Genomic DNA, 274,053 nt, shown 5'->3' on the forward strand with positions numbered 1-274,053 from the left:
CCTATAATTCCAGGACTTTGGGAGGCTGAGGCGGGCGGATCACCTGAGGTTGGGAGTTCGAGACAAGCCTGACTAACATGAAGAAACCCCGTCTCTACTAAAAATACAAAATTAGCCAGGCATGGTGGCGCATGCCTGTAATCCCAACTACTTGGGAGGCTGAGGCAGGAGAATCGCTTCAACCTAAGAGACAAGAGGTTTTGGTGAGCCAAGATCATGCCATTGCACTCCAGCCTGGGCAACAAGAGTGAAACTGTCTCAAAAAGGAAAAAAAAAAAAAAAAAGAATGAGTTCATGTCCTTTGCAGGGACGTGGATGAAGCTGGAAACCATCACCCTCAGCAAACTAACACAGGAACAGAAAACCAAACACCAAATGTTCTCACTCATAAGTGGGAGTTGAACAATAAGAACGCATGGACACAGGGAGGGGAACATCTCACACCCGGGCCTGTTGGTGGGTGGGGGGCAGGGGGAGGGAGAGCATTGGGACAAATACCTAATACATGTGGGGCTTAAAACCTAAATGATGTGTTGATAGGTACAGCAAACCACCATGGCACATATATACCTATGTAACAAACCTACATGTTCTGCACACGTATCCCAGAACTTAAAGTAAAATAAAAATAAAAATAATGAATGATTCCCTAGGTTTAAATAAGGTTTTCCTAAGGTGTTGGTTTACTCTTAATGAAATTAAAGGAAATTTTGCTTTTTAATTTTATCACTTTTTTTTATCAAAACTTCTCAGATTCATATCTCAGAAGTTCAACTTTTGTTGTGTCTGGCTGTTTTCAGCTTTTTCCTCCCTTTGAAAAGGACTCTCTCCTTCAACTTTTTCCATCAGCTCCTCTAATTTTTTTTCCTCTGATTCTAACTGTTGGGGCCTGATGCTGAAATGTTTTATCTTAGAAGTCTATAAAAGCAGTGTTTTCCTCCAATATAACTTGATTCTGTACTCCTGGCTTTTCTTGATATGTGTGATTTTCATTGTAATCAGGAAACTTCTCACCCAGTTGCTCAGAGTGATGTATTCCCTTGCCATACTCATAATTGTGAATACACTCTTCTTGTGTCTGATTAAATTCAAGCAATTTTTTCAAGTTTGACTTTCAGGTTATCTACATGGTCTTCCCATAAGGAGAAGCAGTCACACAGCAGAAGGGGTTTTTTGCCTGTGTAATAACTTCCTTAAGAAACAAGATTTTTGTTTTATCAAGATAATTCTCGTGCTCTTTAATGGGTTTTTAATTGCCTAGAAAAACTGAGATTTAAAAGCGTTCAGGTTTTTATGTCCAGGTAACCTTCTGAATTGCTTTAAAGTCTTTAATTATCAGTTTGGTTAAATGAGTAACTATTATTTTTACAATTAATGTTATCTTATTTTGATCAAATGTTTTGAGCCTTTTAAAATCTTTGACCAATGTCCTCAAAATCAAAATCGTAAATTAAGTCTCTGACTTATTGCTGGGGTTTATCAAAGCTATAAAAATTAATCACTGCAAGGTTGTAAAATATTTTTACAGCTTCCTCAGGTCATAGACTCCGGTATCACACCTCCAGCTCCTTGAAAAGGTCCTTATCAGGTGATATTAACTAATCCTTGTGCTTTTAAGTTATAGGGATTTATGCATATCTCATCCAAAGAAGGCATCAACTCCTGCCAGTATCTGACACTAAACTGCAGTTAACCAAAGCCTCATCTTTAGACTCAGGCAAAGGCAACAAAGTAAACTACTTTCATGAGACACAGGGACAGTCTTGTGTTCAAAAATATTAAGATTCATTTAACAATTTTGCCTCTAGCTGAATTAATATATTCTGTGCCTTGATACTAAATAATTTAAGTGTTTAGCTACCTATGAACTTCTTTTCCTGTTATTCTCAAAACTAGGCAGGGTTTATGACCTTTGTGTTTGAAATATTGTTAATTCTTTCTGTTTTGTTTTACCTACAAAAGTTGAAACTCTTCAATCCCGCCATGCCTAGAGACTATAACGTAATGTTGTAAGGGCCAGTATTGAGAGCTAAAATTAGTTCAGACCCTACAAATCAAGGATGACACACAGACGCCAAAACAGCTAAACAAAATGCTTGCATTTTGTATAGCTAATTGCAACAAGCCCAGATTACAGCAGCTCAATGCACAGAATTTATAGATAAGTCAATTTTGTAACCCTTGCCTTTTGGGTTTTGCCTCTTAACATTGCTTAAGAGGGGTTTTAAGGTTAAGGAGTGCCTGCCCACCTCCTTCCCCATCTGGCCTAGAACGTTTAATTGGCTGTAACTCTTTTGACTCTAAGTCAGTTAGCCGCAGGAGGGACATGATGGACTCATGGCAGGTAGCACAACACCTTGGCATTGATATGGGACAAAATTAAAGTTTGGACACTGATACTGTCTCTGGGATACTTTGACCAAAAAAAAGTAGAATGCTGTTTTGAAGGCATGAGCCTAGCCATTCCCCATCTGCGAGCATTTGATTAGTAAAACTTTCACCACAGGTCACTTCTCATGTTTTTGGCCTCTAGGCAGCAAGCAGCCAGATGTGAGCCAGTTGCAATAGCAGCATTATTGACAATAGCAAAAGGTGGAAGTAACCCAACTGTCCATCCACGGATGAATGGATAAACAAAACGTGGTATATATATATATTATTAAGCCTTAAAAAGGAAGGAAATTCTAACATATGCTACTATATGGATGAAACTCGTGGACATTACACTAAGTGAACTAAGGCAGTTATATAAATACAAATGCTGTATGATTTCACTCAAGTCAGGTATCCAGAATAGTCAGATTTGTAGAGACAGAAAGTAGAATAGTGGCTGCTAGGAGCTGGGGATAAGGAAGAATGAGGAATTATTGTTTAATGAGTGCAGAACTTCAGTACTGCAAGATGAGAGTTCTAGAGATGGATGCGGATGGTGGCTGTATAACAATATGAATGTACTACTGAACTGTAAACTTAAAAATGGCTGATATTAAATTTTATGCGTATTTTGCCACAATTTTACAAAAATTAAATGAAAGTAGGCCAGGCGCGGTGGCTCACACCTGTAATCCCAGCACTTCGGAAGGCCGAGGCGGGCGGATCACTTGAGGTCAAGAGTTTGAAACCAGCCTGGCCAATATGTGAAACCCCGTTTCTACTAAAAATAGAAAAATTAGCCAGCGTGGTGGCGCATGCCTCTAATCCCAGCTACTCGGGAGGCTGAGGCAGGAGAATCGCTTGAACCCGGGAGGCAGAGGTTGCAGTGAGCCAAGATCGCGCCACTGCACTCCAGCCTGGGCGACAAGAACAAGATTCCGTCTCAAAAAAGAGAAAAATAATGAAAATAAAAAGAAACTAACTGTGACTGAAGAACAACCCACATCAATGAAAACCAGTAGGGAAAGGAGACCTTCCCACTGCCCAGCTAATCATGGCCTGACCACCAGGCTGTGGTAACTGGAAACCAAGGGCGTGGCAAGTGTAGGTCTGGGGCTCCGCGCAAGGAAGATGGCAAGGAAGCCGCAGGTTAAAGCGGGTCAACCAGCAAAATAGGCTGCCACTGCGCAGGCGCCTATTGCGCCTACCAAGCCGCCTTTTAAACGTGCCCGGAAATGACGCCTGTAATGCTGAGCCAGACTCTCAGAAGATCTGAGCGAGTCGCGTAGCTGAGCCCAGCAGGGGCTGGGGTCGTCCTGCTACTATGAGCTGCACCATCGAGAAGATCCTGACAGACGCCAAGACGCTGCTGGAGAGGCTGCGGGAGCACGATGCGGCCGCCGAGTCGCTGGTGGATCAGTCGGCAGCGCTGCACCGGCGGGTAGCCGCTATGCGGGAGGCGGGGACAGCGCTTCCGGACCAGGTCAGGCAGAGGGTAGGAGTCCAGTGCTCTCGGATTCTGGGCACTGAAGGGTGGAGAGCGAGGTAAAGTGGGAACTCGGCCTGGAATTTATTCCCGGTCTCAGAGGGCGGCGGTGAGACCATTCTCCTGGGTCGGGACTGAGAATCCTGCCCTGGAGACCTAACTTCTGCCTCTTCAGTTGCATCTGCCGCTGTTCTCTTTAAGGCATGCTTAGTCTGTCTCTATTTGTCCAGTATCAAGAGGATGCATCCGATATGAAGGACATGTCCAAATACAAACCTCACATTCTGCTGTCGCAAGAGAACACACAGATTAGAGACTTGCAACAGGAAAACAGAGGTTAGTCAGGCCTTTTCATATCTGATAATAGTTTAAAGTTATTGCAAAATTGCCCTAAACATTTACAAAAGTGTACATATATTTCCAGGTCAGTACTTTTAGCAGGAGAGTCCTCCTGATCCGGCCCAGTAACAATAAAGTTTGTTAGATTACCCTTTTCAAGGTCATCTGACTGATTTTGTAGCAGCTTACCAAAGAGGTGCTGTGTAGAGTTGGAATTATTGCATGGTTTATTTTTAAGCATCCCCAGATGTGTAACAAAAAAGTTCATAGCCTCATGGACTTAAAATTTAATGTTTAAGTATTAATATAAACACTGAAGGTGAGATTTAAGGTTTATGTTCTTGTTTGTGCAGGGTGAAGCAGCAGAATTTTATTCTAAGGGTATATATTCTTAAGCTTGATTAGTACATTATTAATGATTGTAGTATTAATAGTTGTTTACCAGAGGGGTTTCACATATATCACTCTACTGTATTCTCATATCTTCATTTTTATCTATCACAATGCAGTTAAGAAATAGGCTTAGAGAAGCTAAATGATTTACTTATGAGTATTAACCAAGCAAGTTACAGAACTGAACTCAAACCCATGTCTTCTGATGATACATCTATTATTGTTTCTGCAAGATTTTGCTTCTCTGCCTAGAAAGTTACCTTTCACATAGACTTTAACTGTTCCGTTTTGTGGACTTAAAACATTGATTTACAACTTTGGATTCATATTATCTATATAGTGTTACAAAATTCCAACTGTTAAGACTTTGGATTTGGCAACTGTCTCTCAGACATCACTGCCAAGTTACTTTATTTTTTGATAGAACTGTGGATTTCCTTGGAGGAACACCAGGATGCTTTGGAACTCATCATGAGCAAGTATCGGAAACAGATGTTACAGTTAATGGTTGCTAAAAAAGCTGTGGATGCTGAACCAGTCCTGAAAGCTCACCAGTCTCACTCTGCAGTAAGAAACCTTGAATAAATTCGAAATGAACCAAATTGAAATCTTGAGATTGTTTTAGATTGTGTGCTTGTTTTTTTGCTTTGTGAGATAGGGTCTGGCTCTGTCGACCAGGCTATGGTGTAATGGCACGATCTCGGCTCACTGCAACCTCTGCCTCCTGGGCTCAAGCCATCCTCTCACCTCTGCCTCCTGAGCAGCTGGGACTACAGGTGCACACCACCACACCTTGTTAATTTTTGTGGGGTTTTTTGTTTGTTTGTTTGTTTGTTTGTTTGTTTTTTGGTAGAGATGACATTTCGCCATGTTGCCCAGGCTGGTCTGAATGAAACTCCTGGGCTCAAGCGATCCACCCACATTAGCCTTCCAAAGTGCTGGGATTATAGGCATGAACCACTGCGCCTGGCCATGTGTGCTTGTTTTTGAAGAAAAGTAAGCTCGTTTTCCTTTCATGTTTATCACACTTGTTGTTTATTTTGCCATGGCTTTGTAAAGATATGAATAGAAAGAAGGAGGATAGGGGCTGCTCAGATCCTTTTATTTGAGTGGGACTAAGGTTCCCCCTCCCTCACCAAGATCTCTTTTGAAAATGTTCATTAATTCTTAGCTCTCCCACCAAACATAATGCCAGTTAGTGTTGAAGCTGCCTGGTAAACACTTGGTTGGTTATTACTTATACATTTAACTTAAGCTCCTTGGTTGTAAGGCACATGAATTCACATTTTATTCCTAACATAGTACCTGACATATAGCAGGCAGTCAGTAAACCTTTTATAAACTGAACCACATAGTATCATACTATGTTGTTAGGGGAGAGAAGTATGGTTTTTTAAACAAACATGGCATAGTTTCTATTTGATTGCTTATTATCTAATTTGGGAGATTCAGTAATTGTTCTTATGTTTGTAGGTGCTTCATGGTTGTCATTGTACATTCTTGTGTACTGTATCATTTAATTCTAGATGTATAGGTTGGAGCCTACTACTTCTGTGAGATGTAGTGAAATATAAGCTTCATCTTAAATTCCATTGAATGCATTTTACTGACTTAAAAGTTTTAGGAAACAGATATTTTAAATATTTGAATGGCTTTCATCTGGAAGAGAAAAATAGATTTTCTTCTCGTATGGAGGAAAAAACTTGAACCTTGAAAGAGACGGAGTTTACTCAGATAGATAAACTTTCTAAGTAATATGTCCAAAGATGGAATAAGGCACCTTGGAATACAGTAAGCTTCCTGCCAGTAAAAGTATTCAAATTTAAGTTAAACAGCCACTTAGAGATAGTATCCAACATCCAATGGGTAGTTAAACTACAATTGATTTTTTTTTTTTATCATTTCAAATCTTTTTACTGGAGTGTGGACCTACTGGGGGATTGATGCACTGGACATAGATAATTTTCAGAAATGAAAATAACTTTGCTTGCATCGAATCAGATTTCACCCACAAAAATGACTAAGGCCTTACCAGAGTTGGCATTGGATGAAACCTTAGTCCTTTATGGAAAGGGAATCATGTGGCCTTCTATTTCTGAAATAGACTAAAGATTACTCATTTATTCTCTGCAGTTAGAGCCATCAGATCCTTTGAAATCTTGGAAGGCGTGAGATGATAACATGACTGTAACACAAATCCATATTGAAGAGCCCAGTATTTTAAAATTCCCCATGTTCACATACCAAAGGGTTACTTATGAGCTGATGCATATCACAGATAACCATATGATTATCAATTTGATGTCTGGGCAAAGAGTGAAAATAGAAAATGCATTCTACTCTTCACTTCTTGGTTTTAAATGTAAGAAACATTATATATATTTTTAAAAACTATTCCTTAGTAGTGGTATCAATAGAACATATACAACTGGAATGAGGATCCCCTTAAGGAGGCCTTTTTTTAAAAAAAAAAAAGTTTTAAGTTCTAGGGTACTTGTGCAAAACGTGCAGGTTTGTTACATATGTATACATGTGCCATGATGGTGTGCTGCACCCATTAACTCGTCATTTACATTAGGTATTTCTCCTAATGCTATCCCTCCCCACTCCCCCAACCCTATGACAGGCCCCAGTGTGTGATGTTCCCCACCCTGTGTCCAAGTGTTCTCATTGTTCAATTCCCACCTATGAGTGAGAACATGCGGTGTTTGGTTTTCTGTCTGTGATAGTTGGCTCAGAATGATGGTTTCCAGCTTCATCCATGTCCCTACAAAGGACATTAACTCATCCTTTTTTATGGCTGCATAGTATTCCATGGTGTATATGTGCCACATTTTCTTAATCCAGTTTATCATTGATGGACATTTGGGTTGGTTCCAAGTCTTTGCTATTGTGAATAGTGCCGCAATAAACAAACATTTGTATGTGTCTTTATAGTAGCATGATTTATAATCCTTTGGGTATATACCCAGTAATGGGATTGCTGGGTCAAATGGTATTTCTCGTTCTAGATCCTTGAGGAATCACCACACTGTCTTCCACAATTGATTTTTTGAAAAAAAAAAAAAAATTATCTGTGAATACAAGGTCACTTTACTATGGCTTCATGTCTGAGGACTAAAATTGTAGTGAAACTCCATTGTAACTTCTGTATCATAGATTAAATGAACTTTTAAAAATCGTAATGCACATGCTTTTATGTTCTTTATATCTACAGAACAGGTGATTTTTCCACCTTTGTTTCCTTAATATCTTCCAGGAAATTGAGAGTCAGATTGACAGAATCTGTGAAATGGGAGAAGTGATGAGGAAAGCAGTTCAGGTGGATGATGACCAGTTTTGTAAGATTCAGGAAAAATTAGCCCAATTAGAGGTAAGATTGTAGCTAATTTAGGTTCACGGTATTTTAGAGTTTTCAGAGTCTGGAAGATATGCCATCACTATCCTATCACTGTAATATATTGATGTTTTCTGTGTGCTCATGATTTAAAATTAAAACTCCTCCTTCATACCCTTTTATACCCTTTTGAAGAAAGGAAATATAGTAAACAGCAATCAATGGAAATACCAACTATGTATTGGCAAGAACTTGAGATATTCTCATATGGGAAGGTAGAGGGAGTGGAGGGGGGAAGTTAGCATATGAGATAAAATCCTTCATCTGCCATAATAAGAAGTGAAGTAGATAATGTCTAAAATTGATGATCAGGAAATAGCAGTATAAGCATATTATTTAGAATTACAGAATTAAATACCAAAAGAAATAGATAAAAGTGTTAAAAGTGGTTGCATTTGGGGTACAAAGCCAAAGAACTGCTTATATAAGCCTTGTAGTTTTGATTTCTTAAAAGCTATGTTTGTCATATTTTGATGAGAATAGGAATATGTTACAAAAAAAGGTTCAGGGTATTAGTGTGCTCATAAAATTGTTAAGGAAAAACATTTCAACTTTGAGAGGCTGAGGTGAGTGAATTGCTTGAGCCCAAGAGTTCAAGATCAGCCTGGGCAACATGGCGGGACCCTGTCTTTACAAAAAAATACAGAAAATTAGCCGGGTGTGGTGGTGCACACCTGTAATCCCAGGTACTCAGAGGCTGAGGTGAGAGGATCACCTGAACCTGGGAAGTCAAGGCTGCAGTGAGCCACGATCATGCATGCCACTGCACTCCAACCAAGCAACAGAGTGAGACCCTGTCTCAAAAATTAAAAAGAAAAAAAAAAAGCAAAGCATTTCAGTAAATGGTTTGAGTGCTGCTTATTACAAGGTGCTGTCCTGGGGCCTTTGAGAAATACCAGAGAGAAAAAAACAGGTACCTGCCCAAAGTCTAGTGGAAGGGATAACCCTAGTATTATATGATATTAAATAGTATGTAAATGCTAGGAGACAGATACAAATACCGAAGGAAGCACTTCATGTGATAGAAGATTCGTCGACCACAGGCTCTGATCTCTTAGTTACTCTAGCTGGGACTTCCGCACATCTTGGTGAAGCTAAAAATGCTTTGGTTTACCAGAGTTTTCTGCAGAGAATAAAGATGAAGAGTGGAAGCTACCCTCTCTAGAAATCAAAGGTAGTGACAGGTCCCGAGTAGGAATTAGGAGCTAGTGAAATGATAGTATGACCTTCTGTTTATCCCCAATTTACCTCACTTACGGAAACAGCCCTAAGGAAATGTGGGGCAAATTCTACCTTAATACTTCGAGTAGAAAAAACATCACCACCAGATTCAGACCCCAGCAATACCACATCCAAGTTGTCTGAATTTGGACAACTTTTAGGAATTTTGTGAGCCAGAGTATCCTCATCTGAAATATATGGATGTAGGCAATGATACCTACCCTACAGATTATTGTGAGATAACATATACAGGGCACCCAAGTAGTACCCAGCTACATACTAATTTCTTTCCCCCTTTCCTTCCATTTCTCTAGAACTGTAAGATATCCAGGAGAGGAGATTAATCAGAGTGAAACGATTATTAGGAATTTTTTAAATAAAAGAAATAATAGTAAAACTGTGGGAACCAAGAAGAATATAACAGTGAATTCCTCAAATGGAGAGGGACCTTGTTTTTTGTTTCTCCTTTGTAATCTTGACACTTGGTATATAGAAATTACTCAGTAAATTACTACTACAAAAGAGTATCATTGCCTACATCCTACATGTAAATGTTTGTTAAATGAATAAATAAGTAGTATTTAAGGAAATTCTCAACTAGTGGATTTTTTGTTTCCTTAAATTTTTTAAAATTAAAATAATGTTTTCTGCTCCTGGCTCAAAATAATGTGTTGTTGTAATGCAGTTTGACAGTAAAAATACCAGAAATAAACACGCCTTTTTTTTCCAGCTTGAAAATAAGGAACTTCGAGAATTATTGTCCATCAGCAGTGAGTCTCTTCAAGCCAGAAAGAAAAACTCAATGGACACTGCTTCCCAAGCCATCAAATAACTGAACTCTGAATGATGGCTGGAGATTGTCTATCAAGGAAGGAAGTTACTGTCTTCCCATTCAAGTACTGTCCATTAAGTGTCTTGCCTCAGATTTGATTTAATCTTAATTAAAGGTATCAGGTGGCAATTTAGAATTCCAGTCAATATTGGCTGTCCACGGTTCTCAGATGTGTTAATGTGAATACTACATGCTGAATTTCACCATTCCTTTCGCAAAGAGACTACTTTTAATTTTCATTTCTGGGACCTTGATTTACATAAACTGTTTTCAGTTCATTGTTATTTTTCACATCTCTGAAACTTTGAGCATTTTTTATAAGCCAGCAGTTTATTTTATATAGCATTGTAAAATATACTTCTAGGAAATTTTAGGAAAGATTTAACTTTTTAAATCTATTTGGCATAAACCTTGATTTTTTTTTCCATTTGACAAAAATAATACAATTCCACAGAACTAGATCAGCAGAGTCTCTGATTTGTAATGTCATTCACCTGTGATGTTTTAAGTCTCTCTGGTGCTAAGAATTGGCACTTTATAGCCTGGTGCCTTTACTTTTAATTTGAGAGAACCTACTGCTAGTCCCAGGAAACATACTTGGAAATAAGTCAGCTATTTTTTTTTCCCCAATGATGCTATAGTTGTCATATTGTTCAAAGTTTATACTGTTCAAAGCTGAGGAGCTTGTCCTGTGTATGTGCATGCACACATGTGCACTTAATTCAAATGCTAAAAGTAGCTTTTATTAAATATAATCAGCCAAAAACACACAAAAAAATCAAAAAACCAAATATAAGTAGTCAGTTTTTCAATGTTATCCTACTAGTTCTACATTCTATTTTAATTTTTATACAATTTCCATTTTATAGTTAAGAACCATCACTTACTTGGTTTGGATATCTTTCATTCCTAGCACTAATAGTTGGCTTTCTTTTTGTTTACATAGAAGCAGGTTTTTTTTAATCTTTTTTCTTTTTTTTTTTAAGCTACATAAAAAGGTGAGGAAGCAGTTTTGTCACCTAATGAAAATTATTATACTCATAATGCTGTGTAGGCAACATTGAGATTCAAATGCCCAGTGGTCAACTGGGTTCACTCATCAACTCATTCCCGTCCCAGTTTACTCACATTTCAAATTTATAAATTTCTTCATGTTATACTATTCTATTTAGATTTGCCCAGAATTAGTTGAAATAATGCTAAACCTGTCAATATTTTCCAGTAACATTAAGGACCATACTGCATGGGAGAGACACAGTATTAAAAAGAGTTGTTAGTGCTTTATGTGAGTGATATTTCTTTTGTAATGCTATAAAGAACTACAGTTAAAACAACAAAATCTTTTAAAGATGTCCTAAAAGCATCTGATCCCAGTAATAACTAATGGATGTCATCTAGAGCAGTGGGTGTTAATGAATAGGTATATGTCATTTAAGAATTTTTCAAATTTCTGTTCGATATCCTGCATAGAATTTGATTAAAAAAAACCTCCAAGTGTGAGCATTTTTTATTTCATTTCCCAAGGGTAAGTAAGTAACTATTAGCCCAGCCATCTGCCTCGAAGTATACCTTAAGTGACCCCATAAATCCATTCAAGAGGCAGGTACTCTATACAATTTGGCTGCCATGGCCAGGTATCTGCTTTATGTTCCTTTAGAGCTGTTTATAAAGTTCTTTATATCTCAAGTGTTAGGATAAATCGACATATTAACTTTTCCCCCTGCAAAATTAAAAGCCTGAGGTACAAGTCTAAGAAGCTTTTAGTGCCCTACGTAATATAAATTCTGGCTGGTGTTAATGCTATGAAGATAATGTGTAGTTAGAAAATTGAGTTGGGGAGGAACGCTCTTCATTTTAAGTGGATTTTAAAGTTTCTCCTTCAGTGGATGAAGAAGTTGCCTGGTTTGCAAAAATCTTAGTTCAAAATTATATTTTCTAACAAAAACTGCATTTTGAGAAGATAAGCTAATTTTATTCAGTAATAAGTCAAATTAGGAAGTGCAGAGGGTTTTTTTACATATATATAGCAACCTTGTCAAGTGGTCCTCACAAGAATCATAAATACTTTGTAATTAGCACAGTATGTTCAGCAGTGTATAACTCTACAAATAGTACCTTATATTAGTGTAGTATTATATCAATATCTTATGTATAATTCTTATATTAATACCTTATGCATAATTTGATTCAAACATTGAAGGTCTATTTTAGTGTTCTTCAAAATGTGGTTCCCTAACCTACTGAAATAGAAATTTGGTGATGAAGTTCAAGAATTTGTATTCTAATCATCCCAAACAATTCCTAAAGACACTAATTTTAAAATATCTAGTCTAGGCCCCATTGTGTAATAGTTAGCACTCTAAAAGATGAAAAAGAAAATAGTCTATGTGCCAACCACTTCATTAATACTTATGAATTTAAAAACGAAAAAGTCTGGTATAGGAGACAAGTATATATATAAAATTATAATGCAGTGTGATAAATCCACTATAAGTATGTATAGGATACAGAAGAGGGACTTTAAACTTGAGAATTCAATAGAGATAATAAATGGGTAGGAGGGAAATAGAAAACTTTGGTGCCACAAAAGCAAAGTATGTATGGTATTGCCAATAATGGCTACCATCTATTGAGTGCTTTACTATCTGTCAGGTACTGTATTATATAATCTCCATTTCAACTGTACCTCATTTTGCAGATACTCAGGCACAAGGAGGTGGTTATTTGTCCAAACTGGAACCAAGATTCAAACCCAGACAGAGTCTTAAGCACATTTTTAATCACTAACTAACTTGAGATGCCTAAATGCCAAATACTGTTGGGAGTTCAAGTGGTTTTTGATTAGCAAAATCTATTTTTATTAGTGCAAAAGAACCACCACAGCTCATATATTAGAAAGTATTATGAATTCAATAAATGGAGTCTTAACTAATGAGATATTATTATTTTCTAGAATGGTGTAGCTGAGAGTATGTGTGATCCAACTGAAAGGAATAATGTATAATCAGTGACTCTTACTATATACAGGAAAACACGCAGTTCTGTCTTTCAAATCTGCTCCTTACCATATTGGCTTACATCCCTCATGCTGTTTTCTTGTGTTTGCTAGAAAGTTGTTGCCAAGCCAAATGTCATGGCCATGTTGAAGGCAAGGAAGAAAAAATGGAAATGGCCTGTGCCAGCTATATATATCACCTTTTATGAGGGAAAGCAAAGCTTTCCCAGAAATTCCAAATGGATTTCCCCTTGACTTACTTGCCTGACCAGTTAAATGGCCACTGGTACCTGCAAAGAAAGCAGGGTACATAGCTGTCCCAAATGAAATCAGTATTAGCAAGAAGAAATAATATTGAGAAAGCAACTAACAGTGTCTGTGACTGTTACATGTCTGTGACTGTCATATTGTCAAGTCCTTTCCCCTTGAATATAGTTTTGGAAGAATTAGCTGAAGGAGTGTGTTGATATTGAATGGCCAAGAGAATGGGCTGTAGCAGACATCTGTCATTTCTCTTTTGGCTGCCCAATATCCTAACTCCTGTGTTTAAGGAATCCCTCACCTAATGAGGCAAAGCATTTCTTCCTCCTGAAGAATTTGAAAGTACCTTGTAATGTTTTCTCAGCCTCCTTTGCAGCTAAGGAAGAAACATCTGCCTTCAACTTTAAAATTAGTGATACAAAGAAGGAGGGAACCATGCAGATTCCTTTGAAGATGGTGACTAACAACACTACTGCATTCATCTCCACAGAGGTACAGCAAAAGTGGTTTAGTTAGTGATAACCTCTAATTCTATTTTTTTTTTTTTGAGACAGTCTGGCTCTGCCAACCAGGCTGGAGTGCAGTAGCACTATCTCAGCTCACTGCAACCTCCACCTCCTGGGTTCAAGCGATTCTCCTGCCTCAGCCTCCCAAGTCATTGGGATTACAAGCGCCCACCACCATGCACAGCTAATTTTTGTATTTTTAGTAGATGGGGTTTCTCTATGTTGGCCAGGCTGGTCTCGAACTTATGACCTCAGGTGATCCGCCCGCCTTGGCCTCCCAAAGTGCTGAGATTATAGGCCTGGGCCACCGCGCCTGGCCTGTAACCTCTAATTCTTGTTTACTGGCTGTCCTAGAGATTCTGAGAATTACTTTTAATAAAATCATTTTTTTGCTGTTGTTAAAACTAACCTGAATTGCCTAAAACTAAGAACTCTGCTTGATAAAATAAGCATAGTTTTAGGAACAACCATGCAGATATAAATTTTATCAACACTTTATACATAATTTGGGACTTATATTTAAATGTAATATTTGATGCTTATAAAAGGGTAAATGTGGAATGCAAATAAATTATCAAGCATAATAACTCATCACCTAACTTAAGAATAACATTATGAGTGCTTGTATTTTATCTATTTGAGCTCTTCTCCTATCTTTGCCCACCCCCTGCTCTCTTTTTAATAGTTTTGTTCACATGTAGAAAGACCTAAAATACATATGTATCCCTAAAGTGGCTTATTTTATAGTTTTCTTTCTTTTTGAACTTCAAAAGAATTGTATCATACTCTATGTAGTCTAAGGATTTTGTTTTTTTCACTCAACATGTCTCTAGAATTCATACATTTTATTGTTTTATAGCTGTCATTTTCATTGATGTATATTTCATTGTTGGGTTATACAACATATTGTTAAGGAATACATACATATATAATAAATTATACATTTTTTAAAAAATCCTTGCTAATATTTTACTTACTAATTTTTAATTCTCCCTTCCTCTGCCTCATTTATATTAAACACATTTAACTATAAGATGTCATATTTCACATTCTGCAGTTATTTCACTGATAATATCTCATGGCAACTTTCAGAGTGAATTAAGGGTATTATCTGCTAATATAGGAAAAAGCAGATAATGCTTTTTGTTTTGTCACTCCTGTAATGCTAAAGAGGAGGCAGAACCTTCAGAGTTTCAGTTAGCTACAACATCACTCAAAATTTCATCTAGCCTCGTAGAAATATGTGTGGAACTAATTGATGAATTTTTGTATGTTACTGATTGTAACATTCATTTCTATTTCTTATTTTAACATCTTTGATATTGAGATATGTCTTACACAGGTACAGGTTCTGATGTGGTTGATTGTAAGCATATACAAAATTGGTTTGCACTAAGCCAGGCACGGTGGCTCACGCCTGTAATCCCAGCACTCTGGGAGGCCAAGGCAGGCGGATCACGAGGTCAGAAGTTCAAGACCAGCCTGGCCAGTATGGTGAAACCCCGTCTCTACTAAAAAAAATACAAAAATTAGCCTGGCGTGGTGGCGTGCGCCTGTAATCCCAGCTACTCTGGAGGCTGAGGCAGGAGAATCGCTTGAACCTGGGAGACGGAGGTTGCAGTGAGCCAAGATTGTTCCATTGCACTCCAGCCTGGACAACAGAGCAAGACCCTGTCTCAAAAAAAAAAAAAAAAAATTGGTTTGCACTTACGGTGGATGACTGGACAAAGGCAATCTGAATATTTCAGTCAAACTCAGGACCATGTGAAAAAAGAACATGGGTTTTGGCCATCTTCTATACTTTCCATTGACACCTTTTTATCAAGAGTGTGCCACCACACAAATTTGGAGTATGGCTGGCTGTAGTAGTTTTCTACTGCTATATAACAGATTACCACAAATAACAGTTTAGAGCAACATCCACGTATTATCTCACAGTTCTGTAGGTCTGAAGTCCATGCAGGGCTCAAATGGGTTCTCCTCTCTTGCACTCACAAGGCTGAAATCAAGGTGTCAGCTGAAGCCAGCATCCCATATGAGGCTCCAGTCTCTCCCCCACGTTCACGTAATTATTGACAAAATCCATTTCAGTACAGCTATACAACTCAAAGACTGTCTTCAAGGGCAACAGGAAATCATCTCTGACTTCTTGTCTCCCACCTCTAGACTCCCTTTTTTTTTTTTTTAAGACGGAGTTTCGCTCCTGTTGCCCAGGCTGGAGTGCAATGGTGCGATCTCAGTTCACTGCAACCTCCGCCTCCCAGGTTCAAGCAATTCTCCCGCCTTAGCCTCCCAAGTAGCTGGGATTACAAGCATGTGCCACTACGCCCAGCAAATAGACTCCCTTTTAAGAATACACCTAAGTCAGGTCCAACCAGAATATCTCCCTCTTGATTAACCCAACTGATTAGAGATCTTAATTATATCTGCAGTAATCCCTTTGCCATAAAAGAGATATGTGATACAGCTTCTCGTATCCACGTTTCACCTATGCTTAAGATGGGATGATACAAGACACGTGCAATGCTAGTGGGAATCTTGGTGGCCAGCCTGGAATTGTACCTACTCCAGTGGCTTTTAGCAGCTCGGAATAAAATCCTGGAAACCATGAAGCACTCTGAGGAAATGCTACATTATCAGTGTTCTTGGTGGGCTCAAAATAATTCTATGTGGGAAAACCTGGATATCTATGAACCAAAAAGATTCAGCAAGATGCACCAATGGATGGTGGGCTAAAATTTAAGCAAAAACAGGATATTTATATGTGTTTGTTCCTAGAGTTGCCATTACAAATGAACTGAAACTGGGTGGCTTAAAACAAATTTATTCTTTCATAGTCCTGGAGACTAGAAGTCTCAGGGAGAATGTGTTCCATGCCCCTCTCCTAGCTTCTGGGGTTGCTGGCAATTCCTGTTCCCTGATTTCTAGATGTATCACTTCAGTCTCTTGTCTTCATATGGCATTCTCCCTGCATGTCTCTAGTCAGCGTATAAAATTATTTCTTCTAAGGACACTACTCATTGGATTCAGGCCCACTCTAATCCAGTATGACTTTATCTTAACTTGATTACCCCCACAAAGGCCCTATTTCTAAATAAGGTCATATTCTAAGGTTCTGGGTGGGAATGAATTTAGGAGGACACTATTCAATTCAGTACATTACCAAAGCATTGCCCTGCCCCCAAATACTCACTAATTACAAAGGGAAAAGTAGTAATTTTACAATGGAGAATCCTGGCAGACATCAACTGATTAAGGTAAACATCATTAATAATACACTTCAATGGTTGGGCAGGTGGCTCACACCTGTAATCCCAGCACTTTGGGAGGCCAAGGTGGGTGGATCACCTGAGGTCAGGAGTTCAAGACCAGCCTGGTCAACATGGTGAAACCCCATCTCTACTAAAAATGGAAAAATTAGCCGGGTGTGGTGGTGGGCACCTATAATCCCAGCTACTCGGGAAGCCAAGGTGGGAAGATTGCTTGAACCCAGGAGGCGGATGCTGCAGTGAGTCGAGATCGTGCCACTGTACTCCAACCTGAGCGACAAGCGTGACCTCATCTCAATAATAATAACAGTAATAATACATTTCAACATTATATACCCCTGATACTGATGCAATGAGAGGCACATAACCTCTGTAGTCTTCTTCCAAATAATGTATAACTTCAATCTAATCAAGAGAAAACATCAGACAAAACCAAATTGAGGGAAATCTGCAAAATAGCTGACTGATACTGTTTTAAAGTATATATAGAGAGAGAGAGAGTGTCAGTGTCTCACTCTGTTGCCCAGGCTCACTGCACCCTCTACCTCCTGAGTTCACTCCGCTCACTGCAACCTCTACCTCCTGAGTTCAAGCAATTATTGAGCCTCAGCCTCCAGAGTAGCTGGGATTGCAGGGGCCTGCCACCACGCCCAGCTAATTTTTGTATTTTTATTAGAGACGGGGTTTCACCATGCTGGCCAGGCTGGTCTCAAACTCCTGACCTCACGTGATCCGCTCGCCTCGGCCTCCCAAAGTGCTGGGATTACACCCATGATCCACCACACCCAGCCTGTTTCAGTGTTAAAGTTGTAAAAGACAAAGACTAAAGAACTCTCATAGAAGGGAGACAAAGGAGACATAAAAACTAAATGCAGTGTGGGATCCTAGATTTGATCCTGGAGGAGAAAATGGACATTGTTGGAATAACTGGTGCAGCCCAAATTAATTTTGTATTTCAAGTCATATTATCATGTCAAAGTTAATTTCCTAGTTTTGAAAATTGTTCTACAGTTATGTAAGGTTAAAATAGGAGAAGCAAGGACAGGGTTTATGGAAACTTTCTGTACTATTTTTCTACCTCTTCTGTAAGTGTAAAAATCTAAAAAAAAATTCATCCTCCCGATTTCTAATGAGGCTGGGTATAATTTCAAGTATTTGCCTATACAGGTTTTAAAAAAAATATGGACCTTCAAGTCTTTTCTCCATTTTCCTTTTCTTTCCTTTTGGCTTTTTCTTATTAATGTATTATATATTCATGATACCAATACATTTTTTATATATTGCAAATATATTAGTCTGTTGATTTTTTAAACTTTTTTATGTTGCCTCATGATGAATGCAATTTTTAAAATATGGTCAAATTTATTACTGAAAAGAAAGAGATTCAGAAGAGTTAGACTTTGTGAAGAAGTTTTAGGAATACCTTAACAAATTTATTTTGCCTTTTTTTTTTTTTTTAACTTCATATACACACAAAAGGGAGACATGATTTAAATCTATGTCTAGGCCGGGCACAGGTGGCTTATTCCTGTAATCCCAGTACTTAGGAAGGCTGAGGCAGGAGGACTGCTTGAGCCCAAGAATTCAAGACCAGCCTAGGCATCGCAAAACCCTGTTTCTACAAAAAAAATACAAAAATTAGCCAGGCGTGGTGGTGCATGCCTATAGTCCCAGCTACTCAGGTGGCTGAGGCAGGAGGATTGCTTGAGCCTGGGAGGTGGAGGCTGCAGTGAGCTGAGATCATGCCACTGCAATCCAGCCTGGACGACAGAGTGAGACCCTGTCTCCAAAAAAAAAAAAAAGTTTAAAATGGTCCTTTCAATAAATATTCAAATTCTAAGTAGTGAAAATTTTATTTAATAATTGTATTAGTCTGTTCTCATGCTGCTATAAGGACATACCCGAGACTGGGTAATTTATAAAGAAAAGAAGTTTAATTGACTTTCAGTTCTGAAAGGCTGGGGAGGCCTCAGGAAACTTAGAATCATTGCAGAAGGAGAAGCAAACATGTCCTTCTTCACATGGTGGCAAGAAGGAGAATGAGTGCTGAGAAAAGGGGGAAAAGCCCCTTATGGAACCATCAGATAGGCTGGGAGTGGTGGCTCATGCCTGTAATCTCAGCACTTTGGGAGGCCAAGGCGGGTGGATCACTTGAGGGCAGGAGTTCAAAACCAGCCTGATTACATGATGAAATCCCATCTCTAGTAAAAAAAAAAAAAAAAAAAAAAAAAAAACCCTCAAAATTAGCTGGGTGTGGTGGTGCACACCTGTAATCCCAGCTATTTGGGAGACTGAGGCAGGAGAATTGCTTGAACCCAGGAGGCAGAAGTTGCAGTAAGCTGAGATCGTGCCATTGCACTCCGGCCTGGGCAACAAGAGCAGAACTCCATCTCAAAAAATAAAGTAAATAAATAAATAAATACAAATAAAACCATTAGATATTGTAGAACTCATTCACTATCATGAGAACAGTGGCACAGGGGTAACAGCCCCCATGATTCAATTACCTCCCATTAGGTTCCTCCCACAACATGTGGACATTATGGGAACTACAATTCCAAATGAGATTTGGGTGAGGACACAGCCAAACCACATCACTCCGCCTATGGCCCCTCCCAAATCTCATATCCTCATATTTCAAAACATGATCATGCCTTTCCAACAGTCCTCCAAAGTCTTAGCCCATTCCAGCATTAACCCAAAAGTCCAAGTCCAAAGTCTCATCTGAGACAAGGCAAGACCCTTCCCCTTATGAGCCTGTAAAATCAAAAGCAAGTTAGTTACTTCCTAGATATAATGCGGGTACAGGCACTGGGTAAATACACCCTTTCCAAATGGGAGAAATTGGCCAAAACAAAGGGGCAATAGTCCCCATGCAAGCCCAAAATCCATTACACCAGTCATCAAACCTTAAAGTTCCAAAATGATTTCCTTTGTCTGACTTAATGTCTCACATCCAGGTCACATTGATGCAAGAGGTGGGCTCCCACAACCTTGGGCAGCTCCACCCCTGTGGCTTTGCAGGGTACAGCCCCCCTCCCAGCTGCTTTCACAGCTGGCGTTAGGTGTCTGCAGCTTATCCAGGCATACGGTGCAAGCTGTCGGTGGATCTACCATTCTGGGCTCTGGAGGATGATGGCCCTCTTCTCACAGCTCCATCAGGCAGTGTCCCAGTGGGGACTCTGTGTGGGGGCTCCAACCCCACATTTCCCTTCTTCACTGCCCTAGCAGAGGTTCCCCATGAGGGGCTCCACCCCTACAGCCAACTAATGCCTGGACATCAAGGCATTTCCATACATCCTCTGAAATCTAGGTGGAGGTCCCCAAAGCCTCACGCTGCCAAGGCTTGGGGCTTGCACCCTCTGAAATAATGGCCTGAGCTATACCTTGGCCCCTTTTAGTCACAGCTGGAGTTGAAGTAGCTGGGACTTAGGACACCATGTCCCAAGGCTGCACATATCCCAAGACTGCACAGAGCAGAGGGTCCTGGGCCTGGCTTAGGAAACTATTTTTCCTTCCTTGGCCTCCAGGCCTGTGATGGAAGGGGCTGCCATGAACGTCTCTGAAATGGCCCGAGACATTTTCCCCATTGTCTGGATGATTAGCATTTGTGTCCTCATTACTTATGCGAGTTTCTACAGCCAGCTTGAATTTCTCCCCAGAAAATGGGTTTTTCTTTTCTACTGCATTATCAGGCTACAAATTTTCTAAACTTTTATGCTCTGCTTCCCTTTTAAATATAAGTTCCAATTCCAAACCATATCTTTGTGAATGCATAAAACTGAATGCTTTTAAGAGCACCCAAGACACCTCTTCAATGCTTTACCACTTAGAAACCTCTTCCATTAGATACCCTAAATCATCTCTCTTAAGTTCAAAGTTCCACAGATCTCTAGGGCAGGGGCAATATGCTGCCAGTCTCTTTGCTAAAGCATAGCAAGAATCACCTTTATTCCAGTTCCCAACAAGTTCCTCATCTCCATCTGAGACCACTTCAGCCTGGACTTCATTGTCCATATTATTATCAGCATTTTAGTTCTGAACTTTCCCACATCTTCCTGTCTTCTGAGTCCCCAATTCTCTAGGAATTTCCAAACCTTCCCACATTTTCTTTTCTTCTTCTGAGCCCTCAAAACTGTTCCAGCCTCTACCTGTTACCCAGTTCCAAAGTCGCTTTCACATTTTCGGGTATCCTTATAGCAGTGCCCCACTAACTTCTGGTACCAATTTGTTGTATTAGTTCATTCTCATACTGCTATAAGGACACACCCAAGACTGGGTAATTTATAAAGGAAAGAAGTTAAACTGACTCACAGTTCAGCTTGGCTGGGAAGGCCTCAGGGAACTTACAATCATGGTGGAAGGGGAAGCAAACACATCCTTCTTCACTTGGTGGCAGGAAGGAGAATGAGTGCTGAGCAAAGGGGGGAAAGCCCCTTATAAAATCATCAGATCTCATGGGAACTCACTATCACAAGAAAAGGAACATGAGGGTAACTGTCCACATGATTCAATTACCTCCCACTGGATCCCTCCCATGACATGTGGGGATTATGTGAACTACAATTCAAAATGAGATTTAGGAGAGGACACAGCCAAACCATATCAATAATGAAAATGGCTATATATTTTCTTTTTTTTTTTAGAGCTTTAGGGTTATTTTATTTATTTTTAAATTATACTTTAAGTTCTAGGGTACATGTGCACAATGTGCAGGTTTGTCACATATGTATACATGTGCCATGTGGGTGTGCTGCACCCATTAACTCATCATTTAGCATTAGGTATATCTCCTAATGCTATCCTTCCCCCTCCCCCCATCCCACGACAGGCCCCAGTGTGTGATGTTCCCCTTTCTGTGTCCAAGTGTTCTCATTGTTCAATTCCCACCTATGAGTGAGGTGTTTGGTTTTTTGTCCTTGAGATAGTTTGCTGAGAATGATGGTTTCCAGCTTCCTCCATGTCCCTACAAAGGACATTAACTCATCCTTTTTTATGGCTGCATAGTATTCCATGGTGTATATGTGCCACATTTTCTTAATCCATTCTATCATTGATGGACATCTGGGCTGGTTCCAAGTCTTTGCTATTGTGAATAGTGCTGCAATAAACATACATGTGCATGTGTCTTTATAGCAATGGCTACATATTTTCTTATTAGTAATCCATAAATGATGACCTACCATATAATCACTACTGCCTTGGATTCAATAAAATAAGTGTAATTTACTCATTCAATGAATATTGTTTAAGTATTTACTGCATACGTAAGTCACTGTGCCAGGTTTTGGGGATACAATGATGAACTAGAGAATTGAAGCTTATGCTGTAGTTCAGAGGGATGAGCAATAAACAAACGGAAACTGATAGTTTAGTGGGTACTTTTACTTTAGAAAAGGCCTTTGTAAGGTGGTAACATTTGACCTGAAATCTGAATGATGAGAAAGTGCCCAAAGATTTGGGCTAGAACATTCCAGGCAGAGACAACAGTAAATTCACGGACCTTGAAGGAGGAACAAACTTACAATGTAGGAAGAACCAGTTAACCAGGGGTTAGAGAATTTGGTGGGGACTATATCATTGAGGGCCTTGAAGAGCACAGTAAAAGAATTTGGATTTATGTTAAATACAATTGGATTTCATCAGGATTCAGTTTAAGTTAAATTATAAATATTCTGTTGCTCTAACCTTCCCTCTATTAACTGACTCCCAGAGCTACAATGTTAGATGGTTACTTTTGGTGCAGCATTTTAGCATGTCCACATAACTATCCCACTAAGTGCAATTTTGACATTTTAAAGGGAAGCATTAGATAAAGCTTTTGCATTCTTATTTAAATTCTAATATTTTATTACATTAGTGGTATTATGTTATTCTTATTTATATAATGCCCTTTAACTGTTTAGAGGCTGGTTAAAGAATAAAAAGTTTTGGGTTGTAGGCCTATAGGACCAAATCTTAATTATTTACATTAATTCTTATGGAAATAATTCTTCTTTATGAATGTTTTTGCTCTAGAAGTATTATTTCTGTTCTGAAACCTTGGATGTGGACCTCTTTACCATCCATTATTGTCATAATTTTATCTTATTTAATGAAATATTTTTTAAGACTGTGTCTCATTCTGTTGCCCAGGCTGAAGTGCAATAGCACGATTATGGCTCACTGCAGCCATGACCTCCCAGGCTTAAGCAGTCTTCCCATCTCAGCCTCCTGAGTAGCTGGGACCACACATGCATCACCACGCCTGGCTAATTTTCAATTTTTTTGTAAAGATGGGGTTTCACCACATTGCCCAGTCTGGTCCGGAACTCCTGAGCTCAAGTGATCCTCCCACCGGCTTCTAAAGTCTGGGATTACAGTTGTGAGCCACGGTGCCCAGCCGATCATAATTTTATAAAAGAAGATCTTCTTTAGTTTTCCTAAACAGGGAGGACATGTCAGAATAAAAACAACTCTTAAAATCTGGAATAAATTTAGCCTTATTTAATTTTTTAAAAAAAGCTCTGTATTGACCTAATTTTTCTCATTCGACAGAGAAATGACAAAAATCTCACCCACCACTGCTCAAGAAAACCTTACAAACTGTAAGAAATGCTTACTTTTGATTCTAAAGTAGACTTCAGAGATAATGTGCTTATTGATGATTGTAGAGGGAAAAAAAGCACACAATCATTATCAACTTCATTGTCTAAGTTTTTCAGAGTAGAAAACTAATTATGATGAATAACTAAAAATAATTTCTCCAATTTTTTTCTGATGGTTCCTTAACAGACTATCTTCCCAAAATCTATGTCACCCTCTTGCATAGGAGATGGTTTTCCAAAGTGATTTAACAAGTTTCTGATTTAATTAAAAAAAAAAAAAGATAACCATATTTTTTCAGTTTTTGATTTGACTTCAAAATTCATCTGAAAAAAAATTATTATGTAGTGATCTAATAATGAAACCTACCTCTGTTTATGGGTTTTACTTGTAGAAACAGTAAATCATTTTAACTTGTGATTTATATCAAATTGCTCCACCTGTTACTTTCTTTAATGCATTAGAAGCTAAAATGTATATTTCTAGGTTTATACAGATTTGCATTTTGTGTTAAATGTAAATTGATATTAATTTTGGAACAAGGAGGAATTTAAAGGAATTTAAAGGCAATTGGGATATATTCAGAATGATGATGATGAAATGATCATATAATTAAAGAAGGTTTTCAGAAGCTATGTGTAATGGTAGAAATCAAGGCTTTATCCTTTCTTATTAATAGTAATTGTATTGATATAATTTAGTAAGAATTTTTTTTTTACATTTCCTATTGCTGTGATATTTGAGAATGTATGCTAAAAGTAGAATTACCTAATTACCTAATTAGTTTCACATGACCTCATATCTAGTGCAAGAGCCTGGTATAGTTTCTCTATAACATTAGAGTACAATACATAGACCAGCTGTATTGCAGGAAGGGGAAATTTCGATTTAAGAACTGGGTGAATTAAATAAAACAGCTGGTTTGAAATATTTACATTCTGGGCCAGGCGTGGTGGCTCATGCCTGCAATCCCAGCACTTTGGTAGGCCAAGGTGGGTGGATCACCTGAGGTAAGGAGTTGGAGACCAGCCTGACCAACATGGAGAAACTCCGTCTCTACTAAAAATACAAAATTAGGTCGGGTGTGATGGCTCACACCTGTAATCCCAGCACTTTGGGAGGCCGAGGCGGGTGGATCACGATGTCTGGAGTTCAAGACCAGCCTGGCCAACATGGTGAAACCCCATCTCCACTAAAAACACAAAAATTAGCCGGGTGTGGTGGTGTGCACCTGTAATCCCACCTACTCAGGAGGCTGAGGCAGGAGCATTGCTTGAACCCGGGAGGCAGAGGTTGCAGTGAGCCGAGAACATGACATTGCACTCCAGCCTAGGCAACAAGAGTGAAACTCCATCTGAAAAAAAAAAAAATTTACATTCTCTACTTTCCCAGAAATATATTCCAATTTCTAACAACTTATCATACTGTTGTCCAGTGCTATTTATTCAACAAGCTTTTGAGAGTTGTTGAGACCGGGCACTGTCAACAACCAGGGATGCAAAGATGAATGTCATAAGCTCTGTGCTGGAGTATTACTACCTAGTTAAAACTAATAATTACTATAGAGTGAGCTATGAAAGCATTGAAAGTGAAGCAAATATTTGTGCTTAGGAAAGCGTGGGAAGGCATCAAAGAGAGCAAAGGGGCAGTTTTGAGGTGTTATACATGAGACTGGACACCAGCAACAAAGGTGGAGAGGAAATTTTTGAACAGAAATGGGACACGGCCTCCTCTTAGAATTCAAGAGGTTGAATTGAAGGTTATCTTTCCTTCATTGCACTTATTCCACTGTGTATGTTTAGATTTGTTTTTGTGATCATCAATGATGCTAGACTAAAAGTTCCTTGAGGACAAGTCTATATCCGATTTTCTTTACAATTGTATGCTTCCCAGTGATTACACATACAACATGTCAAATAAATGTATTGTAAGCAAAAAGTGGGTAGGAGAGTTCTTAGAAGACTGGCTGCTCATTATTTATCCAATACTGTCAAGTGAGAGAGCCAGTGAACCTGTGAAAACAGAAGCACTAAATTTGGGGAAAGCATTCCTCTCACCAGAGGAGCATGCTCTACTGTCTGACAGAGGATAATCCATTGAACTTCCTGTGGTCATAATTACCCATTTTTCTCCTTCCCTCTTCCCCCATTGGATGAATCATCTCTTTGCTCTTATTTCAACCTTTTAATTACTGATTCACCCTCTTTGATTACCTGACACAACAGGAATATCTTTGGTAACTTGAAAGGTCAGTTGATTGAATTTGTTTCATTTTGTTTAGTGATTATGCAGCCTTGCTCACTCTTGTGCATTTGTTGCAATGTTGTTCGTGGAAAACAAAGGTCTCATTTAGATTTCTAAGTTACCTTGCTACAAAGCTGACTCTATCCTAATGAAATTCGTCTATAACAGTAGACGTAAGAAAGAATGCTTGCACTATGAGAAGAAACGAGCGTGAGGCCCTTCCGGATTTTTGCTGGGAAAAGATAAATCATTTTTTATGGCTCCTGAATATGCCCTCAGAATTGTTCGCCTTCAAGGTTTACCCCATTATTGTGGGCTAAAAACGTATTCAAACGCTCAAAGACTAGAGACGCCTAAAGCCACCCGCCACCCCTAGTGTCCAGGAGGAGTCAGTAAACACCGAGATTGCTTCCCGCAGCACACCCAAGAAGGAATGTAAGAGAATGCAGCCACCATGTTGGTTGTGGTTAAGTGCAGCAAACAGCTTGGCGTCACTCAGCCCTGCTGCGCAAGCGTATTGAGAGTACGCTTCACTCCGCCCCTTCTCGTGCACGCGCTCAGAGCCCGCAACTCTCGCGAGAGAAGCGAGATTTATTCCTACGTACCGGGCCGTGCTGCTTATGGCGGCGCTGGAGAGGGGGCGCTGAGCTGTTGGGGTGAGTACGACCTCAGGGTCCAACTGGGGGTAGCAAAAACCCAGGGGAAGGGCTGAGAATAAGACCAAGGCTAACGGGAAAGCCTTCTGAGTCAAGGTGGGCACTCGTAGAGCTCTAGGTGGCGAAGAATGCACCCCGATTCCCTGCCCTGGGCTTTTTCATACGTCTCCCGTTCAACTGCCTGGGCCTCACGTCAGGTCGGAGAGCTGAAACGAGGAGTTGAGGCCAGCCGGCTGCGCGTGGTGGTAGTGGTGGTGGTGACTAAAGTGGGGGGAGGGAGCGAAAATGGAGGCTCCGACCGCAGCCAAGATGGAGGCAGAGGGTGCGGGGCTCGGGCGCGGAGGCTGCTGGGAGCTGTAGTCTGGCTGCTTCCCCATCTGCGGCTTGGCTGAGGAAACGGGAACTACATGTCCCGGCGGGCGGGGCGAGGGGGTGGTGGCGCGGTCCTTTGTGTGAGGTTGGAAGAGCCTGAGACCGAGAAGAGGGGCCTACTTTGACTCTGGACCCTGTAGTTTCCTGGCCGTTACCTGCTTGGGAATCTGACTACCAGTACCAGAGCGCAGTGCGGCAGTGGCGCCGCCTTTGTGTATAGACTGAGACCCTGCTCCGTCTAGATATCTAGGGGAAGTGCTTAAAGACACCTTTACCCAGCCACATCTGGCACAGTAGTGTGGCGGAATTGACATCGTTACTCCAGTCACCTAGAGCAGGGTCTCAGCACCCAACCTTCCCCTCATTGTCTCCCCTTCGGCGTCTTGAGAAAGGGAACCAGTCCCTAATCTTTTAGGCACGTGGCTCCCACCCCTCTATCTTGGGGAATGGGCGTGCACCCTGAAAGTTCAGTAGTGTCCTCCCTTCCACCTCCTCTAGTTCTCATGGTGTCAGCGCCTGGCCCACCCACATTGTGCAATGAACGGCCTGGCTTCGTCATTCTATGTAGAATTGTTTAGAGTTCCCCCTTCGGAGACAGCTTCAGATTTTTACCATGCTGTTTGATCAATACGAAATCTTAGTGCCAAGGTTCTTTTGCTTTAAGGTTTTCCCTTAGAAACACCCAGATGGCGGCCGTCTTGCTTAACTCAGGTGAAGCAGAGAACGCTCCCTGAAACAGGCATGAATCTGCAAAGAAAATCTGAACGTTGTTGGGCAAGTTAATTTTCGTGTTTTGCACCTTAAATGAGTAAAAGAATATGGTGCTCTTTAAACAGTTGGGAGACAGGGCGGAGAGGGAGAATGCTCAAAGGCACTGTGGTAGTTAAATCTTTTTGAGAGGCTTAAATTTTCATCAGGCTGGTATGAACTGGCAGTTCTCAGCCACTGCTACTAACCTAGTTTTTTAGAATGTAGGTTTCAAATTATAGCCCACAAATATAAGCTACTCTATACTAAAATGCTGAGTAATTTTCATTTTGAGTAACAAAAGGCAAACATTCTTGATACTACATTGAGGAGCACTATAATACATACCTTGGTTTTCTTTTGGTACTAACCAATAATGGATATCCTTGGTGTGGGTAAGGAGGGGCTTTATATACTTCAATAGGCATATACCTGAGTCATAAAAGCTAGATAAATATTCGGCCTTCTTTTTGTTTCGTTTTAGCCCTGGGACTAAAATAAAAGAGAAGGTAATAGTTTGGTTTTGCAGCTGTTCTGGATGTTTACCATCGAGATGAGTATTTATAGCAGCTGAGTTGAAAACTAAAGTATTTGAGGCACAGAAGATAGGTTTTCTTTTTTTTGTAAGTACTGACTTAAGTGTGACCTTCAGCGAGTGTGGGTGAAAATCTGGTAAAGTCCTAGCAAGTCAAAATTGAAAGTGTGAAAGCTGACGTGCAGTCTGGCTTTACCCGCTACGCTTATTTTCCCTTCCCCCACCTGAAGACACATCGTGTAGGGCCATCGATTTTTGTTTTAAACAAAATGCTAAAATATCAAATTATGCTGGAGTATTCATAACATAAAATTTAGTGTTCCAATGTTTTTTATTGTACAGTTCAGTGGCACTAAGTCTATTGAAACTGTTGTGAGAGCCATACTTTCGACAAGGTAGTTAAAACATGGAAATTTTGGACCGATGTTCTTTTGGACAGATTTTTGAGGAGTTGAATTTCAGGACTGTATTGCAAAATGAGATTAAAAATCTTGATCTTGTTAAGTAAACAAAAATAATTGATGTGCCTTCTTCTTAGCTTTGTCTTTGCAGAAAACAGAAGAGGAAGCACTTTGAGATCTATTTCGTAAGCTTTAATAGCTAGACTGTTTTAAGTGGTGAAACTGCTATGGTGACAGTGACTTGCTGTTAAATCCCTTCTGCCCAGTCAGGATTTTAAAAATTCCTTTGTTTTGATATTAGAATGTTTTCCACTTGCATGTGTGGGTACCTAGTTAAAAACAGCACAAAACTTTTTAATATTTTAATGTCCTTTTATGCTGAGGTAAAACTGTGTGGCTGAAAATTATCAGTTTCCCTGTGTTGCACATGTAAGCTGTCCGTTGATTTACAGCTACAGCCGGTACATAACCAGTTATTTGCACTTCTGTTTCTCCAATTTAGTAACAAGCTTCTGTGCTAGATACTGCCTACTTTTATTAGTGAAAAATCTTTGCTCAAGATCCTTACATTTACTTCCTGTTGCTAATTGGCACAATAGTACTTTTTTAGACCCCTGCTCAGTTTATACCTACTGTGTGGAACATGGTAGCCGCCAGCCACGTGTGGCTATTGTGCACTTGAAGTGTGACTAGTTTGAATTGAAATGTGCTGTGATTGTATAATAACATTGGATTTCAAGGAATGTAACTGTCAATTTTTTTACATTGATTGCCTGTAGAGAATAACATTTTGGATATAATTGGTTAAATAAGACATTTAATTAAAATTCCTTCTGTTTCTTTTGACTGTAATATGGTTACTAGAATTATAATTACACTGTATTTCTGTTGGACACTGCTGGTCTGTGGTGTTTTCTGATGTGTCTAGAGTGTTTCTTCAGCATCTTCCCACACTGCCATTTGTCCTGCTTAAAAGTATTAGACTTCTGGGTGTATGTATAAGCAGTTAAGTGACAGATAATTTTAAATACCTCAGTAGCTGTTTAGATAATTAATCTAGCACAGTTGTTACTACACAGATGCAAAAAGATAGTTGCATCAGTTTTTTTATTTTTACTCAACAGGTGACTTAGGTTGGTTAATTATGTAGACTTTATTATTTACCTTAGATCCTAAAGCAAAAATGAATTAAGACCTATTAAGCACTTCAGTTATAAAATGTGGTGCTCAATGAAATGTCAGGCAATAGAGAAACTTTTCAATCCTGTGCTACCTATTTTGGTCTTTGTTTTTCCTGCCTAAAAGAAGATACTGCCTGAAGGAAGTGGGTTAGATGAGCAGACTTTTGTAGACTGGCTTAGCCTTTCATTAACTTTTCCCAAAGTGAGTGCTGCACATACTTTCAAAATAATAAACTAGGTAGTGTGATACATTTTAGATCGATTACTTACCACATAAATGTGTTAGTTTAACCTCTATTGATTTAGTGCCGTCTATGTAATGGCTTATGCTAGGCCTTTGAGGTAAAACAGCCAACTGAGGAAGACATGAAATAAAACAGGTGGTGGCCAGGTGCGGTGGCTCACGCCTGTAATCCCAGCACTTTGGGAGGCTGAGGCAGGTGGGTCACTTGAGGTCAGGAGTTCGAGACCAGCCTGGCCAACATGGCGAAACCCCGTCTCTGCTAAAAATACAAAAATTAGCCAGCCAGGCGTGGTGGTACACGCCTGTAGTCCCAGCTACTTGGGAGGCTGAGGCAGGAGAATCGCTTGAACCCGGGAGGTGGAGATTGCAGTGATTAAGTAATAATACTATTTCCATGCTGAGCAAAGGGAAAAGGAGTTGATTACTTAGCACTCAGGGAGATTCTCAGATACACATTTAAATTGTTCCCTAGTGTTTTTATTGGTACCCTATGGTGGGTTTGTGGGGGCGATTGTTTTGAGTCAGCATCTTACTCTGTCGCCCAGGCAAGAGTGCAGTGGCACAATCATAGCTCACTGCAGCCTCAAACTCCTGCACTCAAGCGATCCTCCTGCCTCAGCCTCCCGAGTAGCTGGGACTACAGGTGCATGCCACCACACCCAGTGAATTTATTTGTTATTTCTAAAATTTTTTGTAGAGACAGCGTCTCACCATGTTGCCCAGGCTGGTCTCAAGCATTCCTCCCACCTCGGCCTGCCACAGTCCTGGGGATTACAAGCGAGAGCCACCACCCCAGCCCAATACCCAGTGTTTCATGTGACTTAAGTTTCAAGCTTTTAGGGGGATGGAGGAGATGCATTTGTGTTCCTAGGGTTAAGGCAAAAGAGGTGGTTAGTAGCACCAATTAATGTTAATCGGGGCATGAGTGGATAGCTATTTATATTAAAATGCCTGACCAATACCTTGAAGTTCTTCAGTAAGTGTTAATTTAATTGAAAAACATTTAGTTAACTACAGAAGCTGTGAAGATGTTAATTCGGCCAGTAAATTATTCATGACTGTTGGTGGGTTCGTTTGATAGCTCCTAATAGACCTCATTAGTGCCTAAGAATGGCCCTGCAGGACTCCAGAGTTTCAGTTCCAGAAATCTCTTTTTTTGTGTTACTGAATCTTGGACTTGACAGTTCTTAATGTGATACGACAACCTGGACTGGGTTAATCCAGTTCAAGTTTTTCAAGATAACTTGCTTTCTCCATGTTGAGTTCTTTGGGTTCATTAGTACACCTAAAGCATTAAGATAAAACCAATATACACAGTCTGTATTTTTTAAAGAAGAGATTATTTCTTGATTGGATAATTAAAACTTTATACAATTAAAGGTGGTATAACTGTTTACACTTGAATTGTGGTGTCCTTTTGCTTATTAAGGATCAACTACCTTTTTCCTTTGATTGTGTATGGCAGCACTGGATTAGGTGCGAAAGGAGGCTGTGATAAAGAAATTTGAGTTTACCTCTCAGAAATTTGAAATAGAATTGTAGGAACAAGATACATAAAAACATGAAGTAAACAAAGTATAGAAATTGCTTGGTACCACTTGCTGCAAATTGCTTGATGGAGGCAGTGGATATTACTGCCCCATTCATTAGTAGGAATTAATGAGTCTGCTGGAATGGTCAAGAAAGGCTTTTTTGTCACCTTGAAGATCACAACATAGTATTTTTTTTGTGGGAAGACCCATATAAGCAAGGGTGGCTAGAATTCAGGAATCTCCCAAGAGTTGTGTTTAAGGATTAGGCGAGGTAATGGACTTCTGGGAGAACTGGAACACAGTAGAGAGTAAGGATGGAAGGTAGAATAGGGACACCTGGAATAGTAGTTCTTAATCCTGGTTGGAAGTCAGAAACACTTGGGGCAGGGGTTAGGCGGAGATAACAAGGCCTGGCACCTAACCTAGTGTAGTTAAATTTAGAATCTTTGTATGGGACTCAGGCTTTGATTTTGTTGGTTTTTGTTTGTTTGTTTAAGGTTGCTGGGGGGGGGGGGGGGGGGGGGGGGGGGGGGGGGACGGGTGGATAGCCAGGATTAAAAACTTCCCATCTAGAGTGTTGGAAAAATAACTGAAGATGTTTGACAGGGGAGATGAGAAATGAAATTGGAGGGTTTTTGTTTTGTTTTTTTTTTTTGAGACAAGGTTCTGATCTGTCGCCTAGGCTGTAGTGCTGTGTCACTATCTTGGTCTCTGCAGCCTTGACTTCCCGGTCCTAAGTAGCTGAGACTCCATGCATATACCACCATGCCTGGCTAATTCTTTGTATTTTTAGTAGAGATGGGGTTTCTCCACGTTGCCCAGGCTGGTCTCGAGCTCCTGGGCTCAAGCAGACCTCCTGCCAAGGCCTCCCAAAGTGCTGGGATTACAGGCGTGAGCCAACTCACCTGGCCAAAATTCAAGTTTTTGATAGTCTGGTGGTGGTATGTGACAGAAAATGGAAAGTGTGCACACTGGAAGTTGGCGGATATATTAGACACCTGAGCTAAAATACGTCATTTAGTAGGACAAGAGATGAACACAAAAGATACCGTGAGGGAAATACTAACACAACTTGCAACATTGGGTATGGCGATGGAGAGGGGAAGAATCAAGATAGTTAAAGTGGCCCCACCTCAAACCAGTTATATTACTCTGGGTGGTGGGGGCTGGGCATAGGTTTTTTTTTTTTAAAGCTTCCCAAGTGTTTGAGCACCATTACCCTAAGACATATATCTAGTCTGGGTAATAAGAGAATGATCTAAATAAAGTTGAAAGATCAGACAAGTGTATGTAACATGTGATATTTGAAGGAACAATATAAAGTCATGGGATGTTAGAGAATAGAAAATGGCCAGATCAGCTGTTACTGAGTTTTTATTTTACATGTGAGGAAAGTGAAACCTAGAGAGATTAAATAACTTGTTCATGGTATTTACTAGTACCAGTGATTGCGATTAGGCTCTTCTGGTCTGAGCTATTTAATCAGCTCTGACCTCTCACCTGATAATCATTCTTCTGACGTTTTCAAATATCCACTTCTCAGCATGTCCACCTTTTTCTTCTCTCTGTAGAAATAATTTTCGTTAACACCAGTTTGTAACTTTGGAGTCAGTGCAAAATAATTGTTTATTTTATAGCTAATATAAAGCAGAAATGTGATTTTTACTGATAAATACATTTTATTTCTCTTCTATAGACATTTCTCATCTATTTACTGTAGCAGTACAAATGAGATTTCTGTTTGCTTACTAAATCATCTCCTTTAGGATTTCAAGACTTAATACCACTTTCTTCAAAAACTAAGGCACTGTTTCCTGTTACATCACGTTGAAATGCTTCATAATCTGGCTGCACTACACCTGTCACACTACATATCCTATTTCACTTCAGCCCAGCTCTCTGTTCTAGCCAGGCTAGCCTGTTGATTTTCCTCTGAAACAACAAGCCACACATGTTGCCACAGGCATTCATGCAGAAGATTTCACTTGATGCTGGGCGTAGAAAATCACAGAATGCATGGTCGCTGCTCTGAAGAAACTTAGAATTTAGTGGCATATTCTCTCTTGACTCGTGTGCTGTTTCATGCCTAGAATACTCAGCTATTTTCTTCTAGAATTCTGCCTGATTTTCCAGGTTCACTTCAAATTCCACTTTTATTTAAAAGCCTTGGTTGCTTTGATGGACATGCAGTTGTGGATAAACAATGAGTAATAGTTCTAGATAGTCTGTGACATAATAGATAACTAGATACTAATTGAGCAAAATAATTTTTGGCATTTTGGTCCTATACTCTGTTTTTTTTTTTCCATGTATAAATCTTTTCAGCAAGATCGTCTATGCTGTCATGGCAGGGACTTCTTTTATGTTTTCCACAGAGCTAGATCCTTATAAAATACTTGCACTAAATTAAATATTATGCCATGTAACTGAGCTTATTTGGGGGAAGAGGTCAATAAAGACTATGGAATAAGGTCAATAAAGACTATGGAATATGAGGTCTTGGGTATGAGATACCAAAGGAGGTAGTTGCTAGTACTTGAGAGATTGCTCTAAACAACATCAAATGAGCATGCTTCCAAGTTTTCTGCATTACTTGCATGACCCATGATTCTAAGTTAGTGAAATGAGTTTGTCCCTCTTCTCACCCCACTGTCCCTGATTATTTTATATATGTTATACTTAATATCTTCATTTTTTACCTCTAGTATGAAGTGTAACAGAACAGACTTTACCACCTGAAACTGCTGCTTCAAGTTCAGATCAGGCAAGGAACAAACCTCGTAACAACTAACAAGACCAAAGAAGAGTACACTTAAGTTGAAGACACAACACTTGATCTGAAACAAGAAGTTTGTGCCTACTCAACAGCTTTGAAAGAGCACTTCCCAACGCTGCTAGTAGTCTTTGTTTTCTTCAGTGCTGTACTGTGAGATTGCCCGGTACAGCAGCAGTTGTATTCTTTATTAGCTTGGTAGATCATTTTCTCTCGCTCTTTTTTTTAATACTAGCAACTTTCATCCTTTCAAACGTGTGCTGAAAAAGAAGAATCAGCAAATACTACTGAAAGTGCAATATTTGATTATCACTGCGAGGTAGGTTTGTAATTTCCTATTAAGAATCAGTTCCATAATTCTAGATTTCCTGATTATTTGGTTAAATATAAAATCTTTATTTGTTCTTTTCTAAAGGTATTCAGAAGACAGTTTTTCTATTCTCAACTAGTATGAAATATCAACACTATCTCTTGTTAGATAAGGACAGTATTTATGGTCAAACAGATTTTTCACCCCAGATTATGTTAATACATGCTGATCTCTCGACTTAACTGGTCTCTTAGAGAAGCTCTGTCTGTACTATTTAGAAGTTAGGATTTCAAATAAGAATGTGCATTGCAGTCTTTCTACGAGGGTCTGTGAAACTTTGGTGATATTTGCTGCTGACGTCTGTTTCTTTCTCTCCACTGTCTTCAGTGTTAGCTTCTTGAGGGAAGAACCTTACTTTATATCCATACCTACATTTGCAGTGCGTATTTGTAAATGGTATACAGTGCATATTGGTGAATGAATGGTTGACATGCCTACTGTATTGTTAGGCATTGCTAGTGCCGAAATATAACGAATGAATAAGATACTAATGGACTTACGATTTAGAACAATTTGTTACACAATATCACTGTTTAATATAGGCTAAAAGATACTAATAAAATATTAAGAATATAACTGAACCCGTTCCCTTGGAGGTGAGGAGGAGGGTAAAGAAAGCCTACAGAAAAGGGATATTTGAAGGTGAGTAGTACCTTGTTAAGAGGGAGAAGAGACATTGCTAGAGGTGTAGAGGTAACAGAATTAGCAGATTCAGGGATACATGAAAGCACATGGTATATATTAAGTTGTTCATTATGAACAGAGTAGAGAATATAATTTTGTGGGGAGAGTTATGAAAGGGAAGTTTGCTGGAGGCTTGGCCCAATACATTTGTCTTTATTCCGTAGGAGAGCCATCAGATGTCTCTAAGCAAGGGCTTAAGGGTTTTTCCCCCAAAAGTAAGAGAGCTTTATTGCTTCACATTTTAAAGTAATATTCAGAAGTGTACCTTTAAAAGACCAATGGTGACACTTTTGAGGGAAAGGCTGAGGATGGGAAGACCTGTCAAAAGCAGTGGATCAAGTATAAGGAAGATAAAAGCTGAGGTGTAGGTAGAGAAAAAGGTAGGTGCTAGGTGTTCTGATGGTAGAAGTGAGGACTTGGAGACCAGTTGAATCTGAAGATAAATGTGGAGAGAATGGCTTTATCAAATCCAGTTGTCCAAGCTAGAAACCTTCATTGTTCATAGGAATAGGGAAGTTAGAATAGTAACTTACTGATATTAAAATATATTAAGGAAATCTATTGTGTTCATTAGATAGCTATCTGAAGTTGAAGGAAATACACTAGTATGGAATATTAAACAGTGGTTAACTTCGAGGGTAGGCTTATGAAGAGCAATTTTCCTTTTTAATCTTTAGTTTCCAGATTTTCTAAAGTTAGTAGACATAAAGGAATTCAGAAAGGAGTCATCAGTTTATAGGTAATAAAGGAAGAAGCACCAATGAAGAGAGCAAAGAAGTAGAAGAAGTCAGGAAGAAGCACCAAAGATAATTTCAAGAAGTCAATGGTAAACATTTTTTTAGATGCTACAGAGGTCAAATAAAATGAAGAATGAAAATAGTCATTCAGTTACAAAAGCTTCACTGCTATTTCAAGAAGCACTTAGGACTTTATTTCCAATTTATTGAAGGATTATGTAATAGTGTTGATGACCTTACTGTGCACTAGAATTATTCCTTAACAACTAAAAACTACAGTAATATTAAATTATCTATGTCTCATAAACAGACACTTATTTAATTTTAAGGTAATTGTACCATTTAGTTTTTCTATTCTTACCTTAGCTGATGTTTAAAAAATAATTTTAGACTAATTGCTGTGGATTCTGTTGGATTAGATAAGGAAGAGTAACACAAATTGAAACCACAATTTTATGTTCTGAAGGATAAAAGATTAGTTTTTTTTTTTTTTTTCCCTCTCTGAGACAGAGTCTTGCTATGTCGCCTAGGCTGGAGTGCAGTGGGGTGATCTTGGCTCACTGCAACCTCTGCCTCCCAGGTTCAGGTGATTTTCCTGCCTCAGTCTCCTGAGTAGCTGGAATTACAGGCACGCATCACCACGCCTGGCTAATTTTTTTAATTTTTAGTAGAGACGGGGTTTCACCATGTTGGCCAGGCTGGTTTCGAATTCCTGACCTTGTGATCCACCCGCCTCAGCCTCCCAAAGTGCTGGGATTACAGACGTGAGCCACCGTGCCTGGCAAGATTAGATATTAAGGCTTTCATTTCATTGACATGATTTATAGAAATAGATTTAAAGAAGTGCTTTTTGTTTAGTGTAATCTTTGTATTCTGAATATTAGTTTACTACATGAACATTTTAATATATAAAAGCATCCATAGCTGTCTAAAAATTACATGTTTACATATTTACAAAGAAACCACAATTGGGATGAAGATTATTGGCAGTAAAACATGGTCGTGGTTGTACATGTGAAATAGTTCAGTTAAAGGGGGCACACAGCTAAGGAAACATTTGGTAATGCAGTGGAACCCCCAGATTTTAAAGGGGGGTTTTGTAAAATCAGTAAAAATAGTACATAATTAGGAACAAATATATATAGAAGGGTAGAATTAGCCATAAAATGGCAAGAAAGAATAAGGCTTATAAAACATTTGTTTGACATGTGAAAATAGACCTGAAGTGTTTGGTGAATGATTTGATCCAGGTAGTCTAAAGGTGACAGACAAGAAAAGCAAAATTAGAAAATTCCTGTCGTGCCCCTAGTTTTTTTCTGCTGAACTCAATAATTTTCATACTGGAAACATAGCAAAGCAAGAGAAAACTGAGGCCCCAGACGAGTGAGAAAATAACAGGATTACTTGGCAGTTGCTAGGTGTGTGATAGTAGTCAAATAGAGACCTATGACAGGAACTGTAAATGTCCTGATTTTTCAGTCAGATGTGGGAACTATTGAGCTTACTTTTCATCCCTAGCAAAAGCCTCAGAGCCAGTGAATAAAAAACTTGGCAGAGTAGCTCATGATAGCATAATGGTCAATATGGAGAAACGTTGGATGGATAGCAATTAGTAAGAGACTGATTTTAGAGAAGTCTCCAGGTGTATGCTGCCAGATGCTATCTTTGCCCTGCTTTTTTCAGAGACCTAATAAGTAGTTATGTGAGTACCTATGTGCTACGTAAGCACTTATTTTAGGCTTTTTACATGAAGCAACTCATTTAACCATCTCAACAACTCTGTGAGACAGGTATTAAGGTAGGAGAATGAATGATTAAAAGATAAACTACACAGAGTCTGATAATTTAAAATTAAATTAGTCACCAAATTGGAATACTAGATTAACCAACAGAAGGCATTTTAAAAGCATTACGTTATAGTTTTTTTATTTAGGAACAAATGATCCATTACGGAGGAACTGAAAGAAAACCTGATTTTGCTAATGTGATTTGTGAAGAAATGGTGGGGATGTTTTTTAGTTTTACAAAGTTATAAAACTTCAGTCTACAGAATCAAGGGGTGTAATCACTCAGTACTTTATATTGGTCAGGTACATTAAGAATAGTAGTGAAATGCACTTTAATGAATAATTACTTAGAACCTATCCAGAAGACAGCAATTAGTATTGAAAATGGTTGTGTTCAGAAAATTGAAAGAAACAGTGGAAGTCAAGGGGAGGTATGTCTGAGAATACAGAGGGGTTTTCTAAAGATCTTATGGTGAAATAGGCTACCTTTTCCAAATTAATTGTGAATCAGTAGAAGCCAAGCAGACCAGATTGGGGGGAAAAACAACTTAGATGTTGTAATAAATTACAAAGCATAGATTTCCACCCCCTCTCCCCAAAGGAACTTGGAAACCAGTTAGGTGCTCCCACTTTACTTTTGAGGAAAAAATCCCAGAGATGTTAAAAGTACTTGAGAGTCAGGACTGAAAGCCAGTCTTTGGACTTTTATGTTCTTCAGGGAACTTTAATCAATTTCTTGAGTTACAAATGAAGTTTAAATTTGACCTGAGATTTGTCCCAGTTCTGCTTTTATTAAAGGAGGACTAATTTTGTCAATGACTTTTTCAGTTTAAAAGTAAATATGTAGAAAAGGGTAGAAGGTCTAAACTTTATGAGGCTGGAGATACTTGTCTGTTGTGTTACTTACTATATGAGTACAACCTAAAATAGTGCTTATGCGTTGTATGAACTCAATTGTGGTTGAATGAATAAGGCAGTGATTAAGAATGGAGTCAGAACTGGATTCTATTCCCACATTTGCCATTTTTAGCGCTGTGCCCTTAAGATGGCTAAGTGTTTTCTCATCTGTGAACATTAAAGTAGATTTTCTGGTCTTTAAATACATTCGAAATCATACTGTATAAATATCTTATGTCTCATTTCCTATTACAGAATAAGCATTTCCCACATATTGTTTCCAATGACCACATAGCATTACATAAGTTACAATGACGTCTTGAGCCATAAAGTGTGTTAGACTAGATTATTTCCAGGAATTGGCTACAAAAATATATTTGTAAAATACTTGTGCATAAAGCTTTTTTCACATTTCAGATTTCCCCAGGAGAGCTTTTCTGCAATGCAGTTATTAAGAAAAATATCTCCACATTTTGATACATGTTGCTAAATTGCATTTCTAAAAGGTTGTACCAATTTACTACCATAAAAGTGATGTGTGTGTTATTCTTAGCTCAGTTTTTCATTATTTTAAAATCTTACGTCTTTGCTAGTTTGGTATATGAAAGTATTAATTTGCTTTATCTGAAATTTTTTATTGCAAAAATTCAAGGTTTTATGTTTAATGTTTTGAGCTTTTGTATATAAAGTTTAATGATTGATATTAAAGAATGATTTATTTGCTCACTTAATCAGTAATTCAACATATGAGTGCCTGCTCTGTGCCAGGCACTGTTTATCTAAAATCTAGGGATTTAGCTTTGAATAGAAGGTTCTGCCCCTCAAGAAGCTTATATTCTGGTAATTTAATTGTACTGATTTGCCTAGAATCTTCAATACTACTCTAGTGTATTTACACTTTACCCCCTAGGTTTGAGTATAAAAGCTTGTGCTTTTTGTATAATCAGATATCAGTCCCTTGTGATTTTTTTTTTTAATTGATTTCAAATCTAGAAAGTTCTGCCCTTGTAAAGATTTTACAAATATACTCATCCATGGAGGGGTGTGAGTGTGTGTGTATGTTTTGGGGTTTTTGTTGTTTTGTTTTTGTTTTGAGACAGGGTCTCACTCTGTCACCCAGGCTGGAGTACAGTGTCAGGATCATGGCTTGACCTCCCAGGCTCAGGTGATCCTCCCACCCCAGCCTCTTGAGTACCTGGCACTATAGGCATCCAGCTAATTTTGGCTAATTTTTGTATTTTTTTTTGTAGAGACAGGGTTTTGCCATGTGCCTAGACTAGTCTGAAATTCCTGGGCTCAGGCGATTTGCCACCTCGGCCTCTCAAAGTGCTAGGATTACAAACATGAACCACTGAACCTGACTGGTTTTTAAATATTTTTTAAGACATTAAACTCGGTTCATTTGAATACATTTTTACCTGCTGTTAGGCAAGCAACTAAATTGTGGATTTTTTTTTTCCCCTATTTAAAAAAGAAGTCAAATAACATTTACCTACTGGGTCCTTCCTACTACCACCTTTGTTAGCATCTTTAATTTTTTATAAACAAGGTTCTGTTAAATTATCTACTTCCATTTGTCTTCTACTTTTATGTAATTGTTTTTGTGATAACTTCCATTTTGCTTGTTTTTTGATGGTGCTGATTAAGGAATATTTGCAATGCCATAAAAATATAGTTTAGCCAAATTATTAGGAATTCTTTGAAAAGTATTAACATGTCACATGTCTTATATAAAGTTGTTTGAGTGGTGTGTTTCCCTTTGGAAAAATAAAATAAAGGCCTCCTCCAAATGGATAAAGGCTAGGGAAAGAGAGCTCTAGTCAGCAAAGATTCTGGGAGAAAGGGAAGGCTTTTTCAACTCTTTTGGTATGTGTCTAGGGATGAGACGAGACTCGAACAGTAGAGCCCAGATTCCAATGTTCTTGTTGGGGAACAACTTAAGAGTCTTAAAAGAAAATGCTAGCTTTGATGCTTTCTAATTCTGGTTCAGTGTCCCTTTGGGTGAGAAAAAGAGGATTTCTATCTCCTACCTGCAGTGATGTGTGGCAGGATTGGAGATTTGAGAATGGGTGTATTTTGCAGCTTTAAGGCATATATATTTCAGATCATATCATTGTGTTCTTGTTTGATAGTAATCAGAACTATAGTCTAAACATGAGGCCAAATGTGGTAGCTCATGCCTGTAATCCCATCACTTTGGGAGGCCAGGGCTGGGGTGGTGGCCTGGATCACTTGAGGTCAGGAGTTCGAGAACAGCCTGGCCAACATGGTGAAACCCTGTCTCTACTAAAAATACAAAAATTGGCTGGGTTTGGTGGCGCATGCCTGTAGTCCCAGCTACTTGGGAGGCTGAGGCAGAGGGATCACTTGAACCCAGGAGGCAGAGGTTGCAGTGAGCCAAGATCGCACCACTGCACTCCAGGCTGGGTGACAGCGAGACTCCATCTCAAAAATAAATTAATTCAGCCTGGGTGACACAGCAAGACTGTGTCTCAAAAATAAATAAATAAACAAACATGAAAGAAGCACAGCTAGAAAGTCCTTCAGTGATCTAGAATAATGGTTCTCAAGTTGATTTTATACTGCTTGTCAGTTAAAAACATGTATTTTTGATATGTGTATATATTTACAAATTGTGTAATTATAATTCTGTGTCTGCATTGTAAAACACAGTGGTACAAATAAAGAGGAAAAATGTGAAGTGAGGGATATTATAAAAAGTTTACTTGTGCAGAAATGTTCTGTTCTTGCTAGAAATACTATGTTCTGGATTGCTGGTTTTTAAGTGTTTAATTTTAAAAAGCTTTATAATATCGTGAATTAGTATCAGGGAAATCTACACTTAGTGTGTTGTATTGCAACAGTCCGTATCATAGTCTTGATCTTTTTGGCATACTTGTCATACCTCGTTCGATGGTTTCTTAATGTGGAGGTTGAAGAACTAGTACTAGGAATAGAAATGTCAGTTCCCTTGCTCTTTACATGTGCTTGCCTTATCTTCCGTTTGAGGTTCTTCTGCGGGAATCTTTCAACCATTTGTCTATTTGGGCTTTTTTGTTTTTCTGGGATGGAGTCTTGCTGTGTTGCCCAAGCTGGAGTGCAGTAGCACAATTTCGGCTCACTGCAACCTCCGCCTCCTGGGTTCAAGCAATTCTCATGCCTCCCCCTCCTGAGTAGCTGGGACTACAGACCCATGCCACCATGCCTGACTAAATTTTGTATTTTTAGTAGAGGCAGGCTTTTACCATGTTGGCCATGCTGGTCCCAAACTCCTGACCTCACGTGATCTGCCCACCTCGGCCTCCCTGTGCTGGGATTACAGGTGTGATCCACTGCATCCAGCCTCATTTGTCTACTTGTGAAGGTAGTTTAGTTACACTAGATAACCAAATTTGTATATCTCCTTATCGGGCATACAGTAATATGGGAAGAGCAAATGAGTGGGGACTTCACTGTCAGCCTCTTTTGGAGTTCTCCACTCTTTCCTCAGAATACCTGAGTAATACATGATAACTCGTAGACCATCTGACATACCAACTCGGTGAAACCTAGACTATAAATACATAGTAAATATTTTTAAAAGCTCATTTTTATCTCTGGGCAGAAAAATAGTCCCAGTTATTTTCTTCTACACCCCATTGGATTATCAGTGTGTACTCTACTTTAGGGAGACTAGTGACTAAAAATGATAGGTTCTATTTAAAGTTGATCAGCATTGAAAAGAAATTGGACTGAATAGTCTCACTCCAACAACCATCAAGAGTCCTTGTGGCATTTTCAGAATTGTCGATATCATTGTATATTTTAATGGCTTTAAAAAAATACATTTCACCTTTTATAGTAATGTTAATTCTATATATTTCCTATGTCAATAGAAATCTAATTTAATTTCGCTAAACCCGAGCTAAAAATATATAAAGATTGACTGTGAAATGTGCATTAAATTGTTATTGATCATAGTTATCAACATTATGCTATGTTATGACAGCTGTTTGAGATGGAGAACGTTTTTACTGTGTCATCAGATCCTCATCCCTCTCCTGCAGCCCCTCCTTCACTTTCTTTACCCTTATCTTCATCTTCTACCTCATCTGGGACTAAAAAACAAAAGAGGACCCCAACTTATCAGAGATCTGTAAGTCAGGAAAGCAGTCATCCCAGCTTACCTTGCTTTGTGTTAAGAGCATGACCTAGATTGCCACTCATTCTGGTTGAAATATCTTGCAGACTCACCTTCTAACTTCCCGAATCATTTTTTTCACCTTCAGTCTTGAAAGATAACTTCAGTAGATTAGGGCCTTACTGCTCAAAGTATATCTAAGAATCAGAAGCATTATTATCACCTTGGATCTTAATAAAGATGGAAAATCTCAAATCCCCATACCCACTGAGTCTGATTTTGTATTTTAACTTCTCATTTGAGAAGCCCTCGTTTACAGCCAGACCTTCTTGGTTTGAATCTTCTACTATTTGACTTTGGCAAGTCATTTAACTTCTCTGTGTCTGTTTTCTCATTGGTAAAATGAGGCTGATACAATACTTTCTTGTGGGCTTTTGTGAAAGTTAAATGAGTTAATATATGTTAAACACAGAACAGTGGCTAGTGTAGAAGAATTAGGACATAACCACCTACAGATGTGGTGGCTTTGATTTACATGATTTAACCATCACACATATTGTTGACTCATACTTTGGTTTATCTTTCTAGAATTTTAGTTACTCTTTTTTCCTAATGAAAATATATCCTTTTTATTAATAATGCCCAACATCCCACTTAAATGGAGATACTTATAAATCAGATTTTCAATGAAAGGGTCTAAAACATAATTGTAATGATTTAGAAATGTCATTACTGTGGTAAATTATAGACCTAGGCTTTGCTAAGGATTTCATCCTATTTTGTGCTTCACTTATAGTTTTTGTTGTTTTACTCAAAGAAGGGAAAATGGGACATCCAATGTGATAGTATTTTATGACCTAGGCAGATTCCATTATATTGCTTTTAAATAGCTCCTATTTCACTAAAGAATGGGAAAGAAGTGATAGTTACAGATTTCATCAGTATGTGAAAAGTGAAGGGTTTCTTTCAGGTAAAGATTAAATGTACCTGTGAAATGATTCAGCATTTTTAAAATGGAAATGCTTTTGCTGTCTTGGAGTTTTGTTGTCTCAGAAGTTTTCTAATGCACTATTTTGGATAGTCTTTCATTAAAGGACCTAAGCATGAATTACTCTGAAATTTTCTAGTTTAAGTATTGCATAGAAAGCTCATTTTATTGTGTTAATCTCTACTAACTTGAAATATGCCTTCCCAAATGCATGACTTACTAAATAGTATTAAGGTATTGGCTGAAGTTTCAAAATAGTGTTACCAAATCTCTTAAGAGTCTTTGGTAGTTTGTGGTCACTGTCTCTTAATGTTAATTATCTTTGTTCTGAAATGGTTGTTTTAATAATTTTCAGTTCATGTAAAGGCAGCATTTACTAATGTAGTTGCTATACCTTAATATTAAACCCCAGAAATTCTATTTTTGTCTGGTAAGTGGAAATTCTGCCATAATTTGGGGCAATTCCCCGATATAATAACTTAAATTGTTTCCTCTGAAATGTTTTATTAGCTAAATTAATGCTGCAGTAATAAAGTCCATAATCTTCCCTTCATTTTACTTTTTTTTGCCTTTTTATATGAAAGATTTAGTGACTTATTAACCAGACTTAATATGCTATGGAGATAATGTACAGATATGTATATATTCTTTTTCTTTTTAAAACAGATGAGCTTTGATCCAAACCTTCTCCACAACAATGGACATAATGGGTACCCTAATGGTACTTCAGCAGCACTGCGTGAAACTGGGGTTATTGAAAAACTGTTAACCTCTTACGGATTTATTCAGTGTTCAGAACGTCAAGCTAGACTTTTCTTCCACTGTTCACAGTATAATGGCAACCTGCAAGACTTAAAAGTAGGAGGTAATCTGTCGGTTCTCCTTTGTAAAAATGTAATCACAAAATTTGTCTTGCATATCAATTTGTTCATGAGTGTTTTTCAAAAAAATGTTTTATGTAAATAAAAACATTTTGGACTTTTAGTTGTACTGTTTACTGAAGAATATCTGTATAAACCAGTAGAATCCTTGAAAGATTATATTTGGTATATTTACAATAAATGCTTGGAAGATTTCATTGTTGTTCCCCCTAATGATGACTGTTTACCCCTAAGATTTTAAGCCAGTAGGAATATTGAACTTTTATAATGTTACTTATGATTATTCTGTCAGGTACTATTTTGGGTAGTACCTGAAAAAAGTAATTCTTAGAATGTCACCTCTTAGAAGCCAGGCACAGTGGCTCACGCCTGTAATCCCAGCACTTTGGGAGGCCGAGGCGGGCAGATCACGAGGTCAGGAGATTGAGACCATCCTGGCTAACACGGTGAAACCCCATCTCTACTAAAAATACGAAAAATTAGCCGGGTGTGGTGGCAGACGCCTGTAGTCCCAGCTACTCAGGAGGCTGAGGCAGGAGAATGGTGTGAACCCGGGAGGCGGAGCTTACAGTGAGCCGAGATCCCACCACTGCACCCCAGCCTGGGCGACCCAGTGAGACCCCATCTCAAAAAAAAAAAAGAAAAAAAAAGTTACCTCTTAGATTATATGGAAATTCATTTTGGCTGACACTGTACAAATTATTTCACAGGCCTGGCATGGTGGCTCATGCCTGTATTCCCAGTATTTTGGGAGGCTAGGGCAAGCAGCTTGCTTGAGCTCAGGAATTCAAGACCAGCTTGCAGCCTGGGCAACATGGCAAAACCCCATCTCTACAAAAAATACAAAAATTAGCTGAGGAAGGTGACTTGTGCCTGTAGTCTCAGCTACTAAGTAGACTAAGGTGGGAGGGTCACTTGAGCCCGTGAAGTAGAGGTTGCAGTGAGCTTAGATCGTGCCACTGCACTCCAGCTTGGGTGACAGGGAGACTCTGTCTCAAAAAAAAAAAAAAAAAAAAACCGTTCTTACATGTGAAAGTGTTCGGCTTACTAAAGGACTGAAATTATGAGGCCTCTTTGCATTTTTAAAAAACATGTTTGAGAAAAGAGTATAGTAGCTAACAAGATGCATGCTATAGGAGCATTGTTTTGGTTAATCCTCATGGCAGTACTATTTGTTAGGAATTATTCTCCTTTTACATCTGAGAAAACTGAGGTACAGAGGAGTTTAAAAAAAAAAAAAAAAACCAAACTTGCCAGAGGTTATGATTAAGTCATCTCATTTGTAGTATGTGTAAATGCCATAAAAACTAAGATTAAGACATGGCTATCTTAGCATAAGATGGTGGTTCTGAAACATTTGTGTGTATCAGAATTACGTGGAAGGCTTGTTAAAACACAGATTGCTATACTTGATCCCCAGAGTTTGTCTTTGGCTAGGACTAGAGTTAGGTCCAGTATTTCTTTTAAGCTCCCAGGTGATGTTAATGCTGCTGGTCCAGGGACCACACTTTGAAAACCACTGGTCTAAGGCAATTCAAATGCTATGTTAAGTATAGCTTGGAAGCAATATATCATTTTGCAAAAATTAGTTCAACAAACCTAACACATTATTTATTTTAGATGATGTTGAATTTGAAGTATCATCGGACCGGCGGACTGGGAAACCCATTGCTGTTAAACTGGTGAAGATAAAACAAGAAATCCTCCCTGAAGAACGAATGAATGGACAAGTTAGTGACTTTGATGCTTTCTGTTTTTTTAGGGCCCTGCATTTGCATATCTTTCACATTAGAAAAGGAAGATTCTCCCCATCTCCTCAGTTTGCACGAAAGAGAGCTATAGTATATAAAGATTACTATTTTAAAATTAATCAAAAGCACTGGCATTTCTTGACCTGAAATAAAAATATGGTCAAGACTCAATTGGGTTTTTACATATAACCCTGAGTCAATGCTTACAGTCAATTTACGTACTGTAAGTTTGAAACTTGGCAGCATGACATCCTCTTGTGGATCATATTAAAATGCATCCCTGTGTATAGTATAGAGGATATTAAAATTCAGTTTATATTGCACAGTGCTGCTCCTGAAATGATTAGCAATGGAAATTTTTTTTTTTTTTAATGGTAGGTTGTGTGCGCTGTTCCTCACAACTTAGAGAGTAAATCTCCAGCTGCCCCGGGTCAGAGTCCAACAGGGAGTGTATGCTACGAACGTAATGGGGTAAACTTGTGTATTTTTCTTAAACCTTTGCCTGATCCACCATGTGATCTATAAGCGTACTTTAAAATTCAAAATAGAAAACGTAAGCTGCAATTGTTAAAATCAGTTTTAAATTTGGTTTCTAAGAGGCTTCATATGCAGCATAATCAAAAAATTTAAAAAGAAAAATTCCACAGGACTTCCAAGTGTCTTAGTTTGCCCAAGTATGACCTTAGTTAGAATATTAAGGTAAAATGTTCCTTTTAATCACTTTTTTGGGGGTTGTGGGGGGGGATCTTTTTCTGGTTCCTTTTAAGCACTAACACCAGCTTTTTTTGTTTGGAATGCCTTATATACAATTGTTTTTTTTGAAATGTAACTATAGTCTCTGGGCAAATGCTTCCACGTGTGTAAGCTTTTTGAAGTTGGATTGCTGCTCAGCTGTGGACTCGCAGAAGTCATCAGCACCATGGAGGGGAAGTGTGTGTTTATATGAATAAAGTGACTTGTCATAAAGCATTTAATTTTAAGAAATTTGGCTTAAAATGCCAGTATAAGAGGTTTTTAAGTAAGTAAATCACAGTATACAGTGAATATGCATCCTGCCAAAATAGTAATAATGATTTATTAATTCACAGGAAGTGTTTTATCTGACTTACACCCCTGAAGATGTCGAAGGGAACGTTCAGCTGGAAACTGGAGATAAAATAAACTTCGTAATTGATAACAATAAACAGTAAGTTCTTTTTTTTTTTTTTAAATTTTCTCACCTAAGCAGGTTTTTTTTCCCCCCCTCCATTAAGAAATTTGAAGTGAGTTAAAAACCTAACTTGTAAGTCTGGATAGTTTTCATGAACTTTGAATTCATCAACTAATGATTTGAGGTCTATGAATATTGTATTACAGCCATTATGCAGGGTCTCAGAAATAGGAAGATGATAATTAAAACATTGTTAGGCATTTAAAGGACTTGTTCTAGAGATCAGTGAAGGTTTTTCAAAAAATAGTGCTTTGAGGTAAGTTTTGAGGGAGGGATGTAGTCACTAGAGAGATGAGAAAAAAGAGCATTGTGATTAGAAGAAGTATCATGACATGTTTGAGGGAAATGGCCAAAAGTTTGGTCGAATTGACCAGAAGATAAAGTTTGAGCGTTCTTCTATGTAGGAATCTTTGCGGTGTTTAAAACAAGGAAATGTGATTGGTTTAGATCTTCGGAGGTGGTGGAAGTGGTAGACTTTTGAAAGGTAGGGATGCTGTTGACCAGAGGCAGTGATGTGAAAGTTAACGTGAAAGATGACCGCCTAATATGGATAGACTAAGAGGATGGGGTGGAGGAGTCAAGTCATATTGAGAAGATAAAATCATCAGTCTTAATTGATTTGATAAAGGTGGGGTTGGAATTAAAGGGAGTCCCAAATACTGTTTTTCTGGCCTGGCATACTGGGCAGATGATGGTACCATAAACTGGGCTAAGGAGACATAAGGAGAATGTTCAAGGTGGGAAAAGAATCATACTTATCTTGGCAATTTTTGAGTGTGAGAAGTTTGTGATGTGTCTGGGTAGAGATATCAAATCTACAGTTGCGTGTATAGGTCTGAGACTTAGACCTGTAAGTCTAAGGTCTGTTTCCTGCCTATAGGGAAAGTATATAGAGCTGTAGAATTCATCAGCATACACAGTTAAGGAAAATGTAGTTAAGAAAGCCCAGGGAGAATATTATTTTTATCTTGGGATAGGAGAGATGAGAGATGCAAGAGGAGAAGGAAATTAAAATAGGAAGTTGGAGAAAGTGCTAGTAATGTACTTTCCAGTAGCACGTGGAGGGAAAAGTCCTAAGAGCATGTCTGTGGGATTATCTGCCTTGAACCTTATCTCTTTCTTGGCAAGCCTTGAAGGAATCAGATTGTGTTGTAGGTGTGGTTATTATTAGTTACAGTCTGAAGGCCTCAATTTATATAGTTGTTAATCTCAGAACAGCCTTACCTGGTAAGTTTCGTCATCTTTAAAATGAGGTATAAGTTCTCACAAAGTTACTTGTCGATGTTCCTACTGCTTTTAAATAGCAGGCATTTAAATTCCCATCTGACTCTAAAGCCTTTTCACTGCAGTAAGTTACAAAAGCAGGTAGAATTTTTCTGGTGTCTTTGTTAGTCTGTAACATTTTTTTTAAATAAAAAGCACATTTTGGGTTATTTGTCCGTGAAAAATTAAGGGAAGTAATTGCTTGGTGTATAGGTCTTCTCTTAAAACATTTAGACTAACAGTACCATTATGTCTTATATAGTCTATGTTATCTTAAAAACAAAATTGAATTTACATCGCTGCTGCACAAATATGAGGGCATAAAAGCAACATGTAGTGTCTAACTTGTTTCTATTCTCCAACGGAGGTGAATATCATTACTTTTAAAAGCATAGCAAGTTCTCTTAAAATCACTTCATTTACTCAACTTTTATGGCTGTTTACTCAGAAATAATGAGATTGCTACTAAATTTAGCACTCACTGAAAATAGACACCATCTCCTATTTATCTGTGTATCACCAGTACCTTACTTTGCTGCAGATTATACCTACACAAATGTTTGTTCAATGAATAACCTTTGTAAGACTTTAGTATTCCCCACCTTTGGTAGCATCCGCTTTGTGGCTTTATTTCACTTCTTTTGTTGAAATAGAAAAACAGTAGAACATCATGCACCCATGTGTAAGTTTGTAAAAAAGCAAATCTTCCAACAACAGTCCCAGAGAAAGATGACCTATATATATATTTGCCAAATGTAGAAGGCTAAGGAGTTAAAGTCCTTTGCATATAAAGCCATATGAAAATAATCAAATGTCATAAACCCTGTATTTATTCTTAGTGATGATAGAATTCTTGAAGCCCCAGGAAACTAGTTTCTTTAGACTCATATCTAAGCAGGCCAATACATTTTTAATCCCTGTTTCACTCCTCCCTGCAATTATTTTTTTTTCCTAGTACTGGTGCTGTAAGTGCTCGCAACATTATGCTGTTGAAAAAGAAACAAGCCCGCTGTCAGGGAGTAGTTTGTGCCATGAAGGTAAGTGTTAAATTTGAGAAACTTGAGTTTTCTTTGGCCACTTGAAAGGTTGTACTTCAAACTCCAGCCTTTGTTTTTTCTTTTTTATCTTACCCTTTAAAAATATTTCACTGTTAACCTCAAAAGTAGTCTCTTAAAATTCCTTGGTTGCTAATACATTATCTTCTTTAAAATGGGCTGTTTAATTGATAATATTAGATTGTACCAAATTATATTATTGTGACTACAGTATAATTTTACAAAAATTACTGGTTTTAAGTTGTAATCATAAATGCGTACAGAGTGGCAATAATGTCCTTGGTTTTTTGTTTTGCTTCAGGAGGCATTTGGCTTTATTGAAAGAGGTGATGTTGTAAAAGAGATATTCTTTCACTATAGTGAATTTAAGGGAGACTTAGAAACCTTACAGCCTGGTGATGACGTGGAATTCACAATCAAGGACAGAAATGTAAGATAGTTAACTTGATCTTTGGCCTTTTAAGATCAGAGTTGGTTTATGTTTTTAAGAAACACTTAAAATTATGTGATTCTTCCTTCCTCTGTTCCCGCCCCCCCCCCACCACCTCCAACCCCTTCTGATGTAGGGTAAAGAAGTTGCAACAGATGTCAGACTATTGCCTCAAGGAACAGTCATATTTGAAGATATCAGCATTGAACATTTTGAAGGAACTGTAACCAAAGTTATCCCAAAAGTACCCAGTAAAAACCAGGTAAATAATCTTTTTCAGGAGAGTCCTATTTCGCCTCAGTAGTAATAGAATAATATGGTGTGGTATACTGAGATTTTATCTTATTCAGTTAATACAATGTGATAGTGGAACAACTAAGGACCTCTTGTTATGTAATTTAAACTAAAAGAGAAACCAGATTTATATATCTGTAAATATGGCGTGTGTTTTCCTTTTTTTTCTTCTTCTTTTTTTGTAACAGAGTCTCACTCTGTCGCCAGGCTGGAGTGCAGTGGCGCAATCTCGGCTCACTGCAACCTCCGCCTCCTGGGTTTAAGCCATTGTCCTGCCTCAGCCTCCCAAGTAGCTGAGACTACAAGCACATGCCACCATGCCCAGCTAATTTTTGTATTCTTAGTAGAGACAGGGTTTTACCCTGTTGGCAAGGATGGTCTCGATCTCTTGACCTTGTGATCCGTCCACCTTGGCCTCCCGAAGTGCTGGGATTACAGGCATGAGCCACCTCGCCCAGCCAAATACGTATTTTTTTTTTTACTGGGTGATGAGAAAAGGCCAAAGAAGAAAATGCTAGTTAAATTGGAAAGCCCCTGATTGGATTAGACTGCAGTTCAGGTGTACATTTGTTCCCTCCTCTGCCCCTGCCCTACCCCTCCAGTTTGTGGGGAAGGTGAGGACAGAAGTGGTGTCATTCCTGGAAAAATTCCTTAAATAAAATCTTTTGGTACCAGAGTGCTGGGTCTTAATTGCAGTGTTGTAATTTTATGGTTGACTCATGTGACCGTAGACCATGAAGCTTTCACATTGGACTTATGTTGTCAACACCTTTTTTCGCTTCAGGGAACTATGTTAAAAATAACATGGGTTTACTATGTGTTCTTCTTGTTTGACTTAGAACTAGGAAGGATGAGAAATCTCCAGCTAAAATCGTTTTTCCTTCTCATCAGAATGACCCATTGCCAGGACGCATCAAAGTTGACTTTGTGATCCCTAAAGAACTTCCCTTTGGAGACAAAGATACGAAATCCAAGGTGACCCTGCTGGAAGGTGACCATGTTAGGTTTAATATTTCAACAGACCGACGTGACAAATTAGAACGAGCAACCAATATAGAAGTTCTGTCAAATACATTTCAGTTCACTAATGAAGCCCGAGAAATGGTAAGTGTTGGATATTACTGGATATGTATCTAATATGCGAAAGCCAATGTTACATTCAAGTTCATAATACTACTAAATTAAAATTCTTCTTAAGTTAAATGACCCTAATGGGCATTTACCTTGTTAAGGTGATTAAGAATCATACACATTTGAGTCAATCTGGGTTATCTCTGGCAGTTATCTTGGAAATATATGTGAAAAAATTTTTGAATGGAAATCTGGACAGGATTACTAAGGTATTTTTAGAGTCAGTGATTCTCTGGCCCTTAATATGAAGAGTAAGAAAATTCAAGTTCATCATTGTAGAAAGTAGATTTTCCCTAACTATTTCCTAAGACATTTAATCAGTGGTTTCTGTTTTTAGGAAACACAATTCTTCCTCCAGTGTGGTCTAGGGAAGCCAAAAGATTGAAACCCATGATCTAGACACTAGATCACACATAAAATACACTAATACCAATGATAGCTGATGAGCTTTTAAAAAAAAAAAAATCAGGCACGGTGGCTCACACCTGTAATCCCAGCACTTGGGGAGGCCGAGGCAGGTGATCACTTGAGGTCAGGAGTTCAAGACCAGCCTGGCCAACATGGTAAAACCCCGTCTCTCCTAAAAATAGAAAAATTAGCCAGGTGTGATGGTGGGTGCCTGTAATCCTAACTTTACTCAGGAGGCTGAGACAGGAGAATCGCTTGAACCCGGGAGGCAGAGGTTGCAGTGAGCCAATACCATGCCATTGCACTGCAACCTGGGTGACAGAGGAAGACTCTGTCTCAAAAAAAATAATCGCAAAAACATCTCATCATGTTTTAAGAAGGTTTAACAATTTGTTGTGTTGGGCCACATTCAGAGCTGTCCTAGGCCACGGTTTGGACAAGCTTGCAATTAAACCAGAGTCAAAAAGGTTTTGTTTTGGCAGAACTTCGCAAATTGTTTTTAAAGAGTTTGTGTCTGGGAGTGGCATATACCAACCAGAATTTTTCCCAGACATGTTTTATGAACTTACGTTCTCAGACATAATTTACATTTATAGTTATGTTTGAGATCATATCATCTACACTAAAACTCATTGTTGTCAGTGGAACTGGGTACATTGAATGAAAATTTAAGTTTCTTGAGTTTTTTTAATCCTTTGCCTTTGAAGAACTGATTGTATTTGACACAGTGTATTTAACTAAAAGTTTGTAAGTCTGAATGTGTGATTTTTTTATTTTTTTATTTTTATTTTTTTTTTTTTACATTTTCAAAGGCAAGATCTGTTTTGCTTTACAGTATGGAAAATACAACTTGGCTACCATCAGGACTTGGCAAGGATTAAATGTCAAAATATTGTTTAGGTCATATTTAAAACTTACAGAATCACTTCTGCAGTGAGCAAATATGTAGTATGTAATACAATAGCAGATTGATAATTTGTGTTCATTGTTTCATTAAACATGAGTACCTACCGTGTTCCAGGTAGTCTTGATACAATAGCCTTGCAAAGCTGATAATTTAGTAAGAAGGAAAAAAAAAAAAAACAGGAGAAAAGATTTCGTGTATTTTATTCTTCAGATGTAAATTTTAACTCTTTCCTGGGCCTAAACTCATGCAATTTTTGAGGTAGAGACTAGAGACGTGCCTTTCTCTACTTTGGAATTATGATCTGTAAATTAGTGAAGTTTCCGGAGATTATATTGTCATTAGGCTTGGACTTTTATGAAATACATTGTGTTCATGTGTTTACGTTCAAATGTGGTAATTTTTTCTAGTGTATATTTGCCAGGAAGTAGCAATTGGGGAGTCTTAGAAAATTGCTCAGGTTCAGTTACTTTGTTGAAAGCAATGAGTTTGTACTTAAGTGAGAACAGTTCAAATGTGGATAATACAGTATTTGTGTCACATCAGAGAAAATTCCTGATGAATTTAACTTGATGGTGGTTGTAAAGTTCAATGTTGCCTTACTTGACAAGTTTCACAGCCAGTGAAAATATTATTTGGGTTTCAGGGTGTGATTGCTGCCACGAGAGATGGTTTTGGTTTCATCAAGTGTGTGGATCGTGATGTTCGTATGTTCTTCCACTTCAGTGAAATTCTGGATGGGAACCAGCTCCATATTGCAGATGAAGTAGAGTTTACTGTGGTTCCTGTGAGTTGTTTTTGAGAAAAGTTGGGAGGTGTTTCTTGATGCTTTCTTTTTCAGTTGAAAGTTAATTTTGTTTTATCATTTTTAGGATATGCTCTCTGCTCAAAGAAATCATGCTATTAGGATTAAAAAACTTCCCAAGGGCACGGTTTCATTTCATTCCCATTCAGATCACCGTTTTCTGGGCACGGTAGAAAAGGAAGCCACTTTTTCCAATCCTAAAACCACTAGCCCAAATAAAGGCAAAGAGAAGGTAGGTTTTGCATAATCCGAATGATTTTTGTAGCTGTTTATTCCTCTTCTGCTTTAACAGTACATAGTAATAGAGTACATATTTGTCTCTTTCAGAATTTCTGTCGTATTAACAGTGAACTAAATAAAGTAAGGTTTCTTAACCTCGGGATTATTGACATTTTGGGATGAATGATTCTTTACTGTGGGGGATGGGATGTTTAGCAGCATTTCTGGCCTCTACCCACTGGAAGTTAGTATTCTGACCCCTTTTCCATACCTCCCATCGTGACAGCCAAAAATGTGTCCAGACATTGCCAAATGTCCCCTGGGAGGCATACTCATTCCAAGTAGAGAACCAGTTATATAAAATGATAGTACTGTCTTCTGAGCAATTTAAAACTTAAAAAGTTGTGTATCCTCAGTTCACACATTTAAACTTCATTTATTGAAAAATCCACTGAATAGGAAATACAAAGATGTCTGAGATGAATTCTCCTTTCAAGTTAATAACAAATTGAGAGAGTTTTATAGAAACACTCCATACAGAATATAAAATATTGCTATTGAAGGTCAGCGATAGTGCTCTGGGGAAAATTAACTGGTAGGGTATGAGATGGTTTCACTAATAGATGGAGACAGGAAAGAGCATTCTTCACAGAGTAAAAGTACCGATGAGAAAAATTCAGGGTTTCTTTAGGAAGCAATGAGTAACTAGTCTGACAGGAATATTTTTTTTTTTTTTTTTTTTTTTTTTTTGGTTTTGTGTATGGGTTTTTGTTGGTGAGGGAGGTTAGGAGAAATAAGGATGAAAAATCAGGATCCAGCTAGACTGGGAGGCTGTTGATTGCTGCTCTAAAGAATTTAGACCTTGTTGCCGGGTGCGGTGGCTCACACCTGTAATCCCAGCACTTTGGGAGGCCGAGGCGGGTGGATCACGAGGTCAGGAGATTGAGACCATCCTGGCTAACACGGTGAAACCCCGTCTCTACTAAAAATACAAAAAAATTAGCCGGGCATAGTGGTGGGCACCTGTAATCCCAGCTACTCAGGAGGCTGAGGCAGGAGAATGGCGTGAACCCGGGAGGCAGAGCTTGCAGTGAGCTGAGATGGCGCCTTTGCACTCCATTCTGGGCCACTGAGTGAGACTCCGTCTCCAAAAAAAAATTTTAGACCTTGTTCTGTACTTCAAGGAAAAAATTTCTTTAGGATAATGACATCAGGTATGTGCTTTGGGAGAGTAATGGCAGCAATATGAAGCCTAGATGGGATGGAAAAAGACAAAAGAGGAAAAGGATTACTATGAAATTACTTGGATAGTTAAGGTAGTCCTTGAACTAGGCACACAGATAGTGGCTATAGACAAGTGAAGGTACATGAGAGATACTGGAAAGTCATGTTATAATTTAATAATTACTATTAGCCAGAAAGAGCAAGGCTTGTATCTTGCTTATCACTTACTGTAGCTTGGGAAATTATTTCACCTCTGAACTTCAGTTTTTAAATTTCAAAAATGATTGTGTAATAGTTTAAAAAGCCCTCTAAGTACCTAGCTCATAATAGGAATTTCACATGTGACAGATGATACTGTTAACAAAAATAAAAATACACTTCAGTTGGGCTTATTTTTAATAGATTTTAATTCTTGGAATGCTCTGCTTCCCATATGTGTCTGGCAAAACTGGCTTGATGAAGAGAGCCTTTGTGTGAGACTCTCCCTGCCATTTTTTGTTTTTTTTCTTTCTTAGTCCAACAGTACCCTAGTAAATCCTCTGTCATCGTGCTTCGTACAGTATATAACATTTACCTGTTTATGAATCTGTCTCTGCTACACTGGACTCCCTCAAGGCAGGGATTCTCCTATCTCTATTTAATATATTTGATGTATAGTATATCGTCAGCTGTTGATGTTGAAGTTGGTGAGTTAAGAGCAAAAGGTGAACAGTAAGCTTTTGAGTTTGGTTGTGGAAAAGTTGATGACATTGGAGTCAGACCTGAATTCACTGACATTGTTCTTAACCAAACTCAAATCCTCTGGATTATTTTGCGCTGGGTTTTGTAACCTTGGTAAGGTTTACTTAATTCCTCAGATTTCCCCAATTTGTAAAATGAGGGAAAAGAGAAACTATGGAGATGATTTTGTACAAGATTAATTTGATAATACATAATACCTGGCAATGTTGTAAGAGTTCAATAAATTATTATATAGCAGTTATGGAAGGAATGTGATTGGTAGAAGAGGAAAATGAATTGGTTTTGAATATGTCATAGTTTGTAATGAGGACTGGAGTTTAGGAAGGAAGTCAGGGCTAGAGTAGGGACGTGGGCAAATTATCTCCATAGAAATGTTGAAACCATAAAATCAGTATAATTTACGTAGTTGCTGTACACTGTCATTACTTAACGGTATGATTCAATACGACACACCTGAACTTTCTTAGACTTTTTTTTTTTTAGTCAAGTGCAGTAGTGAGAAGGGGGGAAAGAGTAGAACAAGGAAGTTCTGTCTGTAACTGACTGAACAATCAATTGAGATAACCCACTACCTTCAGACCAGCCCTTAGATTTTTTAAGAGTTAATCATTCTTACATGTAAGATGATTGAAATGTTGTTTCTCCTTGAAGTCTGGGATTAAAAAAAAATTGCTGAAATACTGGTATGTCATAATTTTTAATCACCTACTTTATGTCAAGTACTTGAACTGTACTAGATCATACACCAAATTCTCCTGCATTGTTAAGTATATTGATTGACATTATGTATTAAATACCATGCAAGGTGCTGTGTGCTACTAAAAGAGGATACTTCAGCAGCTGCTTTAGGAAATGCTAAAGCTTCTTGCCGTTACAGAATTTCCACTTCGTTGGAAGTAACATGCCCAGTTTAATTTCTGATTGGCTATGAGGAGTGTAGGTGTGTTAAACATTTTCAGTAAGCTTTTTTCTCCTCAGTAGCAAAAATTAGATTCTTAAGATTGAAAGACCAATTTACAGCAGACTGAGCTAGTCTTAAGGCAAGACTACCTTTTATTCATATGAATAATCTGTTAGAAAACCCTGGAATAAGACATTTTTACAGCTGTACCAATCCTTTGGCTCAAGAATCTGTAAGAACTGTAGTTGTTTTTATTGGTTTTTGTTCTTGAGATTGTTTTCATTCTATTTTTGACTGTATCTCTTTAGGAGGCTGAGGATGGCATTATTGCCTATGATGACTGTGGGGTGAAACTGACTATTGCTTTTCAAGCCAAGGATGTGGAAGGATCTACTTCTCCTCAAATAGGAGATAAGGCAAGATAATTCTCATTCGAGAGAGGGTTAAGAGTTGTCATCTTAATCATAAATCCTGCAGGATGGGTTCTTCAAATTTTATCAAGTTTTGCTGAAATATATTTTGTGTTTAAGAGAAATACATGAATATCTTCTATTTGAAAGCAGCTTATTAAAAGTGTCAAGCTCTTTGTTAATCAAAGCCTTGTTAATCTAGCTGTTTAAACAGATAAAACATGCTTAAATAAAATCGTTACTGGTAAGAAAGTTAAAACAGTCACTACTGAAACATTATCGAAGTAAAAGCACACCAAAGATTTTACGTTGCTGTTCATTTTTTCTCATACTTAATATGTTTGGTTTTTGGATAGCCCTCTAAAGAAATTGAGAATCTATAAGGAATACAGACTGAAAGACAAAACTTTGATCCTTTGTGAAAAGTGGGATGAGACATAAATGTTTTGGTGAAAATCAGTTCCATTGAAGTAATTACAAAGGATATTTGGAATGAAAAGCATGCGCTAGGGGAGTTATAGGTCTTGTTTTCTGAGTTAAGAAGGAGATTGGTGTGGAAGTGATATGGTATTAATGAGCATCCTTAATTTTCACAGGTTGAATTTAGTATTAGTGACAAACAGAGGCCTGGACAGCAGGTTGCAACTTGTGTGCGACTTTTAGGTCGTAATTCTAACTCCAAGAGGCTCTTGGGTTATGTGGCAACTCTGAAGGATAATTTTGGATTTATTGAAACAGCCAATCATGATAAAGAAATCTTTTTCCATTACAGGTAAGGCGTGACTTTCAGGAACTTTACAGCTAACTTACCATCCATTCTTTGGTGTTGGAATAAAAAACATTTAGTATTGATTGATTATACTTGTTGAGGCCCAGATTTCATATTGGTGGAATTATGGCAAGATATAAACTGAAGTTAATCACTGATCTTACTATATAGAGAGCCTGTGGCCAAAAGAAATAGAAAGGCCTGTGCCTTCTTACTTTTTGTGTTGGTACCATAGGATTTGCCATTTGGTGTATAATATAGTGGTTAAGAGTAAGGGGTCTGACTGGGTGTGGTGGCTCATGCCTATAATCCCAGCACTTTGGGGGCTGAGGCAGGTGGATCCCTTGAGCCCAGGAGTTCGAGGCCAGCCTGGGCAACATGGTGAAACCCCATCTCTACAAAAAATACCAAAATTAGCCTGACATGGTGGTGCATACCTGTAGTCTCACCAACTCAGGAGGCTGATGTGGGAGGACCACTTGATCCTGGGAGGCAGAGGTTGCAGTAAGCTGAGATCGCACCACTGTACTCCAGCCTAGCCGACAGAATAAGACTCTGTCTCAAAAAAAAAAAAAAAAAAAAAAGTAAGGGCTCTTAGAACCAGACGGTTCAGTTTTTGAATCCAGGCCCTGCCACTTTATACCTGTGTAATTTTTACCAAATAACTTCTTGGTATCTTAGTTTCATTATCCTGAAGTTAGGGATAATGTTACCTCGTCATGGGGCATTCTTGAGGATTAAATGAGTCAATACATAGAAAGTACTTAAAATGGTGTCTAACATAAATAAGCATGCCCTGCCATGACTGTTACTGTAAAATAAAGACTGCCTGTTACTGCTGATGTTTATGGTAGTGTTTAGTTAAATGTCATTTCCTTTCTCCTTAGTGAGTTCTCTGGAGATGTTGATAGCCTGGAACTGGGGGACATGGTCGAGTATAGCTTGTCCAAAGGCAAAGGCAACAAAGTCAGTGCAGAAAAAGTGAACAAAACACACTCAGGTAATAAATGGTGACTTCTTATTCAGCCTGTGCTTTTAAGTGAGAGTTAAAGGATGGAGTAGTAGAGGGAGATGAGGCCTAATTATTCTACATCAGTCATTCTCATGTGCAATTCCCTAGAACAGCAGCATCACCTGGTTGCTTGTTAGAAATAATACATTCTCTGACCCTATCCCATACCCACTGAAACTCTGTGAGTGGGCATTCTTTTTTAATAAATCCTTTAAGAGATTCTGGTATACGCTGAAGTTTGAGAAGGACTGGCCTAGATATTTTAGGTAATTTGCTTTATATTTTCAATTCATTGTCTTCTTTTGAAAAATAACGCCAGGATAGCCAGCTGTGGTAGTGGATGCCTGTAGTCACAGTTACTTGGGAGGCTGAGGTGGGAGGGCCACTTGTGCTGGTAGGTTGAGACTGCATTGAGCCACAATGATCCTACCACTGCACTCCAACCTGGGTGACGGAGCAAGACTGTCTGAAAAAAACAAAAATAACCCCAAGATATGTATACATCACCATGGAGTAGGGAAGAGGCATTTCCCTAGAAGACTGTTTTGAAGAAGAATGAATCTAAATGTGAAAAATAATGGGAAGTTAAAAAAATTAATTGTAATTTAGGATCTCTGACTTTAAAAGACCTGCAACTTATTTTTGGCTCTCATCTAAACTCTCAAGTCTGTGTTATGTTTTAGACACTGGGGATACAGCAGTGAAGAAATCAGATACATCCCTGCATTCATTGACCTTATTTTTTGGTGGGAAATATGGGGCAGACTAGAGGAGTAAAATACTGTATATGATGTTTAGAAAGACAACAATACATGTAATAAAGATGAATCAGGACAGTATATAAGTATTCAGATTTACATTTTAGAGACCAGGAAAGTCTTCTTAAAAAATGACATATGGTCACCTGGAAAAAGTAAGAGATCAAGGCGTGTTTTATTTATGAATACTTATTAATTCCTTAAACAATTTTATTTAAACAATTCTATTTAGGAAAAGCAGGCATTTTGGTAATTTAGAAGTATTTAAAGTCCAGCAGCTGTTCTAAAAATAGAACTTGGCTTCAGGTTCCCTACCCCATTTCAATAGCAGGCAGCCAACCTACCCTGTTAACATTTGTGCTGTTATTTTTTGCTTACTTGTCTTTCTGTATAGTAGAGATGAAATAAAATTGAAAGATGTACCTGCCTTTGTTTTGTAGTGAATGGCATTACTGAGGAAGCTGATCCTACCATTTACTCTGGCAAAGTAATTCGCCCCCTGAGGAGTGTTGATCCAACACAGACTGAGTACCAAGGAATGATTGAGATTGTGGAGGAGGGTAAGGATCATCACTATCAGGCTGTTTGAAATTTGCCATAACTTCAGATGAGCACTTATAAAGTTTTAAAATATGGTGCTCATTGCAGTTGTTTTTAGGTTTAAAACTGAATTAAGGAAAAGTGACTTCTCTCATGCTTGCTTTTTATTTTTATACCCCTTGAAAATGAGGTCAGTCTGGGTTTAGTGAAAACGTGACTGCTTTGTGAGCACATGACTGATACATGAGCAACTATGAGTTATATTGAGATAGACTTAAGAACAAACTCGGATACCAAAGCATTTAATGTTGAGTGTATGATAATAAATATTCAGTTCCTTCACTAGTATTTAAATCAGGAAGCATTCAGTTCTGTATTTTTGCTTCCTGTAAAAGTTTACTGGTTTTTTTTCCACACTACACTTATGTACATAATCTGTTTCTTAATAGCTAGAGTTCTATGAGGATCCTATTTCTCATTTCTAGCTCAGGGTTCCTTTCTCTACTTTCTTCTTTTTTCCCCCGCTATCTTCAAGAATTCCCAGAGTTCCAGTGCTACTGTTCCCCCAACAGTCACCATCAGAAAGACCAACTTTGTATGATCTGTATGCATAAAATAAATACACGATAGAAATAGGAGAGAACTCTGTAGATGAATAGGATAGCAGAATTACATGATGGTGGAGTAGATGAGAGGGCTTGAGTATTCCAACCAAAGATGATGGCTTGGTAGGCCAGGCGTGGTGGTTCATGCTTAGGGAGGCTGAGGCGGGTGGATCACGAGGCCAGGAGTTCGTGACCAGCCTGGCCAGCATGGTGAAACCCTGTCTCTACTATTAAAAAAACTAACAATAAATTTAAAAAAAAAAAAAAAGATGATAGCTTGGTTTACAAAGAGAATATAGTCCTTGTATCATCTAAGAGTCAGCGAACATAGAGTGGTGAATAGCAGGTCATTTGGGAGAAGGAAATGAACCTTGATAACCTATTCCTTTACCACATGGGATTCTTAGAATTTCTGTTTTACATAAAACCACTCTTCCCCCACCTCTAAATATGAATTTTTAAACAAATGCCATGGCAGCACACCCCTAAAAAGGCCATGGGAGTATGGACTACTAACTTTAACTCATGATATCAAATTGCCCTTCCATCTCCTCCTAACATGCTGCTTTTACTTCCTTTTGCATCCCCACTTCCCAGTCCACTCATTCTTCAGCACTGGCTGTGGGATATAGTCCAAAGCAAGGGTTTTATTTAGGCATCTCTAAGCCTGGTGGGATATAGTCCAAAGCAACGGTTTTGTTTAGGCGTCTCTAAGCCTGGGACTAGACAGGTTACATTTTCCCACTTGGTAAGAACTAGCTTTTTTATTCAGGAACACAACTGGAACTTAGACTTTGAAGTTGGGCAGACCTAGATCTGGACACCGTTCTAGCATATAATCTTGGACAAATAACTTAAATCTTTACTAGCTCAGTTTCTTCATCTTTAAAATGGTAATACCTTCAGCCTTAGAAGGTTCTATAAAGTATGAATCAGTATGTGCATCATAAATGGTAATTATTGATATTGGATGAGGTCAGACCAGCTTCCTGTAATCACTCTTCCTCATGACTTGATCTCTTTGGATTATCTCCTCAAAGTTTTTTGGTTCCTGTATTTAAAAGTCAGCTGGGGCCAAGAGTAGGGGCTCACACCTGTAATCCCAGCACTTTGGGAAGCCAAGGCAGGCAGATCACCTGAAGGTCAGGAGTTCGAGACCAGCCTGGCCAACATGGTGAAACCCTGTCTCTACTAAAAATACAAAAATTAGCCAGGTATCATGGTGGGTGCCTATAATCCCAGCTACTTCAGAGGCTGAGGCAGGAGAATCACTTGAACCTGGGAGGCGGAAGTTGCAGTGAGCTGAATCATGCCACTGAACTCCAGCCTAGTTAACAGAGCATGACTCCGTCTCAAAAAAAAAAAAGCCGGTGTGGTGGCTCACACCTGTAAACCCAATGCTTCGGGAGGCCAAGGTGAGCAGATCACTTGAGCCCAGGAGTTTGAGACCAGCCTGGGCAACATGGCAAAACCATGTCTCTACAAAAATTAGAAAAATTAGCCAGTCATGATGCATGCCTGTAGTCCCAGCGACTCAGGAGCTGAGGTGGGAGGATCACCTGAGACCAGGAAATCAAGGCTGCAGTGAGCCATGATCGCCACTGCACTCCAGCCTGGGCAGCAGAGTGAGACCCTGTCCTAACAACAACAATGACAAAAATTCTTCACTTACCCTGTAATCATCAATGGTTAGAAGCTTCTGCTTCCCACCTGTTTTTCTCATGTTTTCCACCATTGTTGACTGAGTACATTTGCCTGGATGCTGAATTGTTAGGCAGCTGAATTCTTTGGCATAGTTTTTATCTGTAGCCTGCACTGGGCTCCAGGCAACTTCATACTGTAGGGCAGGGCTCAGCATATATGGTGGCCTTTTTTTTTGTGATCACAGCCACAACCATTTGTTTACATATTGTTTTTCGTTGCTTTCTCACTACAACAGCAGAGTTGGTTAGACAGGATGACTTGCAAACCTAAAAGTATATACTATCTGGCCCTTCAGGAAAATGGTTTTTGATCTCTGATCTGGAAAAAGGAACCTATGTGAGGGAGCCAGAATTGGAACAAAAAAAAAGGAGATGGGGTGTCAAATTTATCTAAATTGTTTTTGCCTATGCCTGCCTAGTTGTTTACTGGCTGATTGAGTATGGAACAAAAATATTTTTGGTTGGCTCATACTGTGAACTTGGGAAGAAGATAGTCCTGTGAATATTAGCAACCCATAGTGCTTAAAATTTAGGTAATGAGATTGTAAATGACAGTATTTTTTTTTTTTAATTTATAAATGCAGTTTAAAATTGTTCATCAGCTAATAAAGTACTGATGGCAGCTGTGACATTCTCATTTGGTTCCATGGTAGTATTTAACATTTAGGATTTTATTTAAGCTTTAAGGTGAAACTTCTGAGTACTAAAAATGTATGTATATTTTAGGTAACATGACACATTTTTAGCAACTATATAAACTTCCTAGGATCATCAGCAGAGGCCTGTTGTGAAATACTAGCTTTTAGACTTTGTACCTGTTTTACAGGCGATATGAAAGGTGAGGTCTATCCATTTGGCATCGTTGGGATGGCCAACAAAGGGGATTGCCTGCAGAAAGGGGAGAGCGTCAAGTTCCAATTGTGTGTCCTGGGCCAAAATGCACAAACTATGGCTTACAACATCACACCCCTGCGTAGGGCCACAGTGGAATGTGTGAAAGATCAGGTAAGTGCCAGCATCTCTGTATCTGAATTTGATCCTTCTATGAGTTGGTAACCAAAACCTTCAAATTTTTTCAGCCAAGGGGAAATCATCAACATTCATTCATTTTTTATTTCTACTTTACCTTTTTTCAGTCATTTGAGGTAGCTTAATAAAAACAGAAAAGTACACAAAAAGTGACTACATTAGCAATGAGAAAGTAAGATTGGTATTAGTAACTAATATTATGCAATGGGGAAAATAAGTTTGGGGTGAGATTTCCAGAATAGAAGTATGGTTTTGTACACTTTTGCTTAGAGCTTCTTTTGCATATCACACAAACACAGAAACCGTGTTCAAAAGTACTTAAAAAAATAAGCTTAGGGCAAACAAACTTAATCTTACTACTGAGATCTCAGGGAAATCTGAGTCCTCAGAATGTTTTTCATCAGTACAGAGAATAGCAACATTTTATATGGCTGCTACTGTAACCCAGCTTAATTCTAGAGGGGATCCAAACAATATATATATTGAAGTAACATCTTCCTGATGAGTTTGCTTAATTCAAAAAGCTTAGTTCATAATATATGAAGGAACAAGGCAACTTTTGTTTGGTTCAAGTTTGTGATATAGTGAATGGCACTTTCAGAGATACATTTCTTCCCTGACAGGTTTTGCCACAGGCAGCTGGACTGGAGTATCAACATTAATACCATGTTGTATACATCCTTTTAGATAGGGGCAGGCATTGTGCTTCATTCAGAGTGAGGTGTGGCATGTCATCTCTTTTTTACCTACTTTTTTTTTTCAGTTTGGCTTCATTAACTATGAAGTAGGAGATAGCAAGAAGCTCTTTTTCCATGTGAAAGAAGTTCAGGATGGCATTGAGCTACAGGCAGGAGATGAGGTGGAGTTCTCAGTGATTCTTAATCAGCGCACTGGCAAGTGCAGCGCCTGTAATGTTTGGCGAGTCTGGTGAGTTTTGTTGTTGTGGTTTGATTAGTAACTACCCTGGAGTGTCTCAACTTTATAGTCTCTGTTTTGTCACATTACTTTTCTGTGCCTTGTTTTTTCCCCTCTTCTGCCACTTTTTATTTCTTGATACTTCCTACTTCTAGTTGAATACAAAAAGATTGTGTAGTACATGTTTTTTAAAATTTTTGCCAAATTCCTTTTCTTCCATTAAGTCATTTCTAGGTTATATGCTACTTAAAATTCTAATAGTTTAGCCATCCTGATTCATAATGCCGCTTTGCTTCCCCCCCCCCCCCCCCCAGAGACACAGTCTCACACTCTGACTGTGTTACCCAGACTGTAGTACAACGGCACTATCACAACTCATTGCAGCCTCAACCCCCTGGGCCTAAGCAGTTCTCCCACGTCAGCTTCCCGAGTAGCTGGGACTACAAGCATGCGCCACCACACGCAGCCAATTTTATTTTTTGTAGAGACATAGTCCCACTATTTTGCCCAGGCTGATCTCGAACTTCTGGGCTCAAGCGTTCCTCTTGCCCTGTCCTCTCGAAGTGCTGGGATTACAGCTGTTAGCTACCACATCTGCTACCTTGTGTTTTATGCATCTGTGGAACTGGTCACTCTGATTGCATTCAAGTCTAGGGTCTGCAAATGATTCCTTCCATTCCTATTAAGTTGGAACCTTGAGTTGGGGATAATAACACATAAACAAACTTGTCTGTCTTGTCTTTCTAGCTAGGTAGATGAGGCAAGAGTCCCATCATAAAAAGTGAGTCATTTGGGCAGTTAGGTGGAAAACACACTCCTTTGCAAGTGCTTTCTGTCTGCCCACCAAGTGTGGTTTCTTCTCATCTTTTGACTTCATTACAGTGAGGGCCCCAAGGCTGTTGCAGCTCCTCGACCTGATCGGTTGGTCAATCGCTTGAAGAATATCACTCTGGATGATGCCAGTGCTCCTCGCCTAATGGTTCTTCGTCAGCCAAGGGGACCAGATAACTCAATGGTATGAGGGCATACAAGGCTTGGGGGAGGCCAACTGATAGACCAACGTACAATATGTGGTCCTATTTAAACAATAGGTCAGGAAACTTAATGAATCAGGGAGACTTCCATATTGCTTATAACTAGTTAGGACTTTCTACACATTGGTTCAGCCCCTAACCTAATGGTTGCTTACAGTAAGAAGCACATTTCTTTTCTTGATGCTTTGAAGATAGTTTAGGTAATGAATGGGTCAGGAGGGCTTACTGTGGATTTTCTCCTCTAGGAAAGAATTAGTACTGCATAAGATGATTAAAAATAATGCTTTTGTAGTTTTCATTTCAGAATAGTGAATGTACTATGATTGTTGTGCGCTCAAATCATTAACTGCAGGATTTTTTCCCCCTCCCCCCACAGGGGTTTGGTGCAGAAAGAAAGATCCGTCAAGCTGGTGTCATTGACTAATCACATCCACAAAGCACATCATTAATCCACTATGATCAAGTTGGGGGGAATCTGGTGAAGGGTTCTGAATATCTCCCTCTTCATCCCTCCCGAAATCTGGAATACTTATTCTATTGAGCTATTACACCAGTTTTAACACCTTCCTCATGTTATGTTTAAAAAGATAAATAAATTTAAGAAAACCATTTTAAAATAATGCACAGTTGCAGCCTGGAAAATTTAAGGTGGCGCCTTATAGTATCAATTTTAGGAGCTTTATTTGGTGCATTTAACGCAACTGGTAATTGCAGAATCCACTTTGCCTGTGTAAGTGAAAAATATAGACTGTTATCTTGTTGGCCCTATGAAATTCTGCACTTTTCATTATATACTCTACCTTCATTAATTACTTCTGGCAAGATGTTCTGCCTTGACACTCAGTTGCATTCTTTTCCTTTTTCTTCCTGTTCATTATGCTTTAATTCTGAGGACCATATGAGGGTAGAATATATTATCTTTTAAAAATTACAAAAATTTGTAACCATTTCTTAAAGTTGATGGCCAAATTTTAAAATGTTATTTTTCATATCATTTATAATCTTGTCACAGTCCACTTAAAGAAGTTTGGTTATATTTCAGTGAAAATTATCTTCCAGAGTAGGTTTTTTTTCGTGGGTTGGGGGGGTAACTTTACTACAATTAGTAAGTATGGTGCAGAATTTCATGCAAATGAGGAGTGCCAGCAGTGTGATAATTTAAACAAAAAAAAATGAATGCACAAACTTGCTGCTGCTTAGATCACTGCAGCTTCTAGGACCCGGTTTCTTTTACTGATTTAAAAACAAAACAAAAAAAATAAAAAAGTTGTGCCTGAAATGAATCTTGTTTTTTTTATAAGTAGCCGCCTGGTTACTGTGTCCTGTAAAATACAGACACTTGACCCTTGGTGTAGCTTCTGTTCAACTTTATATCACGGGAATGGATGGGACTGATTTCTTGGCCCTCTTCTTGAATTGGCCATATACAGGGTCCCTGGCCAGTGGACTGAAGGCTTTGTCGAAGATGACAAGGGTCAGCTCAGGGGATGTGGGGGAGGGCGGTTTTATCTTCCCCCTTGTCGTTTGAGGTTTTGATCTCTGGGTAAAGAGGCCGTTTATCTTTGTAAACACAAAACATTTTTGCTTTCTCCAGTTTTCTGTTAATGGCGAAAGAATGGAAGCGAATAAAGTTTTACTGATTTTTGAGACACTAGCACCTAGCGCTTTCATTATTGAAACGTCCCGTGTGGGAGGGGCGGGTCTGGGTGCGGCCTGCCGCATGACTCGTGGTTCGGAGGCCCACGTGGCCGGGGCGGGGACTCAGGCGCCTGGGGCGCCGACTGATTACGTAGCGGGCGGGGCCGGAAGTGCCGCTCCCTGGTGGGGGCTGTTCATGGCGGTTCCGGGGTCTCCAACATTTTTACCGGCTGTGGTCCTAAATCTGTCCAAAGCAGAGGCAGTGGAGCTTGAGGTAAGTTTCTCTCATGCATAGTGTTCGGCTTTGAGCTGTGGAATGTTCAGGCGTTTCACTGATGCCAGAAATCGAGCAGAATCTACCAGCTGGAGACAAAGGCCTTGGGCGGGGGTCCTTCCATTTGGTGCCTACGTGGGGAGATCTTTGGAGACAGAAGGGAGAATGGGAAGGAGTTGCGGCCTGGAGCTTCCTGCTAGAGCTGAGAAGGCTTCGGGGAGTAATAGGAAGGGGGATTTCCATTGCTTAGGCTGAGGGCGGGGCCCAAGGACTGTTGAAAAATAGCTAAGGGTGGGGGTTGCTAGAAAACTGTACTCCAGAAATGTGAGGCCGATATTAGTCCGGTGTTTTTGCGTTCCCTAGTCACTTTAAGAACCAAATGGAAGGTCACGCTAGGGTTTTCATTTCCATTGATTATAGAAAGCTTTAAAGTACTATAGATGTGGCTCGCCAATTAACCCTGATTACTGGTTTCCAACAGGTTCTTGCTGGTGTGAAATGACTGAGTACAAACTGGTGGTGGTTGGAGCAGGTGGTGTTGGGAAAAGCGCACTGACAATCCAGCTAATCCAGAACCACTTTGTAGATGAATATGATCCCACCATAGAGGTGAGGCCCAGTGGTAGCCCGCTGACCTGATCCTGTCTCTCACTTGTCGGATCATCATTACCCATATTCTTTATTAAAGGAATAAGAGGAGAGAAAGTAAAAAGTTATTTTGGGTATACATTCAGTTATGCAATAAGCTTAACGTGTTTATAGACAACAGTTCATTTTTATTAGCTACTGAAGTTTCTAAAACGTGTCCAGTTTTTAACAGTTCTGTAACTATTGCAAACTCAGTGTTGAGTTCATTCGAGTTTCTTCAAATGTAACAGCTCTATTACATGAGAAACACAGGCCATAGTAGCGAGACTGTCTGATTGTATGGGAGATAATAGGATGGAGATAAAAGATTCAGAGATCTGAGTGTTCTTCAGTATTTATTTATTAGCTAGTTGAAGCAGCTGAGACCAGATGATTGGAGTAGCAAGAACTTGAGATTTTTAGTCTTTATGCCTAGGATTTTGGTCCCTGTTTGCAGTTTATTTAGTTGTGTGATATTGAGCAAATGAATCTCTCTCAACCTCATTTTCCTTATGTTTTAAATTACCATAAACTTGTCCTGCCTACCACACAGGGATGTTTTGGAAAGTTAAATAATATATTTAAGTTATTTATGAATGGTAAAGCACTGTGTAATAGTACTTAGGGATTCTATTGTTACTGTGAGAATTCATGGTACAGATTGTCTTCAGTAAGTGGCATCTAAGGCTCTTTAAATAAAGGGTTTTGCCGGACGCGATGGCTCACGCCTGTGATCCCAACACTTTGGGAGGCTGAGGCAGGCGGATCACAACGTCATGAGTTCAAGACCAGCCTGATCAACATGATGAAACCCCGTCTCTACTAAAAATACAAAAATTAGCTGGGTGTGGTGGCACGCACCTGTAATCCCAGCTACTCAGGAGGCTGAGGCAGGAGAATCGCTTGAACCAGAGGCGGAGGGTGCAGTGAGCCCAGATCACACCACAGACCTCCAGCCTGGGCAACAGAGCGAGACTCCGTCTCAAAAAATAAATAAATAGATAAATAAAGGGTTTTGTAATTTTGTTCAGTTTAGAAATGCCTAACTTTAGAGATTATTTTAATCAACACCTGGCCTCCCTACCATCTGGCTACTAGTGTTTAATTGATGCAAACTAACTCTAATATAGCCACTATAAAAAATTGGTTGCTAACCCTTGGCAAAATCTTTATTTCGAGCTTAACAGCTTTAATATTTTGCATGAAATGTTTAATATTTTAATTAAATATTTTTAAATGTTTGATTTATTGAGCAATTTACATAAGTAAAATACATAAATTTTATGTCTACAGCCCAGTGCTTTTTGCGTTTTTATATAGTCACGTAGCTACCACCCAGATAACAGTATAGAGCACTTCCAATACTCCAGAGAGTTCTCCAAGTGTGATGACATTAAAATACAAGTAAAAGTCCTGTTGCCATAAAACCAAAATGAATGTATTTTTTGTATGATCTATGCATGTTTGTCTTCCTGAGAAATTAATCATAACTATACCTTGTTTGGAACCTTTAAGAATTTGATTCAGGAATATTTCCCAAAGGTACATCTGTCATGGTAAGAAAAAAATTTGGTGTTACAACCTTCTCTGAAACAAAAGGTATTTTTATATTTAGTCATAAACACAAGTGATGTATATAGGGCCAGGTTATAATTGGTGGAGGTATGTTTAGATTTCTTTAAGTAAAATAAACAGCACAAATAAAACAGTCCAGTTCATAGCTTAGTGAAATACACTAGGTACTTAATATGTAGCCTCCTGGCTGCAGTAGAGTTGTCATTTGAGTTACCGTGTTTTCTTAATCTTTTCCAGGAACAGAGTGATCATATTCCTTTTCTGCAGGCATATAGAATTTGGTGGGTTTTCTTTTACGTAAGGTGATATTGGATACTTTTTGTTTGTGATTATGTATTAGCAATTTGAGGGACAAACCAGGTAGGCAGAAATGGGCTTGAATAGTTAGAGGCTTATTTAACCTTGGCAATAGCATTGTATTCCCTGTGGTTTTTAATAAAAATTGAACCTCCCTCCCTCCCTGCCCCTTACCCTCCACACCCCCAGGATTCTTACAGAAAACAGGTGGTTATAGATGGTGAAACCTGTTTGTTGGACATACTGGATACAGCTGGACAAGAAGAGTACAGTGCCATGAGAGACCAATACATGAGGACAGGCGAAGGCTTCCTCTGTGTATTTGCCATCAATAATAGCAAGTCATTTGCGGATATTAACCTCTACAGGTACTAGCAACATTATTTTCTCTGAAAGGATGATCTTTGTGTTCTGAAGCTTTATGGGGAAATGAGGTTACCACACTAGGGAAGATAGAGCTTTTTAATTATGGGAAGAGTTGATTTTGGGTTGTTTGACATTGAGAATCTAGGGTAATTACTGAAAGTTAATACTGGAATTTGTTTTACATGATATACTGTTACTATAATATTTGATAATACATAAGTGATGCTTGCTACTGGGAACGACTCGGAACCAGAGTTGTTGTAATTAGAGATCACAGGAATTTCAGAGAGGAAAACATCTCCAAGAAACATCTTTCAGTAGGTAATGGAAAAGATAGGCCAGGCACAGTGGCTCACACCTGGAATGTCAGTGCTTTGGGAGGCCAAGGTGGGAGGATCACTTTGAGCCCAGGAGCTGGAGACCAGCCTGGGCAACAGAGCAAGACTGTCTCTACAAAAATAAAAATAAAAAAATTAGTCACACATAGTGGCAGCTACTCGGGAGGCAGAGGTGGGAGGATCACGTGAGCTCAGGAGGTCAAGGCATGCTCACTCCACTGCACTGCTGCACTCCAGCCTAATCAACAGAGCAAGATTCTGTCTCCAAAAAAAATAATAATAATAAAATGATAGGAATAAGCAAATAGGGAGTCCATAAAGATGAAAACAAAGCAAGGGAACATAAAGATAGACTTTGTCCATAGAACCATAAAGTTTCAAAGCTACATTGGACCATAAAAATTCCAGTACAATATTCTTATTTTGCAGAATCAGAAACAGAGTTCAGAATGTGGTTTGTTAGGTTTTGGAGTCAGGATTGTTATTAGTAGCAGAGCCAGGACCAAAACCCAAAGCTCCTTTTTCTTAGCACAGTGTTCTTAAACAGAATAATATAATGGTTAAGAATGGGAACTCTACCCGGATTGAAACCTAGCTCTGTTTATTAGCGATGTGACTTAGGGGCTATGTGGCTTTCCTAACCTATAATATGGAGATAATAATACCTACCTCATAGAGTTGTGAAAATTACAGTTTTAATAAATATGCAAATCACTCAGAATAGTGCCTGGCACACAGTAAATGCTACTTAAGTGTTTTGCCTAAAGTCTTGAGTCTTGGCTTATTTTCTATCCATGTGAAGATGTCTGCTCTCAAAAGCAGATTGGTCCAAAACTGAATTCAAGTGTTCTTTTCCTAACCTGTTGTACTTCCCATTTTTTTTTTGTCTAAAAGTAATAGCAGTACTTAATAAAATGCCCACACTTGGCATGCATCTAATAAATGTTTGTTGAATTTCTAGAAGTCATTTTTCTTCTTTCTTACAAGAAATTTATTCATTTTTCTATATGCCTTAGCTCAAACCAGAGTATTTAAAACATCTTATGAAAATGCATATAGTAGAGCAAGATAAAATTAATGAAAAATAGGCTTAAGTGAGACAAAAAAAATAAGGGTAAAGGAAATAAAACAAATTTAGGAGTGAGGATATTCTGTGATTGTGCATGAAGCTCCAATGACTTTCTAAAGGTGGACTACAAATTTGGTCACTGTTGTGAAAAGGAAGGTTGCCAGCTGAGAGATTCAGTATCTGTATGCTGAAAGCAGTTAAGTTGCTCAGAAGAAGTAGAATTATACTGCTACTAGAAGGCAATTTTCCCATGGATCCTCAAAGAGGCTTGTTTAATGTAAAAATCAGTAATAACCTGACAGTGACATGGTCCAGGTACTTTAGGCTGTCTTATCCCTTAATGTAGGCTATTGCCATCAAGCACAGTTTTGCAAATAGCGAATGGAATCTAGTTCAGATACATGACCTTGTGGGTAATCCAGGGGTAGAGTCTAAAACAGTACTGTGCAGTATGTGGTTATTTACAATTAATTAAGATTAAATAAAATTTAAAAATTAGTTCCTTGACCACCAAATGCTCAATAGCTACTAGTAGGTACCATGTTGAACAGTACAGATATAGACCATTTCCATCATCACATAAAGTACTGTTGGATTGTGTTGGTCAAGACAATCTAAAGCAATTGTTTCCCAGGTGTGCTGTGTGGTGTGTCTTACATGTCATTGAAAGGGGTGCTGTCAGGAGTTCTAGATGCTTCAGCCTCCCTTTACTAAGAGCAGTTCTTATGTTTTCTATTTTATAGCTTGGGCTTCCACCAGATACAATGTTTTGTTTTAGTTTTTCTTTGTTGTTTTTTTTTTGAGACGGAGTTTCACTCTTGTTGCCCAGGCTGGAGTACAGTGGTGCGATCGCGGCTCACTGCAACCTCCGCCTGCCGGGTTCGAGAGATTCTCCTGCCTCAGCTTCCCGAGTAGCTGGAATTACAGACGTCCACCACCATGCCCGGCTAATTTTTTTTGTATTTTTAGTAGACATGGGGTTTCACCATGTTGGCCGGGCTGGTTTCAAACTCCTGACCTCAGGTGATCCACCCGCCTTGGTCTCCCAGAGGGCTGGGATTACAGGTGTGAGCCACCGTGCCCGGCCTGTTCTAGTTTTTTTGAGATGGAGTCTCCCTCTGTTGCCCAAGCCGGAGTGCAGTGGCATGACACTCTCAGGGTTCAACCTCTCAGGGATCAAGTGATCCTCCCACCTCAGCTTCCTGAGTAGCTGGAACCACAGGTACATGTGCCACCATGCCCAGCTAATTTTTGCATTTTTTGTAGAAGCAAGGTTTTACCATGTTCCCCAGGCTGGTCTCGGACTCCTAGGTCAGGTGATCCTCCCACCTCAATCTCGCAGAGTGCTAAGACTATAGGCGGGAGTCACCATGCCCAGCTTCATCAGCAATTTGAAGAAAATGTTTGAGCACCACCCATCTTGAAAAGTGATAGACTGCCTTCCATTAAATACTGTCACACCTAGTTATAGAGCAGCAGTGAGCTTCACTTTTTATACTTTAGACCTTAATCTAAAGGGTGATTTCTAGTTGCCATTTAAATCCAGAGCCAAGCTCTTCGGAGAATCCAGGAGCCTCACTAGGTCATGTGTCAGGATAAAATACCCATCCACTCCCAGTAGAAGGTGAGCTTGTACTTATGGCTTCCTGATGGCTGCTGCAACAAGTCTAAAGCAGTTTCCTTAGTATACAATGTCTTCTCTAAATGGTAGAAAAGAAGCAGAAATACTAGAAGTTAATAGGGCTACATAAAATTCTCTATTTTTTGCCCTAGCCATTTATTCCTTCCTGAAATCTTGTCTTTCTCTTGCTCTCTCTTTCTCTCGCTCGCTCTTCCTTTCTCTCTCTTTTTCTTTTATTTTCTTTTTTCTTTTCTTTCTTCCCTTTCTTTTCTTTCTTTTTTCCTGTTGCCCAGGCTGGAGTGCAGTGGAACAATTATGGCTCACTGCAGCCTTGACCTTTCTGGGCCCAGGTGATCCTCCCACCTCAGTCTCCCAATTAGCTGGGACTACAGGCCTGCGCCACCACACCCAGCTATAATATATATGTGCATATATATTTTTTATTTGTTTATAAATATATATAAATTATGTGTAAATATATATTTTATATATAAATTATAAGATATATATAAATTATATATATAATATACATTTTATATTATATATATATTTTGCGGGGGATGGAGTCTCACTCTGTCGCCCAGGCTAGAGTGTAATGGCGTGATCTTGGCTCACTGCAATCTTCGCCTCCCGGGTTCAAGCGATTCTCCTGCCTCAGCTTCCCGAGTAGCTGGGACTACAGGTGCCTGCCACCACACCTGGCTAATTTTTGTATTTTTAGTAGAGATGGGGTTTCACTATATTGGCCAGGCTAGTCTTGAACTCCTGACCTTGTGATCTGCCCACCTAGGCCTCCCAAAGTGCTGGGAATACAGGCATGAGCCACCGCACTCGGCCTAATTTTTATATGTTTTGTAGAGACTGGGTTTTGCCATGTTGCCCAGGCTAATTTCAAACTCCTGGGTTCAAGCAGTCTGCCCTCCTCAGCCTCCCAAAGTGCTGAGATTACAGGCATGAGCCACTGCACTCAGCCTAATCTTGTTTTTCTTATGTTCTGATAATATATTCCCGTTTTTAGGGAGCAGATTAAGCGAGTAAAAGACTCGGATGATGTACCTATGGTGCTAGTGGGAAACAAGTGTGATTTGCCAACAAGGACAGTTGATACAAAACAAGCCCACGAACTGGCCAAGAGTTACGGGATTCCATTCATTGAAACCTCAGCCAAGACCAGACAGGTATGGTACAGCTTTCAGCATTTGTGCAAGAGTTTGCTCTAGGCAAGAGAGTATCAGTTGATTAACTCTGGTAGAGATGTGATCCATATTCATATTCTTTGTTGTTATGCAATTTTTTCATTTTTTTTTTATTTTTTTTTTTAGGCGGAGTCTCGCTCTATCTTCTAAGCTGGAGTGCAGTGGTGTGATCTCAGCTCACTGCAGCCTCCGTCTCTTGGGTTCAAGTGATTCTCCTGCCTCAGCCTCCCAAGTAGCTGGGACTACGGGTGCATCATCATGCCCAGCTAATTTTTGTACTTTTAGTAGAGACGGGGTTTTACCATGTTGCCCAGGCTGGTCTCGAGCTCCTGGCCTCAAGCAATCCTCCCACCTGGGCCTCCCAAAGTGCTGGGATTACAGGCATGAGCCACCACGCCCGGTCTGTTGTTAGGCATTTTTAATAGTGTTCTTTTTCTTAACGCTTGTTTAAACCCAAAATGAACTTACTAATATTCTATTATGGCATGTTTACTCCTGCATTAACATCCACAGATATTTCTTGTGAAGATCCTTGACTAAAAATATTTATAAACATTAGTTATTTCTCTGTCAACACCAGCCCGTTTAGGGCTTCAGCCTCCTGAATGGAGTCTTTAGTTTAATGTAGTTTTGTTCTGTATTTCTCACATTACCCTTTTCCTTTGCCTGAATGTTTATTTGGCAAAATGTGCCATTTTTATATCAGCCTGTTCATGTGATTCAATGGGAATGTGAAATTTAGTGTTCTTTTCCTTAAATCACCATATTTTATTTTATCAGCTATTCATTTAGTAATTGGAATCTTATGTTCACATAAAGAGATACAAATGCCAGAGAGCTTATAATTTGGATTGTGTCCGTTGAGCTAGCTCTCTCATTTTTTTCACTTTTTCCTTTTATAGGGTGTTGAAGATGCTTTTTACACACTGGTAAGAGAAATACGCCAGTACCGAATGAAAAAACTCAACAGCAGTGATGATGGGACTCAGGGTTGTATGGGATTGCCATGTGTGGTGATGTAACAAGGTGAGCAATGGTTTCTTGGCATAATTATAAATCTTAGTATTGAGTATTGGGCAATTTGGAGGAGTGCTGGTGTTATTGTCTATATGTTATTTGAGTTTCTGCCTATCCTCTTCTGCACATTTTCCATATGACACCCTTTTGAAAGTACTGAGGTCTAAAGTATTTAAAACATTTGATTATTCCACAGGTATCTTTGTATTTTTGATAACATTAGAAATTATAAGACATTATTTATGAAATGTAGGCATACCCTATTCCTGGCAATGACCAGGAATTTGAAGGATCACTACTTTGAAACTAGTTAATAAGGACATGGTTTCTGTTCTTTTTTTACAGATACTTTTAAAGTTCTGTCAGAAAAGAGCCACTTTCAAGGTAGGACAAGTTTGGAAATGTATTCTCATTCCTGTTAATTTTGTATACTTGTTTTTCTTATACTCTGAATATGTCACTTATACAAATTCTGTTTCTATTTCAGCTGCACTGACACCCTGGTCCTGACTTCCCTGGAGGAGAAGTATTCCTGTTGCTATCTTCAGTCTCACAGAGAAGCTCCTGCTACTTCCCCAGCTCTCAGTAGTTTAGTACAATACTCTATTTGAGAAGTTCTCAGAATAACTACCTCCTCACTTGGCTGTCTGACCAGAGAAATGCACCTCTTGTTACTCCCTGTTATTTTTCTGCCCTGGGTTCTTCCACAGCACAAACACACCTTTCCCACCCCAGGTTTTTCATCTGAAAAGCAGTTCATGTCTGAAACAGAGAACCAAACCGCAAACGTGAAATTCTATTGAGAACAGTGTCTTGAGCTCTAAAGTAGCAACTGCTGGTGATTTTTTTTTTCTTTTTACTGTTGAACTTAGAACTATGCTAATTTTTGGAGAAATGTCATAAATTACTGTTTTGCCAAGAATATAGTTATTATTGCTGTTTGGTTTGTTTATAATGTTATCAGCTCTATTCTCTAAACTGGCATCTGCTCTAGATTCATAAATACAAAAATGAATACTGAATTTTGAGTCTATCCTAGTCTTCACAACTTTGACATAATTAAATCCAACTTTTACAGTGAAGTGCCTTTTTCCTAGAAGTGGTTTGTAGACTTCCTTTATAATATTTCAGTGGAATAGATGTCTCAAAAATCCTTATGCATGAGATGAATGTCTGAGATACGTCTGACTTATCTACCATTGAAAGAAAGCTGTATCTATTTGAGAGCAGATGCCATTTTGTACATGTATGAAATTGGTTTTCCAGAGGCCTGTTTTGGGGCTTTCCCAGGAGAAAGATGAAACTGAAAGCATATGAATAATTTCACTTAATTTTTACCTAATCTCCACTTTTTTCGTAGGTTACTACCTATACAATGTATGTAATTTGTTTCCTCTAGCTTACTGATAAACCTGATATTCAATGAACTTCCATTTGTATTCAAATTTGGGTCATACCAGAAAGCTCTACATTTGTAGATGTTCAAATATTGTAAAACTTTGGTGCGTTGTTATTTAATAGCTGTGATCAGTGATTTTCAAACCTCAAATATAGTATATTAACAAATTACATTTTCACTGTATATCGTGGTATGTTAATGATGTATGTAATTGCCCTCAATCCCCTTCTCACCCCACCCTCTACAGCTTCCCGCACAGCAATAGGGGCTTGATTATTTCAGTTGAGTAAAGCATGGTGCTAATGGACCAGGGTCACAGTTTCAAAACTTGAACAATCCAGTTAGCATCACAAAGAAAGAAATTCTTCTACATTTGCTCATTGCACCAGTAACTCCAGCTAGTAATTTTGCTGGGTGCTTGCAGTTTGCCCTGCAAGGAAAGAAGAGGTCAGTTAGCACAAACCCTTTACCATGACTGGAAAACTCGGTATCATGTATTTAAACATTTTCTTTTAGCCATGTAGAAACTCTAAATTAAGCCAGTATTCTCATTTGAGACTGAGAATGTCTCAGCTGAAAAACGTTTTAAATTTTCTTTATTCATAATGTTCTTTGAAGGGTTTAAAACAAGATGTTGATAAACCTAAGCTGATGAGTTTGCTCAAAACAGGAAGTTGAAATTGTTGAGACAGGAATGGAAAATATAATTAATTGATACTTATGAGGATTTGGAGGCTTGGCATTTTAATATGCAGATAACACCCTGGTAATTCTCATGAAAAATAGACTTGGATAACTTTTGATAAAAGACTAATTCCAAAATGGCCACTTGGTTCCTGTCTTTAATATCTAAATACTTACTGAGGTCCTCCATCTTCTATATTATGAATTTTCATTTATTAAGCAAATGTCGTATTACCTTGAAATTCAGAAGAGAAGAAACATATACTGTGCCCAGAGTATAATGAACCTGGAGAGTTGTGCCTCTTACTGCTAATTCTGGGAGCTTTCACAGTACTGTCATCATTTGTAAACGGAAATTCTGCTTTTCTGTTTCTGCTCCTTCTGGAGCAGTGTTACTCTGTAATTTTCCTGAGGCTTATCACCTCGGTCATTTTTTTTTTAATGTCTGTGACTGGCAGTGATTCTTTTTCTTAAAAATCTATTAAATTTGACGTCAAATTAGGGAGAAAGATAGTTACTCATCTTGGGCTCTTGTGCCAATAGCCCTTGTATGTATGTACTTAGAGTTTTCCAAGTGTGTTCTAAGCACAGAAGTTTCTAAATGGGGCCAAAATTCAGACTTGAGTATGTTCTTTGAATAGCTTCTTAAGAAGTTACAATTAGCCGGGCATGGTGGCTCGTGCCTGTAGTCCCAGCTACTTGAGAGGCTGAGGCAGGAGAATCACTTCAACCCAGGAGGTGGAGGTTACAGTGAGCGGAGATCGTGCCACTGCACTCCAGCCTGGGTGACAGAGAAGACTTGTCTCCAAAAAAAAAGTTACACCTAGGTGTGAATTTTGGCACAAAGGAGTGACAAACTTATAGTTAAAAGCTGAATAACTTCAGTGTGGTGTAAAACGTGGTTTTTAGGCTATGTTTGTGATTGCTGAAAATTCTAGTTTACCTCAAAATCCTTCTTTCCCCAAATTAAGTGCCTGGCCAGCTGTCATAAATTACATATTCCTTTTGGTTTTTTTTAAAGGTTACATGTTCAACAGTGTGAAAATAAGATGTTCTGTCTGAAGGCTACCATGCCTGGTCTGTAAATGAACCTGTTAAATGCTGTATTTGCTCCAACAGCTTACTATAGAATGTTACTTAATATAATACCATACTTACTACAATTTTTACTATAGGAATGTAATAGGTAAAATTAATCTCTATTTTAGTGGGCCCATGTTTAGTCTTTCACCATCCTTTAAACTGCTGTGAATTTTTTTGTCATGACTTGAAAGCAAGGATAGAGAAACACTTAGAGATATCTGGGGTTTTTTCCCATTCCAGAACTTGTGAGCATAATCATATTTGCTTTATATTTATAGTCATGAACTCCTAAGCTGGCAGCTACAACCAAGAACCAAAAAATGGTGCGTTCTGCTTCTTGTAATTCATCTCTGCTAATAAATTATAAGAAGCAAGGAAAATTAGGGAAAATATTTTATTTGGATGGTTTCTATAAACAAGGGACTATAATTCTTGTACATTATTTTTCATCTTTGCTGTTTCTTTGAGCAGTCTAATGTGCCACACAATTATCTAAGGTATTTGTTTTCTATAAGAATTGTTTTAAAAGTATTCTTATTACCAGAGTAGTTGTATTATATTTCAAAATGTAAGATGATTTTTAAAAGCCTGAGTACTGACCTGAGATGGAATTGTATGAACTCTACTCTGGAGGGAGGGGAGGATGTCCGTGGAAGTTGTAAGACTTTTATTTTTTTGTGCCATCAAATATAGGTAAAAATAATTGTGCAATTCTGCTGTTTAAACAGGAACTATTGGCCTCCTTGGCCCTAAATGGAAGGGGCTGATATTTTAAGTTGATTATTTTATTGTAAATTAATCCAACCTAATTCTTTTTAATTTGGTTGAATGTTTTTCTTGTTAAATGATGTTTAAAAAATAAAAACTGGAAGTTCTTGGCTTAGTCATAATTCTTATATTCACTGAAGTGCCTTTATAGAATGCTAATATTAATTTCAAACTTTTGGATGTGACATTTGGAAGTGTTGGAATATCTGAGTTCCTCGTTTCGTCATAATATAAAATATATCAAAGCCTGCTTTAAAGTATTACCTTGGGGATGATTCATAGCTATTTGTCAGATTTGCATACATTAAGATGCCATTGGAGCTCTTTTGTCTCATTTTTGCATTACTGCACAATCTAGCAATCTTGGTATAGGTGGAGGAGCATTGATGCTAGGGGCTGGAGAACTTGAGGCCCAGTATAATTTTACTACACCGGCCCAGTTTCTTCACTTGCAAAATAGGAGAGTTGAATTAGGATATATCAGATTTCCCAACCTTAAGGAGACTTTAAAAAGAATAATATCAAACCTAGGCATTTTCAACTAACACTGGAATACTAATTTTGGAGACCTTGGTTTACTCTACCAAAGACTTATCAAAATTTTTTTTCACTTTTTTTTCCTGAAAAAGGAAGCAGGGAAGGTAGGTCATTAACATGTGACCAAAGTAAGCTTGGGAAAACCAATTTTAAATGACAATATTTTTTCTGGCTAGGACAACTAGAAAGAGTAAATATTTTAATTATAAAATGTATATGAAAAAGAAATAGAATTAGGGAATTTGTGTCTTTCAAACTGTCACTTCATATAGAGACCTAGGTGACAGTTTGAGAGAGAAACATACAAAGTCTACAATTCTGTTTCTTTTTCGTATACATTTTACAAAAATTTGTCCTAATGTTTGACCCTCTAATAATGGAAAAGAGGAAAGGATGTTTTCTGGTGAGAACTGCTGTTCTGTTCAGCAAAATAAAGCTACAGAAACAAATAATGAGAAGGTACCTAAAGAAGCTTGTTTATTTGGAATATGAGGGAACCTCCTGTGCATCTCTGTGCTATTAAGGTTTCTGTTCTCATAAGCAATACTTAAGGTCACTGAAAGGCCAACATAGTTGCATGAGTTATTTGATATCCATAAATACATGAGAAGAGGCCAAGAGGCCTTGCTAGGGATCATTTTGCAAAACTGAGGATGTCCAGCTCCATGAGAGCACAGAGAGAATCAATGTCCAGTTTCCAAGTGGGAAGGGTATGCTTTGTAATGCTTTTAAAAGTAACTGGGCAGTGAAATGTGACCGTTTACCTTAATAAAACAAAGCTGGAACTTCAGGAACATACAAAATAGAGACAAATATTCTTTCCAGTTGCAAAAGGAACATAAGAGTGTTCAGATTCATGAACCAAGAGTTGAGTTGACCATTCTTACTTGCAGTTGAATTCTACCACATGATGTACTTCACACTTGCACTGAAATAGTCTATTATAAACTACTGGTGTTGGGGGTGGGGCGGGAGTGGGAATGGGGAGTGGAGGGGAGGAATGAACTTAGTCTCTTAACTAGTATAAATTCAGATTACCATCAACTTGTAGAAGCCATATGAAGTAAAAATGGGTAGCACCTGCAACATTGGGACTTAGAGTGCTATTAAATGTTTCTAAAGATAGAGGCAGCTACATGCCTGATAGGGGAGGATGTGGTTGTAGCTAGCAGTTGCCTACTAGCAGGCTTTTTTATTTGCAGCAGCCTGAAATACCCAGGTTAGGAAAAGCAATCTTCCAGAATGGATGCTGTGGACATGGTACAATTGGCGCTATTGATACTTTCTGTAGGAGCTTGAAATATGTGGATTGTAATTAAGTCTGAAAGAAAACTTGCACTTGATTTTAAAACATTTTCTTATAAATCAATTCACATTTATAACAGACCCAACATTCCTGATAGGAATATTTTTGTAAATCAATGATATGAAGTGTAAAGACATGTTGAAAGTTAGATGAAGAGATCTTTTAAGTGTATGCTTGTTTTGCCTGTGAAGCTGAGGAGTTTGACATTTACTATTAAAGTTCAAAATAAAACTAGCATGGCATATGAAGTGGAATTACCAAGACCTGTGTTTCTGTAAGAGAACCATATTTGGATCCCCTGTGAGGCATAGCCATAAGCCCTAACAAAATGTTTTTGTTACACTGGTTTGGTACATTTTCCTTAAGACTTTCCTTCCTAATTTATGTATCTAGCCCCTGTACTGCTCTGGGCATACAGCAGTGAATCTGACAGATACTGGTTCCTTATGAATCTTTTATATTCTACTGGGTCTCCCCAGAAACCTCTAAAACAAAATTTCTTAATTACAATTTTGTGATTATTTCAAAGGTGAAGGACGGTGTTTACTCTGATATAACTCATTTAACCTCAGTGTTCTGGCTGCTGACCTCTGGACACTGCCCATAGTCACCTTCCCTGATTTTCCTGCAAGTCCTCTTGGCTATCCAAGATGCAGCATATACTGACTCACAACTCATTGCTACTTGGGCCTCTCGTTTTCAAGTCAATGCTGTGTAGAAACAGAAACCAATATTTTTATATTGCTTCAAAATGTCAAAGTGCTTTTGCATATCTTATTTTATCCTTCAAATCCATATCAAGTAGGAATCATCTCCATTTTACTGATGAGAAAACTGAATCCCCTAAAAATGTATTGATTTTATCTAAAATTCAAACCCAGGTCTCCCAATTTCCAGAATCTGCTTTTTTTGATTCACTAGTAGGTTTGTTTTTGTTGTTGTTGTTTTGTTTTTGTTTTTGTTGAGACAGCATCTGGCTCTGTCACCCAGGCTGGAGTGCAGTGGCTCCATCCATCTCAGCTCACTGCAACCTCCGCCTCCCAGGCTCAAGCAATCCTCCCACCTCAGCTTCCTGGTAGCTGGGACTACAGGTGCACCACCATGCCTAGCTGATTTTTCGTATTTTTTGTAGAGAAGGGGTTTTGCCATGTTGCCCCTGCTGGTCTCGAACTCCTGAGCTCAAGCAATCTGCTTGCCTCAGCCTCCCAAAGTGCTGGGATTACAGGCATGAGCCACCATGCCCAGCCACTAGTAGTTTTGAAACCATGCTGCTCAAAGTCCTTGGAGTGTAAAGGAGACTTTGAAGAGAGGCTGAATGGCTGTGGTTCTGCTCCTCCTCCCTTGTCCCCCAACTTCAAGGAAGGAGGAGGAGGCAGGGTGAAGAGCAGGTTGGGAAGAAGTGGGAGTTCCCAACAAGTTTCACACCAGATTAATTCCATGTTCAGCTCTTTCATTTTAGGCTTTCATTCAAGATTGAGTTTGAGGCTGGGCATGGTGGCTCACACTTGGAATCTCAGCACTTTGAGAGGCCAAGATGGGAGGATCGCTTGAGGCCAGGAATTCAAGACCAGCTTGGGCAACATAGCAAGACCCTGTCTCTACAATGTTTTAAAACTTAGCTACCCCCACACCTGTCGTAGTCCTAGCTATTCAGGAAACTGAGGCAGGAGGATCACTTGATCCCAGGAGTTTGAGGCTGCAGTAAGCTGTGATGGCACCACTGCATTCCAGCTCGGCCCACAGAGTGAGACTCTGTCTCTAGTGGGAGGAAGAAAAGATTTAGTTTAAAAAAAAAGATTTCATACATAAAACTATGAAAACCACTTGACTTCACTAATCTACAACCATCTATCAAACTGGGAATCATTAGATCACATCCTCATGTCTAGTCCAGATCCCAATATTCTATAGACACAATCATGTTCATTGCACTCTACATAATAGTGAGATGGTGTATAATACAGTGCTTAAGAGCCCCCACTCTGGAGCCAGAATACCTTGCCTTGAATGCCACTTCTACCACTTATTTGTTGTATGACCTTGAGCAAGTCAACCTCTCCATACCTGAAGTTTTTCAACTGTAACATGGAAGAAATAATAGTTCTTCAAAAGACTACTGTGAAAACTAAATAAGTTAATATATAGTATAAACAACATCAACAAGAAACAATAACTTAGAACACTATCTAACACTGTTTTTATTGCAGGGACCCCATAGTATGCCTCCCTCTCTCCTCTAGCAGAACATAGTACACTGCTGAAGTACAGCTTGTTTTGTTTAAAGCAAATTGCTGAATTTCATTTCCATTCCAGAGACAGGAAATAAAGTCAGTTTGTCTCACGGAAAAGGATGTGTCTCAAAAATTTGACTTCTTTATTTTTAGGCATGTATGGGAAATTATTACTGACAGGAAAATGAGACTGAATGCAGTAAAGTACCAAATCTCATCATTCCACAGGTTTGGTTATGCTCCAAACCAAAATGCATTCCTTAAGTATAAAGGAATTGTTATACACCTCTAACAGAATGACAAAATCTATGGTTGCTGCTGGCAACTATGTTCCAGTTCTATTCCTAAACCAGAAGTTGTAATGAACTCAGAACTGCTCCCACTGAAGCAATGTAACAAAAAAAAATGGAGCTGGCAGTTTACCGATGGTCACCCTCAGCCCCACAGAACTCTTGGGTATGCTGTCTTCTCAACCACAACTTACTGTGGGCATTGAGGCATTGAAGGATGTGGGATGATGAACAGGTTGGAAAGACGTGGGAGCCCCAGCAAGTTTCACGGCAAGGAGGGAGACCTGCTATAGCAGAATGGAGGTAAAGGCTTTCTGGACAACAAGGAGCCAGGCACAGTAATCTGTGTACAGTTAAGTCCTGTACAGCGTCATCTGCTTCCCGCAGAGCCTCAGGTATCTCCAACTCAATGAACTACAAGAAATCTCCTATTTAAAAAGTACCTTTGTAAATTTGATATTTGGACCTTAGAATGATTTCCACTAAAATAATGTTGTAAACAATGGTTAAGTCCCTAGGTTAGCTCCAACTGATGTGGTCCATCATATAGCTGAAATATTTGCACACCAATCATTTTAAAAGACATAAAAAACAGGTGGGGGGCTAGGGGAGGCATAACATTAGAACTACCTACTGTAGGTGGGTTGATGGGTGCAGCAAACCACCATGGCACATGTATACCTATGTAACAAAACTGCACGTTCTGCACATGTACCCCAGAAATTAAAGCATAATTTTAAAAAAAGACATAGAAAACAACATTTTTGCTAAAACTAAAACAAAAATAGAATTCAATGAGCCTAGTTTATCTCATATGCTGGTGCCTGAAGAAAACGTGCTTAATTAGAGAAAAAGAATGAGTAGATAGACTTTTCCCATTAGAGGGAATTTCTGGGCATTTTCCTTGAAGGCTGCAGATGATAATACAATTGAAATTCTTATTTTTGTTTTGCTTTAAATTCAGAGTTTGTTTCCTGGTGATATAAATAATACTTGTTCATGACAGAAAATGTACATAAGCCAAAAGAATGCAGTAAAAATCACCATCATCACACTACCCAGAAAGAGTAAGAGTGTAAATTACACAACCTGCTTTCAATGCCTAGAGTGATATGCAAAATTAATACTTTTCTTTTTTTACAAAGACAAGATTATACTATATATACATTGTTGTAATATTATTTTCACTAATAACATTTTGTGAATGTTTTTCATGTTAATATGTATTCATCTACATCATTATTTTATTGTGTGACATTTTAGTTTATGGTTATACCATGCTTTATTCAATCTTTTATTATAGACGTGTGGGTTTTTCCTACCTTTTGACTATTCTAAAGGTTTAGCTACAATAAACATTCTTGAACTACATTTTTGATTACTTACATAAAAACTTTCTTAAGAAAGTCACAAAAATAAAGGTGCGGTGGCTCACGCCTGTAATCCTAGCACTTTAGGAAGCCGAGGCGGGCAGATCACTTGAGGTCAGGAGTTCGAGACAAGCCTGGCCAACATGGTGAAACCCTGTCTCTACTAAAAATACAAAAATTAGCCAGGCATGGTGGCGTGCACCTGTAATTCCAGCTACTTGGGAGGCTGAGGCAAGAAAATCACTTGAACCCAGGAGACGGAGGTTGCAGTGAGGCAAGATCACCCCACTGCACTCCAGACTGGGTTACAGAGCGGGACTCCATCTCAAAAAAAAAGAGTCACTGAATGTTTCCGAACTGAGAATATAATGATCAAGTGGTTTTTCAGAAGATTTAACCTGGTGGTATTATGCAATATGGATTGGAGGCAGGGGAAATAATTAGGAATCTATTGCAATTATCCAACTTTGAGGTAACTAATGACTTATCAGGTAGAATTACATTGGCTTCTAATAACAACAACAAAAAAAACTGACTAATCAGTGACTAAAACAAATTTATTTTTCCTTTTTTTTTTTTTTTTTTTGAGACGGAGTCTTGCTCTGTCACCAGGCTGGAGTGCAGTGGTGTGATCTCAGCTCATTACAACCTCTGCCTCCTGAGTTCAAGTGATTATCCTGCCTCAGCCTCCCAAGTAGCTGGGACTACAAGCATGCGCCACCACACCCAGCTAATTTTTGTATTTTTAGTACAGATGGGGTTTCACCATGTTGGCCAGGATGATCTCGATCTCTTGACCTCGTGATCTGCCTGCCTCGGCCTCCCAAAGTGCTGGGATTACAGGCATGAGCCACTGAGCCCGACCATTTTTCTTATGTATCAAGAAGTCTGGCTGGGTATGGTGATGCATGTTTGTACTCCCAGCTACTCAGGATGCTGGGGTAGGAGGATCACTTGAGTCCAGGAGTTCTGGGCTGTAGTAATCTATGCTGATCAAGTGTCCACACTAATTTCAACATCAACAGGGTGACCTTCCAGGAGCGGGGGACCACCAAGTTGCCTAAGGAGTGAACTAGCCCAGGTCTGAAACAGGGCAGGTCAAAACTCCTGTGCTGATTAGTAGTAGGATCACTCCTGTGAATAACCACTACACCCTGGCCTGAGCAACATAGTGAGACCCTGTCTCTTAAAAAAATTCTTTAATTAAACAAGAATTCTAAATACGGGAAGTCCTGGACTAATATGGTGGCTTTAGGATGCCATCAGGGACCCTAATTCTTTGTTTCTGTTCGAATAGTCTTCATGTGGCTCTTGTCCTGCTCACCATTTGTGTTAAAACAGTGGTTGGTTTGGATCCCCCTATCCACATATTTCCTTTTTCAGGCAGGAAGAAGAGGAAGGGCAAAAGGCAAAACATAAGCCAGCTGAGCTGGTCCCTTTTAAAAGAACTTTTGGAGACATCCCACTCAGCAATTCTGCTTACATCACATTAGCCAGGCTGTGTCAAATGGCCGCTTCTAGCCACAAAGGAATCTAGCAAATGCTGTTTTTTGGCTGAGCACATTAATGCTCAAACCAAATGAGTTTTTGTTTGTAAGAAAGGTAGGGAAAATGACCTTTGGGTAGGCAACAAGGCTATTTACACAATTGGAATGAGAAAATTGGAGTGTAACTTATATAAAGATAGGAATTACTGAAGGAGAAGCAGGTTCATGGAGGAAGATGCTTGGTTTGGATGTATCAATTTGTGGATACTGTTGGGAAATCCAGGTAAAAATGTAACAAAAAGGAGTTGGAAAGAAATGAACAAATATTTTGGTTCAGTAACACCTTTGTAATGTGTTGCAATATTGTTGATTGAGAGGTTGGCCATAAGGCTAAGCACTAAAATATTATTAAGTTTTGCCAACAAAAATGCTTGTCCCAATTTTCAAAAAGAAATAGTTAATAGTAAAAAGATCATATGGTCTATGCCCATAATTCTGTTACTAATCTGAAGTGCCAAGCTCATCTTCAATATAAACTGTTATAATTTATAATTTCTGCTGAGTCTAGCAGCGTACTTTCTTTACCTAGCAGTAACTATAAAATATTTAGTCATAACTGGTAGGGCACAGTGGCTCACACCTGTAATCCCAGCACTTTGGGAGGCCAAGGCAGGCGGATCATGAGTTCAGGAGATTGAGATCATCCTGGCTAACACAGTGAAACCCCATCTCTACTAAAAATACAAAAAAATTTAGCTGGGCATGATGGCAGGCACCTGTAGTCCCAGCTACTCAGGAGGCTAAGGCAAGAGAATGGCGTGAACCCGGGAGGCAGAGCTTGCAGTGAGCCGAGATGGCGCCACTGCACTCCAGCCTGGGCAACAGAGCGAGACTCTGTCTCGAAAAAAATATATATACACACACACATATATATACATATACATATACATATACACACACACACATATATATAGTCATAACTAAGACTGCGTGTTATTATGGAAAGAGCGTGAGATTTGGGTCCAGAGAGCCTTGGCTTTGCCATTTATGATGAACAGAATGACTTGGAGCAAGATACCTGTCAGAGCCCCAGTTTTCTTATTTGGGAAACAGGGAGAAGGTATTACTTGCCTTACAGGATTGTAATTAGTATCAAATAGATAATCTTTGCCAAGTGTTTTACATACAATAAAATGTGATACAAAACAAAGCTATTGTTCTTATTATAACAATAGGTAGAGAAGTAGTAACTGAACACTCTGGAGGACAGTTGAGTTTCTGTAAGACTTGAAGCAAATTTACCACTTAATTCATTAAACTGTCAACTGAATTTCTGCTAAGTCAGATATATTTCTAATAAAAACATGCACTCCTGTGCGTGTGTGCGTGCATGTGTGTATGTGTGTGTCTGTTGAGAGCTTGATGAATGTACCAGCATATTCACCAACCACAGAAAGCTGTTCGCGTGATGTGAAACCCTGAGGATCGTAGCTTCAGAAACCGGAAAGACTTCACTGTGTTTCACTAGGGTGGGAAATCACCATCAGTGGTCACATCGTGTGCTACACTTGCCAAGGATCCAGTCTGTAAGAAGATTTAGAGAGTATTGAAATGCAATTTTTGGCCCACCACACATATCTTCTAATCCCAAAGTAAAGACTGAAAGCTTCACCTGTTTTTCACTATCAAATGCCTCAAGCTATAAATAGGGCCAAAGCTCATCTCTCTCCACTTAGCAGAGAAGGGTCAAATTTCAGGGGGCAAAGCAAAATAATAAAATGAGTGTCAGGGTATTTTATAGTGTCAGTCAGTCACCCCACAGTCTCCTCTCTCTTCTTTTCTACTGTGCTATCCTAGAATCAAGGATTTCAGCAACAATGCCTCTGTTCAAACTCCCAGGTAGGTGTACAAAGTGTTTGGAGAGCTCTTTTTTTTTTTTTCATAAGCAACTGTTCCTTTAGCTACCATATCAGCTTTGATCATTCATTTAGGGTTCATGATAACTTTAACATACATTTCAGGAAAACACAAAATATTTTCAAGGGTTTTTTGTTTGTTTTTAGTTTTGGGATGTGGGTAAGTTTCTAAAACTGTTATCATGTATGTTGCATCTTTGATGATCCCAGTAGAAGACTCTGTGAAATATTTAATATCTATTCTGCTAGTCTAAACAAAACCTGTGCTGCCATAGCTCTCAGACGGTTCCTACATAATGACTCTAGCTATGGTATTAGCTGAAAATCATGAACATGACAAAAAATAACCCAATGTGTGTATTCTGATGGTTCACGAGCATAGCTTTCTGTTGTCCAGGTTTGTACACACAGTAATTTTTAAAATAATAATGTTATAATTTTTAAATGTTAAAAGCAATACTTGTTTCATGTGAAATAGAAATTATGCTGAAAAAATAAAAGTAATAAACATTCATTTTGAAAGTTGGGAAATTCAGTAAAAGTAATAATTTTATTTTTTACTTATTTATTTATTTTTTGAGACAGGGTGTCACTCTGTTGCCCAGACTGGAGTGCAGTGGCACGATCACCATTCACTGCAGCCCCAATCTTCTGGGACCTGGTGATCCTCCTACCTCAGCCTCCCGAGTAGCTGGGACTACAGGCACTTGCCACCATGCCCAGCTAGTTTTTGTATTTTTTGTAGAGACAGGGTTTCGCTATGTTGCCCAGGCTGGTCTTAAACTCCTGAGCTCAAGCAATCTGCCCGCCTCGGCCTCCCAAAGTGCTGGGACTACAAGTGTTAACCACTGCACCCAGCCAAAAGTAATAATTTTAAAAATCTGCACATCCATTATCCAAAGATATTCACTCTTAACATTTTAGTGTTTTTTTCTTTTCAATCTATTTTCTGTGTAAAATTAAAGAGTTTTTTTTTTTTTAAAGGCACTGTTATGATTATATTGCACATGTAATTTTATATCCCGCTTTTGGGAGGATAATGTTTTGGCTTAACTTTACAACTTGTCCTTTTACCATGGTATCCCAAACCTTTCCTAAAAACCATTTTAAAAGACTGCATATTCTATTTTCTTAACTAATCCCTTAGGTTCTTTATGGTTTGGGGTTTTTGTTTGTTTGTTTTTAGAGACGGAGTCTCCCTCTGTCACCCAGGCTGGAGTGCAGTGGCATGACCTTGGCTCACGGCAAGCTCCGACTCCCAGGTTCACGCCATTCTGCCTCAGTCTCCCGAGTAGCTGGGACTACAGGTGCCCGCCACCACGCCCGGCTAATTTTTATATTTTTAGTAGAGACGGGGTTTCACCGTGTTAGCCAGGATGGTCTCGATCTCCTGACCTCGTGATCCGCCTGCCTCGGCCTCCCAAAGTGCTGGGATTACAGGCGTGAGCCACTGCGCCAGGCCTCTTTATGTTTTTTTATAAGTATGTTCTGATAACAATATTGACACCTAAAGCTTTTTCCATGTTTAAGGATGATTTCCGTAGGATAGCTTCTCAGAAATGGTTGTTTGGTAGGTGTTACTAAATTGTTTACCAAATGAGCTGTTTTAAGTTTGCTACTACCAACATTATATGAGCATTCCCATTTTTCTTCATCAGATATTTTTAAAGATCGTATTTTATAGGGTGCCTTTTAAAAAGTATACTTCAAAATATTAAGAGACATATTAAGAAAAGAAAATGAAGAGCTGTATAATGACCATATTCCCAAGCTTTCTGATGGCAGAAAAGTGTAGGCAAGCTGGAAGGCTGAGCTGAAATAACAGCAATCTACATGCGTCTACCCCAAAGCAGTGATTAATAGCCACTATGAGTACAGAAAGTTGTTCACATATTTTATCTTGTTTTATTTTACTTCATACAGCTGAAGAGAAACGTGAGTATTGCATTACTTTTGCTGCCATTTGTCAGAGTATCAATTAAAAAAAATGATACTATTCCTTAATTCAGAAACATGGCTATTTTTCAGCAGTGTTTATTAAATAATAGCCTTGAAAGTCAACAAAGATTCATAAGGACCATAGATATCCCATAGCATAGCAAATAAGCTCATGGCTTTTCTGGATTCTAATGTGTGTATAAACATATATATATATATACATATATATAATTATATATAATTTTTTAAAAGAAAACCTCATGTGATGCTTTTACTTACTTATTTATTTATTTATTTATTTATTTTGAGATGGATGGTCACCCAGGATAGAGTGCAGAGGTGCGACCTCGGCTCATCGCAATCTTTGCCCCCCAGGTTCAACTAATTATCTTGCCTTAGCCTCCCGAGTAGCTGAGATGACAGGTGCACACCACCACGCCCAGTTAATTTTTAGTACAGACAGGGTTTCACCATGTTGACCAGGCTGGTCTCAAACTCCTGACCTCAAGTGATCTGCCCACTTCAGCCTCACAAAGTGCTGGGATTACAGGTGTGGGCCACCACACCCAGCCTGTTTAATGTTTTGAAAATAAATGACGTAGATTAGCCAAAGGGGCCTATTGAATCTTGCCTTAGTAAAGCAACTCCAGCACACACACACACAAAAAAAGTGTTGTTAATGTTTGTGACCAGATAAAATAAAAACCTATTTTATTTATTTGTTTGTTTATTTATTTGTTTGTTTATTTTTTTTTGAGATGGAGTCTTGCTGTGTTGCCCAGGCTGGAGTGCAGTGGTGCAATCCCAGCTCACTGCAACCTCTGCCTCCCGGGTTCAAGTGATTCTCCTCCGTCTCAGCCTCCTGAGTAGCTGAGTTTACAGGTGCCCACCACCCATCTGGCTAATTTTTGTATTTTTAGTAGAGACGAGGTGTCACCATGCTGGCCAGGTTGGTCTCAAACTCCTGACCTCAAGTGTTCCCCACCTCAGCCTCCCAAAGTGCTATGATTACAGGCGTGAGCCACCGTGCCCAGCCTTAAAAACCTATTTTAGATAAAACTATAACTTTGGTTGTATATTCCCCTCAATCTCAAATTAGACTTGTCCTTTTGCTGACTGATAGTAGGTCTGCCTCTGAATTCCTTTGGGAGATGAAATGTGGCAGATGAAAGGCCTACAACCTTGTCTTTCCTACACATTAATAAAGCACTGCTGAGAAACAAACATGTTTTTCTGGACCTGTTAAGAAGCAAGCATGATATTCCTCTTCTCAAGAGTCTTGCACTTCCTGTGTTAATAATAGTAATCTCCAACTTCTGGACAGTACTGCATAGTTTTAAAGTATTTTTTGTGTAATCTTCATAACAAGTCTCTGAAGTTGACATTATTATTATTAACATTTCCCTTTATGATGATGAACACTGTGGCTCCCAGTTATTATGTGGTTTGCCCAAGGCCATCCAGCTGTAATACACACATTTTCTTTTTTTAATTTTAATTTTAATTTTAATTTTTGAGATGGAGTCTTGCTCTGTCTCCCAGGCTGGAGTGCAGTGGCATAATCTCGGCTCATTGCAACCTCCACCTCCCAGGTTCGAGCAATTCTCCTGCCTCAGCCTCCGGAGTAGCTGGGATTACAGGCACGTGCCACCACACTCAGCTAATTTGGTATTTTTAGTAGAGACGTGGTTTCACCACGTTGGCCAGGCTGGTCTCAAACTTCTGACCTCAGGTGATCCGCCCACCTCAGCCTCCCAAAGTGGTGGGATTAGAGGCATAAGCCACCGCGCCCAGCCTATCTACTTATCTTTTGAAATATAAGTTTCACTCTTTCCTTTCTATAATCACTACCATTCCCTGAAATTTGTTTTGTTTGTCTGTTTGTTTGCACTCCGTCGCCCATGCTGGAGTGCAATGGTGCAAACATGGCTTACTGCAGCCTCAATCTTCTGGGCTCAAGTGATCCTCCCACCTCAGTCTCCTGAGTAGCTGGGACTACATGCATATGCCACCATGCTTGGCTAATTTTTGAATTAAAAAAAAAAAAATTTTTTTTGTGGAGATGAGGTTCTCACTATGTTGCCCAAGCTCCAAAGTCTTGAACTCCTGACCTCAAGCAATCCTCCCACCTCAGCCTCTCAAAGTGCTGGGATTACAGGTGTGAGTCACCATGCCAGGTCCACTCCCTGAGGTATTTTTGAAAGGCAGAGCTCTTGAATTAAGAGTCAAATTTCAGCTGTGGTTACATGAAGTCAAAACAAGTGGTTGATTCAGTGGAAGGAAATATCAGCCATATAATTTTTGGTCATCATGTAACCTACTTCTAAAGAGTAGGGTTTCTACTTTTCAACTGTCTGTAGTGGCTTAGAGAGATACAATCTTAGTAAAAACAATACTGTTTTAAAATAGGAAACAAATAGAAATGTGCAGTCCCAGACAATGAATGCTTGTTCTGGAAGAGCCAGATATCAAGCAAGTAGGATTTGGTTTCTGGGCATCCATTTCCATACCGTCCTTCCTGAGGCCTCCAGCATTATTGCTGCAGACCCAGCATGACTGACCAATTGCATCATCATCCTCATTCTCATCTTCATAACCAACTGTCCTGTTTCCATTTGCCCTTCATGGTACATGCAGCCTCTTCCAACTTCTGCTTGCCACTCTCCCTTGAGATGCATGTGCTTGCTCGTGATGCTTAGGAAGAAGTGACATTATTTCTGGGGATCAGTTGGCAGTAGGGTGTGGAGGCATTATCAGGCCATCGAATGCATTTATTTGGTGTTCCATTTGTTCCTTCATGGATCATGATGCTTGCCAAAGAACTACTTATAGCATCCAAAGATGCTTTTCGGTTTCAGGTGTTTGAGTTTAACAAGGCAAATAGATGCATGAAGTTCGGCCAACATAGTGGGCTTCTCTGTTAACTTTGCTGTAACAAACCGGGTTTTAAAAACTGGCTGACCTGACTGTTATTGTTGGGAAAGTTATGAATCAATTCCTATCATCTCCAATGTACATTTCATCATGTACTAAGTCATATCATTTATCATCTCATTCATAGTCCAAAGCTAACCCCACACACCAAATGTCTGTTTGACCAATGCTACACATTACATCATTCAATTTAATCTGGTGCTTTATTTGTCTTAAGGCATTTTCACATACATTATCTCACTTAGTGTCACAACAGCCTTGCCAGTGAGGTTGGGTAGGTATTAGTATTCCCACTTTATAGATTAAGAAATGGAAATAGAGGAAGATGTAGGAGGTGTTAAGTGCAGAGCAGGGAGCTTGAACACATGGCATCTACTTAATTTAGAATAAAAAATATGGACTTTTGCAGGCCTGTATAGATATTAATGGGTGGGGGCATCTTTCTCTCTACAGTTTGCTCTGTCATTTTGTGGGGAATGTTTCTGTCTTCTACTGTTGCTCCAAATAGCTAGCTATTTGCCATTGTCATTATTGCTACCAGCTCTTTTCTGGAAATTCCAGGAAAAGTATTAGAGGTAATGATTATTCAGACAGAAAACACTGAGGATCTGGAGAACACAGTGGAACTTAACAGAAAGGCAGGTACTTGATGGCCATCACCATCCTGATGACACTGATTTTCTTTTCTTTTTTGAGACAGAGTTTTGCTCTGTCACCCAGGCTGGAGTGCAGTGGTGCAGTCTCAACTCACTGCAACCTCTGCCTCCCGGGTTCAAGTAATTCTCTTGCCTCAGCCTCCTGAGTAGCTGGGATTACAGGCATGCACTACCATGCACAATTAATTTTCGTATTTTTAGTAAAGACAAGGTTTCACCATGTTGGCCAGGCTGGTCTCGAACTCCTGACATCAAGGGATCCACTCTCCTTGCCCTCCCAAAGTGCTGGGATCACAGGGATGAGCCACTGTGCCCAGAGACACTGGTTTTCTTATATCCTGAGGGTCTTGGGGTTATTCATTGCCAAACTAAGAAGCATCATTTCCCTCCAATTTAAGAATGGGAAAATTAGGGTATGTACAAGTAAAATTGGCCTTCCAAGGGTCATTCATTATTGAGGCCCATGTCCACAAGAAATGGGACTTCCAGCACTAGGTAGTAAATGTTAGTGGTCCCTTCCCTGCATACAGCAGCACATCACCAAGTTGTCTGGATTTGAAAAAAACAAGGTTTGATGTGTGAGAGAAACACAGTATCTGTCTTAAGTAGAAGAAAGGCCCTACAGTACACATTTATTTCTCAGAACTACTTAGATCACTGGAATCACTGGCTCTCCTTAGCAAGAAAAACTCCAAGGACCAATAACCCTATCCACATATTTAACACCATCAGAAAAACTCCACCAACCTAATGGGAAGAACTGTGCTGCATGGTTCAAATTATGAAATTAAACTTAGCCTTGCCAGAAACAGGTGATCTTACTGAGGTGCTAGTCCTACAAGAGCCCGGTCTTATCTTTAGGACCATCTTTAGGACTGTTCTGAAATGTGCTATGAGAATCTGACCCATGTTTCTGAGAGCATATTTTCAAGGTACCAACACAGAAACCCAGTAAAAGGAGAGCAGGCACTGAGCTCTGTGGTGTTTCAGGGACCCTGGTTGGAAAGCAGGGGAGCCATGCACGCAGCACAGTCCTTGTCCCATGCCTTACACATAGCAGAAACTCTCAGATGACTTTTGAAAAGGGGCTTGAACACTAATATGTGAAAACCTCTTTTAGAAATTGATGACGCAATGCGCAACTTTGCTGAAAAAGTGTTTGCCTCTGAAGTCAAAGATGAAGGAGGTCGTCAGGAGATTTCCCCCTTTGATGTGGATGAGATCTGTCCGATTTCTCATCATGAGATGCAAGCACATATATTCCATCTGGAGACTCTGTCCACCTCCATAGAAGCCAGGAGGTAAGTGGTGTAAGGGGAGTGCTTAGTATATTGGCACCTAAGGAGGGGTATCTGCCAGGGAAGATATGGTTCAATTTATCCAAATGATGGTTCAACTCAGAGGAAGAACTCTGCCAGAATTAGAAATTCATAAGGCTGGGCACAGTGGCTCAAAAATGTAATCCCAGCACTCTGGGAGGCCGAGGTGGGTGGATCACTTGAGGACAGGAATTTGAGACCAGCCTGGTCAACATGGTGAAACTCTGTCTCTACTAAAAATACAAAAATTAGCCAGGCATGGTGGTGCACGCCTGTAGTCCCAGCTACCTGGGAGATTGAGGCAGGGGAATCGCTTGAACCTGGGAGGCAGAGGTTGCAGTGAGCCAAGATCACCCCACTGCACTCCAGCCTGGGTAACAGAGCGAGAGTCTGTCTCAAAAAAAAAAAAAAATTCCTTTTCCCCCCAACACTGTATATGCTAGAGTGAGTAGAGTGAGGGGCAAATGATGAAAAAAGAAGAAAGCAGTGGGCCTCCTATCTCGTCCACATCTCCCTTGATTGAAGCCTCCCTACCCATCTAAGCAAGAGGACTTCAAGATACCATAGAATTATTTCAAACCAAAGTGGGCAAATGGCTGCTGTGGACATATTCAATTTACACACAACGCTAATATAAACTGGGACTCAAGAGCCTTCATCTTCAGACTCTGTCCCTAGCCAACCTTCGTGTTATGCTCCCTGACATGAATCCTGCCCTCCAGTTAGTCTGACCACCTCCTGGCCTTAGGAATACTGCTCTCCAGTTCTGCCCTCATGCCCTGCCCATCCTATGTCTGTGATGCATACTTGCTGCCTCCCCCAAGCAGTCTTTGAAAATCCCTCTCCACCAAGTCTATTTTCCTTTGTTTGAACCACTCTAGGATTCACTACCAGCCACAATTTTTACTCAAACCTCAAACCTATACTAACTACTTTGCTGGAACCCCCTCCTTAAGTCCTCCCCCATCCCATCAGCTTCATGAGGAAAAGACTATTCTGCTGTCTTTCTCTTGATTTTACATCTTTAAGGAAAGAACAGCAATCCACCTCCTTTGGTGTCCCCCATAGGACTTAACACAGGACTTGGGTCAAAGCAATAAACTTGGGTCAAGCTCAACAAATATTTGTTGATTTGAGAAAATAATATTAAATACCTTATAAGTTCCAGGTACTGTGCTAGGCATTTTATATACATTAAATCTCATAGAAATCCTATAAGGTAGTCATTTTTGCACCATTTGTTTTAGGTGGGTAGATGGGAGCTCCTTTATCGATGTTTAAGGAACATGAATAAAATGATACAGGTAGTAACTGACATAGCCTGTGTTTTCTGTAGTACCTAGACTGCCTATTCTGCTGGGAGTGGACTGCCTGGGAAGAAGGGTGTCGTGGTGAAGGTCTTCTAGTAGGATTGCTAAGGCCATTCCAAGGTAGACAAGGGAGAGGGGCACAAGGTCATGTGTCTTCAGTAATTTCTCCTCTCACTATGCTTGGATCCTGTTTCTGATCCCCAACCACATTTTAATTTTTACTTTTTGTCCTCAGAATAAAATTGTGTAGAGAAACATCTATCTATCACAATGAAATGCCTGATGAAGACAAAATTAACTCTTACTTTTAAATTTCGAACCCAGAAAAAAGCGTTTCCAAGGACGGAAGACTGTTAATTTGTCCATTCCACTAAGTGAAACATCTTCCACCAAACTGTCCCACATTGATGAATACATTTCCTCATCTCCAACCTACCAGACCGTGCCTGATTTTCAGAGAGTGCAGATCACTGGTGACTATGCCTCTGGGGTGAGTTGGTCCTTGCCACTCAGACTTAGCAACCAGGAAGCCATTCAGCTTGACAGTTCTAGCTCCTTACCTTCTTCTCCTTCCTGTTGAGGGAGGTATTAGCTCACCTGTCCTTTGTTACACTTCATTATTGCATTTCAATACTAATATGGTACGTCTTATATTTCTGTTGTTTTGATCATCCCACATAATTTATCCTCTATCTCATTTGCTTGACATGGAGAATATAGAGTAGAATGCAGTGTGTATGTTACAGAATACAATGGACAGATTTTGGCAAAAAGGACCAAAGAGAGCAGTAGAGTGGTCAAGTCTCACTGATGTTGTTGTAAATCAGAAAAGGGAGCCTCTGGGGAGGCATGGAGTCTCTGGGGAAAAGAAGGACCCCAGCAGACCTAGGATAGCGAGAAGGGCTGCAGATAGCATAACCAACCAAAGAAAACAGATCCAGAGAAAGAGAGAGGGAAGAGAAAAAAGAAGGAACCAGAGAAAGGAAGGAAGATGAGAGAGAGGTTAGAAAATCCTAATGAGGCTATTGTTTTTTGACGAGCTGAACTCTCCAATTTCATTACAGATGGTTACACAGTAGATCATTACTTGGAACAGACTCTAGGATGCCACAGGGATAGTAAAGTCATGTCACAAACAACTTGACCTGCTTGTCTCATCCAGAACAGTTGGTCAATTAATAAATCTATGCCACATGGACTTGCAGAATCAGCATCATATTGGTGAAACTGCTGTGCAGCCATCGGTCGATTCTCCAAATATGGTTTTAATGACTAGTGCTGGGTCCCCTTCTCATGTAACTGACCCACTTAGGGTCAGTCCTAAGACACTTAAAAGTAACAGAGCAATTAAATGCACCTCATTCTTGTTTATTCATTTTCTGTATAACATGTGTGCTCTCTAAATGGCAGGGGGTTTAGACAGTAAATAACTAAAAAGAAATGCCTAATAGAGATGAGTACAGGGGAAACACAGTTTGGAGAAGTCCAGAATTCAAAATAACATAAACATTTGGAGATAAACTTCATACCTGCATGCTTGATAGAAATGAAAACAAGAATAAAAACAAAGAAGTTAGGAGGACGAACAAAATGTACACAAGTCAAGGAGTACTTCTCCTCCTATGAAAGCTGAAGGGCACCTGAAACCTTGACCTGGAGACTGGGAAAAACGAAGTATGTTGCTGTACCTGTTGGCTGAATGTGGCTGGGCTGCTGAGCAACACTCTACGCTCTACCTGGTTGTAGTCTGCACCCAAATTAGTCTTCACCCTTGTAATTTAAACAGAGAGGCAAAGGGGAAATCAGGGCTCAGTTCCCAAGATCATTAATTCCTGGTAAACACTAGATTCAATTTAATCAGTCTCTATTGAGCATCTATTCTGTGCTAGGCATTGTGTGCTGAGAACATGAAGGTGAATAAGACTCAGCTCTCATTCTTGAGGACCTGATAGACTAGTGGCCTATTAAGTGGCAATGAACTACGCATGCCATTGGAATCAGGGAAGCAGATCCCCAGACCTAGCACCTGTGCCAGACGCTTTTGGCCAAGGTCAGCAGGTCTTTAAAATAGTTAAACTAATTGAGGATCAATATCTGGACCTTAAACTATTGGGGACAAGCATATGTTAGTCCCACAGTAAAAGTCTTTGGGTTCTGATAACGAACATTCAGTGATTTCAAGTTATAACTACTTGGGCATGCCTGGCCCAGCCAGGAGTTGGGAATGGGGGCAGGGGAAATTTCCAGCAGCTCTAATAAAGCTTTCCTCTAGAATCTCTCAATTTTTACCCAGAAATAAAATTCCCTTTAAAATCATCTAAAAGACTAACTTCTCACAGAATGATGTTGTGATCCACCGTAGCTGAAGAAGGCCGTGCATGGGTTTGAGAGATTTGTGACCCCTTATTCATCCCAAAATATTTCCCTCACTGACTGAGTGGTTTGAATTCTCACAATTTGAGTCACATGGTATTTCAGTTGAGGTATTGTCTTGTACTTAAAATGTTCACATGTACTTGGAAGGAAGAAAGTATATACCAAGTTAGAATGGATTCCTTTAATCCTATTTGCTAGATAATCCCTGCTATGTAACAAAAACCAAAAACAAATACAGGACTACAGAGGAAAGACTCGTAGGACAGGTAAGTTTGGTAGAGAAGAAAAAGCTAGAAAAGCTTCAGGACCTGCTCTGGGAGGGAGATCCAGGTCCCAAGTCAATTAAGAAGCAGCCAGGTGAGTGGCGAGGCTCAGAATGGGTTGCGATACACAAGAGAGCTGGGAGGTGCCAAGGATAAGCTTCACTCACTTCTCAGTTTTTCATGGGATTGACACTGATATGCTGACTTTTTTTTTTTTTTGGCAGGTTACAGTTGAAGATTTTGAAATTGTTTGCAAAGGTCTGTATCGGGCACTATGCATACGTGAGAAATACATGCAGAAGTCATTTCAGAGGTTCCCTAAAACCCCCTCCAAATACTTGAGGAACATTGATGGCGAGGCTTGGGTAGCAAATGAGAGCTTCTATCCAGGTAACAATTCTCTTACATAATGTATGAAACATATTTTATTTAAACTACTGAATATTAAATTTTAAATATGCCTCTAGATTATAAGTAATCCAGTCTAAAAATATCATAGTCATAATCATCTTTGGCCCCATTTCCTTATGTGTCCAATCACTTGATTCAGTCTGCACATCTCTCTGAACTTTTTCTCTTCACCATTCCCTAAACCCTCATTCAGGCTTATCCTTCTCCTTGCCCAGATTATTGCAAGAGCTTCCTAACTACTCTGCTAAATTTCAGTCTCACTCTCTTTTTGTTCATTTTTACTTTGATGCTAATTTTTAAAACACAGATCTGAGCACATCCTTCTCCTGACAAGAACCTTTAGCTGCTCCTTGCTACCTACAAAGCAAAGTCCAGTCTTTAGCCTGGCATTTGAGGCCCACACCCTCTGGCCCCCTAACTACACTTTGTTTGTTTTCCGAGACAGGGTCTCATTCTGTTGCCCAGGCTGGAGTGCAGCGGCACCCTCTCGGCTCACTGCAACCTCCGCCTCCTGGGTTCAAGTGATTCTCCTGCCTCAGCCTCCTGGGTAGCTGGGATTGCTGGTGTGTGTCACCATGCCTGTCTAATTTTTGTATTTTTTTGTAGAGATGGGGTTTTGCCATGTTGGCAGGCTGGTCTTGAACTCCTGGCCTCAAGTGATCTGCCTGCCTCAACCTCCCAAAGTTCTGGGATTACAGGCATGAGGCACCACACCTGGCCTATTTATTTTTGAACTTGCACACTCAACCTATTTCTGAACTTACTTTCTCTGCTCCATTTTTATACTCTTGGTTCTGGTTGGAAATATTTCTCGTTCCCTACATAGTTCAACACCTTCCTGCTCCTGGATTGCTGCTCTGCTTCCCTGTGCCCAGGCTGTCCTTCCCCTCACTTATTCACCACATGCCCAAGTCTCCTGAGCCAACCGAATCTTTCAAGAGGCAGCCCAAATACTATCATTTCTTGCCTTCTGGATAGAAGTTATGACTTTCCATAGCACTTTATTTACTTATCTCAGTTTTTACTTTCTGCCTTGTAGAAAGTTAAGTACATATTTTTCAACAATCAGATTTTAATAATTTTACAGATTTATATTGTATAACTGGAACGTAATTGACTTAATTCCTATTTTTAGGCAATTAAATTTCTGACTTTTTAAAACTTGTTTCTAAAAAGGGTACACTAAGCATCTTTATATACACACCTTCCTGTAATTGTCTTACAACTTTAGGATTACACTCCTAGAACTAAAGTTTCTGGGGAGGCAAATATTTAAGATTTTTGAGGCCAGGCGTGGTGGCTCATGCCTATAATCCTAACGCTTTGGGAGGCCAAGGCAGGTGGATCACAAAGTCAGAAGATCGAGACCATCTTGGCTAACACGATGAAATCCCATCTCCACTGAAAATACAAAATTTAGCCAGGTGTGGTGGCAGGCTCTGTAGTCCTAGCTACTCAGGAGGCTGAGGCAGGAGAATGGTGTGAACCCGGGAGGCCGAGCTTGCAGTGAGCTGAGACTGCGCCATTGCACTCCAGCCTGGGCGACAGAGCGAGACTCCGTCTCAAAAAAAAAAAAAAGAAAGATTTTTGAACTTCCAAATTGTAATATTATTAAAGATCTCCAGTTCTACAACTCCCTGTCTGTAATTCCTTTTAATACTAAAATCATATTAAACATGTCTCCAGTTTGGTAACCCATAACAGTGGTTTACCCATCCTCTATAATATTGACATTTAGCTTGTCTTGTCTTTATTTCCCTTAAGTTACGCTTTAATAATAATTATATCATTAATAGTGAGCTATTAATCCTCAAGTACAAGGATTTCAAAATTAATATTTGATAACAGTAACAAATATTGTAGTAACATGCTGTTTCACTTCTCTTATGTTCCTTATCTCCCAATTTTGAATAGGAAATGTGCAGACTGTTTTTTTCCTATGCTATTTTTCTCACTTTGGCTGCTGTGGGCATCACTTGTAAACAGGAGACTTTCTGATGCCTTCCTTGGGCACAGCAGTGAAAAGGCATAAAGGACCATACTTGTTGAAAGTCAAAAGGATGAATTCTTAAAGGCTCTAACAGTGCGAAATGTGTTCATGGCTTCCTTAGGCTGAAATGGCTAGCAGTGGAAAGAAGGGAACACATCCACTTAATCTCTTCTCAATTCCTTTAGCAGAAATTGTATGTGCTTTAAAAGGTGGGAAAAATAATTCTGATAAGAATTATAATTCTAACAATAATAATTTATTTTATATCTCTTTTTTACATTAAAACCTCTTTAGGTGGAGCACAGAGGATTCTTAGGGGAGTGAAACTATTCTGTATGATACTATAAAGGTGGATACATGTCATTATACATTTGCCAAAACCCACAGGCTTTGAGTGAACCCTAATGTGCACTACGGACTTTGGGTCATTACAAGGTGTTAACGTATATTCATCTATTATAACAAATGGACCCTCTGATGCAGGATGTCTAGAGTGGAGACAGGCTGTGCGTGTGTGGGTAAGGGGCTGTGGGGAAACTGCACTTTCTTTTTCTTTTTTTTGAGATGGAGTCTCACTCTGTCACCCAGGCTAGAGCGCAGTGGCACAAACTCACTCACTGCAACCTCCACCTCCTAGGTTCAAAAGATTCTCCTACCTCAGCCTCCTGAGTAGCTGGGACTACAGGCGCACAACACCACACCCAACTAATTTTCGTATTTTTAGTGGAGATGAGGTTTCACCATGTTGGTCAGGCTGATTTTGAACTTCTGACCTCAAATGACCCACCCACCTTGGCCTCCCAAAGTGCTGGGATTACAGGCGTGAGTCACTGTGCCCAGCCTGGAAACGGCATTTTCTACTCAATTTTACTGGGAACCCAAAACTGATCTTTAAAAGCTTATTTCAAAAAACACTCTAAATTATGCCTAATAAAAAAGATTGGCTTAAATAAGGTAAAGATCTAAACTCTATTTTTTTAACTGTAGTTTGACTCTCATTCTTATGTTATTATCTAAGAGCTAATAATATGCTCTAAACAGAAAGCCTTTGATGACCAACTTCAATAAATAATGAAGATTGTTTGTAAGTAGTTATATCAATTACTTTATGTAAATAGTTCTTCCAAAGAACTTGAAAAATCATTCTTACACTAGATAACATATTATTTTATTTTCCTTTTTTTTGAGATAGGGTCTCCCTCTGTCACCTAGGCTGGAGTGCAGTGGTGCGATCTCAGCTCACTGCGACGTATGCCTCCAGGGTTCAAGTGATTCTCCTGCCTCAGCCTCCTGAGTAGCTGAGGTAACAGGCATGCGCCACCACAGCCTGGCTAATTTGTGTATTTGTAGTAGAGACAGGGTTTCACCATATTGGTCAGGCTGGTCTCAAACTTCTGACCTTAGGTGATCTGCCCGCCTTGGCCTCCCAAAGTGCTGGGATTACAGGCACGAGCCACCGCGCCTGGCCAACATATTATTTTTATAGCTATTTTATACTATTAAGTCACCTTTAAAAAATAATGCAAAAATAAAGGTTAGCTTAATTCCAGATAATTACAACTTAAGTACTGGATTCCAAGCTAATGAGATGTTGTAGTATTTCAGATTTTGGTTATTTTTATGTGGTCGTTCATCCTATGTGCTAATATATTACTCTGTGTTTGATTGAAAAAGTCTTTACTCCTCCTGTGAAGAAGGGAGAGGACCCTTTCCGAACAGACAACCTTCCTGAAAACCTGGGCTATCACCTCAAAATGAAGGACGGTGTAGTTTACGTCTATCCTAATGAAGCAGCAGTCAGCAAAGACGAACCTAAGCCACTTCCTTACCCAAATCTGGACACCTTCTTAGATGATATGAATTTTTTACTCACTTTAATTGCTCAAGGACCTGTGTAAGTGTTTAGCAAGACCTAAACAACAACAACTAGTACTACTTCTACTGATAGTGAGACTAAGTATTTACTAAATGCTTACTATGTTCAAACACTATATTAAGCCCTTCATGCACATCATTCCTTTTATTGCTTACACTTGCCCTGTGAGGTGGTTATTTTCATAATTCCAGTTTTATGAGCTGAGACTTTGATGAGTTAAGTAACTTGCCTAAAGTGACACAGCTGGCTGAGCCAGGATTCACGCTCGAATCTGCTGACCCCAAAGGCAGGACCTTTAACTTTGAACAACACTCTCTCCATTGAGTTTTAAGATACCTTTCCAAGTTCTCCCTCATTATTATGTCCAACATTGTTGCAAAGATTAAGCCCTTGGAGCCCACTACTTCTCAATGGGATTAACTGCAGAGTAAACTGAAAGGTTTGTTCCAAAAATTATTTCCTATGAATGATAAAGGTCCTGACAGTTTTGAAATTGTGACTGTTTTTCTTGAATGTCTGAAACTTTTTGGAATTATGTAATTTTATTTTTCACAGTAAGACCTATACCCACCGGCGCCTGAAGTTCCTCTCCTCCAAGTTCCAGGTCCATCAGATGCTTAATGAGATGGACGAGTTAAAGGAGCTGAAAAACAACCCCCACCGAGATTTTTATAACTGCAGGAAGGTAAACATTTTAGTCGCTCAGAGGTAATTCGTGGGCAAAAACAATGCAATTATTTATTGAGAAGTATAAGAAAAGAGTGTGTTTCTGATTAATCTAAGATTTCTACAGGTTCAGTGGATTTTAGTAAAAACAGATAATAGATTATGTCTAATGGGTTAGGGTTAAGTGCCATTTCTATTGTTTTCCCCATAGAAAGGTTTGCCACATTTTCGGCATAAAAAATTATAGTTATCATCAACAATGAAAACAGCAACAACAACAACAAAACATCAAAAATGACCATTCTAGAATTTGAAAGCTCTTCCTTCTAGTCCCTTTTCTTTGAATTCCTGACTGTAAGACCTTGGAGGAAGGGATGACATATTTTCATTTCAGTGTCTTCATTTGTCAAATTGGGAACTACACCTGCACAGTCCAGTTCATATAAGGATTGTGAATATCAAATGAGCTAGCCTAGAGATTGTGAAATCCAATAAACTAGACACACTTCCAAGATGTATTCTGACCATTAAAATGATTACAAGGAAGTGGGAATAGGAAATATATGAGCAGAGATTCAGGCCCAAATGCTGGCTCAGCTGCCTATACAACTTTGGACTAATTACTTAATCTGCTGAAATTTCAGTGTATAAAATTTAGTTATAAGAATATCTACCTCATAAAAGCCATCACTGTGTCATGGCTTCATAATTTCAATCCTTTCTCCTTAGGGGCTGAAAGTTGTGGTAGTTACTTCACTTCCAGCTGTGTTTTAGGAGCGAAGAATGGTTCAGAAGAATGTGTGGATCAGACATAGGAAATAAATTGGATGTACAGATATACAGAAGAAGCAAGCATTATTATTGCATTTAGCCTAACGTTTCACATCCTTGCATGGGCACATCACAGTTGTAATGGGTTTTTTATTGCTGGACCACCTCCACCAACTGTCAGCTCACATCCTCATTATTTACTTTGTCCCAACGCAGTGGGATTTGCAGCACCATATCCTCTAAACAGAGTAGCATAACTAAGGCTGATTGATGTTTTTTTCTTTCTTTGAATATACATACAGGTGGACACCCATATCCATGCAGCTGCTTGCATGAACCAGAAACATCTGCTGCGTTTTATTAAGAAATCTTACCAAATTGATGCTGACAGAGTGGTCTATAGCACCAAAGAGAAGAATCTGACTCTAAAGGAACTTTTTGCTAAATTAAAAATGCATCCTTATGACCTGACTGTTGATTCTCTGGATGTTCATGCTGTAGGTTGAAACAGCAATGTCAGTTTCACTCTAATACTCAGAGCCCCACGTCTTTCTCCTACAAGCCCTCCCTTCTCAGAGCTCTCTTAACCATCTTGGCTTACCATGCTGCCTGAAAGCACCACAGACAATTTTGAAGTTTGCTCATTGTCACCTGTCCCAAATTCCATTCTTGGAGCCCAATGCCCTCCCCCACTACCAGACCCCAGTTCTACTTGACTATTTCCTAGCTCTCTGTGTCCAGACAGCTCTAGTAATAATACATCTCTGCTCTTTTTTCCTGATTCAGGGACGCCAGACCTTCCAGCGTTTTGATAAGTTCAATGACAAATATAATCCTGTAGGAGCAAGTGAGCTACGGGACCTCTACTTGAAGACAGACAATTACATTAATGGGGAATATTTTGCCACTATCATCAAGGTGAGGTGGAACCAATCAGATCTATGGTATCTGGCATGGTTCTTGAGGAAAGGGAAGAAGGAAGGAAGGAAGAAAGGAAGGAAGGAAGGAAGGAAGGAAGGAAGGAAGGAAGGAAGGAAGGAAGGAAGGAAAGAAGGAAGGGAGGTAGGCAGGTAGGTAGGTATCCCTGGGGCCAAACACTACACAAATGAATATAAGGATTTCCTCTGACGCATCCACTCTAGTGATTTTTAAAGACCTCTATTCCTAAGGTAGAGAAATTAAGGGTGTGGTTTTGAGATTGATTAAGGACCTAGCCTTTTCAGATTCTGAAAGGAAGAGTTGGAAAGGGAATCTCCTCTCCCTAGAACCCCAGGGGAACTTGTGGGAATCCCTGGCTTGGACTTCTCTCTTGGTTTTGCAGGAGGTAGGTGCGGACCTGGTGGAGGCCAAGTACCAGCATGCTGAGCCCCGCCTGTCCATCTATGGCCGCAGTCCTGATGAGTGGAGCAAACTCTCCTCCTGGTTCGTCTACAATCGCATCCACTGCCCTAACATGACATGGATGATCCAGGTTCCCAGGATCTAGTATGTACCTGCCCATCAGAAATTCTAGAGCCTGCCCTTGTCTCATCTGCTTCAACTCCCTTGTATGAACAAGGAACGTGTTGCCCATCTAGAAATAAATCAGCTTTGTTAAAACAGCATTCACTATTGGGTCCTGCATGCTTGGTTTTGTCCATTCTGGGTACAGCACTCTTAACCACAGACAGGAGTTAGGAAGATCATTTCCGATCAGTCCTCTAGCTTTATGAAGATTATAAATAACTTACTGAGAATGATTAAAACTAAGATAGAATAAGAACTATGTACAGTTTGGTATACATTTTCTTTCACCTGGTCTTCTCTGTGTCAAGTCCATTCCTTCCCATGCTCATCTCTACTGGGATGTGGCTTTCTTGTATCAGAACCTTTACTACTGTCTGTCAATTGTCCCACCTACAAGTGCTCAAGTTCTCCACAATCAATGAGTATTTATCAATGGTATTGCTGAGGACGTCATCTCCCTTTCATACCACCCGCTATCATTCACCGCCTTCAGGGATGGCTTCTCTTTCGGTTTGTTCAGTATCATTGATCTTTTATCTAACTTGGGTGTTTATATGTTTTCTGGCTACCTGTCTTTGTGTTCTGTGTGACCTACTGCAATGCAAGCGTTTCATCTTGTCTCTTTAACCAAAAATAGTAATTTTTTGACTGGGATAACACTTCCTAATAGGCAGAGAGGTAGTAGGTTGGTTAGGAGTATAGATCCTGGGCCCAGAGTAGCGATACTTGAATCCTGGCAATACTTGAATCAAGGTAACACAACCACTTAGCTGTGTTACCTTTGGTTAAGTTATAGCACCCCATTGTGCCTTAGTTTCATCATCTCTAAAACAAGGTTAAAAACAATACCTAACTTAGTGAGTTGTTATGAGGATTACATTAGCTAATATTTCTGGACACTTAGAAGAGTGGTTGGAATATATTAAACGCTATATCAGAGTTTGTTAAATTGCAGATCAGAGATATTCTTGGTAATCATTTCCTGTTCACTGTCTTGTAGCTGCACACATATATTGAAGCTTTTATGACATAATTGCATATTCCTCTATGAGGACTTAGCTGTGAAGGTTTAGTTTTCTTATGACAAAGGTTTGTAAGAAAGATGGGGGCATAGGGTCCACCAAGAAATTTTTATTTCCTATGTGCAGCCCAAACTGAATCCCTCTCTATAGGAGACCAAGAAGAATGCATGAGGAGCATGGACCTAGGATAGATATACCAAGTCTTTTCCTGTGCATGACATTCGATCCTCTGGTTCCCTCATACTGGGGCTATCAGTCCTAAAAATCTTTTTTTCTCCTAAATTCTCTTCATTCTTGCCTCTAGTGATGTGTTCCGTTCCAAGAATTTCCTTCCACATTTTGGAAAAATGCTGGAGAATATTTTCATGCCAGTGTTTGAGGCCACCATCAACCCCCAGGCTGACCCAGAACTCAGTATCTTCCTCAAGCATGTAAGCATGACCCTTCAGGCCTTCATACTGCTGCTCATGAACCAGCCTTCCTACCTGGTCATGACTAATTCTTGGTGCTTATCTCTTTATGTTTGGTCTGTGCCTTTGGACCTGAAAGTTTGTGGGAGGACTGGGACCCTGAAGTTGGACTGAACCCATTGCATGGCTCACTTTTCCTAACAGATCACTGGCTTTGACAGTGTGGATGATGAGTCCAAACACAGTGGCCACATGTTCTCCTCCAAGAGTCCCAAGCCCCAGGAGTGGACATTGGAAAATAATCCATCTTACACTTACTATGCCTACTACATGTATGCAAACATCATGGTGCTCAACAGCCTGAGAAAGTAAGTAGGAGAGAACTGGAGCTAGGAGGGTCTATTTAACACAGCTCTTTCTACATATATTGGCACTTAAGGTGGTCAAGGGCCTCATGCATTACTGTGATGGTTCCAATTGGCCCAAATCAGAAATTTTTTTCTCTTAACTCTTTTCTTCAGTGTATTTACTTTGGGGCAGAAATCGATATTTTGATGCTTTCAATAACTTTCACAGTTCCTTTTATTGGGGGAAGTTTAGGAATTTATACTAATCATTGTGCAATTAATTACAAAACTTCATATATTTTGCCCTTCTTGATATATTTGGGTAAGGAATAAGTAGAGGAATATTACACTGGGGTTTTCTGGAAACATTTCTCCCTTAAAGTTTGAATAGAATAGAATAAATGATGAGATGTTGATATTGGTAAATTTCCTATTGAGACTGAAGGTATTTCCATCCAGGCAATCAACACTTGATTTGCTTCCTTATCCCCATATCCTCTGCTGCCTCTTTTTAGAAACTTTGTATTTAGCAAGAATTAAGATTATGATTTGGGACTGTTTTGCTGAATCCTTTGCATGGCTTACTTCCTTCCAGAGTGTTTACTTTTCTACTGAATTTTCTTGTGAATCACTCCATACCCAGAACCTGCGACTCCAATAGCAGTTCTATTTCCCCAGGGAACGAGGCATGAATACGTTTCTGTTCCGACCTCACTGTGGAGAAGCTGGAGCCCTCACCCATCTCATGACAGCATTCATGATAGCAGATAATATCTCTCATGGCCTAAATTTAAAAAAGGTGAGTTGGAAGCTCTCTTCTTAACTTTTACATTGGAGCTAGAGGAATCTTTTTTCCCTTAACCAACCATACTGTCACAAGTCATTATCGACACTGGAATCATATTCAAGTAGAGCATAAAAGATTTTTTAGTTTAGTGCAGTTCATTCTACAGAAAGAAGTAAAGGGACTTGCTCAAGATTACCTTGCTAGTTGCTGTCAGAGATAAGTTAGCGCAGATCTCCTGACTTCTAGCTTAGAATCCTGACAAGGGATAATTCAGAGATGGCCTGGCTTTCCTTAAGCTAGTTTTTGCCAGATTTCTTGTTATAGCATGCTTCAAGATGTTTTTTGTGAGAGTCAGAGCTTTCTTGTAGAGGGAGGGAAAAAAAAATGTTTCATAGCAAAGTCTTTTGCCTGAGACAGACCATCTAACGTAGGCAATTATAGATCGAATAAACAATCTGGTTTGACTCAATGTTTCTGAAAATTAATGTATCCTAAATACATTTATTCTAAATAGCATTTACATTGAAAAACTCCTAAATTCTCCTAAGAGACTTGAAGAACAAGTGATAATTTTGTTGAAAGCTGAAGCTTAAGGCAGACCATGAGATTATAGTGTTTCTAGTTTGTATTCCTATTTCAACAACTTTAAATATTTTTTTACTTTTCTTTTTCAGAGTCCCGTGTTACAGTACTTGTTTTTCTTAGCCCAAATTCCCATCGCCATGTCACCATTAAGTAACAATAGCCTATTTCTAGAGTATGCCAAAAATCCCTTTTTGGATTTCCTTCAGAAAGGGCTAATGATCTCACTCTCTACAGATGACCCAATGCAATTCCACTTTACCAAGGTATAGTATGGACTTGGGCAATACAGGTATATTTTGCTGGACTGTTGTTTCCCACCCAGAATTTGGAAGTCAAATAAAGGTATTTCATTATTTTTTTTGTGCAGGATGCATATTATTCATTAATTCATTCCTCTTTTTTCCTCATTTAATATAACTGCAGGAGCCCCTAATGGAAGAATATGCTATTGCTGCACAAGTCTTCAAGCTGAGCACCTGTGATATGTGCGAAGTGGCAAGGAACAGTGTCTTGCAGTGTGGAATTTCTCATGAGGTAGACCTGTCCTCAAATGGCTTTCCTTCTGAGTATAGGGTCTGCTAACTTGAATACCAAAAAAGTAGTTGGGAAATACATGTAGAAAAATTGTCCCATGAGCCGGGCGCGGTGGCTCATGCTTGTAATCTCAGCACTTTGGGAGGCTGAGGCGGGCGGATCATGAGGTCAGGAGATCGAGACCACGGTGAAACCTCGTCTCTACTAAAAAAAAATACAAAAAATTAGCCGGGCGTGGTGGCGGGCGCCTGTAGTCCCAGCTACTCGGAGAGGCTGAGGCAGGAGAATGGCGTGAACCCGGGAGGCAGCGCTTGCAGTGAGCCGAGATTGCGCCACTGCACTCCAGCCTGGGCGACACAGCAAGACTCCGTCTCAAAAAAAAAAAATTGTCCAACAACATATCATTACTATGGACAAGGACTAGAAGGGATTATTCTATCTCTTTGCTGTCCTTTGGCAAAGGAATAAAAACACTTGATTCACAGATAGAAACTGAGGCACTAGATGATCTTTTAAGGCTATTATTATTCTTTGTCATGGCTAAATAAGAAGGATTTTTGTAAAAATCAATTATTGTCTATATCAGGTGAAAAGGACAAAATTATAGGAGAAAGTAAAGTTTCTGGGCGACAATTACCTTGAGGAAGGCCCTGCTGGAAATGATATCCGGAGGACAAATGTAGCCCAAATCCGCATGGCCTATCGCTATGAAACCTGGTGTTATGAACTCAATTTAATTGCTGAGGGTCTTAAATCAACAGAATAAAAAAAGTAAACCAAATAATAATATGAGTGAGAATTTCATTGTAGAGTTTGAATAATAATAGTCACCTGTTATTGAGTCCCTACTATAAACCAAGGAAAATATTAGATGTTCCACTGATATTATTTCATTTAATCCTTCTCACAACCTTTATAAAGTAGATATTATTATCTCCATTTTGGGGGAAATTAGTACACTGAAGCTAATAAGGTTAATAACCTGCACAAGGATATACCTGGTGAAGGGTAGCAGTGGGAACGTAGGTTTCTCTGACTACAGACTCTATGACTTTCAGGCAAAATATCTATTAAAGATGGGCAAAAATGCAAGCAAATGACTTTTTGGGAGATAGGCTTCTGGTTTATAGAATGAAATTTGCTTAAGGTATTTAGAACCATTAAAAAGTTCTTTGACAAGGTATAAGTGAATAGTGGCTTTTTTAGACAAAACCAGAGGGTGTACCTCAATATAGAAAATCAGCATTTATGAGTTATTATACTGAGGGAGAATTTATCTTACAAAAGGATTCTTAGCTTTAAGGATTTAATTGACAATAAGATTATAGTGAGCTAAACTGGTACATTTTAAATGATTTTGCTTACCAAAGTGAAATGTACATATAACTTAAGAAGCATGCCTGTTACTTAAGGTCAGGTGAAATTCCAAATGGGCAAATGATACTTCCACACATACAACTGTGTTGGCATCTAGTGGCTGGGCTGACATTTCATTCAACTTATTCAATAAACAATTATTGATCAAATAGCTAAATTATCAGGTACTATTCTAAACATCAAAGGTATACAGAATAAGATTTCATTCCTATCCTCTAGTTGTCCTCAGCATGAAGTTATAGTGTGGCTACAAGTAAAAAATAGAATTTTGTGGCCGGGCGCGGTGGCTCACGCTTGTAATCCCAGCACTTTGGGAGGCCGAGGCGGGGGCATCACGAGGTCAGGAGATCGAGACCACAGTGAAACTCCGTCTCTACTAAAAATACAAAAAAATAATTAGCCGGGCGTGGTGGTGGGCGCCTGTAGTCCCAGCTACTCCGAGAGGCTGAGGCAGGAGAATGGCTTGAACCCAGGAAGCGGAGCTTTGCAGTGAGCCGAGACTGCGCCACTGCACTCCAGCCTGGGTGACAGAGCGAGACTCCGTCTCAAAAAAAAAAAAAAAAAAAATAGAATTTTGTGAAATGTCTTCAAAAGTAATGAACTTTTTTCTTTTTTTCTTTTTGAGACAGGTTCTTGCTCTGTCACCCAGGCTGGAGTGCAGTGCAGTGGTGTAATCACAGTTCACTGCAGCCTCAGCCTCCCAGGCTCAGGTGATCCTCTTACCTCAGGCTTCCAAGTAGCCAGGACTACAGGCACATGCCACCACACCCAGCTACTTTTTTGAATCTTTTGTAGAGATGCGGTTTCACGATGTCGCCCCAGCTGGTCTCAAACTCCTATGCTCAAGCGATCCATGTGCCTTGGCCTCCCAAAGTACTGGGATTATAGGCGTGAGCCACTGTGCCCAGCCTGAACTTTCAAATGGAAAAAAAATTTGAAAGCAAATTTCTGCATGTTTCTATATTCTACACAGGCAGCCATACGCATAGGTGTAACCCTGATGGCATGTTTGTACTAGTTCTGGTGTAAGAATCTCGTCCTGATTTCTGAAGTTGAAGTTTTGTTTGTTGAGTATTTGTGAGCCCTTTAAAGAACCAGATTTTATTTTACCTTGGCCTCCTCATCATCTAAATAGTACAAATTGCTACATTAAACACTGTATTCTCAGACTTCAAAGGGCATTAACTACCATTATGTATATCTCCATCTTACCCATGAGAGGGCAGTAGAATACATACATGTGAATTCATTTATTAATCTATAAATTTGGTTTCATACGTGATACTTGGAATTCAACCTGCCTTATTTTGCCAAATAATCTTCCTGAATGCAGGGGTCAAAAAATGCATTTCTGGGCTGGGTGCAGTGGCTCATGTCTGTAATCCCAGCACTTTGGGAGGCTGGCAGGAGGACTGCTTGAGCTTGGGAGTTGGAGACAAGCCTGGGCAACAGAGCAAGACCCTATCTCTACAAAAAAATAAAAATAAAAATATTAGCCGGAGGTGGTGGTGCATGCTTATAGTACTAGCTACTTGGGAGGCCGAGGTGGGAGGATTCTTCGAGCCTAGGAAGTTAAGGCTTCAAGCGAGCTGTGATTGGGCCACTGCACTCCAGTGTGAGTGACACAAAGAGACCCTGTCTCAATAAATAAATAGATAGATACATTATATAAGAATTTTTTTTTTTGGTGGGGGAAGCCCATAATGATCAGTGTGCAAAATTTACTACAAACAATATCCACATTTATTTCCTCATTGGGACATGATTTTTTTTTAAGTACGTCATTACTTTTTTTTCCCCCATCATAGAATGTAATTTCTGTTTTACTGTCTACAGGTCATAGTTTCACAACGGTTTGGGATATGCTGCCTTTATTGTTTGGGTTAAGTTTGCTTGTGACAGTCATCCGTGATATATAACTAAACACCTCTCTTTCTGGTAGTCTTCTATTTTGGTACCTCTGTGTGAATAAATGTAGGAAGAGTTTGGTCACCAGACCCAAGAGGCTCTGGCTGGGTGGGGTGGGGTGGGGCGGGGCGGGGCGAGGCGGGGTGGGGTGGTTAGCAAGTGCCTGGGAAACAGGCTCAACTGATCCTTGTCCCGCAGCCTCGGTGAAACTGGGTTACAGCTTGCAGTAGGCACAACACCGTGCACATACCTAAGCAAGAGCGTGTTGCAGGCGGAGCGCTTAGGCATGTGTCTCAACAGGGCGTGGGGGCTGACCTCACGCACTGGGAGTATCAAGGCACCCCTGTTCTGAGATTCCAAGCCTGAGGTGCCGCGAGAGTTACCTGCTTCTCTTGACGTTTCAAGTTGGCATCGTAGTGCAATTGTTTGCTCATTGAGGTCAGCCTAGGAAACAGCGCTTGGATTCCCTGATTAAGCAAGGTTTTATCTTGTTGAGTAGTTGTGAAGGGCCGTCGCCGTGGGGCCGATGCGACGGCAGGCGAAGGCGATGGAACTCTGGCTCGAGGGCTCGGCCGGACGACAGTGACACTGGTCGCCCGCCTGCTAGAACTGCAGTGACCGAGCTCCCGGCAAGGTTCTGGCCATTCAGCGGACTTGAGGCGTGGTGGTTCCCCTCACCGCCGGCCGGGGCGGTGTCGGGGGCGGACATAGCGTGAGGGGTGGGAATAGGAGCCAATAAGAACTGAGCCCTGCCAGGGAGGGCGTGGTTAGGGGGTGGGGCTGCATCCGGGACGGAGCCTTTGGCAGGGCCTGCGGGGGCGGGACGGAGCGGACCCGAGTGAGACCCGGGAGACTAGCCTGGCCACAGAGACAACGTTGAGGTCCAGACAGGTAGAAGTCGGGGTGATTCGGCGCGGGGTTTCAAGCCGCAGGGGCTTCGGACTCTCGGGGCTGTTGGCATCACCCTTCTGGGCGTCGGGTGCGGGGCTGTGGCGCCGCGGAGTAGTCCGCGGAAGGTGCGAGTTGGACCGGCGGAGGTGGCGTCTCCGCGCCCCGCTGTCTGGGCACCTCCTCCGTCCGGAGGAGCAACCGGTTGTTGGGCCCAGCTTTGGGACGTCCTCTCGTGGCCGCACGGGTTGTGGCGGAGCCTGGCTGAGGACCTCTTCGCTCACCTCAGGGGCTTGGGGACCCCTAGGCTGGGCGCCGCTCTCTGCTGGGGAAGAGGTAGGGAGCGCCCCGCAGCCCGGGGAAGCGCGGGCTTTCTCCAAAATTAGCCAGTGAGCTTGAACTTCGACATGCTGGGACGATGCACTTCCAAACAATTTTTTGCTTTTTTTGGTGTTTTGATTCTTAACAGCATCTAATACGCACAATACCGAAAGTTGTCAAGTAGAATTTTAATTTAAAAATCTGACAGTGGAACACCTTAAGAGGATTTGAGTAAACAGAGCTGTATAGCAGCTGATGATTAGATTATGAGTCAAAAGGCTCAAGTCTAGGGCCAGAACCCACGGAACCAGATGTGATACCTCGGCCAAGTTAACTTCCTGGGCCTCTCTTTCCGTAACTGTGAAACTGGCAAGTTCATGCCCATGGGTATTCTCAGGGTCAAATGAGATGAGTGACAGTATTCTACAAATGTCAGATATTTGAACGTGCGTGTGGAGCGTGTATATTCTGTGAAGCAACTACTGCGTGCCTGGTACATAGTAGGCACTTTACAAACGTTTACCCTAAAGCTAGTGATTCTTCTGCAGTGTTTTAGATAAAGTGATAGATCCTTGCTTACTGTGTAAAGAAGTTGTTTAAACTTTTCCCACAAAGTCACCCCCATTGTTTGAGTGTGTTCTATTTTTAAATGATTGATGAAATTTTCTAGAATAGCACAGTGGTGTTATCTATACACTGTTGCTGAATCATTTACCACGAAGTCTGCAGCAATCAAATCTACTTCTTTGTCTTAGCTAAATAGTTGTAGTTTAAGATACCTGCTAAAGTAAGCTGGGAATATTGCGCCAAATCAAGACTTTCATTTGTTTTTGTGAATTGACGGGCTGCTTATAGGAAGATTTAAATCTTCCAAAATATTGTTAATATATAGCCATATTTTTTCATACAGCCTTTATTATAGACGTTTTTGTTCTTTACTATGGATATGTGTGCGAGGGATTTTAGCCGGGAGATGGGAAATAAAAAAGAAAATGGCAGTTTTGTAACCCGTAGACTTTTGCTGGGGATACTTGTAGGCCTGTTCTGAGTTTGCCAGGCAGAAACCAGGAAATGTAGTAATTATGTGTCTTGGTCTTTCATTAGTTGGGGTGTGTGTGTGTGCGTGTGTGTGTTTAGTGTGGCAGTACGTTTTTTAAATGCAGCAATAAAGGAAGAATATTCATTTTTCTTAATGACAATAAGGAGTTTTCTAAAGCTGGAAATTATATTACTTTTAAATGACCTGTAGTGAGTCTTAAGTTATAGGCAAGAATTTTAGACCACTGGGTACCATGATCAAATTAAATGAAGTGGTAGAGGGAAAGTTACTAGTGAACGTAATTTTTGTGTGTGTTGCTTTAGAAGTTTTACTTAAACATGTTTCAGCAATTCAGTGGAGGATGGGTCTTGTGAAGCTACTTTAAAACATGAGTTTTAAACATGTACTCCATGTATAAAATTTTCTGTGATTTACAATTTGTTGATCTTGGAGGTCTGAAACCTTACATTCATATTGTTTTTTGAGGGCCTACTATACAATAGGCACAAGATTATATTTATGTAAGAAGCAGTATGTAATTCCTTTCATCTAGGAGATTCCATTCTCCCAAGTGGGCTAAAATAAGTACCGAAAAAACAAAAGCTGTTTTTAAAGCGGATGGTAACAATAACATCATCAACTATCATTCATTGGTACCTATTCTGTGCCAGGCAGTATTCTAAATTCTTTACATGTATTAGCTTACTTAATCCTCACAACAGCACCGTGAGGGATGTTATTATGATCATCTCATTAAGAGGCATAGAGAGGTTGAGTAACTTGCCCATGATTAGACAACCTAGATAGCAAAAGCAGGATTCAAATCAGTCATACTCCAAGGACCTGATTGTAACCTTTGCACTATACTGAGTTTCAAATTCTGTGAGTGAGATACAAATGACATCTAATAGGTATTTTAAAAAGAGGTCTATAAAAAAACTATTTCAAAAATAAAGAGAAAAAAACAAACTGTTATTGCAATATATAGGTGAAGGCATGTCCAAGATACGATTTAATTATAGTTTGTATGTAGGAACCCTTTTTTTTTGTTCTTGTTGCCAGTGAATGACATGGGGTTGATTCTAAGCTCTCAGTCCCTCAGTAACAACAATTATGGCATTATCTTAACAATATGAGGTGCTTATTTTTCATTAAAAAGCACATCATAACTTCTTTCATTAAGAAGTTAAAAATATCTGTTCTCAGACCGTAAATTAAGTGTTAGATTCAAGAAGAGAAAATGCTTCCCTATCTTCTAGAAGCTTATAACCCAACATGTAAATAAGTCCCTACAATTTCAGCGTGATAAGAGTTGTAAAGAAGTATAGATTTAGGTAAGTTTGAAGAGATGCAAGAAAAAGAAAGAACTATAGATAGAATTTAACCACTAATGAGGAAAAATCATTCTGCATGTGGTAGGGAGGACGATTAGAGAGAAGATACTAAATTTGGCTTTGAAGGATGAATAGGAGTTTGCTGAAATTGGGTCAGGAAACAGGAGATATGAACGAAAACCAGGGATAAGTGTGCAAGTATATGGTATGTTTAAGGAATGTGTTGTAGTCCATTATCACTGAAGGCCAAGGTGTATAAAAATGGGTGGTTGGGCTAAAGGAGATGGTGCCTGGAAATAAGATGAAAACATAAAATTGCAAAGCTTCCTTGCTGATTGCATTAGGATCACTAAAATTGCTAGGTAATGTGGTATTTCACTTCCCTTCATTTGGAACAATGAATGTGTAATTAGTTCAATTTGGCAGAATGTTTCACTAAAAAATATGGTGTTAAAGTTTGAAGTACAAGATATAAAACAACATTACAGACTTAGGTAAGTAAAAAGTTAAGATTTAGGGTCAGGTGTGGTGGCTCATGCCTGTAATCCCAGCACTCTGGGAGACCAAGGCGGGTGGATCAAGAGGTCAGGAGATCGGGACCATCCTGGTCAACATGGTGAAACCCCGTGTCTACTAAAATACAAAAATTATCTGGGTGTGGTGGCATGTGCCTGTAATTCCAGCTACTTGGGAGGCTGAGGCAGGAGAATTATTTGAACCAGGGAGTCAGAGGTTGCAGTGAGCTGAGATCGTGCACCTGCACCCCAGCCTGGCAGCAGAGTGAGACTCTGTCTTTAAAAAAAAAAAAAGTTATGATTCAGAAAAAGAGAGAAAAAAGTCTTCTGGTGCTAGGTCGTGAAGAGCCAGAGTATTGTGCTAAGGACTTTGGACTTGATTCTAAAGACAATGGAGACCCAGTGAAGGATTTTAGATATAGGTATTTAGGAAAGATAAGCTGAAGATGGTTTGGAGGCTGAATTGAATGAAGAGAGACAAACGGTAGGGAGATAAGTTAGGAGGCTATTGCTATTGAAATAGTCCAGATAAGAGAGGATAGGGGCCTGGAGTAGGAAAATAGTAATAGGGATGGAGAGGAGAGGATGGATGGTGAAGGTGTACAATTTGACAGGGCTTTAAAATCAGTTGGCTCAGAAGAGGAGCAGAAAAGTAAATGACTTAGTTTTTTAGCTTGGAAAACTGTTTGGATGAAGGGTCTTGTTTTATTTTTTAATATTGGAGGAAGATAATTGTTTCCATTTTGAACATGTTGAGTTTGAATTGTCTTTGGAGCATTCAAGTGGAGATGTCAAGAGAGGATCTAGAGTCCAGAGTCCAGGCTAAAATTGGTGATTCAGATTTCAGAGGTAGCCGGTAAGTGTTAATTGAAGCCGTAAGAGCAGATGAAATTGCTCAAGGGAGCATATAGAATTAGAAGAGAAATGCAGTCACTCATTTATTCCAGAAGTACAGATGCTCCTCAATTTTCGATAGGGTTATGTCTGAATAAACCCGTCATAAGTTGAAAATATTGTTAGTCAACATATGATAAACTTACGAAGGGTTTATCCGAACGTAACCCCATCATAAGTTAAGGAGGGTACTGAGCACATACTGCTTTGGCACCGTCATAAAGTTGAAAAATCGTTAATTTAAACCATCATTAAGTCAGGGACTGTCTGTATCGCCCAAAGTATTATTGGAGCTTCTCTTTGTAAAAAGCTTTATAGCAAATTCACAGCTACACAAGAACGTTGATCTTCTGGCTTTATTATGGAATTATTTTTCTGTCTATTTGCATGGCACATATAACTTATTTACTTTTTTTTTTGTTCAAGAGACAGGGTCTTGCTCTGCTACCCTGGCTGGAATACAGTGATGCAATCATAGCTCACTGTAGCCTGGACCTCTTGGGCTCAAGGGATCCTCCTGCTTCAGTCTCCTGAGAAACTAGGACTACAGGCATGCACCACCACCCCCTGCTAATTTTTGTTTTTTATTTTATTTTTCTTGAGCCAGAGTCTTGCTCTGTTGCCCAGGCTGGAGTGCAGTGGTGTGATCTCAGCTCACTGCAACCTCTGCCTCCCAGGTCCAAGTGATTTTCCTGTCTCAGCCTCCCAAGTAGCTGAGACTACAGGCGCACACCACTACGCCTGGGTAATTTTTGTATTTTTAGTAGAGATGGGGATTCACCATATTGATGAGGCTGGTCTCGAACTCCTGACCTCAGGTGATCCACCCGCCTTGGCCTCCCAAAGTGCTGGGATTACAGGCGTGAGCCACTGCACCCGGCCTGACCCCCTGCTAATTAAAAAACAATTTTTTTGCCCAGGCACAGTGGCTCACACCTGTAATCCTAGCACTTTGGGGGGCCGAGGCGGTGGGTCACTTGAGTCAGGAGTTTGAGACCCACCTGGCCAGCATGGTGAAACCCCATCTCTACTAAAAATACAAAAATTAGCTGGATGTGGTGGCGTGTGTCTGTAATCCCAGCTACTTGGGAGGCTGAGGCAAGAGAATCACCTGAACCCAGGAGGTGGAGGTTGCAGTGAGCTGAGATTGTGCCATTGCACTCCAGCCTGAGAGACAAGAGTGAAACTCCGTCTCAAAAAAAATTTAAATAAATAAATAAATAAATTTTTTTCTTGTGTAGAGATGGGGTTTCACTGTGTTGCCCAGGCTGATCTTAAACTTCTGGGCCTAAGCACTCCTTCTGCCTCAGCCTATCCAAGTGTTAGGATTACAGGCATGAGCCACTGTGCCCAGCTTCCGTTTACTGTCAATCAAAGCTTTGAAAGCATATTCCTATCCCAACACTGGATCTTTAGTTCTTAGAAGTCATAGACAAAGCTTAAAAAACAACAAAAGACTGTCCCCATGCCTATAATCAGCACGTTGGGAGGCCAAGATGGGAAGATCACTTGAGCCCAGGAGTTCTAGACCAGCCTGAGCAACATAAGGAGACCTCGTCTCTACAAAAAATTTTAAAAAGTTAGCCGGCATGGTGGCACATGCCTGTGGTCCCAGCTACTTGGGAGGCTGAGGTGGGAGAACTGCCAGAACCCGGGAGGCAGAGGTTGCAGTTAGCCGAGATTGTGCCATTGCGTTCCAGCTTGGGTGACAAGACAAAAAATAAAAATAAAAAATAACAATATGGTCTTCTAAGGCAGGGGTTAGCAAATATTCTGTAAAGGGCTAGGTAGCAAATATTAATATTTTGTACTTTGTGTGCCATACGGTCTCTGTCACAACTACCCAATTCTGCCAAAAAGCAGCCATAGACAACACTTAAATGAGTAAACGTGGACTGTGTTCCAATAAAACTTTATTTATGGACACTGAAATTTGAATTTCATCTAATTTTCACATCACAAAATGTTGTACTTATTTGATTTTTCTCCTCAACCATTAAAAAATGTAAAAACCACTCTTAACTCAGAAGCCTTGCAAAAAAAGGCGGTGGGCCAAATTTGGCCCACAGATAGGCCATAGTCTGTCAACCCTAAGGGATCTTTGAAATACTTGAATTCGTAAGCTTGGTTTAGAAAAAAAAATCGTGATTCTTCGTAATCATGTTTTTAACCTCCTGTTTTTAAATTCTAGTACATTTCTTAAAATAATTAAAACATTTTCATTCATCCCCCATTTCTCATTCAAATGGAAAGTATTCCCTTTACTGGTTTGGAACCTTAGATACAGAGAAATAGATTAACTTGTACAGAGTCAGAATAAAAAAGTATGTTTGAAAAATATTTTTTGATATTCGGTGTTCTTTACTGAATCAATAAAACATTGATCTTTTCGCTTCAGTGAAAGTGGGGACATTGAAACCTGGGTGAAATAAAAGATAAACTTGAAGGGGTATTCTGCACTGGTTCCCAGAGGGTTGGACAGGATGGAATTTTTTTCTCTTTTTCTTCTGCCCTGAATGAATAAGTTTTATCCTAAAGAAAAGAAAACATGACAATGTCTTCACTTGATAAGCAGTATAGCAAATTATAAGACTGAAGGATTAAGTAAATGATGGTAAGAGAAGAAAATTTAAAGGACTGACTTCTTCACATCTATCTATTCCAGGTGTTTACCCATTTTTTTCCTTCCTCCTTTTCCCTTTTCCCTCTTCCCTTTCCTTTTCTTTTCTTGGTCTTTCTCTGTCACCCAGGCTGGAATGCAGTGGCACAATCATAGTTCACTGCAGCGCCTCCAACCCTGGGCTCACGCGATCCCTCCACCTCAGCCTCCCAGTTAGCTAGCACTACAGGTGCACGCCACCAAGACTGGCTAATTTTTTAAAAAACTTTTTGTAGAGATGGGGTCTCGATACGTTGTCTAGGTTGGGCTTGAACTCCCGACCTCGGGATCCTCCCATCTCAGCCTCCCAAAGTGCTGGGATTACAGGTATGAAGTCATTATGCCTGGCCCCTGTTTTTGAGGAATAAATTCAAGATTTTTTTTTCTTATGAATCTTAGACTTCTGGTTAGTGGCATGAAAACAGAGTTTTTAGCATTTAGTTCAGGCAATATTAATCCATTTATATTATTTAAAGGTTATGCTCTACTTTTTAAAGTTAAATGTCTAACTTTCGTAGTTTTCATAGCAGTGATAAATATTTACAACAAAAGATATGGAGAGAAATTATTTTTTTTCCGTCAAGTTTGAATTCATAGAAATGACATGTTTGCGGATTTTTTATTTGGATGTTAAAATTCAGGACAGATTGGTGGGGGAGAGAGAGAGAGTTATTTTTGCTGCTACTTAAAAGGGATTTGCATTTTTCTCTGTCTTTTTTTCTGTTGGAGTAAAAAACAAAATCTCCCAGCTGTGTGGGATGTGTTTGAATTGGTTACTTAGCAATGTAAAGCATAATTTTGTATTTAAATATTTATCTGTACTCTTTGATATTCTGATTAAATAAGGGTCTATTAAGGCTGTAATAATAGAGCCTTCTGTGAGGAAATGACATAGCCTGCTCCACAACAGTATTTACTGAAAATTTCCTTTTCCCTGGGCCCTATTTAAACTATAAGGGGTAACTTGGAACAAAAGGGGAAAATTATGTGAATTAGAGTGATGATCAGTTTAATCATGAGTGTAATGTGATAGCTATCATTGTATAGTTATATTGACATAAATCAGTGTTGAGCAAAGAGTGGGAGAATTTTGTCTGCTGTTGTTAAAAATGGTGAGTCGTTGAACCAAATTTTATTTTTGAACTTTGCATTCGTCAAGTGTGATATTTTCAAGAGTCTAGTGATAATTGTATTTTTAAATCAAACTGGATCAATTTGCCTTTCAAATTTGTTGTTTCATTATTAGAAGAAAAAAACGAAGTAAAAAATACAGAGGTATGTGCAATAACTGGATCTGGAAGAACAAAAATGTTGAGGGAAATGGTCACCTGAGAAAAAGTATAAGACTTTCAATGAAGATTATTTAAAATATGGCTTTATCAAATGGGCAAAATCTGAGTAAAATGACAGACCCATGTCTTCATATAATGTTGCAAATGAAAATTAAAAATCTTTAAAGTTAAAAAGATTCTTGGAAACATAGCATACTGGACTTTTAAATAAGCCCTTTCAAATATTTTCAAAGAAAGAAAAAGAGATAAAAGTTATTTCAGTTTCCTATTTATTCAAGAATTGTTCCTGAGAAAGATTATTGTCTCAGTTGTATATCAGTGGCATAAGGGAAAAATGGCTACATATCTCTTGAAAAAAGTATTCATCTAGAATTCATGGATGTTGTTGCCATGATTTTGATGCTAAATCAGCTGGAAATTAAAAATTATACTTCTTAGTGATGACATAGCTCTATTCTTTACCATTATGGGACATTTCAGCAGTACTTGTAAGATGGTTAGAGTCTGGTGCAGATTTTGCAATCCAAATCAATGGGGCCGCTGATATTGTAAGTTGTACTGTGCTTTTAGGTAGCGAAGATAATAAGGAGGATTTTCTTTTTTTTTTTTTTTTGAGACAGAGTCTCGCTCTGTAGCCCAGGCGCACAGTGGCACGATACCGGCTCACTGCAACCTCCGCCTCCCAGGTTCAAGCGATTCTCCTGCCTCAGCCTCCTGAGTAACTGGGATTACAGGTGCGAGCCACCATGCCCAGCTGATTTTTGTATTTTTAGTAGAGACGCGGTTTCACCATGTTGGTCAGGCTGGTCTCGAACTCCTGACCTTGTGATCTGCCTGCTTCAGCCTCCCAAAGTGCAGGGATTACAGGCGTGAGCCACCGCGCCCAGCAGGATTTTCTTGTGTTGTTTAAATTTAACCACAGCTGTATGGGTATATTTACAGAATTTTAAAAAATAAATTGTTGATCCTCAGAAATTAAACTGGGAAGAAAACTATTAAATAATTATGAGGAATTGAATAGCAAATGTGATTAGAAAATATAAAGCAGTTATTTTAAGCATTGTTTGAAGCTGCTACTAACAGTGTTCCCTCCCCCTGTCCAGCCTCCCATGCAAGTCTCACACTGTGTTTTAATGAGTATCTCCTCAAAGCACCTTCCAACACTCAAGGGGAGGGAGGGAATTAGAGACAGACAAACTTACAGCCAGTAGTCAAAACAATATAGCTGAAAGGATAGACATCCTGCTTTCTTCTGAATGTCCAGGGCAGCAGGAAAACTTGGAGCTTTCCCTCCAGCAAAAACAATAGTCTGGGTGTGGGTGAACATACTGTCCAGCAAGTCACTGCTGGGCTCCGTTTCTGTCCTGTTTGTTCTAAGGTCTAAGAATGCTGTTTGAAACTGCTGTTTTATATATTGCAAAGCTTTGGTATGCACAGAAAACGTTCTGAATCTCATGAATATATTGAAAGTTGTTAATTATATTAAAGGAAGCTTGCTGAGTAACCAACATTTTAAAATATTTTATTCAGAGTTAACTGTAGCTATTTACTATATCATATTGGAGTTTGATAGTTGAGATAAGGAGCTAAGCAGATTTTATGAATCCAGATTTTTTCTAGTTGAGAGGCAATCTCGGTCAGGCATGGTGGCTCATGCCTTTAATCCCAGCACTTGGAAGGCCGAGGCAGGAGTATCACTTGAGCCCATGAGTTTGAGACCAGCCTAGGCAACATGGCGAAACCCAGTCTTTACTAAAAATACAAAAAATTAGCCAGGCATGGTGATGTGTGCCTGTGGTCCTAGCTACCTGGGAGACTGAGGTAGAAGGATCGCGTAAGCCCAAAGAGTGAGGCTGCAGTGGGCTGCATTTATGCCACTGCACTGCATCCTGGGCAACAGGATAAGACCTTGAGAAAAAAAAGAAAGAAAGAAAAAAAAAGAGAGAGAGAGAGAAAGAAGGAAAGAAGAAAGAAAGAAAAAGCAAAAGAAAGAAAGGAAAGAAAGAAAGAAAGAAAAAGAAGGAAAGAAAGAGAAAGAAAGGAAAGAAGGAAAGAAAGAAAGAAAGAGAAAGAAAGGAAAGAAAGGAAGGAAGGAGGAAGGAGGGAGGAAGGGAAGGAAGGAAGGAAAGAAGGAAGAAAAGGAGGGAAGGAAGGAAGGAAGGAAGGAATGAATCTGTCTCATTGGGCAGATATTTTTCAATATTTTAGAATAACAAAATTTGCAAATTTGCTGCTTTTGGCGGTCTGGTGAACTACCTTTGAAGCTATATGCTGAAGGGTTCCAAAAGACATTGTTATGGCAAATGACACTTGGTACTATTGTCTATATCTGGCTACTGTATCTTTCAAGCATCACTACTGCACTTTTTTTTTTTGAGACAGAGTCTAACTCTGTAGCTCAGGCTGGAGTGCAGTGGTGGGATCTCCGCTCACTGCAACCTCTGCCTCCTGGATTCAAGTGATTCTCCTGCCTCAGCTTACAAAGTAGCTGGGATTACAGGTGCCGGCCACCATGCTTGGCTAATTTTTTGTATTTTTAGTAGAGACAGGGTTTCACCGTGTTGACCGGGCTGGTCTGGAACTCCTGACCGCAGGTAATCCACCCGCCTCTACCTCCCAAAGTGCTGGGGTTATAGGCGTGAGTCACCATGCCTGGCCACTACTGCATCTTGAACACGGCATTATCAGTGAAGACAGTTTGAACAAAATAAAATGTAGAGATATTGTTAGTTCTTATTACTATTACCAGACTTTTAGTTGTTATTTTCCTGAAGAGAAACCTGAAACATTAAAGGAAAATATTTAGCCAAGAGATTCATTTGTGCCCCATCACATCAATACACTTGATCTTAGCCAAAAGACTGACAAGCAATGCATCACATCAATAATTGAGTTTAATGTGCACTCCAAAAAGAGAATGAATTCTTGCAGCTTAGTTCTTCTTTTAGTTTGAAGAATGATTAAGTGACATTGCTTATCATCATTTTAAAAATTTTAAAAATAGAGACAGGGTCTCACTCTGTTGCTCAGGCTGGTCTTGAACTTCTGGGCTCAAGCAATCCTCCTCTGCCTAAGTTATCATTTTGTATTAAGACTAAAGAACTGTTGCAAAGTAGTACTGCCATTCTTCTGACTCTCTTGGGAGCCGTAGCACCTTTCTTCCATCAGACTTTCTCCTCCCTCTTCCATGTATTTATTATATCTTTCATTATTTTTTGCTGCAGTTTTAAAAAATATCGATTTTCCCCAACTTTAAAATGTTTCATTTGAAGTTGCATCTTCTTTTTGTTTTTATTATCCCTCTTACTGAGTTTCAAATAAATGTTGTGTTCATACTTTGTCCATTTCCTCACTAATTTTCTTTTCAATTTTTGCTGTTACCTGCCTTCACCATTCTTTAGAAACCATTTATTTAATGCCCTCTTACCAAATGCAAGGATCCTTTCTCAGTTTTTATTCTCCTTACTTGTATGACACTGGTTTGCATCTTTCTTTTCTTTTTAGAACTTTTTCCTCTTATGATATTATCCTGGTTTTGTTACCTCTCACCAGCCTTTCTCCCACTCTTTATCTGATGCTCTCTTTTCTTCTTATCTATGGTCCCTAATCATGATGAATGTTCTCAAAGGTTTTTTTCATAACTCTGAAAACTCTCTGCTTAGGGAACCTGTGTATTCTTGCACCTTTTCCCCCCACACTTCCTATTTTAAACCTTCTTCCTTCTCCTTAAATCTTTGGCTTTTCTGTCTCTCACTTTACTCTCAGCAGATAACCGTGGCTGTTAAAATAGAAAATAGAAGCCATCAGATGGAAAGTTCATCAGTGTATAGCCCCTAAACCTGGAAATTTACCTGCACTCTTATCTTTCTTTTATCATTTACCTTCTGTTCCAGTGGAAGACCTGTCCCCCTTCCTGGCAGATGCTGATAATCTTTCCAGGTCCCACTGGAGGCCCATGCTCTCTCTCCTTCTTGAGGTCTTTGCTTTATACCCTTGTTTCTTTTCTTCCCTCCTCTTTAGCGACTCCTTCCCACTGGTGTTTAAACAAGATTAAACTTGTATAAGAAACAAGTTTAGAAAGATTTCCTGGATTTCACGTTCCTGTCCAGCTCCACTCTATTGTCTACTTGCCTATTGGATAAACTCCTTGAATGGATGGTCTACAGTTGATATTTGCATTCTTTTTTCTCATCCAATTCTCAATTCACTTATTTTCCTTCAGCCTCCATGCCACTGAACCTGCTCTTGTCCAAGTCCTAATGACCAACAGACACTCCAGTTTTTATCTTACTGGACCTTTTGACAATGTACCTGTCATTGTTGACCACTCTTTCCTTCTTGATAGAGTCTCTTCCTTTGGCTTCCATGATTCCACACATTGATAGTACTTCTACCATCTTTTGTCTACTTTCATGACTTAAACTGCCATCTGTGATACGTGAGGACTTACCTAAAATGTCTGAGAACTGACTTATGCTTGATTACCAATGTTTTAGAGTTTATAAAGCTCAATTCCAACAGAACATGATGATGTATAAAAATAATCTTAAAAAATAAAATATGATGATATAGTAATAAAGTAAAAATAAATATGGTATGATAAGAAACAAACAAACAAAAGAAACAAATGAGTTTGAAAAGTTGCGCGGAAACCACAGTGAGATGCTACTACATACCAGAATGGCTAAAATTAAAAAGACTAACAATTCCGGTATGACTGAGGAGTGACTGCAACCTCATATATTGCTGGTGAGAGTGTAAATTAGTACAGCCTCTTTGGAAAACTCCGGCAGTGTCCACTTAAGTTAAACATATGCCTCCTTGGCCATGTGCGGTGGCTCAGGCCTGTAATCCCAGCACTTTGGAAGGCGGAGGTGGGCGGATCACCTGAGGTCAGGAGCTCGAGACCAGCCTGGCCAACATGGGGAAACCCCATCTCTACTAAAATACAAAAGTTAGCCAGGTGTGGTGGCATGCACCTGTAGTCCCAGCTACTCAGGAGGCTGAGGCAGGAGAATTGCTTGAACCCAGGAGGTGGAGGTTGCAGTGAGCCAAGATTGTACCACTGCACTCCAGCCTGGGCAATAGAGTGAGACTACATCTCAAAGACAAAAATCAAAAAACCCCAAAACATATGCCTATTCTATAATCCAGCAATTCTGCTCCTAGATAATACCTAAAAGAAGTGTGATTGTGTCTATCAAAGATACATATAAGAATGTTTAGGCCGGGTGTGGCGGCTCATGCCTGTAATCCCAGCACTTTGGGAGGCTGAGGCGGGCAGATCACAAGGTCAGGAGATCGAGACCATCCTGGCCAACGTGGTGAAACTCCGTCTCTACTAAAAATACAAAAAAATGAGCTGGGCGTGGTGGTGCGTGCCTGTAGTCCCAGCTACTTGAACGGCTGAGGCAAGAGAATCGCTTGATCCCAGGAGGCAGAGGTTGCAGTGAGCTGAGATCACACCACTGCACTCCAGCCTGGCAACTAAGCAAAACTCTGTCTCAAAAAAAAAGAAAAAGAAAAAGAATGTTTATAACAGGCTGAACACAGTGGCTCACTTCCATAATCCCAGCACTTTGGGAGCCTGAAGCAGGAGGATTTCTTGAGGCCAGGAGTTTAAGACCAGCTTGGACAACATAGTAAGACCCCATTTCTACAAAAAAAGTTTTTAAACAATTAGCCAGGCATGGTGGCACACCCCTGTGGTCCCAGATACTTGGGAAGCTGAGGTGGGAGGATCACTTTAAGCCCAGGTGGTTGAGTTGGCAGTGAGCCATGATTGTACCATTGCACTCCAGCCTGGATGGCAGAGCAAGACCCCATCTCCGAAAAAAAATAAAAAATTTGTTTAGAACAGCTTTCTTCGTAATAACCAAAACCTGGAAACAGTCCACATATCAATCAACAGGAGAATGGATAAATAAATATTGGCATTACCATTAAATGAAATACTTTACAGAAACGAAGAAAAAACGACTGCTATATACAACAGCATGAATGACATACATATTTTTATATATATATTTATACGTATATATATAAAAGTTCTTTGAGCTTTTATATGTAGTGGACTTTATGTGCTTTATGTATGTTACATTTTAAAACATTTACAGGCTTTAGGCTGGGCGCAGTGGCTCATGCCTATAATCCCAGCACTTTGGGAGGCCAAGGTGGGTGGATCACCTGAGGTTAGGAGTTCAAGACCAGCCTAGCCAACAATGGCGAATCCCCATCTCTCCTGAAAATACAAAGATTAGCCGGGCATGGTGGTGGGCGCCTGTAATCCCCGCTACTCGGGAGGCTGAGGCAGAAGAATCACTTGAACCCGAGAGATGGAAGTTGCAGTGAGCCGAGATCACGCCACTGCACTCCAGCCTGGGCAACAGAGTGAGACTCCATCTCAAACAACAAAAAATATTTTTTTATAGGTTTTCGAAAACCCTTGGTGCATCATAAGTGCTTCATAAATAATTTGTTGCTGATGTTCCATTTGCCAGGAATGCCCTCTTAGTTTTGTTCATTTTGTAGATGACTTCTCATCTATCAATAATCTTATTTAGTAATAAACTGCCTTTAATCATATATAAATGTCCTGTGAGTGTGCTTATATTTTATTTTCATGCATATAATTTTCTAGTGGGACACAGAATGTGTAGTGAACGGTATATAGACAGCTTTCAAATTATGCTCTGCCATTTAACCATTTGATTCTGTACCTCTGTTTTCTGTGTGCGAATGAGGATAATACCTGCTTGTGGCAGAGATTTTTTGCCTAATCTAATATCCATTCTTCTAAGTAATAGAACTCAGTAGTTTACCTGAGGCACATTGCAGGATAAAATGATTAATGATTATATTTCCCAGCCTGGCTTGCAGTTTGTACATGTGACTAAGTCCTGGTCAATAAGCCATAGCAAAAGTGTTATATGGGACTTCCAGGAAGGCTGCTTAAATAGAGCTTTTTTCCTTTTTGCTTCCTGGAATGTGGATGTAATAGCTGGAGCTCTGTGTGTGAACTGTGAAGTGATCTTGAAGACAGAATCCATGTGTTGAGGGTGGCATAGCAGAAATATAGGCACCTGGGGACCTGATGACATCTTAGACTGCCTACTTTGTCTTTTTTTTTTTTTTTTTAGGTGGCAGAGAAACAAACATCGGCATTGCTTAAACCACTTGCTATTTCCAGTTCCGGTTGTATGTACCAAAACTTAATCTTATATAGTACCCCAAAGAGGTGCTATGAAAATTAATTGTGATAATGTGATTGAAGTGATTGGCACATAGTATTTAACAAAATATTTAATAAAGTGCAATCACTGTTCTTGCTGTTTTAATTCTCACAATACTCTGTATGAAGTGGGTGTTCAATAAGTATTTGATGAATCTTTAAAAAGTAGGTTATCTCCTTTTGAAACAAATGCTATAAAAGTGATTTATGCTGATTTTTATTTATTTATTTTTTTGAGACGGCTGTCTCCCAGGCTGTCGCCCAGGCTGGAGTGCAGTGGCGTGATCTTGGCTCACCGCAAGCTCCGCCTCCTGGGTTCATGCCACTCCCCTGCCTCAGCCTCCTGAGTAGCTGGGACTACAGGTGCCCACCACCACGCCTGGCTAATTATTTGTATTTGTAGTAGAGACAGGGTTTCACCATGTTAGCCAAGATGGTCTTGATCTCCTGACCTCGTGATCCACCCACCTCAGCCTCCCAAAGTGCTGGGATTATAGGCGTGAGCCACCATGTCTGGCCTGTTTATTTTTTATAATTAGAAAATACAGATAAACCAAAAGAAAATTCAACCATAGTTATATCACCCAGAGATAATCATTGTTAGCTTTTTGGTGCATATCCATATTAACTATAAATTCTATTTATTCATACACATTAAAGTTAATTTATATTACACAACCTTTTATAACATTCTTTTACTTAGTAGATCTTGAGCATGTTATAACTTCGTCGTATTTCAGAGTATGGATTTACCATGGTACATTTAATCATCACCTACTGGAAATTTATTCTCAATTTTATAATATTCTAAATCTCCTCTTGTACATGTATCTTTGTGAATTTGTCTACTTAATTGATTAGGATAAATTATTGGAAGTGATATCTCTGCATCATCATATGTGTTCATTTAAAAAAAAATTTTATTAGGGTTTTACTTAATATAGAAAAATACAACAAATACCACTTAAAAGGTCCATTATTCCACCATTCAGATCCTATTTTAACATTTAAAAACAACAAAAAACACAAAACGTTTAATCATTATAAAAAGTTATAAAACAAAAAGTAAATAACTTGTTTCCCTACCCCAAGTTCTCTCACTGGTACCATTGTTGACAATTTCTTGCATAGCCACCATAATTTAATAAGTGGTGACCAAAAAATTCAATCTTATAAAAATCTTGAGTCTTGTTATAAGGATAATGAAAAAACAACATTTTAAAAATATGGTTTAATATTAATAGTATAAAAAGTACTGATGGGAGGCTGGGTGCAGTGGCTCACACCTGTAATCCCAGCACTTTGGGAGGCTGAGGCAGGCAGATCACTTGAGTTCAGGAGTTCAAGACCAGCCTGGGTAACATGATGAAACCCGATCTCTACTAAAAAAATACCAAAATTAGCCGCGTGTGGTGGTGCACACCTGTAATCCCAGTAACACGGGTGGCCGAGGCAAGAGAATCGCTTGAACCCAGGAGGCGGAGGCTGCAGTGAGCCAAGATTGCACCACTGCACTCCAGCCTGGTCAACAAAGTGAGACCCTGCCTGAAATTAAAAAAAAAAAAAAGTACCAATGTGAAGTTAAAAAAATTTTATTGGTACAACTGATCATATACAGTCAGCTTTCTGTATCCATGGATTTTGCACCTGTGGATACAACCAATCATGGATCGAAAAGATTCAGAAAAAATTGGATGGTTGCATCTGTACTGAACACGTATGGACTTTTTTTGCTTGTCACTGTTCCCTAAGCAACACAGTATAACAGTAATTTACATAGCATTTACGTTGCATTAGGTATTATAAGTAATCTCGAGATTATTTAAAGCATATGGGAGATAGAGCCAGGTATGGGACCTGTAGTCCCAGCTACTTGGGAGGCTGAGGTGGGACAATTACTTGAGCCCAGGAGTTCAAGGCTGTAGTGCACCATGATTGTGTCTGTGAATAGCCACTACACTTCAGGTTGGGCAATGAGAAGACTCTGCCTCTTAAAAAAAAAAAAAGTAAATGGAAGGCTATAAGTTGTAAGTAGGTTTTATGATGCAAATTCGACACCATTTTATATAAGAGACTTCAGCCTTTATGGGTTTTGGTATCTGAGGGAGGTCCTGGAACCAATCCCTACACATACCAAGGGATTACTATACTGAATTGAAAAAGTTCAAATGGTCAGAAAATGATTGCTTCCTAACTACCTACCTCCTACAATTTGAGGAAGAGAACTATAGCCTGCCTACCTCCCATTTGAGAAAAGGGAGCTGGACAGAGAATAAGAGTCAATTGTGTAACATTCAAATTCACATTATTGCAGTGCATGTGTGAGGGGAGGGCTTGTGTATAGATATATGTATAGCAGGTATATAGATCTATGTATATCCTTTTTAAAAAGCGTATTGAAAATTGTTTTTCCACTTGCTTTTGCCCCACTTTTATTTTGGACATCTTTGCATATCTGCATACAGATCTCTACCTCATCCTTTTTAATAGTTGCATAGCATTCAGTCAGGGTGCTGTGTTTGATTGGGTAGTTTGTGCATTACACACAGGCACCCAGCCAAGGAGCTGGAATCAAGCCCAAGGTCCACTTGCCAATACTCTGTCCAGTTGACTCCCTCCTAGGATGCTTTCCTCACCTTGCCCTGACTCTGACAACCCCGCACCAGGCCATCTATCAGCCTGGATACCCTCCTCATTCTGCTGAAGCTCTAACATCCCATGCTGGGCTACCCCTCTGTGGGACTGCACTCCTTACCTTGTTTAGGCCCTGATACTTCCATAGTAGGCAGCCCTCCTACACAGATGCTCTCCTTACCTTGCTCCTTAGCATAAAGCAAGTGTGCCTGCCTTACTTACTCTGCTTTGCCTAATTAGGGCCAAATTGTTCAGAAAGAGTTGGTAATAACTTTTCTTTTTTTTTTTTTTTTTTGAGTCAAAATCTCACTTTATCACCCAGGCTAGAGTGCAGTGGTGTGATCTCAGCTCTGCAAGCTCTGCCTCCTGACTTCAAGTCATTCTCCTGCCTCAGCCTCCCAAGTAGCTGGGATTATAGGCACATGCCACCATGCCCCGCTAATTTTTGTATGTTTAGTAGAGATGGGGTTTCAGCATGTTGGCCAGGCTGGTCTCGAACTCCTGGCCTCTGGTGATCTGCCCACCTCAGCCTCCCAAAGTGCTGGGATTACAGGCACTTTTTATTTTTATTTTTTATTTTTAGAGACAGTCTTGCTCCATTGCCCAGGCTGGAGTGCAGTGGCGCAATCATGGCTCACTGCAGCCTCCAGCTCCTGGGCTCAAGTGATCCACCTGCCTTAGCCTCCTGAGTATCTGGGACTACAGGCACATGTTTCATACTTGGCTTGTGTGTGTGTGTGTGTGTGTGTGTGTGTGTGTGTGTGTGTGTGTGTGTGTGTAGAGGGAAGGTCTCACTGTGTTGCCCAGGCTGGTCTCAAACTCTTAGCCTCAAGTGATCCTCCTGCCTTGGCCTCCCTCCCAAAGTGCTGGGATTACAGGGGTAAGCCACATGCCTAGCCCTTACTATGTTTTGTTGTTGCTTTTGTTTTGTTTTGTATTGAGATGGAGTCTTAAGTCTCACTGTGTCGCCCAGGCTGGAGTGCAGCAGCACGATCTCGGCTCACTGTAACCTCCACCTCCCAGGTTCAAGTGATTCTGCTGCCTCAGCCTCCCAAGTAGCTGGGACTACAGGCACTTGCCACCACACCCAGCTAATGCCCTTACTGTGTTTTAAATGGCACTGTGAGGGATATGAGATGTATTTAATGTCCATGTTACTGCAGTTTTACTTTTGTTGATCTTTTATTGTCAAATGAGATAAAATATGCAAAGAATATATAATTTTGGAATGTCATTTGAAAATTTGAGAAATACATCTTCTGGATTTTAAGCTTTAGAATGAAATAGAAAGTTACACTGTACAATTGTTATGAATGTGTGTTTTTTAAGAAAGCCTGTTATATCTGTAGTCTGAAATTCTTTTTTTTTTTTTTTTTTGAGACGGAGTCTCGCTCTGTCGCCCAGGCTGGAGTGCAGTGGCGCAATCTCAGCTCACTGCAAGCTCCGCCTCCCAGGTTCACATCATTCTCCTGCCTCAGCCTCCCGAGTAGCTGGGACTACAGGCGCCCGCCACTACGCCTGGCTAATTTTTTTTTTTTTGTATTTTTAGTAGAGACAGCATTTCACCGCATTAGCCAGGATGGTCTCCATCTCCTGACCTCGTGATCCACCCACCTCGGCCTCCCAAAGTGCTTGGATTACAGGCGTGAGCCACTGCACCCAGCCGTAGTCTGAAATTCTTGAAAATGGAATCCTTTTTTTTTTTTTAGACAGAATTTCGCTCTTATTGCCCAGGTTGGTGTGTAATGGCGTGATCTCAGCCCACTGCAACCTCCACCTCCTGGGTTCAAGCGATTCTCCTGCCTCAGCCTCCTGAGTAACTGGGATTACAGGCGTGCACCACCATGCCTGGCTAATTTTTTGTATTTTTAGTAGAAACAGGGTTTCACCACGTTAGCCAGGCTGGTCTCGAACTCCTCACCTCAGGTGATCCGCCCACCTCGGCCTCCCAAAGTGCTGGGATTACAGGCATGAGCCACCGAGCCTGGCCAAAATTGCATCTTTTTATATAACTGTGAATGAAAAAAAGCAGGATACAATTATGTATACATTGTAATTGCATCTGTATAAAAATGTGTTTAAAAAACGGGAGATATACCAAAATGTCCCAGTGACCATGTTGGAGGTAGTAGACTTACAGGTATTTTTCACCTGTTTCATCTATTTTCAAAATTTCTAAAAAGTAGTAGTATTACTTTATGACTTTTAAAACTTTTTTTAATTGCTTCTTTTTAGCTTTTGGAAAATTTCTTCAACCTTTGAATACTTTAGTAATGATTTTGCTGCCTTTATTTTCCAATGTCTTGCTAAGAATTTATCAAGTTTGAATTTGTGGTTTAAAAACTAGGTTTTATTGTCCAGGCGTGTTGGCTCAAAATTTATAATACCAGCACTTTGGAAAGCTGAGGCAGGAGGACTGAGCCCAAGAGTTCAAGACCGGCCCTGGCAACACAGCGAGACCCTGTCTCTATTAAAAAAAAAAAAAATTAAAAATTAGCCAGATGTGGTGGGATGCTCCTGTATTCCCAGCTACTTGGGAGGCAGAGGCAGGAGAATTGCTTGAGCCCAGGGAGTCAAGGCTGCAGTAAACTATGATCACACCATGCCTCTGGGCAACAGAGTAAGACTGATCTCAAAAACAAAACAAAACAAAAACACTAGGAAAACACTAGGTTACATTAAATTTGTTTTGAAGCCATTTATATAGCTGAAAAGTTCTAGTTTGGGACAGTTATTTTTTACTTTGGAGGGGATTTTTAAAAGGATAATTAAGTGAAAAGTGCCAGGTGCAATGGCTCACACCTGTAATCCCAGCATTTTGGGAGGCCAAGGCGGGCGGATTACTTGAGGTCAGGAGTTTGAGATCAGCCTGGTCAACATGGTGAAACCCTATCTCTACTAAAAATACAAAAATTAGTCAGGCATGGTGGCAGGCGCCTGTAATCCCAGCTACTCGGGAGGCTGAGGCAGGAGAATCATTTGAACCTGGGAGCTGGACTTTGCAGTGAGCCAAGATCACGTCACTGCACTCCAGCCTGGGCGACAAGAGTGAGACTCTGTCTCAAAAAAAAAAAAAAAAAAAAAGGATAATTATGTAATTATGTGAAGAGACATTTTATTTAATTATATGGACCATTAATAAATTGCATTAATATAATTAAATTCTAAAAGTTTAATGTTATTAAACTTAGTTTTACTTGTCTTTTTCCACATTATGGCATTTTGTAGAACTTCTGCTGAAATTTCTCGTTTGACTGTTGTGCCTGAGCAGTCTTTAAAATTTAGCTACATGTCAATTCTTTTTATCCACCAGGTGGGAGTCAGATACCAGTCCCTGTGTCTCTGTACTTCCCTAAGTCTGGGGATATGCCTCAAGCACTTTGAGTGGTTATCTTGAGGTTTCAGTCCCTGTCCTGAGGTAGGCAAGAGGTACAGCTCTCTTTCCCTATAGGAGACAGGGAACACACCACCTAGTTTCCTTAAAGAAGTCCTCTCTATTGTCCCTTGTAATCCTCACAATTTAATAAATTGTAATTCTTCTCTTATACAGCCTGAAGGGTAGTGAACTAATGTCAGCAGAGCCAATTTTTGGCAACCTCACTTTCTAAGCCTTGCACTTTTCTTAGAATATGGGGGTATTCGACTCCTATTGTTTTGGTTTTGGCCTTTGGGGCCCTGCTGAAACTCGGAGAACATAGGAAAAGTTGCGTTTGACATCTTGTTGCATTAGTTTATATTATTGTTATGTCTACCAACTAACAAGTAATATATAGTGGTTTAGTGCACAAACTTTGGAGTAAAGCAGAACTAGGTTTGTGTTAGTTTGGGTAATTAACCAGTTCAGCTTCAGCTTCCCCATTCACAAAATAATGAAACTTTCTACTATTGTAGGTAATAGTAACTATCTGTTAGGGTTGTTGTAAGAATTAAATGAAGGCCGGGCGTGGTGGCTTACGCCTGTAATGCCAGCACTTTGGGAGGCCAAGGCGGGTGGATCACCTGAGGTCAGGAGTTTGAGACCAGCCTAGCCAACATGGTGAAACCATGCCTCTACTAAAAATACAAAAATTAGCTGGGCATGGTGGAAGGCACCTGTAATCTCAGCTACTCGGGTGGCTGAGGCAGGAGAATTGCTGGAACCTGGGAAGCAGAGTTTGCAGTGAGCCAAGATGGCGCCACTGCACTCTAGCCCTGGTGACAACAGCGAGACTCTGTCTCAAAAAAAAAAAAAAAAAAAGAATTAAAGGTAGTAATGAAAGTAGATACATAGCATAGTGCCTGACACATGTAAACACTTAATAAGTAATAATTATTTAAAATATATGCTATACAGGTCAGGCGTAGTGGCTCACATCTGTAATCTCAGCACTTTGGGAGGCTGAGGCAGGTGGATCACTTGAGGTTAGGGGTTACAGACCAGCCTGGCCAACATGGCAAAACCCCGTCTCTACTAAAAATACAAAAATTAGCCAGACGTGGCAGTGCATTCCTTTCACAAACATTACCTAATAGTATAAAGCAGTGATTTAGAAGCCAACTAAATGGCTTGAGAAACCAGAAGAATATTAGAGACTATTGTCACCAGGTTGTACAATAGTGGATTATTGAACCCGAGAGGCAGAGGTTGCAGGGAGTCGAGATCATGCACCCAGCCTCGGTGACAGAGCAAGACTCTGTCTAAAAAAAAAAATCACATTGTACTCCATAAACATACACAATTGGAATTGGTCACTTAAAAATAAAAATTAAAAAAGAAATAATTCTTCCTTCTTCTGAGTAAACAAAGGAAAGGGTTATTTACATTTTATATTCATACAACTTTTGGCCACCTGGTTATTTTAGCAGACCCCTGAATATTCTCTCTCTCTCTCTTTTTTTTTTTTTTTTTTTTGAGACAGAATCTTACTCTGTCACCCAGGCTGGAGTTCAATGGTGCAATCTCGGCCCACTGCAACCTCTGTGCCTTCAGGGTTGAAGTAGTTCTCCTGCGTCAGCCCCATGAGTAGCTGAGATTACAGGCATGCACCACCACATCCAGCTTATTTTTGTATTTTTAGTAGAGATAGGGTTTCGCCATGTTGGCCAGGCTGGTCTCAAACTCCCACCCTCAGGTGATCCTCCCACCTCAGCCTCCCAAAGTGCTGGGATTACAGGCATGAGCTACAGTGCCCGCCCTAAATATTCTCTGTTTACCTAGGTGAAATGGTGAACATTAAAACTAATGCATGTGTAAGTTAGAATACCTTATTATGGACTCATGATCTCCCAGAGGTACACAAGATGGTACATTAGGATGTGAAAAAAGCATTAGAAATGCTACTTGTATTCATTTTCATCTAAAAATAAATTAAGCTTTACTAAATATTTAATATACAGTTTGACACTGGTGCTTTCTCTGGATCAGACTTTATATAAGGAATGATCCCCAAGGGAAGAGTAGGCATTCCTTCAAACAAAACGGAGTTGGCTAATGGGTGCAGGAAATCAACATGGCACATGGATACATATGTAACAAACCTGCACATTGTGCACATGTACCCTAAAACCCTAAAGTATAATAAAAAAAAAAAAAAAGAGATCGAGAAAAAAAAAAAAAAAAAAACGGAGTTGGCGATGACATCCTCACTTGTTTGTTCACTTTTAGCTGTTGCAACATATAGCAGTTCATATGTGTCCAAGTAGGTGGATTTACAGATTATATCTTAAATAATAGAATCATTATAATCCTTTGAAAATAGGAAGTGTCACAGTCATGAAAATATATCGCACACTAGTTTTCTGATTACGTTATGGAAAAGTATTTTTTAAAGTTGCAAAACTTAAAATGTCACCATTTTCCTTTTCCAAAAAAAAGTGTTCCGAAATTGTTGATTTTCTGTAATGACAAGTGGTTGTCAGCAAAAAATTCTCTTAAACATGTTCAGTGTGTCCCTACGAGGTAAACATGATGTTTTAACAATGAATAACAGGCCGGGCGCGGTGGCTCACACCTGGAATCCCAGCACTTTGGGAGGCTGAGGCAGACAGATCACAAGGTCAGGAGATTGAGACCATCCTGGCTAACATGGTGAAATCCCATCTCTACTAAAAATACAAAAAAAATTAGCCAGGCATGGTGGCGGGCGCCTGTAGTCCCAGCTATTCAGGAGGCTGAGGCAGGAGAATGGCGTGAACCTGGGAGGCAGAGCTTGCAGTGAGCCGAGATGATGCCACTGCACTCCAGCCTGGGTGACACAGTGAGACTCTGTCTCAAAAAAAAAAAAAAAAAAGAATGAGAAATTGTTTTTCTAAAGAAACATGATTTGCAGACAGAATTTGGTATTTTGTAATATATCAATTATTACTTAATGTTACCCAAAACAAAGAATGTGTTATCTGTAAAGCTCTCCTATCTACACACTTAGATTTTGAATCAGTTTGTTAAAAATTTTTAAATGTTCAGTTAGTTTGAAAGTACAGATGATAAACATTAGTGAAGATGAAAATTTACTAGTCAAATTTCAACAAAAATCCTTGCTTAATTTAAGGTGAATAGAATTGACAAATAAATATTCTGATTCAGTCAGTGAAGCTCTTCTTTCATTGTCTTCCATGTATTTGTGGTGAGTTACTTTTTCTATTACTGTGGCCTTTTGTATTAGTTTGCTAGGGCTGCCATAACCAAATACGGCAGATTGAGTGGTTCAAACACCAGAGATTGATATTCTCACAAGTCTGGAGGCTGTAGAAATCTAACATCAAGGTGCCGACAGGGTAAGTTTCTTGTGAGGCCTGTTTCCTTGGCCCGTAGATAGCAGTCTTCTCCCTGTGTCTTCACCTGGTCTCCCCTCTGAATCCGTGTCTAGGTTTCCTGTTTTTTTCTAAGTACTACCAGTCATGGATTAAGGCCCACCCTAGTGACCTCATTTTAACTTAATTACCTTTCGAGAGACCTGATATCCAAATCCAGTCATATTCTGAGGTGCTGGGGGTTAGGACTTCAACATATGAATTTTCAGGGGACACGGTTCGATCTATAACACCCTTAGAACCAAGTATTGAAATAAACTGAGTTTTGGACTAAATCTTTGAATCACTGTATCAAAAAAAACCACGTTTAATCACATTGCTCTTACTCAAAATATTTGTAGTTAAACTTCAGTGAGAATGAAATGGTTACTATACCCTCTTTTACATATTTAATTTTTACTAATTTAAACTAGTAAAATGATTTTTTAAATCTCATGCCTTTAAATTTTTAGTTTCAGTGTGCTTTATAATGTTCATGATATTATTATAGTTTTATGTTTACAATTTATAAATAAATACATATAAATCAATTATTTTCTTCATTGGAGACCCCTGACTTAGATATTGCCCCTTCTCAAAATGTCTTTCTATCCTGAAGGTAGTATGTTATGTGCTATTAAATTATGCTTTTCAAATTGTAACAATGTATGTGACCTTAGAAAGCCATCCAAACTTGCTGAGCCTCAGTTTCCTCATCTAGAAAATGAAGATATCTTCCTCTAAGGATTGTTATCAGGATTGAATGAGATTATGCATATAGTGCTTGGCAAATAGTAAATATACAAAAAACATTCTTATTGTGGTGTGAATTATTTAAATAAGTTGCGTTACTCATATTCTTAAACTATTCTAGGAAGCTTCCCCATTCTACAAATGGGGCAGCTTCAAATCGTTGGAGGCACTTAAAGTAATAGGCACTGCAAATTTTTCGTAAGCCTTTTCCTTTTAAGCATTCTTGTATTTAGCATTTTGTCATTCATTCAACAAATATTTACTGAGGGATTACTGTATGGTGCATACTCTTCTGGGTGCTGGGGATACAGTAGTATAAAAGCTTACATTCCAGTGAGGGAGAGAAGTAAACAAATAAATAACACAATTTCAGATAAATGATAAGTTCTATGGATAAAACATAGCAGAGTGAGGACATAGAAAATCATGTTGGAAAAGGAGCTTTATTTTAGATAGAATGAACACGGAAGGTGAAAATTGACTAGAAATAGAAAATGAGAGAGGAAGAAGTGATGGTGGCCTGGTTTAGTGTGTTAACAGTAAAGATGATAAGTGGTGGGAATTTGATTTGTTTTAAAGGTGGAGCTAACAGGAATTACCATTGGATTAGTTATGGGGATAACACCTAGGGTCATGTAGCTGTGGCAAATAAACCCTCCAGTAGTACCCATTACAATCAGTAAACAGCAAAGAAAAGGAATTGTAGTCATTTGGAAGGTTTTATGAATAGTGCAGATAACCAACCACGTAACACAATCATGAAATTAGCATTATTCTAAGTCTTTGGCTTATGCCTCAAAATTCTGAATATAATCTGCATTATGACAGCTATCATTTTTCATTCTTTCATTTTAAAAAACCTGAAAAAATTTCCATGACAAATATCTCAACAGACTTGATGGAACTGTTAAAGAATTAAATTTATTTTTTAAAGAATCTTACGTATTTCTTGATTTGCCAGTAGGCACAGTAATGGCTTGAGAAATTTATATTGTGTGTTATAAGCAATATTAGGAGTTTATTTAAAGTTTCTTTGTTATTTTGGGAACCATTTTTAGTTACTTATAAGGCTGTTTCCTCTGATAGGAGTGAGATAAAAGGCTGGTATCCTGTATGTGCTTGCTTTGAAGATTTGTTATTCAAGGAACAGTCAACAAGATGATAGAGGTTTGAAAAGTAGAAGCCTGTTTGACACTTTTTTCCCCCTATTAGTCTGGTCCTTTATTATTTGTTTTAAAATATTTTTAGCCACATTTAATGAAGAATCTTATGCAAGATATATTCCTGTGGGCTTTATTAAAAATGTATTGAGGCTTTCAATTAAATAATGTGTCAATGTAATAGAAAATTGAAAAACCAAATAATGTGAATAGTGCAAGTTCCCACCCAACTTCCTGAGCAGAATTTATGTTGTTCATTTTTTCCCTGACACAAGCCTTAGCATCCTCTGCTGTAACAAGTTCAGCAGTGACATTCTGAGATTGAGGTTTACGTTAGGTTTTCTAAGACAGCATTGCAGAAGCATTTACTTGTCCCTATTCATACTACCTCCCCTTCAGTCTTATCCCTGACTTTCCTCTTTTTCTAAGTGTCTCCAGCAAGAATAAGTGTTAAGAGTCTTGAGGTCATGGCAAAGACATACACAGGTATTTGCTGTAGGGCAAATTCAGAATTGGAAAAGTATAACAATATGCAAATAGGTGTAATAAAAGCGCACAAAAGGAGTGATTAACTCTGGGGAAAGGGCTAAGGAAGCTTTCACGGAAAAACTTTCAACTGATCTTGAAAGCACATGGTGTATTCAGAGAGAAATTTATAGTACCTGTCATTTATTGAGCAGTTACTATATTCCAGTCACTGTCTTAAACATTTTATTTACTTTATCTGATATTTAATTCTCACAACCTTATAAAATAAATATCTGTATCTGTTGTGCCAAAGGATGCTAAGACATGTATTTGTTACTTAACCTCTTGGTGCCTCATTGCCTTATCTGTAAAATGAGATTAACAGTAGTATCTACCTCATGGGGTTGTTACAATAATTAGGTGAGTTAATATGGATAAAGTTAGTAGAGCTATGCCTGGCTCATATTAAGTGCTCAGTAAGTATTATCTGTAAACATTGTGATCATTCTACAGATAAGAAAACAAGCTTAGAAGGGTTAATTTGACTAATGGTATACAACCAAGAACCAAATCTGTTAGTATTTGAACTCTGTAACTCGAACATTCTAACTTTGGACTGCTAATAGTTCCAGATTATTTGGCATTATTGGAAAATATGTAGCTGGTGAGTAAGGCAAGTGGCAAGAGTCAAAGCTCGAATTAGAGGGTGAAAGACCTTATATGTCATGTTAAGGAGTATAAACTTCATCTTATCTCTTGCACACCATGAAATATTTACCTGTTTAATTTTATTAGCCGGGCATGGTGGCTCACACCTGTAATCCCAGCACTTTGGGAGGCCGAGGCAGATGGATCACTTGAGGCCAGGAGTTTGAGACCAGCCTGCCCAACATGGTGAAACCCGTCTCTACCAAAAATACAAAAATTAGCTGGGTGTGGTGACATGTGCCTGTAATCCCAGCTACTTGGGAGGCTAAGGTAGGAGAACCACTTGAAGTGGGAGGCGGAGGTTGCAGTGGGCTGAGATTGTGCCACTTCACTCCAGCCAAGGTGACAGAGCAAGACTCCATCTCAAAAAAATATATATATGTGTGTGTGTGTGTGTGTGTGTGTGTGTGTGTGTGTGTGTGTATGATATATGTGATTTATACCAGAAACTAGTGGCAAAATTATGATCATATTTTTGTATGCATCATAAAAACACAAGTTTTGTGTACCTGTGACATTTTAAAATAGGTTTAAAACTGTGCAGTTGGCTTTTCCCAATTGTTCCATAAGTATTTGTTGACCATTGTATTAGTCCATTGTGCGTTGCTATAAAGGATTACCTGAGGCTGGATAATTTATAAAGAAAAGAGGTTTATTTGGCTTATGGTTTTTCAGGCTGGACAAGAAGAATGGCCCTAGGATCTTCTTCTGGTGAGGCCTCAGGAAGCTTACAATCATGGTGGAAAGTGAAGGGGGAGGAGACGTGTCACATGGCAAGAGAGGGAGCAAGAGACATGAGAGGAGGTGCCAGGCTCTTTCAAATAACCAGCTCTTGTGTTAACTAATAGAGCAAGAACTCACTTGTTACCTTAGGGAGGGCAGTTAGCCATTCATGAGGGATCCATCCCTGTGACACAAACACCTCCCACTCAACCCCACTTCCAACATTGGAGATCAGATTTCAGCATGAGATTTGGAGGGGACAAATATCCAAACTGTATCAGCTGTATATTTGTTTTGCCATTATGTTAGTATTGCCTCTAATTGCTGAGTTCAAAGCGATTTTTTTTGTTTTTGTTTTTGTTTTTGAGAAAGGGTCTTGCTATGTTGCCCAGGCTGGTCTCTTGGGCTCAAGCAGTTCTCCCACCTTGGCCTCCCAACAAGTACTGGGATTACAGGCACGAGCCATCATGCCCGGCCAAAGTGATTTATTCTGTTCACTTAGAAATGGCTTTCCTACCTTCAGAGAATCTTCTTATCTCTTTCCTGCTCTCTAAAAAAGAGATTTTAGAAAGATTTTTTTTAAGGAAGCCAAACATAAAAAGAACATATTCTCTCTTCAGAATTTCTGTGCATTCTCAAGCTAATAATAGCAATCAGTAAGCAACAAATTGAGACAAATTGAGACATAGTACACAGGCACTCAAACTATTAAATAGCTTTAATAAAAAATCAAAGGCTGTTTGTTATTAAAATATCTGCTTGTGTTTTACTCTTTAACAGCAGTTATTTATTATGTTAAAATTGTGTTTTGTGTTAAATTGTGATAAAACATTAAAAAAATTTATGTTTTTGTGTATTTTTCCAGAGACTGACTTTGTTATGTGTTGATGTGTAAAAGCCTTCAGGTTTCTGAACAGTTTCAGTGCATGAAGTTGATCTAGCTATAGACTATTTTCTTTAAAGATTCGTGTCCTCGCATCTTTTCTCTGAACTCCTGCTTAGCACTGAAGTGGACCTTAGTGTCTCTAGAACAGAACAGATGCTTTCCACAACTTTCTGACCATACCTCACCATGGTCACCCTCACATGTGTGCACACACACACACACACACACACACACCCCTGAAACAAACATTTCTGAAGCAATACTTACATGCAGTGTACTCTGATGTATTCTATTCTACACTATTTTATTTCATTGATTATTTTAAGACTTCCATTTGGGATGTAGAAGGACGTAAAAATACCTTTGCTCTGATAGTAACAAGAACATTCTAGACAAAATAAAAATCATATATTTCTCTGGGGCTAGTGACTAGCAGTGGATGCAAATAAACTTTCATGAACTGATTTTCAAAGTAAAAATAGCCTCTCATAAATGAGCAGAGGGCCACAGGAACTTTTACACCTGGGACAAGCACATGATCTGGATTGAAATAGCTCTGACATAGATGGTAAGACTTTATGGAGCCAAGGGAAAATCTGACAAGCCTTAGTTAATTGTGTAAATTGTTGAAATTGAAATGTAGATTGGAATCTGGAAGAATCTCAAATGGAAAAACAAACCACTTAGCCCAGGAATTATCTGCTGTGTCCTCTTTCTCCCAGCTTTTGCTACAAAAGCAGCATTGAAGGAGGACAGGAGAGATACAAAGAAATTGTGTAGTCCCACATATTATGCAGTAATGCCCTGCCAGAGTTGATTACAGAGGTGAACCCAAACTATGTGAAACTGCAGCCATGCTCTTTCCAGCTTAATATTGATAGAATTAAAAAAGGCAGTGGTGGCTACGTAGTTCATGCCTATAATTTCAGCACTTCAGATTGCTTGAACCGGGAGGCCGAAGTTGCAGTGAGCCGAGATCATGCCATTGCACTCCAGCCTGGGCAACAAGAGCAAAACTCCATCTCAAAAAAAAAAAAAAATTAATCGATGAAGAGATGGAGTATTTCAAAATACAGATGGGAATATAAAGAAAAAAAAGAACCAAATAGAAAATTAAGAGCTGATAAATACAGTAACTGAAATAAAAATTCTTTTTTTTTTTTTTTTCACGATGGAGTCTCACTCCTGTTGCCCAGGCTGGAGTGCAATGGCACAATCTCAGCTCACTGCAACCTCCACCTCGTGGGTTCAAGCAATTCTCCTGCCTCAGCCTCTCAGATAGCTGGGATTACAGGCACCCACCACCATGTCTGGCTAATTTTTTGTATTTTTAGTAGAGGCGGGGTTTCACCATGTTGGCCAGGCTGGTCTCAAACTCCTGACCTCGTGATCTACCGGCCTCAGCCTCCCGAAGTGCTGAGATTACAAGCGTGAGCCACCGCGCCTGGCCAAATGGCTACATCATATAGCAATTATATGTTATATTTTGTAAGAAACTGCTTTCCAAAGGGGTTGCACCATGTTACACTAGCAATATTTGAGAGTTACAGGTGCTCCAATCTTTTGTATTGTCATTCTTTTAAATTTTAGCCATTCTAGTGGATGTGTAATTTTAGAATCTTGTGTTTTAATTTGCATGTTCTTGGTGACTAAGGATGGTGTGCATCTTTTCATGTGCTTTATTGTGCTTATTGGCTACTCATAAATCTTTTGTAAAGTGTTCAAATCTTACTCATATTTTAGTTGTGTTGTTTGACTTTTTTGGTGTAATAATTGTTTATCCTGGATTTAAGTCCTCATCAGATATATGTATTGCAGATATTTTTTCCCAGTCTGTGGCTTGTCATTTATTTCTTTGTTTCTTGCCAGTTAAGTCAAGTTGATTGATAGTGATATTCAAGTCTTTTATATATTTGCTGATTTTCTGTCTATATATTCTTTCTTTCTTTTTCTTTTTTCTTTTCTTTTCTTTTTTTTTTTTTTTTTTTTTTTTTTTGAGACAAGGTCTGGCTCTGTTGCCCAGGCTGGAGTACAGTAGTGTAATCATCGCTCACTACATCCTTGACTTCCCAGGCTCAAGTGATCCTCCCACCTCAGCCTCCCAAGTAGCTGGGATTACAGATGCACGACACCATGCCCGCCTAATTTTTAAAAAAATTTTTTGTAGAGACGGGGTTTTACTATGTTGCCAGGGCTGGTCTCAGATTCCTGGGCTCAAATGATCCTCCCACCTGGGCCCCCCAAAGTGCTGGGATTACAGGTGTGAGCCACTGCACCCAGCTCCATTCCATTTTTAAGCCAATGTCATAAGTGAGCAGAAGGTTTTAATTTTGATGAAGTCCAATGTATCCATTCTTTTCTTTATGGTTAATGTGTTTTGTGTCCTAAGACATCTTTTTCTTCCTCAAGGTCGTGAAGATTTTTTTCTTCTAGGAAGTTTGTGGTTTTAGCTCTTAGTAGTTAGGTTTATGATCTATTTCAACTTAAATTTTGTAAATGTTATGGGTAAAGGTTGAGGTTCATTTTTTTTCCAGGTAGATACCTATTTGTTCTAATGCCATCTATTGAAAAGATTATTCTTTCCCCAGCTTTGTGGAAATCAGTTGACTATATATATGTGGGTTCATTTCTGGACTCTGTGCTCTTCTGCTGATCCTTTTGTCTATCCTGTCAACTAATATACATTGTTGTGATTACTGCAGTTTTATAAGTCTTAAAATCAGGTAGTCTATGCCCTCCAGCTTTATTCTTCTTTTTGAAAATTATTTAGGCTAATCTAGATTCTTTGCCTTTCCTTATAAACTTGAAAATCAACTTGTCAATTTCTGCAGCAAAGCCTGCTGTGATTTTGTTGAATCTACAGATTCAACAATCTAGGGATTGTGTTGAATCTATAGATCAATTTTGAGATAATTTTTTATAGTAACAAAGCTGAATATTCCTAGCCAGGCCCAGTGGCTCACGCCTGTAATCCTAGGACTTTGGGAGGCCGAGGCAGGCGGATCACTTGAGGCCAGGAGTTCAAGACCAGCCTGGGCAACATGGCAAAACCACATTTTAGTCTCTTCTAAAAATATAAAAATTAGTCGGGTGTGGTGGCATATACCTGCAGTCTTGGGAGGCTGAAGCACAAGAATTGCTTGAACCCGAGAGGTTGAGGCAGCAGTGAGCCGAGATCGCACCACTGCACTCCAACCTGGGCGACAGAGCAAGACTCTGTCTCAAAAAAAAAAAACCTGAATATTCCAGTACATTAATGTATAATATCTGTGTTTGTAGTTATTCTTTATTTTTTACTCTGCATTAGCTTGTGGTTTTCAGTCTACACATCTTGAATCCCTAAGTATTTAAGTATTTCTTTTTCTTTTCTTTTTTTTTTTTTGAGACAGAGTCTTGCTCTGTTGCCCAGGCTAGAGTTACAGTAACATGATCTTGGCTCACTACACCTCCTGGATTCAAGTGATTCTTGTGCCTCAGCCTCCTGAATAGCTGGGACTACAGGTGTGCACCACCACGCCTAGCTAAGTTTTTTTTTTGTTATAGTAAAGACAGGGTTTAACCATGTTGCCCAGGCTGGTCTTGAACTCCTGACCTCAAGTGATCTGCCTGCCTTGACCTCCCAAAGTGCTGGGATTACAGGTGTGAGCCACCATACCTGGCCAATGTTTCATGTTTTTATGCTGTTGTACATGTTATTTTAAATTTCATTTTCCAATTGTTTATTCTTGGTGTGTAGAGGCACAATTAATTCTTCTATACTGACCATGTATTCTGAGACCTTGCTAAATTCTCTTATGAATTCTCATATCTTGTAATATAGATTTCTTAGGAATTCCTACATTTACAATCATATTGTTTGCAGAAAAAAAAAAACAGCTTTACTTCTTTTACAACCTCTATGCCTTTTACTTAGTTTTTCTTTCCTTATTCATTATGTTTTTTTTGTTGCTGTTGTTTGAGACAGGGTTTCACTCTGTCACCCAGGCTGGAATGACGAGATCTGCTCACTGCAGCCTCGACCTCTCAGACTTAAGCAGTCCTCCCCCATTCCCACCTTAATCTCCCAAGTAGCTGCGACTACAGGCACGCACCACCATGCCTGGCTAATTTTTGTATTTTTTGTAGAGACTGGATTCACCACTTTGCCCACGATGGTCTTGAACTCCTGAGCTCAAGCCATCTGTCCTCCTTGGCCTCCCAAAGTGTTAGGATTACAGGCATGAGCCATTGCACCTGGCCTTTGTAAACTTCTTTTACAATGTTGAATAAAAGTGGTAAGAGGAGACACCCTTGCCTTTTTCCCATTCTTAAGGAAAAAGTATTTGGTCTTTACCACTTATTGTGATACCAGCAGTGGGTTTTTTTTAATTTATAGATACTTTATCAGATTGTGGAAATTCTCTTCTATTTCCGATTTGCTGAAAGTGTAAATTTTTTCAAATGCTTTTTCTTCATCTATTAAGATAATTACATAGTTTTCTTTATCCCATAAACACGGTGACTTTTAATGTTAAAGCAACCTTGCGTTCTGGTATCCTTTCTGTGTATTTATTTATGGGTTTGATTTGCTTATATATATATTATATTACATATTTTTATATATTTTATTTATTTATTTATTTATTTATTTTTTTGAGATGGAGTCTTGCTCTGTCGCCCAGGTTGGAGTGCAGAGGCATGATCTTGGCTCAATGCAACCTCCACCACCTGGGTTCAAGCAATCCTCCTACCTCAGTCTTTCAAGAAACTGGGATTATAGGTGCACGCCACTACGCCCGGCTACTTTTTATATTTTTAGTAGAGACCGGTTTCACCATGTTCCCTAGGCTGGTCTCGAACTCCTAACCTAAAGTGATCTGCCCTCCTCAGCCTCCCAAAGTGTTGGGATTACAGGTGTGAGCGATTGCGCCCAGTGGACTTACTAATATTTTAGAGGGACTTTTGCATTTATGTTCATGAGTTATATTATTCTGTATTTTTCTTTTCTAAGTTTTTTGCCCAGTTACCTGGTAAGGTAATGCTGGTCTCATAAAATGAGTTGAAATTGTTTCTACTTCCTCTGTTTTCTGAATGAGTTTGTATGTGATTGGTATTATTTCTTTTTCTTGTCCTATTTTTTGTTAAGAGACAGTCTTGCTCTGTCACACAGGCTGGAATGCAGTGGTGCAATCATAGCCCACTGCAGCCTCAGACTCTTTTTTTGTTCACTTTGCCTAGAGGTTTGTCAATTTACTAATGTTTTCAAAGAAACAGTTTATTGTTTCATTGGTTTTTATCCTATGTTCATCTAGTTCATTAATACTCATTTTTTATTTTCCTCCAGTTTCTTTGGGTTTACGCTTTTTTTCTTCTTAAGGGAGAATTTTAAATAATTGATCTTTTTAAAGATATTATTAGGTGGAATGATGACACTCAAATTTCAGTATAGAATGTTGAAGACTACAATGTTGAGAAGGTTGGTACATTTTGTGCAGGATTAGCAATGGGACAATTTAAACAAATGTTAAGGGAGCACCTAACCTAGAGAGAAATTTAAAATAGTAATTTGAAACTTTATGAGGTAAAGTGTGTTCCAGTTTCTTTTTTCTTTTTTTCTTTTCTTTTTTTTTTTTTTTTTTTTTTTTTAGACAGTCTCACTCTGTCACTCAGGCTGGAGTGCAGTGGCATGATCTCAGCTCACTGCAACCTCCGCCTCCCAGGTTCAAGCGATTCTCGTGCCTCAGCCTCCCCAGTAGCTGGGATTACAGGCGCATGACACCTCGCCTGGCTAATTTTTGTATTTTTAGTAGAAGTGGGGTTTTGGCATGTTTGCCAGGCTGGTGTTGAACTCCTAATTTCAGGTGATCTGCTCGCCTCGGCCTCCCAAAGTGCTGGGATTACAGGCTTGAGCCACCATGCCCAGCCGTGTTCCAGTTTCAAATATCAAGAAGTAGTATCCTCACTTACTGTTTTTAAACTTTTTTATTTTAAAAGATTTATTTCCAAATAATTTGGGATTTTCCAGATATCTTTTTGTTACTGATTTCTCTTTCAGTTCCATTTTGGGCTAGAGAACATTCTCAGTATGATGTCAGTCTTTTAAAATTTATTGAGTCTTATTTTATGGCCCAACATATGGTCTATTGGTGAATGTTTCATGTACACTTGAAAAGAGTATTTTTGGTGGCACGTGTCTATAGTCCCAGCTACTCAGGAGGCTGAGGCAGGAGAATTGTTTGAACCCAGGAGGCGGAGGCTGCAGTGAGCCCAGATCATGCCAGTGCACTCCAGCCTGGGCAACAGAGTGAGACTCTGTCTCAAAAAAAAAAAAAAGAAAGAAAAGAGTATGTACTTTATGTTTGTTGAGTAAAGTGTTCTAAAATGTCAATTAAGTCAAGTTGATTGATAGTGATATTGAAATCTTTTATATATTTACTGATTTTCTGTCTATATGTTTTATCAACTACTGTTGAAAAGTTAAAATCCCCAACTAAAATTGTGGATTTGTCCATTTGGCTTTTTAGTTCTGATATTTTCTTGCTTCTTACATTTTTGAAACTCTTACTAGGTGCATGAACATTTAGGATTGCTAGGTATTCTTGATGAATTGCACCTATTATCTTTTTTGTAATGTCCTTCTTTATCACTGCTGTTATTTCTTGCTCAGGAGTCTACCTTGTCTAATATTAACATGGACAGTCCGGCTTTCTTATTATAGTGTTTACTGTTTATGTCTCTTTAACAGATCTATCTCTTTGTATTCAAAGTGCATTTTTTTATGAACATATAGAGTTAGGTCTTGCTTTTTAAATTAAGTTTGATAATCTTTGCCTTGTACTTAGAGCTTAACCCATTTATATACAGTATAATTATTGATATAGTCAGATTTAAGTGTACCATCTTGTTACTCATTTTCTGTTTGTTCCATGTGGGTTTTTTATTATTGTTGTTACTGTTCTTAGGGTTCCCCCTCCAACTCCCCTGCTTTTTTGGCATCAATTATTTTTTTAGAATTCCATTTCATCTTTTTTGATTCTCTTTCTTTCTTTTCTTCTTCATTTGCTTCCTTCATACCTTTCTTCTTCTTCTTATACTTCCTTATTCTTTCTTTTGAAATAGGGTCTCACTCTGTTGCCCAAGCTGGAGCACAGTGGTGCGATCTTGGCTCACTGCAACCTCGCTTGCTTCAAGCGATTCTAATGCTTTAGCCTCCTGAGTAGCTGGGATTACAGGCAGGCACCACCACGCCTGGCCAATTTCTGTATTTTTAGTAGAGACGGGGCTTCACAATGTTGGCCAGGCTGGTTTTGAACTCCTGACCTCAAGATCCACCTGCCTCTGCCTCCCAAAGTGCTGGGATTACAGGTGTGAACCACTGCGCCACTGTGAAGTGATTTTTAATTCAGTTCCATTATGGGTTAGAGAGACTTACAACACCATACACAATTTTCCTTCCATACCTTTATGCCCTTATCTTACATTTATTTCCACATTGTTGTAAATTTCACAGTGCATTATTATGTTTACTTTAGTCAAGTCATCTTTTAAAGAGATTAATAAGAAAAAATATGCCTTGTATATTTATCCACAAGTACCATTTTTTGTTCTCCTTATTCCTGTTTTAGATCCAGATATCTATCTGGTATCATTTTTTCTTCAACTTGAAGAACTTTAAAATTTTTACGTGATCCTGCATACGAGTTAAATGTGCTGATATTTGCATTTAAAATGGGCACTAAATACAGATAAATGTAAAATTTCTGCTAATAGCATAATTTTCTTTGTTAAATAGAAAATTTTTTAAAAACCCACAAGTTGAAAGCAAGGTTGCAGAAGAAAAGAAAAAACTTTATGTGTACCTTTAAAGGCACTTTTACTGCCTTTTGAACAGGGACCTCACATTTTCAATTTGTACTTGGACTCGTGAATTATGTCACTGGCTCTGAATGTAGGCCTGCTGTTGACAAATTTTTACAGCTTATGTTTAACTGAAAGCATTTTTATTTCACCTTCATTTTGAAGATTCTGTCTAGAATTCTAGATTTGCAGTTGTTGGTTTTTTTCCTAGCACTTTAAAAATTTTCCTTGTTTCTGGCTTACCTTGTTTCCCTGTATATACATATTTTTTCTCTGACTTCTTAAGAATTTTCTCCTTATCACTGTTTTTTAGCAACTTGATTGTGGTTTTCCTTGTGCCTTTCTTTGTGTTTATCCTGTTTGGGGTTTGTTGAGCCTCTTGGATCTTTGGGTTTAGAGTTTTCATCAAATTTAGAAAATTTTCATCTGTTATTACTTGAAATATTTGTTCTCTGTCCCCACTCCTGACCCCTTCATTTCTGTGACTCCAGTTATATGTAGGGTAAAGCAAAACCACTTGATGTTGTCCCACTGAAGCTCTGTTTTTCATCTTTGTTTTAGCTTTTTTTCTTCGCTTTGTGCTTCAGGCTTTTAAAAAACAGTTTCTATTGCTACTTATTCAACTTTATTGGTCATTCCTTCTAAAATAACTAAAGTCTGCTATTCAACACATCCAGCGAATTTTTCATTTCAGATAGTATATTTTTAAGCTCCAGAAGTTTCATTTGTTGTCTTTTTTTATTTATTTATTTATTTATTTTTTATTATAATTTAGGTTTTAGGGTACATGTGCACAATGTGCAGGTTTGTTACATATGTATCCATGTGCCATGTTGATTTCCTGTACCCATTAACTTGTCATTTAGCATTAGGTATGTCTCCTAATGCTGTCCCTCCTCCCTCCCCCCACCCCACAACAGTCCCTGGAGTGTGATGTTCCCCTTCCTGTGCCCATGTTGTCTTTTTTTATATCTTCCATTACTCTACTTATGTTCATGTTTTCCTTCAAATTTATGAAAATATTTATAATAGCTGAATTGAAGTCCCTGTCTGCCAATTCCATCATGTCTGTTGTTTTGGTTCGATTTCTTTTATTTTGTATTATTTTGGTTCTACTTTTTTTTTTCTTTTCTTTGAGACGGAGTCTCACTCTGTCGCCCAGGCTGGAGTGCAGTGTCACAATCTCGGCTCACTGCAAGCTCCGCCTCCCAGGTTCTGGCCATTCTCCTGCCTCAGCCTCCCGAGTAGCTGGGACTACAGGCACCCGCCACCACGCCCGGCTATTTTTTGTATTTTTAGTAGAGATGGGGTTACATCATGTTAGCCAGGATGGTCTCGATCTCCTGACCTCGTGATCCGCCCGCCTTGGCCTCCCAAAGTGCTGGGATTGCAGGCGTGAGCCACTGCGCCCGGCCTGGTTCTACTTCTATTGATTTATTTTTCTCCTGGATATAGGTCTCATTTTCAGGTTTCTTTGTATGTTTAGTAATTTTGATTAGATGATGGACATTTTATTTTATTTCTTTTTTTATTAATTTTTTGAGATGGAGTCTTGCTCTGTCGCCAAGGCTTGAGTACAGTGGTGTAATCTTGACTCACTGCAACCTCCGCCTCCCGGGTACAAGCAGTTCCCCTCCCTCAGCCACCCCAGTGGCTAGGATTACAGGCATGTGCCACCACGTTCAGCTGATTTTTGTATTTTTAGTAGAGATGGGGTTTCGCCATGTTGGCCAGACTGGTCTCAAACTCCTGACCTCAGGTGATCTACCCACCTTGGCCTCCCAAAGTGCTGGGATTACAGGCGTGAGCCACCGTGCCCAGACATTTTAAATGTTACATTGCTGGGTGTCTGGATTTACTTGTCTTCATGTAAAAATTATTGAATTTTGTTTTGTGAGTACTTAAATTTCATAAGAATCAACTTAATCCTTGTTAGGGTAGCTCTAGGATAGTCCTTACTCTAGGGTTAATTTCATCCTACTGGTAAATCATGACCTCTTGTTTCTCTACTGAATTACCTGAGCATTCAATGAGGTTGCTCCTCTGTTGTTGGACTTTAAAGTTTTCCCAGAGCTGGTGAACCCTGGGTTAGCTTAAAAATCCCCCATAGTTTTTCTTTCTCCACTAGTTGTTTGTTGTCTAGCCTCATGTAGTACTACCCTATGCATTGGCAACTTAGTATTCAACCAAAGATTCAAGGGGACTCTATGTAGATTTCTGGAGCTTTTTCTCTATGTTGCTGTCTTTTCTGATACTGTGCCCTGAAAATTCCATTTGCCTCAGTCTCTCCATATTCCAATCTCGTTATCCTCAACTCAGTAAGGTTGCCATGTCTATTTGGGTTCCCCCTCTTGACCCTACTTTCTGGAGTCTCCAGGGAGAAAGCTGGGCCATCATAGGACCTGCCTCATTTTCCTCTCTTCTTTCAGGGATCACAGTCCTAAGCTGTGTTATCCAGTATCTGAAAGCACTTATTTTATATATATTTCCAGTTTTTTAGTTATTGATGTGGGAAAGGCAAGCCTAGTTCAGCTACTCCATCATGGCCAGAAGTGAAGTTTCCTTGGTCCCTTTCATAAATTTTCTTTTCTGTTTTTTTTTTTTTTGGAACGAATCTCACTCTGTCGCCAGACTGGAGTGAAGTGGCACGATCTCCGCTCACTGAAGCCTCTACTTCCCGGGTTCTAGCGATTCTCCTGCCTCAGCCTCCTGAGTAGTAGCTGGGATGACAAGCACATGCCACCACGCCCAGCTAATTTTTTATATTTTTAGTAGAGACGGGGTTTCACTGTTAGCCAGGATGGTCTCGATCTCTTGACCTCATGATCCGCCCACCTCAACCTCCCAAAGTGCTGGGATTACAGGCATGAGTCACCGCACCCAGCCAGTTTTCTTTTTAATTAAGGTAAAATTCACTATTTTTACAGTGTACCCCTTCATTATTTTGTAAATCAGGTTCTAGAATGTTCCAAATTCTTCCAAGTTATTTTTCCAGATGCTTATATCTAATCAAATAAAATATTTTAAAAGATCTGGAGTGAGAAACTTGCCCTATCCAAGACTTGAATTAGTAAAATAGAGCATCAGTGTCCTCTTTCCCAAAGAGAATTTAATTTACTGGAGTGAATTCAGATTGGTTTCTCTTAATATGTTAAAAACACAGAATTCTATATATGATAGGTTATGTTATAAATCATACGTTAAGCTGATAAACTACAGTTGCTATATTTCTTGGATGAAAATAAATACACAGAAGAGCAATAGAAAATAAAAAGACAGGGACATGATTAAGAGTCATCTCCAAGTATGCTGTTTGATTATGCTTCTAAAAATCATGCTTGGCCAGGCGCAGTGGCTCACGTTTGTAATCCCAGAACTTTGGGAGGCTGAGGCGGGTGGATCACCTGAGGTCAGGAGTTCGAGACCAGCCTGGCCAACATGGTGAAACCCTGTCTCTACGAAAAATATAAAAAACCAGCTGGGTGTGGTGATGGGCACCTGTAATCCCAGCTACTCAGGAGGCTGAGGTGGGAGAATTGTTTGAACCCGGGAGGCAGAGGTTGCAGTGAGCCGAGGTTGCACCATTGCACTCCAGCCTGGGCAACAAGAGCAAAAATTCATCTCATAAAAGAAAAAAATCATGCTTGAGTTTTCATGTTTATACTTCTATTGTTCAGGTGAGGAACTGAATGACCGCTGTTGTTTCTTTTGTTGAGATTGTCCATTGTGGTTATGTATGCTCTAGCTTCTCTTTTTGTGAGTCCTACCTGACTTCAATAGTTTTTAATAGCTGGAAAAGTCTCTGACTCATTTCATGCTGTTAAAAGAAAAGACAAAATGATTTTTAAAATTGTTGAAACTGTTAAGATTTTCTCAACCTCTGTTTCTGTTAGAACTGTTAAAGCAAGCTTGAGAAAGCAGTCTCTAGGACAAATATGCAAATAAGTTGGCTTTAGGAAGTTTTCAAAAGACAAATCTTGGGAGAGATCTAGGATTTGAAAGTTGGGCCAGCACTTAGGAGTTAGGATGTCCACCAATAATGGAGGTTAAGGCAAGAAACTGGGAAGATGAGGAATGGGATGAATAAGATCTTGCAGGCTAGGAGAGCCATGGGAGAGGAGGCGCTGAGGAGCAAGGTGGCTCAGAATATAATTAGATTAAAGGGACAGATGTGAGGTTTCTGTAAGAAAACAACTGAGGTGAGCAACTCTTATTTTTAGATGGGACAAAATCACAACCTGTATGTGAGAACAGGCAAGCCACATTATAAAGGATATAAGTTAATTTGGTAAAAATTGAAACTGTGAAATCAGCTCTAAGAAAGATTTTCTGTGTCATCAGTAACAGTCATAGATCTAGTTAAAATTCATTAAAGTGTTTTTATTTTTGAAATAGTTCATTTTTTGAAAGCTATCATGCATTAAAGCATACATTTAGGAGAAAGTAAATACCTACATATTTTAGGAGAGTCTTACCCTGCTGTGCTACTCTGTTCAACTGAAACACCGTCAGTACGCATCATTTATATTTGTGTGTGAATTCCGTAGATTTAGCCATTTGTTGCCAGCCATTTGACTTTTACCTTTTTTTTTTTTGAGTTGGGGGTCTCGCTCCATCACCCAGGCTAGATTGCAATGCTGTGATCATAACTTACTGCAGCTTCCAACATCTGGGCTCAAGCAGTCCTCCTGCCTCAGCCTCCCAGCTTGCAGCTGGGACTACAGGTACATGCCACCATGCACAGCTAATTTTATTTATTTATTTATTTAGTAGAGACGAAGTCTCACTATATTGCCCAGGCTGGTCGCAAATCTGGCCTCAAGTGATGCTCCTGCCTCAGCATCCTAAAGTCCTGGGATGACAAGTATGAGCCACCACACCCAGCCATGTTGCCAGTAATTTTCAAGTTAAACATTTTTTTTAGCCCTGACAATTTTCATTTTTTTTTCTCAATTTGAGCCATTCACACTGAAGACACGTGAACGAGAGAAAAATAAAGAAAGAGTTAACAAGGACCACCAAAAACCTCTAGGAGCTTCCCAGGAGCCAGAGAAAAAAGTCCTATCTTGTCTATAGTGAAGAACACCTGAGTCTCAAAGACACCCTAAAATCCTAGGAATTCCTTATAAATACCAGAAGCAAGAAAAGAATTTTCAGTTTTAATAATCAGCAGTAGCAGATTAGATCTTTAAATTGTATGCATTAGTTTTTTATCAAGAGTTCTGTGCAACAGTTTTGGTGCTTTGGACTTTGGGTATAGTTTTTTTTTTCATCCACGTGAGCTTAATTTCTTAAAGTTTTTTGGATTTTTTTTTTTTTTTTTTTTTTTTTGCGTCAGACTATCACCAAAGTTTATTTGCTGGCAAAGCTGGTTTTCCCAGAAATTTGTACGTTTCCTACGTACAAATGAAAGTTGGTCTAAATGAAAGTTGATGGAATTCTTAGTTAGCAGTTGCTTTGCCAAGAATAACATTTTTGTGTGCTTTCTGTATGTAACAGTTTTGGTCAGCTGTACTGACAGAGCTGGGCTAAGATATTTTCCTGCCTGTTAATCAAGGCCACACAGACAAAGCTCAAGGAAGGATGATCCCTGCCTCAGGAAGTTTTGAATCAATTGCTATTTTTAACAAGTATACAGTAGAACTTGAGATCAGGTCTTTACTCAGTTGGTAGGAAAAGTTTTCCGCTGAAGCTTACATATAAGGAAACGGTTTATGGGCCTGAATGAAGCCTCTGTGTGAAAGGAAGGAATGTGACAGTGGCTGTAAGTATTTGTGTTGATTTGGGTCAAGGGTGTGGTAGCATAGATGTGGGAAGTCCAGTCATCAAATAGGTTATTACATTTTAAGGCAACTGATAGTTAATGGGCACCTTGAGTTGTCTTTAGTGTATATAGAATCCTGTGCTGCTAATAGTAAAGTTGAAATAGGCTATGTGATGGGCTGATATTATTATTTTTTATTATTAATACTATTTATTGGGTGCTTATAATGTGACATTTGGCAATAAATGTTAGTTCTTTCTTTTTTTTTTATTATTATTATACTTTAAGTTTTAGGGTACATGTGCACAATGTGCAGGTTTGTTACATATGTATCCGTGTGCCATGTTGGTGTGCTGCACCCATTAACTCGTCATTTAGCATTAGGTATATCTCCTAATGCTGTCCCTCCCCACTCCCCCCGCCCCACAACAGTCCCCGGAGTGTGATGTTCCCCTTCCTGTGTCCATGCGTTCTCATTGTTCAATTCCCACCTATGAGTGAGAACATGCAGTGTTTGGTTTTTTGTCCTTGCAATAGTTTACTGAGAATGATGGTTTCCAGTTTCATCCATGTTCCTACAAAGGACATGAACTCATCATTTTTTATGGCTGCATAGTATTCCATGGTGTATATGTGCCACGTTTTCTTAATCCAGTCTATTGTTGTTGGACATTTGGGTTGGTTCCAAGTCTTTGCTATTGTGAATAGTGCCGCAGTAAACATACGTGTGCATGTGTCTTTATAGCAGCATGATTTATAGTCCTTTGGGTATATACCCAGTAATGGGATGGCTGGGTCAAATGGTATTTCTAGTTCTAGATCCCTAAGGAATTGCCACACTGACTTCCACAATGGTTGAACTAGTTTACAGTCCCACCAACAGTGTAAAAGTGTTCCTATTTCTCCACATCCTCTCCAGCACCTGTTGTTTCCTGACTTTTTAATGAGATGGGCTGATGTTATTAATCAACGTAGGACAGGAGGAGAGGGCTATTGGTGTGTTTCCATGCTAACTGGCTCTTGCTGTGGACATACATAAATTTTGGGGGGGGTTTGAGATTGTAATTCTGTGTACATATATGCTCCTTGTTTCATTAAGAGAAGGTTTCATAAATAATTAATTTATGCCTTGGTGTGGTACCTCATGCCTGTAATCCCAGCACTTTGGGAGGCCAAGGGGGTGGATTGCTTGAACTCAGGAAGTTCAAGACCAGCCTGGGCGACATGGAGAAACTCTGTCTCTACGAAAAATACAAAAACTTAGTCGGGTGTGGTGGCACGTACCTGTAGTCACAGCTCCTCAGGAGGCTGAGGTGGAAGAAGCACTTGAACCCAGGAGGCAGAGGTTGCAGTGAGCCAAGATCGCCACCACTGCACTCCAGCCTTAGTGACAGAGCGAGACTCTGTCTCAAAAAAAAAAAAGAATTAATTTATTACAAAAATATTGTATACTACTATGTATAATCTCTTCTAAAACCTCATTCTACCTAACTTTAGGAAATTAAATATGGCAGAACACTAAAGCTGACAATTTGAAAAATACCACAAATAACGTTTTGTTAGTATTATTATCTCACCATCTTAGGAGTGCCTTTATGTAGTTGAATTACTTAATAGATGACAGGTACGTTTTTACATATGCAATGCATATGAATCATGTAAGGATAGGTGGGCAATGTTTTAGTGGAGTTTTAAATTAGGAAATTATAAAATGTGTTAACATATTTTTGTGTCATTTTAACAGGATTATTCAGGATCAGGTTGTAGCCATTTTCAACAAGGATCACTGATCAAAATTGTTCTTTTTACAAAGAGATTTACAAGTTAAACATGAAGGGAAAATACTGGAATCATTTGGATTCTGACAGGATAAAGGATACAATATTTCACATTTACTTGTAATGGAACCTTTGTAAGATTCATCACTTGTCATTCACCCAGTTGGGAACATGGATGTTGGTTTTTCTCGTACTGCTGTTCAGACACTGTCAAGAAGCCACTGCAAAAACATCAAACAAAAAATTTCTCAATGGGAAGGAAGGGCTAATGGTATATCTAATCCAGAAAAGTGGCGTCCAAAGGACTTTGGAGTGAGATATAACTGTCACCGAGAGATCCGTCTGAAGAAAAATCCTACAGCTGAGAGAAAGAGCAAAAACTTGGATGTAACCAGCTGTGAAAATGTGGGTCTAGATATAAATGAAGATACCAAAAGCCATGATCAAAGTGAGAATGAAAATAAGAAACATGAATATGATGATACACACTTCTTTAAAAATGAATCAGAATCCAACTGGGTATGTTCTCGGGTCAAAGAAATTGAAAGCTGTAAAGAAGATGTCTTAGATCCAGAGACTTCATTACCTCCAGGAAACTTCTATACCTCACAAATACTGTGGAAGAAAATAGAAGCACTTCCCCCAGATAAACTCTTAAATTTGGCTTTAGAACATTGTGACTCTTCAGAAAAAGAACTGAACTTCAGAGTTCTGGATAGTTCATACGGAATAACCAAGAGCTTAGAAAATATTTACTCTGAACCTGAGGGGCAAGAATGTGGACCTTCCATAAATCCTTTGCCAAAACCTCGTAGGACATTCAGATATCTATCTGAATCTGGTGTTACGCCGTATAAAGAAAGAAACTGTGACAAAAAATACTGTGAAAATAATTCTTGTGCACAATCTTCTTTGGCCTCTTCTGAGGAACCTGAACCAAAGAAATATGGTGGAAAAATCAGAGGAAGATCTAAAAGGTATGTTTTTATCCTACAGATAAAGACTTGTAGGTATTTTCCTTACAGGATTATTGAGCTGCTTTTTCCTTTTCAAACCAGTTTCCATTTCCCAGCTTAGGTGATGGCCCTGATTTGAACATGCAGGTGTTGATTAATGTGGAAGGAAAATAAGAAGTGAAAAAAGTAGAAATGTAATATCTAAGATAATCTATTGACATAAGAGCATCAGAACACCTTCCATTTTATTAATATATCTTTAAGAATCTGGGCCAACGCTGGGCGCGGTAGCTCACTCCTGTAATCCCAGCACTTTGGGAGGCTGAGGCTGGCAGATCACTTGAGGTCAGGAGTTCAAGACCAGCCTGGCCAACATGGTGAAACCCTGTCTCTACTAAAAATACAAAATTAGCTGGGCATGGTGGTGTGCACCTCTAGTCCCAGCTATATGGGATGCTGAGGCAGAAGAAATGCTTGAACCTGGGAGGCTGAGCTTGCAGTGAGCTGAGATCGTGACACTACACTTCAGCCTGGGTGACACAGCAAGACTCAGTCTCAAAAAAAAAAAAATCTATAGGAGCTGGGTGTGGTGGCTCAATCCCAGCACTTTGGGTGGCTGGGGCAGGAGGATCACTTGAGGCCAGGAGTTCAAGACCAGCCAAACACTAGACAGGGCAACATAGTGAGACCCTGTCTCTACAAAAAAAAAAAAAAAGAAAAAAGAAAAAACTAGCCAGGTGTAGTGATGTGTTCCTGTTGTCCTACCTACTTGGGAGTATTACTTGACCCCAAAAGCTCAGGCTACAGTGAGCCATGATCACTTCACTGCACTCCAGCCTGGGCAGCAGAATGAGACCCTGCCTCTAAAATAAAATAAAATAAAAATTAAATTCAAAAAAATCTGTAGGGAAGCAGTAACATTCTTCCACTTCATTTAGGGCATGCTGGCCTCAGCCCCACTTTTCCTTACGAAGTGAACTTAATAAAGGAACCCAATGAAGAACATGAATGTCATTGGCTACAAGCATCCAGTTTTCTCATGGTGTTTATAAGGCACAGCCTACTTCATTATTCTTAGATCTCTGATAAAACACCTTTGTAATTTTGCACACAAGTTCTGTACTTATTTATTTCTGTCTCCCATACCAATTTAAAGAAGATTAGAATTTTCTGTAATCCTAGCACTTTGGGAGGCCGAGGCAGGCAGATCACCTGAAGTCAGGAGTTCAAGACCAGCCTGGTGGTCATGGTGAAACCTCTTCTCTACTAAAATACAAAAAAGAGCCAGGCATGGTGGCACGCATCTGTAATCCCAGGTGCAACATCCCTGCATCAATGTAGCATCGCTTGAACCTGGGAGGCAGAGGTTTCAGTGAGCCAAGATTGTGCCACTGCACTCTAGCCTATGCGACAGACTGAGCTTCTGTCTCAAAAAATAATAATAAAACAAACAATCAACAAATAACTAAATAAAAATGTAAAAAAGTAAAGATTAGAGTTTTGAAAGATATAACTTTAAAATATATCTCCTTTTTTAAGGAAATCCTTTGAATTTGAGGATATTCAGCACTTTCGAAATCGGAACTCACAGACGATTCGTGAAGAACTTGGAAGAAATTCTGGGTCAGCACTTTATTACACACAGTCTGAGGACAATATCTATGAAGATATCATATGTAGGTGTTGACAACTTTGCAATTAAATTTAATGATTATGTATTTGGTGAAGCCCTTAATTGTAGGGTGGTATTTTCTTCTATAATCAAGCATATATTGCTCTACGTTTTTCTCTTTAGCATGGAAACCTCTGGTGCATAAATTATTTTATTCTCTAATGAATTTTACAACTAATGTGATAGACTGCTCGGCTTATAAGTACATGTTTATAATATAGTATTTTGAGAATTCTTTTAGCTCTGTTGGACCCATAAGCTTAAATTGCTGTTGATCTGGAAACCCACATCCCTACAGCAATGTAGAATAAGAAAGCTGAACATAGTTAGCTTTTTCTTTTGCTAGCTGTGGTTATCTTTGCATTTAATTATGTTCATGTAAACTTTTTTTAAATTATTTTTTAAGATCCCACCAAAGAAAATCCATATGAAGATATTCCAGTGCAGCCTTTACCTATGTGGAGATCACCTTCAGCATGGAAGCTACCACCAGCTAAAAGTGCTTTTAAAGCACCCAAGGTATAACCAGATAATTAATTGAAGAAAACATTAGAATCTTATTCATGGTATCTACAAAAAGAATAAGGGGATTTAACTGGGTCCAGAACTAAGAGGCATGGAAATGTAAGTTTTAATGTTGGTGGTGTTTTTTTTTTTATTTTTGTTTTGTTTTTTTGGGATAACATACAGCTTTTTTTTTTTTGGTTGTTGTTTTAACACTCCAAAAATAATTGAATATATATGCCTTTAGACAGCCATGAACTTTTCAGTTTACTATAGTTCCCACACTCCCTATTAGTCTTCATCAACCTATGGCCATTAAATTACCTTCCTAGTCCCTGAAAGCATGCAAGACGCCTAAAAGCAAAGGCTCCCTAGAGTTCATGAAAACTGTGAGCCATTGTTTTCTGGGAATTTGATTACCCTGTAGTGGAACTTTGGATTAGAAACCTGAGAAACTTCTTTACAAATGGTAGGAAAGAAATTATGTTATCTTCATTTGAAATGATTTTAAAGGAAATATAGGATAAATACAGTTCTGGAATAGCTTTGACTTTGTATGATAATACAGGCATTAACTAGATGATGCTGGCCAGGTGCAGTGGTTCACACCTGTAATCCCAGAACTTTGGGAGGCTGAGGTGGGAGGATTGCTTGAGCCCAGGAGTTTGAGACCAGCCTGGGCAACCTGGCAAAACCCCATCTCTACCAAAAAAAAAAAAAAAAAAAATTAGCCGGATGTGGTGACACGTGCCTGTAGTCCCAGCTGCTCAAGGGGCTGAGGTTGGGGGATCACTTGAGCTCAGGAGGTCAAGGCTGCAATGAGCCATGATCATGCATGCCACTGCATTCCAGCCTGGGCGACAGAGCAAGACCCCATCTCAAACAAACAAGCAACAACAGCAAAACTAGGTGATCTTACTAGTACATCTTCTCCTGTTTTAGCTCCCTCCCAAACCTCAGTTCCTTCACCGGAAGACTATGGAAGTAAAGAACTCACAAGCTTATTTGCGGTCAAAGCTCACAAAAGATACCACTTTGCCGGTCACTTTAACGGAATGGAAGCTTTTCCGAGCTGGTGAAGTTGCAAACACGAAAAGGAAAAATCTTCCAAGGGTAAAGACTCCAGTGCTTTCATTCTTTGACTCTTACTTCAGCACTTCCATGAATGAGAATAAGTAAACTTTAGACTGAAATGAATAATAGGTTAGAACTGACCTACTGGGATTAGAAGACTTAGAAGGCAGCGTTAAGTTTTAAATTTTTGCTCATGCTAGAAAAGTGCATGAATGGCTTTTGCCAGAGTTTCGTTATGGATTTTTAAATTGATTTAGATGGGGACTTCACTTCAGTTACCTTAGCTCTCATTAAAATCCTCTGCCTATTTCAGGGGCGTTCTCTCAGGATGGCTTCAGTGTTGTTCTAATTCACTCATTCATATAATTGCCAAAGTGAGTTCAGTTTTGTGCTTGAGTTTACAGATTTTCAGTAACGAAAAAGTATATGCCATTTATTTGGGGCAAAAATTTCCAAAGAAAAAAACAAATCTATTACTTGGGAATGGAAATTATCAGCAATCATAGTAAATAAATGACTTCTCCCTCAAGGGATAAAAGACAGTAAGTCTGTACATCATCTCTACTAGAAGCATTGCAACCAAAATGAAGAAATTGAGATTACTTGCAGACAGACATATAAATTTTTTTCTTATTTATTTACTTATTTTGTAGAGACAGAGTCTCACTATATTGCCCAGGCTGGTCTTGAACTCCTGGCCTCAAGCAATCCTCTTGCATTGGCCCCCCAGAGTTCCGGAACTGCAGGTGTGAGCCACTGCACCTGACTAATAGACATTTTCTTTTAGGAGAAACACTTAAGAAATTATATGAAAAAATCTTAAATTTTCTCTGTTACTTTGTTCTTCTGCAATGCAGGGTGTTTTCAGGATTGTCAAAATACTATGCAGATATTCTGCTGTAATGAAGAAATCAGATCACTTAAATATTATTCCTTCTTTAATACCATCTGAATTAGCTATATGTGTTCATTTAACATGTAATTTTTGTACCTGATTTTAACATTAAACAAAAGTCACATCTGTTTCTTGGGTTAGTAACTGTTGATTTGTTCCTTGGGAAATATTCTATTCCACAGTTTTAATTCTTATCAGTTTTCTGCCCCTTCCGCTTTACTATGTGAAAAGTTAAAGACATAGAGGTTTTTTAAAGCTAAACTGATCTCTCTTAGTGAAAAAAAAATGTAACTGTTTATCTTTCTTTGTATGATGAGTAATATTTTTTTAAAAAGAGTCTTAAAGAACTGCCAGGCATCTTGCAGTAGCTCCGTCCTCTGGTAGATCATGTTGGCACAACAAAGCAGCCTCCCACATGGCCCAGCAACAACAAATTGTGTGTTAATAGGGAGAAGAATGCAAACACCTTAAGGGATTGCATTTAAGATGTGGTTCTTATAATGGCATTAACACATATTTAGGAATTATGGCTTATAGAGTTTAATGAGACCCAGGGAGGCTTTTACAGCGCTTTCGATTTCATGCCTCAGTGTTTTATATATTATGGATCTCAAGTACTCAAAGCTTGTTCTGTATCTGATTGTAGGTGATAGGATCTAACTTTTCCCTTTCTAATATTTTTTCTGAAGGTTTTTGGAGAAGTGAGGAGAAAAAAATGATTATGAATTCTTAATTGTCAGGCAGGAACAAGCCATGACATCATTTCTACCTGTGACCCTCCTTGGATTAAATCTTTTTAGGATGTCCCTTATGCAATACAAATTTTGGCTTTGGAGTATCTTCTAGAATAACATTCTATAAGAAAGTCCATTTTCATTTATTTCCCCTTTAATGCCTCCAGCTGTCCCTGGAAGGGAAACTGCTTCACAATTTCACCTCACTGATCTAGTCCATTTGCCTCTTCCCCACTCTTCCTTTCCTTCCCTGCTGTGGAAGCCTGTGTGGGATTGTTTGCTAGAGTACATTTCCTACTGCCTTTATTGTTTGTGTTGTGTGTACAGCAGTATGATTTCCATCATTTCTTAGGAAGAATATTCTACAGTATTTCTTGTAGCTAGAAGGCTCCTCTTCCTAGCTCATGACAGAAATTTAAATTTATCACTTTATTGCATAGTTTTAGAACAGTTCTCTTTCCCTTATACTTGAATATACTTTTGATTCTACTTTTCAAATGCAAATTAATAATTATGCTATTTTGGGTCATTATGTAACCCAAATATATATTTATTTCCATACATCTTTCCTATAGCCCTTAGTACTTTTTAATTTTAGATTCTCTTATTTGTTTTTTGTAATGGTAATATTTAAGAACATTGGCAATTTTTCACTTGAATTGCAGCGATAAAAATCTTTAAGAGCACAAACTCATCCAAAGATGTGGTAATAATCTGTGTTTTGGAAGCATATGTTTCTTGCATGTTTTTGGGGGGGTGGCTGGTTGGCAGGGGACAGTGGTTTGCACTGGACTGATTCACTGCCTGTCGATTGCCAGGATGGCTAGAGAAACAAGGACAAAAGAGAATACAAAAGCATTTTTCTCAGGCAACTTTATTGGCTGTTATCATATATAATGTTCCTAACAATTGTAATTCTAGGCATTAAGTATGTTAAATCAGGACTAATACTTAAGAAAAGCTTGGAATTTTAAGAAAAAAAGAAAAATATTTATAGGAAAACTGATCAATTCCTCCTTTTAAAAGTACCTGTTGATCAGCTCCGAGTCTTTCCTCTTTTTTACTGCATTCTGTGTGTGTCTCCTGTCTGTCTCTCTTACACACACACACCTCTCCCAGCAGCAAAGAAAAATTTCTAATGAGTAATACTTATGAAATGGAGAGAAGCAATTATATAACAATTTAAAAATAAATGGTCTGGATTTTACTTGCTTGAGAAATAGACTGATGAGTGGAAGAAAAAACATAGTTTTTGTATTTGAGTATATTTGGCTCTCCTAATTTTATGACATATTTCTAAAATAAATTACAATGTTAGTACTCTTAGATTCCCTTTGACAAAAGCTTTCTAAGTATGTTTATCTGCTCCTTGGGAAGAATTTCTGGGAGCAGAAATAACTATGCCTCACCCTGCCTTTCAGATAAATGAGTGTTCCACTTCCTACTCCAGGCAAGTGAAAACTTGAGTTTAATAGTAAAGGCTTGATCACTATACAAAGGGCAATAGCCACATTTCCTGCATGTTGTGACATGGAGTGACAAGGAATCTAAAAGCCTGTGCTGGGTTCATCCAATATCCTTTCCCGCTTTCCTTCCCCATGTTATGTGAACTTGGTATTAGAACAGCATATCATCTAATTAAAGATCATCATTTTAAATCCCAAATTCAAAAAGGTAAAGGTTTTTATTTATAAAATAGGTCTTTTCTCTGAATAAGCATCCCTAATAGATTAATGTCATCAAACTGTGAAAGTTTTGGGTGTTGGTCTTAATTTGTATTTTTCTGGTCTTTTTTCAGCTTGTATTGAAAATAGATGACATATTTGAATCTAAAAGAGGGAAGAAGAAGGTAAAGTTACATTCTTACACTGGAAAGGAATTACCTCCCACAAAAGGTAAGAATTGTTTTCCGTTCCAGCTATCCTGTAGCTGTCAGGATATGAGAGGAGAATCACCATATAACTTAATGTTTGATGTGTATTAAAAATTTTGGGGCTGGGCACGGTGGCTCACGCCTGTAATCCCAGCACTTTGGGAGGCCGAGGCAGGTGGATCACGAGGTCACGAGATCGAGACCATCCTGGCTAAAACGGTGAAACCCCGTCTCTACTAAAAATACAAAAAATTAGCCGGGTGTGGTGGCGGGCACCTGTAGTCCCAGCTACTCGGGAGGCTGAGGCAGGAGAATGGTGTGAACCCGGGAGGCGGAGCTTGCAGTGAGCCAAAATCGCACCACTGCACTCCAGCCTAGGCGACAGAGCGAGACTCCATCTCAAAAAAAATAAATAAATAAATAAATTTTGGTTTACTTTCCTGTTATCCCACTTAAGCATAAACTTCTTTAAGATAAGGGATTGTTTCTCAAATCCATTTTATTTAATTCCATGCCAAGTAATAACTATTGGATGAACAAATAAATAAATGAAAAAATAATCATAAACCATTGAGACTAAATTTCATAGACAAATTGAATCACTATTACTTTGATTTATAATCATTTATCAGTATAGAGTCTTGCTGTAGGTAGGAAAATATTAGTCTTTTTTTCCTCAGGATATTTTAATATTTTTCAATCTTTGTTCTTCAGACTGGACAATTTATATTGATTTATCTGTTTTTTGTGTTTTTTTTTTTGACTGAAGGTATGTGGTACTCAACTTGTAGTCATTTAATAAGTTTTATCCTGGCCAGGCGTGGTGGCTTATGCCTGTAATCCCTCACTTGGGAGGCCAAGGCAGGCAGATCACAAGGTCAGGAGTTCGAGACCAGCCTGACCAACATGGAGAAACCTGTCTCTACTAAAAATACAAAAATTAGCCGAGCATGGTGGCACGTGCCCATAATCCCAGCTACTCAGGAGGCTGAGGCAGAATCACTTGAACCCAGGAGGCGGAGGTTGCAGTGAGGTGAGATCACGCCACTGCACTCCAGCCTGGGTGACAGAGTGAGACTCCATCTCAAAAAAGAAAAAAATAATAAGTTTTATCCTTCAGATGCCTAGATAAAACTTATATTGTTAATTAAGAAATTGTCAACATTCATAATAAATCATTAGAACTTTCTTAAAAACTTATGCAAGATTCTTGGTTGTCTGGGAATATGGTTTGGCTGTGTCCCCACCCAAATCTCAACTTGAATCATATCTCCCAGAATTCCCATATGTTGTGGGAGGGACCCAGGGGGAAGTAATTGAATCATGGGGGCCAGTCTTTCCCATGCTATTCTCGTGATAGTGAATAAGTCTCATGAGAACTGATGGGTTTATCAGGGGTTTCTGCATTTGCTTCGTCTGATTTTCTCTTGCTGCCACCATGTAAGAAGTGCCTTTTGCCTCCCACCATGATTCTGAGGCCTCCCTAGCCATATGGAACTGTAAGTCGAGTTCAGCTTCTTTTGCTTCCCAGTCTCAGGTATGTCTTTTTTTTTGAGATGGAGTTTCGCTCTTGTTGCCCAGGCTGGAGTGCAATGGCATGATCTTGGCTCAGTGCAACCTCCATCTCCTGTGTTCAAGGGATTCTCCTGCCTCAGACTCCCAAGTAGCTGGGATTACAAATGCCTGCCACCAGGCCCGGCTAATTTTTTGTATTTGTAGTAGAGACGGGGTTTCATCATTTTGGCCAGGCTGATCTCGAACTCCTGACCTCAGGTGATCCACCACCTCAGCCTCTCAAAGTGCTAGGATTACAGACGTGAGCCACCATGCCCAGCCTTGGGTATGTCTTTATCAGCAGTGTGAAAATGGACTAATGCATCTGGAAAATATGTAGAATTTAGCAGTTTTTGTTTACAAGTTCCTTAGTGAGAAACAACAGCTAAGTCATAGCACAGGAGAATGTTTCTTCTTTTTGCAGACTTCTAAAGACAGAATTTTCTTTTTTTTCTTTTTGACACACAGTCTCACTCTGTCACCCAGGCTGGAGTGCAGCGGCGCAATTTCAGCTCACTGCAACCTCTGTCTTCTGGATTCAAGTGATTCTCCTGCCTCTTTCTCCTGAGGAGCTTGGGATTACAGGCGCACGGCACCACACCCAGCTCATTTTTTGTATTTTTAGTTGAGATGGGATTTCACCATATTGGCCAGGCTGATCTCAAACTCCAGACCTCAAATGATCCACCTGCCTGGGCCTCCCAGAGTGCTAGGATTACAGGCATGAGCCACCACACCTGGCCAGAATTTTCTTTTTTTTTTCTTTTTCTTTCTTTCTTTCTTTCTTTTTTTTTTTTTTTTTTTGAGACAGTCTTGCTCTGTCGCCCAGGCTGGAGTCCAGTAGCACGATCTTGGCTCACTGCACGCTCCACCTCCCGGGTTCATGCCATTCTCCTGCCTCAGCCTCCCGAGTAGCTGGGATTACAGCTGCCCACCACCATGCCCGGCTAATTTTTTGTATTTTTAGTAGAGATGGGGTTTCACCATGTTAGCCAGGATGGTCTCGATCTCCTGACTTCGTGATCCGCCCGCCTCAGCCTCCTAAAGTGCTGGGATTACAGGCGTGAGCCACTGCACCCAGCCCCCAGCCAGAATTTTCTTAATTACTCTTAAAAACCTATTTTATATTCTAACAACTTACTATATGAAAATAAAATCTGGGTTACATCTTAAGTCTGTTTCCTGCTATGTACTGATTAAAATCAACTGGTCACTGTTTTTAACATGAGTTTTCATAATTTGAGAGGCAATTACTAAAACATGTTTCAATCTTCTCTGGGGAAGAAATACTTTTGGTCATTGTTATTAATAGTAGCTACCATTTGTGGAATGAAGTAATAGTTTCTTTACATATTTTATCTCATGTATAATGTATGACAACACTAGGAGGTAGGGACTATTATAATTTTACAAACAAAGAAGCTAAGACAGAGGAAGCATAGATTTGAATCAAGGAGCATGGCTCCATACAGCTTATCTTTTTCTATCATCAACGGTTAACTTTCTCATAAATCTTGATTTTTAACAGTTTAATCATCTCTTTTCCGTGTTATTTTTTTATCTTCAACAATGGTATTGTCAAAGGTATTTTTGTGTATTATTTAAAACTAGGCATAGAAAATGAAACTGGTGCCAGATATTGTGCTGCATCCTTTCTGGTGCATTATTATTAATTTTCTAAGTAACTCTGTGGTAGATAGCATTTTCATTGTTTTATAGATAAGGAAATAAATTATACATTGCAAATCACATAAATTATCATACACTGGGGCCAGGACAAGTGCTTGTAAAACATTAACATTTTCTCAGATTAACAGCAGTCTATTCATAACTACTCTCTTCAGGTTTTTTGTTTTGTTTTGTTTTGTTTTTGAGACAGAGTCTTGCTCTGTTGCCCAGGCTGGAGTGCAGTGGTGGAATCTCGGCTCACTGCAACCTCTGCCTCCTGGGTTTAAGGATTCTCCTGCCTCAGCCTCCCGAGTAGCTGTGATTACAGGCGTGTGCCACCACGCCCAGCTAATTTTTGTATTTTTTTTAGAAAAGACAAGGTTTCACCATGTTGGCCAGGATGGTCTCAATCTCTTGACCTCGTGATCCACCCGCCTCAGCCTCCCAAAGTACTGGGATTACAGGCGTGAGCCACTGTGCCCAGGTATTTCTAAGTAGGTTATTACCAAGCCCTTAATTTATTTGTATGTCTATGTCTATGCCTTATGGATTAGGAACATTGTAGTAAATTTGGTTCTAAGACAAGTTTTTGAAGAGCCAAAAATTTGTTTTAACTGTTTTAGTGTTGAAAAGAAAAAAAATCCTCCAACTTCTAGCCAACTTCTGCTGTCCAAAATAAAAGTAAAGAAAAAAGGAGCAGCCTCTACATTGTAACACTTTACTTATGGCTCAAATAAAATAAGCATTTACCTTTACCTACCTCTGTGACCAACTCCTCCAATGCACCAGAGGAATTTCTCTCATGCCTGAGGATCTCCTGGCTTTATCATCACAGTTCTCAGATTTTCATTTTCCTCCTTAAGCTTTTGACTATATATCAACAATGCCTAATACAGTAGATAATTATATTTACCTACTCTGAAGTCCCTGCTAGAGTTTACTGAATATATTCCAACCTAAATATTTCTTCAGTTTTTTTTTTTTTTTTTTCTGAGACAGAGTCTCACTCTGTCACACAGGCTGGGGTGCAATGATGCAAACATGGCTCACTGCAGCCTCAACCTCCTGGGTTCAAGCGATCCTCCCACCAGAGCCTCCTGAGTAGCTGGGACCACAGGCTCATGCCCACCACACCGGCTAATTTTTAATTTTTTGTAGAGACAAAAGCTCACCATGTTGCCAGACTGGTCTTGAATTCCTGGGCTCAAGTGATCCTTCTGCCTTGGCCTCCCAAAGTGCTGGGATTATAGGCATGAGCCACCATACCTGGCTGTAAATATTTCTTAACTTTCAGTTTTCAAGTATTACAAAATGACTTATCAGACTTCTTCAATTCTGTCATTATAATTTTGTGTGTTGAAGTCTCATATTAAAAGAGGACAATCTGGTACTTTTTCGATCCCTGTAGATTCTCAGTAGATTCTTCTCTTGGCTCATAATCCTGCTAACTTTCATTCATTGTCTTAGAATACACGTCATCAAAACCCATAGATGTGAATATATTAAGCCAATTAAGTGATCTTTTATAAGGGCTTTTCCGGTTATATTGCCTTTTCTCCCTTTCTTCTCTCTTTTCTTTCTTTCCAAACACTTCCTAAGTTTCTAAGAGGTACCTGGTACTAAGACTATAGATAGGACCAGGAGCTCACAGTGTTTGTTTTTCTCTGAATAATATTTTATAGTCACACTATACTTTTTGTCATGGTGGTTAATTTTGAGTTATAAAACATATGTAATATGCAATGTTTAAATAAGTATTTTTTCTGTAACATCTCTTATGTGTCTTTCCCACCTATCTTAAGAATAGGCAGCATTTATTTTAATGTTCTCTTATTCCTTATTATAAAATGAAAAGCCAGAGTTTTCCAAACCTCCTCCTTGCACACCTAGAAAATTTCATGTGCATGCAAATACATTTTCTACACAAATACTCTTACACTATTCAGACTTTGTATGCCTTCCTTTTTAAAAAAGCTTAATTAATGTATTTCAGAGCTCTTTCAGTATCAACACATAGAGATCCACATAGCTGTACTGTATTTCATTGTATAGATGTAAAATTTTATTTAGCTGGTAGACAGTTTAGTTGTTTCTAACCTTTTATTTAACCTGTGGATATTTAAAAGTGTGTGTGTGTGTCTACATAAAAATCTTCAAACAATGCTGCAAGTGCATCTTTTACTTATATTTCTATATAAGACTATTTTTGTAGAATAAGTTCCTAGCAGTGAGCTTAATCAAAGAACATATGGATTTAAAATTTTGGCCAGGCATGGTGGTTCACACCTGTAACCCCAGCACTTCAGGAGGCTGAGGCGGGTGGATCACTTGACCCCAGGAGTTTGAGACTAGCCTGGGCAACATGACAAAACCCTGTCTCTACAAAAAATACAAAAATTAGCTGGGTGGCCGGGTGCAGTGGCTCACACCTATAATCTCAGCACTTTGGGAGGCCAAGACGGGCGGATCGCAAGGTCAGGAATTCAAGACCAGCCTGACTAACACGGTGAAACCCTGTCTCTACTAAAAATACAAAAATTAGCCCAGCGTGACGGGGCACGCCTGTAATCCCAGCTACTCAGGAGGCTGAGGCAGGAGAACTGCTGGAACCCGGGAGGTGGAGGTTGTAGTGAGCCGAGATTGTGCCACTGCACGACAGAGTGAGACTCTGTCTCAAAAAAAAAAAAATTAGCTGGGTGTGGTGGCACACGCCTGTAGTCCCAGCCTACTCGGGAGGCTGAGGTAGGGGGGATCATTTGAATCCAGGAGGCAGAGGTTGCAGTGAGCCAAGATTGTGCCACTGCACTCTAGCCTGTGCAGCAGAGTGAGACCCTGTCTCAAAAAAAAAAAAAAAAAAATTTATAACTGCTGCCAAATTGTCCCACAAACAGATTGTAACAGCTTGTTTCTACAAACATCATTTGAAAATACCTCTTTCCCCATAATCCTCATCAATAAATACTATGCTTTATTAAAGCTTTTTATGGCAATATCATGGTTGAAAATGTATGTCTTGTGTATTATTTTAATTTACATTTATTTCATTATGAATTTGGGAAGTTTTCATGCTTATTAACAACTTATAAATCTTTTTCTATGAATTGCCTATTCCCACCCTTTATTCCTTTTTCTGTTGTGCTTTTTCTTCTTGATTTGTAACAGTTCTTTGAATATTAAGAAACTTAGCCTTGTATGTGCAGTGTGTTTACAAATATTTTCCCAGTTTATTGTTCACTTTTTGAGTTTAATACTGATTTTAAAATTAGATACAAGTTTATATAATCAAATTTCACTTATGACTTCTAGGCCTTATTTTTTCCCTTTCTTTGTATTTCTATTTTGCTTTAACTTTTCAAACTTAATCTAGAAATGTTTCATTTATTTATTTTAAAAGCTGCTTTTTGTGTGCGTGTGTGTGTGTGTGTGTGTGTGTGTGTTGCCTGTGCTCTCAGAATTATGCAAAACACTCCCTTGGGAAAACAAGATAGCCCCTTATCCCCAAAATACTTAAAATCTGATTGGGGAAAGTAAGAATAGTTCCAAGCAGTATGAGTACTATGAGAATTTGGAGTAAAGAAAATATCAATATGGACTAGAAGTAGTTTAGAGGCACTTAGAGGCATCATAGAAGAGGTAGGCTGACTTGGTAATATCTCTCTCCTAGTTCTCATGTTTTCCTGTTATTCTAAATTTATAGTCTGGTTGGTGTTTAGATTCTTGTTTAGCCCTGTTGGTGTTTGCCTTTGATACTTTATTTGGAATATACAAACAACTATGTGGATATAGAAATAGAATCCACTCTGAACTAGACTTCTTAAAACTGGTGTGAAATGCAATTAGTTTCTAGAATTAGGGATGAGAGGGGAGCCGAGGAGTGAGGTAGGGTGTGGGAAGAAGATGTAGTAGAGGTGTTTCCTCTTTGAGCCTTTTACTCTCTTTTGGTGACTATCCCAACTTGATACAACCAAGTGGTTTGGAGAAAGGCTCAGCAGCTTTATTATCCCTTACTCCAAGTCAAGTCCCCAGGTTTGTGGGTTTACATTGTTCTCATCCTCATGTACTTCCTACTGTTGGACAATACAAATGGAAACTCCTTCTCTCTTTTCAGGTGAAACCAGTGGGAATGAAAGTGATGCCGAGTATCTGCCAAAGAGTGAGTGAGTCAATGGGGCTGCTCCCGTTCTTGTGATGATCATGGGTTAGGTGGAATGGCACCTACCTTTGTGACTAAGCATGTTTTTCCCCACATGAAGTTCCATTTTGTAGATGATTTCCTTATTTTCAGAGCCTGTTGAGGTTTGGAGAATTAAACAGAAGTAAACACTGTCAGATGTTTGACAGCATTTAAAGTCTCCCATAGTGGAGTGAGGCAAAACAGTATGGTTCTTATGATGGAATATTCTTAGGAGAGTGGTAGAGAGCTGCATGTCCAGACTTATATGCAGTAGTTTCCTGGCAGCCAAAACAGAGTGTGTGAATCATCCTCTGGGCAGTAAATATCTGATTTTTTTTTTTTTTTGAGATGGAGTCTCCCTCTGTCACTCAGGCTGGAGTGCAGTGGCGCAAGCTCAGCTCACTGCAACCTCTGCCTCCCGGGTTCAGGCAATTCTCCTGCGTCAGCCTCCTGAGTAGCTGGGATTATAGGCATGTGCCACTATGCCAAGCTAATTTTTGTATTTTTAGTAGAGACAGGGTTTTATCATGTTGGTCAGGCTGGTCTCGAACTCCTGACCTCGTGATCTGCCTGCCTTGGCCTCCCAAAGTGCTGGGATTACAGGCGTAAGCCACCGTGCCCAGCCAAATATCTGATTTTTTATAGCCACTCAAGTGTAATTATTTAAGTAACTTTGATATCTCTGACATTGAAAAAGGAAATATCTATTTGTTATTTTAGGCATTTATATTCCAGATTATTGTGCTGTTTACTTTCTAGTAGAATGTAGAATGCACCATGCATTTCTGACTCTGTCCAAGCACTTCATGGTGCCTTCATCCTTCATCTAACGATGATGTTTTCTAGTTATCACAGCAAGTTATCTACTTCCTATTTAAGTGACTGACATACTAAGCCATGGAAAAAGTAGAAGACATGCATTATCAAAGCTGAGTACAGGGCAGTTCCAGTTCCTAATCTGACACCCTAATTTTATGATTAATAGTCTTGTGCTCCCTCCACTGGCCTGAATTGCTTTAGGTGTTTGATTCTGTAGCCTGACTGAAGGTGAAATTTAATAATCATCAGGTTCAGCCTAGATGTGTAAAGATGACTAATTTAGGGCTGTTACTACTGAGAAACAGGACCTAAAATTTTCTTGACTTGAACTCAGCCCTTTGAGGTAAGTAAAGCTTTGCCTAGAGCACTGAATGTACTGGATAATTCTGGGGAGCCATTCCAGAATGAATTTTTTTAAATGCTATTAATACTTTGATCTATAGTATAACTTCTTTTGGGACAGAATGCGTTATATCAAAAAGAAAGGAAAGACAATTAGAGGTTGAGTCTATCAGTGGCTCAGAATTACACATAAGCAAATCACTGGGACGTGTAGACTTATTTCTTCTGCAAGTCCACAGTTTCCTTCAGTGGGGACCACCCCAGATTGCTCAAAATTTAGAGATAAATGAGAATAGAGGATAGATGCTATCCAGTTTTAATTGGTATTGCTATGACTGTTTAAATAGTATGCTTCCATAATTTTATTCTTTGGAGAAAGTCAGCTAATGGATGTCTTCTTCCACTTAATTTTTTTCTCTTGCGTCTAGCACTGTTTACTGATACAAGTATATATTCATTGTTACTAATATGTGGCAAGGAGGGAAGGGAACTGGACAGTTTCTTCAATGTGAGGATAATTTTTATTTTAATTTATCAAATTCACCCCTTTCTGTACTTAGGACTCAAATTTATCAAATCTCTGCCCCCTGCCACCTGGCACCCTGTGATTTCATGGCATTCCCAGCAGTAGCATCTGTTGTCAGTCTAGTGCTTTTTGGTGACATTTTCCGTGTTTCCTGGTGTGATGCCATGAAAGATGGGATAGCATAGATTATTTGTTGGGACATACATAAGTATTGGTTGGGACATGGAATGTCAGTCCCATTGCTGGCCAGAAGTGGAGTGAGGCCCCTGCACACTTTTGAGGGTCTGCACTTATTCCCCCTAGTATGTCACATCCCTAACAGGTATGTCTATGTGGCAGATGCTGGTTATTCAACATTCATTCAGCAGTGACTGTGTGAAGATTAGTCCTGTGTGGGTCATGACCTCTGGGTGCTGGAAGGAAGGTAGGGCTACGGAGAAAAAAACATTGCTCCATGATTTCATTACAGATCGCCATAAACGCTTAGCACAACTGCAACAGTCTTCCAAGAGGAATCCTCACTACCAGACCTTGGAGCGGGATCTTATTGAATTACAGGAGCAGCAGCTGTTTGAACTTTTTGTGGTGGTGTCTCTACAGAAGAAACCATCAGGAATAAGCTATATTCCCCAGGTCATACAACAATTCCCTGGCAAGGTAGGTACAAGGAGGCCAAGAGGCATTCAGGAATGTTTCTGTGTCTCTGTGTACATTTATTTCCTGTCCTCTTGGTTTTTGTTATCTCAACCAGTTTTTACCAATACTGTACTTGTGGTAGGATCTGGTGGCTGAAAACATCTTATGTTAGGCATGAGCTGCAACCCAGCAAAACAAAGCAAAACAAAACAAGCTCATTTTCCTAGTTAGTTTTTTTAATTTTTGGCTCTGCCATTTAATAATCTTTAACAAGTTACAAAACTTTAGTTTCCTCATCCTTAAGGAGGGGAATAATAAATGTGACAGAATAGGGTAGTGATTTAGAGCATGGACTCTGTGTGAAAGCTCTGCATTTCCCACTTACTAGTTCTGTGACTTTAAGCAGTTACTTCTCTTTCTCTTTCTTTTTTTTTTTTTTTTTTTTTTAGACGGAGTCTCGCTCTGTTGCCCAGGCTGGAGTGCAGTGGTGCAGTTTCGGCTCACTGCAACCCTGCAACCTCCACCTCCCAGGTTCAAGCCTCTTGAGCAGCTGGGACTACAGGCATGTGCCACCACGCCCAGCTAATTTTTATATTTTTAGTAGAGACAGGGTTTTACCATGTTGGCCAGGGTGATCTAGAACTCCTGACCTCAAGTCATCCACCCACATCAGCCTCCCAAAGTGCTGGGATTACAGGCGTGAGCCACCACGTTGTGTCTTAGTTGTTTAATTTGTAAAATGGAGGTAATCACAATAGCATCAACCCCTCTGAGTCATAGTGAGGATTAAATAAGCTAATTTATATAAGGCACTTAGAACAGTGTCCGGCATGTAGTAAGCTCAATATGATGTTATCCATTATTAGTAAGGATTTAGTGAGATAATGTATATAAAGTGCTAATGCCATCCCTGGCACATAGTATGTACTCGATAAATGGTAGGTATTAATTTTTGGTAGCCATTATTATGAACAATAATATTTGGTTTCTCTACCTTTTTTAAAAAAATTGTTCATTCATTTAATCAAATATTTTTAAAATATCTAATATTTGCCAGGATTAGATGATGGGAGTACTACTGAAAAAGATCTTCTTAGTCTCTGTTTCACAGAGCTTATTGAGCCTGTGAACCAGTTAAGCCCACAGACATGGTTGGGTTTCTTTTGCTTTGCATAGTGTTTGTGTAAAAGTAACAACAATAATTTTTGTTGCCAACATTTAACAATCAAATTTCACATACAAATCTGTATTTCTGCCTTTTCCTGAGAAACTGGAAAGACTGCCAACACAGCCTGCATTCCTAAGTGTCAGGAATGGGTTGAAGCTTAATAAGGAGCAGGACTTCAGAGCAGGTGACCAGTGTAGTTACATAAGGCCCTCACTCAGAAGGGCCCTGCGTGTAGGGTTTAATGATCTGCAGTCACCATCTTGAAATGCTAAATAATTTTATCTTTGAATTTGTGTTTTGTAAATGAAGTCTGATAGGAAAACTGGGCATGTGCCAAGGTCTTAAAGCCTGAGTTCATGCATGGTGTCAACTTCTGCTGCTTCCCTACGATGAGTTCTCTTGTTGTCCTGTTCTCAACTGCCTGATTCCCTGGGCCCTAGCAAGTGCCCTTTCCACCCCTACTCAGTGACTACTGCCACTTTCTCCCCCTGGCTGGGCACAGGCATTGGGAGGGTTAGGATCAGACCAGCATTGCCCTGCAACATCTCCAGGCAAGGCATGGGGCAGCTTTCCCTGGCCTGGGCTGGTGGTGCCACTTGTGGGTGACTTTTTGGGGATTGCTCAACTGCTGTGGGTTGGAATGGTGACCCCCATGGGAAGGGAAGATGCCTGGCTTAACTTCCCAACCCCTAGTCGAAACACAGAGTCTCAATTCTGCAGCTACCCAGAGAGGAAACCCAGCACCTTGTGGGCTACTTGTGTACCGGATTGCAGACTGCAGCACCTGGGTGTCTGGGAGAGTCTACACTCATCCCCCAGGATCCTCATGTCTGAGGGAGTGTGACATTAAATAGCAAATAAAAACTCCATTACAGAGGCCACAGAAGAAAATATGTTTTATATTTAATTTTTTCTGCTTTTTGAACAAGGGGCTCCACATTTTCATTTTGCATTATGCTGTCTGAATTATGTAGTTTTCCTTAGTAAGGAGTGATCCCTTTAATAGGGACATTTACTCACTCTCCTGCTTATTACTTGGACCACTTTTTTCATTTCCGTTATCTGCTTGGCCACTTTAGGACTTTGGGGTTTATAACCCTGAGTTACATGTTTCACTAAAAAAGCTAGTGAAGTACAACTGTACTGGAATCTAAGAGACATTTCCTGCATGGATTCTCATTTTCAAAAAGTCCCCAAAAATATCCCCACAGTAAAAAAAAAAAAAAAGAAAGAAACCCCTACTATAAATAATCAGTAAGTTTAATTTCTCATAAAATTTCTCAATGTAGCCTGAAAGTACAATGTCACAGCACTGTTAAGTGACCCAGAATGGCTACATAGTTTGTTTTTTTTTAAGAAATTAAAGGAGCCGTGCAGTGGCACATGCTTGTAATCCCAGCTAGTTGGCCAGCTGAGACACGAGGATCACTGGAGCACAGGAGTTTGAAGCCAGCCTGGGCAACATAGCAAGACGTCCTTCTCACAACAACAAAAAAGAAATTAAAGGGGAGATCATTTTTATTAGTTATCTGAAGGCAATATGGTAATTAGACTTAAGGGCTTGTTTTTATAGAGGACAGGTCATACTAATTTCTAAATGTCTGGTTTACTGAAATTTAGACTGTTGTATAAGTACAGTACCAGATTTATGCAAAAGGGTCTTCTATGCTAAAATTTTACAAGAAGTTGCAAACCAGCAATTAGGTAGCAAAGATTCTATGCTAAAGGAAATGATTATATATGGGGTGGATTCTCAAAATAGTATCTTTTATTCTTTTTTTGAGACAGGTTTCTCTCTGTCACCCAGGCTGGAGTGCAGTGGTGCAATCATGCCTCACTGCAGCCTTGTCCTCCCAGGCTCAAGAAATCCTCTCACTTCTTAGCCTCCCGAGTAGCTGGGGACTACAGGCATGTGCCACTACACCCAGCTAACTTTTGTATTTTTTGTAGAGATGGGGTTTCACCATGTTGCCCAGGCTGGTCTCCAACTCCTGGGCTCAAGTGATGCGCCCACCTTGGGCTCCCTAAGTGCTGGGATTACAGGCATGAGCCAGTGCATCTGGCTGTATCTTTTCTAAATAACATTCATCTACCATTTCAAAGCTTCTTTGATTATTGTTTGGAAAGTGTCTTGAGCTGACCAGGTTTTTGTTCTCAGTACATTGAAGAATGGATTTTTATCTTACGTCCCACGGTTCATAAAAATACTGCGTTCCCATTAGTGTGTGAATCCTGAATTAAGATTTTACCTCTTGATAGGAAACTTTTCACTAATCTCTCTTAGAGTAGATGCTGAGATATCCACAGATACCATTTCTAAGTAAAAACAGGATTCTTTTTTCTTAGTAACTCTGTTCTCAGTGCATCTTCAGTGATTTCCAGAATTGACTTTTTAATTTTGTTAAGCAGTACAAAACCATGCTGAGGCCTATCAGCAACTGCTCAGGCTTATCAGAGACCTTTTTTCCTGAGATGAGGCTGAGGTTTTTATTTCTATTCCCCACTTACATAGTATAATTTAAGTCACCTATGGTGTTATCTTTTTCAGGATGATCATGGCTATAAGCAGTCCAAAGACATGGAAGAGAGGCTTAAAGTTATCCCAAAATTTTGTTTTCCTGATTCAAAGGACTTGATGCCAACCTCAGAACTCAAGAGGTAAATGGGCTAATTTATCTGATTTCTATTCATTAGAACTGCAAAAATAAATCAGAGTATTTGAGAAATGGGTAGAGCCATTAGTGAAGCTATGTGAATACTGTGGCAAGTCAAGGATGTGGTGGGAGGAAAGGAAGAAGCAGAATTAGAACATTTCCTATGTGGGGCTTAAAAAAAAAACATAGAATAATTTCAGTGTCAAAAGGAAAACAAATTTGAGAGTCTCTTCAGTTTGCCAGTTCTACAAAAAAAAAAAGTTCTATTTTACATACAATCAGAAATGCTCCCAAGTGGACAGAAAATGAGAAAAGACTTGGATTTTGAGATTCAACCTAGAAACAGAGATAAAACAGAGCAATGTCTTCATCTTCATCTTCTTTCTTCTTCAAATTAACACAATAATCCACAGCCCAGCTTTTACGTTCCTCTGTGGAACCTGTACAAAGGGAGGCTCCAGTTTGGGAAGTGTAGTATATTAAGAAAGGAAGTATTAAAGAATTTCTTCCAGGTGTCTAGAGGAAATTACTACTTTTAATTAATAAACTATCATAATCTCTGAATTCTGCTTGTAAATATTAATAGATGCCTGCTTTGTTCAAAACTATAATTATTGATGATGCCATTTAGTTTGAAAATCTTGATTCATTGAACATATCACATGGTAATTACCTTCTGGATAATAGCCTCAGCTGTTGCTTAAATAGCTCTGCACTTCAACTTCACGTTGCCTCCAGACTAAGCTACTATCTCTCATAAGCAGTTTGGCCTGATTGACACTCTTATCTCTCAGCCATCACTGTTGATGCTCTTGTGTTGTCAGTTGCACTACTACCTTTATAAACAGCACCTTTCATAGTGGCCTGGCTGCTCTGTGGCTGGCTTTTCCCCACAACGAGTTATATATGTTTATTCTAGAGTATTTGGGAAACACAGAAGAGTAAATAAAAAGCAGAAATTACAGATCACTGGCAGTCTGGTTACTCAAAGGTAATCACTGTAAATATTTTTTCATATTCCCTTCCAATCTTTATTTTTAGCCAAATACAGACATGTATATATTGTTCAAGTTTGGATTTAGGCCAGGTGCAGTGGCTCACACCTGTAATCCTAGCACTTTGGGAGGCTAAGGTGGGAGGATCATTTGAGGCCAGGTTTGAGACCATCCTGGGCAACATAGCAAGTCCCTGTCTCTACAAAAAATACCAAAAGAACTAGCCAGACATGGTGGTGTGCCGTAGTTACTCAGGAGGCTGAGGCAGGAGGATCACTTGAGCCCAGGAGTTCAAGGTTGCAGTGAGCTATGATTGTGCCACAGTACTCCAGTCTGGGCAACAGAGCAAGACCCTGTAAAAAAAATAATAATAATAATAAAAGGAAGGAAGGGAGGGAGGGAGGGAGGAAAGAAGGAAGATAATAAATATGTCTTCAGAAAATTAAGTTCTGTTCAGTGAGACCCAGTCTCTTAAAAAAAAAAAAAATTGGACTTGGCCAGGTGCTGTGGCTCACGCCTGGAATCCCAGGCCAAGGCAGGTGGATCACCTGAGGTCAGGAGTTCGAGACCAGCCTGGCCAACATAGTGAAACCCCGTCTCTACTAAAAATAAAAAATTAGCTGGGTGTGGTGGCACATGCCTGTAGTCCCAGCTACTCAGGAGGTTGAGGCAGGAGAATTGCTTGAACCCAGGATGCGGAGGTTGCAGTGAGCAGAGATCACACCACTGCACTCCAGCCTAGGCGACAGTGAGACTCCGTCTCAGAGAAAAAAAAATGGACTTATTTGATTATTGAGTCTGAGTTTCTTTCTTGGGCATATTTAGGTTTTCATTTTGTAAATTATCAATGCATATCTTTTGCCCATGTTTCTAATGAGGAGTTGAAATTTTTCCTAATAATTTTTACATATTAAGGATATAATTCTTTGCCTATCACTGCTCTATACAGCCTCTCAGAACTAAAGAGAAGAATTTGGAACTGAGAAATGACATATCAAAAGTCTTTGTAGCTTACCTATCTGTTTGACTAAATTGGGCATTCAACAAAAGGAAAATAAGGCCAGGCGCAGTGGCTCATGTCTATAATCCCAGCACTTTGGGAGGCCGAGGCAGAAGGATTATTTGAACCCAGGTGTTTGAGACCAGCCCTGTCAAGATAATGAGACCTTATATCTACACAAAATTAAAAGATTAGTGGGGCATGGTGGCACACATCTGTAGTTCCAGTTACTTGGGAGGCTGAGGTGGGAGGATCACTTGAGCCCCAGGAAGTCAAGGCTGCAGTGAGATCTGTTTGCACCACTGCACTCCAGCCTGGGCAACAGAGTCAGACTGTCTTAAAAAATAAAAATAAAATTTAAATGAAAATAACCCTGATTAATACCTAGAGTGGATGAATAAGAAAACAAAAGGAACCAACATCAACAGCTTATCTCATACCTATTCTCTCACTCCAGTACAAGGCAAGATATTCTTAAGGCCTGGGCATTCCTTAGGAGGAGTGTGACTTGCAATGAATGTAATATTATGCCTCCTCTTAGATCACTTGAAAACTTGGACTCTAGTTTTCAATTGTTTGTTCCATGGAGAATGCCATAAGTAATTGTTTGGATCCTAAACTAACTATTGGCTCTTTTTTCAGTGAAACATTCTCCTTTGTCTTGACTGGTGAAGATGGAAGCCGGTGGTTTGGTTACTGTAAGAAGCTCTTGGTAAGTATCAGATTTGTGTTACAGACAGGGTTGGTCAAGGAACAATTGAGTCAGAGTAGGAACTTCAGAAACACTATCTCTAGATGAGTTTGAGGGATGCTCAATGATCTGTGTATTAAGGAAGCTGTATTAGCTTTAAACAGCAAGAGCAAGGTGGGGGTTAACCATGGAGTGTTCTAGAAGAGAAGGGGTATGGATTTATTTTATTTGTTTATAATAGAGGAAGTAACTGATGACATAGTGGCTGAATCTCAGTCTGGATATATTTGGAATAGAATACAATGAGCTACTTGAAGGAGCTCTGAGTTACTCACCAACCATATTAGGGCTTTTTTCTTGCTTGGGTGGCTTCACTAAACCTAGAATAAAACATGCTATTATTTTTAGCACTTTTCACATCTTTCAGTGTTCACTGAAGATGAGAGTCTTGGTTACTGCTCCGTTCTAAAGAGTAGTAAAAGATATTTAATAGTCCAAATTAGTATTAATAAAAACGTACGCGGCTTGATTTTTTTGTTGTTGTTGTTTTTATCTTTTAGCCAGAAGGCAAAGGAAAGCGACTCCCTGAGGTATACTGCATGGTTAGTCGCCTAGGCTGCTTCAATCTTTTTTCAAAGGTGAGTGGAGAATGAGCTGTATGAAAAATGGTGTCCTTTTTGAGCTCTCAATATTAAGTGGCATAGAGTTTAACATGTTACTTCAGAAAGGTTCCCTATTAGTAAACTAGGAACTACATGCCTGAAGGCTTAAACTTACATGTCTAATCCATTTGCTGTTGCTATATCAGCTTCAGTTTGGTTTGCTAGATCTTTCAGCTTAAGGGAGAGCATAGTCCAAAGCTTATCTTGTCTTGTGTCTTTCTTAGACTAAATTGCAGGATATCATTGTCACTGTCACCTTCTTTGCCCCTCCCTTAGTGAGCCGAAAAGGGGCTTCTCCTTTAAAAATAAGTTGATTTATGTTAGTAACTTTTCTTCAGGGTATAATGATACCTCCCAAGAGATATGATGCTTATTTAACTTTTATTGATTGCAGAAGCTTATCTGTCTTAAATTTTATTTGGGTTATTTTAAAGTTTGTACACCAGGTTTGGCAGTTCTTGTAATAGCATTCTTTTATGTTTTTTAACTTAGTCCATAATAAAATAACACTTTGCGTGTATAGATTCTGGATGAAGTAGAGAAGAGAAGAGAAATGTCTCCAGCCCTTGTTTACCCATTCATGCGAAGTGTCATGGAAGCTCCTTTCCCAGCTCCTGGACGCACCATCACAGTTAAGAGTTACCTCCCTGGGGCTGGAGATGAGGTAAATTAGCTCATTTTGAAAAGATTTGATAGCCACTAAAAAGCAGGACTTACACTAGTAGGCAGTTTCCAGAGCCCAAGGGGATAGATTTCCCTTTTCCATAAACTGTAAAGAATATGTTTTATTTCCATAAAGCACTGGAGAAATATCCAGTTGATCTGTGATGTAGTTCTTCCTAGACCCAGGACCCAGAGATTTTCTACCATACATAGACTGAGTCCCTTTGTAATGACAATTTCATGTGATAAATGAAGACTGTATATACTATTGTCAGAAGGAATAAAGGATCTTGATTTACAGCACAAAAATAAACTGTTGGGTCCTGGCATTAGTATAGGAAGCTTCACAGACCCCGTGTAGCAGACCTTTCTTGAATTTAACTTATATAAGAATAACAGGATCCATAGCGTTGGCACTAGGGATTGTTTTCCAACATTAGCTCACCTGATTCAACTTCTTGCATTTCAGTCCATTGAACTCTGCCGACCACTAGATTCCCGATTGGAACATGTTGATTTTAAATGTCTCTTTAAGTGCCTGAGTGTGTGTCATCTCATCCGGGTCTGTGCCTCTCTCCTTTTGGAGCGTAGGGTAATCTTTGTTGCCAACAGCCTAAGGTAAGAAGTAAGTGAAATATGTTACTTCACACTGGTGTTTTATTTGTTCCAAATTTTAAAATTGGGGCATTTTTTTTTTTTACTATTATACTTTAAGTTCTAGGGTACATGTGCACAACGTGCAGGTTCATTACATATGTATACATGTGCCATGTTGGTGTGCTGCACCCATTAACTTGTCATTTACACTAGGTATTTCTCCTAATGCTAGCCCTCCCCTCATCCCCCTACCCCACAACAGGCCCCGGTGTGTGATGTTCCCTACCCTGTGTCCAAGTGTTCTCATTGTTCAATTCCCACCTATGAGTGAGAACAAAAATTTGGGCATATTTTTAAAATGTAGGATCAGTCTCTCAATTATCTAGTGGTATATAGTGGCATGGATAATTTCAAATGGTAAATCATCAAAAAGCCACTTGCATTAGGCTATACCAATGACTTTTTTGGGTTGTAATAAATTTCCCTTTTAAATGCATTTTGCTTACCCTATTGTCAAAAGTTGGTAATACTTTTCTAAGTACACTAATTTGTTGCATGAGAAATTGTGGAAATGAGCTGGATTAAGATTGAACGTTTTCAGTAAATTAAGTTTAAATTTTAAGTAAAATGTTAAATTAATGACTGTTTGCATAGTTTTTAATCTATGATCACTAAACAACATCGATTTTTAATTCTTTAACATAATAATTGAAATGTCCTCCTTATGTTACTCTATATATGACACCATTTGTTTTCTCCTCTGGCTAGCACCCTGTCAAAATGTGGCCATGCTGTGGTAGCTACACTGTATCCATTCACCTGGCAGCATACCTATATCCCGGTCCTGCCAGCATCTATGATTGACATCGTGTGCTCACCTACTCCATTCCTTATTGGAATCCTGTCTTGCTCCTTACCACAGCTCCAGGACCTACCCATTGAAGAGGTGAGATGGAAAAATGGAACCTAATATTGGAGCATTGAGAAGTAAAAATAAGTGATCTTAAGAGTGGTGGAATTGTTATTAATTTAGTTATTATTATTTTATGCTATTTATAATATTTCTATTAAATTATTATAATATTGCTCTTTATAATATTTCTAGTATTAAGATGGGAAAATTCAATAGTACACATAAATCCAAAGCTGTATCTTATTTACAGTAGTGACCTTGGGCTCATTCTTGTGTTATTCTGAAGCGTACACTACTCTGGATTAACTTTAAAAATTATTTCAAGGCCAGGCATGGTGGCTTATGCCTGTAATCCCAGCACTTTGGGAGGCTGAGGCAGGTGGATCACTTGAAGTCAAGGAGTTTGAAACCAGCCTGGCCAACATGATAAAACCCCATCTCTACTAAAAAGACAAAAATTAGCGAGGCGTGGTGGTACATGCCTGTAATCCCAGCTACTTGGGAGGCTGAGGCAGGAGAATTGCTTGAATCCGGGAGGTGGAGGTTGCAGTGAGCTGCGATCGTGCCACTGCACTCCAACCTGGGCGACAGATGGAGACACTGTCTCAAAACAAAAACCCAAAAAACCTTATTTCAAATATAACACACATATAGATAACTGGTTAAAGCAAAATGTACAGATACATAACCAGCATTAGAATGGAATGGAAATATTATCACAATGGAATCAGTGCCAGCCCCCTAGAAGTCCCCATCATGCCTCTTTCTGTTTCCATCCCCATCCCCCACCAAAGGTATCAATATCTTGACTTTTATGGTATTCATTTACTTGTTTTTTCTTTATAGTTTTACCCCTAGGCGTTCCTCCCTAAGCAATGTAATTCAGCTTTGTCTGGTTTTAAGCTTGATATAGATTCATATGGTATATATATTTTTGCCTGGCTTCCTTTTCTCAACATTATATCTGTAAGATTCATCTATGTTGATGAGGTCATCAATAGTCTGATCATTCTAATGGTATATAGGATTCCATTGTGTGAATGTACCACAATTTTCTTATCCATTCTACAGTTGAACATTTGAGTTGTTTCCAGTTTGAGGTTGTTATGAATAATGTTGCTATAAATATACATGAACCTCAGTGCATACACACATGCAGTTCACTGGGTATATACTTGGAAATTGAATTGCTGAGTCATAGGGTAAACATATCTCCAACTTTAATAAATAAAGTTAAATTGTTTTCCAAAGTAGTTGTGCCAATTTAAATTCCCTTCAACAGTGTATGAGAGTTCCTGCTGCTCCATGTCTTCAACATCACTTTTTATCATCAGTTGTATAATTTAGCCTATCTGGTGGATGCATAGTGTTATTCATATTGTGGTTTAGTTTGCATTCCTTGATTCCTGTTGAGGTTGAGCATCCTTCTATTTATTGGTCTCTTGAATATCATCTTTTATAAAAATCTTTGTCTCTTTCCACTACATTGTTTACTCTCTTACTGTTTTGTTTTGTTTTTGAGATGGAGTCTCAATCTGTTGCCCAGGCTGGAGTGCAGTGGTGTGATCTCAGCTCACTGCTACTTCTGCCTCCCAGGTTCAAGCAATTATCGTGCCTCAGCCTCCCAAGTAGCTGGGACTACAGGTGCATGCCACCATGCCCAGCTAACTTTTTGTGTTTTTAGTAGAGACGGGGTTTCACCATGTTGGCCAGGCTGGTCTCAAACTACTGACCTCAAGTGATCTGCCTTCTTCGGCCTCCCAAAGTGCTGGGATTACAGGTGTGAGACACCACACCCAGCCCCTACTCTTTTATTGTTTAAGATGTCTTTTTTCTTTTCTTTTCTTTTTGAGATGAAGTCTCACTCTTGTCTGCCAGGCTGGAGTGCAGTGGTATGATCTCGGCTCACTGCAACCTCCGCCTCCCGGATTCAAGCGATTCTCCTGTCTCAGCCTCCCAGGTAGCTGGGATTACAGGTGCCTGCCACCACGCCCGGCTAATTTTTGTCTTTTTAGTAGAGACGAGGTTTCACCATGTTGGCCAGGCTAGTCTTGAACTCCTGATCCCAGGTAATCCGCCCGCCTTAGCCTCCCAAAGTGCTGGGATTACAGGCATGAGCCACTGCACCTGGCGTTAAGATGTCTTTTTATATTCTGGGTACTGGCCCCTTTGTCTGTGGCTTGTCTTTTCATTTTCAAAAATGATGTTTTTTAATGCACAGAAATTCTTAATTTTAATGTGGTTAAAATTATCAATCTTTTTCGTTATAGATGGTGTTTTTAGTGAGCTGCTTAAGTTACTTTATATTAACTTCATGAAAACATCCTCCTATATTATCTCTTGGGCCTTTCATTATTTTGCCTTTAACTTTGGATTATGAATCCTCCTGGAACTTGATTTTTGTGTGTATAATGTGAAGTAGAGGTTGTTTCATTTGTTTTTATATGGATAACTATCTGTGTCGATACCACTTACTGAAAAGATGTTCCCCGTTACTCCACTACCTTCTTGTTCTTTTAAAAAATGAAAAATAAAAAAACTTTTTATTTTGGAAACTTTAAACATATGTAAAAGTAAACAGAAGAGTGAAATGAATCCTTGTGTACCAGTCACCCCACTTCAGTACTTATCAAGTCATGGCCAGTCTTTACCCTTACCCATTCCTCTTTCCCATAATATTTTGAAGGATATCCTGACACAATTTCATCTCTAAATATTACAATGTGAATCTCTATAACATAAGGGCATATTTAAACATAACCTCAATACCATTATCACACCTAAAATATACAACAATTCCTTGATATCAGCAAAATCCAGTGTTTAAATCTCTGGTTGTCTCATAAACTTTTAATAATTTGTTTAAATCAGGTTCCAAACGAAGTCCACACATTGTACTTATTTATTTATTCATTTATTTATTTATTTAGAGACAGGGTCTCACTCTGTCACCCAGGCTGGAGTGCATTGGCGCAATCACAGTCACTGCAGCCTTGACCTCCCAGACTCAAATGATCCTCTCAGATCAGCCTCCTGAGTAGCTGGGAGTACAGGTGTGTACTACATGCCCAGCTAAATGTGTAGAGACAGGGTCTCACTGTGTTGCCAGGGCTGGTCTCCAACTCCTGGGCTGAAGAGAGATCCTCCTGCCTCGGCTTTCCAAAGTGCTGGGATTACAGGTGTGAGCCACCATGCCTGGCCCCACACACTGTATTTAGTTGACATATTTTTAGTCTCTTTTAATCTATAGGTATGCATGTCATCATTCTTTTACTTGCAATTTATTTTTTGTTGTGTTGATTGGCTAACTTTTAAATGAGCAAAAATTTTGAGTAAATTTTGTTTAAAACTATTCTCATTGCCTGTATTTGTCTGTGAATGTCTCTGGTTGAACTTGCCTGGCTCCTTTATTTCATAGGTGCTGATAGTTGATCTCTGTGCAGACAAGTTCTTACAAGAGGTAAGTGCCAAAGGAGGTAATTACTTATGTTTTAGGATAAATGTCTACTGTAGATAATTGGACAGACAATATGTGAAAATACTTACAGAATACGACTCAGGCAAAACTTTTAGCTCCTACACATACTTGAATTGACACCATGGCCAATCATGCAAGATTGACCTGAAAAATTTGGCTTCAGTTTATAGCTGCCTATCCCAAACGAGGAAGGAGGAAACATAAATGTCTCATTCTCAAAAGAGGTAAAACCACCCTTCAACTCCAGGTGGGTCGACACATAAGCCTCTAATTTAATTACATTTTAAAAGCATTTATTAAGGACTGATTATTTCTTTTTTTTTTTTTTTTTTTTTTGAGATGGAGTCTCGCTCTGTCGCCCAGGCTGGAGTGCAGTGGCGCAATCTCGGCTCACTGCAAGCTCCGCCTCCCAGGTTCACGCCATTCTCCTGCCTCAGCCTCCCGAGTAGCTGGGACTACAGGTGCCTGCCACCACCCCCAGCTAATTTTTTGTATTTTTAGTAGAGATGGGGTTTCACTGTTAGCCAGGATGGTCTCGATCTCCTAACCTCGTGATCTGCCTGCCTCTGCCTCCCAAAGTGCTGGGATTACAGGCGTGAGCCACCATGCCCAGCCAAGCACTGATTATTTCTAGATATTCTGTTAGAATGTAAAAATGAGTAAGACACAGTTTGAACCCTCAGGTCTTACAGTCTAATGGGGAGAAACAGATATACATAAAGTTTTAGAAATTGTATAATAGAAATTTGTACAAGGTACAGTAGGAGCAAAAATGAAGTGACCATTTATTCTGAATATTGAAGTGGAAAGGAAGAGTTCATAAAGCCTCCTCAGAGCAGCCCTCCAGATATAACCTGTATGTAGGAGTGTGAGCTCTGAAACACAGGGTGAAAAGAAGAGTGTATCCCAGGACATTTTCAGAATCAATTAGCTCATCATGTTTGAAGCACAATTTATTTGTGGATGATCTTCATAATATAACAGAAGACTTGAGAGAGATCTGGTGGAAAAGTGCCAGAAAATTTTACAAAGTATATATTTTTTTAATATAGTTAAAATATACACCATAAACATGAAAGATTCTTCAGGTAGGGAAGGAGACTTCAGACTGACTCTTTAGCCAAAATATATACAGTCACTTGTGGAATTTTGGAGAAATAACTAGAGCATATTTGAGACTTAATCCCTCAAATCTCATACAAAGAAAAATCTCCACTTTTTTTTCATCTTAAGGTATCTGATGAGGATGAAATTCTACCACCAAAACTTCAAGCTGCCCTGATGCAGATTTTGGAAGAACGAAATGAAATCTTGACTCAGGAGCAGAATTTTTCACAAGGTATGAGACAAGTGAGCCAAGGACTTAAGGTTAAGGTAGTAAATATTTACTGAATGCCCAGCACCATGTTACAGGATATACCAAAGTAGCATTATATTGCCTGTGCCTTGAAAATCGTATAATCAGCTTCCTTGCTTATCCTCAATATGCCAGGTCCTCTTCTATTTCAGGACCTTTGCACTTGCTCAGTTACATTTATAGAATGCTATTCCTGCAGATATCTACATGACTCCTTCCCTTTCTTCCTGTAGGTCCATGCTCACGTCATCTTCTCACTGAGGCCCTTCCTGACTGTCCTATTTTAAATTGTACCGATTCCCCTAGTGCTCCTTATCCTCTTCCCCTTGCTTTAATTTTCTTCAAGGCTCTTAGCACTATCTCATATGCTACAGCATAAGTTCCGTGGGAACAGTGGCTTTATTTTGTTCTCTATCTCCAGTACTTTAAACAGTATTCAGTAAATAGGTACTCAATAAATACTTGTTAAATAAATGGGCAAATAATATTTATTGGGTGCTTATACTGTATCAGGCATTATGCTAAGCACTTGACATACATTTTGTTTTATCTTTATGAAGCAGGTATCATTATTTAATCCTCATTTTACAGATGAGAAAACTAAGGCTATGTACTGACAGGGAACATTAGGGAAGGAGCAGGGTTTTTTGTGTTTGTTTGTTTTGGGTTTTTTCTTTTTCTGTTTTTTGTTTCTTGCTCTGTCACCCAGGCTGGAGTGCAGTGATGCAATTGTAGCTGACTGCAGCCTCAACCTCCTGGGCTCAAGCAATCCTCCTGCCTCAACTGGGACTACAGGCATGCACCACCACACCTAGCTAATCTTTTTATTTTTTGTAGAGACAGGGTCTCACCACGTTGCCTAGGTTGATTTCAAACTCCTGGTCTCAAGCAATCCTTCCGCCTTAGCCTCACAAAGCACTGGGATTACAGTTGTGAGCCACCACACCTGGCCTAGAAGGAGCAGATTTAGAGGAGTAATAAAAAGTTTAGTTTTGGATGTTACAGTTTGAGATACCTATTAGAAGTTTAATACTTAAGCAGACATCCAACTGGAAATGTTTTAGAAGAAAGATTTGGGCTAAAAGCAAACATTTAGAAATTGCCGTTTTAAAGCTGTGGGACCAGATAAGATGATCGCATAGAGTGAGTATTGTTAGAAACTAACAAAGGTTTAAGGATTGAGCCCTGTGTTGGTTGTAAATGGCGTGGTTAGATTTCCAACACTTGGAGATTGGAAGGAGGAGAACTATCCAGCAACAGAGGAGCAGCCAGCAAAGAAGGAGAAAAACCAGGAAAGTATGTGTGTAAACTGCCAGGAGTGTGGGCAGGTACAGTGGCTCACACCTGTAATCCCAGCACTTTGGGAGGCCAAGGCAGGAGGATTGCTTGAACCTAGGAATTCCAAACTAGCCTGGGCAACATAATGAGACCTCATCTCTACAAAAAGTGAAAAGAAAAATAAAAAACAAACAGGAGTGTGACATTGCAGAAGTTCTGAGCAAAGAGAATACTTCATGAAAAGAAGAGTAATCAATTATGCCTACAGCTGCAAAGAGACCAAGTATGGTGAGGACTAAGATTTGACCAGTGGATTTGACAATATGAAGACCTTGATAACAGCAGATTCAGTGGAATGAGGGGAAGAAAGTGAGATGGGAGAGGGTTCAAGAGAGAATTAGAACTCCATTCAGCCAGTTGATTGTAAAATGTATTATTTATTATTTTTATTTTTATTTTCGAGACAGGATCTCACTTTGTCACCCAGGTTGGAGTGCAGTGGTGCGATCATAGCTCACTGCAGCTTTGACCTCCTGAGCACAAGCAATCCTCCCACCTCAGCCAGCCATGTAGCTGGGCCTACAGGCGTGCACCATCACACCTGGCTAGTTTTTTTGTATTTTTTATAGAGACGGGGTTTCACGATGTTGCCCAGGCTGATCTTGAACTCCTGGGCTCAAGCAATTCACCCACCTCAGCCTCCCAAAGCCGTGGGATTACATGGGTGAGCCATTGCGCCCAACCATACAATTTAATTGGATGTACAAAGGGCCAAGAATGGCCAAGGCACTCAAAAAAGAACAAGATTGGAAGGCTTGCACTACTAGACATCAAAAATTATTATAAAGATAGTAATTAAGATAGTTTGGTTTTGGTGCAGAAATAGAGCAATAGAAAGAATACAGAGTGCATATGCATAAGGAAACCTGATTTGTGTCAGTGCCAGCGTTGCGTATCAGTGGAAAAAGGATGGACCATTTAATAAATGATACTAGGGCCGGGCACGGTGGCTCACACCTATAATCCCAGCACTTTGGGAGGCGGAGGTGGGCAGATCACTTGAGGTCAGCAGTTTGAGACCAGCCTGGCCAACATGGTGAAACCCCGTCTCTACTAAAAATACAAAAATTAGGTGGGTTTGGTGGTGCGCGCCTGTAATACCAGCTACTCAGTATGCTGAGGCAGGAGAATTGCTTGAACCCAGGAGGTGGAGGTTGCAGTGAGCCAAGATTGTGCCACTGCACTCCTGCCTGGGTGAGAGAGTAAGACCATGTCTAAAATAGTAATAATAATAAATGATACTAGGACAATTGGTCTTCTATATGAAAAAAATGAATATGGATCTACACCTCACACTATACAGAACATTAATTCCAGTGAATTTAAAGACTTAAATGTTAAAAGCAAAGCTTTTGAAAATATTTTTAAAAGAATAGAAGAAAATATTTTATGTCAATAAAAACAGTGGTGGGGTTCTTAAAAATATGGCACAAAGAGCAGAGACCATAAAGGAAAAGATAGGTTAATTTGACTATGTTAAATCTTTACATTTTCTTTTCGTCAAGGGAAACCATGGAAAAGAGATTTGAAAAACTAGTTACAGACTAGGTGAAGACATCTTGAATATATATAACTATCAAATGAATAGTGTCTAGAATTTATTTTTTTAAAAAACACCTGCAAATCAGTAAGAAAAAGATAATCCAATAGAAAAATGAGGAAAAGATAGGAACAAACATTCAAAGAAGAAGAAACATGATAAGCCCATAAATAATTGAAGAGACATGCAACCTCACTACATCATTTACATTCAGGGAAGTGTAAATGTAAGCCACAATGCAATACCATTTTTTATACCCACCATATTCACAAAAACTAAAAAATCTGTCCAGGCACTGTGGTTCATACCTATAATCCTAGCACTTTGGGAGGTCAAGGTGGGAGAATCACTTGAGCCCAGGAGGTCAAGACCAGCCTGTGTAACACAGCAAGACCCGGTTTCTACAAACAAAATTAAAACATTAGCCAGGAGTTTTGATGTGTGCCTATAGTCCCAGCTATTCAGGAGGCTTGGGTGGAAGGATCACTTGAGCCTGGGAATTTGAGGCTGCAGTGAGCTGTGATGGTGCCACTGCACTGTAGCCTGGGCAATAGAGCAAGACCCTGTCTCAAAAAAAAAAATTAAGTCTGACAATATCAAGTGTTGGTAAGAATGTGTCAAGCAGTTCAACCACTTTGAAGCTGGCATTATCTAGTAAAATTAAAGGTGTACATATCCTACAACCCAACAGTGTAGTTTGTAAATACATATCCTAGTGAATCTCTTGCACATGATCACCAGGAAACAAGTTCAATAATTTTTATAGTGATATTTTTATGTGATAGCCAAAACCAAAAACAGTGTGAATATCCATTTTCAGGAGAATAAAGCCTTAAGAATGATTTTTTTTTTTTTTGAGATAAGGTTTCATTCTGTCAACCAGGCTGGAGTGCAAGTGGTGTGATCATGGCCCACTGCAGCCTTGATCCCCCATGCTCAAGCAATCCTCCTTCCTCAGCCTCCTGAGTAGCTGGGACTACACTTCCGTGCCACCATGCTCAGCCAATTCTTTAATTTTTTGTAGAGATGGAGTCTTTGTTGCCCAGCCTTGTCCTAAGCTCCTGGGCTCAGGTGAGCTGCCTGCTTCAGTCTCCTGAAGTGTTAGGATTACAGGCATGAGCCATTTTAGCTGCACCCAGCTAAAAATGAATCTTAAAAACATATATTGAATAAAACAGTAAGTTGCAGAAGAATACAATATTTTGTGTACCGTTCAAAGACATACAAAAACCTACTAATATGCTGTTGGGGTTTTATATGTGTATAGTGAAACTATAATGCAGAGCCAGGGAATAATAAATACAAAATTCCATGGTCACTCTGTTGGAAAGTAGAAGAATGCCATTAGAGAGAGTCGCAAAGGAAACTTCAAAGATATTAGTAATGTTCTGTTTCTAAGCTTTGTTTGTGGTAGAGAATTTATTCATTTCACCTGTGATCTTATAAAATACTCATACATATCAAAGAATATGTAAAGTATATACATTAAAAAGGAAAGAATAAAGAAATTATAGAAAAACATAATTTTTAAAAGAAAGAAATTAAGATGTAACAGTGAGGCAAAAGTGTTGAAGATAAATGCAGTGTTGGGGCTGGGTGTGGTGGCTCATACCTATGATCTCAAGCACTTTGGGAGGTCAAGGCAGGATAAGTTCAATACCAGCCTGAGCAACATAGCAAGACTCCATCTCTACAAAAATAATTAATTAAAAAAAAGAAAAAAGATAAATGCAGTGATGAACATGGATTCTCAGCTGCAGAAGGAAAGAGATGAGAAGGAAGGGTGTTGGACAAAATATAACAAAAACCTAGATTAGAGTCAAAATGTAATTCAGAAAGAGACCTTGGAAATCACCTGGTCATCCCTGCTAGCTGCATAGATATGGACAGGCCAACTGAGAAAAGTGAGCCAGCCACTATTATGCAACTGTTTTATGGTAGAACTCTGACTAAACTTAGGTTCCTAATTCCCATCCTGGGTGGATCTCTGGGAAAAGAGCAAGAGACGGTATGAAGGGGGGGAAAAAGACTATTTGGATATGGAAGAAAAAGAGGGAGTGTAAGTTGAATCTGAACTTTGAGCCTGGGACCTGGAGGGCAATATAATGTAGTATATTATAGGGATTAAAAGTCACCTGACTTGTGAGTCCGGCATCTTCACTTACTAGATGGGATGACTCTGGAGAATTTATTTAATCATTTGGCATCTCAGTTTCCTCTGTAAAAGAAAAATAAAAATAATAGATTATTATGTTTGTAGAAGCACTTAATACAGTACAACATATCTTTAGCACTCAAATCACTGTTTTTATGGAATAATTATAGTGCAGTATGAAATGGCAATGTCAGCCAGGCATCGTGGCTCATATCTGTAATCCCAGCACTTTGGAATGCCGAGGTGGGAGAATTGCTTGAGCCCAGGAGTTTGAGACCAGCACCTGGGCAACATAGCAAGACCCTGTCTGTATTTTGGAAAAAGAAAATCTTTATTTAAAAAAATGGGAATATTGAGAGGGAAACTGATTTGGTGGGGAAATACAATGGATTTGGCTTTAGATATGTATTGTTTGTTTAATTGATTCATAGTCCAAGTTCCAAAAAGAACCTGATACAGTGACCTTTAGACAGATGGGACTTATGTGCTAATGGGACAGCCAAATAATAACCACTCGTAGGTAGCCTGAAAATGTAGAAGGTGAGATAACAGGGCTGGAAAACTAAGGTTTAGAATTACAGTATTATCATAGCCAGCTCTATCTCTGTGCCAGTTAGCCCTTTACGGAAGGGAATGTTGAAGAGGAATGTCTGAGCACCATGCTCAGGAAGAGAAAGAAAGGACAAGAGAAAAATAACTGCTTTGTCATCAAGTCAGGAAAGGAACCAGGAAATCAGAAGAGCATAGAGTTGTGGAGGACAAGAGAAATGAGGAGGTAGTCAGCACAAATGCAGCATGGAGCTTAAAGGAGATAAAAATAGAAGAACAGATTAAATCTGGCTGGCTCTCACCAGTGGCCTTTGAAAGAGCAGTTACAGTGAAATCAACAGATGTGCAAGCCAGGTTGCAAGATGTAGAAGGAGTATGTATGGGAAGAAAATGAAGGGAAGGGTAGAAGCAATTAGCCTTTTCTAGGTCGTGGAGAAAGAAAGTGAAGAATGAACACTCCTAGATTTATTCTCAGTCCTTTAATCTATAACTTCTTAGGCACAACTTCCATAACCAGAGCCAGTGTTTCCAGATACAGATAACTGAGGAGATTTTTTCTTTTTTTTTCTTTTCATGTTGCAGCAGATGTGACACTCAACTCTCTGGTGTCCGAAGCATTTGTCAGGTTTTTTGTGGAGGTGGTAGGACATTATTCTTTGAACATGACTGTCACTGAGCGTGGGGAGCGTGTTTTCCAAAGGGAACCATTCCGTAAGTCCCACACCTCCCGAAGTGTACGCCACTTCCTGGATCTCTTCATGGAGACTCAGATGTTTGCAGGATTCATCCAGGACCGAGAGCTTCGGAAAAGTGGAGTTAAAGGTCGGTTTCATTATAAAGTTCTCCCTCTCTATTTAGTGAATACCTTGAAAGATTTTACTATCTTATGAATAAAAAGTATTGTAAAGTGACAAGAGCTAAAAATCCGAGTTGTTTATTATGAGAATTGTTTATTTTGTAATATTGTTTTAGCCCTGGAAATAATACACTGGTTATGAGCACAGAGTTTTATGTAATTCCCAGTCCGGAGTGTTATACAGTTTCACCAACATGAGTTTTTCCTTGTAGGTTTGTTTGAGGTCCGGGCCATCCAGTATTTGGAAACAATTCCTGAGTCGGAGCCCAGTGGGATGAATAGAATTTTGCGGAGTCTTGGTGAGTTGCTGTGCTTTCCTGTTAGATAAATGTGGCTGAAGACCAGGTGTGGTGGCTCATGCCTGTAATTCCAGCACTTTGTGAGGTCAAGTAAGGAGGTTTGCTTGAGGCCAGGAGTTTGAGACCAGCGTGGGCAACATAGTGAGACCCCATCTCTACACAAAATTTTAAAATTAGCTGGGCATGGCTGGGCATGGTGGCTTACGCCTGTAATCCCAGCACTTTGGGAGGCTGAGGCAGGTTGATCACCTGAGGTTAGGAGTTTGAGACTAGCTAGCCTGTCCAACATGGTGAAACCCCATCTCTGCTAAAAATACAAAAATTAGCCTGGTTTAGTGGCAGGCACCTGTAATCCCAGCTACTTGGGAGGCTGAGGCAGGAGAATTGCTTGAACCCAGGAGACGGAGGTTACAGTGAGCAGAGATCACACCATTGCACTCCAGCCTGGGCAACAAAAGCAAAACTCTGTCTCAAAGAAAAAAAAAAAAATTTGCTAGACATGCTGGCACATGCCTGTAGTTCTAGCTACGTAGGAGGCTGAGAGGCCTGAGGGGGATCGCTGGAGCCCGGGAGTTTGAGGCCTCAGTAAGATGATCTTGCCACAGATGACAGAGTGAGATTCTTGTCTCTAAAAAATAAATAAATAAAAATTAAAAAAATAAAAAATAAACGTGGCTGAAAAAGCTTTGCGGTAAGTGGGCTTCATCACAAAAGCTTTATAATCAGATCAGCAATATAGCCTTGAACAGGCTGACCATAAACCATGATGCTAGTTTCAAAGTGTTTTGGAGAAAAAGCAGCATTTTTCTCAAAATTTGGGATCCCTCATCAGAGTGGTCTGTGGGGCCATTTCCCAGAGATGAACCTCCCTGATATAAGTTTATTTATTTCATGATATGTTTGCATATCATGATTATTAATCTTTTCTAGGACACATTCCTAGGATAATCTTATAAAAACTGTGGTCCTTTTCCCCAGAAAAATGTATTTACAGCATATAAATAAATTTTGCATATAATTTTAGGCTGCTCATGTACCGCATGAAGTCTATCTTTGGTACTCCAGATTAAAAACACCTGGTTTAGAGTGACTTCTGAGGCAAAAGAGGATTTCTTACAAGTCTCTAATTTTCTACTTCATACAGAAACACATTTATGATTTTTCAATAATAGTTAATTATCTAGTATGATATAAAAGAACAGGGATGTGGCTAGCCTAAAATAATGAATAACCCATATTCTATGATATTTATATTTTGTCTTTGAAATATATGCCCCCTAATTAGCTGACAGACGATAGACAAATTAGGCCTTAGGCTGTTATTTCATCTTTTTACAATCAGGTTAGATTAGATCAGTGGTTCCCAGCTCTGACTACATTTTATAATCTCCAGAGAACTTTAAAAAAATTTTCCCCTGGGCTCCAAGAAATCTCTGGGGAGAAGCCAGGTGATTTTAACCTATAGTCAAAATTGAAAACCACTGGATTACATGATGTCTGAGTTCTTTTCTGCCTCTACAATTAATTAGACATATGGGGTTTGGGGTTCGTTTTTGTTTTGGTTTTGGTGGTTAAACACATCAACTGAGTTTGAGATGTCAGCTTAACTCTTGGGCTGTTCTGAATGACTGACCTGTTAATCCCTTACCTCAAATAATGTACAATAAATAAAAATGAATTGAGCATTCACTGTACTTTTCTTTCCCTTTAGGAAGTAAAATGAAATTTCTGCAGAAGAAATGAAATCTCTGATTGTCTCCATCCTGAATATACAACAGAAAGTGCCAAAGAAAATATTTTTCCAAGGGTCAGGTTCCCATGAAGTATTCTAAAAAATTCTTGAAATTTTAAAAGGTTAAAGAGCGAGTCAGGCTGTCAGACGAGGATTCTCCTGTTGCTGCTGTAGTAATCACTGGAGAATTGTTGGGAATGGTCTGGAACCAATGCCATCTTTACTCTGTCTCCATTTTTTTTTTTTATAGCAGCCTTTTCTGTGTGATTCTTGGGCTCATTCTCTGTTTTGTGCTTTGTCTGTGAAAGTAGTTGTCTTTCACAAGGAAAAGCCTTGTTGTTGTTACATTTAAAAAATAGCTCAAAGATGAGAATAATGAGAGAAATGCTGAGTTTAAGGTAGTAGAGAGACACAATAGAAATGGAGAACACTAGCCTTATACACATAATTCTCATCACTGAACTATCATGGCAGCTTTAAACCCATGGGCTGTTTGACCTGGGCTAAGGAATAGACTCATCACGTATCTCCATTGTTTTGCCTTATATTATATCTAGGGGAATCTCACTTAGGAGGAAACCCTACTTGCAATATTACAAGGTACTGTTATTAAGTACCTTATAAAATTAGACATCTTGCAACTCCGCCTCCAAATTATGTGGCATTTGAGTAGCTTGCTTGTCCCTCACATGTCAACATTAAACTTTGTGGAGGCTGGATGCAGTGGCTCACACCTGTAATCTCCACCACTTTGGGAGGCTAAGGCAGGAGTTTGAGGGTAGGAGTTTGAGACTAGCCTGGGCAACATAGCAAGATCCCATCTCTACAAAAACATTTTAAAAATAAGTAAATAAATTTAAACTTTGTGAAATTATAGCTGATATGAAAATGTCCTTTCAAGGGCATGGGAGCCACCTTTATTTTTTAGTGTCCACCATGTGCCATGCACTGTGGTATATGTATGCATATCATCTCAACCAATCCTTAAATCAACCTTATGAGATAGATATTTGCATTTCCATTTTACTAATAAAGAAACTGAGGCTGGGTGCTGTGGCTCACGTCTGTAATCCCAGCACTATGGGAGGCCAAGGTGAGTGGATCATTTGAGGTCAGGAGTTCGAGACCAGCCTGGCAACATGGTGAAACTCTGTCTCTACTAAAAATACACACAAAAAATTAGCTGGGCATGGTAGCAGGTGCCTGTAATCCTGGTTGCTCGGGAGGCTGAGCCACGAGAATCGCTTGAGCCCAGGAGGCGGAGGTTGCAGTGAGCTGAGATCGTGCCACTGCATTCCAGCCAGGGTGACAGAGTGAGAATCCATCTCAAAAAAAAGAAAAAAACAAATTCAAAGAAGTTAAATACGTTGCCCAAAGTTGTACAACACAGAACTGAAGCCAGGACCTTATGGACACAGAAAAAGTTGGTTAGTCCTACAGATGGAAATTTCATCTCAATAGGATTATATAGCTATTTATTTTATTAATAAAAATTTTCTATTAAGTGTACCAGAGCCACTTTTCAGCTCTGAGGATAAGGAACTTTATAGGTGCCTAGATGAGACTCTTTTTATTCCCCTAGAAATGTTGAATTTTTTGCTCTAATTAAATTAGACTCAAAATATGAACATTCCTTGAACATATACCACTTAGTCATCCAGACCTTTAATATCTGAAGTAGTAGTAGTAGTGATTGGAAAGAGAAAGTTTTCAGTGATGGTGCAGTGTTTGTGTGTGTGTTTTGTTTTTTGTTTTTTTGTTTTTTTGTGTTTTTTTTGAGATGGAGTTTCGCTCTTTTTGCCCAGGCTGGAGTGCAATGGTGTGATCTCGGCTCACTGCAACCTCTGCCTCCCGGCTTCAAGCAATTCTCCTGCCTCAGCCTCCTGAGTAGCTGGAATTATAGGTGCCCACCACCACACCTGGCTCGTTTTGTACTTTTAGTGGAGACGGGGGTTTCACCATGTTGGCCAGGCTGGTCTCAAACTCCTGACCTCAGGTGATCCACCCACCTTGGCCTCCCAAAGTGCTGGGATTACAGGCGTGAGTCACTGCACCCAGCGTGTGTGTGTGTGTGTGTGTGTGTGTGTGTGTGTGTGTTTCAAACTCACGGGCAAATTCAACTTCAGATGGTGCACTTTTCATTGATTAATATTATAGCAAATGTCAGTTTGTTTTCTTCAGTTTCTGCTGATGGTTTTAACTGGCACAGAAAGTATTTATTCAACCTTACAAAACTATGTAAGTTGCATTGTGATACAGTTTATTGACTTGTACAGTATTGTCATTACAACCCATTCAGGTATGCATGAATCTGAAGCAGAACACCATTTAAGACTGGTGCTGTATAATATAATTCCTACAGATGTGGGTCCAGGGAATAGAACTGAGCCTGTCTTTTTTTTAATGTTAAGCAGGTTACCCCCAGTGGGGCTTCTACTAGACATCTCTCCATTTGGTCTCTTCTTACACTCCAACCCAGTGGGAACAGTTAATAATTGGATGTTTATAAAATGAGGGTAAAAGGGTTTACTGTGATGGATCCTGGCTATTCCTCTAGGAGGAGACCTTTGCTTCAGCAATGGTGTCTTCATCCTCGCAGCCTGAAGCTGCTTCATTTCCTTAGGTCTGTTGTGTTTTGTTTCTGTAAAGCATTATGAATTCTGCATATTTTTGTAAAAGAATCAAGATTTGTATAAAATGTTGTTTACAGATCTTTTAATGAATAAATAAATAAAAACCCCACAGATCCCTTGGAGAATTCTTAAGATGTAAAGATCTTTTATGTCACTTAAATCTATAGCTAACACATTTACCTAATGGTACTTCGGTAATAAGAATTAGTCTTAGACTGACCAGGCTTAATAACGGAGGTCAACATTTCCAGGCTCTTGGCAGACAAAGCCTGGGTCTAGACTGCACACTGGGCAGGGCATATACTCTGACAACTTTATTTGGTCTTTACCTGCTTAATCAAAGGGAGGCTGCTTAGTCCAGGAGCCATGCAGAAGAGGAAGTGCATGGGCAGCAGCTTGAGTGGTTCGGAGGCAGTGAGGAGTGCCATTCTATTACCGTTAAGTCCTAGAGGCAAATGACAGGATTTTTAAGGAACTGAGGTTCCTTTTGATACGCAGACCATAAAGCTTCACAATTTTAACTGGAGACTGGCGCCCAATTCTAGAGTCTCTTTAAAAAATGTACTTATCCAATGCAAAGGTTTTCAGGGCGCCGAGGGGGAAGGATAGTTGGGGTACAGCAAGGAAGTAAAAGAGAAACGACCCGGTGTGCAGTGGCTCACGCCTGTATTCCCCACATTTTGGGAGACCAGGAGTTCGAGGCTAGCCTTGGCAACATAGAAAGGCTCCATCTCTACAAAAAAAAATGTAAAAATTAGCCAGGCGTGGTGGCATGCACCTCTAGACCCAGCTACTCGGGAGGCTGAGGTGGAAGGATCGCTTGGGCCTGGGGGATTGAGGCTGCAGTGAGCTATGATCACGCCAGTGCACTCCAACCTGGGCAGCAGAACAAAGACCCTGTGTCTACAATAAAAAAGAAAAGAAGTCCCGCACAGAGGAAGAGAAGATTAAGAGGAGAAGGTGGGAGTAAGCAGAGGTGGGAAACCAGTTTATCTCTCCCCGCCAAATCCTGCAGCCAGTTCCCTCCAAAAGCGTTAAGGGGCTCCCCTTCCAGATATCAATGTTTTGGAGGAAACGAAAAGCCCAACTTCAAATCGCCGCCATTCGCAGGTAAAAAAAAAGTGCAGTAAGCAGAGGACAGGAAATTGAGGCCTTTCGCTGACGCAGAGAAGCCAAGACGTGACGTCACGTCCGCCCAAAACAAACCAGCCCGGCAATTTCTAGATACCGGGAGGACCCGCCTTCAAAATTAGCAACTAAGCGTGCACTAACGTCAATACGCAGGGAACGTGATTACATCAGTGTCAGGCGCCGGCGTCATTAAATATAACTGAGTTTACGCAGACGCAGAAGACGCAGGCAAACCTGAGGTCTTCAGAATGGCGGGCACAGGTTTGGTGGCTGGAGAGGTTGTGGTGGATGCGCTGCCGTATTTTGATCAAGGTTATGAAGCCCCTGGTGTGCGGGAAGCGGTGAGTGCGGGGTGTCTTTGTAGCTGACTCACTGCTAGCTGGCTCAGTACCGAAAGAAACATGTTACAATTTGCCGCTTCTACCCAGGTCCCGATTCTCTTTCTTAGGCTGCAGCGCTGGTGGAGGAGGAAACTCGCAGATACCGACCTACTAAGAACTACCTGAGCTACCTGACAGCCCCGGATTATTCTGCCTTTGAAGTAAGTATGTCTTGAGCCCAGGTGTGAACGAGGATTCCTGTGAACCTTTATTTTGGATTGAGAGCTTTAAATTCCAGTTTTAACCATTGCCTGCATAGCTACTACTTATCTGTTGTATAGGTGTCAGTCTATTGGAAACAACTAGATAGATAAGTCTTCTCCGAGGTTCTTATTCTAAGATCCATAGGAAGATTTTCTGGGGCTCCACAACTCACTTAATGCAAAAATTTGTGGCTACAATTCTTTGAGATAGGATCCATGCGTGAATTCTCAAAAGGACCCTCTCCTGCCAAGATTCACTCTACAGCAAGTGATCTAGGGTTTTTTAATATGTATAAGCCTAATTACCTAAGCTCTTTAGAACCACTGGAGAGTGGCATATTAAAGTCTAGTTATTTACCAAATGTATGTGATATGACTGAAAGGACAAACCATATCCAAGTGTATACTACTTTTGTCTCAGCCTGCTCCTTTTTTCTATAATCTATTCGATGTTTTTATTAACACATTTCTGATTAATGTAGGCAAGAATTTTCACTGATATGAATACTTTACAAGTGCCAGGTGCCATTCTAGTTTCTGAGATCATAGAGATACATGGGGTTTTTTAAAATATATTTTGTTTTCTTTTAATTTTTCTTTATTTAAGACAAGCATCCTCTCCAAAAAAGATAGGGTTTCTGAATACAAAAAAATACAATACAGTGAGGAGCTAAATATATAAAACAAAAAGTTTACGATAGTATTTGTAAATGTGTAATAATATGTAAAGGACCTATAGTGGAGGTATGTATAAGGACAAGAGGATTAGAAAAGGGAGTGTCCGTGCTTGCCTAAGGAGTCAGATGCTGTTCTACTCCACACAGTGAGTATGATACTATTTTAAATGTATAACCTTGAAGTACACCCAGGATTCTAGTTAGGATCTAATTAGCTAAATGAAATGTAAGATATCATTTCTAAATTATTGGATTCAAGTATTTCAATATGTACAGCTTGGAGGTTTTTTCCCCATTACACCTAATCGTTTATTTATGAAAGGATTGTATTATTAAAAGGCACTATTTAGCTGGGTGTGGTGGCTCACACCTGTAATCCCAGCACTTTAGGAGGCTGAGGTGTGAGGATCACTTGAGACCAGCCTGGGCAACATAGTGAGACCCTTTCTCTACAAAAGGAAAATTAAAAAGTTAGCCAGGCATGATGGCATACACCTATAGTCCCAGCTACTCAGGAGTTTGAGGTGGGGGGATCACTTGAGCCTGGGAGTTCAAGGCTGCTACAGTGAGCCATGATAATGCCATTGCACTCCAGCCTGGCGACAGAGTGAGACCCTGTCTCAAAGGGAAAAAAAAAAAGATATTATTTACATTAAAGTAACATGAAAAAATTGTTAGTTAAGTTTGTTGTTGTTTTTGTTTGAGACGGAATCTTATTATGTCACCCAGGCTGCAGTGCAGTGGTGCCATCTCTGCTCACTGCAACCTCCACCTTTCGAGCTCAAGTGATTCTCCTGCCTCAGCCTCCCGAGTAGCTGGGATTGCAGGTGCCTGCCACCATGCCTGGCTGATTTTTGTATTTTCAGTAGAGACGGGTTTTCACCATGTTGGTCAGGCTGGTCTTGAACTCCTGGCCTCAAGTGATCCACCCACCTCAGCCTCCCAAAGTGTTGGGATACAGGTGTAAGCCACCATGCGAGCCTTGGCTGAGTTTTAAGTAGAAGACATATGTTCCTATGTACGTGTTTTCCTGTGCTTTTTCTAAATATTGTTACCTAGGTGTAGATGTTAACCACATTAAGAACTAAGTACAGTAATGCTTCCTTATTGGACTGATTTCTGAAGGTTTCAAATAACTGCATTCAATCACAGACTTTTTAAAATACTTTTGCCAGTTTTTTCGTTCTCTCTTAAATACCTTTGTAATTAGTTTACTGATTATTTAATTAGTAAACTCCCAGGTTCAAGTGATTCTCCTGTAATTAGTTTACTGATTATTTAATCCTTTCTTTTTTTGAGACAGAGTCTTGCTCTGTTGCCCAGGCTGGAGTGCAACTCCTCGGCTCACTGCAACCTCTGCTTCCTGGGTTCAAGCCATTCTCCTGCCTCAGCCTCCCAAGTAGCTGGGATTACAGGCATGCACTACCATGCCCAACTAATTTTTGTATTTTTAGCAGAGACGTGGTTTCACCATTGTGGCCAGGCTGGTCTCGAACTCCTGACCTCAAGTGAATCACCTGCCTCGGCCTCCCAAAGTGCTGGGATTACAGGTGTGAGTCACCACACCTGGCATCCTTTCTTAGTAATAGTTGGTAATATATACTGGGCTCACCGTCTTACTTGGTGCACAAAACAGCTCTATAAACTGTATAACTATGTTTGCTATCACCATTTTTTAGCTGGGAAAACTGCAGCTTAGAGAGGCTAATTGACTGAGACCTTAACCGTTCTTCAAACTGCCTCTGAAATTACTCTTTCATTAATTCATTTAACAACTATTTACGAAGGTCTGTTCCATGCTGGGTATTGGAGAACAGTATCGGCAGGGTCCATACTCATGAACCTTACAATCTAGAGTGTTGAGACAGACAATAAATAGATCAGAAAAATTGTTGATAAATGCTGCACAGAGAATGATAGTGATAAAGTGACTGGGCGACTGTAGGTTGGGTGGTTGAGGAAGGCCTCTCAAAGCTGAGATGAGACTACTCCATGAGCAGGGATTGCCCCCGCCGCTCCATGAACACTGGCTTAGTCTTTGGAGAGAGTTGAGCTAAAATTCCAGATTTATCACTTACTGAGCATGTGAGTTAGTTAAGGGTTCCTCCTATGCTACATGGCTCAGGACTACTTATACTGCATTTTTATACTGCCTCTTGTTTAATTGGCTGTTACTCCTTGTCTGTCACTGCAGAATTTTCTAGCTAGAATGCCCTGTTTTGTTTTTTTTTTTTGCAGGAAACTAGAGAACTACATTTTTTTAAGATTGTAATTTAGCAATAGCCCCTGCAAAATACTTTCTCCAGAAAGAAATGCTTAATACGAACCTTTTTTTTTTGGAGATGGAGTCTCACTCTGTTGCCAGGCTGGAGTGCAGTGGTGCGATCTCGGCTCACTGCAACCTCCACCTCCCAGGTTCAAGCAATTCTCCTGCCTCAGCCTCTGAGTAGCTGGGATTACAGGCGCGTGCCATCACGCCCGGCTAATTTTTGTATTTTTAGTAGAGATGAGGTTTCACCATGTTGGCCAGGATGGTCTTGATCTCTGTTCTTTCCTCAGGGTAGGAAATGTGCAGAATGGAAATGGGATAAGATGTTGGCCCTAAAGAGGAATAGCTATACTACATTTACTTGCAAACAGTAAAATTGCTAGAGAAGATAGTGAATATAAAGAAAAGACACTTTGGGAGGCTGACCCAGGCAGATCACCTGGGGTCAGGAGTTCAAGACCAGCCTGGCCAACATGGTGAAACCCTGTCTGTACTAAAATTACAAAAATTAGCCAGGCGTGGTGGCAGGCGCCTGTAATCCCAGCTACTCGGGAGGCTGACGCAAGAGAATCGCTTGAACCCGGGAGGCAGAGATAAGCCAAGATCGCGCCATTGCGCTTCAGCCTGGGGGACAAGAGCGAGACTTCGTCTCACAAAAAAAAAAAAAAAAACTTCTTGGATTTCTGGAGGCTGGAAAGTGTAAGGTTCACAGGCTGCATCTGGTAAGGGCCTTCTTGCTGGTGTGGACTTGGTGTACAGTCCTGAAGCAGCACAGGGCATTACATGGCAAGGTAGGGGCACACAAGAGAAAGACAAACTGGCTTTTATAACATACCCACTCTGGTGATAACTCATTAATCCATGAATGGATTGAGCCTTCATAACCCAATCACCTCTTAAAGACCCCACCTCTTAATACTATTACATTGGGGATTAAGTTTCTGTATGAATTTCAGACGGGGCAAACATTCAAACCATAGCACTGTCGAACTGATTCTGATATACTTCTGGAATTAAGAACCACTGGTTTAGGATTAATCCTTTTCTCTGTGGGCTCCTTAATACATGCCACTTTTCCTGCCTTAGCTGAATGTGGAGTGAGTGTGTGTGTGTGTGTGTGTGTGTGTGTGCGTGTTCTTCAGATTCTAGAGAGCATTTAACTCAGAGAAGAATTAGGGAAAGGTAAACAATTCATTATAATGGGTACTGTAGCTTAAATCTATTCTTTGGTGATTGTTAATTTCAATTGTCAACATGATCTTAGAAATCTTTTTTCTGATTTACGCATCAGACTGACATAATGAGAAATGAATTTGAAAGACTGGCTGCTCGACAACCAATTGAATTGCTCAGTATGAAACGGTAAGAGTATTAAAATGGAAATTAAAATTAGTTTGTAGTAACTCAGTAATGAGCTGAGATTTGTGAAGAATGTATTTGCTGGCTAATATTGGCAGTGTTGGCCGAGTGTGGTGGCTCACACTTGTAATTCCAGCACTTTGGGAGGCCGAGGCCGGTGGATTGCTTGAATCCAGGAGTTTGAGACCAGCCTGGGCAACATGGCAAAACCCCATCTCTACCAAAAATAATTAATAATAAAATAATAATAATAATAATAAACAACATACCTGGGTGTGGTGGCACACACCTGTGGACCCAACTACTTGGAAAGCTGAGGAAGGTGGATCGCTTGACACCCCCCAGGAGATGGAGGTTGCAGCAAGCCGAGATTGTGCCACTGCACTCCAGCGTTGGGGACAAAGGGAGACCCAGTCTTGAAAAAAAACTATATATATATATATATATAGCGAGAGAGAGAGAGGCAGTGTTGAAGGACTGACTGGGTGGTATGAAGAGAGAATAGAAGGAGTCATATCGCTTCTCATTTTTTTCTCTACCAGGGCATGGATATGTTAGTGGATGGGTGAGTGTGAGTATTTTACAAAAATGGTAGCAAACTTTTTTGTCTACTGCTTTTTCCCCTTAATATATTACTGACATCTTAATATTATTAAATATTCTTCAGTAATATTTAATAGCTAATGTAACAATCTTTTATGTGAATGTAATGTTGCTTATTTAACCAGTTCACATTGAAGTGAACATAATGGTGCTAAATCATATTTGTAAATTTATTGTTAGCATATATCTGTTTCTTATTATTGCAAGGTTTACATCCTCAGTCTTCTGTAGTTTTTATACTATATGGAGACTCGTGGGACATTCTATTGAGAAGAGATGTAAAGGCTTGGCAGTATAGATGGTTTTATTTTATTTTGTTGTTTAATTTCAGATACGAGCTTCCAGCCCCCTCCTCTGGTCAAAAAAATGACATTACTGCATGGCAAGAATGTGTAAACAATTCTATGGCCCAGTTAGAGCATCAAGCAGTTAGAATTGAGAATCTGGAACTAATGTCACAGCATGGATGTAATGCCTGGAAAGTATACAATGAGTAAGAACCTTTTTTTTCATCTTCTGTTTTGTTTTTTTTTTTTCTCTTTCCATCTCACCCAAAGTTTTAGTACGTTTTAAAAATATGGGAGGTGCTGGGTGCAGTGGCTCACGCCAGTAATCCCAGCCCTTTGGGAGGCAGAGGTGGGTGGATTGCTTGAGGTCAGGGGTTCGAGACCAGCCTGGCTAACATGGTGAAACCCCGTTTCTACAAAAAAAAAAAAATACAAAAAATTAGCTGGGCATGGTAACGTGTGCCTGTAATCCCAGCTACTCTGGTGGCTGAGACGTGACAATTGCTTCAGCCTGGGAGGCAGAGGTTGTAGTGAGCCAAGATTTTGCCACTGCACTCCAGCCTAGGCGACAGAATGAGACTCTATCTCAGAAAAAAAAAAAAAGAAGCCGGGCGCGGTGGTTTACGCCTGTAATCCCAGCACTTCAGGAGGCCGAGGAGGGTGGATCACCTGAGGTCAGGAGTTTGAAACCAGCCTGGCCACCATGGTAAAATCGCATCTCTACTAAAAAAAAAAAAAAAAAAAAAAAAAAAATTAGCCGGCCATGGTGGCACTTCTGTAGTCACAGCTACTCAGGAGACTGGGGCAGGAGAATTGCTTGAACCCGGGAGGCAGAGGTTGCAGTGAGCTGAGATTGTGCCACTTCACTCCAGCCACAGTGACAAAGTGAGACTCCGTCTCAAAAAAACAAACAAAACCCCACAAATTATAGGTAAGGGAAGTGTGATAAAAATAATATAGCTAGACTTTGTCTTGGGATTATGTTCTAGAACTACAACCCATATGAAAGGCCACTATTTTGAAACCCACCTCAAAGTTCAAGAGTACTAACAGGACCTAAACCAAACTACCACATTTATTGTATAATATAACAAAACGAGTTCTGAGGTCCCATTTGCAGAGCACCACTTGATAGAATGTTATCAAGTGTTGCTTAAACAGTTGATTCTCATTAGTCATGCGTTATGTTCCTTAAGTCTTATGAACACTGAATTAGCAAATACTGTACCATTTCTCCTAGGGGAAATATATACATATTCATGTGCACACATATACATATCTCTCACATAGATTATAATCTTAAATCCTAAAATAAACTCATCCTGGTAGACTTCTTTCTTTATTTTATAAAAGAGAAAACAAAGTTGAGAAATATAAAGTAACTTTCTTGAAACTGCCCCACTAACAGATCCCAGACTTGGAACTTGAACTTCATCCTGTGGTTATTTCTGTATGAGAGCTAAAACAAGAAAGCAAAGCACCTCCTTGTTCATCCTCAGCTGAAAATGTGCATACTCAGCTGCCCAGATTTTTCACCACTGTGCACATGTCCATGAATGACTGCAAAACACTACAAGTAGTAATTTTGGGATTACAAATAAATTTGAGCAAGTATTTGTTGTCAGTACAAGCCACTGACCCCCTGTTTCTGTTATATGTAACTAGCTCTAGCTTTAGTATTTATTGTCTGTCTAGAATTCAGATTCCTTGCTTACAAAATTCAGTGGTTAGATTATCTGCATGGCCCCTTTGTGCCCTAAAATTTCCTGAGTGTCTATTCACAATTTAAGAGAAAAAGGCCACTGAACTTCATAACAGTATGTACAACTTTTGTTAGAGTATATTTCCTGAAACATAGCTATATAAAATAAAGCAAAACCATGAAATGATAATACTGTTTCTCAAATCTTCAGAATTATGCATTAAATATTTGTAGCCACATAATGATACAGTGGCCCAAATCCAGAATTTGGGAAACTCTACAAAGCCAACAACTAACTTTCTTTTATATATCTATATATTGCAAGGGGGAAAAAAAAAAGAAAAAATGGGATTAGGGTGATTAAGAAATTTAAGCAACATCAATAAATCTGTTTCACAAAATGGAAAAATGTGATTCTTCTCAAGAAGCTTTATCTAGTGAGAGATAATAAGTTTTATGCCAAGTAACCAATAGTCCATTTTTGGCAATATGGGGGCAAGTGCTACATTGTGTGCTGTGGTCTGTAAACTAAGCGTTAAGAGATGGGGCATTGCCAGGCGTGGTGGTTCAGCTTGTAATCCTAGTGCTTTGGGAGGCTGAGACAGGAGGATCACTTGAGGCCAAGAATTTGAGACCAGCCTGGGCAACGTAGTGAAACCCTGTCTCTATAGAAAACAAACAAACAAAAAAAAAAGCCAGGTATGGTGGTACACACCTGTAGTCTGTTTCAAAAAAAAGAAAAAAAAAAGATGGGGCATTAAGTTGAGTGTTGAAGAAAGGTGAAATTGGGATGTTTAGAAGGAAACAAGGAAACCATTCCAGGAATGGAGAGCATAGATGCAGAGGAAAAAATATGACATTGAAAAGAATGCTGCTGTCAACTTACCTGAAAATCTTTAAGAATTCCCTATTACCTGCAAGGTAGAGGCCAAGTTTTTTTTTTTTTTTTTGGAGGTGGAGGCGGGGGGCGGGACAGAATCTTGCTCTGTCGCCCAAGCTAGATTGCAGTGCCACAATCTCAGCTCACTGCAACCCTCCCGGGTTCAAGCAACTCTTCTGCCTCATCCTCCAGAGTAGGTGGGATTATAGACACACACGACCACACCTGGCTAATTTTTGTATTTTTTGTGGAGACAGGGTTTCACCATGTTGGCCAGGCTGGTCTTGAGCTCCTGGCCTCAAGTGATCCTCCAGCATCAGCCTCTGAAAGTGCTGGGATTACAGGTGTGAGCACCCGGCTAGGCCAGACTTTTTAACATGGTATTCAAGGCCTTTTCCTTACTACCTCAACTGTAGACTTTTAACTCAACCCAAACTAGTCCTTTCTCTGGTGATTATCGTAAATCCTGCCTCTGGGCCTTTACTTGCCCTTGCCTTTACCTGTTCTACCCAAATTCAGCTTGTTTAGGGCTCAGCTCTAGTTTGCTTACTTGTCTTCTTCCCTGATTGAAATTCTGCTTCTAGTATTGTCTCCCTCTTCTGAGTAACTGTACACAGAATTATTGTGCACATCACTTATTTTCCATTTAATCACAAAGTGCTCTATAGTGCTTAACATTCCCCTGAGCATATTTTGTCTCCTCCAAATTCAGTGACATTTCTCCAGAGGAGATGTACTATATTTTATCAAAGTATATTTAAGAGGAAGGGTGGGAGAAGGGAGAAGACAAACTAAACTTTCAGGGAGAGCCAGTTCAAAGGAAAGCTCCCTGTTGGTGGTCAGAAGTCTGGAATAGAGCACTAAAATCAATAGTCCTCAGCATGGAGTGATTGTCGAAGTCAAGGAAAGGGGGATGACCTGAGGGAAAGCCTAGAGAGGCACAGCTGTTTAAAGACTGAATCTTGAGAGAATTGCAGCTAATGCAAGGAAACCAGTCGGTAGAGGTAGGAGAATAACTCAGGTGAGCAGCAGAAAATTTGAGTCACAAAAGCCAGGAAACAATATTAGATTTAGAGCAAGAACACATTAGGGCCAGATGTGGTTAAAATGGACCCTGTAGGTGACTGATCCACTGCCTTAAGAGGAAATTGATATGATGTGGAATTATATCTCAATAAAGTTGTTATTTAAACTTAAAAAGATTAAAATCTGTTTTATTCTCTAAAATAATCATATGGTACTCTGTATTATTGAACTTTTCCCCTGTGCTAGTTACAGCTGACCTGGACTGGTATCTATTTTTTATTTTGCTATGCATATGTTACATGTAAATATGGACTGATATCTCATTCTACAACAGTTTTCTTTTTCTCACCTCTCTAGTTAGCAGTAGACAGGAGGAGAGAATGACAAGATGAATGTATATGCAGAAATAGAGAGATAAAAGGGGGTTGAGAAATAAGTGGGTACTCAGATATATTCCATCTTTTCTATGACAAGAAGTCATGACAGTTTAAGAAGTGACAAAAAGCCGTGTGGCTCACACATGTAATTCCAACACTTTAGAGGCCGAGTTGGGGAGATTGCTTGAGCCCAGGAGTTCAAGACCAGCCTGGACAACGTGGTGAAACCCTGTCTCTACAAAAAAATAATGAATATTAGCCGGGCATGGTGGCTTATGCCTGTAATCCGAGCTACTTTGAAGGCCTGAAGTAGGAGGATCGGTTGAGCCCAGGAGGTTGAGGCTGCCATGATTGCGCCACTACACTCCAGCTTGAGCAACAGTAGAGCAAGACTCTGTCCCTCCCCCCACAAAAAAAAGCTGGGTACAGTGGCTCACGCCTGTAATCTCAGCACTTTGGGAGGCCAAGGCAGATGGATCACCTGAGGTCAGGAGTTCGAGACCAGCCTGGCTGACATGGTGAAACCCCATCTCTACTAAAAAAAAAAATACAAAAATTAGCAAGGCATAGCAGTGCATGCCTGTAATCCCAGCTACCTGGAAGGCTGAGGCAGGAGAATCCCTTTAACCAGGAGGCAGAGGCTGCAGTGAGCTGTGATCTCACCACTTTACTCCAGCCTGGGCAACAGAACGAGACTGTCTCAAAAAAAAAAAAAAAAAAAAGCAACCTAAGTACTCCAAGTATCAGGCAGGGCATGGTAATCCCAGCAGTTTGGGAGGCCAAGGTGGGAGGATTGCAGCTCCTTGGGAGGCTGAGGCAGGAAGATTACTTGATCTTGGGAGGTGAAGGCTGCAGTGAGCCATGATCACACCACTGCATTCCAGCATGGGTGACAGTCCTCGATTATGGAGTATCCAACATAGTTCTTGGCACAGAGCTCAATAAATACGATTTTTGGCAGAAAAACTTGAAAAAGTTCACTTTTAATTGGTACTATTTTAATGTATTTTAATCTGATTTTCTTCTTTTCCTTCAGAAATCTAGTTCATATGATTGAACACGCACAGAAAGAACTTCAGAAGTTAAGGTAAACTGTTTTTTCCTATTACAGAATGAAGTATAAGTGAACCTTTAATAAGTAGAAAATAGGAGGAAAAAGAAAGCAATGAGACTGCAGCCAGATGAAAGTAAACAATTGATCCACTCTCTTTGTTCAACATCTGACACTGGGTTTGCCCTACCTAAGTAGAGGAGAAATAGGCCTGAGGTCTGAAAACATCTCTGCCACTTGCAGCTTGCAAGTCTGCAAACATAGAAAGGCACTTTTAGAGGGGGAAAAAGTTGCAGAATAACACATATAATCTGATTTTTAAAACCAATTTCTACACACACATATAGGAAAGCCCGGAAAGACACCCAGCAAAAACTCAACAGGAGTTATCAGGAAAAAGGAGACATGCATGAGAGGAGGGACTTGAGACTTGTAATCTGAGTGTGCTCGTGTGTGTGTGTGTGTGTGTGTGTGTGTGTCTGTGTGTGTGTGTGTGTGATTTCTCACAATGAGCATGTGTTATGAAACTTGTAATCAAAAAATAATTAGAAGAAAGGTAATTTCTACAGTTAGCCTGTAACTGTACATAATATTGTTCTCATGGGATTAAGATATTCTCTTGTGTTACAGAGTTTTCTGTTGATTTAGGTCTTACATTAAAATGTAATTGGGTTGTATAAATAATTTTTTACAGAAAACATATTCAAGATTTAAACTGGCAGAGAAAGAACATGCAACTCACAGCTGGATCTAAATTGAGAGAAATGGAGTCAAAGTGAGTATTTGTAATTCCATCGTCTTTTAAATTGTTTAGCCCTTTCTAAGCTCGATTCAATAATATGATTCAAGTAGCATTCAAATGGGATGCCACAGGTATCAAAGAAATGCTGTTTTCTGAATTCACCCTTCCCTGTCTCTGCCTCTTTATAAGGTGTTAAAGAGAACTATAAACGAGAATTGAACCATTGGTGAAGGATCCTTTGCTAAATTGAACCATTGCTAAAGGATTCTGGTCTTAGAATGCCCTGTTTTTAGTCTAGTATTTTTGGCCTTGAATAGAATTCTACCTATATTCACCTTTTAAATGGAAAAAAAAATAGCCAGGCACGGTGGCACATGTCTGTAGTCCCAGCTACTCTGGAGGCTGAGGCAGGAGGATTGCTTAGCCTGGAAGGTTGAAGCTGCAGTGAGCCATAATCGCACCACTGCACTTCCAGCCTGGGCAACAGAGCAAGACCTAGTCTTTAAAAAAAAGGAAAAAAATTATTTTATAAAATTTTGTAGGGAGGGAGATTTCATACTTGATAATTTTTTTGTACCTCAGGTTTATGCATTTTTAAAAATGTTCTTTTACATACACACATGTATACCTTTATACAATATAATCTTGAATATTTGTGTCATTTCTCTCTTCTTTTTTGCTTTGCCATTCCCTTTCTCCCTTCATTACTCAAGTCATTCTCCTTGTTCCACCATCTCCATGTACGTGTTATCAGTCTCTTTGGTACCCTTTCATGTTTTTTCCTCAATTTAATAAACTATTGCCTCTTTCCTTTTTGTTGATTAAATTAAATACTGTCTTCATCACTCTTTCCTATTTTTTTCTGGTTTGCAAGTTCTCTCATCTGTTTCTAATTTGCTTTTTTATTAATTGAACTTTTATTTTGAGATAATTATAGATTCACATTCAATTGTAAGAAATAATACAGAAGAGCCAGGTATGGTGACTCGCATTGTAATCCTAGTGCCTTGGTAGGCCAAGGTAGGAGGATTGCTTGAAGCCAGGAGTTCAAGACCAGCCTGGGCAACATAACAAGACCCTGTCTCTACAAAAAAGTGCTTTTAAATGAGCCAGGCGTGATGGCGTGCATCTGTAGTCCTAGCTCCTCAGGAGGCTGAGGTTGGAGGATTGCTTGAGCTCAGGAGTTCCAGGCTACAGTGAGCGTGATCACAGCACTGCATTCCAGCCTAGGCACAGAGCAAGACCCTGTCTCTGAAAAAAAAGAATACAGAGAGATTCCATGTACCCTTTACCTACTTTTCCACAATTGTGCCTTGATTTTTTTTAATGGAAAGTTGAAAGCGAAGGTTAGGCCAGGCATGGTAGCTCATGCCTGTAATCCCAGCATATTAGGAGGCCGAGGTGGGTGGATCACCTGAGGTCAGGAGTTTGAGACCAGCCTGGCCAACGTGGTGAAACCCCATCTCTACTAAAAATACAAAAAAAGTAGCCAGCTGTGGTGGCATGTGCCTGTAATCCAGCTGCTCGGGAGGCTGAGGCAGGAGAATTGCTTGAACCGGGAGGCGGAGGTTGCAGTGAGCCGAGGTTGCGCCATTGTTCTCCAGCCTGGGCAACAAGAGCGAGACTCTGTCTCAAAAAAAAAAAAAAAAAAAAAAAAAGCGAAGGTTAGTGTTATAGCTCTGGGTGAACATGTGTATACATTTAAAATAAAATCTTCTAAGAGAAGTTTTACATTGAGTAATTTTTTTCCTTTCTTCCCCCCCATTCTAGTTGGGTATCCCTGGTCAGTAAGAATTATGAGATTGAACGGACTATTGTTCAGCTAGAAAATGAAATCTATCAAATTAAGCAGCAACATGGAGAGGCAAACAAAGAAAACATCCGGCAAGACTTCTGAAAAGACCATTTAGCAGGTAGAAGAAAAGTTGGGCTTTCACAAAAGGCATCTGAACTTTTAATGAACTGTGAAGGACAACAGCATCTTCCCAAAACCATTGATGTTTAAGTGTTTAGAAATCACAGAACGTGTAGGCTGCTATGGTAATTCTATTTGTATATCTCAACAGAATTAAAATGTCTAGCTTGGTGGTATTTTTATAGCCATAAAAGAAAATCTTTAGGCTTTCAAAGTAAGTATGACTTTAGAATAATATTGTGTCATAGAATTAGTTTTCAGCCATGTGGACCATATTTTGTATCCAAGGATCCTTATTTAAAGCTTTCAACATGTACAGGAAGTTGGAAATTTTTGGTTTATGACTTTGTCTAATAAAGAGATAGTTCTAAACGCATTCTTGATCACCAAACAAGACTTCAGAAATACAGTGACTGTACAGAGTCATCATTATCATCATCATCATAGGTAACAGTTGTATCAAGCTTAATATGTGCTGAACACTTTAGGTAGATGAACTGGATGTATGTGAATAAAAATTATTTGGTCCTCACATAAACCTCAGGAGGCGGTTACTGTTTTTCTCGTATGTGGACATGTAACAGACACCAGTTAAATAACATAACTTGCCAGAGTTTTATAGCTGAAAGTGTCAGCTTTTTTATAGAAAGTGTTAGTCAGGTTTTGAAACCAATAGTCCAGCTCCAAAGTTAATGTTCTTACTTCTCTACTTGTAAGGAATTAAATTGTGTAAAAGATTCCTGCCCAATTCAGAAAAAATATTTGCAACATATCAAAAGGTAGTCTTGCTAGGTGTGGTGGCTCACGTCTGTAATCCCAGTGCTTTGAGAGGCCAAGGCAGGAGGATCACTTGTGTCCAGAAGTTCAAGGCCACCATAAACTGTGATTGTGACACTGCACACCAGCCTGGGTGACAGAGCAAGACCCTGTCTCAAACGAAGCAAGGTAGTCTTAATGTATAAAGACTGACTGAAAATTATTGAAAGGTCAGTGGCTCACACCTGTAATCCCAGCACTTTGGGAAGCTGAGGTGGGCAGATCATGAGGTTGAGAGATCGAGACCATCCTGGCCAACATGGTGAAACGTCATCTCTACTAAAAATACAAAAATTAGCTGGGCGTGGTGGCATGTGCCTGTAGTCCCAGCTACTCGGGAGGCTGAGGCAGGAGAATCGCTTGCACCCAGGAGGCAGAGGTTGCAGTGAGCCGAGATTGCACCACTGCACTCCAGCCTGGCGACAGAGTTAGAATCCGTCTCAAAAAAAAAAAAAAAATTATTGAGAGGCGTTCATCTCAATAACTGATAAATATAAATGGAAAAATCTAAAAATTATTTTTCAATTTTGAAAAATATAAAAGGATGTTCATTATAATACAAAATAAACCTAGAACTTTTTGATCTGTGATATTGATAAATGGTCAGTACTTTCGAACGTACCTTAAGACAATTGAGAGCCCCATTTCTTTTTTTTGGCACTTGTTGCCCAGGCTGGAGTTCAATGGTCTGATCTTGGCTCACCGCAACCTCCACCTCCTGGATTCAAACAATTCTCCTGCCTCAGGCTCCTAAGTAGCTGGGATTACAGGCATGTGCCACTACGCCCAGCTGATTTTGTATTTTTAGTAGAGACGGGATTGCTCCATATTGGTCAGGCTGGTCTCAAACTCCCCACCTCAGGTGATCCACCCAACTTGGCTTCCCAAAGTGCTGGGATTACAGGCATAAGCCACCACGCCCAGCGAGAGCCACATTTCTGTGTTGAAGATAGGGATTGTGGGAATGAATGCATATGGAGTGTTTTCATCCATCTCTTTATTCCCCACCCTTGGACTTCTCTCAGAAGGAAATTGGAAGAGTTGTGGAGTATCTGACCAGCCTAAGAGAAAAGACCTACTACAGTTGTTGAAATTGATAGTTTCCCAACAAATGACCAAGCCAGGACACAGAGCAGAGGCTCAACAAACCACCCCTCAACCAACACAGCTTCTAAACCGTGCTTTAGCTCCCCACATTTAAACATGAATAGACAGTTGAGGATCACCAGATAAGGCAGTTCTACATTGTGAAAGATAAGGAGTAAAGCAAATCTGGGAAAGACTGTGGAGAAAATAGATGATGCAAGAAGAAAACAATTATTTTTACGAAATATATCCTCAGGCTGGGTGTGATGGCTCATGTCTGTAAATCCCAGCACTTTGGGAGGCCAAGGTGGGAGGATAACTTGAGCCCAGAAATTTGAGACTAGCCTGGGCAACACAGGGACCCCCGTCTTTACAAAAAATAAAAAAATTAGCCAGACATGGTGGTGTGCGCCTATAGTCTCAGCTACTTGGGCTGAGGGAGGAGGATTGCTTGAGTCCAGGAATTCAAACCTTTAATGAACTATGATTGTGACACTGCACTCCAGCCTGAGTGACAGAGCTGGACCGTGTCTCAAAAAAAAATCCTCGGAGATATTGCAGCCATAATAATATATAAGATGCTATTAAGAAACAGAACAAAACAGCTTGTCGAAATTAAAAAATATGGTAGCAGGAATTAAAAATCAATGGGAAAGTTAGGAATTAAAGTTGATAAACTCAAAGAAAGTGGAACCAACAAAGACAAACATGGAAAACAGAGAAGAGAAAATAGGAGGACTAGTCTGGAAAGTCAGTAGCTGAATAACCTGAGAGAAAACAGGAGGGAAGAAGTCATCAAAATAATTCAGAATTTTCCAGAACTGATTGATTGATAAAATTTCCAGAGTCAAAAGGTCACTGCATAATGGATGAAAATAGACCAACTCCGGAGCATATTACTTGTGAGATAAGAGAACACCCAAGCACACGAAGATTCTGCAGGCGTGTAGGGGGGGCGCAGGGGCGGATTTTTACATATAAAGGATCAAGAATCAAAATGTCTTCAAGCTTCTCAACATCTTTGGAAGCTAGAAAGAAGATAATGTAGAAGTGCCTTTGGAATTCTTACAAAAAATTATTTCCAACCTAGAACTCTTTACATAGCCAAATTATAAGCCAAGGATTATGGTAGAATAAAGACACTTGGGAGATATATGAGATCTCAAAAGCATTTACTTCCTAAATATCATTTCTCAAGGGACTGCTGAAAGATATGTGCTCTTCCAGCCAAACATGGGGAAGCAGTGACGGGACTCTTCCAAAGAGCTTGATGAAGGGCTCTCGGGATTATATATGTACACTCCGTAGAAGCCAACTGGTTCAGATTGGAACACTGTGGCTCATGAGAGCTGTCATCACAAAGATGCCTGCTATCATTGTACCATCATTTTACACTGAGAAACAGCCCAGGGGAAAACTGGCCCACAATCTGACCGTGTTCTTCCCCACCACACGCAGGTTATTGGGATGCAAGTGGTGGTTGGTTACATGAGTAAGTTCTTTAGTGGTGATTTGTAAGATTTTGGTGCATCCATCACCCAAGCAGTATATGCTGCACCCTATTTCTGGTCTTTTATCCATTGCCCCACTCCCACCCTTCCTCCCAAGTCCCCAAGACTGTGTTCTGTGTTCTAATGAAGTTCCTGTTCCTTCTTTGACCTGCTGGAAATGTTCTACTATGTACCTACTCTTGGAGAGCTTGCAAGTAGAAAATTCATAGGAGTTCATCCCTGAACTTAACGCCTGCCAAATGCACATTCCAGCCTGCTCAGAAACCCCAACAATATTAAGCCCTTTGTTTCCAAGAAATTACTTAAAGCTTTGTTCCCTCGCTTCCACAGAATAGGCTTTGTGACTATCAGGGAAGCTGAAGCCAGACCAGCTTGTTTTTCCCTGGGAGCTTTCATCCAACCATTGAAATTGTGCATTTACAAAGGTAGGCTGTGCTTGCTTCACAGTTTTTATATTAATTACCTTTCATATTCATTTACATGTAGATAGTTGTGGAAGGCTGCAAAATGGCCCCTAAAGATGTCTTAATCCCTGGAACCTGTTAATGTGTTACTTTCCGTGGCAAAAGAACTTTGCATATGTGATTAAGGCTCTTAAAGTGAGATTATCCTGAATTATTTGGGTAGATCCAATGTAATCCCAAGGGTTTTTTTTTTTTTTTTTTTCAGGATCTCAAAGTTTAAGGAAAATGGTGCATGCCAAATTTGGATACATATCAAGTTTTTTTTTTAACATATATTTTTTATTATACTTTAAGTTCTAGGATACATGTGCACAACATGCAGGTTTGTTACATATGTATACATGTGCCATGTTGGTGTACTGCACCCATTAACTCGTCATTTACATTAGGTGTATCTCCTAATGCTATCCCTCCCCCCTCCCCCCACCCCACAACAGGCCCAGGTGTGTGATGTTCCCCTTCCTGTGTCCATGTGTTCTCATTGTTCAGTTCTCACCTATGAGTGAGAACACGTGGTGTTTGGTTTTTTGTCCTTGCGATAGTTTGCTGAGAACGATGGTTTCCAGCTTCATCCATGTCCCTACAAAGGACATGAACTCATCATTTTTTATGGCTGCATAGTATTCTATGGTATATATATGCCACATTTTCTTAATTCAGTCTATGGTTGTTGGACATTTGGGTTGGTTCCAAGTCTTTGGTATTGTGAATAGTGCCGCAATAAACATATGTGTGCATGTGTCTTTATCACTGCATGACTTATAATCCTTTGGGTATATACCCAGTAGTGGGATGGCTGGGTCAAATGGTATTTCTAGTTCTAGGTCCCTGAGGAATTGCCACCCTGTCTTCCACAATAGTTGAACTAGTTTACAGTCCCACCAACATATGTTCCTATTTCTTCACATCCTCTCCAGCACCTGTTGTTTCCTGACTTTTTAATGATGGCCATTCTAACTGGTGTGAGATGGTATCTCATTGTGGTTTTGATTTGCATTTCTCTGATGGCCAGTGATGATGAGCATTTTTTCATGTGTCTGTTGGCTGCATAAATGTCTTCTTTTGAGAAGTGTCTGTTCACATCCTTTGCCCACTTGTTGATGGGGTTGTTTTTCTCTTGTAAATTTGTTTGAGTTCTTTGTAGATTCTGGATATTAGCCCTTTGTCAGATGAGTAGATTGCAAAAATTTTCTCCCATTCTGTAGGTTGCCTGTTCACTCTGATGGTAGTTTCTTTTGCTGTGCAGAAGCTCTTTAGTTTAATTAGATCCCGTTTATCAATTTTGGCTTTTGTTGCCATTGCTTTTGGTGTTTTAGACATGAAGTCCTTGCCCATGCCTATGTCCTGAATGGTACTGCCTAGGTTTTCTTCTAGGGTTTTTATGGTTTTAGGTCTAACATTTAAGTCTTTAATCCATCTTGAATTAATTTTTGCATAAGGTGTAAGGAAGGGATCCAGTTTCAGCTTTCTACATATGGCTAGCCAGTTTTCCCAGCACCATTTGTTAAACAGGGAATCCTTTCCCTATTTCTTTTTTTTGGTCAGGTTTATCAAAGATCAGATGGTTGTAGATGTGTGGTATTATTTTTGAGGGCTCTGTTCTGTTCCATTGGTCTATATCTTTGTTTTAGTACCAGTACCATGCTGTTTTGGTTACTGTAGCCTTCGGGGGCAGGGCATAGCCGAACAAAAGGCAGCAGAAACCTCTGCAGACTTAAATGTCCCTATCTGACAGCTTTGAAGAGAGTAGTGGTTCTCCCAGCATGGAGTTTGAGATCTGAGAACGGACAGACTGCCTCCTCAAGTGGGTCCCTGACCCCTGAGTAGCCTAACTGGGAGGCACCCCACAGTAGGGGCAGACTGACACCTCACATGGCCGGGTACCCCTCTGAGATGAAACTTCCAGAGGAACGATCAGGCAGCACCATTTGCTGTTCAGCAATATTTGCTGTTCTGCAGCCTCTGCTGCTGATACCCAGGCAAACAGGGTCTGGAGTGGACCTCCAAGGGTCTTTTTAAGAGGGAGGTAGAAGGTGGAAGGTTAGAGAGGAGAAAGGATGCTAACCTGCTGGCCTTAAAGGTGAAGGAAGGGGGCCATGAGCCGAGGAATGCAGGTGGTGTCTAGAAACTAGAAAAGGCAAAGAAACAAATCTCCCATCAGAGTGTTGGCCAGGAGAAACTGCTTTGCGGACCCACTTTATTCTGACTTTCAGAATTGTAAGACGATAAATGTTTTGCTTGAAACCACCCACTTTATAGCAATTTGCTACAGCACTGATAGGAAACTAATACAATAGTTGGTAAAGAGTAATGATAAATGTTTGATTTAACATGGTGAAAAATCTACATATGTTTATTATAGGCAAATCAGAAAATGCAGATAAAAAGAAAATGAAAATTATTCATTAAGACTGCCACTCAAGGTACTATTTTTATTTAGTGCCAGAAGAACACAGAAACCACATTTCATTTAATTTCAATACAAATTTTTTGGATACCATAGAATCAAAAATAAGTTGGACTAATGGGACACTCTGTAAACTTATTCATGAACAGAAGTTTCTATTTCTGTTTCACCCTGCTTTCTGCCCTGAGGACTAACATTTATTACATTAGACCCACTTCGCTTCTTGTTTCCTTAGAAGTCTATTTCTGGATATTAGAAGTCTGTTTGCAAGTGACAGAAACTAACTAAAACTACCTTAAGCAGTAAAGGGGGATTTATTGGTTCATTTAATTTGTAAGCACAGAGATGGAACTAGCTGCATCTTCAACTAAATCCAAGGATTCCAGTTGGGCATGGTGGCTTATGCCTGTAATCCTAGCACTTTGGGGAGGTTCACGCAGGAGTTTCAGGCTGCAGTGAGCTATGATCACACAGCTGACTCCAACCTGGGTGACAGAGTGAGACCCTGTCTCAAAAAAAATTTTTTTTTCAATAAATAAAATATAAAAAATAATTCCAGAGATCCCATGTCGTCCTGTTTTTCATCTCTCTGTTTCTCCTTCTGGCCATATTGTCTCCTACAAATAGGCTTCCTCTATACAACAGAGGCCAAAGCCACAGGCAGCTCCAGACTTACATCACCTCAGTTTAGCAGCCTTAGAAGGAAGCAAATATATCAGTATATATTATTTCAGAGGATTTTGATTGATGTGCTCTGAATTTCACGTTCAGTCCTTAGAATCAGAAGTATAGCTAGTACTTGGGGGCTCTGTGATTGGCCAGATATCGATCATATACCTGTAGAATTGAGGGTAGAGTGCTATGCTTGGCAGTTGATTGGATTGGAGTAATATCTCCCCAAAGTAAGATAGGATGGCACTTCTATCAGGAGAGGAAGTAGTTGGGCAGATAATGATAACATGTCTATTACACCCTGGATCTTAACCTGAGTTAAGAGGCAACCCCTTGGCCAGGAGCAGTGGCTCGTGCCTGTAATCCTAGCACTTTGGGAGGTAGAGGGGAAAGGATCGCTTGAGGCCAGCAGTTCAAGACCAGCTTGGCCAACATAGCGAGACCTTGTCTCTATAAAATAAAAGAGAGAGAGAGAGATAACCCCTTTCACTTAGCTGGCCCAGTATGATAAGCAGTTCACCTAACTACTCCCTAGGAATTTTTTCTTTCTAAAGAAAAATATAATAGGTTATATTTATTATGGCATAATTTTAGTAGTGGAGAACTGGGATGGTCTGTCTGTTTCATAGTTTGTGCTAGGAAATAGCCATAAAAGTCAATAAGCTGGCTATTGTGGTTTGTTGAGAGATGTGGGCTAAGTAATTTGTTATTCACTGTAACTTAAGATCTGCAGTTTTTAGCTGGGCATAGTGGCTCACACCTGTAATCCCAGCACTTTGGGAGGCTCAGGTGAGAGGATCGCTGAAACCCAGGAGTTTGAGACCAGCTTGTGACCTACATAGTAAGACCCCTACCTTAAAAAAATAAATAAATAAATAAATAAATAACCTGCAGTTTCGTTTTTGTGTTTTGAGACAAGGTCTCTCTCTGTCACTCAAACTGGAGTGCAGTGGTGCAATCCTGGCTCACTGCAAGCTCTGCCTCCCAGGTTCAAGTAATTCTCCTGCCTCAGCCTCCCGAGTAGCTGGGGTTACAGGCACATGCCACCACGGCTGGCTAATTTTTGTGTTTTTAGTAGAGATGGGGTTTTGCCATGTTGGCCAGGCTGGTCTCAAATTCCTGTCCTCTATAATCCACCCGCCTCGGCCTCCCAAAGTGCTGGCATTACAGGCGTAAACCATGCCCAGCCAAAACCTGCAGTTTTTAATAACTTTCTTTCTAAATATATCATACAGATTCAAGATGATCCCTATGCATATCTCACTTGGTTGTATTTTTACATGTCTTTGAGAAGGAAAGGGGTAAACCCAGAGCTTATTGTCTCAGTGACTTACTGTAGCAGGGACTACTTACTTGCCCCTCTAATATATGTTATCCTCTCCTATAATAATAGAAGTTTTAGCTGGGCATATGGATGCTTAACTAAAAACTTAACTGCCAACTTCCCATCCGACCATGTACATATGCTGTGTGACTAGGTTGTGTCCAATGAGATAGGAAGTAAAGTGATGTGTGCAACTTTCAAGTTCTGCTTTTAGTTACCACATTTTACCAACCAGAAATCTTTTTTTTTTTTTTCTTGAGACGGGGTCTCACTCTGTTACACAGTCTAGAGTGTGGTGGCACAATCTCAGCTCACTGCAGCATCAGTCTCCTGGGCTCAAGTGATTCTCCCTCCTCAGCCACCCGAGTAGCTGGGATTACAGGCAGACGCCACCATGCCCAGCTAATATTTCTGTTTTTTGTAGAGATGGGGTTTCGTCATGTTGCCCAGGCTGGTCTCAAACACCTGGGCACGAGTGATCCACCCACCTCGGTCTCCCAAAGTGCTGGGATTCCAAGTGTGAGCCACCATACTCAGCCAACAGTTTCTCTAACATATTTTTTTTTCTCTAGATCTTAAAAACATTTGGTCAAGGAATTTGGATATGGACTTTAAGGGTACATAATTCCGGATAATAAAAAGCTCAGCTTCATCTTAGCTCAGTGTTCCCTTCTTCCTCCACACTTTACAACTAAATGCATTCAAAAGAATACGCTATTGATATGTGTACAACAAAGTGGTCTTAAATTGAATTCTGTCAATGGCCATATATATTAGACTTTTGCTTATAATTAAATTTTACCACTCACTAACACTAGCCCTAAGAACATCTTCGTAGTCACACTTAAATGTTATTTGGCTTATTTTCTATTTTGTGCTTTTCACTAAGTTTCAAGATCTTCTTTTCAGTGTGCTATCTGTTATGCTCTACTACTTTTAAAAGAGGGCCTGCTTATTTCCTGTAGTATTCTTGTTCGACCATAGAGGGCACAAGGTCATTAAAAAGTAAAGTAAGTTACCCATGCAGCAGCAATTTATACCTGCCTGCTTTCCATTACATGACTTGAGAAAATTGAGATAATTAAATTTACTCTGATGTTTCATATATTGAAGGATCCTTGCATTTTTTTCAGAATTTAAATTTAATCCCACATAGACTTCACTTTTATTGTTAAAATTATGAAGTGCGTCCAACTCACCAGAAGTCTAAAATAATTAGTCCTGCTAAATTGTTAAATTCACACTTTGGAGATGTGTAAAGAAACAGAGCTCTACTTTATATAGAGTAGCAATTACTTTGCCACCTTAAATCTCAATTTCTAACAAAAAATAAACAATAGTGGATATTTATGAGTTCCAGTTATTACAGTTCTTTTGGATTACTTTGTTCCATTTTTTTAAAATGCGGTGCTAGTATACCAATAACACAGGAAAAACAGATTAGAAAATTAGAACCAACAGTAGCATAAAACAATGAAAATTGTAGCATAATAAATTTTTATCATGAGTAATTATACAAATTCCCAGTTTCCTTCCAAACTCACTGAGTTTAGTCAATTATAAAAAGGGACTTTATAAAGAAATCAACTATCTTTAATACATCAGAGCCTTTTGTGACATAATAGAGTATAACACAATGAGCACATCTTTTTATGTTAATACCGACTAATCAATTTAATTGGTATAATTACTACTTTGCTGTTTTCTCCTAGTATTCATTATTGCTGAATACATAATTACAGCACAGGATATAATTTATTCTTTGGCAATCTGTCAATTACAGACCCAGCATTTTCAATATATTTCCCTTTACAGAATTTGTTGTATTATAAAGAATGCCATATAAACCCATCTATTTCCGTATTAAAAATTTGATAATTTCAGTGAGCACTGAATGTTATTTGTCTCTAAAACTGTATCTCTTAATCGTGTTGAGGAAAGTACATTTTACTTTATTTTTTATTATGGTTTTATTTTTGCCCTTTGCGAACAGAGGAAAGGACATTTTTAAAAAGAGATGTCATAAGGACAAAAAAGTGATGTAGGAGCCGGGCAGGGTGGCTCATGCCTATAATCCCAGCTACTAGGGAGACTGAGGTGGGAGGATTGCTTGAGCCCAGGAGTTCAAGGCTACAGTGAGCCATGATCATGCCACTGCACTCCAGCCTGTGCAACAGAGCAAGATCTTGTCTTTAAAAAAAAAAAAAAGGAATTAAAAATGTTAAAAGGACATAGACCATTGGAAATATAGATGGACAATTTCTCATTTTTCACCCTTCATCTTTCCCTCTTAAGAGCTACCAGACCGGCCAGGCACAGTGGCTCATGCCTGGAATCCCAGCACTTTGGGAGGCCGAGGCAGGTGGATCACGAGGTCAGAAGTTCAAGACCAACCTGGCCAACACGGTGAAACCCCATCTCTACTAAAAATACAAAAATTAGCTGGGCATGGTGGCCAGCACCTGTAATCCCAGCTACTCAGGAGGCTAAGGCAGGAGAATCGTTTGAACCTGGGAGGCGGAGGTTGTAGTGAGCCGAGATCATGCCATTGCACTCCAACCTGGGCAACAAGATCAAAACTCCATCCCCCCCCAAAAAAAGCTACAAGACCAATTGTCTCAGCAGGATGTTTTGCAGGGGTACTTTGATGTTCTGAACACTCTGAGGTAACCATTCTAACAATGCTGATCACTTTATTAACACCAACTTTACAATGTTTTTTTGCCCATTTTTATTCCAAGTTTTAAATTTCTGAACTTTGTTCGTAAAGCTTTTAAACTAAAGGAGAGTAATGTGCCTAGCTGAGAGCTGCCTGATAGTGTCATAGTTGGTGATTTTTTTTAAGTAGTGCTAAGTGCCAAGTATATAGATAAAGATATTTTGGATAAGCACAAGAAAAAAAAAATCAAATGGTGTCACAGTTTCTTTGTGATCCAAAACAACACTCTGTAAAATTTCCAGTTGTGGACTACCTGGTGTCTCCAAGAGTATTACTATACAAGACACTGAGCAATGCACTCCATCAACCTATGGTATATCCTGCTAAGACACAGTTAACACCAATTCATTATTTCCTTTTGATTGATATTCCTTACATATGCTTAGCTATTTGTATCTACTACTGTCTTCACAAAAACTGAACTGAATGTATAGTGCCAAAATGGGTGTGTGATTTTAGAGAGTGCAGGTTTTATAAAAGGTAGATCTTGGTGTTCTAAACTACAAATGTCAAAATTGTTGAAGAACATTCCTCAAGTCAAAATCTGGGCTCACAAAATGTTTCTACAGTTTAATTGTTAAGTAGCATAGATGAAAAGTTGAGGGGCATAGATGAAAAAGTTGAGTAGCATAGATGAAAAGTTGAGGGGCATAGATGAAAAAGTTGAGTAGCATAGATGAAAAGTTAAGGGAACATAATTATCATGTATGTTTCAGTTTGATTCCCCAGAAAACAAACAGATGGAAATCAGAATGTAGGAAGTTTATTAGGAAGTATTCTTGGGATCAACACCTGTTGAGAGCAAAGGAAGCAGGATTGAGCAGATGAACTGTGCTGCATTTGCAACAAAGGCCTCAGCCAGGAGGCTCTGGAGCTAGGGGGAGGACACTTCAAGGTTTTTCTGAACTGGGGTGGGGAGGCGGGGCCTTTGTAAAGCTCATCAACCAATCATTAATGTGTGCTGCTCCTGGTAAGGTGGTGGGACATTAGGCAAAGTGGTTCTGTTCAGCTGAGGGCAAGTCCCGGAGAAGGACTTAGTTGAGAGTTGCCAGCCGTCTACTCTCCCAGAAGCTGGGGGCACGCATGCATGCTTCAGACCTGGAGCGAGGTGATCTGGGCACACACCACAGCAGCCACTGTAGTGTGAAATTGGCAATGGGAAAACGTATCATAGCAATAGACATTTTGTGCAATAAAAATATCTTATCAATATATCCCGTGCAATAAACATCACAAACCTGCCCAACAACCTACAGTAGCTTGCCACTGCTTCCGTGTCTATTCTAAGCCCCAACTAAGCTACATAAGTTGATTAGTAAGGTAGGCCTTATGCTACCTATCTAAAACCTTACTTCCCATGAATTCCCAACTGAGGTCTTCAAGTTGTCCGGTAAGTGAACTCATATCTTTATTTCTGCCCACATTATTCTTCTCCGTCTGAATCCAGCCCAAGTCCACTCTCTTCCTCCACGAAGCTTCTATACACATATTATTACACCTTCCTTCTCTGGATTGCAGCCCACAGGCTATGCCACAAAATTCAACCCTTAATTATAAATGATCTCCATCTCCAGTGGGTTTTGTTTGTCTGGTATTTTTGTTTTGTTTTGTTTCAGTAGCTGTGTAAAGACTAAGCTCCCCAGTAAACCAAAAATTCTTCTAACCAGGCATGGTTGTGCATGTGTGTAACCCCAGCTACTTGGGAGGCTGAAGTGGGAGGATCGCTTGAGCTCAGGAGTTCAAGGCTGCAGTGAGCTAGGATTGTGCTACTGCACTCCAGCCTGGGTGACAGAGCAAGACTCCATCTCTAAAGACAAACAAACAAAAAACTAAATTAAGAAAGCTCTTCTAGAGTAGGGGTTGTGCCTTTCTTTCCATAGCATCCATCATGTTAATGGGCACGTGGTAGACACTGAATAGCTTCAAAGGTTTAGAGACAAAAGTGATTTCAGAGATCACTTAGTCCAACCTAATTTTACAGGTGAGTTAACAGAGACTCAGAAAGATTAAGTTGCAATCCTACTCTGAACTCCCACATTACTTTGTTTGTACCTCTTTTATGGTATTTATTGCTTTCTGTTTAGTATTTTATCTTCCTACCTGTTTTACCCATCTTCCTCTGTATTTTTATGGGCTATTTCTCTTCTTCTGCCCACTGCTTGAATGCTGATGTTCCCTAAGGCTCTGTTTTGGATCAGCTAACCTGAGCAATCCATTCCCATAGACTTTAATTACCACCAATGAAGTGGATGACTCACTAATCTGTATCTTTAGCCATATCTCTCTCCCCAGCAGTATTGCAACTGACAGCTCCACCTGGATGCTCTGCAAGATTCTCGAACTTGACTTGTTGTCCTTGACTCCTCCCTAATCCTTATATCCAAATGGTCACCAAATCCTATTCATTTACTTTGGAAATGGCACACTAATCCTGATCTATGTATTCACTGCCACCTGTCATGAATTCAGGTCCTCCTCATCTCTGAATCATAGGAATAGCCTCTTCCTTGTTCTCCTTGTAACCTTTCTTGTTCTACTAGTTAACCCTCAAAGCTGGTACCAAAGTAATCTTCCCCCAAAATTAGTCTAATAAAGCCATTCCTTTGCTTAAAAGTCATTGGCTCTTTGTTCCAGTTTTTTTTTTTTTTTTTTTTTTTTTTTTTAGATGGAGTATTGTTCTGTTGCCCAGGCTGGAGTGCAGTGGCACAATCTTGGCTCACTGCAACCTCTGCCTCTTGGGTTCAAGTGATTCTCCTGCCCCAGCCTCCTGAGTAGCTGAGATTACAGGTACCTGCCACCAAGCCCGGCTAATTTTTGTATTTTTAGTCGAGACAGGGTTTTGCCATGTGGGTCAAGCTGGTCTCGAACTCCTGACCTCAAGTGATCCTCCTGCCTCAGCCACCCAAAGTGCTGGGATTACATGTGTGAGCCACTGCGCCCAGCCTGTTACCGAAAATTAAAATCTAAACTTCTTACCATGGCATACAAAGTTTTTAAGAGAAAGGCAGATAGTGGCCAGGCATGGTGGCTCACACCTGTAATCCCAACACTTTGAGAGGCCAAGGCAGGAGGATCACTTATGCCCAGGAGTTTGAGACCAGCCTGGGCAATATAGTGAGACCCTGTCTCTATTTAAAAAAAAATAACAATAAATAAAAGAAAGGCAGATAGTGAACCTAGCGGTGAAGTCAAACTGCCAGGAGTCAAACTGTCATTTAATAGCTATGTGATCTCAGGCAAGTTTATTTACTTCTCTGTGTCTGTTTTCCAGGTGGAAAATTAGCACAATAATTCTACTCTATCTGATAGGGTTGTTGTAAGAATTACATAAATTATTACACATTAAATGCATAGAACAGTGCCTGGCACATGTTAGATGCTGCTATTATTTCCAAATCTTGTAAATCTCATCTGCCTGAACCCCTTCCTCAAACCATATTTAAATTTTCAGCCAGACGTGCTCATGCCTGTCATCTCAAGCATTAGAGATTTACACATCTGTAATCTCAACACTTTGGAAGGCCAAGGCAGGGGGATCACTTGAGGTCAGGAGTTTAAAGCTAGCCAGGGCAATGTAGAAAGGTCCCGTCTCTACAAAAAATAAAGTTATCTGGATGTGGTGGCACGTGCCTATAGTCCCAGCTACTCAGGAGGCTGAGGCAGGAGGACAGCTTCAGCCCAGGAGGTCAAGGCTGCAGCGAGCTATGATCATGCCACTGCACTCCAGCATGGGCAACAGAGCAAGAATCCACCTCTAAAAAAATAAAAAGAAAAGAAAAAATTTCCTATTTCTCTAAACCCACCATGATGCATCCTTCCATTTTTTACCCATTTTCATGTGCTTTTTTCTTTCCTTGGAATACCTTCCCCACTTTGTTTCTTGATGAATTTATGTTTATCCTTCAAGGAAGAGGTTAAGGATAGTAGGCTCTCTGCAGTCTTCTCCATGATGCAGAAGTATATTCATCTTTATACAAATTTTTTAAGTTGCAGACATTTGTCTCAAAATAGAGTAGGCTGGGCATGGTTGCTTATACCTGTAATCACAATACTTTGGGAGGCCAAGGCAGGTGGATTGCTTGAGTCCAGGAGTTCAGGAACAGCCTGGGCAACATGGCGAGATCCTGTCTCTATAAAAAATAGAAATATTAGCCAGGCCTGGTGTCATGTGCTGGTAGTCTCACTTACTTGGGAGGCTGAGCTAGGAGGATCACTTGAGCCTGGCAGGTTGGGGCTACAGTGAGCTGTGATTGTGCTGCTGTACTCCAGAGACCCTCTCTCAAAAAAAAAAAGAGAGAGTAACTATTACAAAAAAAAAAAGGATGAAGTTGAGATATATGCTGCTAACAGAAAGATATTTGTGGTAGGCAGTTTCTACAGTGGCTCCCAATTCCTGCCTCCGATATTAACACCCTTGTATTATCTTTTGTGTGTGGGGGCTGGACCTAGTGACTTGCATCTAACGAGTAGAATATGGCAAAAGTGATAGTCACTTCTGAGATTAGATGATAAAAGACTGACTTTCACTCTGTTCTCACTCACTCTCTGACTCGTGTGTTTCTTCTGATGAAGCAAGCTGCCATATTGTGAATTGCCCTATGGAGAAGTCCATGTGGCAAGGAACTGAGGGTGGCCTTCAGCAGACAGCCAGAGCAAAACTGCACCCCTTGGTCCAATGGCCTGGGAGAAGGTGAATTCTGCCAACAACATGAGCAAGCCTGAGTCTGCTGCAGTCCCAGGCAACACTTTTTCTTTTCCTTTCCTTTTTTTCCTTTCCTTTCCTTTTCCTTTTTTTTTTTGAGACAGTTTCACTCTGTCACCCAGGCTGGAGTAAAGTGGCACAATCTCTGCTCACTGCAATGTACGCCTTCTGGGTTTCAAGTGATTCTCCTGCCTCAGCCTCCCGAATAGCTGGGATTACAGGCATCTGCCACCATGCCTGGCTAGTTTTTATTTTTATTTTATTTATTTTTTTTTTTGAGACTGAGTCCCACTCTGTTGCCCAGGCTGGAGTGCGATGGCATGATCTCAGCTCACTGCAACCTCCACCTCCCAGGTTCAAGTGATTCTCATGCCTCAGCCTCCGCAGTAGCTGGGATTCCAGGTGTGTGCCACCACATCCTGCTAATATTTGTATTTTTAGTAGAGATGGGGTTTCACCATGTTGGCCAGGCTGGTCTCAAACTCCTGACCTCAAGTGACCCACCTACCTCAGCTTCCCAAAGTGCTGAGATTACAGGCATAAGCTACCGTGCCTGGCCTAATTTTTGTATTTTTAGTAGAGATAGGGTTTCTCCATGTTGGCCAGGCTGGTCTCGAAATCCTGGCCTCAAGTGATCTGCCCACCTCAGCCTCCCCAAAGTGTTGGAATTACAGGCGTGAGCCACCGGCCTTTTTTTTTTTTTTTTTTAGCTGGGCTTTCACTCTATCACCCAATCTGGAATGCAGTGGCATGATCATAGTTCACTGCAGCCTTAAATTCCTAGGCTCAAGCAATCCTCCTGCTGGGTGACATTTTGACTTGCAGCCTTTTGAGAGATCCTGAAACAGGAGCCCCAACAAAGCCACATCCAGATTCCTGATCCATAGAAACTGTGAGATAATAAATGTTGTTTTAAGCCACCAAGGTTTGGAGTAATTTGTTATGCAGCATTAGATAACAAATAACAATACTATATTGCTAAGTGAAGAAAGTTGCAAAACAGCATATTTATGCTGTATATATATATGTACACACACACACACACAGTGTTGTCGCATTTGCACATAAAAACACAATTGCCTGTTTTTTCTATATAATCACATCTCTTTTTACTAATTTTCACGTTAACTAAGAGGCTATTTGCATTTATGTAAGGTACATAGGGTAGACAAACTCATGGAGATAGAAAATGGAATGAGAGTTGCCAGGGGCTAGGGAAATGGGAAATGAGGAGTTGTTTAACAGGTAGAGAAGAGTTTTAATTAGAGAAGATGAAAGTTCTTCGGATGAATGGTGGTGATGGTTGCACAACAATATGAATGTATTTAATGCCAGTGAACTGTACACCTAAAAATGTAGAAAATGGTAAATTTTATGTTGTGTATATTTTACCATAATTTTTAAAAACCACAAGATGGGGAAAACATTTAAAATGAGACAATCTAATAATTTAAAAGGTTTTTATGTATTACATTTTTTAAAAAACATCCTATTCACCCTTTTTGCACAAATTCTAGTGTCTACATTGCAAAGGTAATCCTCTGGCCAACTTAAAACTTAGGGTTTTAAGAGGAATGGTATGCCTGAAAAATCAGCCTTCTTTTCTCAAGTTCACATTCAGCAATGGGCTGGAGCTATCACCAATTACTTGCACTTAGTGAGCAGGCAGACACATAGCTACCATTTCCAGTGCTAGAAGGGAACCAAGGCTTTAAAAAAAAAAACTATAAGAGAATGGCAAGAGAGCTTCTTGAAAGATCTGATGGTATCTCAACCCTCATCAGGTAAATTCAGCAAAAGTCATCTGACCTCAGGGGGGAACCTGAAGAGCAGGGAAGCTGACCTCTCTATCTGAGTATTCGGCTGTGTCCTCTATGTTTTCAAGCTGTTAAAATTCTTGTGTGTTTACCTACATTAAAGGAACTTGTATTGTTGGCTTGGCTCTGTTGGTGTCTTTTAGTTAATCATACCATCACTGTTTTGTTTTGGTGTTTTTTTTTTTTTTTTTTTTTTTTTTTTTTTTTTTTTTGAGAAATGGTCTCGCTCTGTCACCCAGGCTGGAGTGCAGTGGCACAATCTTGGCTTACTGCAACCTCTACTTTCCAGCTCATGCGATCCTCCAGCCTCACCCTCCCAAGTAGCTGAGACTACAGGTGCAAGCCACCACATCCGGCTCATTTTTTCAGTTTTTGTAGAGACAGGGTCTTGCCATGTTGCCCAGGCTGGTCTCCAACTCCTGAGCTCAAAGTGATTGGCCAGACTTGGCCTTTCAAAGTGCTAGGATTACAGATGAGCCACCATGCCCAGGCCATCATTACTTTTTTACATCTATACAGACTGGTATCAGAAGTGAAATTGGCTCAAAGTCCTAGCTCCTAAAGTAATTTGGGGGAATTTTTATGAAATCCAAGCAGAGATAAATGCTGCAAGATTTCTAGGATAATTCTCAGATCATCCTTGGAGCAGGAACCCCAAAATGTTGTGACTTTTTATAGTGGAGAGGTATCAGTTCACTGTCCACTCACATCTTGACTTCAAGTGGTTTGGCACAGTAAATTGAAAACATATAAACATTTGATGAGGCCAAAAACATAATCCATGGGTGCTTCTATCAGTTTTTGCTAGAGTAGCCCAGGTTCCTGGGGTTTTCTTGAGGTTCCCAAGGTTTTCTAGACAAGTTAACTAAGCTTATAAGAGAAGGAAATTATTAGCTGGGAGTGGTGGCACGCGCCTGTAATCCCAGTTACTTGGGAGACTGAGGCAAGAGAATTGCTTGAATCCATGAGGTGGAGGTTGCAGCGAGCCGAGATCACGCCATTGCACTCCTGGGCAACAGAGCAAGACTCTGTCTCAGAAAAAAAAAAAGAACGAAATTTAAACCAGTGGACACTGATATCTGGGATAAAAATACCTGGGTTAAAATACTAGTGATTTGAAGAAAGACTGAGGACTCATTCAAGTCACAACTAACACTAGATTGAGCAACTTCTCAAGCAGAAACTGGGTAACCGCTGAGGCTGTGGAATTGAGAGGGGATGAGAGTGGTGCCAAAGTACGCTGACTCTCACTGGCCCCACCTTTCCTGGCAGTGCCGAGAAAACCAAGGAGGAAGGGAGGTGGGCAAGTCATAGCTAAGGGGAAAATATTAAGTTAGAACAGCAATAGGACATTTTGGGGACACACTTGGGTACTATATATTTACATAATATTGCATCAATTTTTTATTTCATGGGTAAGATAAAGGTATTGTGGTTTATGTTCTTCAAAGATATGTGCTGGAGTGTTTTAAGGATGAAGTGTTATGATGCTTAGGACTTACTTTCAATGGTTTCAGCAAGAAAAAAAGACATGCATAAATAGGAAGATAGATAATAGATGATAAACATATATATATATATACACACACACACACACACACACACAAATGTAGCACAATACTAGCAATTGGATAAATCCAAGTGAAAAGTATGTGGGTGTTTATTATACTATCCTTCCATCTTTTCTGTAGGTTTAAAATTGTTCAAAATTAAAAGTTTTTAAAAAATAATTTAAACTGCTGTGAATAGCTTTCTTTCAGTATCTGTGAACTACTTTTGCTACTCTCAAAGACCAGGCTGAAATACATTATGACCTTGGAGCTCTGTTGTTTGTGAAAACTAACTGAAGTTAAAATATATATATATATATATATATAGTAGAGGCCAGATGCGGTGGCTCATGCCTATTATCCCAGCACTTTGGGAGGCCAAGACAGCACAATCACTTGAGCTAAGGAGTTCAAAAACAGCCTGACTAACATGGTGAAACCCCATCTCTACCAAAAATACAAAAATTAGCCGGGCCTGCTGGTGCTCACCTGTAGTCCCAGCTACTCAGGAGGCTGAAGCAGGAGAATCACTTGAACCTAGGAGGTGGAAGTTGCAGTGAGCTGAGATTGCACCATCGCACTCCAGCCTGGCTGACAAAGTGAGACTCTCCAAAAATAAAAAATAAAAAAATGGTGGAAAGCTTCAAGCTAAAGAAAGTGAAGTGAATGTTTACATTTATTTCTACTATCTCCCAAAATCACACTACAACCAACATTTAGTAAAAGTTTTTTGTTCTTTGTTTTGTTTCAAGGCATAAGTCCACAAAGACAAAGAAAATGAGAGATGAGACAACAGCAAGAAATTGGAGAAGATGGAATGCAAATGGAAGAGGGGTAACTGACTTAACAGATGCAAAGAAGCTAAACCTTAAACCAACAGTGAGAAAGCAAAATATGAAAGTTAAAAAGCAGTTTTGTTTATCCACACAACCTTCTGGACCCAGGATTCAGTAGCACCAGTGACTTCTGGGAGTGGGGGTGAATGTGAGGTAAAAAGTGAAATTGGGCCAGGTGCAGTGGCTCACGCCTGTAGTCCTAACATTTTGGGAAGCCAACATAGGCTGATCATTTGAGGTCAGTTCGAGACCAACCTGGCCAACATGAGGAAGCCCTGTCTCTACTAAAAATACAAAAATTAGCGTGCTTCTGTAGTCCCAGCTACTCTGGAGGTTGAGGCAGGAGAATTCAAGCAATTCTCCTGCCTCAACCTCCCAAGTAGCAAAGGTGGAGGCTGCAGTGAGCTGAGATTGTACCACTGCATTCCAGCCTGGGTGACAGAGTGAGACTCTGTCTCAAAATAAATAAATAAATAAATAAATAAATAAATAAATAAATAAATAAATAAAATAAACACTGATATAATAATATTATTTCAATGTGTAGTCTCAATGTCCCCCAGATGTCTTTATGGCTCTTCGAATTTAACTTTAAGAAGGAGTTAGACCCTGTTCTACCTTAACTTTAAAGAAGCAGTGAAAGGCTCAAATCCCCATCTTCAATACAAGCTGGCTGGGCAGACAGAAGGCAGAAAATATGTTTTCCAAAAAGGGGGAAAATAGAGAATTGCTTGATTGGTAACACCTAGTACTGTCAAGGGCAAGCATTCAATATTGAAAGAAGAAAGATTAAGTGAGAGCTTATATACTTAGGAAGAATCCCTCAGCCCTCTTTCCCCACTCTGCTAGCAGCCTCCTTCTGGAAGGAGATTATAAGGGTCTTTGCTGGCAAAATCTGGTCTGGCCGAGAGAAAAGATCTAAAGATCTAAAGACATCATTGAAATGAACCAGCTAGATTACTCTACAGTGAACGGCAGAGTTGACAGGCCCCATCTACATGCACAGGGTTTTCTAGAAAATTTTTTGTGCTCCCTCTGTAAAAGTTGAATAAAAAATATGTATTAGATGGCCAGGAATAGTGTCTCCTTCCTGTAATCCCAGCACTTTGGGAGGCCTAGGTGGGAGGCCAGGAGTTTGAGACCAGCCTAGGCAAAATAGCAAGATCTTGTCTCTCAAAATAAATAAATAATAATATGTATTATATATAGTATTGTATCAATGTTAAATTATCAGAATGTGAAATTATAATGTGTTTGCATCAATTCCTAGTTGACTAGGAAATCAGAGGGAATAGTATCTATAAAAGACCACTCTCACTTCTGACACCAACTGCAAGTCTGGGAGTTCCCCAAACCATCCTCAGGTTGATAATCCTCTACAAGGACTCACAGAACTCACTGAAAACTACTATATTCATGGTAATAGTTTACACAGGAAAAACATACAGATTAAATTTAGCTAAAGGAAGAAGCGCATAGGGCCAAATCAGGGATGTGCCAAATGTAGAGCTTCCCTCGTCCTCTCTTCATAGAGTCAGAATACATTACTCCACGAAAGAATAAGATAATGAACACCCACATACTTTTCACCGAGATTCATCCAATTGCTAGTATTGTGCTATGTTTGCAATGTCTCTTTCTCTCTCTATATATATATTTATATATATTATCTATCATCTACCTATTATTTATCTATCTTCCTATCTATCTATGCATGTCTTTTGTTTTCTTGCTGAAACTATCTTCCAGTGTTGATGTGTACAATATGCACCAAGTATTCCTAACCAGGGAAGCTCACCCAGGCCTAAGTGTTGAGAGTTTTACTGGGACTTCATTACATAGGCATGATTGACTAATTGTCCATGTGGTTGATCTCAAACTCCAGGTCAACTGATACCACATGAACCAGAGCCCCCACCCTTCCGATGAGAACATGGCCTAGAGAAAAAATAAAAATATAAGGAAAAAAAGAAAAAAAAACCCAAAAACCAAAGTGCCTTTACTCTAAATAACATGAGTCTTTCTGGTGTGGCCAGCCCCAGCCCTAAATCACATTGTTAGAATATCCAGTCTGACACAAGGTGCCCTGACAAAGACTGTCCCATCAGGCATCACATTCCAAGTACCCAGAGATTACATCCATGAAGCCTAGGGCAAAGGCCAGAACTTCTACTTGGGCAAAGCCAAATTCTTTACTACATAGTGTTTATATAAGGTAACATCCTTATTATTGGAAGTGTGCTAAGGTTTTTCAGGTGAAGCACCATATTGTCTACAGCTAACTTCTAAATGCTTGAGCAAAAATGTGTGAGTGTGTGTTTATGCATGTGCATGGGTTGACAGAGAGAGAAAGAAAACGTGTCAAACTGTGAACAATTCAAGGATCTAGGTCAAGGGTATATGGATATTTATTGTACCATTACAACTCTTCTGTAGGTTTTTTATTTTTTCAAATGAATATTGGGGAGGGATTTTAGTAGGCTTTTCAGTTTAATGGAGGGTACCTTTATCAGAATAAGAGATAGAAAGGTCTCACCTTTAATCTGATCTCTGCTCTGAAGGCTTTATTCAAATGACAGGTTTTACTGGCATTATACCTTTGATCTGAATTTGCCCTGAGGCACGTTAAAGCACTAAGGAGTTTTAATAACAGGTATGAAACCACCTCCTTAATGTGATCTTTGCCTGGAGACATTTTAATCAAACAATAGGTTTTATAGGGTATTTTTTCACTCAAAACTTTTATAAACTCTCATCTTTTTCTATTTAGGATCTAGAAGCTCAAATGCTGGTGAGGATATGGAGCAAAAGAAATTCTCATTCATTGATGGAAGGAATGCAAAATGGTACAGCCACTGTGGAAGACAGTTTCTTACAAAACTAAACCTACTCTTACAATAGCATCCAGCAATTTTACTCCTTGGTATTTGCCTAAATAAGTTGAAAACTTACATCCTCACAGAAACCTGCATACAGATGTTTATAGCAGCTTTAATTATGATTGACAGAACTTTAAAGCAACCAAGCTGTACTTCAACAGGTGAATGGATAAATTAACTCTGATGTATCCAAAAAATGGAACATTATTCCATGCTAAAGAGAAATGAGTTATGACTGGGCCCAGTGGCTCACGCCTATAATCCCACCACTTTGGGAGGCCGAGACGGGTGGATCACAAGGTCAGGAGATCAAGACCATTCTGGCTAACACGGTGAAACCTCATCTCTACTAAAACTACAAAAAAATAGCCAGGCGTGGTGGCGGGTGCCTGTAGTCCCAGCTACTCGGGAGGCTGAGGCAGGAGAATGGCGTGAACCCGGGAGGCGGAGCTTTCAGTGAGCCAAGATGGTGCCACTGCACTCCAGCCTGGGGGACAGAGCTAGACTCCGTCTCAAAAAAAAAAAAAAAAAAAAAAAAAGAAATGAATTATCATGTTCTAAAAAGACATGGAGGAAACTTAAATATCTATTACTAAGTGAAAAAAAAACCTGTAAAGGCTCTATACATATTGTACCATATGATTCCAACTATATGACATTCTGGAAAAGGAAGAACTATGAAGACAGTAAAAAATTAGTAATTTCCAGGGTTTGAGAGGAGGAAGAGATGAATAGGTACAGAACAGAGGATTTTTAGAGCAGTGAAACCATTCTGTACAATACTATCATGGTGGACACATGTCCTTATACATTTGTAAAAACCCACGAAATGTACACCAAAGTGAACTCTAATGTAAACTTTGCACTTTAGGTGACAATGAGGAGTCAGTGTAGGTTCATTGATTTTCACAAATTAACCACTCTAGTGTGGCATGGTGATAGAGGGGGATGCTGTTCATATTTAGGGGTAAGGGGCATATGGAAACTCTGTGTACTTTCCACTCAATTCCTCGGTAAACCTAAAACTGCTCTAAAAAATAAAGTCTAAGAAAAAATTTTTGGGTCAGCCATGGTGGCTCGTGCCTGTAATCCCAGCACTTTGAGAGGTGGAGTGGGAAGAATCACTTGAGCCCAGGAGTTCAAGACCAGCCTGGGCAACATAATGAGACCCTGTCTCAAGAAAGAAAGAGAGAAACAGAGAGGCAGAGAGAGAGGCAGAGAGAGAGAGACAGAGAGAGAAAGAGAGAAAGAAGGAAAGAAGGAAAGAAATTTTCTGGGCCGGGTGTGGTGGCTCATGTCTGTAATCCTAGCACTTTGGGAGGCCAAGGTAGGTGGATCACTTAAGGTCAGGAGTTTGAAACCAGCCTGGCCACCATGGTGAAACCTCATCTCTCCTAAAAATACAAAAAAATTAGCCATGTGTGGTGGCGGTCGCCTGTAATCCCAGCTACTCAGGAGGCTGAGGCAGGAGAATCGCTTGAACCCGGGAGATGGAGACTGCGGTGAGCTGAGATTGCACCACTGCACTCCAGCCTGGGCGACAGAGTGAGACTGTCTCAAAAAAAAAAAAAAAAAAATTTTTTTGAATGCTAAACCCTTTAATGGGAAAGCATACTGTACTCTCTGTACTCTATTCCAAGGCAAATTGAGTTTGAGAAGTCAAGGTATTTTCAGCTTCTCACTCTGGGAGACAATCCAGACCTTTTAGGAGTGGTGTCTTCATTGTGGGCTAATGTAATGCAGAAGCTAATTAAGTCTCCACTGTCCATCCTGGTGGCCACTAATCCTATGTGGCTATTGAATATTTGAAATATGGCTAGTATGAATTGAGATGTGGTGCAACTGTAATACACATTGGATTTTGAAGGCTTAGTACAAAAAAGGAATGTAAAATACCTCATTAATACATTTTTACATTAATTACATAGCAGAATGATATTTTGGGTATATTGAATTGAATATACCCAGTTGAACAAAATACATAATTACAATTAATTAATTGATCTCACCTTTTTTTTTTTTTTTAATTGAGATGGAGTCTCACTCTCTCACCCAGGCTGGAGTCCAGTGGCACGATCTCAGCTCACTGCAGCATCTGCTTCCCGGGTTCAAGTGATTCTTGTGCCTCAGCCTTCCAAGTAGCTGGGATTACAGGTGCCCACCACCACACCTGGCTAATTTTTGTATTTTAGTAGAGATGGGGTTTCGCCATTTTGGCCAGGCTGGTCTCGAACTCCTGACCTCAAGTGATCTGCCTGCCTTGGCCTCCCAAAGTGCTAGGATTACAGGTGTGAGCCATCACACCCAGCATGATCTCACCTCTTTAAAAACTTTTTATATGTGGCAACTAGAAAATTTTAAATTATAGATGTAGTGCACATTATATTCTATTGGACAGTGCTGCTCTAAGCAGAAAATTCCTGCTGATTACTTTGGCAAGAGCAATTCACTAACAAACTTGGGCAGCTAAAAATGTGTTACTACAAATAAAAAGGTGTTACTAGTCTTGGCTAAATAAAGGTTCTGAAGGATACCCATTATTTGGTACCCTACTTACATTTTGGAAAAACAATATTGCACCCGGGGGAATCTTCTTGGACCCTTTCCATCAAGTTATTCCAAAGAAAATGTAATTGTTTTTCTTTTTTTCTCTTCTAGTGACAATTACACTGTCACTGGCAGTGTAGTTGCCCCAAATAATAAAATTGGGTTTACAGGCAGAGCATGTATTTAATCCATGCAAGGATGGATGTTTTATGAAGGGATAAAAACCTCTGGAAGTTACTTTAAAAGAAAGTCTGGAAACTACTTATAAATATATTGAGACTACTTATAAAGAACATCTACATCTAATGTGAAATGAAATTGTAACTTAAATATACTGTAATCTATAAATGCTGTGGCTTTTACAAGCTGATTTTTCAGAACCTAGACAACATTATAAAAATATAAATCTAGGCTGGGTGTGGTTGCAGTGAGCGGAGATTGCACCACTGCCCTCCAGTCTGGGCCACAGAATGAGACTCCATCCCAAGAAAAAAAAATTTTATATATACATATATTTTATATATATATATAAATCTACATACAGTTTTAAAGGACTATGATGATTCTTTTATCATGGTGGTAGATTGCATTTTCTAAATTCACAAAGAGATTTCAAACATTGAACTATATAATTATATAATAATAAATAATATATGTATTAGTAAGTTTCTGTTTATCCAAACACTTATAATAAAGAAATTGGATTGCAAAAGAAAGGTGTATGGGATAAAATACACGTAGAGACACTAGTGCCAAGAAAAACAAAGACTTTAAACACAGTTTTTTTTTTTTTTTGGAGATGGAGTCTCACTCTGTTGCCCAGGCTGGAGTGCAGTGACGCTATCTCTGCTCACTGCCACCCCTGCCTCCCAGGGTCAAGGGATCCTCCCACCTCAGTTTCCCAAGTAGCTGGGATTACAGGCACATGCCACCATGCCCAGCCAATTTTTGTATTTTCAGTAGAGACAGGTTTCTCCATGTTGGCCAGGCTGGTCTTGAACTCCTGACTTCAGGTGATCTGCCTGCCTTGACCTCCCAAAGTGCCGAGATTACAGGCATGAGCCATCACAGCTGGCCTGTTTTTTTTGTTTGTTTTGTTTTGTTTTCATGTTGCTGACTAACAAAGATCTTTAAAATAGAGTTAACAGGGGCAGGATTATTTTAAACCAGGGTAATTCTCCTGCCTCAGCCTCCCGAGTATTACAGGTGTGCCCCTCAGCCTCCCGGGGATTACAGGTGTGCACCACCACACGTGGCTAATTTTTTATATTTTTGGTAGACGGTGTTTCACCATGTTGGCCAGGCTGTTCTCGAACTCCTGACCTCAAGTGATCTGCCTGCCTTGGCCTCCCAAAGTGCTGAGATTACAGGCATGAGCCACCGCACCTGGCCTAAGATGAGTCCTTTAAAACGGAAAGAAATTCAGATTGGCATAGGTTTCCCAACAGTGAAATTGAATGCCAGAACACAGAAGAGTAATACCTTCACTGTACTCAAGGAAAGAAACTGATGGAAAGACTTTTTATTCAGACAAACTGTCCTTCAAATATAAAGGTTATAGACAAACACCTTTTTAAATTTTATTTTTATTTATTTATTTTTTTGGACAGAGTCTCAGTCTGTCGCCCAGGCTGGAGTGCAGTGGCATGATCTCGGCTCACTGCAACCTCCGTGTCCCAGGTTCAAGCAATTCTCTGCCTCAGTCTCCCAACTAGTTGGGATTACAGGTGCCTGCCACCATGCCCGGCTAATTTTTTGTAGTTTTAGTAGAGATGGGGTTTCACCGTGTTGGCCAGGCTGGTCTTGAACTCCTGACCTCGTGATCCACCTGCCTCGGCCTCCCAAAGTGCTGGGATTACAGGCGTGAGGCACCGCGCCCGGCTGACAAACACTTTTAAGCTAGCAAGAACCCACAGAATATTGACTATATAAACAATACTCTTGAGGAAACTACCAGCAAACTACAGCCAGCCAAGAGAAAATGAACAAACTTTAGCTATAGGACTGAGAGTAAGAATCAAATGTTTTTAACTCCAGATCTAAAACAAACAAAAATAAGGCTAGGAATAGGAAAAATAAAGGTGAGAATGAGGATGACAGAATGTTACATACTACGACAATGTAGGAAAACTTGAACTGCCAAAAATAAATAAGAGAAAGGAGAGATAATTTGGAAGTAGCTTAAGTCTTGAAAGATTCATCTGTAATTGCTCAGAATCTAAAGGTATCTTTAAGGGTGGCAAGTCAAGTAGAAGTATAAATGTATAAAGGTAAGCCCTGAGTCAGGTAATGTTATTTACTAAAATTGAATGGAGAAAGAGAAGGAGGTTAGACAGGAGGAAGAGGATACAGCTCATGTTGTGCATGGCAGGGAAGCAATAAATATTGCTTAAGAGGAAAGGTAATATATAAAGGTGTCATTATAAAAATAACCATGAGAAAAATAAAACAGCATTTAAATAGCAGAAGAATGACAGAAACAACAGCAATGAAAAGCAGAATTAAACTTCTTAATTATTAACTACAACAGACATACAGAAAAATACATAAAATATGAATTACAGAATAATCAATAATGATAAAGCACATACGTATTAAGCAGTACCCAAGTCAGGAAATACAACATTACTAGCATTCCTTCCTGATCATAATCTCTTCCCCTATACAGATAGCCACTATCCTGACTTTTATAGTAATTACATGCTTTTTTTTGTTTATAGTTTTACAATCTATGTATGCATTTCTAGTTTTGCCTATTTTTGGACTTTATATAATATACTGTGTTTATTCTTTTATATGTCATTTGTTTTATTTAAAAATGGGTTTCAAGATTCATTCACTATATTGCATGTATCTTTAGTTCCTTTTCTTGGAAGGATAGCATTCTGTTGTTTGGATATAACAACAATTTATAAGACTATACTTTCAGGGATCATTTCTTTTTATTTTATTTTATTTTACTTTACTTTATTTTATTTTGAGGCAGAGTCTCGCTGTGTCGCCCAGGCTGGAGTGCACTAGTGTGATCTCAGCTCCCTGAAGCCTCTGCCTCCCAGGTTCAAGTGATTCTCCTGCCTCAGCCTCCTGAATAGCTAGGATTACAGGCACACACCACCACGCCTGGCTGATTTTTGTATTTTTAGTAGAGACAGGGTTTCGCCACATTGGCCAGCTGGTCTCAAACTCCTGACCTCAAGTGATCCACCTGCCTTGGCCTCCCAAAGTGCTGGGATTACAGGCGTGAGCCACCACGCCTGGCCTGTACTCTTTTAATAATGTTTTCAGATAAACAAAAGTTCTTATATTTAATGTAAACTAATTTATCATTTTTTTCTTTATAACTAATGCTTTTGAAACTAGATTAAGAAATCTTTCTCCATCCTGAGGTCATAAAGGTATTGTTTTTTATTATCTCCTAAAAGTTTTATAGCTTTCTCTTTCATGGTAGATTCATATCCTCTGGAGTTATTCTTGTGAGTAGCACTAGTTACTTTAAAAGGTGAGAACAAGGATCTAGGTTTTAAACAAGGAAAATTGTTGAAAGTGTATAACAAAGCAGTTGGACTTATCAGGTCCCTTTTCCAGCTGGGCATAACCGGGCAACAACCTCTCCAGATAAATGATCTGGGAAGGGCTCCAGACAGACACATCAGGTGCACCAGATAACAGGGGTTTTTACAGGGGCTAAAAAGAAGAGAACGCGTGAAAGTTTGGTTCTCTTCTCCAGCTCCGGACCCTGAACTCATGCAGCCAGGCATATGCTGTCTGGGAGATTGGAAAGTTCTTTTCTGAAGAAATTGAACCACTCTAGAAAATAAAGACCTCCAGATAAAAACATTTGTGGATGCTCAATACGTAGGTCTACTAGATCACCTTATATCGTAGCCCAGTGCATAACAAATTACCCCAAATATAGCGGCTTAAAACAACAAACATTTATTATCTTACAGTTTGTCCAGGTTGAGAATCAGGGCATAGTTTAGCTGGGCACCTCTGGCTCAAGGTCTCTCATGAGATTACAGTCAAGCTGTCATCCAGGGCTGCAGTCTCATGTGGAGATTCAACTGGGGTAAGGATCTGCTTCCAACCTCAATTATGTGTGGTTATTGGTCACAGGATGAGTGGGCGTCTCCACAGGGCCACCTCAGGACATGAATGCTGTCATCTCCCAGGGCAAGCAACACAAAAGAGAGCACCCACAATGGAAGACTAATCTTGTTTATAAACTAATCTTAAAATGGACATCCTGTCACTTCTGTCATATTTTATTCAATAGAAGCAAGTCCCTAAGTCCAGCCCATACTAAAGGAGACATGACTACATAAAGATATTACAAATGTAGGGAATCCCCAAGACCACCATGATTTCTGACCCCAACTGCAAGCTTGGGGTCCGTGAGACTCTGTCATGTTTGACAATTTGTTAGAAGGACTCACAGGACTCACTGAAGAGGCACATAGGACAGTGTCCAGGAGAGTTTTTTTGTTTGTTTGTTTTTAACTTCACCTGTTGTTTATTGACATACAGGTAGGCTCTATAGCAACAGGCCCGGAGGCGCTGCAGTAGTGGGGGAAAATGGAAGGTGGAGGGTGGAGTGTTTGCTGCAGGACAGCTGAGTGGAGGGTGGGGACAGGTGCAAATTGGGGAGGCCCAGGGGTTTGGGGAAGCAAGTAAGGGCCAGGGCCAGAGTCCTTAAATGGAACAACTGCCCCGTGCCCTAAGGCCCCTAACTCTCGCTGGCTGTTTCCTGACCCCAGGCCAGGGTTGGGAGCCCCCTGGGCATCTGTTTTCTAATGGAACTGAACAGAGTACACACAGGAAAAGAAGCTGTCACCCTCTTGCCATCTGGCTTTTGGGGCCTCCAGTCGGCATTCCTCCTTCTTCCCTTGATTGGCTGGGGCCACATGATGGGCAGCCAGGCTCTGGGCTGTCCCACCAGAGCAGGCTGTAAACACAGCCATGTTTCAGCAAGGCGTTTATCTTATTCCCTGGTGTCCCAGCCCACCAGTGCCACATTACAGCCCAGAGTGAGCTACAAGCGTTGTTGGCCTAATGGATGGTTTGGGGAAAGGAGGTGGGACAGGGGCTGGAGGAGGGGCTTTGGGGTCCATCACCGCACAGGAACAACACGCATAGTGTTGGTGAAGCCAAAGCCAGGGCACCACCTGGTCAGCACAATGAGTTCACACCATTCTCCTGCCTCAGCCTCCCGAGTAGCTGAGACTACAGGTGCACGCTGCCATGCCTGGCTAATTTTCTTGTATTTTTAGTAGAGACAGGGTTTCACCGTTTAGCCAGGATGGTCTCGATCTCCTGACCTCGTGATCCGCACGCCTCGGCCTCCCAAAGTGCTGGGATTACAGGCGTGAGCCACCGTGCCCGGCCTACATCTCCCTTCTTAAAGAAACCTCGGGCCTTGCCAACATTCAGGGCCAAGTTCACCCAGCAGTCCACATCCTCAGCCCTGGCCTCCTGGACTAGGTCCTTGCACAGCACAGGGAAGATGCCACGGTACAGGTGGGCCTGACGAGCTGTCTGGGGATTCCATGTCACAGCAATGATGGGGGCACGTGGGCGGTATCTAGCCACCTGGTGAGCAGACCTGCCAGACTTGGTGAGGACGATTATGGCCCCACTGCAGCACTTGAAGAAGGCCTCGTTGGCACCCACGGCGGTGGCTTTCATGGGGTTGCTGGTAATGGGCGTCAGGCGGCAGGAGTTCCTCAAATAATTGCAAGTGGTAGATGGTGGCCTCTGCCTCATGGGCAATCAGGTGCTGCATGCGCCTAGCCTCCAGATAGTCCCCTTTGGCTGTTTCTCCAGACAGCATGATGCAGTTGGCTCTATTCAGTACTGCATTGGCCACATCACTGTCACAGATAGGCTTCCCAGCTCAGCTGCAATGCCCAATCATCATCTTCTGAGCAAGGAAGACCTTCTCTGCAGGAATCTCAATGCCTAGATCACCACCAGCCACCATGATCCCATCACTGGACTCTAGGATTTCATCAAACCTCCGAACCCCCACGTGATTCTCGATTTTGTTGATTATCTTGATGTTCTTTCCCTTCTCTCCCAGGGCCTCCCTAACTTCATGGACATCGGATGCCTTGCGGATGAACGACGCAAACACCATATCGACATCCTGTTCGACCCCATACTTCAGGTCCTGATTGTCCTCTGACACAGCAGGCAAGTCCACAGCAGCCCCAGGAAGGTTCACACTCTTCTTGCTGCCTGAGGAACCACCATTTTCCACCTCCGTCACCAGGAAGTCAGCACCTTTCTGCTTTCCCTGGAGAGAAATAAGCCCATCATCCACATAGATCTTGCTGCCCACTTCCATCACCTTGCAGATGTTCTTGTAGTCCAGCCACAGGATGTTCTCGTCACACTTTTTCATGTAGGCATTATCCAGCATGATTTTGAGAATGGCGCCCATCTTCAGCCTCACCTCCGTGGTGCTGCTGCCCTTGATGAGCCCAGTTCGGATCTCAGGTCCTTTAGTATCCAGAGCCAAAGCAACGGGCCAGTAGAGGATGGGATCAGCAGCAAAGCTTTCCGTGGCTGTGCACACATTCTTGATGGTCTCCACGTGGTACTCATGAGTTCCATGAGAGAAGTTCAGACAAGCCACATTCATTCCAGACTTAATCATCTCCTTCAACATCTCCACCAATCGGGAAGCTGAGCTAATGGTACAGATGATGCCAGTGTTCCAGGCTGTGATGGGTGGTGTGTGAATGTCCAGGTGGCATACGTGCTCCAGGAATGTGTCAGCCATGGCTGTATGTAGCTGCTGGGTCTCAATGAAGGCAGTCCCGGCTTCACTATGGGGCTTCGACATGGATGCTGAGGTCCTCCAGTGCTGACCGACTTGGGCTACACTGCAAACGCGAAGAGGTCAGGAGCCCTGGGACGTGCAGCTGCTGTGCCCCAGGAGAGTTTTAAATGCAGAGCATCTAGTTGTCCTCTCCCAGTGGAGCTATTCTTCTCACAGTAACAATGTGTGATAATACACATGCAATATTCCCAGCCAGGGAAGCACCTCCAAGCCTTGGTGTCCAGAATTTTTATTGGTCATGTAGACGTGGCTGACTGCCTGTGTGGCTGGCCTTCATGTCCATCCCCGTTCTGAGGTTGAGCTGACAATGCATGGTTCAGAGCCCCTACCACATATCACATTGTTAGCATAGACCATCTGGCATGGCCCAAGGCCCCCAGGTAAACAAAGAACATTCTAAGAGTTTAGAGATTACCTCCCAGAAAGTGAGAGTAAAGGCCAGATACTTCTTGGGGCAAGGTTAATCCTTTTGTTGCACAGGCATGAATACCAGGAGGTGAGGATCACTGGGTGCCACCTTTCAGGTTTCCTATCACACTCACCATTTAGAAAACTCCCCAACCTGAGCTTCTGATTAGCTTTTAAGTGCCTCATTCTTATTTTTAAATTATTTTATTGTATTGCTTTTTTTTTGGAGACAGGATCTCGCTCTGTCGCTGGAATGCAGTGGTGCAATCATAGCTTTCTGCAGCCTCCAACTCCTGAGCTCAAGTGATCCTCCCACCTTAGTCTCTCAAGTAGCTAGAACTACAGGCATGCACCACTATGTCCAGCTTTGGTGCCTCATTCTTAAATATAGTTGGATGACCACCCATTTTAGGAAAGTCTCCAATATAAGAGAGAGGCCAAAACAAACCATGAGGGAAAAGGAACTTAAAAGGAAAAAGACAATTGAGAAAATAAAACTAAACTAAAAAACTAACCAACCAACAAACAAAATAAGACAACCCCTACAATATTGCTGGAGAGATCAAATATTGGATCCATAAGACAAAGAACGGGCTAATGTAGACAAGATAACAAGAAAGGGCCCTTAGAGGCTAAAACGTGATAAATGAACTAAAAATTAATAGCTTGACTACATTTTGGGAAACCGGGAAGGGGAAATGTTTGTGTATTGATGTGTGTTGCAAGGGCTACAATCTAAGTTAGCTAAACCCTCATCATCCAAAGTAGTTAGCAAATCAAGGGTGGATTCGGGGCTTATGGGGCCAGAGGCATACATGATTTGGAGGATGCTCTTTAAGATAATTTTTTTTTTTTTTTTTGAGACGGAGTCTCGCTCTGTCTCCCAAGCTGGAGTGCGATGGCCTGATCTTGGCTCACTGCAACCTCCGCCTCCTGGGTTCAAGTGATTCTCCTGCCTCAGCTTCCCGAGTAGCTGGGACTACAGGCACGTGCCACCATGCTTGGCTAATTTTTTGTATTTTTAGTGGAGACTGGGTTTCACCATGTTAGCCAGAATGGTCTTGATCTCCTGACCTCATGATCCACCTGCCTCAGCCTCCCAGAGTGTTGGGATTACAGGTGTGAGCCACTGTGCCTGGCTAAATTTTAAAAAAATTTATTTTTAAAAACAGAGTCTCACTCTGTCACCCAGGTTGGAGTGCAATGGCATGATTCTCCTGCCTTGGCCTCCTGAGCTGGGACCACAGACACACACCATCATGCCTGGCTAATATTTTTTATTTTTATTTCTAGTAGAGACAGGGCTCTCAATATATTCCCCAAGCTGGTCTTGGATTCCTGGGCTAAAGGGATCCTCCTGCCTTGGCCTCTCAAAGTGCTGGGATTGCAGGCATGAGCCACAGCACCCAGCTGAATGCGCTGTAAGAAAATAAAATTCCAAATTCAACGGCTAAGAATAGGGCCTTGGAGAGGGCCCATGAAAATGAGGGACTCTGAAACTTAACCTTTATTAGCTTCACAATAAATCTCCCTCTCTAGTCAACAGAAAACATCTAAAATTGAAAAATCAGGAAATAAGAGTTTTAAAACTTTGTTTAGAAATACAAAGCAAGTTCCAAAAGAAAAATCTGAATGAGTTGAATGTTAGGGGTTCTGGGAATTGTGGTAGAATGTGATAGGCCAAAGAATTGCTCTTTCTTTTTCTTTTCTTTTCTTTCTTTTTTTTTTTGAGACAGAGTCTTGCTCTGTTGCCCAGGCTGGAGTGCAGTGGTGTGATCTCAGCTCACTGCAAGCTCCGCCTCCCAGGTTCACACCATTCTCCTGCCTCAGCCTCTTTGCTCTTTCTTATAATAAGCCCTGAACACTATTTGACTTTTTGCCCTGTGCAAGGGCACTCCTGTTTAATTCATTTATTCATTTATTCTCTTTTAACCCATGCCCCAGTCCTTTGTTATAGCACGGTTGTAATGTGTTTAATGGTATTTAAAAAAAATTTTTTTTTAAATTTTTTGCAGAGACCAGATCTTGCTATGTTGCTCAGGCTAGTTTTGAACTCCTGGCCTCAAGCAATTCTCCTGTCTCCGCCTCCCAAATTCTGTTGGGATTACAGGCCTGAGCCACTAAGCCCAGTCTTAACGGCATTTTTTGATGAATATGGTGAAAGAGATTGGCTGCTGACTCTTTCCCTTAAGATCAACCTTAAAAAAACTACAGGAATCCAGGAAATAACAAGCAAACCGGAAGAAGCTCCTGGATAGATAAAGGATTGTTTTGAACTAGTGTGTACGTGCATATTGGGGGAATTGAGGTGGTGGTGGGTGCATCCTAGGACAGAGAGCATTGTCTAGGCTATGAGATGGCAACTTGGACAAAAAGCTTTCTTTCCTCTCACCTGTGCAGCTCCCTGGCTTTGGAACAATCATCACCAGTTTGTTTTTTTGTTTTTTGAGACAGAGTCTTGCTCTGTCGCCCAGGCTGGAGTGCAGTGGCATGATCTTGGCTCACGGCAACCTCTGTCTTCCAGAGTTCAAGCAATTTTCATGGCTCAGCCTCCCGAGTAGCAGGGGTTACAGGCATGTGCCACCATGCCTGGCTACTTTTTGTATCTTTAGTCGAGATGTGGTTTTACCATGTTAGCCAGGCTCATCTCGAACTCCTCATCACCGGCTTTTACAAGAGAAATTTCTACTGTCCAGATGGGGTACCTTCAACTTACAATGTGTCAACATTTTATGAGGATAACATGATCAGGTAATCATGTAATAAATAAATACATATATTTTCCTACATCACTTGGACTGTGCAGATGTCAATAAATATAGTTTTAGGAAAAAGAATGCATGGCCATGTCATGAGGACTTAAGGAACTGATGCCTTAAGAAGACATATTGCTTTCTAACAAGTTAAAAGAAGATGACTAGATTACTCTTGAATAGCAGAGAAAGAGAAGTTGAAGTTGGACAAAATGAATCTGCCCTGAAGTGGGTCTAAGAAGGAACCATGAAACTGGTAACCATGAAACAACAGGATTGATTGACTTATGAAGAAGAAACTATTATTTAGGTAAGAATTCTACACAAAGAATTCTTAGAATTAATTACAAATAGCAGGGCGCAGTGGCACACGCCTGTAATCACAGCACTTTGGGAGGTCGAGGTGGGTGGATTGCCTAAGGTCAGGAGTTTGAGACCAGCCTGGCCAACATGGTGAAGCCCTGTCTCTACTAAAAATACAAAAACTAGCCAGGTATGGTGGCGGGTGCCTGTAATCCCAGCTACTTGGAAGGCTGAACCAGGGAGAATTGCTTGAGCCCAGAAGGTGGAGGTTGCAGTGAGCCGAGATTGCGCCACTGCACTCCAGCCTGGGCGACAGAGCGAGACTCCATCCCCTCCCCCGCCAAAAAGAATTAATTACATATATTCTAAGTAAATAAGGATAGGTATGAAATTAAAACACAAAGTATATTCATAATATTGAGATTTTAGAAATAACCTAATGTCTTTTAGAGGGAATGTTTAAGGCTTAGAACGAGCCTTGGAGGAGAGTAATGTTAGCAACATGGTCTATTAGAAATCCCTAGCACTCATCTTCCTCACAAAGACAGCCAGAACAACTAATAAGCAACTATATTTTCACAAAAACAGGGAGAGTTCTAGAGTGTGTCAGAGGACGAATAGAAACCCTGGTGAGCACAGAAACTCGGGATGGCCACTTAGAGAACAGAGAATGAGAGAAAATGCCAGGCCTCCACCACTGTATCCCCCAGCCGGCATCAACCTCTTATGGTGAGGTGGTAAGTAAGGGGATTCCAGCAACCTCCATCAACACCTTGGACAGGTACAGACCTCACCACTGGGGCCCCTGCAGTCCTCATAGGCACTACACCCAGCTGAGGGAGCTGCCTGGAATCCACATAGCTGTGCTTCCCCCAGAGAAGGATCCAATACTGTGCCCCACTCACTGTGGCCCACATGAGGCACAGTTTCAGCCAAGGTCCTACATGATAATGGAATTAGAACTACTGCGGGAGTGTTTCTTGCTTCAGGGGTAAGCAGCCACTTCTCCCCATCATCTCTGAGGCTAAGCCACCACAAAACCACCCCAGCCTAGTGACCTGGCAAGGTGGTGACTAGATCTTTCCACTGAGCAGGTATATCTCCTTGTCATCATTAAGTATTCTGTGGGGTAATACTTTGAGACCATGTGAATATCTTGTTCCCCATTAACCTTTCACTCAATGATTTTAGCATAAATTAATGGCCCTTGCCAAAATCAACTTTTACACTGGGGTTGTAAAATGGCAATCTTCGTAATTCTCTCATTTCTTTTTACATATCAGTTGGCATTTTTCTATAAGAGGTGTTTAGCCTTTCTTCTTTTCCCTATGCTCTTTAACTTTTTCAGTTTTGATGTCGCCTCCAAAGCAAACTCTGACACAAGAAACCTGGGCGTGGGTAGGTTATATGGGAGATGATACCAGAAAACACAGAGTTAGCAGGGCGAGTGACACAGGGCAGGGAGAAAAGCCAGTAAGGGATATATTGAACATTTTGCTGTTGGCTACTGGGACTCAGTCTCAATGAAGCCGCGCTGAGAAACCACGTGAAATGGTTCCGAATCTTCCCGATTCCATCATCCCTTGGTTGACTGCTACTCCCAGGGATACCTATCCTCCAGCTTTCAAACTATGTCGCCCAGCAGCCATGCACTGTAGGTGGTTCTTGAGAAAGACCCCAGACAGAGGAGAGAAACATAGGCACTTGAAGTCAGGGTGTTAGTAACTGTTGACAACTGCAAGAGAATTCAGGTAGGCTGAGGGGACGTGGAGTAGGGCCTAACAACATCTGCTTCTCTCTCCTTTTGATATTTCTATGAACTCATGGAATTAAAAGTTTTAAAAAGCAAGTGTGTCATAATCCTTTACCATCATTATGCATTTTGATCCTCCTATTGACCTTTGACCGTAGCTCCTTTGTCCTTTCGCTACGTTCCCAGGAGTCTTTAACACTTCCTTGTTTTCTGGCACAACCAAACATTCCAGGCTCACCTTGTACTTTTTCTACCCCTGATCTGGACTCACCTATTTCTCCAAAGAGTTCTGATTCTACAGCTCTGTTTTCCATGGTGATGAGATGTCACCTCCCCATATTGTACCATCCCTTCTTACAGGATGAGGGATTGGGTATGCAAAGAAAACTGAGGTGGCTTAATGTTGCTGTGTTTCAGCAGCTGAATGTTTTTATTGTTTAGCTGTGTCCTTTTTGGTGTGATTTTTTTTTTGGTGGGGGTAGGTATTTGGTACCATGTAGTGTTCTCTCTTCTCCCAAAAGGATGTGTATGTAACTTTTTTTCTTTTTAGATGGAGTCTTACTCTGTTCACCAGGCTGCAATACAGTGGTGCGATCTCGGCTCACTGCAACTTCTGCCTCCCGGGTTCAAGTGATTCTCCTGCCTCAGCCTCCTGAGTGGCTGGGATTACAGTTCCCTGCCGCCATGCCTGGCTAATTTTTGTATTTTTAGTAGAGATGAGGTTTCCCCATGTTGGCCAGGCTGGTCTCGGACTCCTGACCTCAGGTGATCCACCAGCCTCGGCCTCCCAAAGTGCTGGGATTACAGGCATGAGCCACCATGCCCGGCCGAGGATGTGTATATAACTTAAGAAAAGAAAAATGTAAAGTGTTGTAAATAAGATGGCTCATGAAGGTATAGTGAGACTGACCGCATCCTGTATGCAGGGCTAGGCCATCCTTCTCTGCATGGTGAAGAGACATACATTTATTTATTTATTTAGAGATGCAGTCTCACTCTTTCGTCCAGGCTGGGGTGCACAGTGGTGCAATCTTAGCTTACTGCAACCTCTGCCTCCCAAGTTCAAGTGATTCTCCTGCCTCAGCTTCCCAAGTAGCTGGGATTACAGGCATGCGCCAGCATGCCCAGCTAATTTTTTTTTGTATTTTTAGTAGAGACAGGGTTTTATCATGTTGACCAGGCTGGTTTCCATCTTCTGACCTCGTGATCTGCCTACCTCGGCCTCCCAAAGTGCTGGGATTACAGGCATAAGCCACTGTGCCTGGCCAGAGAGACATTTTTATACTGTAATGCCATGTAGGGCTAACGCCTTCCCAGTCCCCAGCGGGGAATTGTTACCCAGATCGAATATATTTTATTATTAAATCTTGTGGCTTGACACATCTACTGATTAAAATGGATATCTTAATCTAGACTTATTTTTGTCATATGGAATTAAATAAAATGCAGGATGTCCTTTTTTTTTTTTAAAGACAGTTCTGGTTCTTTAGAGTGAAGAATGGTATTTATTGTAGAAATTATTCTGGATTGTCATTGCTCATAGGCCTTTTTAGTGGGCAAAACTGGTTAACACACTTAAAAAACAAAACGAAACAAAAAGAATGAATTAACACTGACGCCTCCAATTCAAATCCAACATCACAAGGCCTTTCCTGACTTCCCCCATTCGATATTTGTATTTTTCATCTCCCACAAAATCTTGGCTCTCAGTATCAATCATTTGTTCTTTGATGTATCACACACAAAAAAGAATTTCAGAGTTGCAACACCGAAATCATTACCAGCAACCAATCTAAGTAATATTTTAAGATTTCACTGTAGTTCTTTTTGTCTTCAAATCCTATTTCCCTAAATGTGTACAGTGAAAACCTGTGCTCAGAGTTATTGAATTAATTCTTTTTCTCTCTGAAGTTATATTATCTAATATACAGCTAAGTTTATTTATTTTTTCAAGACGGAGTCTCACTCTGTCGCCCAGGCTAGAGTGCAATTGTGCGATCTTGGCTCACTGCAGCCTCTGCCTCCCAGGTTCAAGCGATTCTCCTGCCTCAGCCTCTTGAGCAGCTGGGATTACAGGCACCCGCCATCATGCCTGGCTAATTTTTGTATTTTTGTAGAGATGGGGTTTCACCATGTTGGCCAGGCTGGCCTTGAACTCCTGACCTCAGGTGATCTGCCCCCCTTGGCCTCCCAAAGTGTTGGTATTACAGGCATGAGCCACTGCACTCGGCCTGTTTTTTTTTTAATTCAAATTTGGGGTATGCTTTTTAAAAATTCACACAATGAAGTATTAAGTGGCCATAAAAAACAACAAGGAAGATTTCTAAGTACTGATGAGTGAAAAATCCAAGTTGCAAAATGGTATACATAGCATGCTTCCTTTTGTGTAAGAAAGGAGAAATATAAATATGCACACTTTTTTATTTCCCCTAAAAAACCTCAATACATGCACACAGCAAGGATAAACCAGAAACTAATGAAAAAGGTTATTATAGGGATTGGTTGGAATAGTTTAGGAGATAAAGATAGGAGTAAAACATCTCTAAATATACCTTTGTATATTGTTTTGATTTCTGGACCATGTAAATGTTTTGGTTTTTTGTTCTTTTAGTGTTTGTTTGTTTGTTTTTGAGAGGGGTCTTGCTCTGTTGCCCAGGCTGGAGTGCGGTGGCACAATCTTGGCTCACTGCAACCTCTGCCTCTGAGGTTCAAGAGATTCTCCTGCCTCAGCCTCCCTAGTAGCTGGGATTACAGGCACATGCCACCATGCCTGGCTAATTTTTGTATATTTAGTAGAGACAGGGTTTCCCCATGTTGGCCAGGCTGGTTTTGAACTCCTGACCTGAGGTGATCTGCCAGCCTCAGCCTCCCAAAGTGCTGGAATTACAGGCGTGAGCCACAGTGCCTGGCCATAAATGTTTTATATATTTTAAAACAAAATCATAGACTGGGCATGGTGGCTCATGCCTGTAATCTCAGCACTTTGAAAGGCCAAGGCAGGAGGATTGCTTGAGCCCAGGAATTTGAGACCACTCTGGGTAATATAGAAAGACCCTATCTCTAGAAAACATTAAAAAATTAGCCAGGTTTGGTGGCTCATGCCTGTAGTCCTAGCTACTTGGGAAGCTGAGATGAGGAGATTGCTTGAGCCTAGGAGGTCGAGGCTGCAATAAGCCGTGATTGCACCACTACACTCCAGCCTGGGTGATGAGTGAGACTCTGTCTCAAAAAAAAAAAATTACAAATAATAAAAATGGTATTGAGTCATATCTACTGACTTGGGAAGATATTTATATTAAATGAAAACAAAATAAACATTATGATCCAATTTAAAATATATATATTTAAGGTATATTATATATATATATATTTGGCAAGTACACACCAAAATGTTAATAGTGGTAATCTTTGGCTGACAGAATCACCCTATTTTAATTTTTATTCTTTTTATTTTTCTGTATGTAATCAGTTCTATGAAAAACATATTTTATGTGTAACCAGTTTCTCTATAACAAACATATTACACTTATTTATTTTTTTTTCCAAGACAGTGTCTTGCTCTGTTGCCCAAGCTGGAGTGCAGAGGCACAATCTTGGCTCACTTCAATCTTTGCCTCCCAGGTGCAAGCAATTCTTCCTGCCTCAGCCTCCTGAGCAGCTGGGATTACAGGCGTGCACCACTACATCCGGGTAATTTGGTATTTATTTATTTATTTATTTATTTATTTATTTATTTATTTATTTTTGAGATGGAGTCTCACTCTGTTGCCCAGGCTGGAGTGCAGTGGCACGATCTCGGCTCATTGCAACCTCTGCCTCCTGGGTTCAAGTGAATCTCCTGACTCAGTCTCCCGAGTAGCTGAGATTACAGACATGTGCCACCATGCCAGGCTAATTTTTGTATTTTTAGTAGAGATGGGGTTTCGCCATGTTGGCCAGGCCGGTCTCAAACTCCTGACCTCAAGTGATCCACCTGCCTCAGCGTCCCAAAGTGCTGGGATTACAGGCGTGAGCCACTGTGCCTGGCCAATTTGATATTTTTAAATAGAGATTGGCCAAGCTGTTCTCGAACTCCAGACCTCAGGTGATCTGCCTGCCTTGGCTTCCCAAAATGCTGAGATTACAGGTGTGAGCCACCATGTCTGGCCTACATATTACACTTATAATAACAATTTTTTATGACATTGTGTAACGCAGAATAATGATTCTCCCAAAAATGTCCGTGAATAAATCCCTGAAACCTGTTCTATTACCTGGCAATGAGGAATTAAGGTTGCAGATGGAATTAAGGAACTGATCAGCTGGACTTAAAATAGGGAAATTCTCTTGGATTATCTGATGGACGCAATGTATTCACAATAATCCTTTAAGTATAGAAGAAGGAGGCAAAAGATCAGAGTCAGAGAGAGATTGGAAGATGCTCTATTGCTGGCTTTGAAAATGGAGGTAGGGGCTAGCATCCAAGGAATGCAGGTGGCTTCTAGAAGCTGGAAAAGCTAAGAAAATGGATTCTCCCCTGGAGCCTACAAAAAGAATACAGCTCTGCTGACATCTTGATTTTAGCCAAGTGAGACCCATTTCAGACTTTTGACCTCCAGAACTATAACACATTTTTATTGTTTTGAGACCCTGTTTGTGGTCATTTGTTACAACAGTAATAGGAAACTGATAGAGACATATACTGGAAGCAGTAAATAGATGTATAATACCATGTTATTTGAGATACACACTAAGATTTTAGAAGATTTTTAAGAAAAATCAAGCCAGATGCGGTGGCTCATGCCTGTAATCCCAGCACTTTGGGAAGCCAAGACGGGAGAATAGCTTGAGCTCAGGAGTTTGAGATCAGCCTGGGCAACATGGCGAAACCCCATCTTTACTAAAAATACAAAAATTAGCCAGGCATGTTGGTGTGTGCCTGTAGTCCCAGGTCCTCAGAGGCTGAGGTGGGAAAATCACTTGAGCCCGGGAAGCAGAGGTTGCAATGAGTCATGATCGTGCCACTGCACTCTAGCCTGGGCAACAGAGCAAAACCCTGTCTCAAAAAAAAAAAAAAAAAAAAAAATTCAAAACAGCAAAAATTTGGGAGTTATTCCTATGTTACTAAGAAAACTCAGTTACCAAAATATACTTCACAAGCCTTCTAATGAACGAAGTTTCTGCTTAACTATATTTTAAGACAGCAAGTATAGTAATTTTTTTAAATTACTTCCTTAATTTTTATTTCATTATGTTGTGATTTTTGGATTCCAGGTTTTGATGTTCTTGATTTTCTATCCTTCTCCACAAAATTTCCCATAGCAAAGACAATTCAATGTATTTACTAAACCAGTTCATTTTCCTCCTGCACATGTAGAAAGACTACATTTCCCAGTAACTCTTTCGGCTAGGTGGGGTCATGTGACTAGTTTTGCCCTGTGGAATTCAGGTAGAAGTGCTAAATAATCCTTCACACACAAGCCTATTAATCTGTCTCCCCCTTCTCTGGGGTCTTGGAGGACAAATGTTGATGGCTGCAATGTGAAACCAGGTGAATGTACTCCTACTTCCTGCCTTCCTGTCCCTGCCCTGTACTGAGATATGAAAGAGGAGAGATGCATATTTTTTGAGTTGGGCTATTGAGATTTGGGGATTGTTTGTTATAACAGTTGGTTATAATCTATATTCAACCATGCTAATCTATATTCCAGTATTATTTTAAATTCTTTAAAAAATATACTCTACACACATAACATTGATTTATAATTTCTATATTAGTCAAAACTTCATTTAACTGAAAGTTACCAGAAAATTTTTTAAATGAGAAAGAGGTTGATTTGTTTGGTATGTCCATCTGTAAATAGTTCAGAGCTGGTATTGCGAGTTTAAATTTTGTACTCAAAGACCCAGTTTCCTTCTACCTTCCTGCCTTGCTTTCTTGCTAATGGATGCCACACATCAAATATTTTATACATTCCAAGCCATCAGGAGGAAAAGGAAGAGGCAACACCAGCTGACTTCCAATTAAGTCTCATTAAGACAGAATTGAGTCACAGGGTCACACTTAGCTACAGGAGAGTCTGGGAACATACTTCTCTATGTTAGAGTAAAGCAAGCAAAAAAGGGTTTGGAATGAAGGCTGCGTGAACCAATCTACTGTATCTGCCATTATTTATGCAAACGGACAAGAATTTAAAGAGCTAGCAACAACATTTTTCCAAGTTGTTAAAGTAGTTGTAATAAAATCAGCCTATTTAGGAAGCAGAAGTCAGATAAGAAAATTTGATATATTTACTAGACAATGGATATCTATTAAAATTATTGTGTGACGTGTCTCTAATCTTATAAAAATTGATCAACATCTATCTCTCTAGCTATATAGTTATCTATCTGATTCATGCTTCAATTTATAACTACTAATATTGATGTCAATTAGACCTGTTTTTCTCCCTCGAGCATGTTTTCCTAGGAGATTCCCAGTGTAATTACATTCTGAACTGTTTTGGTTTAGATAATACATTATATGGTTTTCCTCCATATAAAGAACAAGGGTAGATGAACTGGTCCAGGTACAGCTGTTACTTATGGTCTGAAAGGCTGGGTGTAGTGGCTCACACCTATAATCCCAGCACTTTGGGAGGCCAAAGGGGAGAATCACTCGAGGCCAGGAGTTCGAGAACAACCTGGTCAACATAATGACACCCTCGTCTCTAAAAAAAAAAATTTTTTTAAATTATTACTTGAAATGGTTCAATAGTCTATTCTCCCAGAATGAATAAATCATATTTGCATTTCATCTGGAGCCCACAAGGATGCCTCTTGTGCGTTACAGAAGATCAGGAGGAATTCTTCTGCTTGGGCAATCCTTATAGCCATAAAAAAAAAGTCAAAATTTCTGGAGACTGAGAAATCTCAATTCCTCTCTTTGCTTTCCTTCTTCCCGTTCAACATTGATACTATTTTCTTTTGTACTTGTTAAGAATAGTTAACTGAGGCCGGGCACAGTGGCTCATGCCTGTATCCCAGCACTTTGGGAGGCCGAGGCAGGCGGATCATTTGAGGTCAGGAGTTCGAGACCAGCCTGACTAACATGGCGAAATCCTGTCTCTACTAAAAATACAAAAATTAGCTGGGCATGGGTAGCACACCCCTCTAATCCCAGCTACTAGGGAGGCTGAAGCAGGAGAATTGCTTGATCCTAGGGGGCAGAGGTTGCAGTGAGCTGAGATTGCACCACTGTTCTCCAGCCTGGGCAACAGAGTGAGACTCCGTCTCAAAAAAAAAAAAGAATAGCTAACCAAATTTCCTGCAACTGAGGCATAGTTAGGGGTGGGAGTGGGTGTTGGGGGCAGTGAATGACCTTCTAACAATATAGGCATTAAACAGGCAATCTTAGAACTCCCATAAATGTGGAAGGCATAATTAATCCACTGTATACATGAATCATATACATTATTGAACAATACTACAAAAAATGTTTTCATCTTTGGGAATTTACCCAATTATTTCCTTATTTTTGTATTTTTTGGTAGAGACAGGGTTTCACCATGTTTGTCAGACTGGTCTCGAACTTCTGACCTCAAGTAATCTGCCCTCCTCCGCCTAAGTGCTGGGATTACAGGCATGAGCTACTGCGCCCGGCCTATTTATTTTCTTAAATTAAACAAATACACAATTAATTTTGTATGCATAATGCCAATTTGTTGTTCCTCTTATAGAATATGGAACTACATGTTTTCTCACATCTTCTACAACAATAAATAATGTTATCTTCTTTGATCATCTGATCTGTGACACATGACAGCTCTTTTTATTTGTATAGTTTTTTTATTACTAGTGCATTTTAAACATTCTAAATATATTTAATGGTCATTTATTTTTATTCTTCTGCATTTGGTTAGTCATACTCTTTGTCCATTTTATATTGAATGCTGTTTTTCTCCTTGACTTTTTAAAGAGTTCTTTCTATACTAGTGTAACCAGTATGATCTGCTCCACAAACTTAAGGAACAAATGTGGTCAGTTACAGCTCTTAACTTTCTCTATTATAGTTTAAGCCTCCCACAAACCCTAATCAGAAGTCATTTTTCCCACTTGTGTTTTGCCCTCCTCTCCTCTGAATGTCCAAGAATCCTAGTTGTAGGGGATGGGGCTGGGGCTTACTCAGCCCAAAGGGCAACAGAATCCTCTTCTAAATGCAGAGAGAAATAAAACTGCTGTCTCCTCAGTCCTCCTTTGCCACTGGGCCTTAAAGATAAGATAAAGTCTCCTCCTTAACTTCAGATCTCGGTGAGCAGAAACTGGGGTCTTGGTCCCCTTTATCCTATAAGATTGAGCCTCCTAAGGCAACTGATCCACCTCCTCTCTGGCGACTAACTAGACCAAAGGATGAGGCAGTTTTTGCTAATCAAGAGAGAAACACTCGGTTGGGTACGGTGGTTCATGCCTATAATCCCAGCACTTTGGGAGGTCGGTCGAGGTGGGAGGTTTGCTTAAGGGCAGGAGTTCAAGACCAGGCTGGACAACAAAGCAAGACTGCCCCCGCCGCCACCAACTCTTAAAAAAAAAAAAAAATTAGCCAAGTCTGGCAGCGTGTGCCTGTAGTCCCAGCTACTACCTGGGAGGATAAGGCGGGAGAATCACCTGAGTCCAGGAGTTTGAGGCTGCAGTGAGCTATGATCATGCCACTGCACTCCAGCCTGGGCAACAGAGCGACACTCCAACCCTAAAAAAGACAGAGAAACATACACATTCTGCAAAAAGTTTTATTATTGGCCGGGCGCGGTGGCTCACGCTTGTAATCCCAGCACTTTGGGAGGCCGAGGCGGGCGGATCACGAGGTCAGGAGATCGAGACCACGGTGAAACCCCGTCTCTACTAAAAATACAAAAAATTAGCCGGGCGTGGTGGCGGGCGCCTGTAGTCCCAGCTACTCGGAGAGGCTGAGGCAGGAGAATGGCGTGAACCCGGGAGGCGGAGCTTGCAGTGAGCCGAGATTGCGCCACTGCACTCCAGCCTGGGTGACAGAGCGAGACTCCGTCTCAAAAAAAAAAAAAAAAAAAAAAAAAAGTTTTATTATTATGGAATTTTCTTGCTAGGTTTGGTGAAGTGGATGGTCATGGAGAAGTATGATTGGATTGAAAAAGTATGACCTAATGATAATAAACTGGAGAGAAATTACTGAGGCCTGTTTTGCTCAGATTCTTTTCTGTTTCCCTGTGTTTTCAGAGATAAGGATGTTCCTTTTTTCCAGGAATAGGGAAAGCACCTCTTAAATGAGGTTCTTATGAGCTGCTTCGGGGAGAAGGAAGAAGCAAGAGTGACCTACTTGCTTTTGCTGTTTTCTCAAATGCTAAGGTGCTATATTTTAGGGTATCATGGCCGGAATCCCATTACTTTCAAATTATTCATTTATTTTTATCAGCTTGGACTCATTGTTTCCTGTTTTAGTCACTGGGTTATAATCCATTAGAATCACTATTTATTTTGATACTCAAATTGTTCCAGGTTTGGCTAATGGGAATCCATTCAAACTGACTTCTCTGACCTTTTAACATGTTGTTATCATTCTATAAGGACTACTTTACTTTCTGTCACAAGATATCCCAGGCTCATCTTGCATTTTCCTTGCTCCAGACTTGGGATCAGTTATTTCAGCAAAGCATTCTTTTTAAAGGAGAATAACATTTAAAAGCCAAGATCTGGGTACTGGTGTATTTGTTGCTATTGGGATATTGTTGCCCCTAAGCCTCTCAGTGGACAAGCCTAAGGAATATATGTATATACATACATACAAACATACACATACATACGTTTACATCTATATTATTTCTATAACTATCTATCTATATATTGACAGCCATGAGGACACAGAGATACCACAATTCCAATCCAGCACTACAAGGTTCATTTTTTTTTTTTTTTTTCTGAGGCAGAGTCTCACTCTGTCTCCCAGACTGGAGTGCAGTGGCATAATCTCGGCTAACTGCAACCTCTGCCTCCCGGGTTCAAGTGATTCTCCTGTCTCAGACTCCTGAGTAGCTGGGATTACAGGCACCCACCACCATGCCCAGCTAATTTTTGTATTTTTAGTAGAGATGGGTTTTTGCCATGTTGGCCAGGCTAGTCTAGAACTCCTGACCTCAGTTGATCCGCCTGCTTCAGCCTCCCAAAGTGCTGGGATTACAGGCTTGAGCCACTGTGCCCGGCCTTAAGGTTCACTCTAATTTTCTCTTTCTACATTTGTACTTAAGAAGAATTTTTTGTTTGTTTGTTTTGTTTTGTTTTTGAGATGGAGTCTTGCTCTTGTCGCCCAGGCTAGAATACAATGGCTCGATCTCAGCTCACTGCAACCTCTGCCTCCCAGGTTCAAGTGATTCTCCTGCCTCAGTCTCCCAAGTAGCTAGGATTGCAGGCACCCGCCACCACGCCTGGCTAATTTTTTGTATTTTTAGTAGAGATGGGTTTTCACCATGTTGGCCAGGCTGGTCTTGAACTCCTGACCTCAGGTGATCCACCTGCCTCAGCCTCCCAAAGTGCTGGGATTACAGGCGTGAGCCACCATGCCCGGCCAGGAGAATATTTTTTTTAAATCATTTGTTTATTTGATCAATCTGCCTGTGTGTAAATAATCCCTCCTTGTTGCTGCCACATCTCTCCCTTTGTGGATGTCCTTCTCATTGTACTGGGATTCTGATGTGTAATGAAGGGTCACACCCCTGCACTGATGACCTACTTGACCTTCTTGGGCTATCCGTGCTGGGTAAACCTCTCCCATGAAAGGCTGTTCCACTGGGCATCTTCCTTATCCTGTTCTGGTTCCAACACCCTGCACTGGCCTCCCTCCCACAAAGATGCCCTCTTGGGTGCTGATACTCAGGGCCAAGCTATCCCCCGTCTGGGCCACATTCCTCACCCTGTGCTCTGATGTCCCATGCTGGAGTGCTTCTGCCTCCACCTCATGTTGACCCCATGCCCTCACCCTGCTCTGGCTTCGACTGCCTCTGCTAGGTTATAGCCCCTGCACAGATGTCCTCCTCACCCTGCTTATGCTCCAAAACCCTGTGATGGACCCCCCCATGCTCTTCTCCTCACCCCATGTAGACTTGGGCACCCTGTCCTAGGCTGACTCTTCTCTCCCCAGGGATGCCCTGCTCAGTCTCAGACTCTCCACTCTGGATCACAGTGACCCTCCACCCCAGGCCCTGATACCTACATTTCTGATCCTACATTATTGCTTTAGGACTGAATTGTTGGGGAAGGGAAAAGGAAAGGGAAAGAAGAAGAGCTCAGTGGCTATTTTAAATATTTATCAGTCATAGCAGATAATGTTGATTGCTTTTTCAATAATTGTTCCTCTCACAAATTTTGTTTCTTGCAGCTAATTCTCACTGTCAAGCTAACCCTATTGGTGTCCCCTCTCCTAGCATACAGCCTTGCATCTATTGTGGAGGCTGTGCAGCCTCTTCCTACTCTTCTCCTCCTCATCTGCCAAGCCACAGAATTCTCTGCATCACTACAGTGCTCTTCTGTCTTCTTTCCCTTCATAGGGAGGCAGTGATATTCTTCCTCTTATCCAAGGCTAATCTACTCATCTTTGTTCTACAACCCATTTTCTTCCAGATTCCTAGGGAGTCTGCTTTATTAAAAGTTTCCTTTCTTTATTTTCAAGCTCTGTATCATTATTGGTTCTTTTTCTTAAGCAGAAACATGGTCAAATCTTTCCTGTCTTTTAAACAAAATAAACTCTCTTCAGAGGACTTGCACAATGAGTACAGAAAACATTTAATATATGCAAACTCTTTTATCCACTTTAAAGAGTCTTTATTGTGGCTTGGCATAGTGGCTCATGCCTGTAATCCTAGCAATTTGGGAGGCTGAGGCAGGCAGATTGCTTGAGCCCAGGAGCTCGAGACCAGCCTGGGCAACGTAGGAAGACCTCATCTCTACAAAAAATACAAAAAACTAGCTGGACATAGTGGAGTGTACCTGTAGTCCCAGCTACTTGGGAGGCTGAGGTGGGAGGATCACCTGAGCCAGGGGAGGTCAAGGCTGTAGTGAGCTGTGATCTCACCACTACACTCCAGCCTGGGCAACAGAGTAAGACCCCATCTCAAAGAAAAGAATCATTTATTAATTTTTTGAATATTTAATAAGCACCTACGTGCCCAGCACTGTGAATTTTATTTGCAGTAAAAGTAGATATCATCTCTGCTTTCATGGTGAGAGAGACAACTATAAATCAGATAACACTTATGAATGCATTATTACAAATCTAGACATTAATGATAAAAGAAAATATGTGCTTCTATGTGTAAGGCCTTGTTCTAAATACTTCCCATGTATTAATTTAATCATTAAACAGCTTATTATATATACTGTGAATATAGTTAGTAACTATTATATACACTTTATAGATGATGAAACTGAGGCAGAAAGAGGTTACGTTTTCCAAGGTCATGAAGCCAGTAGGTAACAGAGCTGGAATTTAAACTTAGGCAGTCTGGCCCCTGCTCTTAACCACTAAACTCTACTGCTTCTCACAAATAGCTCTGAAGGAGACAAACGGGGATCTATGAAAACATCTAACAAAGAAAACTGATTTAGACAGGAGCTTTTCTGAAGGAGTACTACTTGAACTGAGACTCAAAGTTTGAGTAGGCATTAATTCTGTAAAGTGGGTGATGAGGAGGGGAAAGGGGTGGAGAAATGATCATTCCAGCTAGAGGACAGTATGTGCAAAAGGCCCAAGGGAAGAGGGAGCATAGCACAGTGAAGAAACTGAAAGCCAGTGTATCTAGAATGTACAAAGCAAGTGGACAGTAGGGCATGGTGTGGTTGAAGAGGCAGTCCAGGTAAGATAATAAAGTCATAAACCCTTAAGGATTTTGTTCTTTGTCCTAAGAGCAATGGGAAGACATGGGAATGGCGGTTGGGGGAGGAGGGATCAGTTCCTTTTTGAAAAGATTACTCTCATTGCAGTTTCACAATGGATTGCAGGGGAGTCACAGTGCACTCAGAGATAAGGGGGTGGCATTTTGAAGGTGTTAAGTTGACATAGGGTGGTGACAGTGGACATTGAGAAAAACGGAGGGATTTGGACAAATATTTAGGAAGTCAAATTGACAGGACTGGGTAATAGATTAGATACAAGGGGTCAGAAGTTGTAGGTTTCAAATATGACCCATCCTATATCCAATCTGCCATCCTATATCCAAAAAGCCAGTTGATTTCTTTTTTTTTTTGAGACAGAGTCTCACTCTGTTGCCCAAGCTGGAGTGCAGTGGCATGATCTTGGCTCACTGCAACCTCTGCCTCCCAGGTTCAAGGGATTCCCCTGGCTCAGCTTCCCATGTAGCTGGGATTACAGGCACGCGCCACCATGCCTGACTAATTTTTGTATTTTTAGTAGAGATGGGGTTTCGCCATGTTGGCCAGGCTGGTCTCAAACTCCCGACCTCAGGTGATCCACCTGCCTCAGCCTCCCAAAGTGGCATGAGCCACCATGCCTAGCCCAGTTGATATATTTTCTAAATATCTTTATTTCTAGTGCTACTAAGAGAATGTAATACTATCCACTGAGATAGGGAATGTGGAAGAAGATCAGGAGGTTTGGGGGAAGATTATTGAGTCTTGGACATGCTGAGTTTGAGATGCTTTTAAGACATCCACATGGAAACATTAAATAGGCAGTTGTCAAGATGGGCCTGGACCTCAAAGAACAGCCTGGGCTGAAGATATACACTTGGGAGTTATCATTACATAGACGGTAAATGAACCCGTGGCATGGATGAGTTTGCCAGCAAAAGAAAATTGATTAAGAGAAGGGAATCTAGAGTTGAGAAAGCCCAACATGTAATAAGTTTATGCTCAGGAAAGGGTTAACTGGATTGCTCAAACCTTGCACATTCCAAAGAAAGGTTTGTCTTTAGAACTGCCTTTGACTAACTCCTGGGAAATAACTTCCAAGTCCTTGGAATACTCAGTCTAATGAGTATTTTTGTATGCCTGAGGCCTTGGGTCACACTGTATCAGTTTGACCTCTGAGGCATGGAGTCTGAGTAGTTGAGGTGAATCGTGTTGGTGTTGCACGCATATGTGACTGACCCCCAATACAAAAACTCTGGACACTAGGGCTTAGGTAAGTTTCCCTGGCTGGCAACACTTCATGCATGTAGTCACACTTCTAATTAATGAGAATTAATGCTCATAAAGCTCTGATGGGAAGGGACATTTGAGTTTGTTTCCTCCTGGATTTTGCTTCATGTGCTTTTTCCCTTTGTTGATTTTAATCCGTATCCTCATACTTTAATAAACATAAGCACAGCAGATTTTCTTAGTCCTGTGAGTTCTTCTAGAAAACCATTGAACCTAAGTGTGGTCTTGGCGACACTGACAGTGCATAAAAGAGAAATAGCAGTCCAAGGGATGGGATAGGAAAACCAGGAGACTGTGGTGTCATGAGAACCAAGGAAGTGATTCCAGAAGGGGGAGTGGCCAACAGTGTTAAATCTCCCAAGAAAACAAGTAAGGTTAGGGATACAATATGTTCACTGGAGGCCAGGCGCGGTGGCTCACACTTGTAATCCCAGCACTTTGGGAGGCCTAGGCAGGTGGATCACCTGAGGTCAGGAGTTCGAGACCAGCTTGGCCAAAACAGCGAAACCCCATCTCTACTAAAAATAAAAAATTAGCCAGGCGTGGTGGCGGGTACCTGTAATCCCAGATACTCAGGAGGCTGAGGCAGGAGAATCACTTGAACCCAGGAGGCAGAGGTTGCAGTTAGCCAAGATCGTGCCACTGCACTCCAGCCTGGGGAACAGGGCGAGATTCGTCTATTAAAAAAGTTCACTGGATATAAAATTATGGAAGTAATTAGTGGCCTTAGCAAAAGCTGTTTTGGTAAAGTGATGGGAGTGGAAGCCAGGCCAGAGTGGACTGAGGGATGAATGGGATGTGAGGAAATAGAGATTTTTATTTTAGTATTAATTATTACTTTTAGAGACAGGGTCTCAGTCTGTCACCCAGGTTGGAGTACAGTGGCACAATCACAGCTAACTGCAGGTTCAAACTCTTGGGCTCAAGAGATCCTCCTACCTCAACCTCTGAAGTAGCTAGGACTACAGATAAGACATCACACCTGTCTAATTTTTAAAACATTTTTTGTAGAGATGGGGGTCTTGCTATATTGCCCAGGCTAGTTGCAACCTCCTGGTCTCAAGTAACCCTCTAGCCTTGGCCTCCCAAAGCACTGGGATTACAGGCATGAGCCACAGCGCCTGGTCATGGAAATAGGGATCTTTAGGAAAAAAAAAAAAAAGGAAAAAATTGCATGTTAATTTCACTTTTTTTAAATTTGTAGTAGCAAAATACATCAAAACAATTTAATAATCCATATGGAATACTTTAAATTTGCATATTAAAAACTTTTACAATGGGCATATTCTTTGAATCAACAATTCTTTTAGGAATATTCAGAAGAAATAATTACGGATATGCAAATAATGCATCACAATGCTTATCACAGTATTGTTTATAATAGTAAAAAATTGAAAACAATCTTATTGTCTATGAATAGATAATACATTACAGTACATTCACATAAAGAAGTCTATTTATTGTTGAGCTATATTTTACTGGTTGCAAAAATTAAGAGATAATGTGTGTGAAAGCACTTTTTTTTTTTTTTTTTTTTTTGAGACGGAGTCTTGCTCTGTCGCCCAGGCTGGAGTGCAGTGGCGCAGTCTCGGCTCACTGCAAGCTCCGCCTCCCGGGTTCACGCCATTCTCCTGCCTCAGCCTCTCCGACTAGCTGGGACTACAGGCGCCCGCCACTACGCCCGGCTAATTTTTTTGTATTTTTAGTAGAGACGGGGTTTCACCGTGGTCTCGATCTGCTGACCTCGTGATCCGCCCGCCTCGGCCTCCCAAAGTGCTGGGATTACAAGCGTGAGCCACCGCGCCCGGCCTGTGTGAAAGCACTTTGTCAACTGTAAACTGCTGTTCAAATGTGGTGTTTATTACTAGAATTACAGTGTGCTCCTGAAAGGCCTTAGAGACATAGAAAAGCCAATAGATAGTAATTAGACCCAAAACTCTGCTATCTGTCCTGCTTTTCTTGGTACTAATAGCTCTCGTTCAGACAACAGAGTACCTAGAAGTCAAAGTGTACTTGGTACACCATGGAATGATGAGAACTAAACTTTACATTATTTTTAAAATTTGTATTAATAACTTTTTTTTGTAGAGATGGGGGTCTTGCTATGTTGCCCAGGCTGGTCTTGAACTACTGGCCTCCAGTGATCCTCCTGTTTTCCTCCAAAGTGCTGGTATTACAGGTGTAAGGCACCACAGCCAGCTGAGAAGTGAACTTTAAAAGATAAAATGTCACCTTTAGATCCTCTGGCCTCACCCATTGGTGGGTGCAAGTATTGTACATTTACAGAAATATCCCAGATTTCAGCTGCAGCTCAGCATCCTTCTGCTGGTTCTCATGTACTCTTCTGTTCCTGCTGTTCAGCATGGCTGCTCTGTCCAGAAGGTGCAGACCAGCCTTTGCAAATCTTCACGCTACCCTTGGGCTACTGCTTTGCTTTTGCCAACCTCCTGTGCCCAGATGATGGACACACCGTGTTCTCACCATTGCTTACCTACCGGGGTCACTCACCCCCAATGCCCTTTCTCTTTCCTAGACAACTGGAAAACTCCTTCCACTATTGTTTACGAGCAACTTAGAGGAGTTTTCTTCATAGCAGAACCGCTATGAACCTCCTAAGAGCTCTTTCCTTTATTTCAGAACTGTGTTTTTCTGATAATGCTCAGACCAGAAGAACAAGGGATAGTAGCCTAGGTCAGGAAAACGGCTGGACACAGCCTCTACCTATACCTGCTGCTCAGTTTGGGCCATAGCATGATTCCTCTTCTTGAAATTTTCTCTCAGTGGCATGTTTCTCCTGCCAGTTGTTTCCTTCAGGGAACTTTGGGTTTACTTTAACATCCATGTTCACCATGTGCTGGGTGCTGCTATTAACATTTTACAAATATTGTTTGTGAGACAACCTTGAGGTAGGTTCTACCAGTAGCAAACACCCTTTCATGACTGAGGGAACTGAGGCAAGCTAAGTAAGTTTCCCTAAATCACATAGCTAGTAGGTGATGGAACCAGATTCAAATCAAGCATTTTGTCCCAGGGCACAATGAACCCCATGCTATGCAGTCTATTAGACAGGTTTGTGCATTATCATATCTCAGCCTCATCTGTGGACTTATTTCATAGTTTCTCCTGCAAGATTTCTGGGCTTCCACAGAAAATCAAGGATGTAGCTGGGTCTATTTCAATGATCCTAAATATTTCATGAGTTACACTCCAGGCACTGCCTTCTCAGAGCACACAGTGAACTTCATGGGGGCTGTTTCCATCCTATATAAATTATATAGTTTTCAAAAACAACACTTTTATTCTAGATTTTTATAAAGGCAAAAGTAGCAGGCATCAAAAGGTTAAGAAAACTCATGGAAGCAAAACTTTTGGTTGAGAAATTCAGTCCATTAGCTTATTTTTTTGAAGTGAATTTGAGAAGAAGTATTTATGATTTATACTCCATATTTTTCACCACCTTTACAGATTCTAACCTGGTCCAACCAACCGAGTTATTACCCTATTAGCCCCCTAACTGGTCTTCCTTATTCCACTGGCCCTTTACAGGTGATTCCTCTAGGAAGCAGCCACAGTGACTCTTTTCACAATTCTGCTTTGAGTCTTTGCTCAAAACCCATCCAAGGCTTCCTATCTGACTCAGTGGTCCTAAGGCTAGGGTATGAGTACTCCTGGGGTACTTCAGTGAAGGAAAATTTTCCAAGGGGGACATAAAAAAGTAAGGGTAGTTTTAAGGGAATTAATCCATCATATATGTGAGTGTGTAGATACACACATGTATACATATATAGTTTTTAATGCAGTAAAGTCTGTGGCAATGAAAAATGGAGTTGATACAGGACCTTATCTCATTCTAGCAATGTTATATGCATTCATGCCTACTCGAACTAATTAGGGGAAGGGGGAAGACTCCCAGCCATCTCATTAAAACATTCCCAATACTTTTTCATGTTTAAAAAAATATAACATTTTAATATCCTTTAAAAAATGGATAGTATTAAGCCACTTTAGCGTTTACTTCCCTATTAGATGAAAAATAATTTTTAAATGTCAGTATTACAGAATGTCACAAATTACACTCTGCAACTACTTAAACTTCTGAAAAAATTTAGTCAACTTATAATGTTTGAGGAAAGAAAACAGCTTTCCAAAATTCTTTTAAAGGGCACAAAAGTTAAAAAAAAAATTGACCATTTCTGTACACGACCTGGCTCCCTTAATAACTCTCTTATCTCATGTCCTACTATTCTCTCCCTTGCTCAGGCCACTCCAGCCACACTGACTCCTCCTCTAACAAGCCAAGAATCCATTTCCCTCAGGCCCTTTGCACTTGCTATGTGTTCCTCTACCTGCTCTTCTGCAAGACAGGTTCCTTTATCTCATCAACAGGGGCCTTCTTCAATCACCTCTAATCCCTTTTACCCCACTTATTTTTTTCTTCACAGCACTTACCACTCCCTGGCATACATCTATTCTCAATCTTTCTCTATTAGATTGTAAACCCCTTGAATGCAGGGAGCTCCTCTGTTTTGTAATCCCAGTGTGTCTCTAAAACACTATGACAATAAAGAGGTCAGGAAACATTTTTGAATAAATTTTAAAAAGTTTTCAAGAGGCTGGACGCAGTGGCTCATGCCTGTAATCCTAGCACTTCCAGCGGCTGAGGCGGGCCAATCGCTCGGGCCCAGGAGTTTCAGCCTGGGCAACATGGTGAGACCCCAGCCTCTTCAAGGCAAGGGGGGAAATAAAAGATCAGCTAAGGCATGGTGGCGTGCATCTACGGTCCCAGGTAATTGGGAGGAGCACGGCTTGAGCCTGGGAAGTCGAGGCTGCAGTGAAATGTGATCATGCCACTGCACTTCAGCCAGGGTGACAGAACGAGGAGGTCTCAAAAAAAAAAAAAAGTTTTCACGTGGTTTAAGGACTTACAGCACCTTTCTTGGGAACAGTAACAGGAGACCAAAGCATTTCATGATCTTAACACTAAAACAGTTGTTGCACTATATAAAATCCTCCAAATACCTTTTCTTTTTTCCAAATAAAAAGGCAACTTTCTGAAAGCTTTTCCTTTTTTTTTGAGACGGAGTTTCGCTCTGTCGCCCAGGCTGGAGTGCAGTGGCGCAATCTCGGCTCACTGCAGCCTCCGCCTCCTGCCGGGTTCAAGCCATTCTCCTGCCTCAGCCTCCTGAGTAGCTCGGATTACAGGCGCACGCCCTCACACCCGGCTAATTTTTATATTTTTAGTAGAGACGGGGTTTCACCATATTGGCCAGGCTGGCCACGAACTCCTGACCTCAAGTGATCTGCCCGCCTCGGCCTCCCAAAGTGCTGGGATTACAGGCGTGAGCCACTAAGCTTCTACTACCATTGTTGTAAGGGCATTTGTCACCCAGCTCAACCCAGGACACTTAAAGTGGGACCTCAGAAGGACGCAGTATTGGTTATATCCGTGGCTCTCCAAACTGACATACATTAGAATCAGTTGAAGGGACTTTTCCCCCTCCGTCGGCTCTCTCCCTCACTTCCTGATTCAGGTCTGGGGACTGGCCCTGGCACCTCTGCTTCGAAAAACTCCTC

The 274,053-nt window shown here is 39.9% G+C and overlaps 7 protein-coding genes across 14 annotated transcripts; 6 read left to right on the forward strand and 1 right to left on the reverse strand.

Moving 5' to 3' along the window:
• The first annotated feature begins 3,623 nt into the window (after nucleotides 1-3,623).
• Nucleotides 3,624-14,867, forward strand: SIKE1 (suppressor of IKBKE 1). 2 transcript variants are annotated; one of them, XM_032154904.2, is made up of 5 exons: nucleotides 3,624-3,856; nucleotides 4,090-4,195; nucleotides 5,016-5,158; nucleotides 7,851-7,964; nucleotides 9,940-14,867. In XM_032154904.2, the coding sequence occupies exons 1-5, from the start codon at nucleotides 3,698-3,700 to the stop codon at nucleotides 10,039-10,041; spliced, it is 624 nt and encodes a 207-aa protein (XP_032010795.1). In that variant the 5' UTR covers nucleotides 3,624-3,697; the 3' UTR covers nucleotides 10,042-14,867. The 2 variants fall into 2 exon arrangements, with proteins under 2 accessions (XP_032010795.1, XP_058295418.1); XM_058439435.1 differs by lacking the exon at nucleotides 9,940-14,867 and adding an exon at nucleotides 9,524-9,916.
• Nucleotides 14,868-26,476: 11,609 nt separating this feature from the next.
• Nucleotides 26,477-67,571, forward strand: CSDE1 (cold shock domain containing E1). 2 transcript variants are annotated; one of them, XM_032154907.2, is made up of 20 exons: nucleotides 26,477-26,557; nucleotides 34,275-34,661; nucleotides 44,592-44,790; nucleotides 46,427-46,536; nucleotides 46,936-47,028; nucleotides 47,646-47,743; nucleotides 49,986-50,067; nucleotides 50,387-50,515; nucleotides 50,652-50,777; nucleotides 51,701-51,913; nucleotides 53,899-54,039; nucleotides 54,125-54,289; nucleotides 57,451-57,558; nucleotides 58,149-58,324; nucleotides 59,209-59,321; nucleotides 60,532-60,651; nucleotides 63,766-63,944; nucleotides 64,732-64,895; nucleotides 65,766-65,898; nucleotides 66,294-67,571. In XM_032154907.2, the coding sequence occupies exons 3-20, from the start codon at nucleotides 44,592-44,594 to the stop codon at nucleotides 66,339-66,341; spliced, it is 2,397 nt and encodes a 798-aa protein (XP_032010798.1). In that variant the 5' UTR covers nucleotides 26,477-26,557; nucleotides 34,275-34,661; the 3' UTR covers nucleotides 66,342-67,571. The 2 variants fall into 2 exon arrangements, with proteins under 2 accessions (XP_032010798.1, XP_032010799.1); XM_032154908.2 differs by lacking the exon at nucleotides 46,936-47,028.
• Nucleotides 67,572-67,715: 144 nt separating this feature from the next.
• Nucleotides 67,716-76,930, forward strand: NRAS (NRAS proto-oncogene, GTPase). The gene is made up of 7 exons (XM_058439436.1): nucleotides 67,716-67,829; nucleotides 68,311-68,438; nucleotides 70,518-70,696; nucleotides 74,741-74,900; nucleotides 75,821-75,944; nucleotides 76,281-76,319; nucleotides 76,423-76,930. Exons 2-5 carry the CDS (start codon nucleotides 68,328-68,330, stop codon nucleotides 75,938-75,940), a joined length of 570 nt encoding a protein of 189 aa, XP_058295419.1. The 5' UTR covers nucleotides 67,716-67,829; nucleotides 68,311-68,327; the 3' UTR covers nucleotides 75,941-75,944; nucleotides 76,281-76,319; nucleotides 76,423-76,930.
• Nucleotides 76,931-88,841: 11,911 nt separating this feature from the next.
• On the forward strand, nucleotides 88,842-111,488 carry AMPD1 (adenosine monophosphate deaminase 1). Of its 2 annotated transcripts, XM_032154912.2 has the most exons (15): nucleotides 88,842-88,989; nucleotides 95,655-95,835; nucleotides 97,488-97,653; nucleotides 100,027-100,192; nucleotides 103,878-104,097; nucleotides 104,635-104,764; nucleotides 105,819-106,013; nucleotides 106,303-106,434; nucleotides 106,838-107,001; nucleotides 108,349-108,475; nucleotides 108,659-108,822; nucleotides 109,480-109,600; nucleotides 110,263-110,436; nucleotides 110,597-110,707; nucleotides 111,315-111,488. In XM_032154912.2, the coding sequence occupies exons 1-15, from the start codon at nucleotides 88,869-88,871 to the stop codon at nucleotides 111,471-111,473; spliced, it is 2,331 nt and encodes a 776-aa protein (XP_032010803.1). In that variant the 5' UTR covers nucleotides 88,842-88,868; the 3' UTR covers nucleotides 111,474-111,488. The 2 variants fall into 2 exon arrangements, with proteins under 2 accessions (XP_032010803.1, XP_032010804.1); XM_032154913.2 differs by lacking the exons at nucleotides 88,842-88,989; nucleotides 97,488-97,653 and having other exon boundaries at nucleotides 95,814-95,835; nucleotides 111,315-111,477.
• Nucleotides 111,489-114,558: 3,070 nt separating this feature from the next.
• On the forward strand, nucleotides 114,559-201,065 carry DENND2C (DENN domain containing 2C). Of its 5 annotated transcripts, XM_058439431.1 has the most exons (20): nucleotides 130,083-130,131; nucleotides 139,441-139,552; nucleotides 159,610-160,620; nucleotides 162,139-162,275; nucleotides 162,678-162,790; nucleotides 163,718-163,888; nucleotides 167,277-167,373; nucleotides 174,682-174,726; nucleotides 176,904-177,091; nucleotides 180,787-180,896; nucleotides 183,530-183,599; nucleotides 184,139-184,216; nucleotides 184,764-184,904; nucleotides 185,373-185,521; nucleotides 186,269-186,446; nucleotides 189,832-189,873; nucleotides 191,125-191,230; nucleotides 197,416-197,652; nucleotides 197,899-197,985; nucleotides 199,697-201,065. In XM_058439431.1, exons 3-20 carry the CDS (start codon nucleotides 159,815-159,817, stop codon nucleotides 199,726-199,728), a joined length of 2,787 nt encoding a protein of 928 aa, XP_058295414.1. In that variant the 5' UTR covers nucleotides 130,083-130,131; nucleotides 139,441-139,552; nucleotides 159,610-159,814; the 3' UTR covers nucleotides 199,729-201,065. The 5 variants fall into 5 exon arrangements, with proteins under 5 accessions (XP_058295415.1, XP_032010805.1, XP_058295417.1 ...); XM_058439432.1 differs by lacking the exons at nucleotides 130,083-130,131; nucleotides 139,441-139,552 and adding an exon at nucleotides 114,559-114,626; XM_032154914.2 differs by lacking the exons at nucleotides 130,083-130,131; nucleotides 139,441-139,552 and adding an exon at nucleotides 114,816-114,883.
• Nucleotides 201,066-203,595: 2,530 nt separating this feature from the next.
• Nucleotides 203,596-217,495, forward strand: BCAS2 (BCAS2 pre-mRNA processing factor). Its single transcript, XM_032154915.2, has 7 exons — nucleotides 203,596-203,822; nucleotides 203,930-204,022; nucleotides 208,302-208,372; nucleotides 209,304-209,465; nucleotides 214,281-214,331; nucleotides 214,990-215,070; nucleotides 216,808-217,495. The coding sequence occupies exons 1-7, from the start codon at nucleotides 203,730-203,732 to the stop codon at nucleotides 216,932-216,934; spliced, it is 678 nt and encodes a 225-aa protein (XP_032010806.1). The 5' UTR covers nucleotides 203,596-203,729; the 3' UTR covers nucleotides 216,935-217,495.
• A 30,677-nt stretch (nucleotides 217,496-248,172) lies between these two features.
• Nucleotides 248,173-249,081, reverse strand: LOC116467945 (pyruvate kinase PKM-like). Its single transcript, XM_032755239.2, has one exon. It carries the CDS (start codon nucleotides 249,064-249,066, stop codon nucleotides 248,176-248,178), a length of 891 nt encoding a protein of 296 aa, XP_032611130.2. The 5' UTR covers nucleotides 249,067-249,081; the 3' UTR covers nucleotides 248,173-248,175.
• Between the last annotated feature and the right edge of the window lie 24,972 nt (nucleotides 249,082-274,053).

The sequence above is a fragment of the Hylobates moloch genome, unplaced genomic scaffold (genome assembly GCF_009828535.3).
Source record: "Hylobates moloch isolate HMO894 unplaced genomic scaffold, HMol_V3 SCAFFOLD_5, whole genome shotgun sequence".
Lineage (NCBI taxonomy): Eukaryota > Metazoa > Chordata > Mammalia > Primates > Hylobatidae > Hylobates > Hylobates moloch.

Excerpts from the sequence above, each read along its gene's own strand:
- SIKE1 (XM_032154904.2), top strand. The coding sequence starts at position 3,698 with ATGAGCTGCACCATCGAGAAGATCCTGACAGACGCCAAGACGCTGCTG. Across the intron at positions 4,196-5,015 it reads CTTGCAACAGGAAAACAGAG|AACTGTGGATTTCCTTGGAG; the intron begins GTTAGTCAGGCC and ends ATTTTTTGATAG. Across the intron at positions 7,965-9,939 it reads AAAAATTAGCCCAATTAGAG|CTTGAAAATAAGGAACTTCG; the intron begins GTAAGATTGTAG and ends TTTTTTTTCCAG.
- CSDE1 (XM_032154907.2), top strand. The coding sequence starts at position 44,592 with ATGAGCTTTGATCCAAACCTTCTCCACAACAATGGACATAATGGGTAC. Across the intron at positions 44,791-46,426 it reads GCAAGACTTAAAAGTAGGAG|ATGATGTTGAATTTGAAGTA; the intron begins GTAATCTGTCGG and ends TATTTATTTTAG. Across the intron at positions 58,325-59,208 it reads GAAATCTTTTTCCATTACAG|TGAGTTCTCTGGAGATGTTG; the intron begins GTAAGGCGTGAC and ends CTTTCTCCTTAG.
- NRAS (XM_058439436.1), top strand. The coding sequence starts at position 68,328 with ATGACTGAGTACAAACTGGTGGTGGTTGGAGCAGGTGGTGTTGGGAAA. Across the intron at positions 68,439-70,517 it reads AATATGATCCCACCATAGAG|GATTCTTACAGAAAACAGGT; the intron begins GTGAGGCCCAGT and ends CCACACCCCCAG. Across the intron at positions 74,901-75,820 it reads CCTCAGCCAAGACCAGACAG|GGTGTTGAAGATGCTTTTTA; the intron begins GTATGGTACAGC and ends TTCCTTTTATAG.
- AMPD1 (XM_032154912.2), top strand. The coding sequence starts at position 88,869 with ATGAGTGTCAGGGTATTTTATAGTGTCAGTCAGTCACCCCACAGTCTC. Across the intron at positions 108,476-108,658 it reads TCAGTATCTTCCTCAAGCAT|ATCACTGGCTTTGACAGTGT; the intron begins GTAAGCATGACC and ends TTTTCCTAACAG. Across the intron at positions 110,708-111,314 it reads AGTGTGGAATTTCTCATGAG|GAGAAAGTAAAGTTTCTGGG; the intron begins GTAGACCTGTCC and ends ACAAAATTATAG.
- DENND2C (XM_058439432.1), top strand. The coding sequence starts at position 159,815 with ATGGATGTTGGTTTTTCTCGTACTGCTGTTCAGACACTGTCAAGAAGC. Across the intron at positions 183,600-184,138 it reads GTTACTGTAAGAAGCTCTTG|CCAGAAGGCAAAGGAAAGCG; the intron begins GTAAGTATCAGA and ends TTTATCTTTTAG. Across the intron at positions 184,217-184,763 it reads GCTTCAATCTTTTTTCAAAG|ATTCTGGATGAAGTAGAGAA; the intron begins GTGAGTGGAGAA and ends TTGCGTGTATAG.
- BCAS2 (XM_032154915.2), top strand. The coding sequence starts at position 203,730 with ATGGCGGGCACAGGTTTGGTGGCTGGAGAGGTTGTGGTGGATGCGCTG. Across the intron at positions 208,373-209,303 it reads GAATTGCTCAGTATGAAACG|ATACGAGCTTCCAGCCCCCT; the intron begins GTAAGAGTATTA and ends GTTTAATTTCAG. Across the intron at positions 215,071-216,807 it reads TTGAGAGAAATGGAGTCAAA|TTGGGTATCCCTGGTCAGTA; the intron begins GTGAGTATTTGT and ends CCCCCATTCTAG.
- LOC116467945 (XM_032755239.2), bottom strand. The coding sequence starts at position 249,066 with ATGGCTGACACATTCCTGGAGCACGTATGCCACCTGGACATTCACACA.